At 38.3% G+C, this 225,395-nt stretch overlaps 3 protein-coding genes across 3 annotated transcripts; all 3 read right to left on the bottom strand.

Annotated features, from left to right (window-relative positions):
• Window positions 1-8,567: 8,567 nt before the first annotated feature.
• chrnb1l (cholinergic receptor, nicotinic, beta 1 (muscle) like) lies at window positions 8,568-20,664 on the bottom strand. Its single transcript, XM_028474069.1, has 10 exons — window positions 19,520-20,664; window positions 14,832-14,965; window positions 14,661-14,705; window positions 14,316-14,425; window positions 12,609-12,717; window positions 12,347-12,467; window positions 9,967-10,152; window positions 9,412-9,635; window positions 8,771-8,949; window positions 8,568-8,679 (listed from the first exon to the last, which is right to left on the bottom strand). The coding sequence occupies exons 1-10, from the start codon at window positions 19,608-19,610 to the stop codon at window positions 8,568-8,570; spliced, it is 1,311 nt and encodes a 436-aa protein (XP_028329870.1). The 5' UTR covers window positions 19,611-20,664.
• A 2,057-nt stretch (window positions 20,665-22,721) lies between these two features.
• LOC114480091 (acetylcholine receptor subunit beta-like) lies at window positions 22,722-49,981 on the bottom strand. The gene is made up of 11 exons (XM_028473916.1): window positions 47,155-49,981; window positions 45,764-45,897; window positions 42,243-42,287; window positions 41,910-42,019; window positions 40,501-40,609; window positions 40,259-40,403; window positions 39,517-39,702; window positions 38,160-38,383; window positions 29,291-29,466; window positions 23,680-23,827; window positions 22,722-23,598 (listed from the first exon to the last, which is right to left on the bottom strand). Exons 1-11 carry the CDS (start codon window positions 47,204-47,206, stop codon window positions 23,452-23,454), a joined length of 1,476 nt encoding a protein of 491 aa, XP_028329717.1. The 5' UTR covers window positions 47,207-49,981; the 3' UTR covers window positions 22,722-23,451.
• A 527-nt stretch (window positions 49,982-50,508) lies between these two features.
• On the bottom strand, window positions 50,509-181,831 carry fgf11a (fibroblast growth factor 11a). The gene is made up of 6 exons (XM_028473917.1): window positions 181,715-181,831; window positions 180,644-181,603; window positions 113,658-113,768; window positions 93,011-93,114; window positions 59,727-59,925; window positions 50,509-58,743 (listed from the first exon to the last, which is right to left on the bottom strand). Exons 2-6 carry the CDS (start codon window positions 180,834-180,836, stop codon window positions 58,601-58,603), a joined length of 750 nt encoding a protein of 249 aa, XP_028329718.1. The 5' UTR covers window positions 180,837-181,603; window positions 181,715-181,831; the 3' UTR covers window positions 50,509-58,600.
• Between the last annotated feature and the right edge of the window lie 43,564 nt (window positions 181,832-225,395).

Genomic DNA, 225,395 nt, shown 5'->3' with positions numbered 1-225,395 from the left:
AAGGCCAACACTGACACTAAGGCAACATTTACGTTGTGCTGCGACCTTTGACCTCCTCCATTCCTGCTCACGCACCACAGCTGTTCCATCAAGCCAAACATACACAAGGGACCACGCCGAGTTTCAAACACAAAGTATCACCTTCACAGAACAATAAAAGCCACCTTAAAGACATGGATGCTCGTTTTATTGTCCTTTTAAAGATCAGCGTTAACACATTTGTAAATGAAGGTGTTTATGTTAAGTTTTAAAACATGACCCTATTGACCCTTTTACCTCCACGCCCCTTTAAAAATGTTTTTCCATTCACAGAAATATTGAAAATGTGATGTTAAACCTTTTAACCTCTAATTATACCATCCGTTTTAATATAAATTCTCAGGACAAAGAGAAACATGTTAGTGGCTGTAGCCTTTCCATCAACTGAAGTGTACCCCCTTATTAGAACTTAGTACCCTTTCATATTTGCTGTATGCAGTTATAAGTCTATGTTAGCTAATCCCAACTCTGTCCAGTGTCAAGAGGGGACACAATTTTAGTCCAATAGGGCTGAATATGTCTGTGGAGTTTCTCAGTCTCCAGATTCTACCAACATCGTTGAGACAACTGGACTTTGCATTTTGCTTTAAGACTTCATGTCCAGTTGCCTCAGTTAAGGTACTAGAATACAGCCAAATGTATTCCCCAAAGGGCCAAATCAGAAAAAAAATCTACGTTATTAGATTAAAGTACTGTATCAAAGTAATATAATTTCCATTAAAAAGCCATATTTCCAACCAACTAAGATGCAAATAATTTAGTATGAATGGAGCAAAACTGATTGGCTGTCTGTCGACTGATAGGGTATGAGACGGATCTATGGCTTCTCCTGAATTTTGGATAATTCATTTTTCTACACTGAATCTCAATGCCCAATTATAAATAAAACAATTCATTCATGAATATTTAGATTGAAAAATCACAGTGTAACAAATTCATTTCCATACGTATTTAATCATAGCCAGAGAAAGGTACGGCATGTAGTACGTTGGCTGTCACTAAGAGTGCTTTCACACCAGTGTAGTCCCGGCCTCAGTCTGAATGGGCGGAGGAGGACAGGTGATCATTTTATAACCTTGGTTTTGCTCAGTTTGCGTTCAGAACGCAACCCTGTAAAATCCTCGTTAACGGAATCGGACGAATAATGTGACATTATTAATAAATGTCATTGTTTTTTGTTCATCGAAAATATTTTTTGATATAAGTAAATAGCATTAAAATATACATACAGCTTCAACAAATGTTTACATTTATTTAAACAAAAAACGACATCAGTCCGTGGAACATGTGGTACGGTGCTGCAAAGAAACATTAAGTTTTTAAAGAGCAAAATAGCAAAATTACATTGCAATAGTCAGCGTTCAACCCATAGAGGGCAGTCACTCTGACATTTTACAACTAAAAATGCTAAATGTAAATACTTTGACTAAAATGTAAAGAGTAGGACCCGGATCAATAAACTACATCACTTCATATACTGTACGTATTCGGCAGGAAAAAAATGGATTTAGGGTGTACTTACACTTGTATTAACCCAATGATTATGTAATTAATAATTATGTATTTATGACTTTTATTATATTATTAAATTATCATTATTTTTTTTACATTTGACCAAAAATAATTTCAGGCATGTTGGTAGTAAACAGAGGTGTAAAGAGTATTGATATATCCTGCTCAAGTAAAAGTACTGTTACTTGATTGTAGCTCAATTAAATAGTTCTCAAAGTAAAAGTTACTAGTTACTTACACCCCCCATGTTTATTTTTGGTAATAAATCTTGCCACGATTCCCTTGCATACAGTAAACATCTCATGTGGGTAACAACATAGTAGGTAGAAACTCTTTGTATTATTATACTAAAGGTTTTTACCCTAACTATATCATATATATATATATATATATATATATATATATATATATATATATATATATATATATATATATATATATATATATATATATCATTAGTATTGTGATCAATGTGCCTTATAGTTTCATAAAGAGAAGATGAAACAGAAATAAAATAAATTAATTACAAAAAATAATAATTTAATAATTCACGGTTGGGTTAAAACATACTTAAGTACAAGTAAATGTACCAATAAAAGCAACTCAATTACAGTAACTTTAGTACTTGTATACCATTACTTTCACCTCTGGTAGTCAAATATGAAAATAAATGCTCTGGAACTACACCAAACTTGCCATATTTTAACCTATTATCACTTTTTCTTGCCATATTTTTGTTCCTTTTTTTGCTACATTACTCCCTTCTCTGGCACTTCTCAAGGCCTTTTCTGCACAGTTTTTCTACTTTCAAGACATTTTCAGCACTTATAAACCCTTTCCACCACTTTTCCACCTAATGTAGCATATGCTGACCCATTATTGTCACTTTTAATCTCTTTACACCATATTTCATGCTTGTTTTTGCCAATTTAACTACATTCAGGATTTGTCATGCCCTTTATTTGCCAGTTTAAATTAATTGTGTTGATATATTTTCTTATGAATTAAATGGTATTGTTATCTTTATTGAACAAACAAAACAACAATTTAGTATTCCTAGATGAATTCTTGAACAGAGGTCACTAATCCAAACGAAGGTGGTTGTGGGACAGATTCCCTCCCTTGTCATTGGACGTATATTTTCATAAAGCCCCACTGACATGATCGATAGTACGGAGCTGTGTGAGTTTTTCCATCTCCCATCTTTAGTGCGATGAACCCACACGTGCCGACACGCTGACAGAGTACACCGTGGATTCCAAAGAAAACGCTTCCTAACCTGAGGAACACTCCACAACTCCGGCTCAGATTAATCACCGCTGCAGTGACTCCATATGTGGCCAGCAGAGGCCTCGCGGCTCACCCGCAGGTGTCACAACAGACAGAATGTGTCCTTGTGTGTCCTCCAGCCACTGACAGGCTCCCTGTGGTTTGTCCCAGCGCTGAGTGACAGCAGCACACTCCTGACAAAGGCCAACACTGACACTAAGGCAACATTTACGTTGTGCTGCGACCTTTGACCTCCTCCATTCCTGCTCACGCACACAGCTGTTCCATCAAGCCAAACATACACAAGGGACCACGCCGAGTTCAAACACAAAGTATCACCTTCACAGAACAATAAAAGCCACCTTAAAGACATGGATGCTCGTTTTATTGTCCTTTAAAGATCAGCGTTAACACATTTGTAAATGAAGGTGTTTATGTTAAGTTTAAAACATGACCCTATTGACCTTTTACCTCCACGCCCCTTTAAAAATGTTTTTCATTCACAGAAATATTGAAAATGTGATGTTAAACCTTTTAACCTCTAATTATACCATCCGTTTTAATATAAATTCTCAGGACAAAGAGAAACATGTTAGTGGCTGTAGCCTTTCCATCAACTGAAGTGTACCCCCTTATTAGAACTTAGTACCCTTTCATATTTGCTGTATGCAGTTATAAGTCTATGTTAGCTAATCCCAACTCTGTCCAGTGTCAAGAGGGGACACATTTTAGTCCAATAGGGCTGAATATGTCTGTGGAGTTTCTCAGTCATCCAGATTCTACCAACATCGTTGAGACAACTGGACTTTGCATTTTGCTTTAAGACTTCATGTCCAGTTGCCTCAGTTAAGGTACTAGAATACAGCCAAATGTATTCCCCAAAGGGCCAAATCAGAAAAAAAAATCTACGTTATTAGATTAAAGTACTGTATCAAAGTAATATAATTTCCATTAAAAAGCCATATTTCCAACCAACTAAGATGCAAATAATTTAGTATGAATGGAGCAAAACTGATTGGCTGTCTGTCGACTGATAGGGTATGAGACGGATCTATGGCTTCTCCTGAATTTTGGATAATTCATTTTTCTACACTGAATCTCAATGCCCAATTATAAATAAAACAATTCATTCATGAATATTTAGATTGAAAAATCACAGTGTAACAAATTCATTTCCATACGTATTTAATCATAGCCAGAGAAAGGTACGGCATGTAGTACGTTGGCTGTCACTAAGAGTGCTTTCACACCAGTGTAGTCCCGGCCTCAGTCTGAATGGGCGGAGGAGGACAGGTGATCATTTTATAACCTTGGTTTTGCTCAGTTTGCGTTCAGAACGCAACCCTGTAAAATCCTCGTTAACGGAATCGGACTGAATCACAGAATTGACCAATGAAAACGGAATCCACTGTTGAACGCGGAAATGAACAGAATCGGCATGAAACGTCGTCACCATGAGGAAAAGCAACATTCTTTTTAATGGGGAAATGTTTCCGGGGACTGTTTATTTGGTGCACCGCCCGCTCCCCTCTCATCCTGGCAGCTTCAAACAGCTCCTAAAACACCCAAAACCCTGCGTCTAAACTGCCAAAATACTACGCAAATCATCACTGACTCCTAAATACAGAGCCACCAGTGCCTGCTTAACTTTACTGTGTCTGTGAAGCTCTGCCCGTTTCTCATGCAGCACTGCTCCATGAGAACATGAGCAGTTTCACAACATCTCATCTGTGCTACACAACATCAGTGGATAAAGTTGTTTGTCGCTGTGGATGAGACCATCCATTTGTTGTTGTTTAATTACTACGGTCTGGAATGATGTCATCAAGATCATTTAAATTAGTGAATTTAAATTAAGTTGATCAAAACTTAAAGGTATTGTAGATGATGTTTAGCTTCCGGGTGGATCATCAAGACTATTGGTCCTCCTAGTTGTCAATCATGTTTACGAAAGGCCGTCGTACGAGCTCGTGCTTGTGCCCGGTGCGCACCGGGTCCTTTGAAAAGGGATTTTCACTTACCGGTGGCGAGTCTGACGTAGTGGGAAAAGTGCAAATCTTCTTTTGTAAGGTAAGCTTGTATGACCGATGCCGACTCCAACTTGTAAATTGAGCTGTGCACGAGGAAAACGGGGCTCGTGCACGCTCTCCCGCACACGCGTTTTTTTTCAAAATGTGGAGAGGGCGTTTCTTTTTTAAACATCGTCCACAATACCTTTAATCAATAAACTTGATCAGATTCAGTAAACCATTGATCCTAGAGGGGACTTCGCAATTGTGTGACATTAATGCTGTTCTCATACATCTTTATATGACATATAAATAATTACAAAGAAGCAGTCAGAATAATGTCACTACAACTTATATCTACATCTATTTTTTTATTTATTAGTATTTGTTTTGTTTTCTCACAGGAGTTAAAAACTAATATTTTATTAAAAAAAAAAAGATTATTTCTTAAAAAAAAAAAAAAAAAAAACAGAATTAAAAACAAATTGAATGTGGAAAACAAGGAATTTGGAAAAATTAAATAAAAAAGATTATTTGTATGCAGTCATTTTAAAAAATTTAAAAAAAATGATTTAATACATATTTTATGAGTAATATAGTTGTCTGTCACATTTTATTTGGCTTTCGTTAATAATTATGCACATTTAGAGATATTGTGCATGATATGAGTGATAACACGTGTTATAAAGGTTATTTTGCACATAAGGTGTGCTTTCAGCCAACCACTTGAGGGGTCATTACTGAAGTAGAGAGTTACTGTGTCGAGGCAGAAAAACAGAAACCCAAAGAAGAGGCTCTCAACAATGCATCAAAGCGAGCACTTAAAGGGATCTTTCAATGTTTTTACACTAAAACCTTTAAAATGTTGAAATGACGTCATTGATGACGCAAATCGCCCCTTTTGGTCCATTGAGTTCTATAGGAGTAAAGCTTTCGGGATCATTTGGCAGCTTTTTCAGTCAAAATGACAACTTGTGCTGCTTTGGTCGATGTGAACCTAAAAAATCTGTGACCGCAGGGGGCGACAGTTCCAACTCTGCTGATTCGTAGAATAAGAGGATCAAAAACTCTGGATAATTAAACCATACCTTCATCCATTTCTGACAAGAACGCTGGCTCTTTACAGCAGACAGATTAAACTCAACTTGGTTCGGCATTAATGAGCAGTCGATCCTGGTTGCCTGTATTTACATGCACCCGGAGCGCTTCTTCTCTTCTACAGTACATGCCGTCTACGAAACAGCAGAGTTGGAACTGTCACCCCCTGCGGTCACAGATTTTTACGGGTCACAGATTTTGTTTATCAAATTTCGGTAAACAAAAGAGGTTTACATCGACTTTTTGAAAAATGGTTGTGATTTTTAGAGCAACCCAAAGCAGCACAAGCTGTAATTTTTACTGAAAAAGCTGCTAAATGATCCTGAATGCTTTACACCTATAGAACTCAATAGACTAAAGGGGCTGATTTGCGTCATCAAGTATTTCAACAGAATGGCACACAGGTTCAAAAAAGTTAAATAAGGATATTTCAAAGGTTTTAGGCCACATTTGTAAAAACAGTGTAGGATCCTTTTAAGAGTGCGCCACAACTTCTGCCTTCTCAGTTTGTTTTTTTCACCACATTCAACAATAGAGCAGCAACACGTTGCCCTACTTTTGGTGGTATTAAAGCCTTGTTTTGCACGGTCGCCGGCTCTCCTGACTACTTACAATCCCGTGCGCTCAACATCATCGCCGATACTTCCTGTGTTTGATCCACTCTGAGAACGGTTGTGTTCACGGTGCAACTAATTGCTCCAGGCTTTGATTGGAAACGCTCCAAGACCAACAAAAACAACTGCTCTAGACTTTGTTTGCATGTTCACACCGCCCCAATGAGGCGGACTATCTGAGCAAACGACTCTTAGAGCGTTTTAGTCACTCTAGGATCCGTCGGTGTGAATGCACCCCAAGACGGACTACTTGAACCTGATGAACTTACTGTCAGAATGTTCAAGTTTTATTAAAATCAACCACTGAATGAACTAAAAAGATTGGAAAATGGAGGACAAAATGATAAATTCCCCATTAATAGTCTCCAACGATTCTTTGCACACAGAGCACAACTTCTACTTCTTCATGCAACCATGGTAACAACAGAGTTGTGTAGTTTGATGTAATAAACAAAACAAAACATGTTTTGAGTCTGTTTTTCTGACACCCGTGCTTTTCTGTAGTTTAGAGCATTTTAGCACTCGAGATCGGTTTCTGTCTTGAGACCATATTTTTACGGGCTTGGTTTTGTTTCGGTCTCAGACTAGCCGGACTCGAGATTTTTCATCAAGACCAGTCGAGATCAGCACTGATCTACTTTTCTTCAACTTCAATAATGTGATAAGAAGGAGAAGAACTTGAAACTGTTCCTAATTAATGTTGTGATTAGACTTCAAACATTTAGCGTTAGCTCACCAATTGTTCTGCCTGTATGGAAATCTTTTCCAGTGCCTTGTGTGCCAAGACAAGTCTCAGGCCTGTCTTGGTTTTGACAACAATACGAGTAGTTTATCATTACAAACTGATCAATCCTTCAATGCTGAATTAATATTCGATCTTTTCACTAAACACACTAACAGAGGGGTCACCTACACGGTGCCCGCAGACACCAGGGAGCCCGCATGGACCATGTGAGGGGCCCTCAGGAGCCCTAGTCACAGATGAGCTTTAATTCAAATCTGATTTACTTTCTAGGATCAAACTCACAAAGATAAATACACATGACCGTTAAACAATGCTGATAAAGTTTTAGTATTAAATTAACCATCTTTAAATGTTTATTTTCACTGAAACATTGCGACAACTGTTTTTAAGTGTTGTAGAACTGGTGTGTGGTCAGTGGTATGTTATATATAACATAATGCAGATAAGATATAGTTTTGAAATTCAAGGTGGATTTTCTAAAACATCTTGTGAAAAAGAAATTAAAGTTGTGAAAAAGTTGTATTTAAGAAGTGATTTTCTATCTGGTAGCCCTTCAGACTATACAGTAACTATATGAAGTACCTCACTGTTTCAGAAAGGTTGGTGACCCCTGCACTAATATAACAAATCTGGCAGAAAAGTGAAGTCCTATTTTTGAAATCTACTTTATTTTGTCCTTTCTTCTGATTCGTCTATCAGGCTCATGTGGCGACCAAAAAAAGTTAGTGTTGACGTGTAACTTTGTGTGTTTACAGTGTACAGAAAGTCCGGCACCAGAGAGGGAATGCGTCAGAGAGGAGAGTGTGACAGCAGATGGACATTCTAAATGAACCGGCTCCTGTTGACTGTGTGTGTGTGTGTGTGTGTGTCAGTGAAGAACTATGTGCTTCTCTGCACGCTGCATGCCGTCCACATTCCCCGGCTTGTACTCATTACCACAGATACATGGAGCCATTCTCACTATGAGACACACACACACACACACACACACACACACACACACACACACAATTTGCTCTAAAGTCGTGAGCCTGAATAATAAAAACATTGGTTTATACATTTGGCTAACACATAGAGGACCACAAATACATATACGAGTGTTATCTGGAATAACTGACATCTAGAAAATGTGCTCTTCTCCATTGTAAACACATGGTCTCTCCTCCCTGTTTATTTCTATCTTTCTTCACAGTTGCCTTCTCTTCCACTCATGTGCCCCTCACCCTGCCTTCCACCTACTTTCTATGGGATTACCCTGTGATGCCAAACCTAAACAAAGGCTTAGGGGCTGGCGACTGTGGACAGAGGCGTGCAGCTTAGCCGGGGATGAATCTGATGCCTTTGGAACTGGATGAGAGATGTTGACAGGGGATGGCTGGCACTGATCAGGCCTCTTAGTATATTAGCCAGAGCGAAGTCACTAAATTACATATTTCTGTTTGGTTTTTTTGGATCACACTCCTTGTTCTCAAATGCAGCCTCACCTTCCTCTCCAGGGTAAGACGAGATCAGGATTGATTTTGCGAAAGAAGTATTCCCCTCCAGGCTGCAGCCCGTTGTAACTGCGGAAGGGAGATTCAACCGAGTCTTCCTCCTTTTCCAAAGGTTCCTCCATTTGCGGTCTCGTCATCCCAATATATTTTGGCAGGAAGTGAATAAAGACCTTAAAAAGGGTCAACAATAAAATAAGGTCAGGGAAGGACAAAAAATAGGGTCTTTCTAACCAGTGACACCATTATAGTGCAATATTCCGGTGCATATCAATAATCAATCGTGCTAAAAAAAATTGCGATATATTGCCGTATCGAGATATCGTCACACTCCTAGTCATTAGCATGAATAAGGTGTCATGAAGTTACTAAGTGTCGTTCGTTACCCTAACCCTTCATTACCCTAAACCCTAACCTAACCCTAACCCCACTAGATCCCTCCACCTAACCTAAAAATTGCCAACATTGCTCCAAAAGTGTCATAATTTAGTTAACGACACTTAATGACAACCTTCATGACACCTTATTCATGCTAATGACAGCCTAATGTCAGCTTTATGTATAAAACTTCAAGTGTTACCTAAACGTCCTTAATATACCTGAGTTGGGTTGTATAATGGACTGGTGTCGAGTACCTTTCGGACCCAGTTGGGCATGATGTGTGTGCTGGATGTCCGATGGTGCAGATTGAGGACGACCACGCTCAGGATGACAGAGAAGGTGACCAGTATCATGGTGAACATGACATAGTTGACGATCATTGGGATACCGAGAGAAGTCTCTGGGACTTTGTCCGCCAGCAGCAGCATGAAGACAGTCAGAGCGATGAGGACGGAGATGGAGAGAGTCATCTTCTCTCCTGCACATCCAGAGCAAAGTTTAGAGCATGAAAGCAGACAATTACTTTCTGTGCTTTTATTATGAGCTCCATCACAGAGGATATCTGTATTTTCTTAGCAACGACAGCCAAACATCACTCTACACAAGGCCAAACATGATGAACGCTACCTGCCTGCCGTGTTCACTTGCCTTCACTATTCGGTAAATCAAATAAGTCCAATAAAAATACCCTGACTCAGGAGTACATGACACACAGCTTCTTTCCATTACACAATCCAAGGTTTCACTTCCTATATTTCCTCTGGGCAGTCATGTGTTGTCATAAAGTGAAACATATCAGATTTACTGACCTGCTCCAGGAGGCAGGTAGAAGACAAATATAGCCAACACACTGGTGAGGATACAGGGCACGATGATATTAATAATGTAAAACAGAGGCTTCCTCTCTATGATGAGATAGAAAGTGATGTCTTCATACAGGTCGTCCTTAACGTTCTTTCGTGATGGTTTGTGACAGATGGCCCATTCACCGTTCTCTGTACAGAAGAAAAGGAAAAAAGATAGACTTGAGATAAAGCCATGGCAAAAGATATTCTACTAAGACATTTACAAGTATAATAGTTAGTGACTGGTGGGGATTAAAAACAACAGTTCTTAGATTATTAGTTATTCGTCGTCCCTGAATTAAAGTCTATCTAATGTATTGTTAAAACAGACTTTTGTGTCAGCAATTGCTACAACACCAACTTCCACGTGGTACGGAACATCTGATGCTCTGAGCAACTCTCTGTGGAAAACCACATTGCCACTGCTACCTACAGACATGGAGGAGTATTTCATCCCTCTGCTTACGAATGTTGAAGCCACTTGTTCTATCTACAACAAAATTATTACAGTAATACTGATAATGGCAATTAAAGACTGTTTACAGCACAGCTAGTTGTGTCTGAATGCACAATAGAATGCAATGGTTGAAAATCACTGTAATGAATGTCTGTGTTGTACTGGAAACCGAAGGGGACCCTTCACAATACTATAATATATTTAAGATGATATGTTTGGGTTGGGACAACACACTGAGTTCAAGATACAAAACAATAGACGATAATAGGCTTCTGATAATGATAAAGAGAATTTTGTTAAAGGTGGGGTATTATGTAAAATCGACTTTTTCAAGATTTATATCATGTTACTATGTCATTCCCTCATTAAAAACATACCTGGAGTGTTGCCTTGGCTCATTCATGTATGTTTGAGTAATCTTCAAAAACTCTGACGGCATCCATTTTAGGTGTAAATACGCCTGAGTCCTCCGAGGACCGCCCCCACCTCCCGGAGACGCCTCGGACCTTTTGTCACCACCCACCGCTCCACAGCAGAGCCCCTCCCCCTCCTATGTTGTCTTCCTTAGTTCAGCCCACAGCACCCGCCTCCGCAGATTTAGCTTTTTATTTATTTATTTTGAATACTTTTGTAAGAAAACTATGGCTTATGGAAGAGAGATCTCCATCCATACGTAAGCATTCCACACTTTGATAATTATTCTAATGTATTGTAGCGATGTAAAAATGTAGAAAGTTTCACGATATGTCCCCTTTAAGAAAAAAGAACAATGCTTTTATCTTACCTTTAGAGGTAATACATCTTGTGACATTTTAATATGACGATATATCATCTCAGTTTAAGTAAATGACCATGAGTGTCCTGTTTTCTGAACATAAAGATGTGGTCTCTGTGTAAAGTTATAGATATAAAGGAATGTTGTTGAAAACAGTAGAAGGACAGTCAATCGTTAACTCACTCAGTGACATTGACAAAATAACTCGTCATTTAAAATCCAAACGTTCAGTGCCATTGACGAGATAACTCGTCATTTGCGTTTTTTCACTGGGATTACTAGAAAACACCCTGGCGGAGGTCCCTTATCAATATCTAAGCTGTGGTGTGTTGTAGTGACCAACTGTGCCCTGAAGATGGCAGCTGTGCAACTTTAGATGTGAGATTAACCACTGATGCTACGCAGCAAAGGAGGAAGAAACAGGAACGAGTGAGATTATGGCGCTACAGAGTGATATTGTGACGTATCCAGCAGCTCACAGCACCACATACTAACACAGAGCATGTGTGGGGGGGTGCAGAGTTAAGAAGGAGAGGAGGAAAGGCGTATACGAGACAGAAAATGGCGCTAAGTACGAGAGTTGACGTTCCCAGCAGCGCACAGCAGCGCACACTCGACCAGAGCATGTGTGGAACTCATGGATCGTGTGGCGATGGTGAGATAAAACCATAAAAAAACTGGGAAAAGCCCTGTCTCAGTGTTTTTTTTGTTTTATATAAGGAAACAATGTTCAGATGTTAGAGTTGTCACTAAAGCAAAAAAATAGCTTTAAAGTCACTGACAGGGTTTTTTTTTCGAAAAAGGCTTTTTTCTCAGCTTTTTGCTCTGAAACTGAAAATTTGTGTAAAACTTGCTCTATTCAACGGCTGATTACAAAAGAACGAAACGAGCCAGAAACAAATTATTTCTTTTGATGAAAATAGAGGCTTCAATCTTTCAGATAGTCATGGTAGAAAATATTCTGTGGGTCTTTAAAATCAGTCAAAATGCTCAAAAACAGCTGGCACTGAGGGGGGTAGAAAATTTTAAAAAGGCTGGCACGGAATGAGTTAATGATGTAATAAAAAAGAGAAAAATTACAAATGTGTAGAGAAATCATTATTTGCACTAACCAGTGAAAGCGTTCTCATCTATAACAATCTCGTGGATCTCCTTGCCGTCATCATCGAGAAAATACTGTAAGTCAACTTCAGACGCATCGTAGGTGTAAGAGCGAAAGACCATGCTGCAGTTCTGCCAGTCAAAAGGGAAGTAAGTCACCTATATGTAGTTGGATGACAGTAGAAAGACAATTGCAATGTATTATGAAAATGGAAAACAATAGCTATTTACAGTCGTTCCAAAGTTTCAAACATTGAAGAAGCTATAGGTTACCTCTATAGAGCAGGAGCTGCGGTAAATGGCTGGTGGAAGCCAGTTGACTGTTCCATCACTGGAAACCAAGACGTTGACATAAAGGGCCACATCGAACTGTCCATCATTGCTGCAGACAGAGTGAAGTTATAAACATTACTGTATTATTCGAGAAATTATGACTACATTTCGATTTGTATGTCACACAGAAAACAGATACAGCCAAATATGCAGAGTTAGAACTCAACAGAATGTTTCCAGAGCCGACATTTTCATAGAAGTCATGTTTTTAATGTTTTGTAAAAAAAAAAAAAAAAAAGTTGAATGTAGGCTTGTGGTCACTCACACGATATTCATGAACGATCTTAAGTCGGACTAGCTTTACCTCATGAATCATGTGTTGTAGCAAACCTAATTGTAAGTTTCAAACTTTATACTATTGAATAAAGGTTATTCAGTTTTCTTTCTCCTTTCTAATTCAATCTCTGAAATGCAATACACGAATATGATAAATGCTGTTAGAAGAGCTATCCTTAAGATTCAGGGTTTATCAGAGTTCATACACGGATCAATAATCCTAACCACGCACACAATTACTCCAACAGTCAATTTTGTGGCTCAACTTAATTGTTAATGCAACAGAGGAACTCAAGAACCAAAACACACATGACAAAGATGTAAACCTTCAACTTTTCACTACTGAGACAATACACTGCAGTTAAAGGTCACCAATAAATAAGTCATAATCACGAGAGTTCAGGTACATCATATTTAATACACTTCTGTGGAGTAAAACTGGTTCATTTTGAAACAGTTTTTATTTAGAAGCTAGGGAGCTAATAGTTACATATTAACTAGATAACAAATGTCTTTGGGCCGAATTAGTTTTAACGCTCCCAGATCCAGCAGTAACACATAGTTTAAACTGACATGCCAGGTCCAAAGCTAAATTGATTTTCCAAGTAAAATTAGTCCTTTGTTTTGTTGACTTTCTCCACCTTTAGCCAGAACACAAATTCAATTTGAAACGGGACTGGGCCACCTTGTAGCCATATCAGATGCTGATCCGCAATCCAGATCCATACCATTACTGGGCTGTTCTGGATCCATTTGACGGATCTGTGCCGGACGTCATAGAGGTGCGGACCAGATACGGGCCAGTCTTTCTTTACCATCTCAATATTTGCATTCATATGTCAATACTTGCTAACAATAAAAAATCAAAACCTTTTACCGGTAACTGTCAATCAATATATTTAGGATAAAAGACTTTAGAGAAGATGCTTAGAAGGCTTCAGGAAGTAGCTAATGACCGACTAGCGATTATGCTCACATTTAGCGCTCTTGGTATAGATTGCTTGTTATTTATCATACTTTGATTTTTTTTAATTTAATTTTATTTCCCACAATTATGAGATTAAATGTATTAGCAAAATGTAATTGAACGATTGCATCGCAAACACTTTTGATACATCAAAAATGTCTGTTGATAAGGGAACTAGCTAAATGCTAACTTCAGAGAAAGGCAACCAAAGTAAGTCTCATCTCTGGCATCAACACTACCAGTTCATTTATTAGATTGGAAAAGTGTCATTAGTTGTAACAAACATAGCCTACAGATTCATTATTATTCAGCAGATATAAAAGCTGTAGCTATTTTGGATATACAGACTGGTTTACCCTCCTTTTTATCAGTTATGCAGCTATGGTTGCACCCAGGACACTCACTTGTTTATGAGATAAATGTCGGGACGCCAAACCTTGTTGGGAGGTATTCTTAAAACATTGATGTTGTCGTATTCTGCAGGGTCCCATGACAACCTGTAGTCCGTCCATGCCTGCAAAGGATGGAGGAGTGAATAGAAAAGCACGGAACAAATACAAAGATGTTGCTACAGTGACATTTTTACTTCTGGTTATTTTGATGAGTCTGACTCAGACTTATTCAAAACTGTCCAAAACAGGCGATAAAGATAACCTGGGTTATTATGAATGGTTATGGAAAGTGTGAAGTCCATTCAGTAGAAGAGTGGCAGAGAAAAGTAATAGTTTGCTGTGGTTACAAGCTCATACCAGATTCATATACACATTTGTCGTCATCTCTTCATTCTTCTCATTCTAAAGCAAAACAAGGAAACACAAGGACACGCATTAGTGGTATAGAGACAACAAGCAAAGCGTGACTTCACTTTTATAATTACTCAGCTTTGTAGAGATACAGTATATGCAGCAAATGGTATTTACCAAGCTGACAAGCTGGGAAAGAGTCATTCCCACTCGGACCATTACCCTCTCCTCCCAGTACTGAGCTGGTCTGACTTTCATGTTGTAGTCTTCAAATAACTTCTGATGCAACCTGCGCTCGGTTTCAGAGGCTCCTGGGAGGGACATGACAAACAGGAGGGGGAGCAAAACAGCTGAATGGACTCATCAATTATAACCATACCTAAAAAGACACACAATGTAATCACAAAACATTCATTATCCATCCATCTATCTTTAACACTGACCATGGTTACATGATGATTTTTTAATTCAGATTTAGTTATTCTGAATTAAATCATTCGGAATTAAAAGGGTTCTGCTTCGTGTTTACATGAAATAGTAATTCCCGAACTGAGGTTTACATGAAAAACTGGTTTATTCGGCTTTAGATAATTCTGCTTTAGGTCTGGGGGTTGGGAAGGTCGGGGGGGATCATGCAGTATCACGTAGAAATACACAACAAATCTTTTAATGTCAGACAAGAACTGTTTTCACCTTTATTTTGATTGTAGTTTTGAAGCAGCAGCTCAACACTAACACACGGTTTCAGTTTGGACCGCATAAGGGAGATAGGAACTAATCACTGGTAAATAAAGCCCAGTAAAACTCCAGAAAACAATCACCAGGAAAAAATAGTTGCTCCCTGGTAAATATAGTAGCTCTAACAACTGGTAAAATGATGAACTTGGTGATATTACAGCCTGTGCATGAAGTACGGGGACGCATTTACTCCGCCTCTGGGTCCTAGTGTCAGGCGTCTGGTGAAGCCTGTTCCGTTTACCGAGGCCCGTGTGTGTTTAATACGTCTGCGTGTGTCCGTGTGAAAGTCTGCATGTTTATGCCTCCGTCCATCCACTCTTTTCATTATATCCATGTCTTTTATAAATAGTCTAGGCTGGAGTCCGGGCCGCCGCCATCTTGGATTATGTCGTCACCAGCGCGTCATCGCCGCAAGTCACGCAAGCGCAAAACGATCCGAATAAACTTAAAAGCGACGTTAACCAAGTGTTAACAAGAAAGAGGAATTATCTAATTCGGAATTAAAAACTGAATAAACCTGCCACCTAATTTGGAATCAACTTTAATTCCGAATGAAATTAGCATTAGGAATTATGTGTTTACACGGTCAGGTTAAAGAGGAATTTTATTCCGCTTTAAAGAGGAATTAAAGCTCCCATGTAAACGTGGCCAGTGTCACCACCTGCCTTATATTCTATATGTGCCCTATATAACTGTTGAAAAGCAGCTCTACACTGACCAATTACAAGTGTAGGACCAATGGCGTATATGGACTCTTTAAGGATATGAAACCCAGCATGCCACACGTAGATAGCTTTCTCTTACAAACAGCATTAGCTTCTTTAGCAATATTGTCACCACGAGTGACAAGCATTAGTGATCAGACAGCCTGATGCAAGAACAATAACTTCCTTTCTTGAACACTTTGATAATTATAGATAAAGCCATCACAATGTTAAATATGCCCTAATTAAGAGATACTATAATAAAAGATTATCATTCACTCTGTTGTAGCATTGGTTTTATTTTTGATAAGATTCAAAATATAAAAGGACTTAAAGTGCCAGAAAAATAAACAAACAATATTCAAAGGGACTTAAATGTCCAGGTAGACAGAGAGAGAACCAGTATGATGCAGGACACCAGAAGAAGCCAGAAGAGTGTAGAGCAGGAGATGTAAAACATAGCTTTTAAGGTCTTCAATACTGTAGATGGGGAAGGAGGAAGATGTAGTTTCAAGCCGGTCCAACGCAAAAGTGGATGATTTCAGCCCATTCTTAACACTGCATGAAGTAAGAACCTTATTTTAAAAAGATCCTCTTTATCCAGATGATTCTTAGGACTTATGAGCAGGTTTGTCTTCATATATTTCTGTGTTCTTAGCATCTTAATCGAGAAACTGTAAATGTTGCCTTTAAAATTCAATCTCTGCTCCACTCATTTCACAATATGTCTGTTCTCCATGCTGTCTTTGGTTTGATTGTTCCCGCCTCCAGCGCATAGGTTCTTCTTCTTTTTTAATGGTGGGTGGAAACCTTAGTTAAGGTGCATTATCACCACCTATATGCTGGAGTTGAGCCAGAGCTCCTGGGCTACATACTGTATTTCTAAATTCTGTTATATAACCCAGTTTCTCTTAAAAACTCAAACAAGGCTTTAAATGTATTCCTGTCATTATTAAGAATGTTTTTAAGTGTACATTTCTTGATTCCATGTCTCCAAAGTTCTTTCTTTAACTTTTCTCTACTGGTTTTATACCTTTCACAGTTACAAATTGCATGTACATCTACACTCTCCTCTTCTACCCAACACTCACAAATACCAGTAGCACGTTTTCCAATTAAATGAAACATTTTATTTAATCCTGCATGTCCAATCCTTAATCTAGCCAATCCTTTATCTTTTATTTTCCTCTAATGTAACTGTCGGCCGGTCTGTCCTTCATCCCATAGCTTCTGCCACTCACCAATAATTTTATTTTTGATAATAGCTTTAGCTTCAGATATACTGAAGTCTGCCCAATAACTCTCTGGTTTAGGTAGAGATTTAAGGTGGTCCAGTCTGCTACATCGTCCCTGCCTTCATAAGAAAGTAATTAGAGGAAGTTCAGATTTTCTTCTTCCTTGGATTATCAATCTGAGAAGCCTCAAAAGTCTTCTTCTTCAGATCTTCCTTGCAGAATGTCAAGCATTGTTTTTATTCCTCATATTCCAAATCTTCAGCATTTGGGTAGGCCTTGGGCAAGCATTCATAGTTCTTACATCCTGATATGTATCCAAAATGACTCAGTGGTTCAAAGGTCCAAGTTGTTGAACAACGTAGTGAACTTTGCCTTTGCCTGTGACGCCTACTCTTTGTTTAAGTTTTAAAGGAAATGGTACAGCAGTTTCTGTTGTATCTGTAATTGTCTCAGTTTTGATTTCCTCATGTGTTCAAGGATGTCAGTTTTAGTCATTTCAGTTGATGGATAACATCATAAGCAGGTACATCAGGAGGATCAATCTTCTTCAAATCATTGTCTATTGGGCTACTGAGCTTCTTGCCAATTTGCCGTGCCGTAGTTTCTTGTCCAGCAGAGTTAATAGCAAATCTGAACCCTGGGAGGTATTGATCCCATTTATTATGACTGTCATCCACATAAGAGGCTGTCAGACATGTTAAGGTACGATCAGACAAGATATTATTCAACACACCCCAGTTTGTCAAGTTGTCACAGAACCATAGTCACTCAACAATCCAAGCAATGTATTGCTTAAATTAGTTAACAGGCTGTCTGTACAATGAGAACATTTTGAATCAAATATGCTATATCTCAACATCCAAGGACTTTTTCAAGTTTCTTGAAATCAAACACATAACTATCATTAGTTATCGCTATCAACAATGCAATTCTTAATGGTATTAATATGACAACATAACTGTCTACATGAAAACTACAACGAATGATAACCAAATGCACATACTTCCAATAACTCACAGGATTAGGGCCGCTGACCAGAGCTTGCCTTGTGTGTGTTGATCAATGAGTCAGACCTGCTGCGGATAGTGTTTCAGCTCATGCTGAGATGACCCTGGTTAAAATAATTGACTTTTTGTCCAACCATTATGGGAATGATCCTTATCTGGTGTAAAACATTGTAGAATTTCATCCACACCCTATTAATTCTTCCATAACTGTTATATAGTGCTCGGTAATATGGCAGAGTGTTGCATTATTCAGCATATATTTCCTAAACACAGATGTTTAAACCACTGATTAGTCTTTCACGTCAATGATGGGAGATGAGAGACATATTAAGGAAGCAGCAGGAGGAGCAGGTATTGGTGGCGCTCGATAAGTAGCAAAGGTGACCAAGTTAATGTAATTGATATGGAACAAGAGAATGGGATCAAAAGGATTGTTGGGATGCCAACTTTCTCAAGGACAAAAATAACTTGGACTCCCCAAACAATAATGTGTTAATGTGATTTAATACATAAAGGCAAAGAAGCGAAGGCAGGTATTTTGTTATTTGAGCGTGGTATATCGCATCCTCAAGGAAAGACCTTGTCCAGTATCCTTTCCGGTTATCAAATAATGCCCCATCAATTTAATCTCAAAGTAGCCAATGCTACATTAAACTTAATGTGGAAATACTTTGCTATCTGCACTTACTGCAGGGTCAGAAAGGGATCGTCAGTGACCTTCAGGTGCAGCCTGATAACTGGTAGTCATTGCAAATCGATTTTAATTATGATTTTAACTCTCACACACATCCCCTGCTATAAATAAATAAATAAGCAAAAGGAAATAAAATCAATTCCAATTTACCCAAACTGTCAGGTTGATGTGGGATGCTTGTCTGTTATCTGATCCTGTTAGAGTTGCCAAGCTTTCAAAAAGAAATGCCTTGGTTTCCAGGACTCAAAGTGAAGGTGCGGGAGATTTCAATTTGATTTTATTAACTGACTGCAACACAAATCGCCACCAAGCACAATTCAGTTTCCTGAGCCAAACATGGGGTCAGAGATATCAAATATTTTGGATTTAAATTTTTTGTTCGCTGCACTTTAAAGACAAAAATGCTTCTACTGTTAGTGATTGACAATTTATCACAACTCTTCTGATACAAACTGCACATTTCACACATTGGCCTTTCCAATCTTACCTGTCAAAGTGAAACAGCAGCAGCTTAGGACAAGAAGCGTATTCATCTTCAGGCAAAAGTTCATCTTGATTTGCCCTGCGATGGCAAACATGACATCCTTTTTTCTCCACACTCTGCCAGCATGTAACAAGGTCTCCACTCTTCACCTCACTCGGTCACTTCTAATCCAACACCTTCAGCCAGGACGCCAATTATTCAGAGCCCCCGAGTCCTAGTCGGACACACCCCTCCAGCAGACGCACACCTCCAGTGTGGATGGAAGATACTTGGCAGCTCAGGCAGTACAAACCGTCTGCCCCTGTGTCGCCTTGTGTCCAAAGCTCCATGGGTAAATCCACGGCCTGATTGGGTGCGCGTGCATGGGAGTGACGAGGGCGGAATTTGTTTGTACTGGGAAGCCTGTGGGTCGGACACCTGTTGGCACTTACAAATACGAGGTTAGCACTGTGGGGACAGTGGGTGGGAGGAAGAGGAAATGGAGGGGGTTGGGATAGGGTGATAGGAATGGAAACGGACTGGGGTAATGACAATGGAGATATTTTTGGGGATGAAGAACAAGTGGGCGGAGTTGAGCAGTTGAGTAGTGATTCAGCAACTCATAGCATCTCAAAATACAATTTTTAAGTAATTCCATTCCGTTTGATAACTGTTTTAAATGTGACTTGTGTCTTCAAACAGTAATTTTGAATCTTGCAACAATAAACTCAATTATGTCAAAGTTTCTCATTCGGGAAGTTTAGTTTCAATGATGTCACACTGTTGGACTATTATCTAATAACTTGATATTTTTTTACATAATGCAAGAAACAGGGATAATGTGTATCCAACCACCACAAAAGAAAGAAAAAAATACCATTGTTTGTGGGGTCCACAGGGCTCAGTTCTAGACCAACTTCTGTTCTTTTTTATTTCCACTTTGCTTATTGTCGTGAATAATTGTATAATTTTCTTTTCTATTTACCAGAAATTTGACAGATTTGTTTTTGTGTGGTTGTTTTGATTATTTAGAGGCCCAAACTTCCTGATTTACTTTCCAGCAATGTGTTTGTATATAAAAAAACATTATACATATTTTTATTATTATTACATGCATTCTGTTTTGATAAAAAAAATAACAATAAATAAATAAAGCACATGTTGGAACATGCTTTTTAAGCATTTATTCTTCTTTTCACTAATTTCCGATGGCAAGCTCAGTATGGCAATCTGAGTGACAATCTCAGTCAATAACTTGAGTAAGTAGTAATAGTGTCTCATGCAGCAATCTCAATACGAAAAGGAATAATTTATATTCCAAAAAAAAATAATTATAATATACATTGCAATAAATAACAGTTAACCTAATGTAACTTTATAATAATAAGCTGTTGGAAATCATATAAATCTGATCATGACAATCATATATTTTTTTTAATCATTTTTCATCGATAGTCGACTGATGTGATGTTTAAAGCATTTTTTTTTTAAATCAGTACAATAATCTCAGTGCATGGCTAATACAGCACGGGTACATCTCAGTACGTAGCAGTCACGTACTGAGATTGTAAATATGGAAATAAACAAAATATAGCTACTGTTGGTGCCTTTAATGTCCTCTGTTTGAAGTTATGAACTGAAGAAAAAAGCTTTTTTTTAGGTTTAAACAGTGTTTACATTCTCATGTGACTGTTTTGTGTACATGTTTCCAGCCCCTTGTCTTATCTAGCTCAATCAGCGTAGCACCATTAGCTTCAGCGCTAACTAGCTTTTTAAAGCTCTTGAACAACTGCAACACTTTCATCACAATATTGTGTTAGTTGTCTGTTTTTCATTAGACAAGATTAAGTAATAGAAGGGTTCCAGAAATGATGACAGTGAGTCTGTTAGCGTAGCTTTGACACTACACGGTGGGAAATCCGCAGGCTATTGATGCAGCTGGTGATTGGAGACGGCATCCAGCTCCACACACACTATTATAAAAATAGCCTCCATGGTAACCTACACATTCACCAGCAACCTAGAATAGGATGACTATAGCTGCAGAAATATCCTCAAAGTAAGGTGTCACACTCCAACACATTCTAACAGAGTAAAATGAAAGGCTCATTATGGCATTTGGTTTGTCCCGGTGTTTATGTGTTCGTACGACATATAAATATCTAGTGCTGCATTCACACTTCCTGGTATTTTAATACGCTATAAGAACAAACAAAAAAACAAAAACAAAAAAATATAGCAATGATTTATTTTTAACAGTTTATTCACAAGAAGACTATCGTGACACGTGACTATTTCATGCAGGATTTAATGTATAAAGAGAGAAAATTCTGTTTAATCCAAGTACATAAAATTCTCTCCCATTCCCTCAAAAAGAGGGTATTATACATTTTTGTAAAATAAAATTATGTACAGTGACGTGCCGTCAGGGTAGGCAGTGCCTACCCAAAGGTGAATTGATATTTTGATTATTTGTTTTAATTATAATTATAAAGAATTTATTTTTCCATTTCCAATAGCCTACAGTACCTGTAAGTTTGAAAGTGGAGGCCACGCCCCTCCCAAAAGCTCACGGCTGCTCTGCCTCTGTTCCCATAGTGTGTTTTTATGTGTTTGAGCATGCACAGTCAGTTCCCCAAGATGAAAACCATTTACGTAAAAAGGCAGTTCTCTACGTTGCCTTTGGACGTAACCGTGCTATGCTGAATGCTATACGTAAGTTCACAGTGCATTAGTGAATTGATCCCATGTGACCGCTGCTCTAGCGAGTGGGCGGGATAACACTACAGGCAGGATGACAGCGCTAAAGACGATAGAGAAACTTTTTTTTGAGGAAAAATGACAGCTTTTAAAAGATGGAGACCAACACCTGAGCTACCAGAGCTCAGAAGGTCAGGACATTATTTAGTACTTTTCATGGTGAATGGAACAAAAGGAAGGATTGGCTGTGTGGATGCTCCTCACTGAGGCTGTTCCATGTTGTTGTTGTCATTTTCTCTGTGTTTCCAAACAAACAACAGATTTGCTGTCGTGTCATGAGATATATCTTGTTGGGAGAGTATGGAGGGTATATTAAATATTTGTTTATGTTTCTTTAATGGTGTTTACGATGTTGAATTTGTTAGATGGCTAAATACTTGTTCATGTGGATCTTGTTGGGTTTTTTCTTTCTTATTATGAATTTTATATTTTGATAAGTGCATTGAGATGACTTTGTTGGAAATTGCTTTATACAAATAAAATTGATTTGAATTGAATTAACACTTGACAGCAGAAACATATGAAATTGTCATTGGTGGTCTCGATTTGCAACGTGCCTACCCAGCCCTAGTGGTCACAGCACGTCACTGATTATGTGGTTACTTTATATTACTACATACCTGTGGCCTCACAGAGGTGGGATTGTTAAGAAAAGGGCATAGTTGACACATATCTGAATAGTTTTAGTTTCCCTTCCTCACAGGCTAGTATAATGCATTAATATTTACTTTTCTGACCAAAATGTAACTTAGTTTTAGTCAAATGTTATTCATCAGCACTATTTCAGTTATAGCCTAGTTTTTGTCAACGAAATAACATTAAGATTTTGGTCGACTAAAATACAAAGCATACGAAGTTGTGCATTTCAAAGCTTCAATTTCCACTTATCAACCCGATATGATGGTATTAAGGCTTTTCCTGCAAAAGTAGTTATAATACCTTCAAAAAAAAAAAAAAACTTCAGTTCTGATTGGATTTTGTCCCATGTGAACATTATAAATTTGTTTTTAGTAGTCAATGAAAATTTCAATATAATTTGATAGAATTTTCTTTCACATGTATTAAAAAAAAGTCATAGTTTTGTTATTGTCACTTAAAATAATATAGTTGATGAAAACAATGATGAAATTAACTTTTGTCAACAAAATTAACACTGCTAGTGTGAGGCGGTCTTTCAAACTTAGAAGTTCTGTATTTCAAAGGGGTTTGAAGGGGTCAGTGGGAGTGACGTTGAAGCTGGCATTTATGAAGATAGCTAATGTGCCCACAGTGGTGAAGACGACAAAGATCCAGAGGAACATCCGATCCACCACCATGGCCACAAACTGCCAGTCCTCTCTGAGCTGCAAACAGACACACAAAAGAGAATTACAATTCCAATAAAAAAAATGTTAGGAAAATAGGGAGAAAAGTGCTACACTTACAGCTTCGTAATCCTTTTCAGCTTGTAGAGCCTCAGCGATGTACGTGATAGCGTCTATGGCTGACTTGAGTTCATCAGGTAGAGTTAAATAACTGCTGGGGCCATCGATGAACTTTCTCAGATCTGTGCACATTCCCTCTGACTGGAACCTACAAAACACACACACACACACGCTCTATTGTAGAGTGACAGAAAAGGTTTGTAACCAACATCAATACAAGCCTGAAGGTGTGACTGTGCAGTGCACACAAGAGATTCTGCAGCATCCTGGATGACTTTCTGTGCATCAGAGAGGACTGGAGGGAAGGTTAGGGGAGCATTATGGGCCCCAGTCCCTACACTGCATGTGCTGACTTGGGGGACAGGAAATGGAAAATACTGCATATGTCTGTGTTTTTCTTCATACTTCGAATGTGTATACTAAAAGGGTTATTTTAGTATTTTTTAATGTCTTGAAATGCCTTGACAGCTTTATTTTTGTTTTTTTTTTTACATTTTTTACTTTTATTTTGTGAGAGCATTAAAATACGCATTCAGACAACATACATTGGTGGATCTCTTACCGCTCACAATTAAGATTTTTATGCTACAAAACAAGGAACAAAATACCGAAGATCAAGTGAATTACTTTGGAAAACTCAAGAAACGAGAAATATATATATATATGTGTGTGTGTGTGTGTGTGTGTGTGTGTACACATATACAAAGTACATAAAGAAAGGTCCCCCAGGAAAATTTAAAATACAGTCATAAGTAATACAAACCAATCATTTATCCCCAATAGGACATCCAACAATAAAGTATACACACAGAAGTACAGTTATTCATCCACTTCTTCCGTCTGTAAAGGTTAACATATCTTATCCACTTGGTCCAAAACTTAACAAATGTGTTTTTCTGAAGGCAAAGAGAGAAGGTAATCCTTTCCATAAGATACATGTCATTTACTACATCTATCCACTCATGTATTGTGGGTGGGTCAGGGAGCAAACGACATCTTGAGATTGCCTTTTTACCAGCAGTTATCAAAATACCAAATAAGTATTTATCAGCTCGCCCGAACAATGAGTCTAATTTACCTAAAAAGAGTGTGGGAAACTGCATGGGTAGATTAGTGTCAAATATATTTCCTAACAATTTGTAAAGCTCAGCCCAGAAGGATTTAACCAGTGGACAATGCCTAAAAATATGCCAATGAATGGCAACCTGGTGATAGTCCTTGACACTCTGTTGCTTTGGTTTGAACCCACACACACACAGTGAACTGTTTTCATGACCTCAAAGTCAGCGAGTGAGCTAATCAGAGCTAGGCTTCCCTGTGATATATGACTAAGAAAGACCCATCAGTACCGGCCCATCATGAGTACTGTGAAAGTGGGGGTTTGCTTGCTTTTTTGCTTTTGAAGATACACAGACACGGGAAGAGATGCACACACAGAGAGTAGAGAGACACTGACGTCTTCCTCTGGCCAGAGTTAATCTACTTACCCTTGCTTCTTAATAAACCACATTAAAATAATACTACTCTTGTCATCTGTCCTCAGAGCTGTTCAATTTAAAGATCTGGGAATAAGGTACAGAAATACCTTACAATACTGTTCATATGTTGTCCTTTGTTCAAGCTCTATATACGTGTGCATTTACCGTCATAGTTTCACTTCATTGCTTTTTATTTTCATTTTTGCACTGAAGAAAAGTGTTTCACTCTGGCTGCAACAAGCAGCTTTTGATGTGACCTTGAAGAACAACACTCTTTTTTTTCCCCCCTGCTTTTAAGCTTTGCACATCGTTGTCCTTCAGTAAAATATATGGATTCTTGTTGGCAGCTTCTTGCAGAGACACATTCCCAGAGCTCTAATGCCCTGGGAATCGAAACAGTGATACAGCATGATTCTCTCAGTTGGACCTCTGAACTTAAACGTAATGGCAGAAACGATTAGTTCTTCAGGAATGGAGAAAAGTTTGCTTTGATGGATGGAAAAACGCAACACGACTCAGAAAAAGGAGCAAGACTAGATGGATGGACTGTTGTATTACAGTCCTGTGATAAATTATTAGTTTTCAGAGTGTTCTCAGACACGTTGGTGAGACAACACTGATAAAGCATCTCTGCCCGGCAGATGGCAGTGGGACACTGTTTCCAACTGAAGATACATCAGATGGAGGGTCAAAGCAAACTGCCTTTTTAGTATTCACTGCATGATTTAGGGAGTTTAACAATGCAGAGGTGGCTTCAGTGGTGACCTAAAGGAGGTAAAAGCCCCCGCATACACACAGAGTGGAGTGAGGAAAGAGAGGGAGGTTGTATCTTTTCCTCAGTGAGGAGTAAATGACTATTGAAGAGACTAATTCAACTAAAACTGTCTGTGTCTGCTGCCAAGACATGCACTAAACCCAATTAAGAAGGCGTGAGTGTGTGTGAGCCCAGGGGAGATACTGCTGTCTCATCAAATTCAACCAACACTACCCCAACACCACCTCCCCCCTCCCTCCTCTGCTTCATATCCAGCTTGTTGGACGGAGACATACAGCACCTCTCTCCAATTTGTCCATTTGAAAGCATCATTATTATTTTAACAATTATTCCTCCTCCTGAAGATAATATATTCCAGCTCTCACAGAAGGTTAGAGAGCAGGACGACATCACACAGGGAAGGTTTTTAGGGTTTATTAATAGAGTGGCATGAGAGGCTGGTTAAGCATGTCAAATTGCCAACTGCTAAGAAACATTTCTCCAAACTGACTAACGACCTTAGCAAGGTCACACTTTGACAGTGCACAGAGACAGGAGACCAAGGTATAGGACTGATAGAACAGTTTATCACCAAGAACACTGGCTAACATCCAGCTCCTTATGGGACAGCTTCAGGACAAACACTCATTCTAATCATCAATCTGGGTTTGAACGGATGCAAACTAAATGCTTTTAATAGAAGCCATTGCAGTGAGAGAAAGTACGCTTTGTTTGGCTAATGCTATGCTCGATAATCCTAAATATCAAACCAGTGGTGGTGACGATGATCAAAGAGGTGAACCAACGCTTGAAAAGCAAAGATTTGCATTTCACTCCTTTAACCCATAGGTTGTTACTTGAGGTGGGGTGTGATAATATATTGTGATATTGAGATGTCACAAGATCTATTGTTGAGAGTAAGAAAGCAAATATGTACGAAGCGAGACATAGTCAATGTCCAAACGTCTAAAGCGCTGGCAGAAAATGTAGACATGCTAACATTGTTGAAAATGAAAATGTCCATATCTTAAATCTGGGCTGTATAGAATGTTCTGTTGAAAATCTTGATATAAAGTTCATGCACAGTCGTGTTAGTTTTGTTGACTCAACATTTTCGTCAACTTTAGTTTTTTACAGTGACAATAATGAGACGACGACTGATCAGGAAAATACATGCGGCTGAAAACTGATAATAATATGCGATCAAATCTAATCAGAACAAAGTTTCTTTTGTGGATGTACAGTAGTCCCTCATTTTATCACGGGGGTTACGTTAAAAAAATAACCCGCAATAGGCAAAATCCGCGAAGTAGTCATTTACATTTTTTTACAATTATTATACATGTTTTAAGGCTGTAAAACCCCTCATTTAACACTTTATACACTTTTCTCAGACAGGAAATAACATTTCTCTCTTGTTTAAACATTCTCAAAGTTCAAACATTCTCAAAGTTCAAACCTTCATAGATTTTAAAACATAAACCTGTTTTCAAACATACAGCACTTCAGAGTCACACTGCTAGCGATCAGACATTGATGCCGAACGCAATCAGAGTCTTTGTTGACGATAACGTCAGGCCGTCAACACGGACACCGGTCTGTTCAACCATTAGAAAATATGTGTGACCACCTGGCGCTGTATGACCAGGCCTTTATAACCAGGACCGGACCAGGAAGGATTAGGCGTGGAGGAGAATCAGAGAGGAGGTGGTAGTAGCAGATAAAAGTTATCTCTGTAGCGCTAAGCTAGGATAGCATTACCCGCTAATCACACCGGCTTTTTTCACTGGTGGTTTATGTTAATGAGAGGAGGAAAAGGAGCGCAGCTCCTCGCTTCAGCAGGCAGTGAAACTCACTGAGTTGGACGTGTTGCTGGTGGGTGAACGCAGCATTAGCCAATCAGGACGCAGAACACAATGCTGTAAAAAAAATGCATCCAAAATTGCACTGTAAAAAAAATCTGCGAAACACCGAGGCCGCAAAAGGTGAAACGCGATATAGAGAGGGACTACTGTATATTGATTTGGCTGGAAAGTGACTCAATAGGAAGTATGAGAAAATCACACTCCTTCTTGTGTGACATTGCTCAATTATGAAATATTCAAAGGGTACCTGCATGTAGTAAACTTACAGTGAATTGCAAAAGACATTATCAAAAGACATATGATACTAGAGCAGACATGAGCAAATGGTGGCCCTCAGTCTAATTTTGTGCGACCCCTAAAGTAAATAAAGAAAATTACTAACACCGATATGTCACATGACAACCATGGCTGCTCTACATTAGGTCTGCCTCGGTGGGTAATGTAAGTACTGAAATGGTTCAGGAATGTACTTGAATGTGCATCATGACTGATGTTGTAAATATGACTAGTAAAGATGTCCTTTATTTTCAAACAAACATATTACTTTTTGCACATATCTAAAAATGTGTGCCCCCTAGGACCAGATGTAATACAACAAACTGAACAATTAAGGGAGCGGAACTTTTTCCTAAATTCAAAGTAATGTAATACATTTAAGAGAATAGCTGCTCAGAAGTAATCTCAGAGGCTCCAATGCACCTGCGTAATTTTTTCTTGTGAGAACACGTCTGAGTCAATAATTTACCTGATCATTTTCAGTAAATACAAAAAACCAAAAAAAGAGTTTTGCTTGAAAGGAAGTAATTAATTACTGCCAGCCACTCGGTCTCATCTGAGGAGAAAGATATTTACCCGTTTTTAAACGAAATATGCTTAAAAATGAATGCAGGATATAAGAAAAGAATAAACTGTATGTGGCGTACATACTAGAATACTACATTTGACATTGCATCAAACCTAAATACTCCAACAATACATAAAAGCACAATGTCCGCTGAGAATATGTAAAGAAAACACGTGTAAAAAGATCAAACAATAGAGTCAAAATCTTTTAGTCACCCCCTAGTGGCTTGTTGTAGAGTCGAGGTTTCATAAAAAAATCTATTTACTTTACAAATAAGGTGACACATCATGTTTTTAAGCTTACTCTCTGGGTTTCCTAAAATCTTTACGTTGCTGTTTAATGATATTGTTGCTATGTCAGATTATCAGATTACCTTTAAAGATCTGAACACACACACACACACACACACACACACACACACACACACACACACACACACACACACACACACACACACACACACACACACACACACACACACACACACACACACACACACACACACACACACACACACACACACACACACACACACACACACACACACACACACACACACACACACACACACACACACACACACACACACACACACACACACACACACACACACACACACACACACACCATTGAGAGCTTGATCACCAGTTTGGAGCATGTCTGAACTCACCTATTGGGTTTTGGGAATAGAATGGAAGAGTCCGGTTTGCGGATGAAATATTCATCAGCGACTTTGCTGATGGCTACCATTCTTTTCTCACGGCGAGGTAATAACTCCAGGGACAGAGGGGTCTCCACTTTTGGCCTCTTCATGCAGAGGTAGGGAGGAAGTGTGTGGATGAAAATCTGGAGAGGAAGAGAACGAGAATAACAAATAATCAAACTTTAGATTTTACCATAAAGTTGGTTTGCTTTATGCAGAACGTTTTCTATTTTGCACTGAAACAAAAAAAAAAAAACAATTTTATACCTCCCTTAAAACAGTAATTTTGGCCCATATGGCAGTTGTTCTACAGCTTGAAGTGCAAACTCAGGCTCACACTTAGATAACATAAAAAAGTAACAAAACAAGCAGCTTAACTTAAAAAAAAAAAAAAAAAAAAACATCCTCAGACGAGCTCATACAATTATGTGCATTTGGAATTAAGTGGATTTCCTAATTCCTTTCCTCTTTACATCATAACACAGATGACTGAAGCAGAATTTCCAAGTCAGTGTCAGCTTTCAAATTTTGTGTTTTTTATTCAACTTTTATTGTATATAATTTGATCGGCAAAGACATTTCAATCAGAGAGGCCCACACCTACACTAAGAGCACACAAGTACTGTGTTCATCCACTCACAAATATAATAAGAATGCCATACTTTATGGATCATGGTGAAATTTCATCTATAAACTTTGACGCCTTTTCCCCTGGGCGGAGTTGTGGGCCGCCACAATCCAGCATTGCAACACAGGGCGCATTATTTTTATTTTTCATCACAAGGGTTAAGGGTCTACAGCACGTGGCAAACTCAAGGCCCAGGGGCCAATACTGGTGTCACGGACACACTTTACCTCGTACTGAGATCAATTATGAGCAAATATGCACGTGCTCGCCACCGGAAAATGAATTTTTGCCAAAAGAAATAATAATTCAGTTTTGTATATTTTTGTTATCAAAGTGAACGGACAAGTATTTTATTAGTTTATTGGACTAGGTTAGTTTTTCTAAGTTAGTTGGATTAGGTTATTTTTCTAATATCTTGTTGTTTTTTACTAACGATCCAACAAAATTCATTTTAAATTACAAAAATGACACGAAACGAAGACATTTTGAAGTGGTGACCCTGCATGGACTAATATTTTGGATATTGTTGTCGTCCGAGATACTATATATACGTATACAGGCATACAGGCAAAATTCAGACTGCTCTGTATTTTGCCGCTGGACAAAACTGAGTTTGACACCTCTGAACTACAGTACTACACTAAGTACCACCACTAAAGAGCAGCAAGGCTGAGTTACAGGAGCTCCCAAACATCAAATACGATGAGGTGAGTTGAACGACTAAAGCAAAAAAAATAAGACATAAAAGGCAGCGATCAAAGGGGTCAATACAGAAATAAGCAGAGGAAATGATGTGAGTCGGACAGTGATGACCCAAGGGTCTCTGATTCCTCCTCACGCACTGGTAGAGATATGGACTATTTCACATGATTTCTGAGAGGCATCTGCAGGTGTCTGAACATTATCAACACCAACATCCCGTCCACCAGCACCTTCTCTGCACCCATGAGAGGAGACAATGACCTTACATTATAAACCACGAATGACTCTACTCCACAATGGATGGTTGCCTTCTTATAGGAGATCCGCTCTGTTAAGTACAAGCAATTATAAAGTAGGGGAGGGTCACTGAATTTTGTCCTTTGAAGTTATTTTTATAGTGTCAGATAGATAACACACATATACACATAATCATAAAGTCACATTATCCACCGAGAGACGCTCTGAGATAACAGAGTGTAACAGAAGCCGCCCTAAAGGGTGTACATGGTAATGCTTCAACTCCAAGAGTATAACTTTCACATATCTAATAACTAACTGAAGCCCAAAAACTCTGCCAATGCGATTTCTGATGTCTTCACGAATTGAAAGTTGGGCCAAAACCAAAGAAGAAGTTAATAATGTGGCTTTCACGCAAACCCCCGAACACTGCCGAAATATAACATCTCGCAGAGTGACGTCACACCACCATAAACAATTTACTTACTTAGGCCCGTTGCCCCCTGTGAGGCATAGGCCATCCACGAGTTTCCTAGAACTTATCCGATTCTGTCTGTCCTTCCAAATTCAGACCAGCTCAATCCTAATCCCTGAAGATCGCTTTCTAGGTCCCTTCTCCAACTAGTCTCGGATTACCAATTCTCCTTTTCCCCTGTGGCTTCCAGATGAGAGCCTGCCACATGTTGTTGTTTGCAGGCTTCAGTAGAGTGTGTCCTATCCATCTCCACATCCCCACCACAAACAAACCAGAACAAAAATGGCGGCAAGTGTTTCACTATCTTCCATGTTTAACAAACACACACAAGAAATCATGGTAAGAATGAAGGAAAATATCTCGTTACAGAGGAACTACACAATGAGATTTTGGCTGACGTCTAGACTGGAAATTGAAAGAAAATATTGATTATAGGCAGGGCCCCTGGAATAGTTAAACCACGCCCAGTCACTTTCTAGCAGCAGCCAACTAGCTACTAATAACAAGAGGTTGGGTGTTCGATCCCAGTCTATACCTGTTTATGTGTTGAAGTGCCCTTGGGCAAGACACTGAACCCTAAGTTGAATAGCACCTTGCAAGGCAGCTCTGTCACATCGGTGTGTGAATGTGAATGGGTGAATGAGCTGATATGTAAAGTGCTTTGGGACTACTTCAGTGGAGCGATAAAGCGCTTTATAAATCAAGTCCATGTACTGAATACTCTCTATTTGTCTCTATTTACAATCCTCTCAACCCAATTTACTCTCCACAGATTACAGTGTCCACATGTGCTAGTTTTACTAGGAGGGGCAGGGCCAAGAGTGGATGTTTTTCTACATAAGAAAAGCCACTAAAACGTCACAAACAACCATTATCAGCCAATAGAAAAAATAAATTGTAACAGTCGGGTTTCCACCCATAGAGGGCTGTCACTTTTACATTATAACAACAAAATACACCAAATTGAAATACTGTGACTAAAATGTCAAGAGTTGGACAAGAATCAATCAACAACTCTACTTCATACCCAAATACATTTGTTTTCAGCAGAAAAAGTGGTTTCTGAGTTGAGTTACTCTTTGATGTTTGACTACACATGTATTAAAATGTTACCTTTAAATGAATGTAGGGGTTTGCAGGTTCTCTAAAGGGTTCATGAATAGGTTGCTATTCATAAACAAAATGAAATTGGGTTTATTTTATTTATTTGGGTGGTTTTTGGAGCGCACAGGCTAATAACGGGAAAGTTTAAACTACAGACTTTACATTTGCTACCTTTTCATTTGAAGCGTAGCAACATAAGACAAAAACGAACAAAAACAAGACGAACAAGCAAAAGAAAATGTACATCAATCAAATAGATTTCTGTTTTCCTCATAAATGACCAACACTTTGAATAAATTAGGTACAATATTTTTGCCCCCTCAGTTACAGCGCTAGATCCAACAAGAAAAGACACACCCTGAAGTGGTGACCAGTTCAATACATTCATTAGATCACAATTGAAAGATGACACAGAATAACCAGTAGCACTAAGTGATTATGGCGGCTACATTTAGTCGAACAGATGGCCTAACACTCACCAGAATAAAGGAAGTCATCCTAAAACACCAACTTTTCCTTCTGACCTTTCACAATAAAATCCCTCACCTCAAAAAACAGAAACAGCCTATTTCATCTAATCTTCTTTTTAGAAATGTTTCATCCATCTACAATGCCTGAAGAGTACAGAGAAGCTTGAAAATGTATAGTTAACCAAAATCATCCTCGACTTCAGGAAGCACCACGCAGACCCAGCTCTCCTCTACATCAACGGTGTCTGTGTAGAAAGGGGTTCCAAACCTTCAAGTTCCTGGGCACCCTCATCTCTGCTGACCTCTCCTGGACTCCTAACATCTCAGAGATCACCAAGAAGGCACAACAACACCTGAACAACCTGAATGAGAAGCTGCTGGTGAACTTCTACAGCTCTTCCATAGAGAGCCTGCTGCTGTACTGCATCACAGTGTGGTACACTAGCTGCTAGTGTTGTGTTCAAGACCGCACTATCCGAGACCAAGACTTGCCCGAGACCAGAATGCACCGAGACCAAGACAAGACCAAGACTTTCGGGAGCCGAGACCGAGTCAAGACCAAGACCGAGACAAGCCGAGACCGAGACCAAGACCAAGACCATAAACATTATTTTTTTCAATTTAAAAAAAAATCTATAAATAAATAAAATTATGACAAGGTTCGACAGTTAAAAAACATTCTATCTTTAATTTTAGTTTATTTTAAATACATTTGACAGACAAAAAAGGTGCCTGGAAAAAAATTAACTAAAATATTAAAACTACTACTGCTACTGATAAATTCACAATTATTCTACATATTTGAAAACAAGATTTTTATGTCAGCTGAATGTACAGCAAGTGTTTAAAAGCATTTCTGCCAAGAAATAATGATTCTTGATTCTGATTCTTTCAGTTGTTCAGGTTTAACAGGTCACAGAGTTCACAAGATATTTTTTTAGTTTGAAAAAAGCCTTTACACAGGTTATTTTTAGTAATTCACTTAGTTGATACAGTTTAATTTGGTTGCTGTAATATAACTAGGATATTCAATTAACAAAGGTTTCCAACTGTAACTGTAAAAGTGAAACTTTCTGAAATAAAACTACAAACAAGTTGTCATCAGTCTAAAAAACATAGAGCTACAGATAGATGTGAAACTAAATAAAACAAACTCAAACCCTGGAAAAGTCATGTAACAAATTAATCAATAGTTCTTGTTGAGAATTATTATTATTATTCTGGATACAGTAGAAACAGAAACTATAAATAATAATTATATTGTGAACCTGTTTATATTGTGGGAAACATATTATATACATACATGTAATTGGAGTCTGAAGCCACAAAAAAACACCACTTTAAAAAGATAATAGACTAATATAAAACCTCTTTACAGTTATTCGACTCATTCTATGCTCGTGCAACTCTGCGGCGATGACACGCTGGTGACGACATAATCCAAGATGGCGGCGGCCCGGACTAGAGCCGACATTATGTAATAAAGCCTTAAAAGACATGGATATAATGAAAAGAGTGGATGGACAGAGGCATAAACATGCAGACTTTCACACGGACACACACGGACTTATTAAACACACACAGACCTCAGTACATACGGTAAACGGAACAGGCTTCACCGCTCGGCTGGCACTAGGACCCAGAAGCAGAGTAAGTGCGTCCCCTATCCAGCCTTCACAGGCTGTAATATCATCAATTTATCATTTTACCAGTTGTTAGAGCTACTGTCTTTACCAGGGAGATAATATTTATTACTGGTGATTGTTTTCTGGAGTTTTACTGGGATGTTTACCGGTGATTAGTTCATATCTCCCTTGCGCTCCGCGGTCCAAACTGACACCGTAGCCACACACGTATGAGTGTGTCACACACGTCACATTAAGGAAGGTTGTGGTCATTATACGGGGTGGATTAAATAATGAATAAAGGATTGTTTTATCCCGTTCTTCTCCGTATTATCACATTATAAAAAAGTTTAAAAATAGCAGGAATTAGTGCTGGTCTCGAACGGTATTGACGGAAAATCCCGAGTCCGGGCAGCCCGAGTCCGAGACAAGACCGAGTCAAAATGCTTCAGAGTCCGAGACAAGACCAAGACCTTTAAAATTTGGTCTCGAGACCGGTCTTGAGACCAAGACCGGTCTTGACCACCACAACACTACTAGCTGCACTGAAGTAGACACAGCACAGCTATAGTTTATTTTATACTGTGCAATATTTGTATTTTCATATTTCTGTAATAGTTTACACTTCATACTGTACAAATATTTATTTTATATTTCTGCTATATCTATTCATAATTCACTATACTGCTACCTGTAAATAACTCCTACCATACATAGCCCATCTTACCTTAATTAGAGTTATTTTTTTTACATTCTTCTTCTGTTGTTTTTCTCTTTAGCTGCGTGCACTTTAAGGTGGAGCCAAATAATTTCGTTGTACAATTGTATAATGACAATAAAGGCATTCTGACTCTGATTCAAAGTGTCAAAACATGAAATCACAGTAAAAGGGACCAACACGATCAAATGGAAGATTGTGAAACTGTCACGTTACGTTTCGTGATTGCCAACAAAAATCCTTCATTTATTTTGTGTTGCTTGGAACAAAACTCTTGGATTTAATATGGAAATGATTTCGTGGACCTATGTATTAAGTGGCGGTTTTTGATATGGGCAACATGGTTAGCTGCCCAGGGCGGCAATCTCTCGGGGGCGGCATGAAGACAAAAAAATATAGCGCTGCTACGCTGAGGCTTGGCTGACTGAGCACCCATCTTCATAATGCGTGTGCTAAATTAGATGACAATAGCGGCCTCTGCTGGACAAGAGGTGAAGTGTGACAATAGACAGTAAATAGTGGACAGTGGAATATACCAAGTCAAGGAAAGAGAGGAGCACAAGTTCACCATGACTGGGTGGGTTATACAATCTCAAACTCAAATTGCTTCCAAATGAAGCCAATTCATCAGGTCAAACTATAGATAGAATACATTCATATGTTTTAAACTGAATTTATTTCCAAAAAAACAAAAAACAAATAATGATTATTTGGTTCAGTCGGACTGAACTCCGTGCTCTGTCATACTCTTATGAACAACGTGTTTTTGTCGGGTGCACAATAAAAATGAAAAGGGCAAAACCCTCAGGTGCCCAGTTTAGAAAAAAAGAAGAGAAAACAGGAAAAAACGTGAAAAGGATAAAGGTATGTACTGTATAGTGAGCATTGTCAATCATTATTCCCTTAAAATAACTGTTACCAATCCCCATGCACAAAAAAAATATATGAAGAGTGTAGGCTAATTCATTTGATAGGCCTACAGTTAGCCTATGTTCATTTGTTACATTTAGTTAATTAGTCCAAACTACAAAAGTAGTGCATTTAAGCTAATACAGTGTTATATATTTAACACTTTTTTAACTTTTTAAGTTATTCTTATGTACTACACCGCTGATTAATCCGTAACCTCGACTTTCTTTAAGATAACATCACATGAATACGTGCTGTCATGTAATTAGAGATGCATAACTACAATATTATATTCAATATTACTTTGTGTTGGCTCTTTAGCTTTTAGTCAGATATGGCATCAAACAAACTGCTATTTGATCCCTTCTACTTTGTACTGCTGTACATATATTTGTAAGGGTGTTTTCTATTCTATTCATTTTAAGGAGCACTTATTAAGGTTGTAATGCGTGTCAGAACTGCCACTGTATGTATTTTCACTACATTTGTTAATCTTTAATAACTCAATAGTCATAGAGGGCTGAAGCGACACAGGGAGCGATGACTAAAATCGGTAATAGCATAACTTACGCTGGGTATATATCAGTGACGTGCAGTCAGGGTAGGCAAGGTAGGCAGTGCCTACCCAAGGGTGAATTGATATTTTGATTATTTGTTTTAATTATAATTAAATTACAAATTATTTATTTTTCCATTTCCAATAGCCTATAAGTTTGAAAGTGTCAACATTTTGTTCTTTTGACTAAACATCGTTATTTCCTGGTACGGCAGAGACGCTGCACAGTCTCACTCCGCTGTACGGCAGGAGGAAGCCACACCCCCTCCCAAAAGCACACGGCTGCTCTGCCTCTGTTCTCATAGCATGTTTTTATGTGTTTGCTCTTGCACAGTCAGTTCCCCAAGATGAAAACCATTTACGTAAAAAGGTCTCAGCTCTCTACTCTGCCTTTGGACGTAACCGTGCTATGCTAAATGCTATACGTACGTTCACAGTGCATTAGTGAATTGATAAAGCGTGGCTGCTGCTACGTTCTCGAGCTAGTGGGCGGGATAACACTACAGTGCTACAGATGATAGAGAAACTTTCTTTTGAGGAAAAATGACAGCTTTTAAAATATGGGAGACCAACACCTGAGCTACTAGAGCTTCAGCAATGTTAAGGTCAGAAAATTGTGTGTATTTTCCACAGTGAATGGAACAAAAGGAAGGATTGGCTTTGTGGATGGTCCTCACTGAGGCTGTTCTGAGTTGTTGTTTTTGTCATTTTCTCCGTGTTTCTGTGTTTGAAATTGTCATTGGTGTCGACATTGGTGGTCTCCATTTGCCACGCCCTGCCTACCGAACCTGAGTGCTCACGGCATGTCACTGGTATATATATCTCAGAAGCTAAGCAGGTCTGGGCCTGGTTAGTAGTTGAATGGGAGACCACTGAGAATTCCAGCTGCCACAGTGGGGGGACAGTCACCCAGTGGTATCTGTCATTTTGTCCTTGGACAAGACACTTCACCCACATGGCCAAGAATGAATGTAGTGTGTGAGTGAGTGCTGGTGGTGGTCGGAGGGGCTGATGGCGCACTATGGCAGTCTGCCCCAGGGAAGTTGTGGCTACAATCGTAGCTTACCACCACTAAGTGTGGAGTGAAAGAATAGTGCCTTAATTCTGTAAAGAGCTTTGAGTGTCTATGATAAGGCGCTATATAAAATCCAATGCATTACTATTATTATTAAGTAAAGAATCAACAGAATATAGCACTTTTTTGTTATATTTAATTGGGTACTACTCTAATTTGTCACGTCATGTCATAATTTGATATTTTTTTATTACATATGATTTTGATTTGGTAATTTATACTGGGTAAAAATCACCCAGTGATGCTTCTTCATAATGTTATTTTAACATTAGGAGCTGATGAGTATTTGTTAGTCACACTTGTTTGTGTGATATACTGGAAGTTGTATAACACTGACCCTACGGATCCACATGGGCATCATGTGGGTGTTTGGGGAGCGATGGTGGAGGTTGAGGACCACAACGCTGAGGATGATGGAGCACGTGACCAGCATCATGGTGAACATGATGTAGTTGACGATAACAGGAACACCCAGCGATGTCTCAGGGATCTTGTTCGCGAGCAGCAGCAGGAACACAGTGAGGGTGAGCAGCACGTTGATAGACAGACCCATCTTCTCACCTGGTGGAGTTAGGACAAAAGCTTTTATTTTGAAAAGCATTAACTGCTACTCCTTCTTGCTGTTACGAGCCATTGAGTTTTAGGAGGATATGTTTTGTGTCTGCTACAGCAGACTGTGAGAGCTGCTTTTTGAGCAACATCTGGACTTTGTAGTTCTTCAGTAATGAGTTTAATAGGAAATTTATCTTCTGTTGTAAATGATCGGTCAACAGATATAACACCACCTGTGATCCAGTCAACAGTTTGCAACAAAATGTGTGTGCCTCTGATCAGTCAGAATAGAGGTGTGTTTTTGTGAGAGTTTTGTGTCTTTTTCTGACATTACTGTATGTGTATTATAGTTTTTGTTTTGTGAATTTTTCTCTGATTATTGTGAATTTTACGTCATTTTGTGTGTTGTTGTTGTCGCTTTATGTATTGTTCAGCCATTCTGTGTATTTGTGTTGTTGCTTTAAGTATTATAAGTCTTTTTGTGTATTCATGTTGACCTGTGTATTTGTTGTATTTTTGTGTCTTTTTCTCTCATTAGTGTGTTAGATCAAATGCCGCCAGGCGACAAGTTGCCCATGTCTGCTCTAATATATGCAGAATATTATTTACAATTGTACATTATGTCTTTCCTGTAAAGAAATGATAAAAAAAAAAAAGTGTTCTTAAGGCTTAGGCAGGCAGCAGCACAAGTTCATGCAAGTCACTCTATTGCATGAAAAGTCATAAAAACTAGAAATAAAATGTATGTTATCATTTATTATGACCTGTATATTAATAATAATAATATTAATAATAATAATAAGACCTGTTAGCCTATACATTGTTTATATACAGTAGAACAAACTTAATTGAACTCAGTGTTGCATTGTTGTAATTGTAATTATTGTTTAACATATGTCCATTGTAAACTATTGACTCATAAATCAATATCACTAATCCTCGTGTTTTATGTAATAGAAAAATATTAATCTAACATAAACACAAATAACTGTAAGTGTAGTTGAACTAATGTGTCAGAATTAAAGTGTCCATTTAAAAAATAAAATTACATTTTATTAATCGTCAATTACATATACAAACATAAAATAAAGTGCTCAGAATGACTTTTAGCTCTAGTACAGGGTTGTAATGTGTGTGTTCACCTGCATCAGGAGGCAAATAGAAGTTAAAGATGGCGATGATGGTGATGAGGATGCAAGGGAGGATGATGTTAAGGACGTAGTAGAGAGGCTTTCTTTCAATGATCAGGTAGAAGGTCATGTCCTCGTACAGGTCGTCGTTCATGTTCTTCCTGCTCGGCCTGTGTCGTATCACCCACTCACCGCCCTCTGAGCACACATTCACACCTCTTACAGTATTTATATATATATTTATATTTTTTTCAAATTGCAAAGAGGCGGAACATTTCCTGTGAATTTCCACATGAACTTAAGCTCTGGAATTTCAGGAATATTCAAGAATATGAACATTTAAAAGAAATTATTTATTGGAATCAACTGGAAATTGGGAGTAGTTTTAAACAACTGATGCTGATATTTTATTATGATGCTAAAATATTATTTTCCCAACTATATTTAACATCTGTTTGAAAATGTCCCATTAATTCCAATGGAAAGTTTCTACCTTTGAAAGTTCCTGGCATTTTGCAATTCTAGTGTACATGGTTTTTTTCTTAATTTATTGTTTGGAATAGATGCTAATATTTATGTTTGAATATGAAACAGTTGTAAATATGATTTGCAATGTGCCCAACAGTTTTAGTTTTCATAGAATACATTTTATATAACAAGAAAAACAACAAAAGTACGATTCATGCATCGTAAATCACAGCATGTATAATAATGTTACAATACAGAATACTGTAATAAGTCTTCAGTGACTCACCGCTATAAGACTCATCTAACTGAACCTCCTTGATCTCGTTGCCTTTGGAGTCCAGAGCGTATTGTAATTCAATCTCTGTTGAGTCGTACGTGTAGGAGCGAAACTGCATGGTGCAGTTCTGCCAGTCAAAAGGAAAGTATGTCACCTAGACGACAGAGATAATAGAAAGGAAAGCTAAGCTTTTGGGGAAGATGAATTGAAGACAAAAAAAGAGAGACGTTTGTTGAGCCCTGCTTGTTCACCTTGACTCCACAGGAGCTGCAGTACAGAGCAGGGGGGGTCCAGGTCACCCTGCCATTACTGTAAACCTGAACATGGACCTGCAGGGCCACGTCAAACACCCCATCATTGCTCCATAGGAAGAACAGATCAATGAAAAGTTACTACTTAAATGGTTTGAAATAAACATTCAAATTAGGTCACAAAATATCATATAATATAGTATGGCAGACATGGGGAACTGGCTATCGGGGGCCACATGAACCCCTCAGTTCAATTTTGTGCGGCTCCCAAAGCAAATGCACAAAATTACTCTAAAACAGTCTGGGATTTGGAGGTAAACCAGCTTTCAGTGTGTGTGCCTCAGTAAATCTGCTGCTGTTCAGTTCTCTCAGGGCCAGATTCACAAAGATCTGAAATAAAGCGTGGTAATTCAGTTGCTTCTCTAAATCCCTTAGTGAAGCAGTTTTCTCACCTGCTGCGTTGAATTCACTAAGATTGCAGCAATCATTAGTGCACGGGCATAACTGGTGCAGACCGCCCCTATTTAAATGAGCATTTTGCTGGTTTAATGTGGAGACGTCAGTGCGCACACACTGACATTTGAGGCAGATAAACTCCTCTGTCTGCTGCACAAACATTTATTAATATAGAAAACTAAATAAATAAAAATGTTTTTTTTTTTTTTTTTTTTTTTTTTTTAAACAACTTTAAAACATGATATTTTTTTCCCCCTCATTAAATGTGGGTGCTCCACACCTAGAGCCTTTTTTTCCATCTTCGCTGTGTTTTCTGTCCACATTTACGGCGGCGATTATCTCTGCGCGTGTGTTTGCACCTCCTTTTCAGTCGTGGTATTTTCTGGTACTAAAACTATCACCGCAAACAGATTTCATGAATCGCATTGCATCCCCTGCATTCATTTATTTGCATTTCCTCCTCCCATATTTTTGCTCCCCCCCTGGTAGATCCGCCTACTATGCATATTAATCAGAGGGAAACGCCTTAAATAGAATGAGTGCGCATCTGAAAGCGCAGCGGCGGCGCACACCTGATTCCCTGGCCTTTAAACTCCTTTTTAGCGCGTGGAGTGATGTTTGCGCACGTTTTAATACCCCTAAACTTCATGTGAATCCACCCCTCAGTGTTATTATGTTGCTTATAGCGGTTGTCATAACATAGCTGAGCCTCCTGGCAGACCTTGATGAATGCTATCAGTGTACGATGGTATCTGGCCGGCTTAAGGCAGTCTGACCAGAACTGACCAGGAGAGAGTTCTGTAACTACACAACATTACCATCAGACCCTCATTAGAAACTACACACAAATGCAAAAAAAAAAAAAAAAAAAGCAAAGAAACCAGATGGTTAAATAAATCTGCCTTCAATTCTTTGACTTAGATTAATGATGGTCTATGAGCTGCAGTGCTTACTTATTGATGAGGACAATGTCAGGAAGCCAAACCTTCCCCGAAGCGATGCGCAGCACTTCAATCCCATCATACTCCTTGGGTTTCCATGACAACCGATGATCTGTCCACTCCTGTTTGAACATATGTTTAAAAAAGTTAGTTTGTACTGTAATGTAAAGATGGAAGTGATACACGTAGAGCATATAACACGCACGCACGCACGCACACGCACACACACACACGCACACACACACAATAATAAAATATTGTCATACAATATTATTGGAAAAAATACTCAAGGTGTGTTGGGAAACAATTCAATATAAAACTGTGAGAGGCGACATACACACTTACCAGATTCATCACAACAATTGTGCTCATTTCTTCATTTTTCATATTCTGAAAAAAGAGACATTTTGGAGGTGAGGTAAGAATCTGAAATGTAAACCTTTGTTTGTTCTGCTTTTTATTTAAACCATATGTTTCTCACACTGTGTCATTGCCCAGTGAGGGACAGTTGCAGTTTTTTAACTGGGTTGTTTCGAGCTCAGAGATGGGCAACTTCAATCAGAGCAGGGGCCACAAAAATGTGATTCCTAGATCTGAGTTTTTCAACCTTGGGTTCATGACCCAATGGGGGGACGACTGAAGCGTCTAGTAATTCATTAAAAAAAAACCTAATTAAAAGCAAGTTTTAAAGTTTAGAATTATTATTCTTTTTGAAATTTAAACACACAATCTTTAACAACTGTATTCTGTACTTTCACTTTTTGAAATGTAAATGTAGTTCAAATAAAATGCTGTTTAAAGAAACAAAAGAGGAAAAAGGAAGACAAACAAATACATAAAATGCAGTATGAAAACATCTGAGCTGTCACATCTTGTCACTTTGTGCACTAATCCTTGCTATTCTCTATTTGTTACACATCATAAACACAATACAAAACAAATTCTAGAGGAAAAAAAAAAAAAGTCTTTGGGGTCGCCAGAAATTTGTGATATCAAAATGGGGTCACGGTCACTGATTTAGTATAATGACCAATCTGAGCATTACTACAGGAAAGAACATTGTTGTCTTTTTGTTGTCATTGTGTGGTTCTTGGAGTCCTTTTAGTTGTGGTTTTGTATATTTTTGTGCACATTTGTTGGCGTTTTGCATTTTTGGGTAGTTTTGTGTATTTTGTTTTCCTATTTTCTGTCATTTTGTGTGTTCTTGGAGTTATTTTGCGTGTTTATTCTGGTAATTTGTTTGGTCACTTTCATAATAATAATATTATTATTATGACAACATTTCTCCTGCTTGCTGCCTCCCTCTATTCCAACACCTCTCCTCCCTGACAGATGAATTTATGAATACATGGATGAATCATTTTAAAAGCAGTGTGATAAATTAAAACTCCATTTGCTTGCAGATGATTGTCACTGTGTACACAGTCACATGTTGGTCATTGTAAAAAAGTTGAGTCAGAATTGTGCGATAGTTACCAGTAAGTAGGAAAACTGAGCTTGAATGAGCACAGCTTGCTATTTAAAACACAAGGAGGAATGTTGGTGAGACAGCTGGGACTGCAACAGAGAGTGGCCAGGGTGGGTGTGTGTGTGTGTGTGTGTGGGGGGTGGGGGGGGAGTAAGCTCTAGGGGTGTGAGGACAGCGACTAAAAACCATCTTTCAAATGAACACAAAATACCACCGTACCACTACAGAGTTATTACTCAGCGATGCTTCCTGTTGCTGTTTTTCCAATTCTCTCTAGGAATGTCCCTGGAGGTGAACATTAATAATGACACTGCAGTTGCCCTCCTGAGGGGGTTTTGGAGGGTCCAAGTGGGTCAGCTGACAACATCGTCCCAGTTGAGAACTTAAAGGAGTCTCGTATGACTTTCTGCCTTACTGACCTTGAGCTGAAGTGTGCGCTAAAGCTTGTCTGGACGCAAATACCACAGAAAGGAGAACCAAGGAGAAATTAAAGACTGTGTGTGTGTATGTGTGTGTGCGTGTGTGTGTGAGTGTGATTCTGATAAGCACATGCTGAAATATGATTACCTCGCAGCAGGAATGTGCAGAGATACAGCACTCAGGTTCACCTTTACTTATCTCTGCCATCTGCTTCTAAATCATCAACCAGAAGGCAAAACATTCTCGATTTGTATGAATTTATGCTTATGTGTGTATATTTGGGAGGGGGGGCATCATGGTGCTGGTTTGTGCACACATATCCAGTTTGTGTCCCTGAATTTATGTGTGTTGTTGTGTCGCTGTGCTGTTGTCAAAGAGTTCCGGAAGCCCAATAGTCACTACATCATCTCGCTGAATAAACGTTAACGTAATGAGTGAAGGTCTCATGGGATGGAAAAGGGAAGGCAGTAGATTTCAGAGTCGCAAAGTCCTAGGATCTGAGACATGACTTGTTGTAATGTAGCCAAACCTCATTCTTAAGACTTTGGCCAGCAAGGAATGTATCATTAGCTGGGTTTCCATTACCCTTGGAAATGGGAAAAATCTGAATATCGCAAATAAAAACTGATAACGGAAACACTCGAATGTCTGAAAAATCCCTCAAATATCGCTAAAGAGTTTTTATGCTTCCATGAGGAGACATTTCAGAAATGTCGATATTGAAATGTGTCGCAAAAGCGCTATGGAAACACTTTTTCCGCAATTACCCGTCACAGAAAGTGACGTACCTGGTCACATGACCACTTCTCTCCGAGAAAACATGGAGCAGTATGTGTAAACAGAAGAGGAAACCAAGACATTTCTTAGTATTATACTTAAAAATGATTACTGCCACATTTGACAGCAAACAAAGGAATACAGAGTTTTCTAAGAAGGTTTAGAGCATCCATCTTGTTGTAGCAAAGTCTTGCGGGATGAGATTTCACGAGAGATACGAGACTCCTGCCCAAAACAACCTTCAATGGAAACACATTCAAAGCGCAATTATACTTTGTCAACATTTAGAAATATCGCTTTTATTTTGCCAAAATCTGCAATGAAACACAGCTACAGTCTGTGATTATTAAATTTGAGTAGTAATCCCCAAAATTGAGTTTAAAGCAGCTGGAGAAGTTGTTTTTCTTTCATCTGATAAAGACATACTGTAAGTGCACATTTGCAAAAAAAAAAGATTTCAAAGGCTGAAAATGCTGCTCAGGAGTTTTGAACTCCACTGTAAAATCTAAGTTTACTGACATTGTCGGAAAAGTTTCGTCCAGTAGACGGAAGCATTGAATTGTTTTTACTTCATACTTAACATTATTTTTTTTGTGTCGCCAAAGTAACTCCTCAACATATTGCTTGTGTTTTAAATGACGGATGTTTATTTTTGGGGCCTTCGCGGAAAGATCCGAAACGATGTCCAGCCAATCACTGACCTCCTTGTCTGGCGAATTATCTGTGATTTATTGATCTATGAGGCCTACACTATGGATTTATCTGATACAAATTGTTGTCTGCAGCAGCTTTAACCGTACCCACATTTTCAACCATTTAGCCAAGCCATCAATAAGCAGCAGTAGATCCTAAACCTTGTCATTAGTGTGCAGCACACCCACTGACTGACAAAGTATCACATTACAGCATAATTGCGCTACTTACTGCCCCCTACTGTCATGGAGCGTAATTAATTGCAGATTGCGGTCATGCATATCTAGCAAAAAAATAATTACAGTAGTAAATAATAACATAGGTGTTGATATAACGAACGTCTATACATAATGATATAAAAATTTTAGGTTTTACTTTTTATTGGCCTCAGTGGTTTCTTAGATGAAGCTCATAAATACCAACATGGATAATGAAATGATAAATGGATAAAACCCATGTACAGTATATCAATGGATGCACATGTTGGTGTGTGAGTTTCCTGCCTTACCAGCCCCACAAAGGAGGAGAGAATCATCCCCACCCGCACCACCACCCTCTCCTCGGGGACTTTTGCTGGTCGCACTTTGACATTGTAGTTGGAGAACAGATCTTGGACCAGAGACTGCTCCACATCAGCAGCACCTGGATGGGACAGAGGGAGGACAACGCAAAAACCTCACAAAACCAACATGAAACACTAGGAAGATAAAGCTATTTTAGCTAGTGCCCGACTCATTTAAAATGGAGGTTGCTAAGGGCACAACGCTTCTGCATCTGGATGGATTTCAATTTATATCTCATTCAGTACCAGAACGTATGTGATTTTTTTTTTTTTAAGACAGCCATCTTGGATTTAGCAATAACACTCAAAAAGTGTGACTTAATGTTGTGTGGTGCCAAGAGAAAAAACAAAAAAACACCATCTGCCACTATTAATGTGGACAATTAATTTTTGACTCCCAAATTGTTAGTTTCAAACCTGAAGATGCTTCTTGGGAAGAAATATGAGAAGAACATACTGTAAAAGCCAACATTAAAGTATGGAGGAGGATTCATCATAATTCGAGGCTGCTTTGATGCATTAGGACAAGAACTGGACTTTCCTATTTTATTTAGTGTCTTAGGATGTCATAGAAAACAATGCAACCAAAAATGACAATGAATTCGCTAAATTTAGATCAATATCTTACTAAAAGACTGCCTTTAATGGACAGGTCATAAGCCAAATACAGGTCAAAACATCTCTTTTAAGCAAATTACGTAGTATACGTTTACATTTTAAAGAATAACCAATAGAGGAGACATGTAGAGGCACATAAATCCAGCACATTTTTTGTCCACGCCTTATCATTTTAAAGTGGTTAAATGTGTCCGTACAGACCTGTTAAATTGGGAAAATACTTCACTCGCATGTCATTTTGCGCACACATAACACCTGCTTTGCTTGCACCCATTGGAAGGTTAGAAGCATTTATAATCAGTATCTGGTGACGCAGCATTCATCACGTTTGGCATAGCCACGGCTCCAGCAGGATCTGAGTTGACAGGAATAAATGACGCCGATCACCCAGCAAGGCACCCCCATTAACAATAGGCACAGGGAAGCTATGGCTGCTGCTGGGCCAGGGATGGGAGGGAAGGTGGTTTAAAAAGGCAAGAATTGAGCATTTATCTAACTTGTGCACATGCCTGGGTAAATAGGAGTCTGACAGCAGCTTGAAGGCACGGGGATGGAAGTTATCAAAGAAAACTACAAGAGTTACTAAACAGACTTGAAGTTACAACCACACTTTTAAGAGAAACAATAGGACAGACTTGTGATTTATTATGTTATTAATTATTGTTAATGCATATTAGGGTTTGTTTTGCATGCAGGTGTTGTGTTGGCTTGTGTCTCACCTCCCAGTGTGCTCAGGCTGCACAGCAGCAGGAAAGGACTCAGAACTTTCATGCCCAAACAACGACTTCTTTCCTTCTCAAAAACAGGATCCACGGTGCCTTAATCCAGCTTCTTGAACTTCTTTAGCCTCAATGTCTCCAGTATGATGGGACAAATCAGAGAAGCACTGTTTAGAGTTTTAGTTTGGACACTTTGGACTGTTGTTGTCTGTCAGTCATGCCTGCCAGGCCAACTGGTGTCTGCTCCGATTACATCAAGAGGAGGGGAAGGAAGGTTACACTTGGTCAATGTAAAGCAGGCGAGGCTAGGGAAGCAATTTGGGGTTGTTTACTAAAATTTCCCTCACATAAAAAAGCGAAAAAATGAAATGTGATTATAAAAAACGATAGTCATTGCAGTTTTGTAGAATATAAAGCCCTAATAAGCAAACGCAGGCTCCCGTCTCCCGTCTCCCGTCGCAATGACACATTTAACAATGTTAATAAAAGAAAAAAAACATACATTTCCCCTCTGATTGCTGCCCAAAAAAGTTATCAAACATTGTATTTCTGATAGTGGGAGTTTAAACACTCCAGTCGAGTAGGTGGTGATATGCATCAATTGAAGTTGGTTGCAACATGCCAACTTCAATTGGTAGCTTTGGTCTAAAAGTTCCACTTGGATGAACAATCCAGATAACTTCATTAGGCCTTTTTAAAAGTCCAATTGCTTAAAAATGTCTTTATGCTAGTTAATATGCAAAGAAGTCTATAAAAATACACCATAAACCAAGAAATACTCATGAAAACAATATTATTCATTGGTAAAGTTGGTCCCCCTGGACAAAACCTTTCAGAAACTCTCAACAGTGTTATTTACTTGTCTAATAACCATAATTGTTTTAATGCAGTTTTGCACATGGCATCACTGTACGTAAGTGAATAACATATCAACATGCCATATCCTTAAAACTCTGTAGAACAGAACTGATTAAATAAGGTTTTGTTGGTCAATACATGATACTTGAATTGAAATCTTGATTACATGAAGCCAGATTATATACAACATGCTGTTACTCAAATTGTATGTTAACTAACTCTTCAGATATGAGGCAAAAATCATTGATTGATCGAGACACAAAGTGGCAATGACATCCTCACCAACCTGTAACTCGTGTCTGTTTCATTCTGATGTATGAGTTGGTTTTACAGCATGTAAAAACCCAAATTTATTGATGTCACATGCGGTCAACTAATAGAAGTTATAGAGTAAGAAGCTTCCATTTCTCAGACTGCTGGATTTCCTGAAGGCCACTGCTATAAAACACCCCCCGTCCTCTGCTTCGTATCAGTCTCTTGGTGTCACTCTGCTCTCACACACATCCTCCGTTCATTCACACATTTCTAATTTATGATCCACTGTCGTACCCCATCTGGCCAGCCTCCAATTTAATTAACATAGAAGCTAACTATTAACAGCTAGCAGTCACACATCATAGTGGTCAGGAGGAAGTGTATTAAGCTACTGTTGGCAGTGACTCAAACTCAGGCAGCAAGCAAAGATATCTCTAATTCAGAGCAAAGTACTGTAGTAATCTGAAATGGATTCATTGTGCACCCATGATAACAATATCTTTTTAATACCTAACAAATAATGTCTACATTATGGTAATCACACTATAATAAAGGATAAAGGATGGCGTCACTTCAGAGCAATTAAATTGTTGAAAATATTAACAGATTAGAGAAAAAAAAAGCTAATTGCTAATTCAGAAAATATATAAAACTTTAAGAGAAAACAGCAAAAAAAGAGTATCACATTGGCCAACAGATAGAGGGCATCACCATTTTAAATCAGCAAATGTCTTTACAAGAGATACATTCTCGTTTACTGTTTATTCCATTAGAAACTAGTTTATTAAAAGAGAAAGTATAAAAAAAATGTTTCATTTTAACTTAAAATGTCAATTCATAAAACATAATTAAAAGCATTTTGAACAAAATTGTCCGAGGCTTGTGTGTGTGTGTCAGAATAAAAGAACCACTGGTTTAGTGCTTTATTAATAAATCAATGGACCGAGCAGGTTTGTTGATCACGTATAATTGAGCAATTTATAACAGTAATTAATTATAGCAGCACTATTTCACTTGCTGGAATATAACAAGAGGTGTGAAACATAAGAATTCCAATCTTCAACTACCATTGCAGTGTAACGGGTCACCTGGGCACTAACAAAATGAGTGGGATCACACTAACCCCGTGGCCTGATTGGGTTCTTCTCGGTACACTGGAATCATCGCCCTAATGTAGCAATGAACTTGGTTGCATTGACTTTACATCTGCAATATTATTGCACAACAACAAAGCACCTTTACACTTAGATGAAGAAACAAAATAAAGCTTAGACATGTATAAAAGTGGTGACTTTGACACAACATCAAGAAGGTACTATTGGTAAAGAAAGGCTAGGTCTTTACCCTCAAACAATAAACACACGTGTGTTACGTGAACTGTAATGTGAGAAAACATTGTTTAGATAGTGGTCCAGGTGTTGGATATAAACTCCTCCATCAACTTTTCGTTTCATTTTAAACAAAAAAAGGCACGTAAATGTGTACGTAGGTAAACACACGGTAGGTGTAACCTGAAAACTGATCTGTTATTTGGACCTTTTACCAAAAGAAAGCAGAAATAAAAAACAAGTAATCATTGATAGATAAGCTTGAGTCCGAGCCGTCAGCAAAAAAGTCTGAGCCAAGTCACAAGTCCTACATATCGAGACTTGAGTCAGACTTTAGTATCACAACACGCAACTGCCAGCACTGACCTGCAGAACCTCCAAACATCTTTGTGTTAATTAGTACCTTGTGGGCCTGTTCCTGCCAGTTGTTGTCCAGCGGCAAAGGCCATGGTACAGTCACTCAAGCTCAGTCACCAGGGAAAGAAGCAAGATGCAGAATGAAGAGAACCAAGCATTAGACAAGCCTGAAAAATAAAAAGTTTGCTAGCTCGCATATGTTGGTTAAGACAGATCAAAACTGACTATTTCAAAAGCTGGATTATGTATGTCGATCTACAACGTTGTATATACAGTAATTTCTATAAGTTGTATATAACATCGGCCTAATGAAAAAACTGTTGTTTGGCTCTATGTATTTTGGAAGTGCTAACGAAGACTGCTAGCAGGTAGACGTAGCTTTACCGCTATTTATGGAACTGATAACAGGTCATTGTAAGATTAAAGCTTCAAACTACATGACAGTTGTCAGGATTAGCTCATTGAAAATGCAAATGTATTGTTAAAATGATATAGAATGAAAAAAAAAAAAAAAAAAAAAAAACACCAAGCAGAAAAAAAACTCCAGGGACCAAAGTTACAATCATACAAATATATTAGTTTGTTTTATTCAATAAATCCAATAATGCGTCTTCCTTGACTTTGTGTGAGTTATTATTATAGAAATAAATACAGATCATATTTCAAATGCAGATACAAGGTTTTGGGAGCAGTGTTGAAGAAGAAAGAGGGGAGTTAAAGGTGTCAGAGTAAATATTGGGTAAGAACTGTCTCTTTAAAAAAGTCCAGTAAATGATTGGCGCATGCATGCTTGTGTTCCCGCCCATCTTCAATCCTTGGCCCAATCAGTCCCAGCGCTCTCTGTAGTCCCCCTTTCGCTCCTTCCTTGAAGGTGATCCAATGGGTTTAGGGTGGAATATAATAATCCACCTTTGCAGCAACGGGAAAATCCACTGCACCCTAATCCCTTTTGCATCGATATATTTATATATAGATATATATAGATACCTTTTTTTTTTGCCCTGTTTGAATACAAAAATAGTGTCATTGTGGCTTTAGTTATTGGAAGACCGAAGCACTCTTTTTGCATTTGGAAGACAACAAAGAGCTTACGATATTGGTGGTTTTCCTAAAAATCTTTCTGGAAGACTCACAATAGGTTGGATCGTCCATGCAGGTCAAAGAAAAACCATGTGTATCAGTACCACACACACACCTCTTGTGCAGGAGAGGTGGTGAGTGAGCAGTCCACATGCTGCTAACAGACCTATTAAAGCCCATTTAGACAAGATATGATAGGACAGAGGATAAGTGAATGACATATGCAGTATCAGATCCAAAAGCTCTGAATCCATTCACTTCTTAGTAAAAGTGCATTTTTTCCCCCTCAAAGTCCTACAACATGAGGATAAGAAACAAAAATATGCATTTACACAGAAACCATGTCAAACCGACACACATAATGAGGGTTACTATGGATACCAGGGGCAACATTTACTGCATATTGTTTAAATACACTTCAACCACAGTTGTTTCAAACGTTGTTTCATGGAAAACTCAAGAAAGAAAAGAAAAATAAAGTCAATCCACAAGTATTCTGTACCTGCTTATCCTGATCAGTCACAAGTAACTGGAGAATTACTGTCACTACTAAACGTATTGCCAGTGACAGATTATTGAGAGCAGAGGTTCTCAACTAAGAGTTCAGGACCCGAAGGTGAGTCAGGGACCAGTCAATGGTCGGTCGAGCACTATAGGCAAAAAAAGGACAGGAAAATCTAAAGTTTAATTTGAAGAGAAATTTCCGATATAGTCACTTCCTCTGCGAACAACAAAGAGCAAAATTGTCTTATTCATCAAAACATTTTTCCTGTTATATGACATTTTAATAAGCTCATCCAAAGAAAGAAACCTATTCTTACAAGTAAAGATGGCCGATATTATCGGCCCACCAATATTAGCGGCTGATATTTGCCATAAAATGTAATGATATTGGTTTTTCCATCGATATGTGCTGTTGCTCTGCCTTAAGCTTTGCGTTACTGAATTGATCTTGTTTATGGTGTCGCAGTGATATCTAGTTGTGTTGACGAATATTGTTCGTGTTTCCTGACATGACCTTTAAATAAAGGTCACTTCCTGTAAAAAAACGGAAGTAGCAGAATGTACTCCAGCAACGAGGTCTGCCCTACAAGAAATGGCTTGTTAAGCTCCATTTTGTGTGCTAAAGCAACGTCTGTAAGTGTTTTCAATGGGTAGACAGTGGTTATGATGTGTTGCAGTCATTTTATCCAGTAATAGAGATCTTTTTTCACCTCATGTACCTACAACCTATATAAGATTTGTGATATGTGTAGTTTTTGTTGCACAAAATTGAAAGATTATCTTGTTCTGTATTGTTATAATTTCGGAGTAAACATCGTCAAAGTCTCCTTGTTTGTTGTGAAGTTTTTACTGTCTGGACGGCAACTAGGAACCGTTGTTATACATATTAAAAACCTTTTTTTTTTTAAATAGTAATCTAGTTTTGCACAGATGATCACATTTAATGTAGGCTTAACATGGAGGTATATGATGTGACCTAAAATGATATTGGGGGAGGGGTCTGTGTATACATCAGTATTGGTTATTATCAAAAATCGGGAATTTTGTTGTTGGACAATGTCAAACATCTCTACTTAAAAAGTAATTTTTATTAGATTCAGATAATACAGCTCAAAAATGAAATACTTCCCTCTTTAGCATCACTGTTGTCTGTTAGCTACATCAGACCAAAGATGGTAAAAGTTCCCCGTAGTCAGCATTTCGTCAAGTCGCCAAGTTATTTTTTTCAAAATATTGATTTTTAATGAAAGTCCGAGCTTTAAACTACCTATCTGATGTAAAATCAAACATCACTTTCAGATCATCTTTACCGCGGCTACTGTTTCCACTGTGCTACCATAGCTAGCATGCTAGATATACAGAAATCATCACTTGTAAGGGTTTTAACAACTTTGGTCACATATTAGCAACTAACAAGAGCTTTTAAAAGTCGCCCTTCTGCTTTATTTGGTTGCTATTTTCTTCAAAGCACAATATTTTAACCAATACCTCTGAGAATTTGAACATTTTCCCTTGATTTGGGTCAAGGCTTGTTATTCAGGTGATCGTGGGTCCCATAGCCAGACTTGTTGAGAACCTCTGAGTTCTTAGAAATTCTAATCAGTGGGTTTGTTAGACTGCAGCGTCAAGCTGGAATACACACTGAAGCCTATTATTTATACCCGAGAGGTATTATCGCTACACTTAGTGGTAGACAGTGGTCACAAAGTAAAGGAAACATTCAATCTCAGGTGGGAAATTATCTTAAAAGTGTTAAAGTGATTACCAATTTAGTTACGTTGGCACTGGTTAGGTGCTGCGTTGTGTATTCACAAGAGTGTTTCTACAGGAAATGGTTAGTGAATTCAATCAATTCATGCTTTCATTATGAGTAGCTAAAATGGCAAAGGACGGGACGACCACGCTGGTTTGGCGAGGCACGTGAGCCTCGCTTTTCCTCCTCTTGCATGTGCTTTCTGCTGCATTGCAGATGTGCTGAAGGGACTTCACCTCACACGCACGTACACATTTTAACAGCTAATTGGTGCACGCCAAAAAAACAAAAAGAAGAAAATGAGCAAAGTGTTGAAACGAAACACACATTGTTTCTCCATCAATAATAATGTTTTTTTTTTTTTTCATTTTTCTCTCATGCATTTTCAGATAATATGGCTGCGCCTTTGTTAATGGAGCTTATTGCTATCTGCCCAAGGGCTCGTGAGCATCGATTAGTCCTCTGATTTATACTTGGCTTTTCTCTTTTCCTGGGAACTCACAGATCATCAGTCATGGTTACACAGAGATTACAGACCAGAGCTGATGTGTGAGATGATGTGAATCTTCACACAACTCACCAAACTGCCTCTGAATTGAAGAGAGTTGTGTTTTCTGCCACCAATTAAAGGGAAAAAACTTCAAAAGGAGGCAGGAGGTTTCTACGCCGCCGTACGGGACATACTCTAAGTTTCTCCTTTTCTCACAAAGTCCTTCCTGACCCTCCTCCTCTCTGCTGCTGTAATCCGCTCAGTAAGCAGGGAGGGCCCTGACTCAGAACAAACAACAGGGAAGGGGAGTCCCCCGGGGATGTGTGTGTGTGTGTGTTCACCAAGCTGAATCAGATACACACCGTTTGACTCACTTTTATGTCCGCGTACTAAAGAATTCCTCATGCTCGTTTTATAAAGCGACGGCTGTGATAGACCCTGGGTCAAATAAATGGCTAACTTCATATTCTTTATCTCTGGGTAATGACAGAATGAAAAAGGGTTATGAACACAGTTACACATACAGCTGTGCACACACACACACACGTATCCAATTCAACATTCAGTAATTGTAGTTTTTTTGCCCTTAAGCGACACTGAAAACACTGGGAACACAGTGGGATGCTCATTGTTAGCGCTCTCCTCGAGCAGCTCTTCACATAGTAATATTCAATGTAATTACATTAGTTGAACTATGGAAAATTACAATAACTGTTAGACCTACAGTATGTGATTTAACGTCAACACCAAGGTCAAAGTGTATCTTTAAGCGGAACTGCAAAAAGGCTATTAAGTCTGAAAGCTGGTGAGATGATAGAAGCTACACTGAAGCTGGCTTCCAGGGGGCCATAAAATGCACCAGTTTGCTATTATAGTTTTATCACTGACATTTGCTGAGTCATCTAAATAATTTTGTTTTGCCAATGACCATTTCATTCTAAAGAATGATGAACCAATCCAAACTCAGGTGTAGTATAGAACAAAATGTGATGTCAAACAGGCAAAAGTTAAAGCCAGAGAATTACAATAGAATAAAAAAACAACACAGGCCTTTTCGCTGCCTTTTATCAATTGTTTTCAAGTAGAGACGAATAAAAAACGATTTTTCTTGTTGCGTTAAGACTAAACAAACCTCATTGTAATTTATTGAGTTGACACCTGGTCTTGAAACCATTGCTTCTATTTTCAGAATTAAATCATTCCTGTGAGACCTGCTTTAAAACAAGTAGATGCTGTAGTTCTCTTAAATTCACTCAGTACGACTCAGTGCAGAAGTGATTAGATTAAGCAGTCTAATTTTACTGAAATAAAAAACCCTGATTTTCCCGTAATGGATAATGCTAATGCCAGTAACAATTTATTGCTAATAGTAACAAATAGCGCTGAAAAAGTCTTGCGGTTTCATTTTACTCAACTAAAACTGATGTTTAAAATGCTAACAACTGATGCTAATGTTTATGCTAACAAAAGACTTAGTGAGAACAGTAACAAATTACAATGAAAATGTTATTCATTACGAAAAGGAATTTATTCGCGAATACAAAGTGGCTAAAAATACAAGAAAAGATGCTATATAGCATTAAAGAAAAACAATAGTGCTATATATGCTAATTGTAGCAATTAGCGTTGAAAAAGTCTTACGGTTTAATTTTACTCAACTAAAACTGATGTTTAAAATGTTAGCAACTGTTGCTAATGTTTATGCTAACAAAAGACTTCGTGAGAACAGTAACAAATTATGATGAAAACATTATTTATTATGAAAAGGAATTTAATCGCGAATATAAAGTGGGGCTAAAGAAAAACAATATTTGAAGCTAACGGTATTTAGTTAGCGTTTAGCGCCGCCTATCAGAGCCCCTTATAATCCAAGCTCAAATATTTTTACCAACTCCTTTTTAGAGGCCAGAGCACGTAAATAAAAGTTTTAATCCGTTAGCATGTGTAAGATGCTACGTTTGGATTAGTTTGATTTGTTGTTCATGCTAGCAAAAGCACAGCGCTAAAATTAGCATGTATCTGTGGCGACAGTGATGATGAGATGGATTCTGATCAATCAATATGCTCCCAGAAACAAACTACACTAGATACTGAGTTACATCTATATTTACATTATTTTGTATACATAAACAATTAGCCCTTTACTTGATTTCTTTTTTTTTTTTTTTGTCGCGACAAGCTTTAAAAAGAACACGTCTAGAAAAAGTATTGCAACACAAAGTTTCCCAGCCCTTGAAATAAACAGCAGTTTGATGTCAGTACGATTTAATGCTTACTGAGCTTTTCCTTTTCCTCCTTCTACTTCCTCCCTTTACTTCCATTGTAGCAGACAGGGGGATTTAGTTAATTAAACATCTGTTTAATTACTTTAGAAATAATAGTCAAGCGCCATGTTCTGGATTTAGCGACCCATAAGGAGTGACTGTTCAAACACAATGACCTGGAAGTCTATTTACTGGATTTCATTAGGATATTTAATTAAGGTGAATCTACAGCTTTAACAGCAGTTTGTGTTGAATAAATCAGTTATTCTTACTGAATGCTTTTGTTTTATCAGCATTCCCTTTCTGTAAAAACATTGTTTAACTGTGTATAGCGGATTATCCGCTTCAATCCTCATCGGATTATCAGATGTTATTTACAATTACGCGTTACAAGAAAAAGAGGATTGAGCTCGTAAGGTGAGGTATGTGCAACTTATGACAAAACACCTGTCCTAAGTTCCTTTTCTTTCTGCACATCCTCATAAATTACCAAAGCCCATACTTTTTTTTCCCCTCTTTTCCTTTCACTCTACACTCCTCCGTTGGCCTCTCTCTCTCCACGGCCGCCATCATCAATCTCGCCTTGCTTCCACTTCCCCGTACACAGGGGACTTCCTCGCTTCCTCCAATACATAAACATTAGGGAGAAACAATTACCGTGGCAGGCATATTGTGCCAGGAACGTTTGATGTGAAAAATGATTGCCTTTCGTGTAGAATGAAAACAACAAATGGGGGGGGGGGGGGGGGGACACAAAATGAGCTCTTTTTGGAAAGCCTAAAATTATAACGACAACGCATGTCGTGTATGGTTTATTTTATTTATTTATTTTTTTACACGCTTTACCCGAGCCAGCAAATACCTAAACACTTTTTATATTGACCACAATGTAAGTCATTGCTTATTTATTGTAGAAGAATGAAATACTTTTATTGCAGTTGATACTGTTCATAAAGCTAATTATAACACTTGTTTGCAAAATGTATCAATTTAATACATTTTAATTATAGAACACATTTGAATTTTCATTTTGAAAATAATTCCATTATCATAACACTGATGTTATGTAATTTGATTAATTTAGATTTAATTAACATAACCGACATGAATTGAATTAATTTTATTAAAAGATCTAAAACCAATGTAACTATTATTTAGCATTTTCCGAATTATGTAATTTTACTTAAGCTATTTGCTGTGCCACCTAACAATTTTAGGAGTCAACAAAATGAATAAATTAATGAATGAATTAATGAACCCGTGGCTGTCCATCTATACTTCACTAACAGTTTTGCAATCATCTAACTAAGTAACAGCCAAACTGTATTGTAGGTAATGTAGTTCTTTAGGTTCAGGGTTTGAAGATGCACAGGTTTGATAAGAAATCTGTTCATTCTTTCACTTTTATGTCCTTCCATTTATTCAATTACTCTTATAATTTCTCAATACTTTTGATTTGTTTACATTCAAACAGGCTCTTTGCAAACATTCCCACCGATTCTTCACCCCACTAATAGCGTGTTAGTTCTCAAATTTGCTACGGTTTGACACTACAGAATAAATAAAAAGAAGAGTATTTGGTACTGACTTTGGTCCTCCCCGATAGAAACGTTGAAATTCATTTCAATTGCGGGTTTCAGTCGAGGGTTTGTGCAATGAATGGCTGATCACAGTGTAAAATAAGCTATTGCTGTGCATTCACAAGCTACATATTCAGGCTCCGTCAATACCCAATTTTCACTGATGATACTTGTGCATCACGCTCTCCCATACCGGATACATTCACTCGGCAAATCTGCAGCGTCTGAATGCATGCATGAGAAATAATGCATGCCAACTTGTTCGGTGTGTTGAGGAATGATGTGACGTGCGCGTCTAAATGTGTTTACGTTTCAGGACTCACACGATCGAACAATTCCGATCAGCCTCGGACTCCATTATCAAAGCAGGAAATGGGTGAAAATGGGGTTCTCGTCACAAGGAGGAAAATTGAGTCCATGTACTGTAATAACTAATCAAATCAAGCTGAAGATAAAACAAACAAAAGTTGCACACAAATTCACAAAGAAGTGCAAACCTCTTCCAACAAACACAGGATGTGGGTCTCAGTGGTAGCCTTGAATTTGCATGTTAAGCTAACTTTAGCACAAGTTTAACCCCTACTTATTACCATGAAGTACAGATTTGACCATCACTGTTGTGGTGGTAAAAAACAGGAAGACTTTACTCAGATATTTGGCTGACCTAATGGTCTGATGATAGCTTCAAACAAGCTAGGCGGGACTTCGTTTCAGGCTGCCTCAACATGTTAGACCACGTCGTAATGAAGTTATTGCTTTAAGGGCTCGGTGTGTATGTGAAGGGTTTGTGGAAGTAAAAGAAAAACCTCATTCCTTTTCCACTTTAGCTGGACTGCAGTTCCTCTGTAGTCCAATTTAAGGAAGAGTTAGCGTCACAGGAAGCATGTTGGTTTAGCCCTAACATCCTTATTCAGGTATCCGCTGGTGCACACCGCCCTATGATGTCCAGTCCTCTTTCTCCCCAGTGTCTGCTAGCGCTAGGAGGAGGATGTTTTGGTTTTGGATTGAGGGTCCTTCTTTTTTTTCTCGTGCACAGGAGAGTCACTGGAGGTCTTGGGTGTTTTTCTGGGTGGACTCTGTTCAGCAACGTCATGTAAGGATGGTTCTCTGTACATGGCCACTGGGAAGAGAAGAGTAAAAGATGCAGTGGATGGTCCTTATACCAGGGATGTCCGATACCACTTGTTACGATGCCTTTTTAAAGGCATGTCCATGGTAACAATCATTTACTGCATGCTTAATTATTATTATTATTTCTACTGCGACAGTGTGTGACGTGTCAATTGTTGAATTACTTTAATCACAAAACACAGAATTTGAATCTCTAAACTTTATCAGAATTATCAGGGCTCAGTAGGCGATACCAGCTATGCAACCGTTAGTTGGTTCCCAGTTAAAATAGTTGCCACTTAATCCATAGAATCGTTTTTCAGTGGTGCAATATTTCTTTAGTGAGTAGAGTATGTGTCGATTTTCATGCATCCTTATTTTTCTTTCATTTTCAGCTTTAAATATCTTAGAAACTACAACACATTGGAAACTGCTCCACCCGCTCTCTTAGAATATACAAAAGATCTGCTATACATCATATCTAGGACATGGCAGCCCCTCAAAATTGGAAAAAAGTTTGTCAGGGTTTGGGGCTGGAACATGTTTGGGCCTTCAGTAAATAACTTTGCATATGCCTCAACTCTCTATGTTCATAGCTCAAAAATGATCAAATTATAGACAGTTTAAATCACAAATGATTAGTCACATATGCATTGGTTCTTGGGTGACAAGAATTGAAATCTGATAAAATACTTTTTATACTATTTTCATTGGCCCATGACTGCATGTGGGATTGTAAGCGTATAAAGTATAAAATAGTTTTTCTTTATGCAACTTTAGGTTATTTCATCACTCGCGAATATTGGAACATCCTTTACATGAGGCCATTGTAGCTTGCCCCTGTGTGTTACAATCATTTATAATTTACATTATTCTATTTGTTGAACCTAGAATTCCGTCTGTGGTATTGGGACATCCCTAGCCCTCACACAATCAGGTGAAAAGTTTAGATTCCCAAAAAGTGTGTGCGCACAATGGATCGATCCGAGCTACCTTCGATAAGTTTGGGTAGAAAGTGAGCAGCTCCCTTGGTCTTCTTGACGCGGTTTCCCTTCATGACTTGGCCGTCCCGGTTGATGCCGATGTACCAGGCCCGACCCGACTGGGTCTGCCTGTACAGGATGGATGAGTAGGTGACGTAGTAGTTCTCGAACACACACTCCTTGAACTTACACTCAGGTGTGAAGTGCTCCTAAAAGACACAAACACACACACAAATGGTTCAGAGGAGAAGAATAGCACACTTTATTAATCTGCTCCATTATTTATATATTTACTCTTCCGTTCCTCGGGCTCAGCAGGGAATCGGGGGGGAAATGGGCTCCACATTTCATTGTGACAGGGTTACGGGAGGCAGTACCCACAAATCGCGTGCACACACACACACACACACAGCTAACTCAGTTCTGCTACCACGTGGGATTAAGTGGTTTGTGAACCAGGTTGTCATAACTCAGCGACTTCCTGTTTACCAGTAACAAACAACAATCTACCAAAGCCTTCACCTCCACTCCTCAGTTTATTGACCCCCACTGCTGGCCTTCACCACACACACACAAGCATGCACGCACACACACGAGCTGCGCATTTGACAATACGTCAACAACTGACTCCCCCCTCTCCCCATCTCCCTCTCGTTAAAACTCTCACATATTCGTTCTCCGTCTCATATTCCGCCTCTCCTTCTCCGCTCCATCCCTCTGTCATTTGGTAACCTTGTCGAGGAAGAAACCAATTTGCAGGATTGATTTGGAGCCTTGATGTGACGGTTGAGCACAAAAGGCCTGAATAAGGAGTTTGCTCTCTCTTTCTTTCCATCTCTCCTGTTAGCTGTTGTCTTCTTCGTTTCTGACACCGCTTCGGCCTTAACGCCTCCTAATATTCATTGCCAAGTGCATCAACAAGCTAATTACATTGACGGTATCAAGCGCTTCTTAATTACACATCCATTCACTTAGGTGGCCATTGGTTTCTTCGCCTGCACAATACTTTAGCGCTATTAGTTCTGAGCAAAATCTAAAGGTCTTGGGAAGTGTCATCAAAGTGCCATTATTACCAGGGTTAGATGCATCTTATTAAAATGCCTGTGTGTGTGTGTGTGTGTGTGTGTGTGTGTGTGTGTGTGTGTGTGTGTAGGAATATAGCCTGCTGTGCAGGTCCTTCAGACAGGCGAGCTCAGCTCAATTGGTTAATTATGTTAAGTAAACTGAGTCACGCTGCACGTGTGGTGTATTCAGTGTGTTGTACGTCCCGTGGGAAAAGCTGCTGAGATTTGTGTCGTTTCACAGATATAAATATATATATATTAAAAAGAAAGCAAGGCCTTGCAAGGGAAAAAGGAAATTTAGCTTCAAAGTTGTGCAACTGAACGAGACCCAACAACTGCTGAGGTGCAGAATATGTACGACGTTGGACACACATCCTTAGAGAAGAAGTTGTATTTATTTATTTATAAAAGGGAATATTCATATTTATGATTTTTTTTTTTTTGTTTCAATGTTGGTGCATGTGAAAGTTAAAGACTGGTTGATCATTTTTGTTTCAGTTCAGAAAATCTATATCGTGGCATTTGCGTAAATTCCTCGAAATAATCTCTCTTTTTTTTTTTTTTTAATTAGTATTTTATGTTTTTTGAACAATGGTCAAAAAACAAACATTCCTTTTCAATACAAGCACATTTCTTCCAAACTCAATATCCTTAAAGTGTTCATACTTGCATTAAAAAGAATACTTACCAAAAATAAATAAACTAAAAAAAAAAAAACAGTAAAAAATGTTGTAGCTCAGAAGCGGGGTGTAATAAAGAAAACGTAAGAATGATCTTCCCAGCTTCCGTAGAAAAGAGAACCCTCCTCAAACTTGCATTAAACCGACAAAAATAATTATGAAAAGCGGTCATACATTTCAAAAAGTCCCACACAAAGTCAGATCTATGTTGTCGAACATTTAGTAGTCATCCTTTCCAAATATCGTTACATTTTTCAATGTGACGCAGTCAATTTCTCCATATTATACATGTTTAACATTACATCAAACCATTAATCAACAGTAGGCACCAGATCACAGTGTCATCTTCATATTCATGAAAATGTAAGTAAATATGTGAGATTATAACCTATTGATCATTTTCATTTCTCGTCCCTTAGCAGCTTTATGTAAAACTGTAAGGACAGACAAATATTCCAAATGTTAATTCAGTCATACATGCATGTGAATATTAGAAAATATATCCAATTCTTATTAGTAATTGATATCTTTTGACATTTGGAGGCTTATTAACCCTAGAACACTATCTGCGGGTGATTTTAACCTGTTTACATTATTTTCATGAAGTTGTGTTTAGAAGGTGTGGATGTTCTCCTTCTCAAAAACCCACTTTTTCCTACAGGCACATGTTGGGGTGATTTTCACCCAGTAATAGTGATAGTGACCCATTATAACTAGCCTAGTATGTACTGACTACATCTAAGTAATGAAGTAAGTAAAACTGGTCCTGAAATTTCCACGCCATCTTCAACTACCCCAGAAATGGGTGGACTAATGTCTAAGTTTCCAGCTTTGTTTTTTTCTTTTTCTAAGAAATTTTAGTTCTTACGATCCCAAATTTTCAGTAATTTTGGTTAGTATTTTTCAAGATTTTTAGTTGAAGAGTACAACTCTAACTTGGTAGGTATGATCATATTTTCATATGTTCTTATGATACTGCCTTTTTATTGGGTACATGATAACGGGTAAAAAGTCACTTGGCCTTAGTGATGGTGTTACTAATTTTAGCGATAGTGTTCTGGGGTTAAGCCAATGGTTCACAAATGTGAACACGTCACTGAGGTTTACAGAATAACACTGTGTGCACAAACATTTGGATATTTTATTATCTTTACCTGTACACGTCTAGCTAACTTTCCCCAATCCATCCCTACACTTTAATCACTTCAACAGGAAATGATGAAAACTCCCCATACATTTGGAGGGAAGAAACCACTTCCTGCATAAAACCCACCCATCCATTTTCCAACCAGCTTGATCCTTTCTCAGCGTTGTGGGGTCCGTGTGCCAGTCCTATGCAGGGCAGCATGGTTAAATTATGTTACTCAACAAAAAGAGTTAATAAATTAATTAATTAAAGAAGGCACCTATTCTAATGCTAGATGGAAGCACCTGCGGCCAATCAAACTTGAAGCACTTTTTTTGCACTTACCAAGGGATTTTCCCTCCAGTCTAAATTATTGCTTGAGTTATACTGTAAGTCCGGGGTTCTCAACTGGTCTCACCCTGGGACCCACATTTTGCCACCGTCATCAAATCGGAACCCCTTTTTTTTTTAGAATTCAACCACCCAAATTAATTTTTTTTCAAAGATAGTTGTTGAAAACACGCATATATAAAATATAAATCTATATATTTTCCTGTGCAACATGCATTTCACAGCATGCTTGTCAAAAGAAAAGTTTCTTTCAAAATAAAAGACAAGTCCAACATGACAGACATTAAGTATTTATTTATTTATTTGGCCAGCTTTCCGCGACCCACCCAGTACAGGTCCTTGACCCACTTTTGGGTCCCGACCCACTAGTTGAGAATCCCTGTTATAAGTCACTTTGGACAAAAGCGTCTGATAACCAAACAGTCATGTTTCTGGATCGTGGGAAGAAGCCAGATTAAACCCACGCGAGCACGGGGAGAACATGCAAACTCCACAGAGAAATGACCCAAGTGTCCACAACAGGGCGTTGAACCCATGACCTTTTTGTGAGCCATGCACTCAGAAAACCCTGCAGTTAAAAACATGGAGAACATGCAAAGTCCGCACACAAAAAAGTCTGACAATGTGAAACAAACCCAGGATTATCAGTTGATCTTAAAAAGGTGACTTATTCTTATAATCAATATGCCATGAATAAAATATATTTGAACAGATTGAAATCAATAATTATTCTATGATGAATGTGTTCACCAATGACTTCAACACTTCAGTGTAACTGAGGCACTTCCTGCTTTGCTCACCAGGGGGGGTTCCAAACACATGTGGAGCTCAGCTCTTCACTTCAATATTAAACGATACTGTATCTACTTGCTCGTCCATAACACTTGCTGTCCCCATAGGACCTCTGCAAGCTCAGCAAAAACACCACCACAGTTTGAGAACAGCCACTAATACACACATGGATTCAGTCTGTTCCACTTTTTTTTTTTTTATACCCTGGCTAGAGTTTGGCTCAGACATCTCATCATGAATTATCTGCCTCAAGGACCCTGAAATGAATCAAAATTAAACAGCTTTGTAATGATGCAATATATTATTATTGACTGGGATAATTTCAGGGAGCAGTGGTGAGATTGGAACTATCTGTGGCCTCCACAGTGAGTGAATCTGGCAAAACTTTGGGTTTTAGACAAAGTTTGTTGCAAATTTTCCATTTAGCAATTGTAAAATAAAAAAAAAAAGAAAAGGAAAATAATCACGTCACAGCTACAATATGTATCTTATTCAAAGCTGCTGCCCACAATACCTTCTGATTATAGTGTATGCCACACAGATCAATGAATCAAACATTATTTACTCCAAAAAAAAAGGAAAAAGGTAGAAATTGCTGCCACAGTGTGTTTTAGTCTCTACTGTAAACACTCTTTTATTGACATTTTCTGCGCATTGCATTGTGGGATACGGAGTCCCGTATACGGATGGAAAGACGTGTCTTTTACCTCATTGAGAATTATCCTTGTGATATGATGGTTCATACTGCAAAAATGAAAAAAGTTACCAAAACTCAAAATAGCAAGGCAACTTGCTCCACTATATTTTTAAGTTTTGGGAAAATAGTTTTGAGATTAAATTGTATTTGTTTTGGTCAACTATTTATTATTTGTTCAGGCAATTTATCAATATTTATTGTGACTTTAATATTTGAGTTCTATTAACTAAAAAAATACAGAAAGTCAAAGTTCACCATTTTTGCTTCACAATAATACTTTGTGTATTGTGAATAATGTTTCAGAACTTACGGTTTTGAGTTTCACCAACTAAAAACTCCAAAAAAGAAGAGTCGTGCCAATTTATTACTTACTATTCAGATTATATATATTTCATATCTGAACAAACTATTTTAGTTTTTTTTAAACACATAAACCCAAAATTGTCCCAACTAATGTCCTGTTGTATGCAAGAAAAGACACAACCAAGTTAATCCAACCATGTATTTAAACAGTGTAAATGCTACATCAAAATGTCAAAATATTGAATAACTTCCTAATCATTTATGTAGAAATGCAGCACAATTTCACAGTTTACCCCTCTCATATAAGGCTCTCATGTTGTTGTTTTTTCCATTTCACAGTTGATGATATTTCCCTTTGGGTGAAGTTGAGGGCATAAATCTCACTAAACTGCTCTGTACGTGTCTATGAAGATAAAACAAGGTGAGACATCTGTTTAATCTAAAAAAAGAAAAAGTCAATTTTGATTTTGTATTTTGTCTCTGCACCACACAGAAAGTTACGGAAGCGGATTAGGGCCAATTTTAATAGAGAAAAGAATTTTGGACAAATCAAGAATAGAGTCGAAATGTCGAGATCAAATTTGAAAAGATCAGATTAAAGTCGAAGTTTTGAAAATGAACTCAAAATACAATAATATGATAAAAGTTGAAGGTTTGCTTATGAAATCAAATCTACGGAAGCTGACGAGGGCCAATTCACCATATGACAACAAGCAGTAGATTGTGATCATCTACAAAATAGCGTTTATTGATTAATGCGTTAAACTATACCTCAAAGTTGGGTTTAATAACAAAGAGATTCTTTCTCTTTTATGCAGCGTTCACACCTTCTGCAGCACCGGATGCATCTGCCGCACGAAACGTACCGCAAGACCCGCAGGATCAAAGAATGTCCCCAATTTGCTTCATACGCACGTCTGAAGCAAAGCCCCGCCCACCAGCGACACATCCAACTCGGTGAGTTTCACTGCCTGCTGAAGCGAGGAGACGTGCTCCTTTTTCTCCTCTCATAAACATAAACCACCAGTAAAAAAAGCTTCTGTGATTAGCGGCTAATGCTATCCTAGCTCAGTCCTACAGAGAGAACTTTTACCTGCTACTACCACCTCCTCGCTGATTCTCCTCCACACCAAATCCTTCCTGGTCCGTGTCATAAAGCTCCAGGTGGTCACGCACAGCTTCTACTCCATGGCTGAATGGGTGAACAGACCGGTGTCCGTGTTGACGGCCTGATGTCATCGTCAACAAAGACTGTGATTGGCTTTTGTCATGCGAAACAGTCGCAGGAGTTCAATATTTTCAACTGTTGCAAATGTGCGGATATGCGTAAAATTGGGAGCGCGCTCGCACGTCCAATGCACTTGATGTGCGGATCGGACCACACCGCTGCACAGGAAAGATTTCGCATCTGGGACGCATCTATCCATTGACTTAGTATGTAATCTGGACATACGGACATATCTCTTTAAGGACTTTGAAGATACATTGCCAACAACTCAACCTGTTCAGAAGGAAAAACCAGTTGAGTTTGGAAGAGGTGGAGCATTCAATCAGTCTGTGGCTATTGAGGAGCTACGGAAACAGATAAGGCCAAATTTGATGGAGACTGCTCTCGTATATATGGTGAATTGGCCCTAGTCCACTTCCGCAGATATAAGTTTATAATCGCAAACCTTCGACTTTCAAAGCAAGATTGTATTTTGTGTTTTTTTCTCAAAATTTCAACTTTAATCACAATATTTTGACTTAAATCTTGATTTGCCCAAAATTATTTACTTCACCAAAACTGGCCCTAACCTAAAAGTAGCACATAAGTAGCAAAAATACGTTTCTTTCCATCACACCTACTCGGACTTTGAGATCAGGTGCATGCTGTGAGTTTTAATGCTGCTCAAAGATTACGTCTCCAATTCAGAGGCTGCTCAGTGGACAGTGGATGGAACGCGTGCAAGAGGGCGCCGCCACTCATGCGTGTCTGCTGTTGTGACAGAGAGACATGGCGGATCTCTCTTACATCAGTGGGAGGCCACCGGGTGCCAGATGAGAGAGAGAGACACACACACACACACACACACACACACACACACACACACACACACACACACACACACACACACACACACACACACACACACACACACACACACACACACACACACACACACACACACACACACACACACACACACACACACACACACACACACACACACACAAGTCAAGAGTGATGGATGGAGCAGGTCCCTCCCTCATCACTCACTTATACAGATAAAGAGAAAACAAGCAGCACGGACAGATAAAAGTCTAACAGGTATATAAGAAACAAGCAAACAATTTGTGTGAGAACTTTTGTGTATATACCCCTAATGACATAGACAGCCTCATCTTACTTAAATCTCTCCACACCTACAGACATTTGTCAAAATGAGCCCTCCGTGCACTTAGCTGTGACATTGATTCTATGTAAGATCGCTGCAGAAAAGTCAGTAACGCAGCAGGGCAGAAAGAAGCAGGATCGGGCTTTGATTGGGCACACACTGCAGCGGCTCAACCGAGCACGAACAACTTCAAACATGGAACAAGCCGCAATGAAGGAAGCCCGGGTTAATCTGAGAGCTTTAGGCCTCAAACGCTTATCGACTGCGCCGCAGAGGACAAATGTATTTCACACCGTCGATAGGACACATGCATGAGCAGGCGTGTCAGTACGTGTGTGTGTGTGTGTGTACTACATGCCTGGGGAAGCCCACTGTTGTTGTTTTTTTATGGCCGTAACTAAATGATGTTGGTGGTTTCATGTGTCAGCTACATCCACTGATCAATACTGTAGCGACTGCACTGAGGGAGTCTCATGGGACACTTTGCCTGATACAGTAAAGCCTCGCTCACACTATGGAAAAAAGTAAACGTAGACATAGAAGTGAAACCACATTTTACGCTTCATTATTCCCTTTACATCATCATCCCCCTTTTTCCTTTAGAAATGTGCTGTACATGTGAACAGATGATAATGTCTGAGGTCAAGAAAGGTAAACTAGTCCGTTTAGTCTGTTGTGACCTAGTAAAAGGTTAGAATAGAAAAATATTCTTGTGCAGATATTGAAAGAATGAGAACTTAACGCAACTCAGTTAGCGGTGTGGCTAATTAATAAAAAATATTATTATTTTACTTGTTTTAAAATTGTCATGACAAATTGTGAATGGTAAATTGGCAAAAATAAGCATGAAATATGATAAAAAAAAAGAGGTGAAAAGGGACATACTGTATGTGACAGTAGGTTGAAAAAGTAGTAAAAAAGGTTTATAAATGCAGTCTCTTGAAAGTGGAAAAAAATATGCAGAAAAGGTATTGAAATTTGAGTGGCAGAAATGAGAGTAATGTAGCAAAACTGCAATGAAAGGAGAAAAATATGTCAAGAAAAAGTAATGAAAATAGGTTAAAATATGGTAAGTTTGGTGTAGTTCCAGAAAAAGGGTAAAAATAAGCAAAACTGGGCTTAAAAAAAAAAAATCCTAGTTCCTTGACGGCATCTGGCAAACCTCTCCCAGTATCTCACGACCCCAAGGTTGAGAAGACCTGATTTAGCACTTTTTATGTAATGATTGGTGCCACTTTTAGACTTTTTGCTTAGTTAATATTAACAATATTATGTTACTATTGTTTTCATATCCAATGTAAATGCTGCACATTATTATTGCAGACTGCTACAATAACGTGGTTAGCACATACTGTTGCTATAGCACATTTTGTATATTTTGTTTAGTACAACAATATTGTTAGCGACCAGTTAAAAAAACCACACACAAATATGTTATATTTATGAGCAAAAACATGAATAGAAAGAATTTGTCAACCAGTTCTAGATTTTGTTTTTAAATTAACAGTATTAGAGCTGGGTTATATATATATATATATGAATAAAAAACCAAAACCTATTGTCTTAAAATATGCCATACTTATTGATATTTCTTCTTTATACGGTATTTAAAAAAGGATGATTCAGAGTGAAAATGCCATTCATGCAGGCATAGCCATCTGCACAATATCAACACTTTATGTTACGTTGGGACAGCACGTGTGAGTGAGTTTTGTAGCATGGGTAAGGTTTTTTTTTTCCAGCATTCTCTGCACCTTGAAAAATCTTAAAACACGATATACATACTGTATATAGAATGTGGCTTGGCACATTTTTACTCCTAATTGTCGTCATGTTTTTTAACGACTTTGGAAAATACTTCATCAATTCAGTTTATTAGCTTGTTCATCTCGGGGCAAGTGGTTTGTTTTTAATTGAATCCAAATCATGCTTTAATTGGGTATTTCAAAGTATTAAAGTGCATTAGGGGAAAAGTCAACTTTTGATTCCCAAATTACATCCGTCAACTGCCAAGCTCTAGTTCCAGCCTGGCTTGTACATCTAATCTCTACTTCACAATCCAATAAAAGAGAAAGTGTCATTAAAGTATCCGGTGAGGGGGGTTGGGGGAGGGGCTAGTTTAAAGGGACGCCTTGGTTCTAAAAGTATATTGGGTTGATTGTGGATTGGGAGCTGTTCTTTTTCATCTAAATAGCTTCAGTGGGGTTTTTTCCTTTACTGCTCTATCTGAGGCTCTGGTGCTGTCTGATAAATGACTGCTTAATAAAAATGTGATCGAAGGTTTCATCACAACAAAAAGCCCTGGGACTGTAGGACGAGGCAGAGTGAGAAAAATAAAAGCGTGCCGCTGTTTAGTGAATGATGAGCATTTAAGATAAGAATCAGCAGCAAAAGCACAAGCAAAAGCAACAACGTTAGCCTGACAAGAGCTTGTTGACCAGTAAAGCTGATTATCACGGGCAGAAAAAAAAACAACTTTTAATTGCAGGCAAACAGCTGACGTAGCATAATGAGTCTCTAAAGGTATAGCGTTGTTGGCACGAAAACATGAAGCCGTGATGTAATCTTGTCTATCTCCTAACCTTTGCTGTGGTAGACAAACCGACTTTGCACCAACGGTATACGGGGAAATTGAATTTAACAAGCTTTAAGTGAGAAACAACCTCTGACATTTAAAGCTACTTTGTCAAACCCAATATTTGCTGAGTGTGCTGGGCTGACACATAAAACCATCATCCTTCTGCTTGAATTGGACTTGGAAACGCACGCACGCACACACAAACGTGCACGACTGGTGGATGTTTCACTTGAAAACTATGGGGCACAACCCATACAGCTGAATGGCTAGGATTAAAAATGATCACTAAATAGGTATGTTTTTAAATATTTTAACTCAGGTCTATCTTAAGGTCTCATTTATTCAGACAACTGTTTTTCAGGAAATTTACTTGATCTCCTGACATGTTTCGACTGTCAACTGCCAGTCGCTTTGATGTTCCCTTTACTTCAGCGTAATAATTCCAGCAAGTTCTGTTTGAATAATATGTTATGGTTTCATACAGTCAGAAAACTGTTTTTCAGGAAATTTACTTTGATCTCCTGAAGAAAACAAAATGAACTTCCTGGAGTTATTATGGCTTTTTAGTCAGAAACTGGCGTTTTGTGTGAAACCTACCTTTATTCAACTGCTGATTACGGAAGAAAAAAACAAGCTAGAAACATTTTTTATTTTTTTTTTACTGTTGAAAGTAGAGAGTCTTGTTTCAGAATCTGGTTCCGGGTTTTACATAGTCATAGTACAAAATATTCTTTGGATCAATGTTCTAAAATGGCAGTGAGGGGGGTATCTGTTCTGAAAATGGCTGTCAGCCAATGAGTTAATGTAAACTGAAGTGTTGGTTGGATTTTATCCAAATAAAATGTGAATACATTTGACATTAAATGTTGTTTACTTGCTTGTTTATGTCCATAATGAATTTTTTGACAATTCCCTTACAAGAAACAACAGGAATCTATGAAACCTCACCTGCACTGTCCACTATCCATGTATTTATTTCACTCACACTGCTTGAATTATTATTTTGGCTAAAAATTTACTGAACTGATTTCAAGTCACTGAATCAATTCGGATCGTTCTAAATTAATCAATATCATCCATGAACTGACTTGGCAACAACAAATTGTAATTTGAATCGAACCGTTTGAATGAACAAATTGTTTCACCCCGAGTTTTCAGCCAAACCCCTGTCCCTATTTATGCTTCCAGGGATTTCTCCGGTGGGCCGGGCCATGAGAAAGACAAAAAGAAAGGATATTAAAGATACCTGTCAAGTATCCCATTTTGGCCGGGAAACTCCCGTATTTTACCCCTCTTTTCCGCCATTGCCCCATATTAGTATTTACCCGTAATGATCCCGTATTTTAATGTAATAATAATTAAAAGATAAATAAATGAAAACATTCCACTGCCTCTCCAAACTGAACGCTGTCACTCGCCTCGCGAGAACTGCCACTTGAAATGGCCTGGGTGGCAGTTCCACGAGATCAGTGCCGACAGCGGCAGCAAACCACGAAACAACTCAGAAAAGAGATGTTTGAATGTAAGAAGATGTTCTGGCAAAAAAAGGAAAAAACAAAGAAGTTAATATGTAAATATCTTGGAAAATGTGACAGAGAGTTTACCTTCCTAAACAGCAGTAGAATAGGACACAGTAACACGTTCTGTTAGATTAGTAACTGAGATTTTAGCGTCTACCACAGCGGAAGGAACGTGAAATAAACAGTACATATGCAATGTGTTTATTTAATGTACTTACAATTCATATACAAGTAAACAAATATGCTTCATATACCCATTTATGTTTTAATTTAGGCTGTATTATAATTTAGGAATTAGGGCTGGGCGATATATGGAGATTCAAGATGTATCGAGTTTTATATTTGGGCGATATAGAAAACTACAATATCGCATATATCGATATAAATAGTATTTTGTACAAAAGTACTTGTTTTCGGAGTCGCTGCTTTTACTTCTCAGAACAACATGTAAAGCTCAGTTAGATGAATTAATGAGTGCATTCTAACCCCGACATTCCCCATAACAAGTTACATTACAGATTTTACAGCTATTTTGGATTTCCTGTACACTTGTCTTTAAATACTGGATACTGAAGCTTGGTTGGGGTGGTGGGTCAGCCACATTTTATTGTATCAATTTGCATTAAAATTCACTACATGCTGTAAAATCACTTTATTTAATTATATATTACTGGAGGGTTCAAATTCATGATTGATATATGATTATGGTCCAAAGCAAGATCAAATGCAGTTTTTTTTAAATCCGTGTATCGTTCCTTTATTCGTTTTTCATTATTTAACAAAAAAAAAAAAAAAACGTTAAACGCCTTGTTTTTCAAATTCAAGCTCTTTTGCCTCCGTACAGAAAATGAAAAACAAACACCTTTATCCGTTTTCTCCATTACCGATTGGCCAAAGTACGTGACACGGAAGTGTACGCTCATCCGACGCTAACAGGCTATGCTAATGGCAGTTCGGCATGACAAGATCGCTGCTTCCAACTGTGCATCAGAAACGTGTCCTTTTCACTTTAGCTGGTGTTGGGCACAGAACCTCCTCACAGACATTTCAGAGGATTTAGAGACTCCTAAAAGTTGCAAAGCTAAAGATATCACGGAATGTGTAACGCTTCACTTCCAGGTCACGTACTTTGGCCAAATGGTAATAGAGAAAACGGATACAGGTGTTTGTTTTCCGTTTTTCGTTTTCTGTACCGAAGCAAAAGAGCTTGAATTTGTAAAACAATGCGTTTTCCGTTTTTTCATATCCAATAATGAGTGTTTCTTACATTTTTCATGTTTTTGTTACATAATGAAAAACGAATGAACGAATGACACACGGATTTTTTTTCATCCAGAGACATGAAACTCAGTCTGCCCATTCCACTACATTGAATTCCGAATGAGACACAATAAATAGACTCACGCAATATATGTAGTCGCAGATTCTGCCAAAAAATTCTGAATTTCCATGTTGTTCAGTAGCTGCGAGAAAATGTCCTTCAAGCAGATTCAGATTTAGGACACATTCACTATTGTAGGACATTTGGCCACCCCTAAATTATACTACACATATTTACTAAACCTGACCCTAACCTAATAAATCAGGTTTCAATGTGTACAATATATTGGTGGTAGGAGTGGATTGCCGTCTTTGTTCCTTTAATTAGGACATGTCTAATTAGGATGATTTTAGGTTTTTAACCTTCAAGTCAAACAAAAACCTACTGCAGAGTTGTTTTCGACTTTAAACTTTGTTCTCTATTTCTGGAAGATTTTTTTTTTTTTTTTACCTGTACCTGCTGTGTTCACCCCTCAGAAGTCCCTGCAGGTTTCTGTCCGACAAAGAGGAGAAAGAACTTTTTAGTACTTCAGGCAGAGCAAGAGGGGGTGGGGGGGTTAAGGGTTGGTGTCTTTGCCAACTTACTGACATTTAAAGGGACATCATAAGAAATACTGGAGTTCATCCAAGTCTGACGGTCTCACAGCATCAAGATAAAACACACACACACACACACACACACATGTATACCCGCGGACACAAGATATTCGAGTGCACAAACAGATTAAAAAACAAGATTTCTGTATAAAAGACACACAGTTCCTATTGGATGCACACGAGCAGAGGGCACACTCCGGAACAGCTGGAGAGGGTGAAGCAGAGGGAGGGGGGGTGTCCTCCCTCCTCACCTTGACTGCCAGGTCCTCGCTGTGCATTTGGGGATTTTCCAAAAAGAAACCAGTGATAGCTCGTCTTACCTCTACCTTTTCTTCCTCTCCCTGTATCCATCCTATTCCACCTCTCCTCTTCACTATGACCACGTGACCATCAGCAGAGGAAAAATGTGCTCATGTAGAGATGAAATGATGGGGTCGAGGAGCCAATAAGATGGAGAAAAAAAAGGGGAAAGGATGATGCAGTATGAAAAAAGAAAAATAGTTGCTGAGTGAGAAAGAACTGCACAAGCGTGATTCGATTGGACAGACGGGTGGAGAAGGTCAGAGAAGTGAAGTCAGAGGTGTGTGTGTGTGTGTGTGTGTGGGAGGCGGAGGGGGTCATTCTGTGGGCGTTGAATCACTAAGTTGACTAATTGCCCATTTGCCACCTGTGAGGTGCATCTGTTTGTGTTTTAGTGAATATGCTGCGTGTGCATTCTGCTTTTCTTATTAGTCATAGTTAACAAAAAAGTTCTGAGAAGATAGATTTATAATTGTAAAATAAAGACATGTTTAAGACTATCTAATAGTTTCTCTTAGTTAATCCCATGGAAGGTTCTTTAGTCATTCCCAACGCTGCTGGAGACCAAGACCTTATATCAGATAAATCCATAGTGGAAGCCTTCATTCTTACTGTGATTTGCGTAATTCATCAGCGATGACTTTCAGTCTGTAAAAACACCAAAAATGTTTTGAGAAGTTGACAGTTTTTGAGGCAAACTCAAAAAATCACAGTAAGAATTAAGTTAAAACAGCCGTGGTTCTCAAACTTTTTTTTGGCTCAAGTACCCCCTTTCTCTTATTTCGGAATCCAAGTACCCCCCTTTGTACAACTACAACATTTTGCTTATAATACTGTGAAAAAACAACTATAGAGCATAATCTATGAGTGATAACACACATTTTAAAGATTCTTATTTTGTAAATAAGTGTAATGAAACAGTATTTAATGCTTCCTGAATATATTTATTTCTACAGTTTTTATGATTTCCAGTCATCTCTCTCCTGGTGTGGGACCCAGACTGACCCTTGTATGTTCAGTTCAAGTTCTAATAAATATAATTTCCTTCATCATTATTATGATTATTTTTTTTAATGCTTTCGTTTGTTAATTTTCCCTCTCTCTTTTTTTAAATACCCCCTGTAGTGCTATTGCGTACCCCGAGGGGTGTACGTACCTCCATTTGAGAAGCACGAATAGACAGGACTCCACATCCCACAATGCAATGTGCAAAACTTTTCCGATAACGCCAAAGTGATTACGGTGGAGACTAAAACAAACTTTCGAGCATGTTTCAACTTTCTACATTGGTTTTTTTTTCAGGCAAATGATCTTCGATTGTTTCCTTCTACATTATGGATTTTATCTGATAAAGAATATTTTGACTACAGCAGCTTCAAGGTACATGGCTAACATGGCCAACAATAGACTTGTCTCAAGATAACGAGACTTTAAGTTAATTTAATTTGTTTTCCCAATATAATGGGATAATACATTAAACAATAGTGGAGTATAATAAATCATTGCAGGAAACATCATTCAGTAGGGATGTAACAATTAATCGTAAGGCAGTTAAAAATCGATTCATAGGTATGACGGTTCACATCGATGCTCTGAAAATTGAATTGCAGTACTTTTTTTAAACAGCAGAGGGGGCTATATATCCTTCTCATCTAAAAGTGTAGGCGGTGGGCGGAATCTGCTACTACTTTCTTTCTGGCCACCTTCTACTCTTAAACATGTTCACAAATGATTCCTTACCACTTTAGTACCGAAAGAATATCTGTAACATTACGTGAATATCTGTAAAAGTCACGTTTTTCTATTAGCTCTGTCTGCTAGCATAGATTCTCTTCTTTACTGCAAGGTAATCTGCATGCCAACCGACCACTGGGTTACCAGCGCCCTCTGCTGGTCCAAACAAATATCTGACGTAAATACAATGCAGACTTTTTTTTTTTTTCAAGTCCAATTGTTAAGGCACAAAACTTTTAAAAAGAAAAGGAACCATTATGTAGTTTTGCATTGTTTACTATAGAACCAGAATTTAAATTAAGAGGCTTCTTCTTCATTTGTATTATTCCTTTATTTATTTCATTCAAGATTTATTTTTAGTTAAATTGCATTGTTCTGAATAGTTTATCAAGGGATTCTTTTGACAATTAAATATAAAAGGAAAATAGTACAGTATTTTTTCCCCCCAAAAAATAAAGGAATATTTGTCTACATTCCCATTTTGTGAAATAAATCGTGAGAGAATCAAATCGTGAACCCAGTATCGTGAATCGAATCGCATCGGGAGTTGAGTGAATCATTACATCCCTATCATTCAGTGTAACAATGTCAGAGTAGCAGGAGTATATTTAGATCACCGCATTAGGTATCTTTTCAATCAAGGCCTGACACAGGCTGAAATAGCATTGTGCCTTGCCATTACAGATAATATACACATTAGTGTGCGTACTGTAAAGCTTCAGCTTTACCAGCCGCGCAATTTAAGTGCACCTGACGTTGTCCGTGAAGTTATAAAGACATGGCAGTGGCTATCCGTAAGGTTTCCATATCAATATACCGACATTCTATCCGTACGCAGCGTCCCTTTTTGGCCAATTTAGGTCACGTAACTAAGACTAAACCTTACCCTAAAATCTAACCCTGACTCTAAACCTAACCCTGACTCTAAACCTAACCCTGACTCTAAACCCAACCCTAACACTACGTACGTGTACGTGTTAACCGTATCAATAGCACCGGAGGTTGTCCGTATGGCAACCATACAATTAGACACGTTCTAAAGACATTGGCACATTCGGATTAATCAGTTAAAAAACTCACGATGAAAAAAGTGTTACAAGCACGAACTACACCTCAATCTACTCACTGTAAGACAGAGCATATACTACACAACTGTTTTCTTCAATTTAGCGTCCGTCTGCTGATCTGAAAGACTCAGAGCTGTCAAAGAGCTGCTGATCGAGAGCAGTGCGAGGAAGGACCATCTACAAAGTGCAATGCTGAAAAGCTAATTTAAACAATAAAATGTATTACTTTACAGTCTTGCCCCCCCCATCTGCAAATCGCGTGAAATGTTTAACAAGCCATCCTGATAATACTACAACAGCCATTAATGCAATAACACAAGAAAAAAAATAATTAACGATTTTTCTTTATTTTAACAATAGGTTATTGTATATTATTACCTCCACCAAGAGCGAAGCGCAGAAGCAAAGAGCGGTAAGGTTATGTTTTACCCTCCGTTTATCTGTCAATCTGTCATTCTGTTCGCAAGATAACTTGAAAAGTTATGAACGGATTTGGATGAAATTTTCAGGATAACCCTTTAGGGCTTCCGTAGAAGAGGCATCTGAAAGCAAAGCCAAAATAACTAAATGTGTATATTTATTCGTTTCACCTCTATCATTTTACATAAAAGATATATGAAGGGAAAAAAAACATATTTTTCAAAATAACAAATGTGTTTATGTATTGTGGAAAGGTTTGTCTGCCCTCACAAATCATTCATCCTGTTAAAGGTCGACATTGTTCTTGGCGGTGCTCTCCAAGGCGCTGATACTGATCAGAGAGGAAGCTGGCCACTTTCTGAGGCTGCTGCCAGCTGGAGCCAATTATTACCGTCACTTTTATAGAGCCACAGAGATTTAGAGAAGACAAAAAGGTGTTTTAGGTGAGCATTTAAGCTTTCTCTCTGTGCAGTTGATTGTTATTATAATGTTATTGTTTAAGGTCTTTAATCAGGATTGAAAAACTGAATAAAGTTCTACTTACGAGTCTAATTATGAACTCATGTTGAAGCGTACCGGTAGTGAGTGTGAAAACTCATACTTTAATTTAGAAAATGTACACACAATTTGTTTATTGTTAACATTAAACACAAATCTGTTGTAAATGTCCATTACAGGAACCCTTTATAAGAAGATTGTGCCATCCAAAATACAGATAATGAAACAATGCACTTTGTATCTCTACAGATTCATCATATATATATTTTTTGTTTTGTTTTGTAAAGCAGATTTATTAACGTCATATAGAAGCGTTAGTGAAACAGTAGCAATGTTGCTCAGCTCATTTTTTTTAACGTTTTATCAAAAAAAGGGTGACATCGTAAAAATATATGAGGCTTTATGGACCATGACAGGATAAATGTTAAATGTGTCATTTTCTTTGCTGTGATGCAAAAGCCAGCACACATTTCCACTGACCCAATCATTTTTGCCTAAAATACTGAATTAAAAAAAGTCTCCCAAAACAGATTTTCCCCCAACATTTCACATCAATAAGTCCTGGAATGCTTAAATATTCCACAATACATCCAATTTTTCTCATGTAATACATGTTCAGCTTTATGTCCACAGGAAACGCTCATTTGAAAGCCACAGTAAGTCCTAGAGTTAATAATAATAACAATAATAATATTAAGTCAAGCCCAGCAACCCTGAAAAACAGGAACAATCGGGTCAGAAAATAGGGGACAACAGGTGAAAAATAGCCTCCTTGGCTAATTCTGACCATGTGTTTAATTAATTTGCACTGTCCCCGATTGAAATACACTAAACTGAAACGGATGGATGGATAAGTCAAGCTAAATGAGAGAAGGTGTGGTATAACTATCTGTAATGCAGGATTCTGGAATGCTTGTTGCTTGATGCAAGTATGTTAAGTAACCTGTGTTCATAATTTTCTAACCCGAGATTTCAGATTCTAATGAACGCAGCATTCAATGCGAACCAGATAAAGGCAAAGTTTAACGCAGCACAAACTCGCAACCCTTGAGCATTCAGGAAGAAATTGCTCTAGGCTACTATTGTGTCATTACTCTAATGATTTGGGAACTCTGTCAAATAGAGCTAGTTTTTGAATTAAAATGCTCACAATGTAGCCAAGAGTCCATTCACACACACTGCAGCCTCTTCTTCTGAGTCGGATTCTGCAGAGGAAATAGCTGGATGCTTTTACAGAGCACAGTGGGATGATGGATGTGGACACTCTCTATATCACCAAAGAGCATCCATCCCAGTAAACTGCTTTTGTGAGAGTAGGAAGTAGAATAACACAGCAATAAGCATGCAAGGAAAAGTCCACTCAGAGGGATTCATTTACAGTAAAAAGCTACTGTTCTACCTTATTATGTTTGATGTCACATGAAAAACACAGTGCATGTGTTTGTGTGTTCCTATGTTTGTGCACGTATGTTTTAAGTTGTGGATGAACTTTCTTTCATTCCCAGTAACGTTTGATTTAACCTAACTTCCCAGTACTTTTCCTGGCAGTACGTCCAGTCACTAGTGTTTACAAGTTCTCGTTGATTTAGGTGGAGCATTTTCCAGTGTTTTTTATATAAACTAATTTTGTTTAAACTTCAACCAAATGAGTGGTCGTTCCATAAACTCCTTAAGTTTGCAGACAACATGACCCCCATTGGAACTACAGGTGGGAGATGGGCCATCTGGTGACGCCAGAAGAACCAGGAGCTGCTGATGCACGATATTATCAGCACGTTGTCGGTATTGGCTCATATTGGCTTTAAAAACTAATTATTGGATATCAGCCCGGCAATATAATTCACCAATAAAATAACAGAATTTGCTTCCTTGATTAACTAAGAATCATTCAGAGATATTACCGATCTTGAAACGGTTAGATTCTAGTCATCAAATATAAGAATGCTTGGATCTTATTAACTCATTGAGTGCCAATCACATTTATAGACGTTATTTGCTTTAGTAACGTGGAGTGCCATTCACGTCTAAAGACGTGAATTGTGTTTTTCGGCTGGGGTTGCTAGGAGACAGTGTGATGGAGCTCTCCGGTGAATATCTAACTTGTAAAATGATGTATTGACCAACTGGTGTCATGTAGGTGGCAGCAGCGCACCTTTGGTTGAGAGATCACCCGTGATGAGCAGACCTCAGAGGGAGAGGAAAAGAGTTTACGAAGCAGGAAATGGCGCTACAAGAGTTGATGCTGAAGCTCACAGCAGCTCACACTCGATCAGAGCATGTGTGGAACCTAAGTGGACTATTGAGAGTGTGGTGATGATAAGAAAACGATCAAAAAAACGGGGCAAGCGGTGAGACTCGGCATGTCCGAGAGGAGGAGGAAGTTACGTGTGTGGAGAATGACGGGGGGAGAGACTTGGAGACTTGGTCTCCGTGTTGTTTTTGTAGTTTTACAGAAGGAAACCAATGTTGGTGTCCCTAAAGCAAAAAAAAAAAATGCTTCAAAGTCACTAATAGATTTTTTCAGAAAAAAACGTTTTTCTCAGCTTTTTGTCACAAACTGGCGATTTGTGTGAAACTTGCCTCTATTCAACTACTGATTACGGAAGAACGAAACAAGCTAGAAACAAATAAATTTTTTTCTGATGAAATTAGTGAGTCTAATCTTTCGGAATCTGTTGTACTTCACCTACCCTATTATATTGGGCTGAATCACACACTACCGCTATCAGATCAAGAAGCTCCATGCCTACATGATGAGACAGTTGAGGGCTATAATGAACATATCCTGGAAGGACAAATTTACAAAAGTGTTCCGTCTACCATCTATGGAAGACATCTTTATTGAGAAGGACCTCAAATGGCTAGGCCACGTACACAGAATGGAAAATGAAAGACCTCCAAGACAACTGTTGTATTCTCAGCTCTGTGAAAGTAAACGTGACCAAGGGAGAACCATTCTTAGGTACAAGGATGTGATTAAAAGAAACATGTAATCATGAGGAACAAACTTAAACGGCGATGTATTGGGCAGCATGGAGAAACATCTTTAAACCCAAGCATACATCATAGCACAGTCCTTGTTGTGCTATGCAAGAGAAGGCTGCAAGCATCTTATACTTTTCTTTAAGTAAAATTTGACAATATGATGTTTCACAGAATATAAGTTGATTTATGTTGGTTTGTTTTATTGCACAATGTCAACTGATATATTTTCAGCTTTGTCTCATCTCTACGTTTGCCAGTGGGCCAACACGATGAAGACTATGCAGAAAAATTATTTATGTTAATTCCACTACAGAAAATAGATGATTCTCTGCAATTAGGTGCTGAGGGTTAAATAAAGTGAAGACTATGGAGAGTCCCTCTGCTTCCTAAGCTGTCTTATGTCCCAGGAACTCAAGTGGAAAAAGACCCAGCAAAGGATGCCACAAAAACAGCTTATTTCCCCCTGCAAAGACCCACTGCAACAGGCACAAGACCCCCATAGTCCCACCCTGAACTCACTCCTCCATATCACTAGCTTGGGTTTTTTTTTCCTCCATTTTTTTTTATTTTGGAATACAATGGTACACAAAGATAATACACGTATTGACCAAGGCCCTGAAACGAGGGTCAAACAACAAGAAGAGTAGAACAGTGTCCCTGGCAGTAATAATAAATACCATAAACGATAAATAGTAACAACAGGAAAATACATTAGACTAAATAAACCCAAATTAACTCTCAAGTAAGTGAGTAACTGTGACCTCTAGCACAGTGGGTTACATGAGTGTGGTAAAGGGACAACAGTGGCATTTGGAATGATGACATGAACAAATAATGCTAATAAAACAATAACAATAGAAATAAATGCAATCATAAATGTATTAAATAAAATGTTAATAAATTCAAAATAAGATCAAATAAATAAAAAATACTTAAATACATAATGTTAATTAAAATGAATAAAATCAAGGGGGTGGGGGGTGCGGTGGGTACTGGCAGCATGCAGGGGAGTCAGTCTGGAGCAAGGTTTTCAAAGAGTTAAAATAGTCCATGAACGGTTTCCATTTACATCGCTGGCTTTTCACTGCACATATAAAAATATTTTACTGCCCAATATTTGGATATTTGTTGTCCTTATGGCACCAAAACACCCACACAAATTCCCCGTATATGCAATCATACATGGCAATAAAAACTTTTCCTGATGCTGTGTTACTTCTTAAAAAGCAAGTTTAAAGCCGTTCTTGAGTCGTAAAGTCTGCCCCAGTTATGTTTTCCTGCCTCAGTCCAATAGCTCATACCTGGTCACATTTTCACATTTGTGGGGGAATTTAAGGGAGACTAAATTGCACGAGGTAGTCAAAGCATGCAAGTGTGTAAGTTATTACTTTGCTGCAAACCCTCCACCGTTCAGACCCCCCCTCCACACACACACACACACACACACACAACACATTAGCTGCAACCTCTACCCAGGAGGCTTTCCTGAGTTAATAAAGTGGGCCATGTCTGCAAGTGAGCACTATTTTTATCAAAGAGCAATTTTCAGCAGCTGCCCATAGGTAAGTGAGTCCCAGTCACCTCAGATAAAGGTTCCTTGACAAGGAGATTCCCCATTCCCAACATCATTAACCTCTGCTGAGCCACTCCAACATGCTCTGGTTTCTCCAGCCAACACGTGACAGCTTCCTGAACCCACAGCAGTGATGATACACAAACCAAACCAAACTCTTCTTCTTCTGCTAACTCAAAATTGAACCAGAGGTTTCTGCTTAAGTACTTGATTTCAATAGAAACTGGAAACTTTATTACTTGGGGGCAAAAGACTGATGGTTTGTTTATAATTCGCTCATATCTCATAATTATCAGTAAACTGCCTCTGGTTTAAAGCTACAATCTAAAGATTTTGTCATCATGAAACATGATATAATGGAAATAAACCTACTGCTGATGTAGTTTGCCAGTTTAGACACATACTCTCCAACATGCAGATACCAGTGGCATCGACCTTTCAATTGTAGTCAGTGTTGATCACTCCTCTGTTACCCATTACTTCCCCTAAACAACAACCTTATCCATTTACTGTATGGCTGCGTCCGAATAGTCCCTCCTATCTCCTTTACTATCCACTGTTCCTTAACCCCTGTTTAAGTGGTGGCCATGGTAAAGAATGTTCAAGTTCACTTCAAGCTGAGGAAAGGAGACTCAATTCTTCCTTTATAACCTCCTTAAGCCTAGGAAGCGCTGATGCATCCTTTATCAAAGGAGACGAGATAATGCTGACCCACAATTCCTTGCGGCGACAACATTTAAAGAGACACGTACACCTGAGCGCTTACGGATACTCACGATGACCGACAAGGCACGGAGATCATGTAAGTTACCAATGCAATAACATGCCTTGAACAACTTTGAATAATCTTAAACCCATATCTTATTATATGTAAGACGCATTATCAGATTATAACTGACATAAAAAAGAGCACTCTGTCATTCAAGAAAAAGAGATCAGAGACATTTTTAGCCACATTATGTCTTTTCATAAATAAATAATTCATATTTCTGAGTGGAAGGTGAGTGTGAGAGGTATTCTAAATGTGATGTTCTTTAAGTTTCACTTTTGTTCCTTGTAGTCTGGTAGCGTATTTTCCTTTGATTTACATTCAAACCTTTTGATTTTTGAGATTATATCAGTGGAAAGTGTTATAAATATACTTTAAGTAGTCCATTTTTGGAAATTTGGAGTTTTTTTCACCACGGTAGACGTCACTAACCTTCATTGCGTCACCTCGTGGAACTGCGTCTGATTGTCAAAAAAAAAATGATCGCCTTTTCTTAACTCCTTGCCTAATACCTTTCCTTAACCCTGTGACGTCCAGGGGGCTAAGTAAAAGTAGATAGGAAAGGAGATAAGAGAGACCACTCGGACGCAGCCCATATGTTCAGAACAAATCCTTTGCAGTACCACCGTAGTGGGTGTTGTCGCAAATCCTGTGATCCCATACAATGGTGGCTCCACAAAACCCACTGGAATCACCATGAGGTCAGTCATCTGTGTGTTACAACTTTGACGTGCAACATAATGGTGAGCATGTCTGTCAAAATGGCAGGTTTAATTAACTCCTGGCTGCTCTAAAAAGACTTTAAAAAAATAACTCCAAAAACCCAGTAGTATATGGTCATTGATTGAGTTTGCAATTGATACTCACTATAGATACTCTTTAAATTGGGGCCTGTTACTAATGTTGTAGTACTCAAGACCACATTTTAAAGGTCTTGGTCTCGTCTTGGACTCAAACGCATTCATATTCTGCCTACTCAGTCTGGGTCTTGACTCCCAAAATTCTTGGTCTTGTCGTGGTCTTGGACCATTCTGGTCTCAGGCAAGTCTTGGTCTTAGTTACTGTGGTCTTGAGTACAACACTACCTGTTACATTATTTATCAATGGATTCTGTTGTATTCATAAAGAGGGAGAAACAGTAGGCTAACATGGGAGACAATAAGCTGGATTAAAAGGCATTGGGTGGCACATAAAAACAGGGATATATCCATAAAGATCAGCTTTCCCAGGTGACAAAATGCCCTGGAGGAAGACATAAGCAATGGCTGAGAGAAAGGCAGAAGACAAGCCAACAGACAGCAATAGTTGAGAGGGAGCGAGACAGACTGACAGGCCAGTAAAATCTGTACAAGTGAGATGGGATGAGACGTAGTGTAGGAGAAGAGGGAAGACAGATGAGCATGGCAGTGGTTGTTTCTCTCAGAGGAGATGTAACGTTCAATCCAAGTCTGGGCCCGTCATGCCATCCCTCCTCCTCTCGTCCTACAGCACCCCCTTTCATCTTTCCAGGATCTTACTTCTTTGGACAGCTACAACAATCAGCCTGTTTGTTATTGCCGGTGCTGAGGACTACCTGTCTATACCCATCAAACTGCTCTCATGCTTCCTTTTTACACCACAACTCTCAGGATACTCTGCTTTTGACACGGAATCTCCTCCTTGGGACTTTAATTCACACTTGTATTTTTTTCCCTCCTTTCAAGAATAAAGATATTTTTATTAAAAAGATTAGCATTGGTCACTTTTCTTTCCTCACTTTCTTAATAATGTATTTTCTTTCCTCTTCAGGACAATTCAATTTTACCCTTGGGGTTAATCTGACCAAGGATATTTGCCTCAAGAAAATCATTTTCTGAAAATTGTTGACCAAGTTTTTGTTGAATACATTAATAACCCCTTGATAATGACCTTGACCTGTTCTCTAAAACCACAATCAAGCCAAACTTTAAAATTTGAAATAATTGATCTAAAAAGAATGAACAAATAATCTATTTGAATAGAATCATCCAAATCTTCTGATATTTACTGACAACATTAATGATCACAAGAGTTTGAACCCTATATTTTCTAATTTGTGATGCACATTCATGACTATCACATAATTAACCATATTGATTAATGTTGGTATTAGTTCTTATTGTCATGCATCAACTCAAAAGTATTAACTCTGCACCTGCAGATGTGGGGATGCAAGGTCACACGTGGTTTTACACAGCTAAAACAGCTTGTGGTCAAAATAACCCCAGAGGAACACCAATGCGTGCAATATGTATTCAGAATATTGAAAAAAAAAAAAAAAAACATCATAATGATCATTTTATGCTTAACTCATTGGCTGCCAGCCATTTTCAGAACAGAAACCCCCGCCATTTTGGAGCATTTTGACTGATTTTTAAATTTTGTACTATGACAATCTAAAGATCTGAAAGAATAGACTCTACTTTCATCAGAACAATTGTTTTTGTTTCTAGCTTGTTTCATTCATCCGTAATCAGCAGTTGAATATAGTTAAGTTTAACACGAAATGCCAGTTTCTGACAAAAAGCTGAGAAAATAGACTTTTCCTGAAAAAACCTGTCAGTGACTTTGACACATTTTTTTTTTTCTTTAGGAACACCTCAACATTGGTTTCCTTTTATAAAACAACCAAAACAACACTGAGTCCATGCTTTTGATGGGAAAATTATTATTTTGCTATATAGTTGTAAGGTTGCATTACTGTCTTTTGGCCTTCCTCCAAGTCTCCTCCTCCCCTCAGCTCTCACACACGCAACTTCCGCCTCCTCCCGACATGCTGAGTTGACTGTTTGGCTCGGATTGTTGATAGTTTTCTCTCACGATTGCGACACTAAATAGTCCACTTAGGTCCATACATGCTCTGCTTAAGTGTGCGCTGCTGTGAGCTTCACAATCTTCTCTCGTTGCACCATTTTCTCCCTGATCAACTCTTTTCTTCTTCTTCTAACCTCTGCCCATTACAGCTAATCTCTCATCCAAAGGTGAGCTGCTGCCAACTACATGGTACCAGTTGGTCACTGCATCATAGTACAAGGCTGAAAAACACAACTGCCGTACATATATGTCAATGGCAGTGAACGTTTGGATTTGAAATGACAAATATTTACGTCAATGGCAGTGAGTGAGTTAATCAATTATACCCATCAAATTAGGAAAAGTCATGAAATATGAAGCAACAAAAATAAAGTCAACTCTTATTTTTTTTGAATGATAAACATTGAATGGGGTGAAATTGAACCCAAGGATAATAGGAGGGCTAAACAATGTCCGACACTGGCCCACTGATACTATCAGACCGATAACAGCATAATAATGTAATATCAGTAATACCGATACCGGGTTTTCTAACATTAATGAAAAATTTATATATTAATTAGTTTTGTGTTCATTTTTTTCCCCCTATTGTCAGTATGTGTGTGTTTAGATTCCCTCCACAGGTTGGTCTCATCTGATTGCCTCCCTCGCTAATTAAAGGATTGCTTGAGGAGTGCATATGAATAGTGTTAACTTTTAACATTTAACTTCCTTAAGGACAAAAGTGAATAACTAATTGAATGTACTACACATGTTAACTATGCAACTTTGACTTTGCTTATTGACACCAGCAGTAGATATACAGTATACATCGATGTGCTCAGCGGTTCTATTATTAAATCATCATTAGAGACCCCAGTCTGCAAATTGCATTCCTACAAAAAGAAAATTACGGTGCCTCACTGAACAAGAACTCAAATCTATTACTCTGTCGCTCTCATAACTTATGATCTCATCATGGAGCAGAAGTTGGAGGATATTTCCTCCATGTGCTTCGCTAACATAGACTGAAAATTGCCTTTGGAACTGTGTCATCCTGTAATCCAGAAATGGGCCACATGTGGCTATCAATTTAAATGTGTGTGGCCTCCAAAGAAAATCCACAAAATAAACCTGAAAACATACAAAACAAAGAGAACAAAAATGCACAAAATGACTCCAAAAAGATACAAAACAACAATAAAAACACAAAACGGCAACAAAAACAAAAACTCCAACAACACACGAAAATACACAAAGGTCTCCATGAAACATATATTACAGAAAAATACACAAAACGACAACTTTAAAAAAAAAAACAAAATGTTGGAAAGAATGCACCAAAGTATGACCATAAAGTCATCTTTAAAAAATAAATGAAATGACAATAAACATGCAGTAAATGACTCCACAAAACATATTGCAGAAAAACAAACAGGATGTCAATAAAAACACACAAAACTACAATAAAAACACACAAACCCTTTGTTCTTTGCATAGAATTCTATTCTAAATGTTGACATGAATGTTGATAATGTGACCCACGGAAAACACAATCACATCTTGCACAAATTTAAGTAGAGGTCACAACAAATGTTTAAAGTTTTTAAAGTCATAAATCCATGACAACGGATGATTATGTATAAGTTTGAGCTTCATGATAATAATGAACTGTAGCATCAAAGTTGTTCTAAAAAAAGACGCCAACAAGCCAAACAGATAATACTGGGAAAATGACAATGCGGCTGTTCTTCCAGAAATTCTAATGATGCGACTAATAAATAAAGATAAATGATGAGGCAAAGGATGGCCAGGCTGGAAAACTATTTATCTGCGAGCCATTGCTGCCAAATGCACAGCTGGGAGGAGGCGCTTCATTTCCACATCCTTTTAAATAAGTGCTGTGATTATATACTCTTGTGTGTCTGCATAGGGGAACACACAGCCGGCCACGGAGGCACAAGAAAGATTAATGCTGAGTAGCCACTGGAACCTGCTGCCACCGATGTAAGCATTTGATTTTTGTAAAAACACCACGTTACAGGACTTCTCCCTCCTGCTACTGGGAAACACTCTGATTAAGTGCCAATATAGAGTGGCTAAGTGCATTGTTTGAGATGAAAACCAATCTTGGTTGAAAATAAAGAGGTTGGCACATTCAATACTTGTAATAACAAATAATGTCACTCATTGGAATACTTAACTGGTGAAAGTGGCCATGCAGAGAAACAGTCGTTTATCATCTGGAAACTAATTTTTACTGTTGCCAAAAACTTTCAACGGAATTGCATTCATTAATGTGTTGATTAAAGATGACATCATGCGTGAATTAGCAAATATGGGACATCTCTGTGTTGTTAGGCTAGCTAAACTCTGACATGAATGGCTGCTTAAAATAATTAGTTAATGATAAAGAACATTATCTCTCCTAAAATGTCGTTACATTATGGATGCATGCTCATGAGGATTTGTTGTTTTTTTCTTTAGAATTTTATAGTGCTACGAGATGACTGTTGTTGTAATTTCAGCTATATAAATAAAGATGCATTTAATTGAATTATGGTTGACTGTTACGGCACCCATTTTCAGAAATAAAACCATAGACATGATACTGTTACTTATTATGCAACACTGTGGCTACTAAAAACGTATTACATTAAACCAAGAGTCGGTTACTAAAATCAAGTAAAATAAATAAAGCTGATTAGTTCTCTAATTTACCAGATTTTGTAGAATATAAATACTTACTATTTTCATTTCAAATTGATAAAGCGACTTGTAAACCAGTGCGACCTATATGTAAAAATACAGGTAATGCTACGGTATACAACACTGCAGGATATCTCTTAGGTAGATTTATTATCCAGAAAATACAGCAAATGTTTCAACGTGTAGCAAGCACTAGATTTGTAATATTCTACATTAATTTTGATTTTGATTTGTAGTTTATTTTCTTTACTGCACTATAAAACCTGAATCACGCTGCTGCGTCATGTGATGCAGAGGTCGACCAACAAAAGTTCTGCATCAAGCGTCGCTCTGCAATTTACTGCACTGCCACGAGAGGGTTGTGATTAAGAGTGTGTGTGTGTGTGTGTGTGTGTGTGTGTGTGTGTGTGTGTGTGTGTGTGTGTGTGTGTGTGTGTGTGTGTGTGTGTGTGTCTGGTTGTAGAGGGACTTCAAAAGTCGGTCATTGTTTGCTGTTCACAAATCCCACGTTGTCTGTTTTTAATGAAACACACACACACACACTGCAGGTACAAAGACATGGCAGAGTAGCAGTAATAAAAAACAAAAAACATCTTTTGTCCGTGATAGGACTGTCTGTCACATGTGGTGCCGCCATGAAAGAAAATAATATAATGCTGGCAGACTCAGTTTTCTCTTCTACTTGATTTATTTTAGAAACAACACTCAACGCACCGTAAACAGTGGAAAAAGTGGCTGCGTTGATCGGAAAAAGCAATGACCGGGGATGAGGTTTGGAGCCGACCAATCAAAGCTCTTGCGATCTGCGTTATCGCGACACGTAATCAGGATATTTGGGAGGTGCTTTTTAGGTCACCGTGTCAATGCAGTGGGCTACGCGTGTCTACGCCGTCAACATGATTTAGGCTTAAGGGTAAAGCTTTCTGTAAAAGTAGTCACCACTGCAACAGGACCACTGACTAAGGCAAGGTTTAAAAAAGAATGGACAACAGAGGATTTTCAAAGTCCGCCACAGTGTTAAAGATTGGTCAGGCATCTTTTATGTGTAAGACTTTGTGAAAGGATCCTTATGGAAGTTTTCTCTCAGTCTTCAAATGTGAAGTTTTAAAAAGTTGTTTACTTTGGATAGGCGTGAAAATCGTGCCTCACGCCCATAGTTGGACGCTTGTGCTCATTGAATCAGACGCTGGTCACCAGCGTCGAAGACGCGCGTCCAAACAAGTTGGGAAGAGAGCGTGTTGAGCACATTTTGGGGAGGGGCTTCTCTGTTTCCGGTGGTGTTCATACAATGGATGATATTGTGGCGATCAGTTGTGCTCATAATTCACCCAGTGACTGTGAAGTAATGGGGAACATTATTGTGTTGAGAAGGCGGTGTTTCCGGTCAGATTTATTTTGATGTTATAGGGCTATAGAGAAGTGTGTTTGAATGATACTTGCTAAACACGCCGCCTCCGACTCCAGTTCATCAGCTCTACATTATTGAGAAAGTGGCTTGGCTTCTTTTGCGCCTCAACGCCGTTTCTGGATTCACCAGAGCTGCACTCGAACGAGAGTCGCTTTCAGCGCTACTTCAGTCTCTCCTGGGCCCAGTTTGACGACCTGCTGACCCGCATCGGCGCGCACATCCCCCACCAGGACACCAACTAGAACCTAGAAGCGCATCCACCATATATTGTCTATGTAAACCTGATGCTGTTGACACTTTGAATGTGTTTGGTGTAAACGTGCCATTAGTAGCAGGTGTTGTCAATATTTTCCTTTATATATTGCTTGATATTTTTCTAGAGAGTCAACGAGCAAACAGCCAACAGCTATAATCTCAAACAGTCCCTGCATGAATCTTTAAAGAACACACACATCAGAAGCACAACAGCGGGGCATTCCCTCCTTTCCCCACTGTGCAGTTTCCGCTGCAGACAGTGAAAGGAAATTTGTAACCGTAGTTCAAAAATGACATTTTTATTCCAACATGCTGAAATGAAAGTCTCATACTGAGGTTACTTGTGCCAGCGCTTCCTAAAATCCCCCCTACCCTTCAGGGGAGGACGCAGGGGCCTTGTTCTCAGCACATGCTAACGGTTACATAACAGGATGTCGAGGCTCTGCTCTGACTGTCGTCTTTCCCCAAGGCAGCAAGCACATGGCTTTGTCGTCTTTTTCGTCTTCTGTCTCTCCTCTTTCTCGTTCGGCTGCTCACATTCCCACAGAACAATGGCTGAGCAGGTAGTGTGAGGTGAAAGAAGAGGCTAAAAAAAAAAACCCCTTCTCTTTTGTCCTCTGTCCGTTCTCATTTGAGAGGGATTTTCTCAAACCTCCCCTCTTTTCCCCCTCATTCACTTTTGCTGAGGTTGTTTCTCTTAGTGAAAACGGGTCACCTTCCTTCTGTCAAGAAACTGCCTGGTAAGTGTAAAGTCGGTATCAGTATGTGTGTGTGGGTAGGAGATTTTAACTGTCTTTGGGGGGTTCAGTCCTTGGAAGAGTTATGCAAGGAAAAGAAAGATTTTTAGTTTTTTAAAAAGCATTAGCATGAACTATTACCTAGTATTATTACAGGTTAACTAGCATTTAAGTTTCATTTTAAATGGCTTAGTTTAGACAACAAATTTGGCTTCTTTGCAGATAATGTAAAACATGTTTAAAAATTCATAGATGGCAACGTTTCACAGAAAATCATGAATAATTGATCAGTTTACAATCCATTTCTTTAACCCTCTATGTTAGGGATGCGCAAGAGAACAAAAATTGTGCTAAGCGACTAACTGTCTTGTCTGACTAAGAAACACAAGAAATCACAGTGAGAATGAAGTAAAAACACTTTTTAAAGAAACTTTTCTGCTTTGGTGCTTTCTTTGCATTCTTTGACGGCATTCCAAATCCCACATTGAAATGCGCAAAACTTTTCCGAAGTTCAAGACACTTGAGCAATTGTCAACAAACCCATTGTTTATGGTGGAGTCGATTACAAATGTTTGTGCGGCAATTTTATCCTTTGAGTAAATTATCGTATTCTTCAGAAGAAATATCTTTATTTTATTAAACTATGAGTTTTATCCACTCGTGCTGCTTTTATATAAACTGGTTTTCAAAGGACTTTCATTATGTCCTTATCAACCTACTCACATCTCGCACGGCATATACAATACGATTATTTTTTTTTTTTTTTTAGCTGAGTTTGTGTTGTTTCTAAGGAATAGTTGTCTGAATATATGAAACTTTAACATATTATGAAAAAAGAATCTTGTTGGAATCATTATGCAGGAGTCAAGGAAACATCAAAGTGATCAGCAGATGCCTCTGACAAAGACTGGCAGTTGACAGTCGAAATGTGTCAGGAGATCAAGGTGGATTTCCTCAGGAACAGTTGTCTGAATAAATAAAACCTTGACACATTATTCAAGAAAATCCCTTTCAGAAATGCTTCTTACATTAGCGATCAAGAAAGAAGGAAGTTGGAATAAGTTTAGATAAAAGCAAATCTGTTCACCCCACTAGAGACACACAGCAGAAGTCTTGTACCTTCTCTTCTCTCTCTCTAGTACTGGGAGCCAAGGAAAAGTTAAATGTTCTTTGAAGTAAGCAAACCATGAACTTCAAACAAGATCTCACTCACTTCGTGCCAGGACGGATGACAAAAAGACTGAACAAGGACATTTCTCTGCCACTGCCATTGATCACACTCTGATCATCTGTTCTTATGTCTACCTCCCACATCTGTGGCTCTGTTCGGCTGCAACTCCTTTCCATTCATCGATAAGAAACAACTTCACAGATAACACAAACTGTGACACAAACTATGTCTTTTGTTTGTTTTCTTCAATGGAAATGAAGGATGCATCACTGCAATAACACGCTACTATTCTCCAATTTTCTCCGCTGAGTGGACACTTTAATTTCACACCTTCGCTGAGGAATTACTTTTTGGGGGGTAGGGTGGAAATAAAAGAAATTTCCACCTATCTGGCTTGATGTAAAATAGGTAACTGATGTTCTCTATAATTCACAAGTCAGAAAAAAAAAGAAGAAAACTAAAGGTCAAAGTTACTTTGTAAGTAGATTCAGTTTGCATTGAGTTAGCTTTCTATTTATCTTTTACATTTTTTATACGACACAAACAGCAAAACTTGACATTTACATGAAGTAGCTACAGTCAAACGCAGAGTTTGTGGGGGTGCAGAGGGAGCATTGCCCCCACCCCCTCCCCCTTCCAGTGGTCAAACACTATCTGCTGTGAAACTGTTGAAATTATTTATTTTTTTGATGTATAACATAGTTTTCTGCTGCTTTAATTCCAACATATTACTGTTAGTTTCATGTCATAGAAGTTAGTTCTACCTCAGGTGTGTAGTATAAGTTTTCAGTGAAATGGTCCCAAACTTTTGAGACTTTAGGTTGGTTCTTCTGTTGTGCAATTCTTCCTCAACATGTAAATGGTGATGCGACACTGCACCCAGCAGTTCATGTATGGTACTGCAGCAAAAATTATGCTGAAAGCGGCCACCGGCCTATTTTCATCTTTAATTTACAACATTAAATGACGTATCGATGCAAATTTTTGGGGTCAACATTATCAATTATGCTACTCGTCATTTTTGTATCATTGTATATGTTACACACATTGTGGTTGCCGCGAATCTCGAGAATCTCAAACTGCACCTATGGCGACAGTGCTCAATACTTGGATAATAAACCTCAATCAGAAAGATGATTAATCCATTCTTCTCCCAATTATCAATACTAACCTTAAACAGGGTTGCACAACAATGTGTACACAACAAAAGGTGAAAAATTGCACTTTTTCAACAGTTTCCCATGTTATTATTTGAATTTATAGACTTATTTTCAGCATAAATTAATAATAATAAAAACTAAACCAAAAAACTACCAAACAAGAGTTCAAACTATACCACAAATTAAATAAAAAATATATCTTGGCTCTAGATTAGCAGAATGCTTTTGCAGCCATGACTTTAATCTTAACCACCATAGGAGTAATTCAGCGATGGCGGATGTTGACCGTACCGAAGTGTAGAGGTAGCCCTCGCTGTTCATGGCGACGTAAAGTCCTGTCTTGGTGCTCTGGATGGCCACTATCCTTAAGCCCACAGGAATCAAGTTGAACTGCACTGGAAAGCACACAGACAGAGAGGACACCATTATATGAGAGCTTTATGACAATAAAAAAAAAAACAGCTTCCAAACTCTCTCCTACTTTTATCCTCCCAGTTGTTCAGTTTATCTGTCACAAGTGAAAAGTGTGGTCAAACGAGTGAAGGATTTAGGAAAGGGGATTTAGGAGGAATAAAGTCAGATTGTGGCATCGTAGAGGTCACAGACACCTGAGAATGACAAGCTGTAGAAAATGTGTGGCTGAAGAAAGCGCTGGGAGAAATAAAGTAGAGGGTGACATCTGCATGAAGTAACAAACTAAACAGAAAGGTGAAAATATTTCTTTTTTTATTGTTCTTTATTTATAGTTTGTAATACAGTCTCATTTTCCATTTCTTATAGCAAGCATTTTTAGAAAATATTGGTTTTTAACTTGACAATTTGTTGATTGCACATCAGAAAAAACATCCATGTCAGCTCTAGATTACAACCTCTGTCATTAAGCCAAAATGTAAGGAAAACATGAATAGATTAATTATATTAGTTAATGTGTTTTCTAATGATCAATATGCCTTACCTACTCATTTTATAATTTCTTTTTTTTTCATATAAGGTCCATGTGGGCAACAGATTACTTATAAATACGTCATGAACTACCAAGGGCAAAATGGTCAAACAGAAACACACGTTTCGTGAGAACTGAATGATCAACCATTTTATTCATTGATATATACTGTAGTTCTGTTTTCTAAAGAAAATATTTTCTTGCCACGTGGCAGTAAATTGGATTCACTACATGACGAGTGAACAAAACCGTTTCATCAACCATAGTTTAAAACCTAACAAACGCACAATCCTGTGGCTGAAACGCACCAATCATAGTCGTTCTCTGTCATAACCCAACGAGCATCACTTGAGAAGTAATAGGCCAACAAAAACCAAAAAAAAAGAAGAAAAATACAGTAAGAGAGCGAAACAAGCATGGAAAGCAGAAAGAAGTCAATCGAGTTTTATTTTAAGCGAGAAAAGCACAGTGGAGCAGGTAAGAATATATATTCCTCTTCCTTAGCCTGTATAAAGCTGTGCCTTTGGTTTGATAGCACAATTAGCAGTTAGCTTGCTGACAGTTGAAATTTACTCACAAAAAAAACAGAATAATTCTACTTTATTTTTTTTATTGACACGTACAGAAATGACGCCTCATAACGAGTTTACATTATACGAGAACACACAGCAGAAGAGGAAACATATGCAATACACAAATTACATACTGTATACACACACATACACACATAATATATTATACATACAAACAATAATAAAAAACATACAAAACAAAAAAATTATATAAAAAATCATTAATACCCAAGTTATAATATTTTTATTCCCATTATTTCTGTCATTGCTACTACATATCATTCAAGTTGCATTGCAGTATATTAAAGTAATGTTTTATTTCAAAGTGAAATAATGTAATTTTAGGTTTTGGTTAGGCTGTTTTGGCCCATTTAGATTTATAAATATAATATCTGCCCGACATGATAATATCAACATATATGCTAGTTCAACGATTCTCAACTGGTGGGTCGGGACCCAAAAGTGGGATTTAATGACTATGGCAAAATGTGGGTCTCAGGGTGAGACTAGTTGAGAACCCCTGTTCTAGTTTACTATAGTATAATAAAGTTGTGCCCTTCTTATCTATCCTTATTTTGTCACACTGGAGGTTTTTATTAAATATATTTTCAGCATGAATTAAAAAAAACAAACATTCAAAGAAGAGTTACGGATTCTGGGAACAAGTTACAAAAGGTGCAGATAACCTCGGCCTCAGAGGTGAATCTTTTTACATACAGGTCGGTTGGAGAATAATTATACTTTACCAAAACCGTTTGGTGTATAAAGGTCAAGTTATCCACATATTTTATTTACCCAAATTGTATCATTCATTATTTACCAAATAAAGGTATAGTTATAATTGTGTGAAATCAACTTGTTTAAAGTGGTCTACACCAAGGGTTCTCAACCTTGCGGTTGCGAGACAGTGGTAGGGGGTCGCCAGACGCCAATTTGAGCTAATTTTTGCTTATTTTTACCCTTTTTCTGAAACTACACCAAACTTGCCAAATTTCAAACTATTTTCATCACTTTTTCATGCCATTTTTTGCTCCTTTTAATGCATGTTTGCGACATTACCGCCATCTCTGCCACCTCTCCATCAAATTTCAATGCTTTTTATGCACATTTTCCACTTTCAAGCATTTGCACCATTTATAAACCCTTTCCACCACTTTTTTCACCGACTGTCACATATGTTGACCCATTATTGTCACTTTTAACCTCGTTTCAACATATTTCATGCTTCTTTAGCCAATTCAACCACATTCACCATTTGTCATGCCCATTATTTGCCAGTTTAAACTAATTGTTCCAATACTGACACTTTGAAGCGTTTTATTTTTACCACTTTTTTTGTCTGTTTTTGCCCATTCTAATTTGCAACTTTTAACCAATTTCAGTGGTTTTTGAAATCCCATTTCACCACCTTTTCCACCATTTTTGGTCACTTTTAATCCACATTATTTCTGATTAGGACTTACATCTTTAAGATGATTATATACTACGAGTACAGTGCCCGTCGGAAGTATAAGGAGTATATTTGTGGGTGCAAAATATGGGTGCAATTCTCCTGGTTTAATTCTATGGGACATGTGCATGACTTCATCACTTTTATATTTTTTTTGTATGGTGTATTTTTCTGTAACATGTTTTTTGGAGTCATGTGTATTTGTGTATCTTTCTGTTGTCTTTTTGTGCATAAATGTTTGCTGTTTTTTATTTAAATTTTTTTGTTACGTATGTTTTTTTTGAGTCATGTGTATTTTTGTATAATTATTGCTTTTGTTGCTATTGTAGTGTGATTCAGGAGTATGTTATGGCAAAATTATTAGTTATGCTTAATAATATATTTACTCATATATTTTTGATCCTTAAGCCTTGGGTTGTAACTTTCCATTGTGTTATTCTCATGTCTTCATCTTTGCTTCCAGCACTGGGTCAGGCCACCCTTTCCAAAGCACATGATATCTCCCCAAAACAATAATCACACAAGGACGCGTAGGCACTCTGTGTGCGCACTCACGTCACACATACACACCCCATACACACACAAACACATAAACGCACACACCTCCACTCCCATGACAATCAGCAGATACCAAGAGAACTGGCTGTTTTGAACAAGAAGAAACTGTCTTTTTTCTTCACCCTCTGTCCTCACCTCCTCCCTTTCTCTATCTATCTTTATCTCCTGAGGGGGAGGAGGGAGGGGGGACTGAGGGGGGATATACGTGGGGAGTTAAAACTGTGTTTCACTCTGCCTTCGAACGTCCGGCCGGACGGTCACTAATTTTTGTTCCACTTTGTTCCATCTTTGTACTTTTTTTTACTTAGTTTTATAATAAACCTTTTTTATAAAATCATCAATGCTTCGCCTGGACTCCATCACTCAACCAGAGCAATAAATCATGTCTCCAAATGAGGTCAACCGCAAATTTTGCCGTAACAAGTAATTTTGTGTATTTTTTGTATAAATATTTAGTTTTGTGTATTTTGAGCCATTTTCATATTTTTGTTGTATTTTTCTGTAAATGTATGTTTTTTTGAAGTCGAGTACAGTGCCCGTCGGAAGTATGTACTCATATAATGGGAGCTTAAGAAGAGTTGTCAATTATGGGCATAATAATAACAACATACTCTGTAGCATTATAAAGGGGTATATTTGCATGTGCAAAGTAAAATAGCGTGTGCAATTTCCCTGGTTTAATTCTATGAGACATCCGCACGATAAATGTATTGTTTTTTTTTTGTTTTTTTTAACTAATTTTTATATTTTTTCGTTTGGTGTTTTTTTCTGTAATGTACAGTACCTGTCGGAAGTATGTATTCATGTGGGATTATAAGTATTTAGTTTAGTGTATTTTGAGTCATTTTCATGTTTTTGTTGTCGTTTAGTGTATTTTTCTGTGTTGTCTTTTGTGTAATTTTTGTATAAATATTTAGTTTTGTGTATTTTGAGTCATTTTCATATTTTTTGTTGTCGTTTAGTGTGTGTGTGCCTGCCTAACTTTCACTAAACGTATCTATTTTCAGTAGTTAGATGTAGCGGCAAGGTGTGTCGTGAGTGAAGCTGCAGTAAACATCAGGCGGGCTTCACTATGTAGCACCATTTACTGATCTGACTCAACACTACAGTCACTACCACCCAATGGACGGGTGTGGTGACACAGACTGTAACCCGACTAAATGGTGGTCCGTTACACACGTAGACGGTGATCGATAGTGAAGCGCACTTGATCGGTGTGTGTGTGTGTGTGTGTGTGTGTGTGAGACTCTACCTTGGTACAAATCTCCTCCATTGGTTCTCTCACACACACGCGCGCACTGCTGAGAAATGTGCAGCTTTCAACACAGCAGCCATTGCCGTCAATAACTTCTGGGTGAGGTCTGTCCGGTCTAAATACCGTACGGTCAAACTAACATGAAAATAAACGTTTTGAAATGTCATCACCAAATAAAGAACAGTAAAAAAAGTATTTTTCCTCAAAAGAGAAAAGAGAACTCCACGGGAGCTCATGCACGCACCGGAAGTGAGCTGTGCAGTGAAATAAATATAGATGGTGCTCTAGCGCCCCCTCACACCCTGAGGTCAAAAGCTGAATAGGTTTCATTTCGGGGCCATCCAGAAGTGAAATAAAATTAAAATAAACATTTTTTAAATGACCGAATTACTCCAAAATAACAAATACACACATTTGGGGTATTTGGAACTCGTTGACCGAGTTTCAGGTCGAACTTGCGTCAGGGAGACATTTGCTCCACAGATAAATAAATAAATGTGGTTATCACAGATTCATAGAACAATGGACCATCATTATGGATGGACCCCAAAAAGCTCTGCCCTTTATTCCCCCTTATAGATGGCCATGTCTCTACTTGTCAGTTCTTCAATGCTCATGTCTGTGTTCAACCACCTTCAGCTACAGTGGGGGTCCCCAGTCTCTGGCACCTTAATTTTGGGGGTCGCGGGCTGAAAAGGTTTAGAACCACTTGTCTACACATTAGTAGTTCGAGCCAGATACAGTATGTACAAAGCACAAAACATGTAACATGTTTTCTTTTTGTAGGTTTTACTCAATCATTCGTCATTTACTTAACACTAGAAGTCCCAGGGATTTCTATATCCCCCCAGAAGTCCCAGAGCAGGGTCAAATGAACTCTAGGACCAAACTGACGACTCTGATGGCTACAATTTGCATCTATTCATTTGTAAATGAATCACCTGAGAAATCAGCAGGGGGGAGAGCCTGACTCTAACAATGGAAGTCTGGAATGTTAGGGGGAAGTGCCCTGGAAGCTAAAGTCACAATGCCCCGTTTATTAACTCGTTCTGCTTGATGCTGGGGGAGAACAAACACAGACTACAAACATTGAAAGAAACAGAGTCACCTCTTCCAACACACCTGATTCAAATGATTATCAGGCTTCTGCAGAGCTGGATGATCATTTGAATAAGGTGTGCTGATTAGTGGCCCTCGAGGACCGGAATTGGACACCACTGGAATACCATGTTGTCATGCAGCCTTTTGTGCTGTGGGGAATAAATAGCTGGCTGCTTCCACCTGCTGACACTCCACACTTATTCTACTCAAAATGCAGAGAAGGTTTACCACTCAAGAAGCGTTGGAATTGATCCTGAACAATGCAAACCCTTGTGACTCAGATGGGGAGGACATAAACCTTCAGCCAAATTCGGATTCGGACTCTGAGCTGTCTTCAGGTTAGATTTCCCAAACATCCTATTTTCATTTCCTGACTTTATTTTTATTTAAAACCGAAGAAAAGAATAATTTGAATTTGTTCACATTGCAGATGACGCGACTGCTGCTCATCTGGAAAAGAGAGCTCGGTTGGAGAGTGAGCCCACAGAGACGGCGAAAGAGGGCACAGTGTGGCATGAAGAACATGTGGGTACAATTCTCCGTTTCACTCCAATGGAACCGTACGCTGCAGATGGAGAGCCAACAGCAAAGGCCAGAAGAAGAATCAGGAGTCGCCTTCAGAGCTTCCTCTGTTTCATTACTGTTGGCATGCTCCGTCCCATTCAAGAATGGACTATTCAGCATGCACGGCAAACGGAGCAGACGGACTGGTTCATGATCCTCCATGAACTAATGGCATTTATTTCTGTTATTATTTTGAGGGGGGTGACCAAGGTTCCATCTCTGCGTGACAGCTGGTCAGCATGCCTGGGAAACCCACTTATCACTGGAATTATGTCACGAAACCGTTTCCAAGACATCATGCGTCACCTACGATTTGATGACATGTTTACGCGCAGTGAGCGAGTGCAGACAGATAAGTTTGCTGCAATTTCGGATGTGTGGGGATCGTTTGTTACCAACTGCATCACATGCTACAACCCTGGTCGACACATCACAATTGATGAACAGCTTTTCCCATCGAAGACTCGCTGCTGTTTCCTGCAGTACATTGCAACAAAACCCGACAAATTTGGCATAAAGTTTTGGGTGGCTTGTGATTTGAAAACAAAGTACATCTGCAATGTCCTCCCATATCTTGGAAAGGACCCCAGTCGTCCCAGTGAGGAGAGACTTCTGAGAGTGTGGTGATGAAGCTGATGGAACCATTTATGGACAAAGGCAGGACGGTCACCACGAACAATTTCTTTACATCACTGACACTTGCACGACGACTGCTCAGCCGGAAAACCACCATCCTCGGGACAGTCAACAAGATTCGCCGGGAAATTCCTCAGTCAACTAGAAAGATGGACCGCAAGGAATTCACCACTCAGGTATGTTGTTGGTCTTTTTTATTCCATCAACACCTCTGAGTGTGTCATTGTGTTTAAAACCGCTATAATAACAACAATTTCTTCTTTTTTAGGTGTTTTCCACCACTGGTGCCACGCTGACGGTGTATGCGCCCAAACGAAAAAAGACCGTCTACATTCTCAGCAGCATGCACAGCGTGGTTGAGACTGAGGAAACCATCAAAAGGAAGCCAAACACCATCACCCAATACAACACCACAAAGTGCGGAGTGGATGTGATGGACCAGATGGTGCGGGAGTACAGTGTGCGCACAGGAACACGGCGATGGCCAGTCGCCGTGTTCTACAACATGATCGACATGGCGGCACTCAATGCACATCTGCTTTATCAAGCATGCACCGGGGTGCAGGAGAGACGGGTGGACTTCCTGGTTCAGCTAGCAAGAGAGTTGGCTAACTCTCATGTGAGTGAAAAGAAGGCACTCAAAGAGCAACTGCGCCAACAACAACCGCCTACACCTGGCCCTGGGAAAAGGGCTAAGTGTCAGATCAACCATTGCTGCAAGAGCAATCGCGCAACTGTGCGATGTGTTCATTGCCACAAATACACATGTGGCAAATGTAGGAGAGAGATACCGTGGCAGTGCCAAGTATGTCACGAGTCTCAATAAGAGGATGAAGGAGATTCTTCTAAATAAAAACCATTGAAAACAAATCACAGTTGTTCTTTTGCACATTTCTCACACCACACTGTCATTAAAAATAAATAATTTTTGTGTTCTCTTTGGGTCAAATGACACCTCTCTGGGTTTTATAGGTAAAAAGTTCATTTGACACCTCTGTGGGACTTCTAGTGTTAAAGAAAACCAATGACGCAGCAGACAAAGCCTAAGATTGCACATTTCAAGTGTATAGGCTCTACTTCACAGTGTGGATAGAGATGTGTTTTGTCTTAAAGGCACAAAAGAGAAGTAAAAAAAAAAAAAAAAATTGAAATTAGAAATACACAACGTGCCTCCTCCACCCTCCCTCTCTCTCTCTCTCTCTCTCTCCCCTCAGGGCCTGCTTCCGTTTGCACGATCGATCGCTGCATCTCAAACAGTTTCACAAATGAACAATGTGTCACCAAAGAGTGCAGGTGGGATGACAGAGTACAACACACAAACGCATGCACACACACACCATCTCCCAGATTACCTGTACCACTATTTCCTTTGACTTCTTCACACACACATTAGTAGCCCTGATATGGGCTTAGTGACCTCAGGCAACCTGCTGCACCCACATACCGCAAGAACTACATGCATGGTGTGTTTAATTTCATTTCGTTTAATTCAACCTCACCCTGAGTCTGTCGGTGAGAAAATGATATTCAGCAGCTGTAACGTTCCATCAAATAATTTATTTTATTTAAGACACACCCAGTCTATACTATACAATCTCCAAAGATCTATGCTATGCTAATTAGCTACTCCATAATTACTATACCTCACAATTCTCTTCAATCCCACTCACCACAGATTGCAGAGCCCACAAGTGCTAGTTTTTATAGGATGGGCCAACAGTGGTGGTTAATGATGTAAGAAGCCACCAAAACTTCATCGGCCTCCATCTCAGCCAATAGCAAGATTTGATTGTAAAAACAGGGTTTCAACCCCGAGAGGGCAGTCACTCTAAACGTTTTGGGGTGAAGTTGGTTCGATAATGAAGGAATGGCGTTTACCTGATGACAAATGTATTACTGTTTAATTAGAGTTGGGCGGTGTATCAAGATCCAAGACATAATGCGTTTTCTATTTTGGATATATAAAATTACAATATCACCTACATCAATACATATACTGTATATATGCATTTTACAGCTAATTGTGATCATTTTCAATGACGGCCACTCAAAAACAGTTTTTTTCTGTTACTATCCAACCAAAAGTCACATTAGTAAAATTAAAAACACATTTCTAAGGTTCTGGACCTCAGGGATTCTAAATATGATGCTTATTTGACAGTAACCTTGACATATTGGAAAATCCAATAAGGCCACCTGTGAATATTTAACATTGAACATTTATGACCAAAGATGTCTTTATTTTACAAGATAAAAGCATGACATCCCAGATCAAGGTATCCGTAAATGATCAACCAAATATGTTTGTTAATGTGCCTGTGTGGCATTCTGCATCAGGTAATTTAACCCTGAATTGTCTTTCTGGTTGGACATCATTTGAATTAACAAATAACAAAAAGCTTGAACAGCTTCAACCACTGAGGGATGAGTCAACTACAATGTTATAGTTTATTACAGTGAACCCCAAAACAATAGAGGAAACTGTTCAGCAGCTGAATCCATCAACATGTTGCCTTGACACAATACCCTCAAACTTCTTTAAAACTGTTGTAAAATCAATTGTCACTGATTTGTGTCAGATAATTAACTGCTCATTCCAATCAGGCATCGTACCAAAATCCCTGAAAGTAGCTGCTGTGAAACCTCTGTTAAGAAAGAAGACACTGGATGTCTCTATACTGGCTAACTATAGACCAATCAGCAACCTTCCATTCATGGCCAAGATCATTGAGAAGGTGGTCTTCAACCAACTGAGTCAATTCTTAACATTCAACAAAATATTTGATACATTTCAGTCAGGTTTTTGTTCTCATCACAGCACAAAAACTGCTCTGATCAAAGTGATCAATGACATAAGGTTGAACACTGATTCAGGAAAAGTATCTGTTCTCATTCTGTTGGATCTAAGTGCTGCATTTGACACTGTAGATCATACAATTTTGTTGCACAGATTGCAAACATGGGTTGGACTAAATGGAAAAGTAATGCAATGGTTTAAGTCCTACTTGGAGGAGCGAAGTTATTTTGTAAGCATTGGAAACTTTAAATCTGACAGATTATCAATGTCCTGTGGGGTTCCTCAGGGCTCTGTTCTTGGACCCCTTCTGTTTAACCTTTACATGCTTCCTTTAGGACAAATTTTACAGAACTGTAAGGTTGATTATCAGAGCTTCACAGATGACACACAACTATATCTATCACTGAACCCAGATGACAATGGTCCCATAGAGGTGTTGTGTGACTGCTTAGAAAAAGTAAACTGCTGGATGAGTGAAAACATCCTTCAACTAAATCATGACAAAGATGGAGGTGATTGTCTTTGGTAACAAGGAAAAGAGGACTGCTGTCAGCGAGTATCTTGAGTCTCGATCTTTAAAAGCTAAAGACCAAGTCAAAAACCTTGGTGTTCTGATTGACTCAGATCTTACATTCAGCAGTCAGATCAAATCTATCACAAAAACACCCTTTTACCACCTAAAGAACATCTCCAGAGTGAAAGGTTTAATGACTCAGAAAGATCAGGAGAAACTGGTCCATGCTTTTATCTCCAGCAGACTGGACTATTGTAATGGTCTTCTGACAGGAATCCCCCCAAAAGAGCATCAAACAGCTACAGCTGGTTCAGAACGCTGCAGCTCAGGTCTTAACCAGAACAAAGAGATCAGAACACATTACTCCAGTTTTAAAGTCTTTACACTGGCTCCCAGTCAGCCTCAGAATAGACTTTAAAGTTCTGCTGCTGGTGTATAAATCTGTGAATGTGGTCCAGAATACATCAGTGACATGTTAGTCAGGTATGAACCCAGCAGGTCTCTCAGATCTATGGACACATAGTGGAGCCCAGAGCTCACAGTAAACATGGTGATGCTGCTTTTAGTTGTTATGCTGCAAAGAAGTGGCACAAACTGCCAGCAGAGCTGATGTCAGCATCTAATGTGAACATTTTTAAATCAAAGTTAAAGGCACTTTTTTTCTCTACTGCGTATGATTGAGAGGGAGATTTTTGGTCATGTTGTTGTTGTTGAGATAATGTGTTTTTTGATGATTTTAAATGTTTTCAATGATTATTTTATGATGTTTTTTGCTGCCTATTTTAATGTTCTTATTGATTTTAAGCTGTTGAATGTTTTCTGTTGCACTTTTTGATCATGTAAAGCACACTGAGTTGCCTTGTGTATGAAATGCACTAAACAAATACATTTGCCTTGCCTTAAAATTATCGAGATTTATATCGTATATCGCTATTTTGAGGAAATACATTGAGATATGTTTGTTTATATTGCCCAGCCCTATGTTTAATAATCAATATTATTATTAATTATACGTGGACTGTTTCTCAAGAACTCTATTGAAGATTTGGAAAATGTGGAAATAAATCTCAACAGAAAGATTCAGGCCTGATGACAAATCCTGGTCTGATAAAGGTTGGAATAAGAAACAAGACTAAACTAAAGAAAAGCATAAATCAAGGCTCTTACAAGACTCTTACATTTTTCAATGATTAACACTACTTCAAACTGCAAAAACATTTGTTTCAAAAAAATAATTTTAGGGTTTAGTTACAATTTAAGGAATGTATGAACACTGAGTGAGTGCTGCTGCTACGTACAATGTCTCTGGATCATCATTACCCACATGGTCATGACTGTGAGCTCCGGTTTTCCCAGTCAGTTGGTTAGTTTCTATCCTTGTTTGTTTGCTTATTTATTTATTTATTTATTCAATCATTAACTTATTTATTCATTAATTTACTTATTTGCACAAAAAACTGCTGTCTTTATCTTACTCCAATGAATTATTACCTCACTTCTTTGACAAACCCAAATTGATTGGATTCAAACATTTAACAATAAGAAATAACATTTGTCCCATTTTAGCTTTTTGTCACTGATTTTAAACTGATTTTGCATGTCTGTTTGCATTGATAATGGATAGATCCCATTTCACTTTCACCCTGCATCAACCTGTCTTTGTTTGTCCTCACAGTAGCGCCACACTTTCTTTCCCACATCACAGAGGAGACCGCTAGATTAATCAAGTCTTTGGAGAGAGGGAAACAGGGGAGGAAATGAAAGAAAGGTTGTTGCCAAATCAATCCCACAAGTCAATTTTGAGGCTTGAGATGATCTAGACAATAAATAAACAAGGAAAGAGTGCAGTGGGATGGGGTGGGGGGCTATTAGGACACAGTGTTAAGCTGTGCAGAGGGCACAGCTTTGCAATGCTGCTCTGCAGTGGTAGATTGTGCAGCACAGTTCGTCTCTGCTGGAATGAGAAGAGGATTAGGGTCCTCAGTGGGAAGTCACACAGAGTTCAGACTTCAGGACTGTCACAGGCTCCGTTTCCCCTGGTTGCTGTCTGACTGACTGAAGAGGATTGGATGAGGGAAAAGTGAGTCATTTGAGAGAAGAAAAAAAAGATCATCTTATTTGACATTTCTAATATTTCATGATGTATATGAGGTTCTCAATTATTACATTGAAAACATTCATATATTCATCAAATACATAATGCACATGTTAATTATATTTCTTTCAGAAATTGCACACTAGTTTAGGCAACGTAATTAGTTTATTATACCCACTTTGTCCTATAACAAGGGTAAACATTACTTTGGATTTCTGCAGTTGTTGAAGTAACTCATATTTATGAATGCTATTCTAATTTTGAGTGAATTTGCATTAATTAGGTATCTTGTGATGCTGTCCGTCTAACGTCATGACATCTGAACCTTCTATAGAATTTCTCCAAAAAAAAAATTATCTAGACAAAAATCTGATTTTATGTTTGGTTTTATATTTTCTTTCAACATAAAATTGTAATTTTAGTCACTAAGCAAACTATATTTTCATTACTAAAAAGGTGATTGCTGTGGTGGTTTGGATGAATGAGATGGAGTCAAGCTTTAGGGTTGCTGGTCAGATGTGGACAAAGGGTTTATTTGGTCAAATATTTTGAGGAACAGATCAGTCTGAGATTCGGAGGTAAACAGGCTTTCAGTGCTCAGTGCTGCTGCTGTTCAGTGCTCTCAGTGTTGTGTGTTATGATAGTGGGAGTCATAACATAGCGGAGCCTCCTCAGGCAGAGACCTTGGTGAATGCCATCAGTGTATGATGGGATCTCGCCTGCTTAGGGCAGTCTGACCAGGAGAGAATTATGTAATTACATTAAAGTGATTTTCATTAAACCATAGTATTGGGTTACAAGTCGCTGGTTCAAACCCCAAAATAGGCCATTGCTATGTGCCCTTGAGCAAGGACCTTTTCCCTTAGTGCTGCAGTCTCAAGGGTGCATAATAATAATAATAATAATAATACATTTATTGATAGAGCGCTTTCAATCAAAGTGCTGTACATCAAATAGATCAGCCATTAAACAGATAAAAATAAAATGAAAGACAGGGATTTTAGGACTTATACGTCAGAGTCTGCAAATAGGCTTTTAGCTTTGCCATAAAATTAAGGAAAGGAAAGAAAAATATTTGATCAGGTAAAAAAAAGGATCAGTATTTTACTTTTGGGGTTATTCAAAGTATTGAACTGAAAAAAACAGAAAACCTTAAGTTGACTTGCCTTCATTTTAAGTTGGACTAATGCAAAACATTGAAAACAATTAAATTGTTAAGTCATTTCAAACAATTCAATTCATTTGGTCCAACTATTTTTGTTTTTCAGTATACTAAGAAAAAAAATCCCACACACACAAGCACAGGGACACTGTGGATGAGAAACTCTCCGATTTTGAGCTAAAAGTGCTGCCGTAAAAACTCACACAGTTAGAGGAAAAAAATCCAACAAACAGCCATGTGGCACCTGCTCTGTGATGAAGATGTAGAAAACAAGCGGATTTGCATCAGGAACAAGTGACTCATCTCCTCTCTTTAAAGATATTCTCATTTGTACAACAGCATTGAGCTTTAAGGGCTCAATAGTTCATCAAATGACAGAGCTGAGCATCAAGTGTGATTTCCCTAGTGGTCAATGGCTCTGATGACAAGACAACTACCTTCCCTCTGTTGTTATTTAACATCCATCATGTCCCTCAGGCTTTCCTCTTCGTACCTGATCCATCCTCCCATTTCATCTCCTCTGTTATCTGCTGCTTTCCATTCTTTTGAAGTACCCAAATTAATTTCCCCATTTTCTTTTCCAACTCTCTTCTTTTCCCTCCCGGCCATGCCGTCATTCTCTGCATCGTGTGAAACGCACACTTTACCAGCCTTGCCCATTCATCTTTGTCTTATTTTTTTTTTTTTTTTTTTTTTTTTTACCTTAAAGCCTTTTCTCCTCTTTTTTGCTTCCCTCTACCTCGTTTGTTATTCTTTCAGCTTATCTTCTCTTCCTCTAGAGATCACTCTGCGACCATTTTACTTTCCTCCTCATCTAGACTCATGCGTTCAGTCTTCTGCTTTCTCATCTGCCTTTTCATTGAGTTTCCTTTTATGTCCCATCTCTGACCTGGATGAAGGAGCCTTATCAAGCACTGGGGGAAGTTATACAGAGAAATAGAGCCGACTTGTTCCGGAGATCAGTAGAAGTTTGCTCAAACAGTGAGAAATGGCAATTACAAGGGATAAAAGTCACGGAATCAACCTCCTCTGTATGTCTTTTTGATGTACATGCTGACAGCCAATAGCTTTCATCCCTCAATGTGTAATTTCCTGCTCTTCCTATAGCTTTTGTTTGTCAAACTGTCTGTTTAGAACCATATAGTGGGATTGTATATCTTACCCTTCACCACAGAATGAACACTTTAGCAGATAAACTGCAGTATTTTTTCATCTCCATCCAACTTCCTATGCTGTCCTTTTTATTATCCTTTAGCTCTTCTGGAAGCAGACACTGCTGCACTACTATTCACACTGTTGGAAAATCTTGACCCAAATGATTTTGTGTATTTAATATTCCTTGAAAGAAAATTGGTATCAACAACAATCATAGATAAAAAAAAAAAAAATATTGAATAGCTTTAGTTATCCTTGATTTTTACTGAATCATCTTCAGCAGAGGTTCTCAACGTGTGAGTTGGGACCCAGAAGATGGTGGCAGTCCAATTTATCAGTGTATGTTAGTGTGCTCTTATTTTGAAAGGGATTTATTTATGCATGTAGTGTGACGACTTTGTATAAGTATTATAGGTATCTTTTTTTGCCACAGCACAATACCATTGTACATCATGACTATTATTGATAATCAAAATATAAGTATTATTTCTATACTTCTCTTATCATTAAGATGTTATTTATACACATTGTTATTTGATTTGTGCATTAAACACTATTGTATTTCTAAGATGCAATTTTCAGTTCTTTTTTAACACCATTCATTAAGGTAAAAAACAAACTGGTTTTTAGGTTTACTGTATAATAAGCCTATTTATTTATTTCTTTTTTTTTAATATTACAAGATCATAATTTTATTTAGAAGACGCTTTTATCCAAAGCAACGTACAACACAAGCAGTTAGTTTTGTTATTAAAGTGTCAAAATATCATGTGGTGCAACTGTCCGGCCACGACCATCGTTTCTAAAACAGCTTAAAATCACTCTAAATCTATTCAAATTTATTTTCTGTTTTGTAGTTATGTATACAAGTAAAGGAAAAAGTATTTTTCTTTTCATTTTTATACTAACTAGTACAGTGCCCGTCGGAAGTATGCATTTATGTGGGAGCATAAGGATTATATTTGCGGGTGCAAAATGTGGGTGCAATTTTCCTGGTTTAATTCTATGGGATATGAGCATGATAAGAGTGTTTGTTGTTTTGTTTTTTTTTTACTCACTTTTATATTTTTTTGTTTGGTGTATTTTTCTGCATTGTATGTTTTTTGGAGTCATTATGTGTATTTTTGTATCTTTCTGTTGTGCATTTTTTGTATAATTATTGTTTTTGTTGCCATTGTAGTGATTCTGTTGTCATTTTCTGTACTTTTTGTATAAATATTGTTTAGTTTTTTGTTTTATTTTACTCATTTAGTATATTTTTATTATAAATACTGTGTGTGTGTCTCTCTCTACATCCATCGAGTATAGTGGGAGCATAAGTACAGTTGTCATTTATGGCCAAATGAGAATGTGTTTGAAGGATGGATGTACAAAGAGGTGTACATATTCTGTAGTGTTATAAAGGGGTTTATTTGCAGGTGCAAAGTAAAATAGTGTGTGCAATTTCCCTGTTTTAATTTTATGGGACATGTGCATGACAAATGTGTTTGTTGTTTTTTTATACTCATTTTTATATTTTTTTGTGTTTGATGTATTTTTCTGTAATATATGTTTTTGGAGTCATTGTGTATTTTTGTATCTTTCTGTTTTTCTTTTTGTGCATTTTTTGTATAATTATTGTTTTTTGTTGCCAATGTAGTGGTTCTGGAATCATTTTGTGTGTTTTTGTACCTTTTTTAGTGTAGTTTTGTGCATTTCTATTGTTATTTTGTGTATTTTTGTATAAATATTTAGTTTTGTGTATTATGAGTCATTTTCATATGTTTGTTGTTGTTTGGTGTTTTTTCTGTAATATGTTTTTTTTTTGGTATATTTTTATGCATTTCTGTCATTTTCTGTACTTTTTGTATAAATATTTTTAGTTTTTTAGTTTATGTGTGTTCCCGTGAATGTTTGAGACGCTGATAACAAAACCCCATAAACATTGTTGCGCAAAACAAAACATTAAGCTCCAAACTACATGAGTGAGTAAGTAAATTAAAGTATTATGTACAATTCGGCTTTTTTTAAAAAAAAAAATAATAATAATAATTTATTACCTTTGAACCGAGTGGTCAGAGCTTAGCTTCCATGCAGATTTCCAGATGGAGAATTGAACGGGTTGGGAAACGTGTCTGTAAAAGACTCACCAGTGGCTGATGGTTTCAAACAATCTATTCAGAGCTCCGTGTCTCGGTCTAAACTATCTTCTTCTCTATCGCTCGTGTGTTTACAGCTGCTTGGCTGTGTGCGCAGCGATTGGCTCTGGCCGCACACGTGACTCTAGTAGTGAAATAGATATAGATGGTGCGCTAGCGCCCCCTCACACCCTGAGGTCAAAAGCTGAATAGGTTTCATTTCGGGGCCGTCCAGAAGTGAAATAAAATTAAAATAAAGACTTTGAAATGACCAAATTACTCCAAAATAACAGATACACGCACTCGGGCTATTTTGAACCCGTCGAGCGAGTTTCAGGTCGAACTGGCACCGCGTCCGGGAGATATTTGCTCCACACACACACAGAACACACACATCCACACAACCACACAGACCTCCCTTGAATTATAGTGTAGATAATGCAAATTTTGTCAGATTATTCTAATTTATGAGATATGTGATGAAAATCCTTATATGCCATTGACCCATTTATATTATTGCATATATACGCTCAACTTAGCTTCAGAGAGCCACACAAAGAGCACCTACTGTATGTAAAACAATGGGATGGCAGCACTTTTGACCTCCCACCAGTGGAGGGAGACTGTGTTCCTCCCTCCCTGTTTAATGTGACTATTTTCTTTCCTTTGAGAAAGAAGCCCATGGAAAATGAACTGTAAAAATGAGTCATTAAAGTATTTCAAGCATGGACAAAAGCCACTCCTGTCATCTATGTTGTGTTCTGCTCAGTGTTGTGCCTTTCTGGAAGGTTTCAGTTCAGTGTGTGGTCAAGGGTGACAGTGGAGTTAAAGACAGCTGCTGTGAAGCCAATGATCTCAAGGTGGAAAAGGAACAAAAGGGAGCCAGACCACATGTTAGGTCTTCACTCTTTATACCCAGGTCACTGGTTCAGGGTCAGAGCAGCAGATCTCCAGATGTGCCTGGAATGGTTCCTTCCCATTCAAAATTGATACATCAAATGTGAGCCATTTCAATCAAATATCAAACCCATCCTTTTTTTTCTGTCAATGTAAAATCATGTCTGTAAAATCATTCATCCAAGGTTGTGTGATGCAGGTGCATGATAGTCAAAGAGATTCTACTTTAGATATGATTATAAGTGCAATTTCAGGTCTGAAAGTAAAGCTAGAAGTTAGCGAGGGGCTAATCAGTAAAAAAGACAAATGGTTTTGCATTTTCCATTCAGTTTTAGTCAAAAACCCCAATGGCTAATGTTACATCTGTTCCGGTGACGTGCAGTCAGGGTAGGCAAGGTCGGATGTGCTGCCGTCTATGGAGGATATATTGAATAATTGTTTTTCTTGAATGGTGTTTTACAATGCTGATTTTGTTAGATTAACACTTGCCAGCAAAAAAATATGAAATTGTCATTGATGTTGACATTGGTGGTCTCGATTTGCAATGCCCTGCCTGTCCAACCCTAGTGCTCACGACACGTCACTGATCTGTACATAGGACTTGATCAAAGGTCCAGTATTATGCCATTTTTCACCCATTTCCAATTGTTCTAAGAACTCCAACAACGTAGTATTTGAGGTTTATTTTCCCCAAATCGCCTGTTTTCTGGAGCTTGAGCCCACTGAAAAGTCCCTTTCAGACCGCTTCTAAAAACAAGCTGTTTTGGGGCCTTCATGCAAATGCATGAGTAGGCGTGTCTGTAGACGCTCTTCGAGAGGTCTTGGCTTGCACAAATGTTATACTTCTTCTGTGTTTGTTGTGTGGGATTCCAACAGTTGATTACCATAGCGGTTGTCTTTTGCTATCCACACACTGCACATTACAGTGAAACACATGGCTATTTAGGCGGCTATTGTGATTGTGAGTCCGACAAATGCTACTTCAGGGTGTGTGTGCGGCAGCAGCAGTGGAGTATCTGAGTCAACTGTTTCAAACACTCACCAGATTGTTAAGCTGCTAAGTCACTTTCTTGTCATCCTCACCACTTCTAACCACAGATCATTTGTTTTATCCAAATGCTGCGTCGCATTGGGTCACAGACACATCAGATCATGTCAAACGCGATACAAGGTGGTATAACGGCTGCTAAATATGAAACTGATAGTGAGCGCTCGCGCCGCGCTTCGGATTATCTACATACTGAATAATCTATTAACTGAATGTAAATATATTGACTGTGGATAAAGGGCAGTGGGGCCTCGTGGTTAAGGGAGCGGGCATGTAATCGGAGGGTCACTGGTTTGAATCTCCGAGGGCCATCACTGTGGGATGTTGAACAAGGAGCACACATTGTTATGTAAGGTAGGGGGAGCTCACATTCTTATAGGCTAGGAGGAGCGAGCATTGTCAGGGGAGGAGTTTCTGCACTACGATGTCACAACGCGAGAAAAAACAAACTTACCGGTTTGGAGCTGACTTTTTACAAAATGTGGAATAGCAAGGGAGGGAGGCATAAGAATGTTCTCAACTGGCTAAAAAAAATAATACCACTGTAGCAAAACCATTATAAAGTTTTTTTTTCCATAATACTGCCCCTTTAATATTCAACACAATAAAGCCTCTTTATTTTAGATATTTATCATGTATTTATTCTGCTGGAAGTGGCACTCATAACCAGGACATAGTAGCAACTCTGGAAATCCAATGAAAATCCCAAACCACACGGAAAAGCTCAACCGATTTATCACTAAAGCTGCTATTCAGGTGAAAAATCTGTGTTTGTTGTATGTGACCACATTATAACAAAATACAAAGTTTGGATTGACGATAGTACCAAGGGGAGGATGTGGGCTTTTTTGGAGGCAATGTGAATCCCAAAAAAATACAATTTTTTCCAAGCAGGCCCAAAGCTGAGGTCTTCACTCCTGGTGCTCAGGAGGCACTGCCCTGTTTGTTTGAATAAGTAGCTTATTATAAATTGACTACTCAGAGCTGGATGATCAGGTGCGTTTGTGTATGATGAAGTCTTAAAATTGCAGAACTGAAGCTCTCCCAAAAACAAAAACAAAAATCTATTTCGGAGAAGACAACATAAAAAAAACAGCTTTAAAATGAATGATTTCTACACACATACACGTACACACACACACAGTCAGTAGCCATTTACTGCTCCAGCTAAAGAATTGTACTTTGGCTAGTGACTTGAAAAGTTGTCAGTCACTATGGAAGCCTGAATGTATAAATAATTGGACCAGCATAAAAAGGCCACGCTTTACGTTTTTTTACAAGCCTTACCTGTCAGCCCGATGCCCCAAACACTTGCTGTGCCCTGAATGCAAAATGCCTGACATTGCTTCCAACTGCATTCAGGGTTTGATGGGATTACATTCCTCTAAACTAAACTGTAAGTCAGAGCAGCATGAACACTGAGGGGTGACCTCCTCTCACTGATGTCTAATACCCCGACACACCAGGATCGTTGTTACGCAACAGCAGTCTCCTCCACTTTGGGAAAGGAACCCTGTTCGCCTCCAAACATGTCCCTGTGGTATTACTTAATGAATATTTCAGATCAGACAGGAGAATGTTTAAAGTTCAATGTGGCTATGTTTGCTTGTGCGTGGTTACGAAAGAGGCCTAATCAGTCATTGTGGGTATTTCCTGGAGCTTCTATAAATCAGGAACCACAAGTGTCAAAGTTTAAAACAAGGGTCACCGACATGGCGTCCGTGCCCTCGAAGAATTATACACTGCTGCATTATACAATATTCCTCATTAAATTAACCATCTTTTAAAAAATAAAGGAAAATCAATTAGAAGTGACAAATGTGTTTAAGTGTCACAGATAGGATTTAGTTAAAAATGCTGAAGATTTGGTGTATGGTTTGCTTTTGTTTTTGGTTTTTTAATCAACGGATTTTTGTTAACCTTGCCTGCAAGATGGATTCACAAACACCAGAATCGATTTGGTTTAAATAGTAAAATCAAGTGGTTATGTGGTGGAATCAGGACTTCTATTATTAAACAATACAAGAGAAGAACAATAGTTCCTTCATCAGATCCATCTGAACGGTTAACTTACAAAAGGAGCTGCTTTCGTCCTTTGTGCCTTCCATGGTGCCATCCGGCAGCATCTGGAGGTAGAAACCATGTCTGCAGTAGAGCCGCGTGACGATGCCCTTCAGCTGAGGCTCTGCAGAGCAAACACAGTGTTAAGCACATGTTAGCGCCCAGCAACACACATACACCCTTTAAGGTGGCATATATTAAAGAGTTTGCTTATGTATGAGAGACTACACAGAAGGCAGGTGCTAATATTGACCCTGTCAAATGATCAAACAGCTAAGACTGTTAGCTTGTTCAAGTGTGTGCATTAGATGCCTCGGCTTTGAAGAGGATGGATGGGACCAGAAACATTTATATTCTCCATTCTATAACTGGAACTTTGGTGTACAGGTTTTCTGTGGGAGCATTTATCCCTGAAATATGCTCAAGCTAAAGTAACGGAGTATGCTAGGATGGTACCATTTGAAAGCGTAATAGATAACTGATAAATGAATGGTGCGACTACACTGGTACAGAATGTGCCCTGAATATAGATCTGTTTTCTAGCAAAAACAGAATCACGATAACAGAGATATTGATGCTAGGCTAAGAGCTAACCCCCAACGCAAATGTCTCTTTGCATAGTTTTCTTGGGGTGATTGTTTTAAATGTCAGAATCAGAATCAGCTTTATTTGTCAATGCACACGTTACAGAGCAACAAAATTTCATTTCAGTTTCATCCCGTCCAAGAAAAGCATGAAAAGACAATCACATATATAACACTTAGAACGTGGGGAGACAGGAGCGGGAGAACTGAGGATGGCCACAAGAGTGGCACCCCATATTATGATGAAAAAAGGTGCGACAACAGAAGCCGCTGGTAAAATATTTCCTATAAAACACTTGTGACATGTGAATGAACTCAAATATAACATAAGCAATAAATAAACAGAGACCGTGTCTAATGCTCAAGTCAGTATAAGTTCCTCTACTATGGTGTGATTTTTTTTTTACTTTGAGCAATCTGGTATGCTACCTTTTATCATATGATGCTTACAGTGCTCCCTGGTTAACTTAAGTAGCAATGACAAAGCGGGATGATTGTTGGCAATATTCAACGTGTTTTCGCGCTCAGCGCCTCTCGGCCTCCCCCGTCAACAGACGAGCTCACTGCGGGCTCGCTCACGGGCAATGCACCGCAGGCCGTAGGGCTGAGCAGGCACCGCCTCCAGCCAGGCTGCGGCTCGGTTTGTCGTCTGTCGCTCGGAAACAAAACCCTACTCTGCGGATGGCGGTCTCGCTCTATTCGTCACCCCGTCCGACGCGCCCCCCCGGGTACAGAGCAGAGAGGCAGATTCAATGTCTCTCGAGCGCACGCGTTACCCTCGTATCGAGGACAAAGAAAATACAAATTGGGTGTCGCAAGCTGAAAAGTTTGGGAACCCCTGCTCTATGGTCTCTGAGCGCACAATCAGGCACATGAGAGCGCCACTGCCCCCTACAGTAGTGGATGTGCAATTACAAAAAAAAAGCATGTTCCCCCGGCATCGCACCGCACCCACCCACTATTTCAGAAGGGCTGCATAGCCAAACATGCTTGATGCCCTTTGCCACCATGTACTTGTGTCAAATTGGATTTTTCAGCTTTGAAAAACATGAAAACAAAATACAGAAAAAAATACTTTGTGTGGAGAGCAATTGAAGACTCAGACTCTCTCAAATTCAGCCACACATTGCAGAGTTCTGTGCATTCTCTCAACCTCACCTTTCTCATTAATGTAGTAGTGACTTGTATTTCACAGTTTCAGAGTGATAAATATGTTGTATTACAGCTAGATGACCAATTAACAAATGTTTGGTAGATTTCTTTTTCCAAAATAAAATACATTGTTTCTCACTGAAGATGCCAGTAGGCTAATTATTTAAATGAATCAAGTGATAATACTGGATAAGATGTTTTGTTGTGCTTACGGATTATTATTCTTTTTTTTTATTACATAATATTCCTCAACAGGATAGGTAGAATTCAGATACAAATTTCACTGTAGGGCTACATTGTACATGCCATTACATTATTATGTTTTTTAAGTGTGCAGGAGTAGGGGGGTACATGACTTTAGGTTAAATGTCTGAAGGGGTACGGGACTGTGAGAAGTTTGGGAATCACTGCTATAGATATTGATCTAGTGCAGAATCACTCATTGTTAGCATTGCTAGACTAACTGTTTACCTACCCTTTGTGCAAGTCTGAACCTTTATATAACTTTCAACAGGTGGATTTTGGAGATTCTGTTAGATTTTTCACGAGACTTTATCTGGCAACACTACTCATTGCTACGATGTTGGCATCTGCTGGTCAGTGATGCGTAGATGTTTCTGTGGTGTTCTGATTAATATTCAACAGTTTTGCTAAATTTTTTACAAAGATTGTTCAGTAATATAGTTTCCCACTACACATATCTTGCTTGAAAAAAAATGTCATTCAGGCCCAAATCGTCCAACTTTAGAGAACAATTAAAGAGTCGGTGTTAATGTGTGATCAGTTGGAGATGGGCATTCCCCTGTTTTGTTTTAGTTTTCCTTTCGAGATGAGTTAAGAACGCTAAAACCCTTGCGTGCCAAGAAAACAAGCACAACTTCACTCACTCGCTAAATTTTTCAAAGCACCATCTCCGATTGTCTTTTCCTTCTTATCGCAAGTACTAGTTCACTGTTTTGGAGCATCTGCCGTAATCTTTTCAGAGGCCGTTTGTCTCCATGATCCAGTCAGGCATCTCCATCTGCCACTATTCCACACTTAGGTTGTCATAATCTAACCTTGCGTTGTGTTTCTCTCCTTAAGGCAGCTCACGCATGACTGAGGAGGCTCTTTCCCTCCAAAGTGCTGTGGATGACTAAACAGTGGATCAGGAGGAAAGTCTGAACGCTAAAGTGTTTCCACAATCCACTTTTAATGAGACAATTCAAATATGAATGAGGACAGACGACCGTTGGGGCAGCTGGCAGTTGTCCCATGGTTGACAGCGGGTCTGTGTGCATGTGGGAGAGATTTACAGAAACCATCTAATTGAAAAGGTCCTTAAAGTTCAGAGAAAACAATAAAGTCTTTGTTATTCCTTAAAAAAGGTCATGTCCTTTTTCTTAAATAGTCATTGATTTAGGGACAACGGGTAATACAATGCACGAGTAAACATCTAGGTTTGGACTTTCATTGCAGAAAATGGAGAATATTTCAGTTTTCCAACATATTCCAACAAAGTCAGTGTACTTTTATTGAAAATATAAATTTGCATTCATTCAGGGATTGTTTGTCATTTTACAAACTGTCACAACAAACAGATGATACCGACATTCAGGTGGGAAAGAGAAGAGGTCAAATGTAGAGAAACTGTAGAAAATTTCCGTTTTACCCAGACTTTCCTTCAAGTGTCTCTCGGAAAAACACCAAGTGAGTCTATGATTAGAAAGACGATCTGAGAGGTGACAAAATTACCTTTTCATATACAGTACTTTGAAGCCCTGACTTAATTCTAAAGTGACTGACAATACCACCAGGTATTTGGGCTGTAGAGAGCACAGAGTTTTTAGAGATTTTATTAAGAGTGTATTTCAAACTTTTTCAGACCAATATCCACTCAAACAATGTACACACAAAGACAATCAGACTGATTTTGTCCTGATTTCCATTTTCTCGACCCAGAATGTCAAATGCCGGATAATCTTATGTCTTATAAGATTATCCTGTGCTCTGAGGTGTGTTAAGATTAAGAGTTAATATTTTCTAATAACCGTAATTTAACTCCTCGTGGGGAAAGCAGACATCTCAGGACTCATAATTCATAATTATATAAATAAAATACACTCAAATGACTGTCTTTAAATGCTGTTTGAGTTTAAAAGGTTCCATATTAGTACAAAACAGTGTGATTTGGGGTCTTCCTCACCCCCCAGTCCAAAAGAATCCCAATTTGATGTCGTCGCTGTTTTATTTTCTCCTCCCTTTAGCGCTGGTTTTTCTTTGTTCATGCTGCGTTTTACAACTTTAAGCCAGACTGTACGTAACTCTGAGGCGGTGTCGTAAAGTAACACGATAATGGCCCTCATTGCTGACACAATCTTAAATTTGATAGAATTTTGATTGTTTTGTACTTAATTGTGAACATTTTAAGAAACACTGTTAATTTAGAAATATTACATTAGTTAGAACCCAATAACTGAATGAACTTTGAGGATTGAATCGAGGATCTACTTTAGATAACTGTTCCTAACAGTTATGATGTAACAGCAATATAATGGATGCAGACACTGGAAGCAAGAGGACACGATGTAATAAGTGAATGTAAGCAGAATGTATGACTACTTTAAAGGTTATATTTGTTCTCCTCTAGTTCCTTTGTTTGACTCCGCTCTACAAACAAATGCCTTTGGAATACAGTTGGGGATCAGATTTTAAAATAAAATTTAAAATAGCATCACAATACAACAATACTGTTAAATAAAACTATTTATTGTGATTTAATCTATGGATAATACAGTTTATTGGTCAGTTTTAAAGCCAAACAAGACTTTCAAGTAAAACAAAAAAAAAAAAAATGGAAAAAAAAGAGATTTGTTGGATTTTCCAGGTTTTAAAATTGGTGATAACATTACCAATTTGAAAATGGAGATTTGAAATGTTAAGGCAACTGCGTGGTCTACCAATTGGACTATAGTCTACGAGGACAAAACAAGAGACTATAGAAACAATTGGCAGTATTAATGCTGCATAAGATCAATATTTATCTCAAAATTGTGATATAGTATGTATTAATATCAATTTATTTTCTCAAAGTTTGAGCAGAAAGATGAGTTAGGGTCAAACTAAATGGTGCAAAATGCCACACAAACACTTATTCACAGCCAACTGTACACTTTTGGCTTTTTCTCATAAGGGACAGCATGTGTGAGTGAGTTCTGTAGCATGTATTGTGTATATGAATCATATTGTCTAATTCTAAATCCTGCAAAAAAAATCTTAATGTTTATTGCCCAGCTCTAAGACAAAATGTAAGGAAGTCTCCATATGTAGCTTGATTACTAGTTGCTAAAAAACCAGTGATCAAGCTTGGTTGTCGAAGTTTTAACCTACGTAATTGCTCAACTAAGTCTCTGTTTGTGTCTTTTGTTATTGTATTAATACAGTGTAAATATATTACTTTATTATTTCCAAGAATAAAACATGCATAGCTGACACAAAAAGTGGCACTTTGTCGTGTTTACCTGTAACAACAGACATTATAAAGACTAAATAAAACAAAGGTGTTAAAAAAGATTAGTATTTTCATTATTAAAATATATTATTAATGTAAAAATAAAAAATAGTACAAAAAACAAAGCTTCCATAATCCAAAAAATGGCAAGTTTTAAAGGTATGAATGTAAATAACTGTAATCTTGAACTGGAAGAAATACCATACCTGATACGTACGTAATATCTATATTGTTGTGTCTACAACAAGATAGCCGCTCATCCGCACGTCATCGGCTGACGAGTTCACATAAGGTCAAATGTGGAGTGTCGTAATCTGTAACATCAGGAGCGTTAATCCCAAATCAAGCCTTAGACCACACACCATAACATGTGCTGTTGCTGACAGATGTCACAAAGCAAAGCGACACAAACAGAAGGCTGACAAAGAACTTTCAAGAAAACTCCACCACCACACAGCCACGTTTGGCCATGGTGACGGTGATCCAAAAGCAATGGGAACACTGGAGGATACCGGAAGACTCCTGGTGATTTATAAATGTCCACTGATCTAAAAGCCTAACAAGGAGGGATACAACTTTATATTTTAGAGTTCAAAGGTTACAAAAAGTCATCCTGGAAAACTCTTTATGCTCTTTGGTCCTTAGTCATGTCTGTGAAAAATAGGGCGATGTGTTTTATAAAGAAATCACTTCTTGGTAGAAGACTTGTCAGGTAATTAATGTCAGGAAATCCTTGCTAATACAGATCAAGAAAGGCTTCAGCAGTCTGTGAGTTTACAGTGACAGTGACCTTTTTTAACAAGACCAGCTCCATCTAATGTGTGAAATATGGAGGAAATATCAAAAGGTCTTCAAGAGTAAGACAACCAGAGAAACATTATGATTTGCCTTGATCTGACCATTACACGCTTATTTAACAAACTGTCATAAAAGATCAGTGCTCAAGACTTCTTTGGTTAACCAACAAGACATCATTGATCTGTTTAGACAAGGTTAAGTTATATCTTTTATTTCGGAATGCATTCTTTTATTGTATGTGTGCCTTCCTCTTAGAGCTTTTGGAAGTTTTCAACTTGGCAGTGAGTAAAAGCTTCTTAAATCGTATTAAGGCTGTGAAACTAAATACAATTTAAAGCTTGTGTGTAAAGAAAGATCACACACTCAGATTTGGATGGAAACTGGGAAGATCACAGCTCTTGGACACTAGATACTGGACTCTGAATTATTTTGTGCAACACAAGAGCAACGGCTCATGTGTGTTTGCGTGCACGAGGAGGATTTGTGCTTGAAATCCTGTAGAGATTCAACACCAATTATGGAGTGACCTTAATAAAGAATTGGATAAGTTATACTTATCAAGAATTTTAACCATTGAAGGACAGAACAGCTATTTATGCGAGTCTGTCATCTCTAGTCACACACACCCACACGCACACACACACGCGTGCGCACGCACGCACGCACGCACGCACGCACGCACACACTTTACTTCTCACTCTTGTAGTTTTGGGAGGCAAACACGGAGAAATCACGAAAAGAATGAAGTAAAAGCACTTCTAAGCATTTTTCCACTTTTCCGACAATGTCAATAAACTAATTTTTTACAGCGAAAAACAAAACAAACTTTCGAGCAGCAATTTCAACCCTTTCCATTTTTTTTCAAGCAAATGATCTTCAATTGATTGATCTATGAGGCCCACACTATGACTTTGTTCAAAATGTCACACTAAGGTACTACTCGTACTAAGTCTGACGTTAAAATGAGTATGTATTGCGTTCATATTAGAGAGTATGGAAAGATAAAGTACGCACGACATACCAAGATGCACAGTATACTGTATCGGGTAAGTATGTATGCACGGTGGGCACACTAGTCATACTCAACCTCCCCATGATGCATTGCGAGCAGAATGTAAAATGGTCCTGGGACCATCTTCAAGCTAAAAGTCAAACATCCCCTTTTCAAAACAAAAGCATCTCTTCTTCTCTTCCATTACTTTTTTAACGCTTTTGTAAATAGTAGCTCTTGTTTTGAAGTTACCCGGAAGTTTTGTTTATAGCACAATAGCGGGTCTCCCAAATGTCGGCATGAAATGTGTTTCCGTGAGTTTTATGGATCAAATGAGCACATGTTGGTATCCTACTTGGTCACTTTCTCGCTCAAAATGCTTTCAGAACTTTCAAAGGTGGCGAATCAACAGAGAAATATAGCCTCAGTGCGCTTTAGGTTTTTGTCATCGTAGGTTGAAAATACAGACCCTTTCCAAAAAATTAGAATATCATGGAAAAGTTGTTTTATTTCCATACATTTTTGTGGGTTTTATAAGCTGGAAGACCAAATTATGTAATAATAAGCAAATAAATACTTGAAATTGTTCCAATTGTGGGCCCTGAATCTATAATCTATGAAAGCTCAATTTATTGAATGAAATTATGGAAATTGAACAACTTTTCCATGATATTCTAATTTTTTGGAAAGGGTCTGTACATCTTGGGAAACTTGGAAGTATGCTTCAGTGGGAAGGGTCACCATCCTAATTATACTTGAGTTTGTAGTGTATAGTACGGAGTGTGCCATTTTAACACACAGCCTGTGATCTGATAAATACTTATTGTCTCCAACACTTTTAAAAGGACGCTCCTAACACTTTCTCTGAGTTCTTGAATGAGGGTTTTGCACAATTTGTACAATTTTGTTCACTGTTGCATTACTCTACACATGAGCTCAAATAACCAGAAACTAAATCACTTCACATACAGCAAGTATATTTTCCCGTGTGGGCAATCGTGGTTTGAATCTTTGACAACTTTTTTCCATTATTGTACAGCTTGGTTTCAGTAGATTGTCACTGCTGTTTACTGTAACTTGGGGCAGTGTGCAATGTAGTCCCCTGATGACACATTCAGAATTGTAATCCACCGCTTCGGTCTGGTAGAAATGTGAGCTTCATCGCAATGTAAAAACACAATCCCGCTGGAAGTATGAAATGACTGGGCCTTAAGGCGCTACCACTCATTATACACTTCACGCTACGGTACATCGACTTTCTGTTTCTTTTTGCATCTATTTTACCCTTTTGCATTCCCCTCCCCACAAAAAAAAAGGATGCATACCTAATCTGCACAGAAGTCCTTCGTTTTGATCTTTTTAAATACCAAACGGCTGGCGCATTGGGAAACGCTGAAGTTGGAGCGGCACTGAACGGAAACAGATGACACTGAATGACGGATTGTCACTCAGAGGACGAGAGATGGTAGGAGAGGAAAGCAGACACGGGGAGAGATGAAAAGAGAATGTCTATGATTCCACCAGCGAGCACTTAAATGTGTTTCCACAGGTACTTCATTTCAGCAGCACTGGGACACACTGACGGCTTACTACTGATGTTTTATTTAGCAGACAGCGGTAATTCATTCGATTCAGGCACTAAAGTCTGTCACACCACTTGGTGCTGACGGGCCCAGCGAAGATTTCTGATTATTAAACTTCCATCTGTTTGTCACGACATCTTAAATGCTTTCAGTTCTTTCTGCATCGGCAGCGACGCAGTCAGACTCCTGGGAGCACATATGTGCAACATCACTGAAGAATTATGGACTTTGTAGCTCTCCGACTGTTTCTGGCCTCAGTAAGATTTTTAAAAAGTGATTTAGAAAAAAACGTCTGATCGCTGTCGGAGGACCAAGTGTTTGGAAGTCGAAGGCTTCTTTTTACCCCCAATCGATCAAACACACCATCACATTGTTATACATGAACTGTATCTCTTCTATCGTCTTTTGTTAATGTTTTAAAGCAGGGATGTCAAACTCGTTTCACTTCAGGGGTGAGAAAACTAGCAAATTCAACATGAATATCCCCTAGTTAGCATTTCGACGTATAAATGATATATGTAATGTTGAAATTGGACCTCGCCTACAGTTGATCATTTAAAAACTCTTTTAAAAACCCATTAATATGCTGTGGCTTTTAAACCGGGCTGAGAACTGGCATTTTTGCTTCTGTATTTATTTTGCATTTTATCTCATATTTTTTACTTGTGTAAACTGTATAACCTCTGAACAGCACTTTGGTCAACGTCCGTTGTTTTGAAATGCGCTATATGGATAAAATTGACTTAACTTGACTATGACGTTTGTGAGGCACCGATAACAAGATATCAGATATAAAGCTTAATTTATTTTGTAACCAATTTTTATTCAATGTAGGGAAATGAGAAATAATTTGAGGAAGATGGCAAGATTTAGAAATATATATATATATATATATATATATATATATATATATATATATATATATTTTGTTTTTAACAATTAGAGTTTTAAAATCTCTGTCATCATACAACATAAACATGGAAAAACTGTTGAGATACCTACAACTGAGTTTATTGGTAATTTACACAATAATGTGTGTTATTACTGACATACATTTTGTGTTTTCTCTGTCAATTTTACTTTTACCTGCAGTCCGGATTGGTTGCCTGGCCGTTAGTTTGACATATATGTAAGGTATTCGCACTATGGTCCTTCCTCTATAGAATGATCAATATTACGTACATTTTTCCACGGATAACTGCAAGTTTAATGAGTATTGATGAATTGGTTATTGATTATTCACTGTTATACTGACTCCGAGGCGGTATTGCTGAGGGGAATACCTTTGTGGCATCAAAGGACATTAAAACAAAATTTTATTGTTTGTCTTTGCGTGACAATGTCAGAATACAGCATTCTCACTTGCATTTTCTCTGTAAACGTAGTTTTTGCGATTGTTAATTTCTATTATCCATTCCTTTTTCACATTATCCACGAATCATTAAGTTCAATGTTGTTACTACCTGCACCCACAACCCCTGCACTGCCCCCAAAGTATGTTAACCTAAATAAACTATAGGTGGTATAGGCCCAACACTTCTTGATCATTGGTACAACTTCCCGTGTGATAAATAAATGACTTCCTTTGTTATGTTTCTTTAGGGACCAGACACACAATTAAGTGTTACAGACACACGGCTCCAGATATATCATCATCAAATATAGTCTACGTTTACATCAGAAAACAAACAAACAGGATAAGCTACAATCGATGGAAATGTGTTTATCTGATCCGACCAAATTGAAATCAAACTACGACTGAACTGGAATGAATTTAACGCCTTTGTTTTAAAGCAAGAGGAAAGCATAGGCTGCTGGAGAACCTGCTGACTTCAGAGTTCTGTCATCACAGCTTAAGCCACTTAGACTAAAGTAGAGTCAGTTAGTGATATCATTATTTAACAATAAAAGAAATCTATCACAAGGTCAGGCTGTAGTTGTTTTTTTTCCCACTTTTTTTCCAAGTGCAAAAGTGAGAAACATTGGCAGGTTGAAACACTGTGTGTAGTGCATGTTCTATTACAAACAGAGGAAGAGGACATGGATACACGCTAAAAAAAGGAATGTTTCTATAGCTCAGTGGTTCTCAACCCATGACCCCCAAAATAAAGGTGCCAGAGACTAGGGAGGTGGTTGAACACAGACATGAACAGGGCCATCTATGAAGTCAGCAAAATCAATCTGTGATAACCACATTTATTTATTTATTTATTTACCTGAATAATATCCACTGTTATTTAGGAAGTTTAACATTATTTGTGCCCAAGTATATAGTCATCTTTTAAAGAATTAAATCCTTGTTTTCATCAGAAATAAAATGGGTTGAATGTGACCAAAAATGGTGGAAGGGGTGGTGAAATAGGATTTTAAAAACCACAGAAATTGGTTAAAAGTTGCAAATTAAAGTGACGGACAGGAAAAGAAAAAAAAAGGTTTTAAAGTGTCAATATTAGAACAATTAGTTTAAACTGGCAAATAATGGGCATGACAAATCGTGAATGTGGTTAAATTGGCAAGAATACGCATGAAATACGGTGAAAAGAGGTTAAAAGTAACAATAATGGGTCAACATTTGTGACATTAGGTGGGAAAAGCAGAAATGGGAGGAATGTAGCAAAAATGCATTAAAAAGAGCAAAAATATGACAATAAAAAGTGATAAATATAGGTTAAAATATGGCAAGATTGGTGTAGTTGCAGAAAAAGGGTAAAAAAATGGGCTCAAATTGTCGAGAATATTCTTAGTTTCTTCAAGGAATCTGGTGACCCCCTCTCAGTGTCTCACAACCTCAAATGGGGTCCCGACCGCGAGGTTGAGGACCCCTGCTATAGCTGATATTCTAATACATCTGAATGAAAAGAACAATAAAATAAAATAAATCTTGCTGGAATTGAAGCTTAGCTCATTTGTTGCAGCATGTTTTGCTCAGAATCTATGAATATATTTCTATAACTAAAGCTGATAATGAAGAACTTCAAATGACCCCCACTCTTCATACAATTCACCAAAACAATCAATAGCCTTTTCAGCATGTGCACGTAACTTCTACTGCATCCACTCCCACCTATAATTCGGTGTTTCTTTCGGAGGTGGCTAAAGGTCTTCTTCTTGTCTTTCATCACACACACAAACAGATTCATGGACCCACTTGTGTCTGCACACTGACACCTAACATGCAATGTGTCTGCACACTGGACCCTGAAACACTCCTCAGCTTCCTCTGCAGTTAATAAGCTTGTTACTCCCCACTGACTATAATATTGTCTCTCTCACCACTTGCATGAGAGCCCCAAGCTATTAATATGCGGATATATGGATTTTACAACTGCTTGTATTTCATCTTTTAGCATTTTATTCCAGCCGATTGGTGAAACGTGGGCACGGAAGCAATAACATATCCTCTATTGAAATGAGAACAAGTGGAATATGATGTATAGATTTTTAGTTACATTATAATTAAAAAAACAAAAACAGAAAATCTACATTGAGCCTTTATGCTCGTTGAAAAAGGGCGGCACCAATACTAGCGCGTGTTTTCACATTTAGCGTAGCGCTAAATTGCATGAAATTAGGGGCACACGGCGACAGTGAAAAATGGGAATAATGGCAGGGACTGCCTCTATGGTAATGACCATATTTACAAGGAACATCAATCATCTGTAAACCGCCAGCAGCCTCATCATCCCTCATAGGACGCAGACAGAGAAAGGGGCGGGACACTTGGAAACAAACTGCTGCTTCACTTCTCACTTCAACTCTCTCTAACACACACACACACACGCACACACGCACACACACACAGTTCAGACTAACTCCAGCTTTTAATAAAATCACTGCTGACAAGTGATAAAGAATGAGCTTGCCGAAAGTTTACTGCACTTTACACTTTTGAATGTGTTTTTGGTGGTGATTTTAAGGGAAAAACACGTAGTAACTAGGGATGTAACGACTAATCGTAAGGCAGTTAAAAATTGATTCATAGGTATCACGGTTGATATCAATTTTCTGAACATTGCACCGCAGTACTTTTTTTCTATCCAGAAGTGTAGGCGATAGGCGGAATCTGCAACTACTTTCTTTCTGGCTACCTTCTACTCTTAAACATGTTTATAAATGATTCCTTACCCCTTTAGCACCGAAAGAATATCTGTAATATTACGTGAATATCTGTAATAGTCATGTTTTTCTATTAGCTCTGTCTGCTAGCATAGCATCTCTTCTTCACTGCACAGATTAGCTGCATGCCAACCGACCACTGGGTTACCAGCGCCCTCTGCTGGTCCAAACAAATATCTGACGTAAATACAATGCAGACTGGTTTCTTTTTTAAAGTCCAATTGTTAAGGCACAAAATACATTTTCAGTTGCACTTTTAAAAAGAAAAATAACTATTATGCAGTTTTGCATTGTTTACTATAGAACCAGAATTTAAATTAATTCATTTGTATTATTCCTTTATTTATTTAGATTTAGATTTATTTTTAGTTAAATGGCATTGTTCTGAATAGTTTATCAAGAAATTCTTTTGACAATGAAAAATAAAAGGAAAATAGTACAGTATAAAAAAAATAAAGGAATATTTTTCAATCATTATTTGTCTACAGTCCCATTTTGTAAAATAAATAGTGAGAGAAATGTATCGTGAACCCAGTATCGTGAATTGAATCGTATCGGGAGTTGAGTGAATCGCTACATCCCTAGAAGTAACCAGTAGAGGCATTAAAAAAAAATACATTAAAAAGGAAGCCAAATACAAGTTAGCTTTGCTGGCAGAAGTAGTGCTCTGTAAGGGGACCAGTGTCGGCGTCATGGGGGGTATTCGTGGGCCGTGCCCCCCAAGCTGACCTACTGTGCCCCCCCACCCCTCTCTTCGCACTACAGGGGAAGCTTTTTATTAATCAAAGATATCTGATTGGCTATCACAACTGACTGTGTCCATTCACAGGAGTTTGCTTCATAGACATAACATACTGTGGTGTAATTATTTTACATTTGTGCTATTGAACGTACCCTAGAGCTGCTGTTAGGATCAGCCAAAAGAATGTGTCTATGGCCTGCTCTGTTGATTCACGTGACGTCACTCATATTGCTGCATCGCAACAAAGCAAGAGCAAAAAAATCAGACGGAGGGCAGGAAGTGAAGCTTGAGAATCTGCCATCTGAAATAATCAAAATGCCCATGTTTTGAGTAGCTTACGGCTGCTCCAATCGTTGTAACTGAGAAAAGGAAGAGATTTTATAGAGTACTGAAGATTGTCGCTCACTAAGGTGAGAAATGTAAAAAGCTGACAGAACGCCGCCGTAAAAAGTGGATTTTAAAGCTACGTCTACGGTCGGGAGGAGCAGAGTCTGCTGATGCCCATGTCTGTAGCTACCACTTCGTCAAAAGCATGTTAGCAGGGGTTGCAGAGCGTTTTTGTGCCCCCCCGCAGTTTTCTTAATGCCCCCCCCATTTAATACTGCCTGGCGCTGGGAAGATTCCAACATGCATTTTTAGGTCATTTCTTCACATTCTAGTCTAATGAAGGGATAACTTACAGAGAAGAGTTTTTGTTTGATCAAATATATCATTTGGCATCTCCATTTATCATACACGTGCACCGACTAAAAGATGTTATACCTAGAATTTCAAATGATTTATCTAAGAAGCACCACACTTAAAATGTGCAATTACGCACTAAAATGTATTGACTCAAGCAGATTTCAGCTTTCAAAAACATTTAAACAAGTTGAAATTTGGATGTTCCCAATGTCTCTTGGGTTTGTTGAATTTTTAAGATGACTGACCATGATCATGGGATGGTGACATGTAACAGTTGTGACTGTTTTGATCAAGATCAGATGTACATTCACCAACATAGCTGAATGATCAGCCTGAAATTCCACCCCCGACACCAAAATGGGGCATTTTCTGCTTGAGGTTTCCCTTCAATGTCTTGCGGGGGAAAATCCGGAGCAAACTTACATTTAGTTATAACCTAATGGAATTCCCAGTTAACAAGTGTAAACTGACTGGGATTAATTAGAAAAACAACGGATGAACTTTCTCGATCTGTACTCAAACACTTAATGATTTAAAGCCTAAATTAATAGCCTCGCGATGAAGTCGTAAAAACAGAGAAAGAGTGGGAGGGAGCGGCTGTCTGAGTGAATGAGTGAGGGAGGGAGAAGACACAGAGACCAAGATAAGAAAAAGGGATAAAAGAGAGATGGAAAATGGGATGAGGGAAAGAAAGAAAGCTCAGACAATGGGAATAAATCAAGGAGCATAGAGGAGAGAGGAAGCAGTGGAGCATTTGCATTAGAATAGACAATGATCTGGAGAGCATGAGATAACCAAAATAGAGTTTGGAAATAAATAAAAAAAATAGATTAAGGGTTGGAATCATCACTGCGTGTAGGTAAAATGTAATAAGATGTGTGTGCACAGGCACTCAGTTGATGTAAACTTTCCTTTTCAAATACCAGTATGTCAGAATATAATGAAACATAAAAGTTAAATATATATTATATATGTTCTCTGACTATTAATTCTAAGCCTCAGGTAAGTTGCATTATCATTCACTGGGCCCTGTTAACATGAAAACCAATATTCCCACCAGAGACACTCAATAATAAAGCGTTGCAATGCATTAATAAGCCACAGGTGTTTCTGAGTACTCCTTGGGTCTTTTAGGGGCTCCCATTTTCTGTTTTAAAATTTCCCCAAATTTGTTTTCTCTTTTGCCCCATCCATCTTATTTCAATTCAATTGCGTTTAAGGTTTTAGCCTGAAACACGTCACTTGCTCATCGCTTTGTACTTTTCCGTCTCATCATCTTCCCCTGTTTAAGGTAAGTTCTCTGAATATGAAACTTCCCGAAATCGTTCCAATAATGCTTCAACTGATTTACCAAAACGGGAGGGTTACAGTAAGATTATGCCAAATAATGTTTTAAGAGTTTAACACTTAGTCTCCAGTTTAACAGGTAAATTATCATGGAAATGTATGACATGATACCAAAATAATATTTGTGAAGCCTTTAGTTACCGCCAACCCGTAAATCACCCTCAAGTTTTGCACGAAACCCAGCACAGCCGCGTGATCTGATTCAAGTGTCACCAGGTAAAATGATCACCAGTTCAGCTAATACACCAAAAGTTAAACTTGTCTTTGTACAGAGCCTTTTCCGATTTGAATGCAGTCCAAATACCCTGAACCACTTGTTCATCACAACAGATTAAAAACACATAGCAGGAGATTTTGATATGGTCGGAATTTGACTTATTCATCAGTTTGTCACAGATTCTAGACCTTCAGGCACCAGTTTTCCTTAGAAAAATAGCGTGTAAATGGCCATGTTTACATGAGAGCTTTTATTCCCCTTTAATCCAGAATAAAAATTAAATCTTCTTTAAACTGACCTCGTAAACACCTAATTCCGAATGAAAATGGCCATTTTGAATTAAACTTAAATCCAAATCAAGTGACTGGTTAATTCCGATTGGAATAATTCCTATACGTTTAAAATAGCTTAAAATTAATTCCGCTGTTCTGCGTATGCTCATCTTGTCGCAATGACGCGCAGGTGACGACAATCCAAGATGGCCACCCGGACGGTCTCGAGCAAAGACTATTTATCTAATAAGAGTCTTAGAAGACATGGATATAATGGAAAGTGTCACGCTGGACCAGACAGGAAAGGACTCAAATCAGGAATCAAAAACAGGCAGAGTCAGAATAATACTAGGAAGAACGCGGAATCACTGGTCAGGAATTAACACGGACAATATGGCAAACAGAAACTGAAGGAGCTGAACTAAATAGACTGACTAACAACTGATTAGTGGCAGCTGGTAACTCAGGGGAAACTGATGGGGCAGGCTGAACAGAGGGTGAAGCAGCCTGGAATGACAAAGAAATAAGAAACCAAAATAGGAACTGTCAAAATAAAACAGGAAAACAAACCGTGGGTGTGACAGAAAGAGTGGATGGACGGAAGCATAAACATGCGGATATTCACAATGACTCACTTACAGTATTACACACAGTGCACACGGACATTGGCAAACAAAACAGGCTCCATCGGACACCAGTTCTCCTTTCACTCAAAATCCTGTATAGTGGAGGCAAAGCAGCTGTTGCACTAACCACTAGTTTTGATTGGTCAAAGTATGACTGTCCACCTCCCTTCTGCGCTACTAGGGGAGTGGTGGCCTCGTGGTTAAGGATGCTGGGCTTGTAATCGGAGGGTAGCCCATTCAAGTCTCAACTGGGCCAACACTGTGAGCAAGTCCGCCAAAACCCAACTGCTCCCTAGGGATGGGTCAAATGCAGATAACACATTTTGTATATGTACCTGTATATATATGACAATAAAAGGCTAATTATTATTATTTAATTATCTATAGCCCTTCTCGTCCATGGTACAAAAGTGAAACAGAATGTTATTATCAAGCTGCTACTTCAAAGCTTCCATCAAAACAAAAATGAAAACAGTTATTATATGGTCTTCTATTGTTGTAACCAAAAAGAAAAGGTCTGTTTTTCTCGATAGATGTGATATGTCACATTTGCCTTCTATCTGATCAGAGCTCTTACTGGAATTGAATAAAGCCGAATAAACCTGTTTTCCATGTAAACACAAAGCACAACACTTAAATTTGGAATAATTACTTCTGAATTAAATAACATCATGTAACTGTAGTCAATGCGTGATAATGTTCCAAAACATGCATGTGAGGAATTTCCATATCCTGTTGGGGCCTGATTGTAAACAAAGAGAGAGAGAAAAAGAAGGGGGAAAAACTGTTCAGATTGCTTTTTTCGCTTCAGAACATAAATTCAGTTTTTTTTCATCCATTTTCCACAATCTCTGAAAATTGGTGGCCCTACACTCTGCATAATTAAAAGGGTTTGCAATGCTTACTTTACAAACACAGCATTCCTTCTGAGGAGTTGTCAACCTTGACAAGCAGTTATCGGCAAAGAGACACAGGGTCTACAGAGCCAGTCAAGAAGAGTAGTTATAAAGGCCATTAGTCAATACCTCGGACCACTAAGAAGACAAGCAGATGTAAACACTAAGGTATGGATAACAGCTGAAAAGACGTACAAGAGACTTTAAAACATTCTGAAAGTTGTCGGTCAATCCTAACCATATCGAGCCCAAAAACCAGCAACGACGCACTCAAGTTAGGGGTGAGAAAAGCACAAATTGGACAGACGTGGGTCAATCTTTCGTTGCCCTCCTACACTGCAGCACTGAGGACAGTGTCCCAGGACCCTCAGGTACTGATGTTAGTGAGAATAATAATCAGCTGGGACATTCAGCCCACACAGTGCAGACGCAGGCCAAGGACCTTAAGTTGTCAGAGAAGGATTGAGGAAAGACTCTGAGAGGGAAAGTAAAAAGAACACATGGTGAAAGATAAAGCCAAAGAAAAAGAGGAAAAATGTGTGAAGTAAAAGTTCAAACTTTTGCGAAGGAGGAATGAAGGCTAGCATGAGGACAAAGGATAACGACCATGGAGATAAAAGCGGTAGGAAGCTACTAGAAAACACATTCCATGGCTGGGTACCAAACTTTCCACCTCCACCACTTATTTTTTCTCTCATCTCACACATCTTCTTTTTCTCTCCCCAGAAAACCTTCGCCTCAAATTCCTTTTGTCCTTTGTTTATTGCACCTTCTCTCCTCGATCTCTTAACAACACTTTACGCCCTCCGCCTTTAACAGGGAGCCATATTTCTACTCTTCCTGGTAAGTGCTGACCTATCCTGAGATAAATAGAAATATTCCCTTAGGAGCCATTAGCTGCAAATACAAGCCAATTTTCTGTCTATAGGGATTCTCTAGATGGCACTAAAAGCATATTATGCCATAACTCAGTGTAATACACAACAGGAGGGAAATAAATATGGAACAGCAAGATGTACAAGGGACACCCTGATAAACATTTTTGGAAAAGCTCTTCAATTTCATAACTTGTTCTGCTGAATGTGGAATATGTCAATTGAAAGTCTGCAAAAATAAAGTGATGACATTTTTTGAACAACTCCCGATGTATGCCTATTTCTCACAATAGGGAAGAAAAACTTGACACATCCATCCATCCATATTCCGACCCGCTTCTTCCTTTTATCAGGGTCTTGAGGACAACTTGGGGGGTCCTAGGAGAACCAATAAACACTAGACGCACTTTTAGAAAGGGAAGGAAACCAACTTTCCTGCTACTAAACATCCTAAAATACATGCACCAGAGAAAAAACACGCAAAAAAAACACTTTCTCTTTGGGTTAAGTGGTTTAGTAAATATACAGCACCAGTCATTGAGGTCGATTCAAAGAGAGCTTGTAAATTGCAAGACAAGAGGTTCTTACTCCACTTGTGAGAGTCTCTCAATAGCTTTGTGCATGTCGATGGAATTATACTAACTGGGATTAAGGGGTGCACACGCCCTCTCTCTTTTAGAGAAAACTATAGAAATATTCAGAGGTTTGCTCAAACCTAACAGATAAAATCATGTAGAACAAGAGAACTCGGAGAGCGTAAACCTCCGCCAAAGCACCAAATATCCTCTTTGCCGGGTATTGGTAGTTATCGAGATCAGTGATCCTGATCATAGTACCATGATCATTCACACTTCAAAGGCTTGGAAGGAATGTATATCCCCATTAAAGACCATACAGTAGGTCCAAATGTATGGGCAAAGCCATTTTTTCCAAATACGTAATGAAATGCTCAATCTGGACCGATCTGGATGAAACTTGGTGGAGTAAAGAACAACATAGTAAAAATTTCATAACAATCCATCAATTACAAACTGATACATTTATGTATTTATTAATTTATTATCTTCCTGTTGAAGGGAATAAACTGGTATACCTACAGGCTTAAATTAACTCCTGATGAAACAGTACTTTCATAAATTCTGGTAAAATAAATATGACTTCACTATGGGTAACATTGATGGTACAAAAGACGTTTGCTGCACATGCAGTGTGTTTATTGGGGTAAATGAGGATTGTGATTAAGAAAGGAAAATTAGACTCTACCATTGTTGAAGAATTAGTTACAGTGCTCAAACATTCTCTCCTGGCATGTCTCATCGATGCTCATGTCATTTGTTTTCCAATGTGCTTGAATGTAGGAGATACACATGGCAAAAAAAAGGTAATGACAAATATGCCCTAATTTGTGTGTCGTTACCTTAAGTGGGAACGAAACACATAAGACAGTGGCACCAGATGTTTGTGTTTCTCCAATCATTAGCAATTGAGAGCCTCTTTGACACATGAGCTGTCTAGAAATCCACCTGAGATCGCTGCTGCATATGCTCGAGTGTGTGTCTTTGGCCAGGCCTATGACTAGATAGATGAGGCAAAGTCAATGCTGCAAAGAACTGGTGTGCATTTGTGTCAGTGACCTCTGACCTCTGAGGCTGTTGGGGTGAATACATGCTCCTACTTTGCATAAATTAATGAGCTATTGTCATTTTCCTGGAAAAAAAATTATTAAAAGAATGCACACACTGTGCACACACAAATGCACAGGTGAGTTTGTTATCAAATGGCAACAGTAGAAGCAGATGGGTAATGGGCTGCAGGGAAGGGTGAATTGACAATGACTTGACAAATTTAAACAACCTGAAAGGACTCTTTGCTCAGTTCTTCAGTTGGACTTCATCCAAAGTCGCTAAGAGAAAGAGGACAAATCAATTTGCTTTCCCATTATTATGAGAGGGACCTCGCAGCTGTACGTGGGCTGGTTTTAAACGTGATGGTATCATTAGCAAATTAACTCTGAAGACACAATGTAAGGGTCAGGCTAGTGCAGATTCTCCACTCAACAGAAAATCTCAAGAAAGATACTTTGAGTGGAAAAAGGAAGACATTGATAATCAACAGCAATCAGGCCCTAGAGCTTTACCGTCTCTATTAAAACTCCATCAGAGAACCGTTCTGTTGCTCATTATGATAAAGACTCAATATGTAATCTTGGGGTTGCACGTGGGGGGCGTGTGCATGTCACTCCCGCACAGTAAATACACTCTGCTGCAGCGTTTGCACCCCCTTGTTTCAGCATTGACTCTAATCAAGAGCAGTTAAGTGAAAGGAAGTGACAATTTTTCAAATAAAATGACCAGAACATACATTAAATTTTTTTTTTTGTCAAACTTGATTATCTTTCTTAGTGGTAAATTAGCAAATGGTGCACGAACCAGTATCAGTATATGAAGCAAAAATGAGTTTAAAGTGTAAAGCTGTGACCATTTTAAATGGTGACTGACTCATTGGTACAACGCAATCTGTAACGTTATGGTTGATTGATGAACAACAAAGAACCTTTCGAATTTCACAAGTCTGTTTTTACATCTTGTGGGTATTAGTAAACTACTACTATATATCAAAAACTAACAATAACATAACTTTGAAATCTGTTTTCTTTACAACAAAAAGCCAACTTTGATTAAACTTTTGCCAGTTTTGGTCACATAAACCAAAGCTGATGATAGACACTTCATAAGAATAAACCAACATATAAAAATAAACCAACCCCCCAGTCTTTCTGCGGCCACCAAGGTTAATGCACATGACATGGCAGAAAAATACACACAAAACAGCAAAAGTCTGTAAAGTTCAGCAGGAATACACACAAAATCCAGTAAAAAATATGCAAAATGACTCCAAAAACACACAAAACCGCACAAATACACAAAACCTAGTAAAAATAAACAAAATGACTTCAAAAACACACAAATGTACAAAGTCACAAAAAAATATGCATAAGAAAAATACAAAATTACTTAAAAACACACAAAAACGACTACAAATAAATAATTGAAAAATATACAAAACAACACATTTTACAGATAAAAATATACAGAATGAACAAAAGATATTCAAAATGACAGCAAAATACACAAATGGAGTATAAAAATACATACAAATTGGCTCACGAAACACAAAACCGCAAAAATATAGAGAATGACAGATATACAAAACGACAACAAAAATGCACAAAAGTACTTAAAAAACACACAAAACTACAAATAAATAATTGAAAAAATATCCAAAATGACTAACACAAACAAAACAACAAAAACACACAAAATAACAACAAAAACATACAGAATGACTAAATAGCTTATTTGATTAAAAAAAAAAAAAAAACACTGGATCAGTTTGTAGGAACGTTGCATGCAATGGCATGATTTGTAGAAGTAGCTTACACCAATAAGAATTGGATTTTGAATCTTGTTGAACGACCATCCTTTGCTCACATCTGCAGGACTTATTGCGAAACATTACTAAATTAAAACTACGGAGGATATTGGGGGATGAAAAGCAGAAAAGGACCAAAAACACATTCTCAAAGTTAATTGCTTCTCCTTTTTACTCTTTTTCTTTCTACTCATTCATGTTCAAGCATATGGAACAGACACCTCACCTCTTTTCTTCCTGCCAACTCTTTCTTCTCTCTGTGTTGGCATATCGCTGAGGCAGCACTTGTGCTCTTTCGTCCATCTCACCTCTCTCTCTCTCTCTCTTTGAGCCACAGCAGTGGAACAAGGGGCACAATGCTAATCAGGCTCCTTAACCCTCACACACACACACGAGAAAGAAAGCCACCTCTAATGAGGGACAGCACTCATAAAGAATTATGACTTTCAGTTTAATGGCATTAACGAACAAGAAGGATTATATTTAGGACTTCTACCATGTATACAAACTTATATTTGATATGCAAGCTGTAGGGTAACGGAAGATGCTGGACATTATTTAGAAATAAAATATAATTTTATGAAGATTTTTTTTAAAAGAAGAGTTAATTGGCATTAGGTTTGCAAAGAGGCAGAAGATTTTCTATGGGAATTTAAGCTTAGGAATTTGGTGAATAATCAAAAATATAAACTTTTCATGGGAATTATTCATTGGAATTTACAGGAAATTGGGAGTAACTTTTAAATAACCGATGCTTTAGTTCAGACGTCAAACACCAAGTAGTTCGATCTTAAGTGGGCTGCAAATTTTAAGCAGCAATTTCAACATTAATATCCCCAAGTTTGTACTTTATGTATAATTTATATGCCGTGTAAAGTATTTAAGGCACCAACAATATTCAGGCAATAAGTGACAGTTATCAGTCCCTGCAGGACTTTCTTTTTTATAGGGCCTACAGTATATCATGCAAAATCAATAACAATGTTAATTCCTTATCAAAAACACCCCCCAAAGTATTACTGGCCTTCCTTCCTGTATCTCTGAGCAATCCTCACTAATCCTGCTGCTGCTCTGCCCTCTTCTGAAAAACGAGCGGTGCAGACCCCAGTGACATCACCAAAGTCTGAACCGCCCCCCTCCAGGAAGTGCCTAATGCCGGCCGCGCCTCCACAGTGAACATACACGCCCACTCTCTCGGAGCAAAAGGCATGCGAGCTACATACACGAAATGTGTTCTCTGCATTTAACGCCTCCCTGAGGAGCAGTGGGCAACAACGGTGGAGCACCAAGGGAGCAGTTCCATTTTTAGTATCCGTTATATCGCCTCGTATCGCCTTTGACTTGATCTGACGTGTCTGTGACAATGCGACGCATTGGTTGGACAAAACTAATGATTATCACCTTAAATACACTATTCCTGTAGTTAATAGAGATAAGAGGGATAATGAAATGACTTAGCAGCTTAACACTTCAGTGTTTGCAGCAGCTGATCTCTGCAGCTGCTGCTGCTGCAATAAACACAGCCTGAAGCGCAGAGACGGACTCACAATCACAATAGCCGCTTAAATAGCCGTGTTCTTAATATTCACAAATTTCCCAAGGTTAATTTCCTGTAGAACTTTACTAGAAATATTGTGCCCCTTTGAAATCCTAATGGGAATCAAACCAGATGCTAAGGATGAACACATGAGATCTTATTATATGAATTTTGCATTACCTCGTTCCTCACTTTATACATCTATATCAAAGTGAACATCCATAGTAATGCAAATGCATATGAGTCATATTTTAAAAAGCTGTTACAAACACTGTAGCTGAAACATGATTGACTCATTGATTTGAATATAAACCAGCCATGCAGCAAATGCCTTTTATTCCATGACATTAAAAGAGTCGCCTCAGGTGCTGGAGTAGTGCACATGGGAGTCGGTGCACAAACACACTGGACATGTGTCTGCGTGCATGTCTTCCAGCAGTGATGTTGAGTTTCTACACCAGATTCTGTACGACACTACTAATTAGTCTCTCAATAACAGACAGGCACACGGGGGGGTGGGCTGACTCAGGAGAAACTTTGATGGCAAAACCACAAAACCATGTGAGGATGGGGACTGGTACCATTCGGAATAATGAACAATAGTCGGCGGACGAGGACATTTTTGGTTCTCACCCCAACCCCAAAACTCTCAGAACCAATCACTCCTCGTTTTTAACCCTCTTTTCAGCCCGGTTTTACTTTTCCAATCTGTGTTTCTCTCACTGTGTAATCATATCCTTTACACCATAGGCTCCCAATCTAATCTCATGCATCGGTAATCTTTAATTACACTGATTTGCAGAGACTCTCCTCCAGTTTGTCCTCAATTCATTCATGGCTCCATTTCACAATGTACAAACACACATACAAGAATTCCTCACTCCCTTTTGATTTTTGTTGGCAGAGCCGCAATCAAACGAAATGCCACGAGTTGGCAAAATGTTGTTTCTAATTATTTCCTGATCTCATTTAAGCAACTGTTCTCCATCTTGACCATCACTCTTTGATTGGTGACATAGAACAGTGACAGCTGCAGAAGAATGTCCCCAAATGACAGCTAAACAGAAAGAGGGGGCAACTGTGAATATGAGTGGCCGTTTATTCCTGCAGTTCGTTTGTCAGATGAAACGTAAGCAGCTTGATGGGGTTATCGTCAGAGTCTCATTTGCAGCACAAACAGTCGACTGTTTAGATTTTCCCCCCCATTAGTTGACCTGTTTATACCTTCCTTTTATTCTCTCACCATTACCAGTCTTTGGAGGGATTCAATTTTCCTGCAGCCAGTAAACTGTGCTGTAGTTATACAAGCTGCTTTACTGAACTGGGCAGAGATAATTCCCTTTATGCGTATAAAGACAGGCCCGCACTCTTTAAAAGCCACCTGGGCAACCCCATCAGCACCATTTGGCTCAGTGATCTCTCCCACGTTGGTCCATCTGCTCACCTGTCGCCTCTATTTTCCCAGTCGTCACCTTCAGTGACTCATTTCCTTTCTGCCTTGCCTGCGGTTTAACCAGTCTGGCTCGTGATTCATTCTTTGTCGTCATGTTTCCAGCATAGTGTAGCAGAAATGGAGAAATACCTGGCTGACATAACAATTTTTCTTTTACTATTTTGTATTCTTTGTTGAGAAAAGGTACTTGTATTGAACTTTCATTGCAAGCCCCATAAAAAATTCATGTATATTACTCGAGGTTCAGAGAGATAAAGTTTGTCATTTTTGTTAAGCCACAGGTGCTAAGTAATATACTGTACATTCTTTAACAAGGCACAGTTGCGTTTTTTTCTGATTAAAGGTGCAGTCCATAACTCTTATAAAAGTGACTGTCATATTTGCTGAAGCTGTCACTATGTAAGGCCAGCTTTACATGACACTAGTAGTTTGTGTGAAAAAAAGACCCATTGAGCCAGCCTGTTGCTCCTGCAGCCTTTGGCAGGTTGCCAGAATGCACAGTGACCGAGGAAAAATAACCAATCAGAGCCAGGATTGTGTTTGAAGGGCTGTCTGACAGCTGTTGCTCACAGTCCCCGCCCCATTCCAGGGGCTAGAGCGCCGTCTTTTTTACAGTGTATGGTCTGGAAGAGTAGAAGATGGAATTAGCAACTTCTCTGCTTGAAAGGTAATTACTGCTGCTTGATTTACATTATGTTTGATTTGTAATTGTTACACTAGAACTCTGCGGTGCATGTGTTGTTCATGTGCGCGCAGCAGCCTCCTAGTGGGCTGCTGTAAGTGACACTGTGTTGTTGCTGTTGCTGCTGAGGTGTGTGCACATTGAGAGAGAGCGAAGCACTGCAGATGTTTTTAACAGAACATGTTATATTACCGTCATAATGCTGTTGGACTAACGTTAGCTTGTTAGCTCCTCTGAGGGAGGGACTTTGGGAAGTTTGGAGGCAGGGTAAGAGAGCATCGGGAAGGGAGGGGGAGAGAGGGATCTGAGAGTTGCGGACTGCACCTTTAAGGAGTGACTTAAATCTCGTAGAGGCTCGTAGAACGTAAAATGCTTGTAGTTTCTTCTGCCTCGTCTTTTCAACGTCAGGTCATGTGACTCCTGACACCACCGCCTGCCTAAATGAAAAACATGGATATTTTGTATATCACCTTCTTTCAAGGTAGATTGTGGCTTTAGAATTGTTTTGACAACATTTCTAGTGAGAAATGTACACTGTTCACTTTTTGTTTCATTGCATTTGCTAAAATCAAAAAAGTCAATTTTATTTCTCATTAATATACACTCAGCACCCCATCTTGACAGAAAAAAACCAGAAATGTAGAAAGTTTTGCAAATTTATAAAAAAATTATTCTAAAAAACAAATTTTTTTTAAAACGAAAGTCATGTCGAAATACGTTTTTTAGTTTATTAAAAATGGAAATATTTACTTTTTACTATCATGATTATTTATATTCATTCAAATCTGAATATATTTCCACACTTCGTGGCTGAAGTGTAATTTAAAACAGTTTGAAACCTTGTAATGATTAAATAATGAAAATAAAGTTGTTGTTTTTTTCTTTAAAAAAAACTGTGTTGTGCTTTCACTTAAAATCAATGACTATATTTAGATTTCTAAAATAAGAAAAATAAATAAATAAAGCTTTAAATGTCACTTATTTCTGTTAAAAATTCAAGGAGTTATACATATTTGCCATCATGTGCATGAACACAATCAAATAACATCTCCTTCTTAAAAAATAAATAGAGTAAAGACTAAGCGTATAAATAAAAATAGAAAAACAAAATAAAATAGGAAAACACCATCCATCCATTAATTTATTTTCCGACCCGCTTGGATCTGTTTTCAGGGGGACGGGGGTCTGCTGGTGCCTATCTCCAGCTCTCATTGGGCGTTAAACAGGGGTACACCCTGTACAGGGCACCAGTCTAAAAAAAACACCACTTGTTTAAAAAGAATAAACACAAATATAATAAAAATATACAATAATATACAAAATCTATATAACTCCTGCAGCAGCAGCAGCATTAAATAATTGAAAACAATGTTTAGATTATTTGGACAAGATATTTGTGTTTTCCAAACGCTCAAAAGGCTAAAGAAAATAATTTCAAATAATAAGTAATATTGACCTGTGTGATGATTCCTCACATCAAGTGTCTATTATTGATTTGAGTAACAGTTTTTTTTTTTTTTTTGTGATATTACCTGTGGGACTATTTGTGTCTTTTTCTTTTTTTTTTTTTTTTTTTTTACATGCAATCACAAAAAATGTTTTAGGTTTCATTACAAGATTGGGTTTTGGGTCAGGATTATGTTTGGGGGTTAGTATGAATAAAAATAAAGATTATTTGTTTATCTCAATATTATTTTTGGTATTTTTTTAATCCCTAACTGTATGGATAAAGATAAGAAACTGTTAGCCTTTTACGTTCTACAAGCCTGAAACGTAAAATACTTACGTATGTGGACTCTGCAGACTGTGGCGAGTAGGTCGGATTGCAAGAATTGTGAATAGAGAGGTATAGTGAGTATTAAGATGCTAGTTAGCATAGCATAGATAGTTCGTTGGAGATTTCATAGTCAAGACAGGGCGTGTCTTAAGTTCTTTAGGAGCCTGGCCGATAATAAAGGTATTTTTTTCCATTTTTCATTTCCAGCCTAGATGCAGATCAGCCCAAACCCCAGGGTTTAGGTACTATATTAACAGTATTTGATCTAGAATTTTTCAACAACATTCTGGAGTTTTTTGAGTCTTACTTAAAGATGAAGAACTTAACTGTTTGTCAGGTGCTAGTCCCAAGAGGTACCGACAAATCCTCCCGTCAATGAACTCCATTTCAAGGGATGGTTTGTGGATAACATATCCATGCAGACTTAATGTAGATGTAACGTAGACTTCCAAACAGTTCGCTATGAGTTCATTAATTTACAACAAAAAGACTCAATGTCAGTTCTTACGACAGAGTGCTGCCCACATCGGTACCACGTCATGTAGCTACTGTACTTTGGAGCTGATGTCAAGTACATCTCTGGCAATATTTTCTTCCTGGGAAACACTATAATGTGATGATTCACTGTCCTTACAAGCATTGTCCCTTCTCTGGCTCAAAAAGACACTGTAGCTATTTATACACCTTTCATCACAGTCACTAGCCATTAGCAGTGTGCATTGCCATGTCTGACAATACTATTCACAATTTGCATGTCTACAATATATTTAGATACATCCCGGTGCTAAACAATACAATATATTGTGATATATATATATTTTTAAACTTGCGAGAACATGTAAATGGTAACTAAATCAAAAACAAGTGGTATATTTATTAAACTGTCAAATCACATTTTTCAAAAAAAGTTTAACTTTTGCTTCTACAACAGAATCTGAATATGTGAAGTTGTTAAATTATTATTATTTTTTTGAAAGTAACCACATACATGAATAAGAGTGCCCAGTATGTTGTATGAAAATTAAGTCAATCATCTTTCAAGCTAAAATGCATTGAGGAGTGAGGTAGTTTAACAAGGTCTGATGTGGTTCAGTGACACCTAGTGACCAGACCATTACATGCTATGCATAGTGTTAGCACAATGAAATGTTTTTTTTTTTTTTTTTAAAAAAACACTAAAACATCGATTTGGACATTTTTAGGATCGATGTGATAATCGTGCAGTGAACTATTGTGATATATAGCCGAATTGATTTAGGCTTTTACTAAAGTCCTTTAAAGGTATTTCTTGTACTGAATGATTTTTTTCATTGATAAATCATGAAAATGACTAGTACAGGCACTCTGAGTACACCCCTACTGTATAATCAGGGAGTGGCTTAAAAAAAAACTGATAAATGTCTCATGGATTCATTTGAGAATACACCAATTAATGCTATGATGGCAGAAGTTTAAACACACACAGAGGCCACTTCTTAGACTACTGTCACTCGATCTCTGGAGAACCCTTAAGGAAATCACTTTAAGTAAATCTATGAGATGTAAGCAGCACAGCTTTGCTTCATCCTAAGATCATCTAAGAGCCTTTACTGGACAACTCATTTACTGAGTTAAGGTTGAGGGGGTTTCCTCTCATCAATTCACACCAACAAGCAAAGCCTTATTGATTATTGCCAATGCAATTATTACTTGGACCCAACTGGGAAGAGAAAACCAAAGTAATCACTAGAGTTTTGGTCAAGAGTGATTTGCACAAATGACGCCTTGAGGAGCAGTTCCAGAGAACAGAAGAAAGGACAGAGAGGCAGCTTTTCAATACGGTGATCAGTTTCTAGGTTTTTCTTCACACAAACTCATTTTCTCTCTGTGTTTGGTTTCATTGGAAGACAGGTGTGGCGGTGCAGGAGGCAATCGTCACTCATGTCGGCCATCTAATTGCTATAGGTGTGGGAGTCGACTTTTTGTAATTACATTTAAGTCAAAAGCCCTTCAGGCTGCAGGAGGATTGAGAGCAAAGAAGCTAGAAGATTGGACGGATATGAAATACCTCAGTTTAAAAAGAACAGAGGGCCAAACGCTTGTTGATAAAGTGTAAAATGGCCACCAACTGTGGTCTGTCATTTCAAACACAATATAAACACATATACACACACATGCATAGTTAAGAACCACCTACTGCTTAATTACTGCATTGTTAATTGTGTTTAAACTGGAAACAAGTTATTTGCTCCTACACCAATGACATGAGTAGCTTCTCATTTGTTAAATAACCATATGGAAAGAAAGACGCATGTGGTTGTGATGAAGAAGTTAATCTGTTTAAAAACATCTAAGGAGATGTTGAACTTGCAACAATCCAGTAAAAAACTGTCCAACGTATCATTAATTTGATTTAGATAATAATAATAAGAATATAATAAAGTAATACTGCTTTATTACACATTCTGCAAAGCAAAAATATGGGAATAATACATTTGTACATGGTTGGAGACTGAAAACAACAAGCTTTTTTCTACACACTCAAATTTTTAAAATCATATAGAGGTGAATTTGAAAACAGCTCAAATCTGCAGGAGTACAGGGATATAGAGGAGGTCGGGTTGAATGTAAAACTGATGTTTTTTTGTTGGATGTGTAACAAATATAGTTCAACTTCTAAAGACTTTAGATTATTCCTTAATACACAGCATTACACGCACACACGCACACGCACACAAAAAAGCTTAGTAATACATTTTTTTGCTAGTTTCAGGTGCAGATAAGTCTCGGTATTTTTTTTAACCCAAAAGTGAAATATTTGCAGGAATTTCCAATATTACTCCTCACATAAATGCTATTTTTATTTACTGGGAAGACGATCTGAAGAAGTGGTCAATTGTTCACCTATAAATGTATCTAGTTTATTGATTGCTTGGCAGTGGCTACTAATGGTGTTACCATGTACAATCTGAAAAACTCTGAGTCTATTTGTTTCTTTTAAAGCCATTAGTGCAGTCATTTTACCCAATGGGTTCGTTTAGTCAGTCCATGATAAACTAGTTTAAATTTAGATTAATTACAATTACAATGTTAAATTTTAATAAAAAAAAATATTTATGTATAAAAGTATAAAAGTTGAAATGAAAAATGTTTTGAACTTAGCAAACAATCAGCCCAGGCTTACGTGTGTGTCAGAATATAATATATCTATGTTTTATAGAAATCATATTTAAATTTTTCAATTATAAAGGGTTCAGTGAATGCTTTGATGAAGTTTGCAGAACTAAGAACCACCACTTTTGGTTAATATTGTAAATGTCACAATATTCGAGAGATAGTGAGGAAATATCTTTCAGGAAGGAATGTGGTTGGAAAAATTGTTTTGGCAAGATTCAATTGTAGACAAACTGGACTTTCTCATCCCAGGTGCTATATCAGAATTCATTGGGCTCAATTGGCAAAAGAATGAACATGAGAAATCATTTTCATACATGGTTTAATTTTTTAATCTCTAAAAATTAATACAACTAATGGTCAACTGAAGTAGGAAAGATATTTATCTGATAAATCACATTATGGAACTTAAACAAGTTCTAATCTGTTTGAACAGACCTACAGTGCATTTCAGTTTGTTTCTAAAGCAAATATGGTGCTCATTGAATTCATCACCATCAAATGTTCATTTATCCAACCACGCTGGGCACCAAACGGAAATATTTGAAAGATTTCAGTAATATGATGTAATCTAAAAGGCCAGTGTGAAGGTAATGCGTCTAGTTTTTGAAGTCTGAGCTGCTCAGAGGAAAGACGTTAAACTGATAACCCAGACTAGAGTTAAAACCGACGTGTCTATAAACCACAACCAAATCGACAGAGACAAACTTTCACGTTTCCGGCTTCTTCATTGCACGCAACCCTGGTCCCATTGCTGCACTTACATGACTTCACACAATCAGTACAGACACACACATGCACACTTGCATTTTCTGCGTCACCGCCCACTCTGACATAAGCGCTCCCCTGCTCCTGGACAGACATGAATCTTACATTCATACTTCCGCTGAAAGCACCACATTGCGCAACGCAGACCTCCTCTGGGCCTGGTTAGTAGCTGGATGGGAGACCACTGAGAATTCCAGGTGCCACAGTGGGGTGGCAGTCACCCAGTGGTATCTGTCATTGTACCCTTGGGCAAGGCACTTCACCTACATTGCCTCGTATGAATGTAGTGTGTGAGTGAGTGTTGGTGGTGGTCGGAGGGGCCGATGGCGCACTATGGCAGCCTCGCTTCCGTCAGTCTGCCCCAGGGCAGCTGTGGCTACAATAGTAGTTTACCACCACTAAGTGTGGAGTGAAAGAATAATGCCTTAATTCTGTAAAGCGACTTTGAGTGTCTATGATAAAGCGCTATATAAAAGTGATGCATTATTATTATTATAGGGTAAGGTGGTTAATATTTAGGTTTGAGTGTTCCTTCTACTTTACATGTATGTGGTGGAGGGAATAAGGCTTGTTTGTATTAAATTACACACAGCTTATGCTGTCTGTGTTGCCAGACACAGCTCGTTTATATAACACCAAAGAAAAAGCCCCCAAACAGCTATTCACCAGCTGTGACGACTCTTGCTCATAAAGGAAAATTCAAAGCTGCCCAAAAGGCAGGTAAACTGCCCATCTGTCAATCTTCTTGTTGTTCACACGTTTACTTATCTCCAGGTCCAACAAAGACCGTTTGTGTTCTCTTTTATTAGACTTAAGTCATGCTGATCGATGCACGTCAAAACATCAAAGGGAATAGATAAACTTGTTTAAGAAGTGCCACATCAAGCACAAAACTGTTAGCATTAAAGCAGAAGTATGAATATTTCATATATAACTTTTGCGGTACCAAGTGGTCCATGGGCCGATAATGGTATAGTTTTTTCACACAACTGATTAGGGCTGGGACTTTAACATATTAATTGTGATTAATTAATTCCATGGAAAAATAACGCACTAAAAAAATAATTGCACTACAAACACGTGGAACCTCTCATTTCAAGAGTTCCTGGTAAACCCATAATACGTATGCACAGACTACAATACAAGACGTGACACTGCTGAGCTTTGTTGGCCCTAATTTTGGCTTTTGAAAACACAGAATGGAAAACAGAAACCCAGTACTGTGCAAATTGTACACGAAAAATTTTGCCAATCACCAGAGCTTTGCAGTCTCCGCTACCACCTCAATGCTAAACATGTAGCGGCGAGACACTCGACAGTGCTAGCCATAGACATTATATACGTAGACGCTGCATCGACTGTGGAGGGACACGTCAACAGCACCGCCATCTTGGACCGGTGGTGGTGGAGGCAGAGGACACATATGCATTACGACAGAAAGAGATATTTCTCAATCTCCAAGTAGAATTATTCGTTGAATTTTGAACTGATTTCCAAAAATTTTTCATTTTTTTTTTTTTTAAATGTCACATGTGGCTATGATACAAGGTGCTTGTATATATTTAAAATGCTGGTTTTACTACTCAACACTTAATCTCCACACCTTGAATAATTAATGATGATGATATAATAGTAATAGTAATAATAGTAATGGTTATAATAAAAATAATAATAATAACAATGATGGTAATGGTTATAATAAAAATAATAATAATAATAACTATTATTATGATAACAATAATAATACAATGACAATACTATTAACTATAATATAAAATATTGATAATAAAATAATAATACAATAATATGAGAAGATAATGATATTTATATGAATAACAATAACAATAAAACAGTAGTAGTACAATTATACAATATTTATAATAATTGTCAAATGCAATGTATCGCCTTAAACAATGAGCACATCTGAACGTTTTCAGGGTTTCTTTTGTTGTTTATCTATCTATCTATCTATCTATCTATCTATCTATCTATAGCAGAGATGCTGTGTCAGCGTGGGGGCAAGGGCATCACTAAAAGCCCTTTTCATGCAAATGGTGCGGATATAACAGTGAGGGAGTGTGTGTGTGTGTGTGTGTGTGAGAGAGAGAGAGAGGCAGGACTAACCACAGAATAATTACTTATCTCAGCCAGCAGATACACTTGATACAGAAAATGAGAAATGTGCAGGTTATGTCTCCCTTTATTACATGTTCATCCACCTCTCTCTCTTACATCAAGTACTCATTAACAAATGTATAAATGGCCTCTTGTGCCTGCTTATCATCTCTGAAAACACCAACACTGCCCTGACACTTATCCCAACACACGCGCACGCGCACACACGCACGCACGCACGCACGCACGCACGCACGCACGCACGCACACAAAATAAAATAATTTGTTGTATGAAATGATCTGATCAGGGTCCTCTGAGACAGAGTCGTGTATGGACTTCTGGTTGGTTCTTACTTCAGACTTCCCCTCTTTTTATCTTCATAATGATCTTCTTTATCTTATCACTTTTCCTTCCATTTCTTCTGAATATCTTCTTTCATTATTTTTCTGTCCATCGCCTCTTTCTCTCCCTCCTTCCTTCCTCTGTATCTTCAGCTCCATCTTTCTCCAGACCACTTTTTCAAACACCTTCTCTTCCCTATCCCTCTTTCTCTTTATCGTGCCATCTCTTCCTCACCATTTTAGTGCTTGCTTTCTTTTTCTTATCTACCCATCTCTCTCTGGCTGTCCAAGATATATGAGTGCGCTCACTGCCTTCTTGCCACCTTAGCCTATTCATCTCTTTCGCTCCTATAGAATTGTTGATCCATATTTTAGTCTAAGAGAAGAACTTCTAAGAGTTGTGTATATAGTTTTGCTTTCCATCATATGAAAGCTCATCCTGGTAAGGTCTACGTAGATTCTCTCAGGTGGCCAATTTGTGCAAGTCATTAATAAAATCTTATATGGTAATTAGCTAGTTCTATCTAAAAGTGTACAGGTGCAGTGTAAATACATCTACTGTATAGGAAGTGAACCAGAGTAGGTTAATGAAAACATACCAGACCAGGCCAGACCAAGTCTGCCTCAACGAGTCGGAATTAATAAAACAAAAAGGTTCTTGGAAAAAAGCCAAATACTGTATGTCTCATCTTAAAACATTACATTGGCTCAATAACAGATGGCACATTACATTTTGACAGTCATCACCAGTAAACTCCAACCCACATTTCCACACACCCATGCCTATGGCACTAGTCTACGGTACAGCCTACATCTGTCAACCCCAACCCCTTTTATTCCCCCCCACCAGACACCTTTTAACTTTCACCAGTTTAGCTCAGCTGCAGCAGCAGCAACAGACCAACAGACTTATTCCACCAAAATGAAAGGGAACATAAGCTATTTTTCACCCATCTCTATTTGTTCTAAGAACCCCAACAACATAGTATTTAAGGTTCATTTTCCCAAACACAAAGCCTGTTTTCCAGAGTTTTAGCCCTCTGAAAAGTCACTTTCTGACTAATTCTAAAACCAGACTGTTTTTAGTGGGCGTGTCTATAGACTTCACATGACTCCACACAATAACGCAACTTTCTTTTGCTATTCACACACTGTTCTTGTTGTTTTCAGCCAAAAATCTGCACATTACAGTAAAACACATGCCTATTTAAACAGAGATTGTGATTGTGAGTCATAAAAACACTGTTTGATGGTGTATCCGTCGTGCAGCAACAGCAGCTTAAAAAAAAAAAAAAAATCAAAAGTCAATTTCTCATTTGTTTGCGAGTCAAATATTACGACAGATTATGGTACCAAATCATTGGCACATAATATATAAATGGTGCCCATTACCCCGTACTTGTCATGAGGGCACCAGAGGGACCCCGGGGGGCCCATTTTTCAAATGACTACTACTCCATTAGTTCTTGTTAGATCTGAATGCAGTTTGGTAAGAACACTCTATGAATTAATATGATTAGGTGTTTTTTTTTTTTTTTTTATGTTTTAATGAGGGACCCACCTCCACTTTTTAGGTAATTTCCACTAAAGTAATTTATTTGTGAGTCAAATATTGCGACAGTTGTGGTACCGAATCATTGAGCCTCTTGGAAACCCTTTTCGGGTAATTTCTAAATTTATCGGAACAAAGTCGTGTAATATTACGTTTCAAAGGCAATTCAAAGTAAATTACGGTTTTACGTCACACAATTTTATTTGTTTTACTCGGTGGAAGCGAGTCATTTCACTAAATTCTCGGGAACGTGGTACGTGCTATTCGGCACAAAGACGTTCCGCGGGCTCGATCGAAGATCATCGGAACTTGTTACAACAAAATAAGCTAAAGCTAGAAAGTTGTTAGTAAGTTTGAGGATGCAAAGTTGAACAAAGACCCCATGGGGTATGCGTACTTATTGCACCCCTGGTGACAATTCTGCACCACATTCAGTACATTTCTTTTCTGTGCATAAACACAAGCAGACCCACAATTCCTTAATCTGATTCATCTGGATATTGCATCATTAATACTCTTCTTACTTATACTTGTTGACTTGTGACCTCCCACAAACATCTATCACTTTATCTTAGTCTTCTCCGTTCCTCTGGTTACCTTTGACTGGAGGTCAGACTTCAGTCTGTCCTTGTCTGCTCTAATCACACCATCTTTCAATCACCTTTGAGTCGAGTGATAGCGAGGGGAGTAAAGGCTTCACTTCATTTGCCACGTTCATAAGGAAACACAAAGCTGTGGCTATTTTAGAGAAACCTGAAGAAGGAACAAACACAGGTGAGTTTGTCCCTCACGTGTACGACCCGCCTTCTTCTGAAACTTTTACTTTTGCCAGTGATGTGCAGATGAGTTGACTGAAAGTGTTCTAACCAAATTGAATAAATGGATAAACATAAAAAACCTAAACTTTTGGATAGTAGAACACCTGCTGTGAAATAATTTATTATACGTTAGATAATAAAAATATATGTGGCTATTGCAGGATCTCATTCTGCTTAATGAAAACATAATATTTTACCTTCCTCGTGATGACTGTTGAAATTCAGTCATCAGAGAGAATTCTTTCAATCCATCAATTTAAGTGCCAGATCTTTGTCAAGTCATTGGTTCTCACACTGCGGTGCACGCAATGGGAGGATGGATTAAAAGGGGACATAAAAGTAGATCCTTACGTGATGTGAAATGGCATGAGGAATAAATCCATTAGTGATTAAAGAACTGTGGTATACAATCCACTGGAATGGATAAAATAAAAGATAAAACGAAAGAAAGAACGGGTGGGGGAATGATTCACCTGTTTAACTCATTTATTCAACTGAGGGAAAATAAGACAATGGTGATTTTTACGATAGATTACAGTGAGGTAATTAACTTTGTGAGATAAGATTTATTTTTGTCATTTAAAAAGAGATGAACTTCTTTAGGACTAGTTGTTTTCCTGACTTGTAGCACTTGTGTTTGAGAGTCATCTTTACTATGGTTATTACTTTTCCATCTTTTTAGCAGTGCTGTAGAAGCAAAGGTGGATCGTTTATTGTCAAAGAGAAAACAGTCACGTCATTTACTTCTAGTTGTCCCTTTGATTCTCATGAGAACATTTTAGACAGTATACTTTAATTCCAAATTATTGATTTCCGAATAATTAATTCCGAATTAAAAAACATGAAACAGCAGCCAGTGTGGGATTTGGAGTCCTATAGAAGAATGCGAAGACGGTCTTGTTTTTACTTTATTCTTAAAGTAATTCACTTTGTTTCTTGACGCTTGACGTCATTTTTATTTCCAGGGTTCTTTAATCGTGCTCCCCGTAATTTCCGGGCTATAAAGCGCACTGTTTTATTGGCCGCATTACAATAATTGAGCAATTTTCTAAGAAAAATCCACACAAATGCTGCAGCCTAACATAGGCCGCACTCTATTGGCTGATGAGGGTGCCTTTCAGACAACTCGGCCAATCAGAACGGGCAGGTAGGCGGGCTGCTGTACGGAAATGTCCGTGTTTCAACTGACACGTTTCCTTTACCACATTAAGTCTCCACCTCACTGCCCCACGTCGACATATCAGTGATCAGAAGTAAGAACAATTTAATGTTAACAATTTCATTGTTCCACATGGTCTAATGTGACGGAGCTCAATTTTGTGGCGACATGAAGCTTATAAAACCGGGAAAAATCCACAATTTAGCCGCGTCACTGTTTAAGCCGCAGGGTTCAAAGCATGAGAAAAAAGTAGCGGCTTATAGTCCGGAAATTACGGTATTCAGATTTTTCATGAAGGCATTTACGATAGCACTCGCATCTTACAATATGAAAATACAAACTCCTATGTCACATTCTTTACTTTGGTTCTGCTGTATTCAAATGATACTCTGTGTTTCACAGTAGATTTTTATGATCCTCTGTGATTGGATCAGGTATTGTCGATGCCTCTGTCTCTCCCTCTGGCTGTCGGTGGCGATCTAATATTTATCTCCATATCAGAGTGCTACTGTGGCACTCTGCCACCAAGTCCATGTCCTCTGGAGCGAGAAGCCAAGTCGATGGCTGGAGCCAGTTGGGCTCGACGTGAGAAAGTGCCTCTCATTTTATTGGTAAAGTTTGCACGCATAACTGGAAATTTGTGTGACTTTAATTCGCTGCTTGCAGGAAGGCGAGATGTGACCGGAACATACAAGTGAGTCGTGCTCCTCGCACACCTTTATGAAGCTGTGATGGGCCTGTCAGATGGTGATTCAGCGCTCAGACTCCAGCTTGCTCTCCGTCACATCCAATTTCAGGCACTCAGAGCATCGCTGTCATCTCATTATTACTGCGCTTACATTCCTTCGGCTAATCCTGTCATGCTTCTATATGGGATGATGGTTCTTCTGATTGGGATTCAATCACACAGTCTGCATGTACATTTAAACCCTGATGTGAGCGGTGTCTGAGGTCACAGTTACAGTCAATCTTCTGCGGTAAGACACGCTCAAACGATGAGCGCTGATTTACGCGTGCGTCGTGAATCTGTGATGAAATCCGAGTTGAATAAGTTATACTGTCTGGTTTCATTATACGGATTTAATGCTTCTGCCTTCCATATGAGCGCATTTAGATGGATTACATGAAACCCCGTGAACATGAATACATATGTTAATTTATCCGTTTATGCATGGAGCTCGGATTAAAGGAGAGAGCAATAGATGCACCCGATCACCGCTCTATCCTGTCACTTGGCACTTCAAAATGCCTGGTAGAGCTGAAAGGGTTTAAAAATAATGATGATAACTATCTGTGAATGGCTGTCCTTCATGGCCCAACGGCCTCAAAAGGATTACGTTGCCTCAACTTGCAACGATTACAAACCGTGCTCCCTTCGGTCTCTGTCTCTCCATTGCCCTTTAGCTACCTGGAGCTGATTTGACACAAATCCATTAAGAAACAGAGGGATTCCTAACTTGGGTTCAATGAGAGAGAATTGTTTAAACCAACTCTATTCACTTTGAAAGATTTCTTGATGATAAATGGCCTTTTTTGGATTGCATATACTTTGCCACCATTGTTAGACTTTAATGCTTAAATGCTCTTCTGGCTGCTGCACTGTATCCATCACGGGTTCAAAAAAGGGAAAATACATCTTAGATGTACATTATTCTTCCTCTAAAGCAGTGACGGGCAACTTTTTTCACAGTGAGGGCTACAAAAATTCAGTATTCACTTAGAATAATGAACAATCTAAGCGTCAATACAGGACAAACTAAAGGGTTTCTGCATACTTTTTTGTCATTTGTGCGCTTTTGGTTTTTTTTGTGTGTGTTTCTGGAGTCATTTTGTATGTTTTTGTTTCTAATGTTACATTAATTTAGGTTTTTGTTGTCATTTTGTGTGATTTTGGAGTCATTTTTGTAAATTTGTGTGATTTTGGAGTAATTGAATACATTTTTGTTTTGTGTAATTTTCTATTTAGTAGAATAGAATAGAGTTTATTGCCATATGTACACGTTAAAAAGAACAGGTACAGTGGAATTCTTGTGCATGTCTAAGAGTCAGATTCAAAAAAATTACAAACACCAACAAATCAGCCAAGACAGTATAAGTAAAGGTGCAAAATTGTGTGTCTGGAGTAATTTTGTGTATTTTTTGGAGTTATTTAGTTTGTTTTTGGTCGTTTGCGTGTTTTGTTCTTGAATTTTAATCATATACGTGAATTTTTAGTATAATTTAGTCTATTTTTAATTCATTATTTTGTAGATTAGTAGTCATCTTGTGTGTTTCTGTAATTTTGTATATTTTTGCTGTTTCCCTCATTTTGTGTGGTTTTGGAATCATATTGCGTCTTTACTTCGGGGGCCGCACAAAATTAGTCTGATAATTTGTGGACAGTATTTTCTTCTTGGATGCAAGACGTCAATTGAAGAAGTTTTTCAAACTTTATCTGGGCTCTAATGTGTAAACCATCAACTCACAGGGAACAGTTAATGAGTTGCTGCTCGATGTTGGCGTTTGGTGTCTCAGGGGGTACAAACACTTCTTAACTTTTGCTCTTGTTTGCATCTTTAGTGGTGACAATGAAAAGATACAAGACCTCATTGGAAGGTAAAGTGAGCTGTTCTTTACATAAAGCTTTTATTTTGAAAAATGTCCATTTGATGTGTTTGTCTTTTCCTTTTAAATACTCAACCTTTTCTAGATTCTAATATTAGCCAATGTAAATGTAAAATTATCCTAAGCAATAATCTATTAATTGCAAGTACTACTGATTAATTATCATCAGCTTTTAATTGTTGAATAAGACAACCTTTGTATCTTCCATGTTGGCATGATAATCATGCACTTTGCTGGCATTTGATTGTTTCTGTTACATGTTAGCTAACTGTGGCTAAATACTGATCCATAGAACAAAAACTTGGCTTGGAATCATGAAAGTGTGACTGTTTAAAATGCACTAAACTCAATCGGTATTTACTGTCTACTATGAACTATAAGTATGATTAGAATGACGAGCATTCCCACTGAAGTATACTTCCAAGTTTTCCAAAATGCATTTCGAACAACAAAAACCTGAAGCACACTGAGGCTAAATATCTCTGTTCAATTGCCACCTTTAAAGGTTTTGACCACATGTAGAATATCAACATGTGGTCATTTGATCCATAAAACTTGCAGAGACACATTTCATGGCGACATTTCTGAGACCCGACATTGTGTTACTGACAAAACTTCCACTTAACTTCAAAACCAGAGCCCTATTTACAAAAACCAAAAACTAATGGAAGAGATGGTTTTGTTTTGAAAGGAGGATGTTTCCTTTTTAGCTTGAAGCAGGTGTCACATACTGAGTTTACCTCCATACTGAGATTATAACCCTAACCCAATCCAATAAACAAAACACGTGTCCGTTTACTTTGAAAACAAAAATAAACAAAAATTATTTTATTAGCACAAATTCATTTTCAGAGTGCGCAAGTTTATCATTGTACTGGTTGTTAGAGCTACTATCTTTACCATGGAGTAAAAAATGTATTCCTGGTCATTGTTTTCCAGAGTTTTACTGGGCTTTATTTACTTGTGACTAGGTCTTGCTTCAAAACTACAATCAAAATAAAGGTGATAACAGTTTTCATGTGTGGTCTTCTGTGTTACAACCAACAATAAAAGGTTTGTTGTGTGCTTTTCCTGATGGACGTGATACATCACGTTCACCCCCTGTCCAATCAGAGCTTTCCCAACCCCCAGACCTAAAGCAGAATTGAATAAACCGAATAAACCCGTTTTCCATGTAAACCTCAATTCTGGAATTACGGTTTCCATGTAAACACAAAGCAGAACACTATAATTCCAAAATTTAAAACATCATGTATTCGTGGCCATTGATTTAAAACCAGGGCAGTTTAATAGTCAATGATCTGCCTAATATATATTTGTCTTGAACTAAACTAAAATTAAACTTCATCCTAATCTTCATGTGACCAACTACGCTACAGAACAGCTTGACCAGAACTTTAAAACGTACAGCTTTTTTAAGATTGTAACTGTGGAGACTTAATGAATGTCTGAGAGCTCTATCTATCTATCGCTGTCTATCTCTATCTCTGTCTCAGACCAACTCTGCAGAAACAGAATCTAATTGCATGATGGATAATTTAATGGCAGAGGGAAAGCCCTGGTTTTAGAGGAAAGTCTCCTCACACACACACACACACACAAAAAAAAAAAAGTGTGCGCGTTAGCTCGACTGATGACACCTAAAAGGACGTGTCACGCACTGCACTTGTGCACAGGAAGAACACAAAGGTAGACAGGGCTCTACAAGGTGTTGCACGGAATGCACGCACACATGCACACATTTGGGAATTCACTGCGAAAACCAACATCTGTACATTTTTCTAACAAAGCACGTTTCCTCAGAGGTTACATGGATGTGGTAGAGTTCCCCATCCCGGCTCTGTTGTCATTCCTGTATGCATGTGTGTGTAGTCGGGGTGAAAAAGTGCAAATACACATGACTTTCCTTACAGAACAAAACAGCAGTGTTAGACTTTGTACCATGTTAGCCTGTCCATTACATTACTGTAAATTCTTAAAATATTGCACAATGACGTCTATACATGGGAAACGCACGCCTCCACTGTCTGTTTATAGAAGCACGCAAGTTACATTATTCAGTGTTACTCATGCGCTGACTCAGTAACGACACTTCCAGTACAGTAAATGCAGTATGCATGTTTAAGTTATCTACTTGTATGTAAGAGGAAGAGGAGGAGGGCAAGCGTTAAATACAGACAAGATGAAGGAAATATGCACAACACACAGGCAAGAAACTACTTTAAGTGAGGAAGGCTGATAGAAGCACAAAGCTACGCTATAGATATCGCAGGATAGAGTTTATTTATGATGCTGAGGTTTGGATCTTTGTGTTCATGTGAAGGGAAATTAAAGGCCAGTTTCATTAAGACAAATAAGGACAAAAATGTAAAATGGTTGTATATGAAATCTTCAAAAGTTAACATTGGTCATTATGAAAAGGAACCAGCATTACAACACTAGCTATTTCAATAGCAATTAAATTAGTATGCATAATTATTGCATTTGAAATTAATATATTTTCATAATTTCCTTCACATTTACACGCTGACTCTCTCTACTAGGGCTGTGCATTGCCATGAATCTGACTGTACGATACAATACGATTCACGATTTGCACGTCACAATTAGATATATCCCGATACTAAATAAATATATTGCGATATCGGTAATTACAAATTTCACCTTTACAGTTAAGTACAAAATGGTACGAAATACAATTTATTTCTTTTTTTTCCATCTTGTGAAAACAAGTAAATGTTAACTGTAATTCAAGTACTAATATTAAAAACAAGTGGTATGTTTATCAAACAGTCACATACAATTTTTCTAAAAAGTTTAACTCTTGTTTCTACAACAGATTCTGATTCTGTTAAGTTCTTCAATTCTTTATAAAAAATTTTTTAACAAGGTCTGATGTGGTTCACTGACACCTAGTAACCGGGCGTTTGTGTGCTATGCATATGTTTTTATTAAAAAACATGATTGAAAAATCGCTTTTGAATTTTACTTTAGATCAATACGATAATCGCGCAGTGAAATATCACAATATCTCACAGAATCTATTTTTTTTTTTTTTAAATCAAATATATATATATATATTTGATTTTTTTTTAATATATAATGATTAAAGTATAAATAAAATGCTAAATGAAAAAATAAAGAGCATCCTTTTTTGAAAAAATGAATGATCTTGTGAACCAAATATAATATACTGGTATACGCATATGAATACCAGCTGCAGTGTTGCCATGAAATGTCACTATAGTTTGTCAAGGAAGTCGCTATAGATAATGCAGTGTTTCTGTTTGGACAAACAAGGGGTGCAGATGGGGGGAGGGGGGGGGGAGGGCAACAAGTGGCGTCTGAAAAAGGCATTAAGTTGGCAACACTGAGGCTGTCCGTCATTCACTCAAGTGAGGAGGATTATGTTGGCACCATTAGCCATGCATCATGGCATTTAAGGCGACAACTTTATAGCAGAATAAAGGGCAATTTTGCTTAAGAAAACATTCACAGGAATTAAGTAAGATAAAACTTGGAAGGATAAGGAGTCATGAAGGCAATAATAGTAAGCTAGCGTCTTTTGTCATGTTGGCTCGCTCAGCTCACCTTGTGCAATGTTGGAGAAGGTTAGCAGGTTTCTCCATCAGCGTTTGACAGAATAGGGAAGTAAAAATAGCATCACGTGCTAAGTGAGACTTGAGACAAATGTTAATGCAATTAGACCCCAGTGGTATAATCAGAGTCATGTCATTAGCCAAAACAATCTTAATTTAATACCTCTCATTTTCAGAAGGATGTGATTTAACCCTTGGGGCACCTTTAAAAAAATCTTTGAGCTTATGTACCAAAATGGTACCCTTTTCACCCGTTTTTTCAGACCTAACCATAGACATCTGCATCTATATTTCTGTATTTTTTTTTTTTTTTTTTAATATTGTGTGCCCTTTCTGTCATAAAACCACACATTTTTTCAATAAGAAAAACACAAAATATGAAGATATGAAGTTATTAAAGCCTTGAGTATGTCAACATTGATTCTGAGGCATTATTACTTTTAGAGCTATGACCATTTATTGAAAAAAAACTACACTCTGCGTTTAGGTACCAAAACGGTACCCTTCATAAAAGTGTCTTCAAATTGTCATAAAAATATTTCTCCCCACTGTTTTCAAATCAGATCTTTTCAACAAACTATTTTTGTTTAATGGCAAAAACATAAAGTATGCTTTCTTTTACCAAAAAATAAGGAATATTTTGAAGGCAGAGGCTTAGATTTATTAGGTATTTATGGGAAAACCACTGTTATATGTCAGGATAACAGTATATCCAAAACATGTGGTTATAATGCGAGTCAATGGGACCAAATCGGTCCTGAACTCAAAGAGCGTAGCGTTCTATACATCTTGCAATAAAACTGATCGTGGAGTTATGAACAATAATAAAAAAAAAAAACTTCTGGCCAAGGTTCATACAATTAGTCTTCAAACTGAATGAGATATTAAGCTGCATAGGCAAAGGTGCACCGAGGGTTAAACAAGTTTGGCACTCATCTGGTTTAGACCTGCTAAAGATATATTCACTCAAAATACTGAAAGTTATGAATTTGCATGCCAGCAGAGGCTTGACATTTTATCTCGCCAGTTCCACAAACGTCTTTTCTCCTTTACTTAACACAGAGTCATGGGTTCGTACTTTGTGCTGATGCGCTGTGGTCCAATGCACCTGTCAGTAAATACTAGATGATCACCCTTGGGTGCCACAGGGTCTGTGATCAAAGTAAATTCGCATGAAATCAGATACAGAAGCTAAAACACTGCCCGCATAGCTATCCACTATTGAGAGGCGGTTGGAAGTTGGAAGCTAGCAGATATAAGTGGCATGAGATATATTTTAGACAGTGGCACTTTGGTCAGAGACACTGAGCTTTAAATGAGAGAGATATCAAACTATTGATGCATGCCTATGGTGTGTGTATATAGGTATACTGTAGGTGTGTGTGTGTGTGTGTGTGTGTGTGAGCTTAATGGCATGATTCCTCGACAGCATGTGTGTGTGCCTGTTTTCTGCATCCCTTGACTGTCATCATCATCATCGTCATCATCATCATGGGACACACGTCGCGCTCGGCTCTGCACGCAATCCATGCGGCAAATTGATTGTATATATAAAATGCAAATTTCCCCTATACTGTCAGCGGCATGTTAATGCAGAGATTTGCACTACAGCCATTGATTATTGTGGCGGTTAATTTTGTGATTCTGAGGAAGGAAAAGATTCGGCTTTGCTTGTGTCATGATGGTGGGACATGTAAGATGCTGACTCAGCGCTTGCTGGTCACTTGCTCCTCTGGCTCTCGAGACAGAGAAGATCAGTGGTGTGGAAAGGACTAAGATGCAGAATAAGATGTTAGGCGTCGTGGTGATTTTGCATGCCTTCATGCACGCACACTTCACTGCAGATGTGGACTGTAGGTGCTTCGATTTTAGCTGGAGGTCATTTGAAGAACAAACCCTTGAGATGTTAAACCTGTTTGGCCTTTGTGCCTTGCTCCAAATACACTTTGGTGTATGCCGTGGCAAGAATGTGTCACGCTGAGACCAAGCAGCTCACCTCATTCTTGCGAGGGCACTGCAGCGTCCATAAACCAAACATTTCCTCATTAACACCCACCAACCGCTCACACGGGGGTGATACAAAAAACACATCCCCAGAACCATTTAGTTTTGGCTAATAATAAAGATTGATGTACTTCCAAAAAAACAAAGCACTGCAACTAAACAAATGGTGGCAGGCTCCATTAAGGAGTCAGTTGGGAGGGGCGGAGCATAAACCCCACATTGATCAACGCACAGGCCAAATGTTAGCATCTCTGAATCCTTTAGTTTAGGCATCATTTCTGCTGCGCTAAGGCTCAACCAGTTACAAATGGATACAATGCTATCCACCACTGAATTGTTAAAATGATACATAAGGGAAACTTTATACAATAAAAACAACTTCCCAGACTACACCAGACAGAGTTACTATTCTACATTAATAGAAATGGCAAAGATTGCAAGCTTCTGCTGAGTTTCCCATACATGGACTTTGAAAACAAATAAGTTGCACAGGACGTCCAGTAGATGCAAAAATCCTAAAAGACACAGTTTACATTTGTGGCAAAGTTTTAATATGATATTTCAAATGATAAAGACATAGTTTAGGCCTCGTTGTAATAATAATTTACTTATAAACTAAATGTAGAATGCTGATATTACTGCTTGAAAGTCTGTTTAGACCTAGAATGTAGGCACCGTCTTATTGACATTGTCGGAAAAGTTTCAAGGTATTGAATTGTGGGATGGGGAAATCATGGCTCAGGTGGTGAAGGGGTCATCTCCTGATCTCCTGGGGGTTCGAGCTCAGTGGTATACCTGTATATGTGTCCAAGTGTCCTTTGGCAAGACACTGAACCCTAAGGTGCTCCCAATAGATGATTAGCACCTTGCATGGCAGCTCAGTCCCATTGGCGTGTGAATGTTAGTGTGAATGGTTGAATGGGCTGAAATTGTAAAGCGCGTTGGTGGTTATGAAGCGCTTATGAAGTCCATTCACCATGTGAAGTCCCAAAAACGAATGTAAAGAAGTATGTGGTTCTTCACCAGACCAGAAGGACAGTGATTGGCTTGACACCATTTTTGTTTTAGGTAAAACACATTCAGTTTTGCCCAGATTCTGATGTTTCCGTGTAAGCCCCAAAATAAACATCACCAATTTTATTGCTGTTGTAACGCCCTAGTGGGGTAATTACAGGGTAATATCATCTAATAGTGTATCACACAAGAATGGACCAGAAGAATTTGGTAAGGTACGACTGCTGGAGAAATTCACAGCTTAACACTACAGAAATGTAAGTAAAAGACCACAGACCAGAGGATAAGTTTAAATAGCCGGCTTGTATTAGAAAAACAAAATAAGAATAAGGACATACAACATTGACAACATAAAACATAAAATATACAATAGAAAAATCACAACTTTGTGTGAATCCCTTTTTGTTAAACCCTTTTTGTGTTTAATTCAGTTTCAGATCTATTTTTAGTTTTACTGGTTGCAACCTTTTAATTAATTTTATATTCAAGTTACTTTTATTCAAGTGGTTCAAAGTATCATAAGCTAACTAATTAGTTTGAATCACATTTAGGTACCTTTTAAGTTGGACAGTTTGTTTACAACAAACACCATTGTAAAATACCCTCTTACAATCATTAGAAAATAAAAATACAAAAAATAGAAATAAAAAGAATTCAGCAAAAGGCTGAATCAAATCTGTATTTCACAGAAAAAAGTCCTTTTCTCCCTTCACTCTGACTTAGCAGTTCAGTCTTTATCCTCTGCAGTGTTGCAGAAGTATGGGTGAATCCTACCAGTTCAGATGAAAACCATGCACCTATCAGCAGAGGGCGTAGCACTCGAGGCAGATGCACAGCTCAGAAGGTCCACGTGGTTCGAAGGCTGGTTCAAGAGCGGCTCGCCATCTTGTTTCAAGCACGTCTTCTTCAAAGTTCACTTTAGCTGGATATTTTTCAACCCACACTAAATGGCCTATCATACACAACATAAAATGGGTATGAATACATGAAATAAAAACACTGGGTAGCTCTAAAACAACGATAATGTGCATTTCTGTCCATAAATGTTGCTTTTTGAAGCAGCACCGCCATCACGTAATGGCGGACACGAGCAGAAAGACGGAACAGCGAACAGAGTTTGTGCCTTCATTTAGCTTTTAAATGCACTTTACACCTTCACATTTTACCAAAAACAACATAAATACGCTACCATAGCTTTACATTTACATGAAATAATAAAAAAATAAATACATTCCTCTCACTCACCAAGTCCCGTTTATCACAGTATTAATCTCTGCACTGGAACAGGTTGGAAAGCAAAAATACTTATCCAACAACTTTTAGACTTGTTTTCTGCTCTCCTTTCTTCCTTTCCCGCAGCAGCACCGCCTGTATGCGTTCTCACTGCTCTCTATTCTGCAGAAGCTCCGTGTATGTTTCTGCCTGTTCTCCTTTTCTCTTTTTTATGCAGCAGCAGCAGCTCCGTGCATGTCTCCCTCGCCTAGCAGGTACATTTCCGGGAAACAATCCGGTTGGCTGATGCTAGTCACATGGGTCACGCAGCTGCGTGCTTAATAAGAAAATACACTTTTTTTTTAAATTATTATTATTATTAAAGTAGATTGAACAAATAACCCACGAATTAACAGTTTTAAACTTTTAACAAATTCTTATAAATAAATAAAATATGAAAAACGTTTTAAAACATTTTATCATATTTACCTATTTAATAATTCTTTTTTCAAATTTATTTATTTCTTTTTTATTACTATTTATAACATACTTTCACTTTGATAAACACTTAACCTGGGTTACACCCTCCCCTCTTAACTCTATGCAAGTCCCTTTGCATAATGCATAGTTCAGACTACTTTCACTTCATGCAGTTCAATAGAATCTGTGACAGCTTCACTCAGGCTTTGAAAAAGAGACTGAATTATAGTAACAAGAGGATTACCCAACTGTGGGTAGGTTAACTGTTTGGGAGTCTTTCTTTCTCTCAGAGATCTTCTGACATTTTGCTCTGTGTCAGGATCATTTGCATCATTTCTATAGTCAATATTTATGATTACTTCATCTTTTGTTGTTTCCTTTGGATTTACTCCTTTCATTTCAGGTTCAGGCAAGTTTTCTATTTCACTTTCAGTTTTGTCTCCATAATCTGTTAAGTTTCCACTATCGGTGTTTTTGTCATTTTCAGGTGTTTTGTCATTTTCAGGTGTTTTGTCATAATCAGGTAGGTTGTCATGTTCAGGTTCATTCACATCCTCTGGAGCATTTTCAGGAATTTCCTCAATATTTGGAACTGAGTTATCAGATGCGTTTTGCTCAACAGTAGGACTTTGGCCATATTTGGGAGGATGGACTACTATGTATTCCTCAACTGTCCTTGAGATTTCCTCGAGAGGACTTGGGGGGAAATACAGTGGGTAGCTATCACTTTCCTCGGAGTCGTATTCAAACTCATGTTCAGAATCATGTGCAGGATGTTGGCGTGTGCTAGGCCTGCGGGGTTTTTCTTTTACTACAGGTGAAGGCTCAGGCAAAGTTGGCAAGAAACCACAGGGCAACAAGAGGTCTCTATGAAGAGTACGAGTGGGACCAATTTTTTGTTCAGGCTTAACTGTATACACAGGTAAGTTGTCCTTTTGACTTATGACAACATGAACAGTGGACTCCCACTTGTCAGCCAATTTGTTTTTACCTCTGAGTCTGACATTTTTCACAAGCACACGATCGCCAACATCGAGCGCAGATTCAGTAACATGTTTGTCATACCTCACTTTGTTTCTTTCAGCAGCTTTTGCAGCACTTTTGGTAGCCAACTGATAACTTTCTTGGAGGTGAATTTTCAGTGCTTTAACATACTGCGAGTGGGATTGTTGCTCACGCTGGTTTAAAGGGACATTGAAAGCAAGGTCAATGGGTAGTCTAGGCTGCCTACCAAACATTAACTCGTACGGCGTATACCCTGTGCTATCATGTTTGGTACAGTTATACGCGTGTACAAGCGGTTTGACGTAGTCGCGCCAATGCGTCTTATCCTCATCCCTAAGAGTACCAAGCATGTTTAAAAGTGTCCTATTAAATCTTTCAACAGGGTTTCCCCTGGGATGATAAGGGGACGTTCGGACCTTCTGAATCCCTGCAAGGTCGCAAAGCTCTTTTATAGTTTTTGATTCAAAGTCTGCGCCTTGATCACTATGAATCTTTTCAGGAAATCCGTAGTGAATAATGAAGTTTTCCCACAAAGCTTTTGCTACCGTTTTAGCCTTTTGGTTTGGAGTGGGAGTGGCAATTGCATACTTCGTAAAGAAGTCTGTCATTACCAAGACATCTTTAGTATTGCTACGGTCAGGTTCAATGCTCAGAAAGTCAATGCATAGCAATTCTAGGGGTCTGGTGACTTGAATGTTTACAAGGGGCGCTGCCTTCTCTGGCAGTGTTTTTCTGCAAACACACCTTTGACAGGTCTTGATTTTCTGTTCGATATCAAATGCCATTTTTGGCCAGAAAAACCTGGTTCTTGCAAGGTCGAGAGTCCGTTCTGTTCCGAGATGACCCATGTCATCGTGAAGCGTTTTTAACACCATTTCTCTGAGACTTTCAGGAAGAACGAGTTGCCATTGAGTGTTTTCACCAACTTTTCTTTTTCTATAAAGAATCCCATTCTGAAACTCAAGTTTGTTTAGTTCACGCAGAAGGATGGACAGTTCTGGAATTTCTTTGCGGACTGTAGGAGGAGAAGTTTCACCTGTTTCAAGTTGGTGTATGATTACATTTATGGCTGGGTCATTTCTTTGACTTTGTTTGAGTTCTTCCTCAGAAATACTTTGGATGACTGGGAAACCATAACAATGATCAAAACTGTCTGGAACAGCTTGGGCAGACATCGAACAGGATGTTATGAGAGGACAAGGAAGAGCACGGTTATCAGAGTCAAAAGGATGGAGTATTAGGTGTCTCTCACAGATTGCATTGACAGTATCTGAAGTGACCTGAATGAACGGATTGGTGCCAGGTAAGTGATGGTTGACAAACTGACTGATTCTTTCCTGTTCTTTCAGAGAGACTAAGTCATTTACTGGTTCTGGATGGGGACGACGAGACAAGCCGTCTGCGTCTACGTTTTGTTTGCCTGCCCTATACTGAAGTTGGAACTCGAAGGAGGACAGGGCGGACAACCAGCGATAACTTGTCGCGTCTAACTTAGCTGTTGTTAAAATGTAAGTTAGAGGATTACTGTCAGTTAGGACTGTAAAAGGACTGCCATAAAGATAGTCACAAAACTTTTCCGTTACGGCCCATTTAAGGGCTAAAAACTCAAGTTTGTGAGCGGGGTATTGCGTTTCGCTTCTCGACAGACCTCTGCTAGCGTACGCTATTACGCGCATCTCCCCCTCCTGATCTTGATACAGGGCTGCCCCTAGTCCTGTTGTACTTGCGTCTGTGTGTAATACGTAAGGGAGTTTAGGATTAGCAAAACCTAACACCGGAGCTGTGGTAAGTTTCGCTATTACAGTCTCAAACGCATTCTGGCAGCTTCCAGACCACCTATCACCAAAAGGGGCTTTTGGTTCAAAGTAGGGGGCAGTGTCGGTCTTAGGACAGTGGCTCTTTCTCAAAGGCGGGTACCCCGCGGTAAGGCTTGTTAGGGGTTTCACTATTTTAGAGAAATCTTTGACAAACCGCCTATAATACCCTGCGAAACCTAAAAACTGACGTAACTCTTTTAGATTTCTGGGACTTGGCCATGTTTTGAGCGCAGATACTTTTTCGGGGTCTGTTTTGACTCCGTCCTGTGAGACTATATGCCCCAAGTACCTAACTGACGTCTGAAAGAAGCGACATTTTTCGACCGATAACTTCAGACCATACTCGCGGAGGCGACCAAGCACATGGAGAAGGCGCGTCTCATGTTGTTCAAGAGTTTCGGAAAACACTATAAGGTCGTCTAAAAAGACCAAGACTTCCTTAAGATTGATGTCCCCCATACACTTCTCCATCAGCCTTTGAAACGTGCTGGGAGCGTTTGTTATACCCTGGGGCATTCTATTGAATTCCCAGAAACCCATGGGACATACAAAGGCGGTTTTGTGCTTGTCTTCCTTGTCAACCTCAATCTGATAGTAGCCACTCTTAAGGTCAAGGACCGAGAACCACTTCGATCCAGTGAGGGCAGAGAATGCCTCCTCTAAGTTAGGGAGAGCGTAGGCATCTTTGATCGTGTTGAGGTTGAGTTTGCGAAAATCTACGCAGAGTCTTACATCGCCGTTTTTCTTTCTCACTACTACTATAGGTGACGAAAAGGGGCTTTCTGACTCGCGGATTATTCCTGCTTCACTCAGTTCCTTCAAGTGCCTCCTAACTGCGTCGAGATCTTGTGGTCTGATTGGGCGTGGTCTATGTTTAAAGGGTGTCTCATCGCTCAACTTTATTTGGTGCTTTACTTTACTTGTGCAACCAAAGTCTGTGTCATGTAGTGCAAAAACTTCAGGCATTGCACTGAGCTTTTGTGTGATTCGGTCTTTCCATTCGTTTGGGACAGGAGAGTCTCCAAAGTTTAAGTTTACTTGGGCAGATTCACCTGATTTCTGTGACGTTTGGATCTGATTGGCTGACACAACTTCCTGGATTGCGTGAATTTCAGCAATGACACTCCTTGGAGGAATGACTATGTCATGTTGACTTTCATTACGCAGCACAACTGGAAACTTTTGTGAACATTTGTCTGGAAGGTTAAGTAAACAGTGTGTGACTAGGACACCACCTGGTAGAGAAGATGTGGAGGGTGACTCAACTACAACCCACTTGTCTGATGTTTTGATGTTTACATGGAGTAACCCTTCTAAGACTTTACTCTGACCTGCTGGTAGGATTTCTGGCTCTTTCCCAAACAACCTGACTAGACCAAGACTACTGTTTTCTTTCTGTTTTTGTCTCTGCTGTAATACACTAAGTACTACTCTGTAACCATAAGGTAGAGCTTGGAGATCAGCATTTGTCTGGGCGAAACTCTCATAAAGGATGTCTAGAGTGTTGGTACCGATTAATAACGATGACTGAATGTTGGAGCGTGTGTCTGGAACAACTAAGGCAGATGTGGACACACTAATCTCAGAGCCAAAACAGTCTTTTGGAAAGGTAATATCAACACTAATATAACCCGAATAAGGAACAGATTGACCGTTTGCCGCTTCTATCTCAAGTAACTCATTTATCGGGTGGATCTCAAGGTTTGAGAGATTGTTTTCATAGAAGGATTGAGACACCGTGGTCACTTGAGACCCAGTATCAAGGAGACAGCTGCAATTTTGACCATTTATTTGTACTTGAGCAGTGTACTTTGCTCCAACTAAACCTTTTGGTAGTTTTGCAGTGGCTGATTTGTTGTGCAAGAAGCGCTTTTTAGATCTGTTAGAGTTTTGGTTGGGACTCGATTCATTGGAAGCACTCATTTGTCCCGTAATGAGAGCTGGTTTCAGTTTAAAGGCTGGTTTCGGTTTTGTTTATCCCACAGTGACTGTTTTTCCTTTAATTGCTTTCTCTTTTCAGCAACTAAAGCTGGGTTGGGATCGTCGGAGCAGGCGGAGACAATATGTCCGTCCTCGCCGCACTGGAAACAGTACCATGGCTTGGGTCTGTTTTTAGTAACTGGGGGTGTCGATTGGTTTGGTTTGGGATTTGTCTTGTTGGCTTGTGTGTCAGTTTTCTTTTTATTTACACTTGGGGGGTTTAGTCTTGCAAGATGGCTCTGGAGTTCAGCGATTTGGGCTTTTAACTCTTTGACAAGCTTGTTTTGGGAAGTGACTGGTGGTTCTGTTTTTTGAGTTTTCATTTTTGTGAACTGATCCTTAAGCTCAGTCATTTGCGCACGCATTGTAGTTAGATCCATTTGCATTGAAGAGTCCAGATCAGTGTTTGCAGCTAGGGCATGTGAAGCAACTTTGGGTTTGGTAGCAGCAAAGTGCTTTTTCATTCTGCTTTCTTTGGCTATGTGTTTGTCTTCTTCTACTCTTAACTGCAGAAGAAGATCTGCAAATGGGGGTGGGGAATCTTTCTTTCGTTCTAACTGAAGGTTTGCTAAAAGGGAATTATCCCAACACCCACGACAGAACTGACGCAATAAGTGTCGGTCTGTTTCACTGGCTGAAACGCCACCTCTTTTCTGGGCTTTAATGAGATTTGTTTGCAATCTGTGAAGATAATGGGTTGGCTTTTCACCCACATCTTGGAGCGTGTTTAGAAATTTGGCAAAAAGCTCATCACCATCCTCTACTGTGCCAAAAGCTGAATTAAGCAGCTCAATGTAAGCGGAAGGCAGCGCTTTGGGGCCTAAAGGTTTGACTACATTCGCTGCAGGTGGCACAAGACTGTCCAAAATCTTTCTAGAGCGCTTTAAATCTGACAATTCTGGATCTTGGAGGACAAGCTCAACACTATTGCGCCATGTGTCAAAGTCTACCTCATGACTGGGGCAAGGAATTTTACCAGAGAATGGCCTCAAGCGGAAAGAGTATGACTCTTTGGACAGATGGGCTTCACTTCTGACTATGTGCTCAACAACTACTTTTTGCACTTCTGGGGGAGTTAAGAAACTCTGAGAAAAGTTTGTCGATTGAGCAAGTGGTGTTGGCTTGGCTGGTTCAGTTGGATTAGCATTCAAGTTGAGTGGACTCGTTTGTTCAGTTTCACTTTGGGTTCCCTTTGTGACAAGTGGAACATTGATGTTTGGTGTCTCAGCTGGTTCGGTTTCAGTTTCATTTGTTATTGACTGACTGCATTTTGCAATGTGCTCATTTAAAACTGCTTCAAATGACTGTCCTGTCAGTCTGGCTATTTCTTGCAGTTTGTTGAAGAAACTGTTGGTGGCGCTACTAGTGACCGTTTCCATGTACTCAGAGGACAGGGCTCTGATCTGGCATGTTTCAGTTTGACTTCGAAGCGTATGAGGAAGCAAAGGCTCAAGTGCTTCCAGGGCAGCTCCACTCTCGTACTCCACAATAGCATGTTTGTGGTATGGAGACTGCAGATTATCAATTTTTAAGGTTCTCAGTATACGCCCGTACTTTGTCAAAAAGTCAGTTAACTCAGCATCAAGAGCATCATCAGTAAACTCACTAATGATGACTGAGTTTGGGATTTTTATGTTCTCAGTGTTGACTATGTCCATGTTTTTTGCCGGTTTTTTTTCTATTTTGGGGTCTGGGTCAAAAAAGTCGTTTTCAGTTGCAACTTACAACACGTGAAAAGCCATAGAATAACTCCTGGCTGGCTCGCCAATTCTGTAACGCCCTAGTGGGGTAATTACAGGGTAATATCATCTAATAGTGTATCACACAAGAATGGACCAGAAGAATTTGGTAAGGTACGACTGCTGGAGAAATTCACAGCTTAACACTACAGAAATGTAAGTAAAAGACCACAGACCAGAGGATAAGTTTAAATAGCCGGCTTGTATTAGAAAAACAAAATAAGAATAAGGACATACAACATTGACAACATAAAACATAAAATATACAATAGAAAAATCACAACTTTGTGTGAATCCCTTTTTGTTAAACCCTTTTTGTGTTTAATTCAGTTTCAGATCTATTTTTAGTTTTACTGGTTGCAACCTTTTAATTAATTTTATATTCAAGTTACTTTTATTCAAGTGGTTCACGTAATGGCGGTGCTGCTTCAAAAAGCAACATTTATGGACAGAAATGCACATTATCGTTGTTTTAGAGCTACCCAGTGTTTTTATTTCATGTATTCATACCCATTTTATGTTGTGTATGATAGGCCATTTAGTGTGGGTTGAAAAATATCCAGCTAAAGTGAACTTTGAAGAAGACGTGTTTGAAACAAGATGGCGAGCCGCTCTCGAACCAGCCTTCGAACCACGTGGACCTTCTGAACTGTGCATCTGCTCGAGTGCTACGCCCTCTGCTGATTGGTGCATGGTTTTCATCTGAACTGGTAGGATTTACCCATACTTCTGCAACACTGCAGAGGATAAAGACTGAACTGAACTGCTAAGTCAGAGTGAAGGGAGAAAAGGACTTTTATCTGTGAAATACAGATTTGATTCAGCCTTTTGCTGAATTCTTTTTATTTCTATTTTTTGTATTTTTATTTTCTAATGATTGTAAAAGGGTATTTTACAATGGTGTTTGTTGTAAACAAACTGTCCAACTTAAAAGGTACCTAAATGTGATTCAAACTAATTAGTTAGCTTATGATACTTTGAACCACTTGAATAAAAATAACTTGAATAGAAAATTAATTAAAAGGTTGCAACCAGTAAAACTAAAAATAGATCTGAAACTGAATTAAACACAAAAAGGGTTTAACAAAAAGGTATTCACACAAAGTTGTGATTTTTCTATTGTATATTTTATGTTTTATGTTGTCATTGTTGTATGTCCTTATTCTTATTTTGTTTTTCTAATACAAGCCGGCTATTTAAACTTATCCTCTGGTCTGTGGTCTTTTACTTACATTTCTGTAGTGTTAAGCTGTGAATTTCTCCAGCAGTCGTACCTTACCAAATTCTTCTGGTCCATTCTTGTGTGATACACTATTAGATGATATTACCCTGTAATTACCCCACTAGGGCGTTACACTGTGACTTTTCATTCCATGAAAATATCAGAAATGTGTTGGGAAGTCACTTTGGCAGCGTTTTTTTTTGGGGGGAGAACCCAAGAAATGACAATAAGATTGTAGTAATAACACTTCTACGCGTCCGTCTACAGGACTCCACATCCCAAAATGCAATGCGCAAAACCTTTCCAACAATTTTAATACGTTATCCAAACAGACTTTAGGGCACCAATTTCAACCTCTTCATACATCCATTCTCTCTTATAGGCAATTTGATCAACCCCAGTTAACTTAACATAAGCTTTTTGATTGTGGGGCAGGAACGTCGGAGTACAAGACTGAACCCATGCAAGCACGGGAGAACATGCAAACTGCACACAGACGGGATGAACCCAGGCATTTTTGCCTTGAGGTCGAAATGCGATCCAATAAATAAGTAAATAAATAAACAATGGTGACCTCCTTGTTTAAGTGTACTGCATAATCGGGTCACTGAATTCACTTTTTAGAAGCAAAATGTTCCACAATTTATTTTATTTTTTTCAAAGAAACCTAACCAACACTGGTACCTCATATGCATTTTTATGTGAAATACAAAATGAAAAAAAGCCAATTAATGGCTCATGACCACTCCAAGTACCTGAGTGCAGATGGAGTTATTTTCAAGCCATAAAAGCTGCTGGACCTCAACAAAAACACTTTGCTTTACGTCTTGATCATTATCCTCCTCGATACCTAAAAGGAATCATTTAAAACTCACATGCTTGTTGTATGTTTTTGTTTCCTCTTTACTTCACACATTTCCTCCGTGCCCTTTCAAGAAGAGAAGCATCTTTATAACCCTCTGAACTTTTAGCAGTTTTTCTTTGATTTCCTCTCTTGGTTTTATCTGCACTGCCCGGCACTGGCAAAGGGCAGCCACTGCAAAAGCAATCAAGTTGATAATAAAGGGCGTAAACCTTTTGTGCTGCAGGGCTAACAAACAAGATAAGGAAGAAAGGAAGCTGTTTTTAGTGCAACTTTTTTTTTTTACACAGCCTGTAAAACGCTGCCCATGGTGTGCTTGGAAATATATTCTTTGTGTGCTATATAATTGTTTAACACATTATTTACCATTTTAGGGTAAGTGGCACCCTTAAAAAATTAGGTAAAGACTGCAGTCCCCTTGATTAAACTAGTGGTGATACTTGCTGTTTTTCCATTACTCTTTTTTTTTGCAAAATAAAAGCAAAATTTCTAAATGTCAACAAAGTATAATAGCGCTTTGAACGGGTTTCCACTGAAAGTGGTTTTTGAGCAGGAGCCTCGTAACTCCTGTGAAATCTCATCCCACGAGACTTTGCTGCAAGAAGATGGACGCTCAAAACGTCCTTATAACACTCTGTATTCCTTTGTTGTTGCACGTCTCATGTGGCAGTAATAATTTCTAAGTACAATGCTAAGAAATGTCTCTTCTGTCCACACATATCACTCCATGATTTCTTGGAGAGTGGTAGTCATGTGACCGCAGTGTCGGCGTCATGGGGGGGCATTCGTGGGCCGTGCCCCCCCCCGCTGACCTACTGTGCCTCCCCCACCCCACTCTTCCAATGCTACAGGGGGAGCTTTTTATTACTCAAAGTCAAGAGATCTGATTGGCTATCGCAACCGACTACATACACTGACAGCGCTGTTGATTCAAGTGACGTCACTCACATTGTTGCTTTGCGAGAGCCAGAGCCGTATACAAAAATATAGATATAGCGCGTGAGGTTGTGAACCCACCCGTGCACAAAAAGGTTATATGCCTCCATATTTTATAGGCTTTCATCAGCTGTTTGGTGTAGTAGGATCGTGTTTAAATGTTGAATGGTGTTTGATGTTTATTTTAAATGTTGGTGCGCGTATGTGGGGATAGATATGTGTGTACCTGGAAGGGGCGGGGTCGGGGGGGCGGGTGTGCTAGTAAGGCGAAGCGTTCTTGTGCCCCACTCAGTTTTCTAAATGCCCCCCCATTTAATATTGTGACCGTGCGTCTCGTCCAGTGACGTGTACGATAATTGCGGAAAACGTATTTCCATTGCACTACTTCAATACATTTCAATATCGAAATGTCTAAAATGCCCCTTCATGGAAGCGTAAAAACCTTTTAGCAATATTTTAGTGTGTTTCTGAAATTCATGCATTTCCATTACCAGTTTTTATGGCGCCATTTCGATTTTGCACATTAGCAAGGGTAATGGAAATGTAGCTACTGTCTTTTGTATTGCTGGGTGTCAGACTATGTTCCTTATGTGATCATAAAAAGCCTAAGAAGGCCTTGCTAAAATGTTTTTTTTTTTTTTTTCAGAACAGAACGGTCTGTGCCAACTAGTTCACTTTCACTATTTAGTGATATGCCCTCATTATGACGTAAGCGTGGAAGGTCATTACATAATGTCCAAATTCAAACTGCTGCTGTAAATGGGTTTGTTATTGAGGCTGTTATGAGCCAATGGAATTGGCAAAAGATGAGCATCAAACTAGTGCCTGATCCATGCACAATAGTGGTCGGGTTACATAACACACACACACACGCACAGACCCCAAAAAAACATGATGATTAGACACGATGGGGAAGGGGAAAAGATAGACATGAGGACTCTGGGAAAGACAAAGGGAGACAGGTTTGAGAAAGCCTAATGTCCTTGACAAAATACGTGTGTGTGTGTGTGTGTGTGTGTGTGTGTGTGTGTGTGTGTGTGTGTGTGTGTGTGTGTGTGTGTGTGTGTGTGTGTGTGCGTGTGTGTAGAGCAGAATGGAGGGCAGTGTGATCAAGACTGTGGGGGACAGGAGAGAGCTGATAAAGAGAGAGCGGAAGAGAAATGCAGTCCTTCCTGATGTGGTGCGTCCAGCGTGTCCGCTCTATGAGGCAGTAAATCGTCCCAGTTCAATGTGTGCTCTCCAAACGCCGCTGCACATTATTGATAAATCAGTGTGTGTTAATGAGTGGTGCTGATGTGGGCTGATGAATCATGACACTACAATGAGCCTCACACACACAAGCCTCTCTGTACATACACACACACGTTGTCATTGGTCTCTGGCCGCTCTCCCCGCATGCACGACCCAATTTGCCGTAGCGGGATGAACGTTTGGCCCTTGTGGTACGCCAACATCTCTGTTATTCCATCTGGTTACAGAACAGAAGAGGACAACACAGACTATTATGGCTTCACTACCAATGGGAAGCTTCACATCCTCATTAGATTTTATCAGAGCTGTTTGCAGAGGTGAAAGGAACAGATTACAAGTACGCATGTTACAGTAATTGAGTTGCTTTTACCAGTACTTGTACTTTTTTGAGTGCATTTCTAAATCAGTAATTTAACTCATAATCCATTAGACCCCAACATTACTGAGTAAATGATTATTTTTTGTGATTATTTTTTATTTCTGTTTCATGGCACATTAAACACAATCCAATGTTCTTAGTAGTGCCATTTCTGATCAACGCCCAGCCACTTTCTTGGGTTCAGGTTGGAGTTTCTACCCATTATGTTGTTACCCACATGACACTGTTTTAGAGTTAATAAATTTAGCTAAACAGAGCATGATAATCTTTTTTTTTTTATTTTTTATTTTGAACTGAATTCATTGGCGTCAAGTTCCAATTGTGCAAGACAAGAAATTACTTTTACTTTTTTGAGTACTATTTAATTGAACTACAGTACTTTTTACTTGTACTTGAGTATTTTATGTATGACTTACTTGTACAAAATCAATCAAGTAACAGTACTTTTACTTGAGTAGGATATATCAGTACTCTTTACACCTTTGCACACACAATTAGCTAGCACTCAAAGTAAAAGTTAATAGTTACTTTCACCCCCCATGTTTATTTTTGGTAATAAATCTTGCCACGGTTCCCTTGCATTTAGTAAACATCTCATGTATAAACTTAAAAAGGGAGAGAGTAAATCTTGCACACAATCTTTATTTTTCTCAAAGGCATCAGTATAAAATAAAAGGTTTGTCAAAATGTACAGTTCTTCTTTAAACTAAAATAAAACCAATTAATTCAAATCAAAATAATAACTTCTCAGACTGAAACAACCTCCATTCAATGCTGTTTTGGCGCGGTGCGTTACGTTAAATCTGATTGGTCGGCTACGATGTGATGCATTTGATTGATCTCTGGTCATTTCATTTTTTGTAGTTTCACAATGTCTGTAAATCCTTTTAAAACAAAAAAATATGCTTTATTCAGTAACGGTTGGGTGTAGAGATGTAATTAATTATTTTATTTCTTTTAAAACATATTTAAGTACATATAAAATTACTGATTTAGTACAAGTACAAGTTCCCATAAAAGCAACTCAATTACAGTAACGTGAGTATTTGTAATCTGTTAGTTTCACCTTTGCCTGTTTGCATGTGTGGGTTATAAGCCTATACAGTATGTCTCAAATGGATTGGATTGTATATGAAAATTATTTTGGTGGGTTGTGTTTTGAATCTGATGAGCTTTATTCAAAATGGATGTTTGCAGTAGTGAGTATTCTTAATAAGGCTGTCTTTGCTGTATGTGTGCGTTTTGACAAGTGCATGTGAGTTAGGGCAGTGCAAAATGACCTTGTTATAAGCTGAGTGGGCTGTAGTGCATGAGCATCATTAGTATGAGTTAGGTGCAGGTTACGGTGTGTGTGTGTGTGTGTGCGCGCGCGTGCGTGAGAAAGAGAAGGGGTGACACAGTGAGAAAGGATAGGGGATGATGATGTAAGTCGGGGTATGTGGGTCAGGACACACACACACACACACCTTCAGTCATTCGTCACTTTGAGGCAGGTACAAACTGAAATTTTGGGGACACGCACACTTTTTTTTAGCAACTCTTACCATCCCACTCCTCCTCCAACAGCCTCAAAAGGCTTTTTAAGCAGCACACTGGGAACATGAGCCAGTGAGGCCAGTGTTTCAGGGGTTATTTTTCAGTGGAAGTGTGTTACAGTGGTCAAGACGTGAAGTATTGTCCTCCGTTTTAAATATTCAGGCTGACCAAAGTAACTTTAGAAAAGCTGTTCCACTTGACACTGCATTGGTGACATTGGATAACAGCGCTGTGTTCATGGTTCTGCCTCTTTATCTGTGCTTAAGATGCAGGTTCGACAAACATACACTTTGAAATGTTAAGTTTTCCTTGTAAGAACCCAAAACACACATGTTGGGATAATTAACTGGCATTTTTAAGTTAACAAATGTTTAAAAATGTCGGTATGACAACAGAAGTGCAGCATGTTAATGGTTCACGAGAGTAAATATATGGTGAGAACCAGAGGTGAAACTAATGGATTACAAGTACTCACGTTACTCACGCTACTTGTACGGGTACTTGTACTTTTTTTTAGTATAATCATAAATCACTCTTTTTACTTGTACTCAAGTATGTTTTAAAAGAAGTAAAATCATTTTTTACATTTCTACACCCCACCATTGCTGAGTAAATTATTATTTTTTGTTTTAAAATGATCAACGGACATTCAATTCAACTTTATTTATATAGCGCAAAATACAATTGTGAAACTACAAAAATGAAATGACCAGACAACAATCGAATGCATCACATCATAGCCGAGCAATCAGATTAAACGTAAAGCACCGCGCCAAAATAGTTCATTGGTGTTATTTCATTCTTTTCAAATTGTACATTTTGACAGACATTGTATTTTATACAGATGGCTTTGTGGAAAATAAAAAAGTTACAATAAATATCTCATAACTTTTTAAGTTATGAGATATTTATTGTATGCGAGGGAACTGTGGCAAGATTTATTACCAAAAATAAACTCGGGGTGAAAGTAACTAGTAACTTTTACTTTATGTACTACTTAATTGAGCTGATTTTTATTTGTACTTGAGTATAATCCAGTAACAGTACTTCTACTTGAGTAGGATATATCAGTACTCTAAAAAACCTGTGCGAGTAGGTTACCAGCAAATCCTACTAGTCTCATTTTTTATTCAACAGTCAGGCAAATAACATTTTAACCGAAACTTTATCACTTCTATAAGCTCACAAATGTTGCGTATTATGAAGCTCAAACCCGTTTAAAATTAAGAATGTAATTATCAAAACCATAACACATTACCTTCTTTTTTTCATGGCTCTCCATGTTGCATAATTCCCGCAATTCCCGCCTGCAGCTGGAAGATCATCCAGCTTTAAATATGCATGGCTAGCTTGGGAGGCCAATTGAATGTGGATTATGAGTTCAGTATGCTACTCTGCCATATGGATTGCATACAGTCACATTTGTCAAAAAGGCTCGCTATTTATCCATTTTTACCTTACACAACAGAAACAACAAACTCAAGTTTAAAACGCATCCAGTGTAGAGTTGCAAAGGCGTGGAAAATTTGACATTTCCACTGAAATTTTGGGAATATTCAAAAATATAAACATTTCCTTGTAATTATTTTTCAGAACTGCCTAGAAATTGGGAGTCTTTAAAAAGTACAATTAAAAAACAGAACATTTCAACTAGGGTTGCAAAATTTCAGGTATTTTCAAAATCAAAGGTTGGCCCATGACAACCATGTTAAATATTGTTGGAAAAACATTATAGACTTTTCTAAAAATATCATTAGTTATTTAAAAGGAATCCAAATTTCCGGTCAATTCCAATAAACATTTCCCAACTTTAAGTTGCTGTGGAAATTTATCATTATAACTGGTAATGGAAACACATAAAAAAAAAACATCTCTAAAATATTTAAACGCTTTCATGGAGGTTTTTCAGATATTGCAATGTTTAAATGTATCGCAAAAGCACAATGAAAACACTTTTTACGCAATTACATGTCACATGACCACTTCTCTCTGAGAAAACATGGTGTCATACATGTGGACAAACATTCCTCAGCATTATACTTAAAACATTCTTAGAACCATTTGGGTTTTGCTACATTTCAGGTCATTGTTACTATCCAACAGACCCGCGATAATACATATGTAAGGTATTCATCTTGTTTTGTGAAATGGTGTTCTCAGTGTGCCTCGAAATTTATACAGATTTTGGATTTATGAGCGTTAAGGATGTCAGCTTTTACGTATGAAGAAAAAAAGTGTAAGAAGTGACCAAAATATCAATTCGGCAAGCTACTGCATGCACAATCAGCCAACACAATCCGGAAAATAGCAGTGACAGCAATGGTAGGCATGCAGCTGGAAGCAAAGACGAGACTCTGAAGTCCTGCCAGGAGGAAAAAAAGAGAGAAAAAAAGCTTCCGAATATTCTTATTGTTTATTTTCTGGTTAAGGAGTCAAATGTTGCCTCAGGTTAGAGGAAGGCACCAAAACATGATGAAGAGTCACAATCTACACTCAAGGCCACGGGTCATATGTGTCCTCTAAAGGTTTGATACACACATGTGCGACTCCTTTATGGGAATGATGAAGACGCCTGCCGTCACACACGGTGCTTAACACAGACCCCGGTAAATCACAGGCTGGAATGGGGGGGTGCAGGTAATGGGTCTCAAACCACAGCCTTAATACTTCCCAGCTACGATTAACATAATAAATCCATAAGAATGTGAAAAGCAGCGAAGCTGTTAGAATGAAAATGGCTTCAAAACATTGGCTGTAGCTCACATGTGGCCTTTCCCAAGGAGCCGGGGCTCGACGCGACCCGTCCGACATATTTTACAACCGCAATTACAACAGAGAGAACAGCCGCTGCGCTAGAGGTTCCCCACGCAATTATCGTGATGAACTTTGCACACAGACATAATAAATATCACACATAATCACACTTCTCAGACACACACACAGGCTGGATGTTGCGGTATATTTCAACAGTCCATTTCTACCAATAATATGTTATGGTTTTATTATTTCATCATTCATGAAAACTTAACATTATTCAAAAATAATCTTGCTGGAATTACTATGCAGAAGTCAAGGAAACTTCAAAGAAACAAACGCGATTAGCAGACGCCTCTGACAAAGACTGGCAGTTGTCAGTCGAAAGATGTCAAGAGATCAAAGTAAATTTCCTAAGGAACAGTTGTCTGAATAAATAAAACCTTAACATATCATTCAAAAAGACAAAAAGAATCTTGCTAGAATTACTACGCGGAAGTCAAGGGAACTTCAATAGAAACATCAAAGCGATTAGCAGACACCCCCGTAGTTATCAGTCGCAACATGTCAGGTGATCAAAGTGGATTTCCTAAGGAACAGTTGTCTGAATAAATGAAAACTTAACATATTCAAAAAGACAAAAAGAAACTTGCTGGCATTTCTACCAATGATAAAAGTGCTTTTAAGTTGTGTAAATGATGAAAAAAAAAATCCTATTTGCTTGAAGTCTGGTTCTATATTCTCACTTCTTTCACACCGACTATAATGCATTTAACCTCACATTCAATTGAGGGCTTAAATTTTATAATTCCCTGTGTGACAGTAAGGCTACTTTTGTGAATCTATTTGAATTAAAGACAGAAGTTGGAACATTCACTACCCCATAGATCTAATAATCTCATTCAATAGCAGAGCTCAAGCCTTTTTTCTGAAGACATGGGACAATTGAAGTTGTAATAAAGTTTTAGAGGACCTAGCTCATATTCAAATTCCTGCAGCGTATGACATTTAAACTTTTTTTTTTTATTAAAAGCGTTATAAGCCAAAGTTAATAAAGGGTACTTTTGCAATTTACCGGGTTTGTTAATTGTGTTCTGGACATTTATTAAATCCATGTTGTTTCTTGAATGTTATGTCTTGTTTTTCTCGTCCACCACAGTGCATCTCTTATACTGTTATTTTGTGATCAACCTATGGGTTTCTTTATCCATTCAAACAATCCGTCTTCTGCACCAGTTTATGCCTGTCCCATCTGACTCAAGTAAAGTAAATGTAGGCAAAAAATAATAAAGGATCATACATTCACTTCTGGGTTTTATTTAGAAACCGCTCACAAATGTGTTGAAGGTCAAATGTGTTAATGGTCCATTCCTGCTGTATTCTTTCAAATCAATACTAAAAACCCACCTGTTCCAAGCTCTCTGTAAATTTCACTCTTTTCATTTTGTGCTTTTGTTTCTTGATTTTACTTACTTTATTGCATCATTTCATCAATACGTTTCATACTTACTCTAGCTTTCTATTACTCTTTTCGAGTCTTTGATTTTAAGTGTCATTATTTCCCGAATTCCATATGAGCCTTTACCCATTTTCTTTTAATTTCCGTTTCATCGACTTTCCCAGATCAGAGACGTCAATACTGCTCTTTAAACTCTCCGAAATCATGCAAAAAATGTCAGTTAATCAAGTTAACCATTGTTATCAATTTCATGTTTCTCCATTTCTTTCTCAATCTTTCTGAATTTCTACGTTTGCGCTGAACGCACGCACTGAAATCACTCTGGATTTTGGTGTAAGTCCATTAAGTTGCAATAGAAAATTGTGTGTGAACGTGTGACATTGTCCAAAAAATGTCAGTAAAGAATTCCATTTCCATTTCAGAAGGTAAACCTTGTAATATCGCGTGATGTCATATTTTGTGGGAGAATTGACATTTTCGTCATTTTTCCCCCCTTGGTTATGATTTTTTTTATAAGTGAATTGGTGATATTGTCTCATGCATGTCAGGGTACATTCACTGTCATATTGTAATTGATTTTGTTTAAAACTAAAATATAATTTAAAAAATAACAATATCGCCATTTCCTTTTTAGGAAGTTAATTCTGTTTTTTCTGTCCGTTTTCCCCTTCTCTATATTATCATAGTATAATAGTCCAGTATCAACACCTTTCATTTAAAAGTTCACATTGTACCTGTAGCACTGTTGCCCCTTTCTTTTTTGTTGTCTGATGTGCATAAAATAAAGTCAACTCTATTGCAAATCAATCCATCAACTCAGGTTACCTTGACCCTTGTGTTGTGTGGTTTCCCAGACAAAGTTGCTACATACAATTGATGGTTTTCCAGCCCAAAACTACTTAAAAACCAACAGCCCCACATTCACAAAAAAGAGCCTTGTCAAAAAATGAGATATTAACTTTTTTTTAAAACACTATAATACCTATTGTTCACTGGAGTTCATATATTAGTTAATAAAGATTGACTTGTTTAGTCGACCACAGGATTAAAATAACTTTTTTCTTGTGCCCAGACAAGGTTTGATTCAATTAGTGAAAACTGTGAACATTTGTTGTCCACATTATGATTAAAAACTCTTGGCTATACAATTCTTTGCAGCAAGTGGAAATTAGGCTTCTTGTGTTTGTATGTGTTTTTGTGAATTGAACAAAAACCTGTAAAATAAATAAAGATGAATGCTTTAAAGGGATACTTTACATAAGATAATAACAGCAAACCAACAAAGTCCTTGGGATAGAAAGTGTACAGTCGGTCACCCAATACACACTCATCAGACCAATTAAATGTCATTGTTTCATTGGTGTACAATCAATAATTTTTAAAGCATGTTTAATATGCAAACACTCAAGACCAATTAGACCACACTGTGTTCCACTTAGACGTCAGGAAAGCGTGGGAAGAGTAACGGCCTTCATAATGAAATGGAATGAAATGAGGCGTCTCTCGACAGTTTCACATCATGGTAAATCAATGTGTGTATGGGCTAAAATCAGGGATAAAAGACTACCAGCTTTCATTCGGTTGTGTTGACATGCTCGTCAACAGAGTCATCAGTACCATGATAAATCCCAGCGAGGCAATACCTGCTCTCTCAGTCATCAGTATGAACCCAGCATTGACTCTGTCCCCTGCCTTTGAAAGCTTGGCTGCTATAAATAAAGACATGCTTTGTATTGCTGTACTGCTACCAGAGAGAGGGACTGGGATGCTTCCAAGATTCAGATTAAGTCCTGAACTCTGAAATTACAGGCTGCAGATGTTCTCTATTGAGGCTTTACAGTTGAGGATTAATCTGTAGTCTGGCAAGTCAACCATCAAAATCCAGATATCCAGAACGAGCAGAAGACAGAGTAAAGAGGACAAGATGGACAAGGTTCATGAAGAAAAAGGCACTTCTTGAAAAGGAAATTAAAAAAAAATCTCACCTGGTCTTTTTTCCATTTTTCTCCCTCGACTGCCACATAGTCGTACCTTTGATATCAAAATGAGAATTTGCTTCTGGCACAGCGACTTGTTGCTTTTTGGACAGGGCTTGCGCTTGCTGGCAATCTGCCGGTTTGCCTGGGGGTCCTTGACCTCCCTGCGCTGGCGGATGAGGGAGCTGGCAAGAGCGGCCATTTTCCCAGCGCTGACCCTGCCACCGCCTCACCAGCCTCCTGTGGCTCGGTGACGTCCAGGTGTCGGGGGGTACCGTAGGCCACCCCCCTGCCTGCTCACCCAGGACGACGGAGCCCTACTGAGGGGGTGGGGAGCAGATTGGGCAAGGGTGGATCTGGGACCAAAGCAGTGATGGCGATAAAGGCAGGCGAACGAACAGTAAAGGGTGAAAAATCTGAAGATCTTTCTGGTTTAGCAATCTCTACCAAACCTTTTGGGAATGATGATAGTTTCCTTTGTGACAATCCTTTTTTTCGTCTGAATTGATGTTGTGAGGTCTTGATACGCCACTGCCCCTCTATCAAACCAGGTCATGTCAATGTGCACACAATCCAAAGCTCTTTATGTTGCCAGTGTTTTGTGTCCAAATGTTCTTCAGGAGAAGTTTCACTCAAAAATGTCCATAAGAGAAGAGAAACGTCCACCACATTTAAAAAAAAAAGTCCAGCTGTCCCAGCTCTAACTCTGTCTGTATACCAACTCTTAAAAAAATGTCAAGACTGGCACACTTGGGACACTTCTTAATGTCCCTCCTCAATGGGATCACGCCATTGGAAACCTTTTTCAATTTAGAGACAGGGATATATATAAAAAAAGTCCAAACTATCCGACCTGAGGTTTCAGCTCTGCAAGAAGATGAAGGAATGCGGACACTGCTGGACAGAGTGCAGCTCTCATTCTCACTCTGTGTCAGCCTCTCCTGGCATCACCCTGGTGTTCCTCGTGCCCTGAGAGAAGAAGGGAAGAGAGAGACAGGCTTGAGAAATTCCACATTTCCCAGAGACAAAGGTGACATTCAGAAACACAAGAACCCGGGACAGAGACGGACAGCCACGCACACAAGGAAACAAGAGAGAGGGAGAGCAGTGAGTCTATCTGTCCTCCCTGTCGGAGCAGGCTCTCCAACTCTGGCAGCGGTGCGCTACACCACAGCAGAGCGCAGCGCTGTGTCCTTCAGCCACACATGCCACCTCGCAGTGGGGAGAGCAAGGAATGAATGAATGGAGAGAGACAGAAGCAGGCAGGGAGGGAGGGAGGGAGTAAGAGGAGATGGGGTGAAGAAGAGGAGGAAGAGGAAAGGGGAGTGGAGCAGTGCACATGCAAGTGTGTCTCTACTGGTGGGTGACAACAATCAGGGCTGAATCTGTGTAGTCTAGCTGCAGCGTGTGTGTGGACGTGACCGTGAAGGAGCAACACAGTGTGAAGGTCTTTGGGTGTGAAAGTGACGTGTGTGCACTACTGGCTTGTCCCTGTAAAGTGCTGGCAGCATGCTTCACACACTTTATTCCCATCTTACACCTCCCCTTATTTGCTCTTCTTTCCTGTTCTCCTCCCCTCCAGTTTCTCACATCCCTCTGCCCATGTAACCACACCTTTACACAGTTTGTGTACCAAGTCTAGGCTAAGTTGGGTTCTACTTCCACCACCCCTAAAGTAAAGTTAGTTAATATAAACAAACTGAAAGAGGGTGTCACTGATGTGTAATCAATCCAGACAAGGACATATGCATTCCATAATTTAGCTCGAGTCAGGGCGCTTTACATACACACATGGGCTGGGCATCGTTTGAATTTCAACAATTCCGGTTCCAATTCCTCGTTTCGATTCCTATTTTTTTTTAAGAGGCATGGTCAAAAAAGTTTACAAGTTTTAAATGAGCTAGCTAACCAGAGGTCTCTCTGGATGAAATTGTCTGAACTGATTCCGGGAGAATGGGAGAGTAAGTCCCAGGAACAATCAATGCCCAACCCTAGATGTAACCATGCATCCAACAACGGAACAACAAAAAGATCAAGACAAAAGCAGATATCTTCCTCACATGAACCTAATCTAATGTCGTTGGACTGGAGGAAGCTAAAGTTTTTACAGACTGTATACACAATGGGAAAACATGCAAACTCCATTACCAGGAGTCAATATGTTCATTGGACAACCGTGGTGAAGTGGGTCGTCCAATAACCAAAGGGTTGGAAGTTCGGATCGCGCTCTATCCGAGTCATTGTCGTTGGGCAAGGCACTTTACCCACATTGCCACGAATGAATGGGTATGAATTGTGCATGAATGTTGGTGGTAGTCAGAGGGGCCATAGGTGTGAAATGGCAGCCATGCTTCTGTCAGTATGTCCCAAGGAGGCTGTGGCTACTTTGTAGCTTACTACCACCAGTGAGACTGATGTGAGTGACTGGTGTCAAAAAAGCGCTATATAAATCCAAGCCATTATTATTATTCTGGGTAAACACTATCAGTTTAAATAGACATTCTGCATTTTATTTAGGCTTTGTGTTCAAAATCAAACAGTATTGTGTATTTTAGGCACCACAATATACACAAAGGTGTAATACAAAGTATTATGTTAATAACCTTCTAAGTAAAAAAAAATACAATGAGTCTTAAACAATATTAGATAAAATTAACAAAAGTAATGTAAATAATGAACAAACATGATATATCTATACTGTCACATATATATCAAAAATATACACAGTATGTCATTGGATAATCTTTCACTCGCATAAATTTTCAAACTTTTCATTACATATCCAGAATAGCTTAGCAAAAGGCTTAGCTTAAAGCTAAGCTTAATCTTTGCACCAGATATAATCAATTATTGGTGTCCGTCGTTGCAGTGCCTTTATAATAGATATTTTGTGGGAACAGCCTTACAATTTCAGGGCCTCCCATTTTCCGTGGTCGTGAAAAATAATCGAATAATGTTTTTTATTATTAATTATGAAATATGACAGAATATACACTCACGTGCATGTATTTGGACAATATGATGCAGATTTACACACAATTTTTGTTGTGCAAAATTTGGCGTAATATGATGTAACTTCTTAAAGCTCATTTATAAGCATTTTCCTACTAACAGTGATGAGAGGAGCACATTAACTGGTGTTGGTCCGTAAGATAGACAAATAGCTAATTAGCAGCTCAGGTGAAGCACATTACACAGCATGTAAACCTACCTGGAGATGTCACTTGGGGCTTTTTAGACACTGCTTCCCCTTCAACAGCTCTACTCACACACACTCACCGGCTACTTTAAAGTACTGGGAAGCTTTTGTTTATTACTTATCAGCGCTTCCAGCTGGAGCTCAGCCAAAGAGCTGCTGTCAATTAATCTCAGACACGCCCAACCAGAGGAGAAAGAGCATCTGAGGTAACGGGCCTGTCAATCTCAGTCCAATCACCTGTGTTTTCCAGTCAAAGCATTTACTGTATTTGCAAAAACACTGAATACATGCATCACAGAGCATTAATCATAGTTGTATTTATTTTTTAATAATATATGATACATTTTAGCTTTTTGCTGATCACATGTTATATACATCTCCATGGAAATAACAGGTTAAGCTTACTTTTAATGCCATTCCCCACTGGATGTATGCCGCAAATAAACATTTGAGCAAAATAAGAGAACTAATTCAAAATTAGTAATAGAAAAGGTCCTATATTTGTTTTGTTTTTTACGTGTCTCAATCAACAAAATTGGATTTTGAATTTCTATACCATAAATTGGCCGATAATATTGGCCATTTGAAAACTTTTAAACATACACTTTACTTTAATCTGATATCCGGAGTTTCTCAGAACTCCATGTTTATGTGTCATTCTTTTGAAATGCGAAAAAATACATAACTAGTCTTTTACTATGGTCTACTGCCGGTGGTCATTCATATACATTAATGTATGAATGTAATTAACCTATAGACCCCTATACAAATGGAAACGATTACTGAGTGCGCCCAGCCAATAGGCTTCGATTTCCTGTTTTTGAGACTGTCAATCAAAGTGAATGCGGAACTGTGCACGGAAACAAGGCTGCGCGTCACAACAGCAAACAGGTAAATAAACCTATATCAATGTGACCCGATGCAACCTTGTTATGTTCCGCGATGCGTGTGCAGAAAAATAGAGGCGTGGCTTCTTTTTTTTTTTTTTTTTTAACCTTGTCTGCACATGCTGTCGAAGGTTAACACTACAAGAAGTGCAATCTTTTAACAGCAATGCATATTTTATTATTGCAATTAAATACATTTATTTATTTCATTGCATAATTGTGACCGTCACCAGCCCTCCCTAGGGAAGGGTAAGAAATACTTTATTAAAGGGAGGATGTAAAAGAGAGAGGGCAGTGTTACACCAAGGTGAAGGGTTGGAGGGGGGTGGGGAAGTTAACAGGGAAGAGGGATACAAGATAGGATATAGAATGGGTGGGGAATAGTTGTTAGGTTTTAAGTGATGCGATGTGAAATTGTGGTTGTGTATATTGTGCTTATTGTTGTGTTGTCAAGCCAGTTTGGTGACCAGTGTGCGGTTTAGGAATAATGGTGGTGGCTGTGAACAGAGGAAGAGGTGAGTGGAAATTCCATAAAACAGGTATTTGGGAACAACGTGTCTAAGGTTGAGCCCAGTATGAGTGTTATCCCACAGCCCAAGGCCAGTGCATCCATGACAAATGTATTTCCAAGAACCGCCACTGCAAAACCCAAGAGCCGCCCCCGGGCCCGAAGAAGCAGTCAGGCCAGCAGAGGCGTGGCTTCTGGTGGATTGGGAGAAGCAGTGTGAGGAAGTGAGGCTGTTTAGGGCGGGACATCGAGATGTTTCTCAGAAACTCCGGATAGCAGCTTTAAGAAAGTAAAATTATTTTTAACAGAACATTTTATTAGGATTGAACTAGATGAAATAATATGTACTGATTAAATTAATGCTTTTGGTAATTACCTTGATAAACAATATTTGGATTTTAGATTGAAAGTTTCAGGTTTAAAAAACTTAATGTTTAGATCTTAAGGCATCTGTTTGTCTTACATGTATGAGTGATACATGTTAACCATATTTCGAAAGTCACAGTTGAGTTTCGGCCTCTTTCAGACTAATTTCCACTTTAAGGGAGCTTGCCAAATACCATAAAAATCTGGTTAAAACACAGGAAACCATGCTGGTACAATAAGAACAAATAAATAGTCAAACAATGTCAAAGGCAACGACATGAGGTAACAACAGCATCAGATTTAGCTGGCAATTTAATCTTCCCAAAGTGCTGGAATTGTCTCTGACTTCAGTTGACATTACCAAACTTTTGTTGGCCTCAGTTCAATTTCTGATCAGGGAGCATAAATTTATTATTGTATATCGCGAACAGGCTGGCAGAACTGCAATATTTAGTAGCCAAAGAGTGTCTATCACTTCACTTACAAATCCAAAACTCCAATTCATTTCATCCAATATAGATCACAGGTCTTTGCATTCAACTCTATCTCCAAAAATACTACTTTGGATGGACTTAATGTATGATCTATGGATAGAAGATGACTACAGAAATGGTCAAGTTTCCTACAACACATTTGATAAGCAGCATAGACACTTAAAACTGTTTTATAATGCTTTTTAATGGCAATATTATAGGTATGGAATGAAAGAAGCTTGGCACTTACAAGACATCTCAAGGAAAAAGGACAGTGTGGTGTTTTACTAGCATAAATGAAAGACATTATTTGAGTGAACTGGAACTTGTTGATTGAGACTAGAATGGAGCCATGGGGAACCTCGCATGTCAGCCAAAAGAACAATATTTTTTTGGAGGTCAAGATGTTCTGTTCTTCAACACAAGGAGATGCATGGCCCACTGGACTGGATCGATTTGTAAAATGACGAGAAGAAGAAGAAGAATAATGCGGTAACCAAATACTAGTACTACTTCCCAATACTGTTCACCAACATACCAGGGACCCTGATTAGGTCATGGTTTTGTCAAACTACCAAATACAATTCCACTTGCATTACAATACAAGGGGCTCCAAATGTCCATGATCAAAGAAACAGGAAAAACTTCCTAAGATGGCCAAATTTGTTAACATTATTATTTACATTTCCATATTTTAAACAAAAGCAAACAGAAATTGCAATACAATGGGGAATACTGTACCTTCACATGCATGTTTTGGAACAATATATCACCCATTTACGAGCAATTTATTTACTGTAAGGGCATGAATGTAATTCTCGCACAAAACATGACATTATGACACGTTATGGTGAGTTAACCTTCTAAAATGGAAATAGTTGGATGACAGAACGAAATGCTCACTGACATATTTTGGGGTAAATAAATATAACGCATTTACACACAATTTTCAACCATAAAATGAGTGGCATAATGTGTTGCAAATTTTGCCAATGTACAGATATCACATCTCGCGCAAAATCTCAAATGATTTCCGCAAATGTGCAAATACAGTGCAGAAATATGAAGTTATTAATAGTTAACTCAATTGACTACTGAATACACATGATTTTGGAAGTTTTGAAAGCTAGTAATCACATCTGATCAGGGAAAGACAACATGGAAAAACCGACGCATTAATGAGTAAACTCTGGAACGGAATTGTTGAAATTTCCAAACAGAAGGTTGAAACCTCTGTAATACATACTGGTACTGTAACGCCTTACTAAGCTGTACCTGGTATACCCCCAAAGAAAGGTTGATGTGTTGCAGTAGCAGCTTGAACTCTCAGATAATTGCAACTACTATCTTTAGTTTTACCACTCAAAGCTCATAAAATCCATTAAAAAGGCAACAAAACTAGTCTTTTATGGGGATTTTCAATTTAATGGCTTCATTCAGTTAAGTTATATTGTTTTTGACTGAAAATAAAAACAACAAAAGTACCAGTGAGTCCATTCGACAAAGCAAAAAAAAAAAAAAATCAGTGCTGAAGAAGGTGACGGATAAGAAAAATGGCAAAACAACATTTGCAATAGATACAGTCTTTTTTCAAGAACAATAAAACTCCACAGGACAAGTTTAACTACTTCTAGCTATTGCTGCTGATTCAGTGTTTACTGAAGCCAACATCAGGGAGGACAGAGCGTTACTGCTGATACAAGCTAATAAAAACAGTCCAGAGATAACAACTTCAGCCGGAGTAATAAACAGTGAACAGTGATTCATTTAAAATATTTGAAGTCAATTTAGAACCAACAGAGTGCCAATAGAAATTAGATATCACAAAGCATACAAGAAGGAAATAGAAGAATTGGTCTCTAATTTCAGGTTTTGGTCTCATTTTTGGACACTGAAAAAAATAAGACGCTACATCCCAAGAGGCTATTCCTGAAATAAATACTGAAATAGTCATTTGAAATGCAAAGCTTTGACTAAACTGATGGTACGAAGCTGGAATGTCTTTGCTCCTTCTGCCTCAGGCTTCTGTGATCTCCCTTTTTTTCCTTTTTTGCTTGCCTGTTAGGGAGCAGGGAGAGAAACCCCTGCAGGATTCCCCCCCCTGCACGTGCGCACACACACGCACGCACGCACGCATGCACGCAGTTCCCTCTGCTGTTAAATAATTATCTCTGCCTTTCTCCCCATGTCCTCTGCTCTTACTGTGCGGTGTTTGTCTTTCCAAACCCTGCTTCCCAAGCCAGCCGTCCACTGCGCCAATAACACATTCATCTCCTCTATTCATCACAACCTTTTTCTGTTTTTACTCACTTATACAAACACATTTGTCAATCTAGAGCTGCTTTTAAAAGAGATTCAATTGACCTCTAAAAACAAACAAAAACAAGTATGCTGTTTGCTTTAAATATATATAAATACAGTATATATAAAATATATATTTTTATTTTTTTTTTTTTTTTAAAATCACACTTCAGTGTCACTGTCTTTAAACTGATTTTTTTTTTAATGAAATAAGCTGATGATTCCATCAGTTTTCAGCAAGACTTCCTCAAAGTCAACAGAGAAATCACAGAAACCTTCTGAAATAGAGATTATCTTTAACACTAGATCAGAAGAGCTGTTAGCTGGAAACTAAGGAGTATGGAAACAGACTTGTGTTAAAGTGCACTTCACAGAATGTAAAGTGAATAGAAAACCAGTCGTCTACATACTGTTAAAGTGATGTTTTGTAAAACCCCGCCCACAAACAGTCATTGTCCAACCTTACATACACAACTGGAGCAATGTCTACAATGAACTCTATAAAACTATAAAAAACGTCTCAGGGATGTGTGCGTCAGTATGCGTGTATGTGTAGTATGGAGATGTGTATGTTTTTAACGTTATCTCATCTGCACTAATGTGTATGTTCAGCAAAACTACAACAAAGCTCAATTTGATTTGACTTTGATTAAATAAGGTCACATAACTATACATTAACGTACTTGATGGGGGGGCACGATGACGACTGGGGTATACAGTTATTAGTAACTATCATATTACTACTACTTCAGTCGACATCCACCTGAAGCATATAAATCTCCCAATCTACAGTATATTAACAGGCTTTGTTAGCACTCAGCAGCGTTAGGGATGTAACGATTCACTCAACTCCCGATACGATTCGATTCACGATACTGGGTTCACGATACGATTCTCTCACGATTTATTTTACAAAATGGGAATGTAGACAATTTTTTGGGGGGGAAAAAACTACAAAATACTGTACTATTTTCCTTTTATATTTCATTTCATTTCAAGAATCCCTTGATAAACTATTCAAAACAATGCAATTTAACTAAAAATAAATCTTGAATGAAATAAATAAAGGAATAACAGAAATGAAAATGAAGCCTATTAATTTAAATTCTGGTTCTATAATAAACAATGCAAAACTGCATAATAGTTCTTTTTATTTTTAAAAGTGCAACTGAAAATGTATTTTGTGCCTTAACAATTGGACTTTAAAAAAAAAAAAAAACGTGATTACACTGATTTACGTCATATTTGTTTGGACCGGCAGAGGGCGCTGGTAACACAGTGGTCGGTTGGCATGCAGAAATTCTTGCAATGAAGAAGAGATGCTATGCTAGCAGACATTGCTAATAGCAATGTCATTGCCCCTTTAGCGGTGCTAAAGGGGCAATGAATCATTTATTAACATATTTAAGAGTAGAAGGCAGCCAGAAAAAAAGTATTAGCAGACTCCGCCCGCCGCCTACACTTGTACACTTGCCCTCTGCTGGTTAAAAAAAGTACTGCGATTCAATTTTCAGAAAATCGATATAACCGTGATACCTATGAATCAATTTTTAACTGCCTTACGATTAATCGTTACATCCCTAAGCAGCGTTAATAGCGGCTATCTTATTAACCTTGGGTCACCTGTAGGTTCAGCTAGCTAGCTAATGTACGGTAACAGTTTGTTTTATTAAGATCCCCATTAGTTGTGGTAACGCTGTTATAACATAAGGAGGATACAAACAATATAATATAAGAAAATGTACCCAGCAGTGTAGGAGCATGACTGATTTGGTATGTTTTCACTTCAATAGTTGTAATGTCCCCTTCGTTGTTTATTTTAATATGTTGAATGTATCCCTCCACAGCATATTGTAACCCCAAAAGTAAATAAGGAGGGTGGGGCTTTTGCGAAAGGTCAATTGGAGTAGGTAACATTTGTGTAGAATATTCAAATATTAATAGTTCTTACTTCTGGGTATCTGGTCACGAAAAAAAGCACCAAGTAATGTCTGACTGTGAATAACGTGCTAATCATGCAACTAGGCTTCCAAGAAGATAAGCATTCGTGCTAAATGGCTAATCAGACAGGTCGAACCACCAAAAGTGTCCAAACAAAACCATGTTCCGGTCGTGAAAGGCATTTAAGTTTTGACAGGGTTTATAAAAAAAGTGAATTAGCTTTTAGCTAACTATTGCCATCATTAGTTAAAGGACTAGGGGTAACAGGGCGGTTCACATTGCACCACAGCTGCTGTAAAAGGGTTCCCTTTGTTAAAACTGACAAACATGAAATAATTAGACTAAAGTTTTCACAGCATGTGTTTGTTAAGATATATATGTATATGCCAAAAATAAAGGTAGGAAGATATATCGTGCGACAAGATATTGCAATATTGAAACATCACAAAACGTATCATCAAGGGCATGAATGGTCTTGGGTGCATGGGGAAAATTAAATCAATTTCCAACTGTAATATTCTCATATTTTCCAAAAATATTGTTTTGTTATCATGATCCCATTATTGTATTGCAAACTCAGTGTATCTTCCAACCCCATGGGCATTTGCACCACTATTCGAGAACCAGTTAAGCACTACTCCACCATATAGCCAAGGCTTTAAATTAACACCCGCCAACCCGCCAAATGTGGGTAAAAATTAACTTTGGTGGGTAACATTGTAGCGTTACTAGCCATTTTGGCTGGTGAAGAACGGAACAAAAACAAATGCGTCTGTTTGAATCGGCAAACTGAAGAAACAATGTTGCAACATTGTTGCCAAATTGGGATGTTTTCCGCCAAGAAATTTGAGGGTTTTTGTGTGTCTTTAGACTTTAAAACGTAATGTGTATCTAGCAACACTGCTGGTTGTACTAATCCTACATTTCCCATGAACACTATGTCGTGACGTGTCATACAACAATTGGCTATGTGCTTACATTAGCGTGACTGTTTTGGTTCGTTATCGGAGGAGTCAGACGGAATGAAGATGTAAAATTAGTTAGGAAAAAACAAACGTGGATATATTTATCGGGTGTTTAAAAATCTAAACTGCTAAAAAGGAAGGCTGAAAGGAAGTTTTTTTATTAAGTTATGATAATATACTTTATAAAAGGTTTTCTCCGACACACCCAAAGTTCCATACTGTATCTTTTAGGCATTGTTACAACACTGTTGTTAAATTAAATGAATATATTTTTAGTAAAAATATGTAATACGTATTGCTGCAATTCTTTTAGTTAAAATTAGGGTTTATGATTACATTTTATAATAAATCTTGATGAAATGAGTGATCTAACTTTATAAAAAGAAAGCTGATGCTTCGGAAACCCCTCAAGCCTAATCAAGCAGGTGGATGCAATGCCTACAGAGAGAGGGTTTGGCATTGGTAGCTATGATGATGCAGATGTTTGTAAAAAAAAAAAAAAAAAAAAAAAAAATCATTTCACAGAGACAAAGCCTGGGGCTAAAACACCAGATCGGCCGAACGGCCAAGAAAACAACGACAAACACTGGCCAAGACAGAATGAAGCTACCAAGACGTAGTGAAAGAAAGCAGGAAAGAATGGGCAAAAACAACATTCTGTGCACACAAACCTACATGTGATTTTCCATGTGTGAGTGTGTTTAAGTGTGTGCGCGCACTGCGTACACGTCCGTCAATAGGCTAAAGCTATTCATGGATGGCCCAACATAAATCTGTTTCTTATAGAAGTCAGTTTCCATTATTAGGTTCCTCAGGGAGTGTCACCCTGGTCTAGTCGGAACAATCAATGACTTGACCTCTCAATTACTCAAATAATCTGCACTTTAATTAGAGCTATAGTAATTACACTAAAATGACAATAAGGTTGTAAAAGTAAATGCAACAACTTGCATTATTGATTAGGGCTAAAACTATTGTCCTACTTAAAATCCAATATTGGTGGGATTATATTGTATTACTGTGAAAAGGTAACCCTCCCTTTCTAATTTGTTAATAATCTTAAAAAAAAGAAATTATATTTTTGGTCAAATACTCTTCTCATCAGTTTAAAAAGTATTAGATCAGTAGCTAGCAGCTAACAAGGGATGTAGTATACAACCAGGCTAGATTAGTCATTCCAACATATATAACAACTGCTGCTGTGTTTTTGTTTTTTCCCCCAAATAAATCTTGCTGTGTAATAACCTAGCATCCCATTAAACATCCAGATCACGTTCATAACGCGTTGGTCGGTCTGGACCACATTCTGCACGTCTATATGACGACCAAAATGGGTCGGCATCTGAACGTCATGACCACGACTTCATTTGGACCTTGATATGACGCAATTTCACATATGAAATTTAAACAGCTTTGCAATTCCACACTCAGTCACAGACACATGCGTGTCGATGTGATCTCTTTATTAAAAATAATTCAGTATTATCCACAGTCACTAAGTATATATCCAAGTGTACTTCATCAACATTTATGCTCTGCAATCTTTTTAAGAAATAATTAATGTCGAGCTCCCATTGAGCAAGTCAACCTCGAAACAATGTTGAGAAGACGTCTTTTTTCGGACGTCGTCGGGTCAACGAACGAACACACAACAAGAATGTCAAAATTGCATATAAACATTACAATAAGCCTAAAATGAATGCTATTGTATGCTCTTACAGTGCAAAACAGTTAATAAAATGTATTTCAATGCTGTATTTTGTCTATAGTGTTTCAGACAATTAATTTGGTAAACATTTGAAATAACTGACAATGACTGAATAGGTAAGGAAGAGTGCTTGAAAGCATAAGGTCTAGCTATCAAACCCACCATGGGCCACCTGTCTTTTTGGGATGTCTAGAATACATTTGGCACCCGCCAAAGACGTCTTCAACTTCAGGCCATCACGTCATTTCAAAGTTTTTTCATCATCGGTCTGCTCAGTGGGAAGTTGTGTTAAAACTTGAGTGGAAGTTAGTTTAAAGCTACTAAACACTGGTTGGCACATCATTGTTAAGCAAGTATATCGCCTGTGTGTCTGTGTGCGGTGGACGGGGTTTGTACGGGGTGTATGTTTTATTTATTTTGATTTTTAACTTTGTAAAAGCACTGTGAGCTGTTTTTTTTTTGTATGAAAAGCACTTTTTATAAATGAAGATTGATTTGATTTGATCAATGATGGCTTCAAAACTTGTAGTCATTACAAGCTAGTCGCTAACAAAGGCTGAATTTACGCATTTAAAAAGTGCAGTTATATATTCTGCTTATTGTTTGTAAAAATATAGCTTTCTAGGTTTAAACCTAGCATGACTACTTGAAAATGATTTGTGTGGAAGTTAGTTTAAAGCTACCTATGGGCTTAGTATCCTACACGTTAGCTTGTATGGATCACGGTTGAGCTAGTTTATCTATAGCCTGTAGGTGATTACATGTATAGTAACATAATTAAGTACAGAAAACAGTTTAATTGTCAAGAAAAAAACTTTATAGCTGCAGCAATACCCAGTACCACTTTTGTATTCAGTTTATCTCCATGGACATTTCCTGCTATTAAAATTCCAAAGAGCACATCAACATTCAACTTTAGTTTAATAAATTAGAACAGCTGCAATATCGGGTTGTTTTTAAACTTAGTCGCGTTGAAATGATCATCGTCAGCATTATATTTCTATGGATTATGATCAGACGACTCATAATCAGTCAAAAAAATGCTGCAGTTTGTCATTTCTTTTTCAGATAATGTTTGACTTTACTATCATGATTGATCACTATTCACACTGAGTGGAAGTTATCCAGCAATAATAGCTTTTTTGTTTTGTTTTGGCTGACACAGATGGAAAGCCCCTTTGTTCAACTATGTTTGCATGACTCCTCATTTCTCAGTATTTAAAACTTTTTTTTAATTAAGATAAATGAATAGCATTGATGGGATGGCATTTACTACAGCAGGGTGCAACAACACTAGTTTGCCGATGTCAGTGGCAAGAACATTTCCTAAAGGGAGTAGGCTCCACATGTTTTTTTTCCTCCAAAAAAAAAAAAAAGGCTTGATATCTTACAATTTAAAAGTTCTGGTCTGATTTTACACTTGTTATAAGGATTAGGGCGGAAAAAAAATAAAATCGTACAACTGAAAGGTTTACACGCCAACTCAAAAATAAAGATTTATTGGTATACAAAAGCCAAGAAAGCTCATACAGCATAGTGTTTACTCTATGTCAGCTTCAAATCAATGTATACCAATAGATACATCTCTCCTGCAGGTGCGTAGTTGAAGGCTCTCTTTAATTTTGATATTCTACAAGTGGGTGCAATCTACACTCTACAGTCTAGATTGCACCCGCTTGTAGAATGTAAAAAAAAACACCAAGTAGTAAAATGGTTCCTCTTATAGTAAGAGGAACCATTTTACTACTTGGTGTTTTTCTGTAATTGCATCACACAAGTATACAAAAAAGTATATGCTCGCTGATCTTTTTACTGTTGTCATACCTTTGGCCATTAAAAACTATTATTGACAGGTACACTTAAAAAAATTGCTGTTTTATTTGCAGAACTTCAGTTTTTTTTATTCTGAATTGGAATGGACGAATACCTAACCTGGACATGGCCTTCTGAATTTCATTGTGAAATTTTGCATCTTGTTCAGTCAGAGTTATGGTAATTTTGCACAAATGTGCAACCTTCTTGTCCGGTGGTAAACCTGCGTATTTACATTAATTTAAGAAACAAACTGATGGTTTGGAAAGGGCATTAAAAGGAATAAGATGGATATGCGGTGATCAATAAAGCAACCTTGTTTTTTTTTTTACTTAAAGGAGTTAACTGCCTAAAGTTATGCGGCAAGCGTGGGTGGTAAAACCTGAGTTGGCACTTTCTACGCAGATAAGCAAAGCTCTTCCCACAATCAACTGAAAGACTTGTCGTTTTCTGCTCATTTGCAGGATTTGACGAATCTGAAGCCCTACTAAAATTCTCCTTTCCCACTTCTTTGAAGGCAGCATTTTAGCTTACACAAATTTGTTGCACTCCATAAATTATCATGTAGAAACAATATAAATGATGTGTAGTAACTGTTGTGAACTCAGGAATCCTTTTCGCCAGGCTATGAATTTTTAAACATCAAAACAGTTAAAATGGGACATTTCTCTTAAAGAATAAAATGAATCATTGACGTTAAGTACAGGAGATCTAAACAGTTTACTTGTTCTTCTTCGTTCATGGTTCCTTTATCCGGTGAGACATTAGATTAGGGAATGTGTGGAAAGAATAATCATCCCTCATCTGTTTAAAAAAAAAAAGGACCAAAATTGAAAGTTGCAAATGCAGAATGTATGCCTGATGCCATTTTAAAAAGACGGATGTTGGTGGAGGAAGCTAAGAAATGTGCAATGTAAAATAAGTGCATCACAGTGAGGGAGTCTTTATCACATCCAAGCATCTCGGCTCTACAGACGAAGCTGCACAACACATAGCTCAGGATTTGTCATCTCGACATCAGCAATTGGATGGAGGGAGCTGAGGGCACTAATGCATTATGACTTCATATTTCAACCTGTGGAGTGCCAAGACTTTGGTGTCACAGATAAATATACCCAATAAAGATAGAGAACACACACAGCGTAGCTATAAAACCACAAATGGAGCCGTGTCAATGCTGATACCTGGGGTTGGAAAGTTTGTGTTTTTCATTTGGATGTTGTAAACTGAGTTTGGGTCTGTTGGTGAGTGTACCGGTATGTGTGGGTAATAGGTTTTTTTGGGGAGGAGGTGGGGTTGAATCTTTGAATACAGCTATGGATTTGATGGAGGTAAATTATCCTTTAGCAGCACTGCACTGTCAAACCTCAATCTGTGTCAATAATTGCTAACTGCCATGCAGCACAGGCCTAATATAATATGGTCCCAAACTGGGCATGATATAATGCCTGGGAGACGTTAATAAACATGTATTACAGCCTCTACTTTTGAGGGTGTGCTAATACAACTGTTTTAACCAAAAAATGGGACTAGAACAGGATGCTAACTGAGGGTTAGCACTTTTTAGACTTTCATTACTATATAATAATAATAATAATAATAAGTGAAGCTTTTTTTAGAGCTCCCCCTGCTGACTGGCTGCAGTATAGGTCATAAACCCCGCCTCCTCAATGATAACAGATAGGATGTTGGTCTGTTGGACTGTAAAGTTAAAATACTAGTCAGGAAACGCCCATACGGTGCCCATGAAAGGTCAGGTGAACGCCCTTAATGAATATTCACGAATACAAATTTCACTCACTGTGAGGTGGAGGTATTAACTGTTGAGGTGGACACACAGGACAGCATAATTTGGTGACACAGTGAACATTAGGAATGATAGAAAGACAGATCGCGTTGCCTCAGAGCACCAGAATGTGACTGAGGTGAAAAAGAAATGGTCAGACATAAAAGCGGAGTGAATGCGTTCCTTTTTATAACAGCTACAGGTGTTGCAGCCAATTGATCAACAGTTTGGAGCAATGATCATTTGATTTTAACGACAATTATTACTACTAATATAAAACTGTATTTGTCGGCGCGCGCAAGTCACTCACTCCCTGGAGGCGTCAGTATCATTTTTATTTCCTTCGTTTTTGCAAATACAGCATATCCTTCATATATGATTATGTATTGTGAAATGTGCAATGTTCAATTATTCCACATAAATGCATCAATTTCACAAAGCTGTCTTTAATTTCATTCTTTTCCTGTTGGGGGCGGAGTTTCCCGTTTCTCAAGATTTTCTGCGTATGGCAGGGTCAGAGCTGCCGTTGAGGTGCGCACATTATCTCGCCAGGTTTCCCAAACATTGCTTATATGTGGCGTACGCTTTCTTTTGTACGTATGCAGCGTTTATAAATGAGGCCTCTGATTATCTGAACAAGACGGAAGAATTTCCAGTGAGAAAGATACTTAAAGCTGGGGTACTCGATTTATTTTCTTTAATTAAAAAAAAAATCTTATTAGCGTCATATAGTATATCTTAAAAGTAATCATGCCTTATATTTAAGTATTTTAGTTCATAAAACCCCAGAAGACAAAATCTTGGCTCTCACCCCCTCCAGCTCCAATCACAGGATTTAGAGAAAGGAGGGGTGAGCAGAGCCCACGAGGGAGCCTCCTCATTGGCTGCTGCAATATATAGTGACGTGTGTGTCGAAGCAGTCTAACTTGTTTTCAGTTTTGGACTAACTTTGGATGCGCAAGTGGCTGTTTTCCTTCTAGACAGGTAATCTTATGTTCCATTTTCCTATATTTTGTGTGTGCATCCTTTTGCATGGCAACGTTTTTTACCGGTAGTGCACGTTCAGCTGTCATGCGCGATTTTGTGCACTGGGAGGGATTATCAAAGTGGGAGGCGGGATTTATGGTTCAAATTCAGCCATGCCCCTCTGTCATAGTTCAAAAATCAGATAGTGCAGCTTTAAGTTCTTGACGTAGCTGGGCAGCGTAACTCATCAGGGCCGTATGTTAAACGGGCGGGGCGTGTTACCAGGGCTCCTACCACCAGACTCTGGCTCCAAATAACGTAAAATTTGCAAGATGGCGGCACCCCTGAGTGTTTGGCTTCAAGAACGTTGAGTGGGAACAGCTACAGCGCACGCCCACTGAGACAAAAGAGCCTGTCCTGATGTGTTTTTTGGGAAACACAAAGAGGGTCATTAGTTTGGAGGTTTAAGAGAATTGGTCTTCCTTTTTCACTTCTCAAATATTTGACCACAATATGTCATCATTTATCTTACAAACTGTGATCTCTGTGACACTTCTGTGTAAATACTGAAAGATGAATGAGTAACACCACGTGGTCAAGGTTATTGTTCCTGTCTGTGAATTTAGTTACACAACAACCCAATAAGGATTGTTGATGACTTGATGTGTGAAGATTTAGGAGTATTTTTTCTCTCTCCACGCACTATGTTGACTTTCAATGTTTACCAATGTGATAATGTCTATCAGCACAGCAGACATAATTGAAAAGTAGAGGGCAGAGAGGACGTGGAAAAACTGGATGACATTTACTGATACAGGACATTCCTTTTAAAAAGACAAGACACTTTATGAAAACAGGACATACATATGTTGGCTATTCAATATGACAAAAATATTCCCTTATTGGAATTGTCCATAAGATCAAGTACATTTAGAATTTAACCCATTTATGGCGCAGTTGCTTATTTAGGCATACGGACTGTAACTCTAAATTTGATTAAAATAATCAGCATGTCATGTTGTAACATGCATGAGCAAACTATCCTATGAGGCACATGTGTCAAACTCACAGCCCGGGGGCCAAATCCGCCTCTTTAGAGCCTCCAACGTAGCCCTCAGGAAAAAGTACAAATGACAGAGAAAACATGAATCATTGTGTAGATTACACTAATTCAGTTGTAGACATCTCAGCACGTACAAATACACAAATTCAATGAAACTCCACAAATATCTCAGGGCCTCACAGCTTTCTTGTGTCTGTATCATCTGCAATTTTCTCTCAAACATTCTCACAAAATTCCTCTAAATTACACAAAGATTGGTGACAAAATCAAGTAATTTAAAATCAAAGATCATACAGGGATCTGTAACATATTGCTAGGATTTGTCCATGGCTTACATAGTGTATGTATCATTTTAACGTGGAAATGCAACTTTAATGCACAATAATGTTGAAAATCGCTAATTTTCCAGCCTAAAATCTATCGTCCACTTGAGATCAAACTACTCTGTACCTGGCCTCTGAATGAAAACTAACTTGCCACCCTTGCTATAGGGCTAGCCAGGTAATGGAAAAATGCTTACGACTTCAGCTAAATGTCACTGGAAAGAAACAACTCCAGACACTTTTCATCTTGTTTGTAGTTCTCAGTAATTATATGTGGAAAAATCATCTTCTACACCTTATAGGGGATAGTATTTCAACACCACTGCCTTCAGCTTTCCATGAAAGGTCAGAAGATCTGAAGAAGAAGCCAATAATAAAACATCACATGCTTCCCAAGTCGACTATACTGACTCTTGAGACTGGGAATGATTCTTGCAACCGAAGCACGCGCCATTGGCCTAGAAAACAGTACTTACAGTATATCTGGCCCCTACATTGGAACTCATCTCTGATGTATTCCTGGAACTGCTTTCAATACCTACCAGAAGCAGCATCTCTGTCTTCATTTGATATTTTCCCCATATTTAAAGTAACGTACATCATTTCTTTCCCATTCCTTTTAGCCAAGTTTTCCAGGCTTTCTCGACTGAAAGATGGTGAAGAAATCTTCATGATCCCGTTCAAGACAAATTATTATTATAATTACAGAATGAAGTAAATGTATAATTAATTGATTAAATATCCATTGCCGAAATTAACACTAAACTCAAACTACAAGATTGTCACGTCAATAAAATTGAGAGAGTTAGCCCTTACGCAAAGGTTTTACTTTTTGGGTAGTAAATTCAATTTTGAGTGTTTACTAAATGTATTAAAACTGGGTTGGAGAAGAGAAATTAGTAGAACACATTAACAGAATAAATGTATTGCCTCCCACTTTGCATAAATCCATGCATACTTTGATAGCCTTTGTGATTTTTTTTCCAGTATGCTGTATAGAAATACTCTACTAACAGCACTTTGAGTCTCAGAGGACGTGCACAAACTCTCACTTATGACCAAAGAGCAAGAGATCTATTAAATACAAGCCAATTAGAGTGGGATGGCAGCAGCTGCTTACAACGCACGCTGGTCTTTTTACAGCTAAAATGAAAGCGATTCAGTTCAGAGGGCTTTCTGGCATTTCCTGGAACAATACACGGATCAAGGAACAGGCCTCTGGTTTCATCCACTGACTGTGTGTGTGTGTGTGTACGTTTCCATCAGTACAACCCTCAAACTGACACACTGAGTTTGTGTCTAATACACTCAATGAATACTCAAACGTCCACAATCTGATCACCAGGTGGTTCTGAAACTAGACGGTTGATTGGACCCTCAGTGGAGTGACAGGATGTGACAGAATACAACATCACCATGCAACGCGGAGTTGAAACAAATGAGAGAAAAGCAGCAAAGAGACAGGAGGAGATGCTGACATTATGTCCAGAGACAGAATTATGCTGATGAGGGGACGAAGACATGAGTGGACATGAAAGGCAGGCTAGAGAATACAGAAAGTTGAGCTGACAAGGGGCAGAGACTTAGAGCTACTCTCAACAACAGCAGGGAGAGGAGGAGAGGCCCAGCAGCTCTAAATACTTAAAGAGCCACGGAGGGATGAGAAAAACCGAGTCAAACTGACCCATTGTTAAGTTCACCCAGCTGAGACACGTGGATTCAGCTCCCAGGCCTCTCGACACTATTCTGTTCATTACAAAGTTTATTTTAGATATCTCGAAGGGCTTTGGAGAAAGATGAATGTAAAGTTGGCATTTGTTTTTTATGATTCGGAGCTTTTCTCTTTGGGTTTAATGAATGCTTTGAGTGGCTTTTTCCTTGGACATACGAATGAGGTTTCTATCAGTATACCAAGATTTTTAGCTTTTACAAAGATTTTATCTGCTAAGGAAAGTCAGTCAATTGTGCATGAAAAGACTCTCGGCCTCCCTCCTGTCTCCACTCAGGTGTGCTCATTTTCCTGATTGCCTTTGCTCACTTTTTAAAGCTGTTACCCTCAATATATCTTAGTGTATGCTTCATTGATCAATGAATCGAATTAATTCCAATTAATAATTCATAGTTAATAATTGATTCCAAAAAAAAAGGAAAAAGATTAGAATTGCCACTTGTTTTTATCTCCACCGTAAACACTGTGTTTAAATTTCATGCATTGCATTATGGGATGTCACAAAGACGAGTGCATAAAATTGTTTTTACTTCATTGTGATTTCATGGGGAATTAAAACTAGAACAAGAACGTAAATCCCTGTCCTCCTTGTCTGGTGAAAAAAGCAAGAAATCACATTAAGACTGAAGTAAAAACGCTGCGATGCATCCGTTTACAGGACTCCACATCCCATAATGCAATGCGTGAAAATGTTTAGTGTGGAGAACATAAAAAAAATTAAGCATCAATTACGACCTGTTTCTTGGACAATGGTTGGCTTTTGGATCAGTATCTTGTAATTTGTTGATTTTTTTTTTGCTTTTTTTGTAAATTAACTTTAGTTTGACACGTCACATGCATCCTTCTTGTTAAAGTTCTGCTGCTGGTGTATAAATCTATGAATGGGTTTGGTCCAGAATACATCAGTGAGATGTTCGTCAGGTATGAACCCAGCAGGTCTCTCAGACACAGGACAGATAGTGGAGCCCAGAGTTCACAGCAAACATGATGATGCTGCTTTTAGTTGTTATGCTGCAAAGAAGTGGAACAATTTGCCAGCTGAAGTCAGCATCACATGGGAACATTTTTAAATCCAAGTTTTTCTCTACTTCGTATGATTGAGAAGGAGATTTTTAATCATGTTATTGTTTATTTTATGTTTTTACTGCTGGTTTTAAAAGTTTTTACTGCTGATTTTAATGTTTTCACTGCTGACTTTTGCTGTTGAATGTTTTCTGTTGCACTTTTTGATCATGTAAAGCACATGGAATTGCCTTGTGTATGAAATGTGCTTCTGCTCTTGAATTCTCCAAATCCCCCAACATCCCCTTCAACACCTCACCCCCAACATTCGAACCCTAAACTTCTTTACCACATTGTATATTTTCTCCTGATCAGTCAACATGAAACATGACGGTATTGCATTTTAAATTAAATGAAGCTTCACTCAGGGAAACACACACCACCTGCACCTCTTGCCATGATACTTCTGCTTCAAAAGATCAATACTGTTTCGATCCGCCTGCTTCGAGAGCAACAACCCTGATAATAGTCGTCTCCATTGTAAGGTAATAACTTACATGGTAAAAGAACTTGATTTATGTAGTGCTTTTTTTTTACGACTGAAGTGGTCCCAAAGTGCTTTACAATATCAGACTCAATTACTCAAATGAAGATCTTTAATAAAATATTATCAAGAAATGATGGATTAATATTTAGGGCTTTTGCCTAAAGAGCCACTGTCCTGCTTGTTTTGAAGGTCCCCCTGTTCCAACACACTTGGTTCTCTATTAAAGGTAACGAACCCTCATAATAACCAGTTCTAATTTCACTGTGCATTAGGTTTTATGGTATCAACCACTTTCTTTTTTCTTGTTTTAGATGTATAATCTATGCATTCATGATGTGATAACAGGTCACATGAGCTGGGATTAGAGCATTTTAAGACGTGTTAGTTTTACACCACTGACGATGGATGTGTTTTTGAAATATCGTATCCGGATCAGAATTCTAAATTTAATAAAGCATCGATTTTTGTTGTTTTATAGGCCATTGGATTCTTATTTTCTATAAATGATTTAACATGATTTAAATGTTTCTTTTAAAAGTATTGAAGCCGCCATTTAATTGAACATTCTCACAGTAATGATGCCATCTAGTTGTAATTGACATTGACGTGTAATTAACAGTCCTAAAGTCATAAAACGGTCCAATAAAAACGAAGGAAAATTAAGTCGCGGCACACCAGGGAAATTGAACAGAGCTACAGTTACAGACTGTGCTTTCACTTCCAGTAATGGACAGCTTAAACAGAGAACACACACTAAGATCTAATTAAGGCAATTGTTCACAGAGGAGCTCTCCTTAAGACCTGGTTCGGTGGTAATTTATTAACTGTAACCTCTACGACTGTTGGAAAATTTTCAGACGAAAGCAACTTTAAGTGCAACTCATCCAATCAAATCATTTCTGACTCTTTAATTAAACACTGTATTGCGGTCACCTGTTTGAATCCAAGAAATTGCCTCATTTGGCTGATTAATCTCAAGGTTATGAAAAAAATTAGAGCTTGACCTGCGAGACAGATTTGAAAGGTGACACAATGAAGACGTGGATTGTTGGAAAATAAAGGAGATAGGCCGTGTACCACAAGCTAACTCTCCAGCTGTTGTATTAGCGTAGCAGTGTTTGGATACAGTTAATGGGGACAACCTCAATAAAAGACTGAGCCTGCCAACGGCAGAGTCTGAGAGACGCTGCCCGGCTTGGCTATCCAGTGAGCCCCAACAACAGGCTGGCAACTGGAGCCGCCACAAAACGAGCAGTTCTGTGATATCACAGTGAAACAGATTGAGATTAACCGGCCATGATCCACACAGGAGAAAAGAGGAACGGAGGAGGGAAAGGCGCAATAAAGCTGTCGCCGCTTTATATCTCATGAGGGGCAGAAGATCTTTGTTATTGCATCCAGTTCTTGCAGTCGTACTTTGGTAACAACCCAATTTTGCTAATAGAAGACCGATTGAATGACACTCGTTGCACTGTCGCAACACACACACACACAAAATAATCTGACTGGGTTTGAATTGTTTAAAAAAGGAAATATAATTTCACCCTTTTGGTGACAGGCCAAAACACTCAACCATCCAAACATCTAGGCCAGGGTCTGCAACCTAGAGCCTCATGAGGCTCCCTATAGCTTTAGAAAATATTGAAATACATAATTGTCATTTTCTTACAGAGGGTATTAATGATTAATAACATTAACACCAAATAAAATAATGATATAACAATTTGTCAACCTAAAAATAAATGACATTGTGCAATAACTACCATCTCCCTTCTTCACCTACTGCAACCTCTACAGACCATTAACTTTCCTTCCACCTGTAGCTAACCTTAAGTTTGAAATCCCTGGTGAGACAACCAAATCAACTAAAAGACTATTCTGGAAAAAAACAGATTTGAATTGTGCGGGGACAGATTCATTTAACTGCCAATGTTGCGGCTAAATGTGCATGTTTGATACAAGGCAAGAAATGAGTAATTAGCATGTGTTGACCGACATGATCATGTGTTTATTTTGGCTCTGGAAGAACTTTATTCCAGGAGAGATGAGGCAAAATGGCTCCTTAAAACGCTGATCGAGGCAAACCCGTTGACAGACTGTTGACAGACTTTCTCAACACATGGGTCAAGACCCAAAAGTGGGTCCCGGACCTATTTTCAGTGGGTCACAACTATTGTGTGCTCTTATTATAAAATGTTTCATTTTTGTTAGGGTGAGGCGCCTTCGGGTGGTTTCAGGGGCAGGCGTGGACAGGGTGGTATGAGTTTACAACAGTGGCGTCAAACTAATTTTAGATCAGGGGCCAAATAAAAAGTTGTTTGTTGATCTTGAGTGGGCCACAGAATTTTAGGCATGAAAAATAGTAATTTCAACAACAATGTCCCCAAGTTTGCACTTCACATGACATTGAAATGATACATAAATGCTGTAAGGCCCGGACAATTTCCAGGATTTTCTCTTTTGCATGACTGATTTTCATTTAATTTAGGGAAATTGGGTGAAATAATTTTAGGAAAATTGAGTTCCTTGAACAATTTGCGGTTTAAAATGACTGTAGTCAAGTGATAAAAGCATGGTAAAAAAAAAAAAAAATTTGCAATACTGGAAGGGCTGCAATATCTACACATGAATTATTTGGTCATTCAGAAATAATTTGTGTTTTTCTGAGTTTTTAACTTTCTCCTGAGGGACGGACTGGATGGTCTAAAGGGCCAGATTTGTACCCCGGGCTTTGAGTTTGACATGTGGTTTACAAGATATGTATTCATAGGCAGGATTTTGGGTGGGTGGGTGTCCGTTGTAAAATACATATTAATGGTTTTAACATGATGATTTGATACATTTTAATGCGTAAACCTCTGTCACAGTTTTATCTGAATGAAAAGTGGTTTATAGAAAAGGTTTGACTTGATTGAATGTATCAGCTTGCTAATATTAGACAAAAGACCGAGGCAACCTACTTACCATCAACACTATATATTACAACTATTTAATTATTATAACAAAACTTCATTTTCTATTAGGGCTGGGTGATATATCGAGTTTTCCATTTTGGCGATATGGAAAATTACAATATCCCTTCAATCGATATATATACAATCTTTTATAGCTTATTTTGTATCAAAAATACTTGTTTTAGGAGCTCACTGCTTTCATTACTTCTAAGAACAGCATGAAAAGCACACTTAGATGGATTGCTGAGTGCGTCCTAACACAGACCTTCCCCTAAACTAGCCACACTACAGAACTCACTCACACATGCTGTCCCTTATCGGAGGAAAAGCCGAAAGTGGCACATATTATGCAGCTGTTTGTTACTAAATATGCCTGTGTGGCATTTTGCATCTACAAATTCATCCCTGAATTATCTGTCTGGTCAGACTTCATTTGATTTAAAATTATCGAGATTTATATCATCGTATATCGCCATTTTGGGACAAAATATCGAGATATGAGGTTTGGGCCATATCGCCCCGTCCTATTTTCTGTACTTCTTTCTTTTGAATAACTTCTTTAAAATTCAATATCTATTCATTTCTGGATGAATGATTCCGACTATGATGAGTTACCAAGATACATCCATCCATCCATCCATTTTCTTACCCGCTTATTTCCCGTTTAACAGGGTCGCGGGGGTCTGCCGGTGCCAATCTCCGGCTCTCATAGGGCGCTTGGCGGGGGTACACCCTGGACAGGGCGCCAGTCCCTACCAAGATACAGTTGAAGCAAATGAATGAAACTACTGAATGAGAAATCGTCCTTTTTTTTTTTTTTTTTTTTTTTTTTTTTTTTTTTTTTTTTTTTTTGCTTTTACCAAGATACAGTTGAAGCAAAAAAAAGGACGATTTCTCATTCAGTATCATCATTATCAGCTGACATTTTATAAAATGTTGCCTACAGTGATATTCTTCAAATATCTCAACTGCTTAAAAAATTCAATTGAAATTTCAGATTTTGGTTATTTTTCTTAGTTTCAGTCGCAGCTTGTTATTAAGGAAAGTTTTGGGGTCCTGAAGCTTTCCCAGGAAAGAACCAGTATTAAAAGGGGTCTTGGGCGTCGTCGTCCTTGCCTAGCAAATAGAGACACTTGAAGTAGTGTTTGATGGTATTAACTGAACATCACAACCGCGTGACATCCTATGTGTAGCTATTCTATAAATATGTTGTGCAATATGTTGTGGTTTTGACGGCAGGGATTTGTTAAATTGGATAAGCCATTACCGCCCAGGATTACAGATCTGATGGCAGCAGCCAGGGGACAAGCTGCTATATTGTGGTGATTGACAGCTCATCATCTTAGTCTCAATGCCCACGCATTGCATGGGCGGAGCCCTCGGGCAAGAGGCAATGTGGGAAAGCTTTAGCTTTGGCTAATCAGCTACAGCGGAAGTTCTTAAACAGTTGGGCGTGCTTTCAGCTAGTGTAGCAAATATTAGTGATGGCTAAACGGAATGTTTTGGAGGCCAAATCCCTTGGAACTAATGACTGACTAACTATTGACATAAACTGTATATGTAGACATCAGTAAGTATTTTAAAGATGTTAGATACAGCATGAACCTTTTCCTTTTTTCTCCGGCTGACGCTCAATGTAACCACTTTTTGGATGCTTTCTATACCTTTCTATATCAAGATGATTCAAATCCAATCCACCCGCAGCACCACGGGTGGGCTAGGCCCACCCATTTTAATCAAGGTCCACCCAAGTGCTGTTCATCCAATAACAAACCCAAGGAAAGCTTTGAGTGGAAGGCTTTCAGCAAATCAGCAGCTTGCATCCCACATGGACCCTTAAGCCCGCCTACAGGCTGCATCGTCACCAGGAAGTCACTGTTCTCATACTGCGTTCAATGACACTCAGAACTCTGGGTTTATCTCCCGCGGGTTGCTACCTGGAATAAAAGCTCCTACACAGTAAAGTCAAAACTTCCTCTAAAAATAAATTGATTGATGTTTACTATGTTCACAAATTACTTACCGCTGCTGTGGAACACAGTAATGCAGGCTTTTTTAATGATTTTAAAATGCATTCAAAACGATTGTACTTTATTTTTTTTTACTTGTTTTACATGAATCACTTTGAATGTCTTATTGCTAAAATATGCTTCATAATGTGGCCTTCCTTTGTTGAGTCAATATAAAAATGCTATTCAAAATAATCATAGCTTTAATCCCACAAACATTATTGCCTTTATTGTAATTTCTCTGAATGTTCAAACGAGAAAGGCAGAGTTCAGAGTGGCCTTGAATACAGAGTCAGTGTCGCAGAAAAGCGTTGAAACAGAGATGAAGAGAAACATGTTGTTTTTGTGTGTGTGGGGCCGATAGTCATCCAATCCAATCATGATCAATACAAAATATCAAAACTAATCAGGTGAGCAAAAAAAAAAAAAATGCAGTTTAGGAGCAACGACTGAAGTCAAAAGTACCGGTAAGTGAAAAGATATGTTGTTTTGATGGAATTGAGTCTGTTAAATGACGACAGATTACATTACTTAAAATAACCTAAGGTGTCCCTCAAGGCTCTGTGTTAGGTGTTTTCATTCTTTCTTTCATCAAATCAAAATGTGTCGAACTGCATCATTTAAGCACTTCTAAAAGACAAAATTCACCTCACCCACCGTCTTCTGTTACTGACAGCTGGTGATGCTGTACTCAACACTGGTTTTGGTCTCGAGACCACATTTTGAAGGTCGGTCCAGACCAGCACTGATATAATATTCTATGAACTTGATGAATGTGATATTGAGGATAAGCACTTTAAAATGTTTCTGATTAACAAATCTTGTCATTTGACTTCAAACATTTAGCATTAGCTTACCGATTGTTCTGCCTCCTTGGAAATCTTTTCCAGTGCCTTATGCCTCAACTAAATCTTGGACATCAGTCCATCTTATTTCTTATCAGAAATACCTCTGAACACTTACTTTAGGCCTCATTCACCTGACAAATAATCATCTTTTCAGAGACTCAAAATAATTTTGGACTTATCAATGGCTTTTAAATACAAACAAGAATTCATTAAGAAATTTTATATCATAATTTAGTTAAACAAAATTGTCAAGATTTGAGACTTTTGCATGCTATGCTTGGAAAGAGTGGCAGACACCCTGTTTTTTGTCCATTAAATGTATTTACAGGAAATTGGAAAATGAAAATTAAAGAAAGAATGCTCGTTAACTGTCCAACCTTGTCAGGGTTTTAAAAATGACTTTTTCTGGTCTTGGTTTGTCTTTTCTTGGTCTCGTCTTGGTGCATTCCAGTCTTGGGCAAGTCTTGGGTAAAGTCTTGAGTACAACACTACTGACAGCCTCATGGTAATTTGAATGCGAGGACAGTATAAACAGAATTAAAAAAAAATTAAAAGAAGCAAGAAAATTATTAATATCAACTTTGTGTTTTTCTTTTGTTAAATTTTACTTCTATATCTTATAAGGTATACTTTTACAGGCTGACGATACAGGAGCCAATCCTACTATCATTTAGGACTAAGAAAGATTATGAATGTTATTGTAGTCGAGTCACCATAGCTTCAGTCCGAGTCGAGTCTCGACTCCCCAGTGTTTGAGTCGAGTCAGAGTCACCAAAGAAAAAAAATCCAGTCCAGTCATCTTCACCTTAGTAGAGTCCAGTCAAGTAAAATAATATATTATACTACAGCAAAGATTGAGTTCAGGATGAGGACTGCTCCTGTTTGACTCCCAATGTTTAGCTGTGTAAACCCTGATTGACTGTGTTGGACAATTTTCATGTGTAGAAAACATAATTGCATTGACTAAGTAAAAAGCATTCAATAGATGCTTAGCTACATCACACGTCATCCAACTCGGGATAATATCCTTTACATGGAGAACAGACCTGCAGACATCATGGAACCATTGTTTGAGTAACTTTAGAGGCGACCGTTAAGGTGCATATGCACGCAGGTAAATACACGTGCCAGCTGTAACCTGAAAACTGATCTGTTATTAGTCCAAGCTCACCAACGAACAATTCCGAGTGGAGTCACAAGTCCTACATGTCAGGACTCAAGTACTACAACACTAGTTATGAAAGACATGAAAGAAGATGAATTGGAAGACGGTTAACTCCCACATACAGCTTTAAGATTCAAATTTAAAGAGATATATACATTATCAAACATGTGCACCTGCTCAAAACTGCTTGCAACTAGGCAACGAAAGCCCAGTGTATATCTGCAAGGACACACCTGATGTCTACGATGCAAATGTCCTCCAGCTCAAAGGTAGACCCATTAGAAGTTAAAGATTACATAACATCTAGTGTGTCACAGTGTGTTGGGACTGTTTAGGATGCAGTAGGATTTATTGGAGGAGATTGGACCTATTTGGCCTTTTGAGGGTAATTTAGCACTGGCGGAGCTGGTGACTCTCTGTCAATCTGCTCCTTGTTAGAGACAAATGATTGCTCGGTCGGGTCACGCTGTCAACCTTTGTTGACTCCAGTGAACTCTGGTTATTTACGCGGGGTGTGTGAGTGTGTGTGTGTGTGTGTAGCTATTATGTAATAGACTGAAGCTCTGTATATCATTTGTGTCGTAACCGTACTCGAGAGGAAGGAAAATGTCTTAAATTATACAGCTGTCACGTCTCATGGCATGTACATGGTCTGTGTGTGTTTGTTTGGGGGAGGAGCTTATGGAGGCGGAGGCACTGAATTATCCCCTCTGACTCCAAGGATAAACGACACTAAAGTAGCTCCCCCATGCATGTCACCATCAATTGCAGGCTCAGAGCTTTCACTATGCAGTCCATAGAACTGTCGACACTATCAGAATTGAATAGTGAAAAAAAGGATGAGTCATTGTCATGCATCATGCTCATTAAAGTGTGTTAAAAGCCACTGAATGAATATTTACACAGAACTCCACTGGAATACTTGGAACAGATGCTCAGAAAGGTCAGAGCCTAGTCTTCTCTCATAAAGGCGGCCATCATCGCAGAGCTTTACCAGACCTATGCATCTGTTTTAGCTTTTCAAATTAACTGTCTGGTAATTCAAGCTGATAAAATAGAGAAAACAACTCTACCTCATCTGCTTTTGAAGCTGCAAGGGTTTTGGTCGAGTGCACACTGATACAGTTTTTGAGTACAAAGCATGAAATGTAAGCCAGGAGCTGTGTGGACATGACGTTTCCACAGTCAGAACTGTGACAACAGGCATGGTGCATTATGGAAACTGGTGCTGAAGTGGCTTTAGAGCCCGACCGATTAATCAGGCCAATTTTAGCTATCACAAATTAATCAACATTGGTCAACAGCCCAGCCTATCAATATCTTTGCTCGGATCATCAGTAATGATTACAGAATTACAACACTGGGAGAAGTGCACTAGTCCACTGTTTAGTTATATTTTTGCATTTATTTGAACAACTTTTTGAAAATTGCTTTTAAATAATTTCTTGGGAATCATTTTTTATTCTGGAATTACATTTTGCAAAAGTTTACCGTTTCAAATTTATCAGTGGCTTTACAGTCCTTATGTTGACAGTGTTACTAATTAGTATTCATTATTTATATTTACTAGTGTAGTGCTTCTTTGTCTTCAATCATATTTTGGGTATGTCAAATATTTGTGTTCATTTACAGCACGTGTCAAACTCAAGGCCCGGGAGCCAAATTCAGCCCTTTAGAGCAGTGTTTCTCAAATGGGGTACATGATGGCACTACAGGGGGTACTTGAGAGAGATAAATTAACAACCAAAAAAACCGTAAAAAATATGAGGTTTTGTAAAGTTTATTTTTACATAAAAGTACTTGGATTCAGAAATAAGAGAAAGGGGGTAATTGAGCCAAAAACGTTTGAGCGTTTGAGAACCACTGCTTTAGAGGTTCCCATTCGGCCCCTAGAGACTGTAAAAATGACAGATATAACATGAAATATTGTGTAAATTACCAAATAATCCAGTTGTAGATATCTAAAATTCACCAATTTAATGATATTCTGCCATATTTTTAGGGGCTTGCAGTTGCAACTTGTGGAAAGAACAGCAATTTTTCAACAAATCTTGCAGTTTCTTACAAACAATTCCACAAAATTACACAAAAATTGGTTAAAGAAAAAAAGTGAAGATCCAGCAGAGACTGATACAGAACACTAGGGCACAATGATGAATGAAATTGTTCTTTTTCACACCAGAATTCTGTGGCCCACTTGAGATCAAACTGGTTCTTTACTGGTCCCCGAACTAAAACAAGTTTGACATCCCTGATTTACAGTATACTGTATATCCTGTGTATATCAAAGTTCTAATTTCATTTATCGGCTCTTGACTCGTATTAGTTATTGGCAGATACTTTGGATAATGGCTTTTTAAAAACTCAAATATTGGTATTGGTCCTCAAAATCCCATATCGCTCTACTTTCCACAGCAAATATCAGAAGCAAAAGGCAAGGTCTTTGGGACCCAACACAGAATCAGTATTCTCCATCTTCCGCAACAAGATAAATCACATCAGCATGATCAGCTTTAACAGATTTATTAAATGCCATTTGCTACATAAAACACTATCCACTTTCATCAATCAGGCATATTCGTTGACCCAAACCAAACCATACTTTATACCTTCAAATCCAACATTAATTCATTTCCAAAGGTTGTTTAGGGAAAGTAAGAAAAGTGTCATGGGGTTTTAGCTCCTTTAAAGTAGTGACAGCAGTTTTTCATCATGTATTTCATAGTACGCTACACAAGAAGAAGAAACAATGGCAGAGTTTCATTGTAAATCGCACATGCTCTATCGCTCACAGAAACCAGCTGTTCATCCACCCTGCTCGCTGACATACAGTATAATGTATGTTTGATGAACACGCAAATCCAACTGTGATTATGCACACAATTCAAAAAAATATGTTGGAAAATATGCAGAAGCACAACCACACAGCTAAATAAGCAAGCTGTATAGGCAGATGCCCCTTGGTGAAGAAGCGGCATTATAAATATTCATATGTTACCATGATTGCAGAAATGTAAATAAGCCAACAGTGGTGAAAATGCCAGAATATGGTCACTCTGGAGGGAGATGATGTAGGGAATCAGGGAAACGGGTTATTGGAAAGCGCAGAAAGTGGTTGTGGTTACATGGGGGGAGGAAAAGGGCTAGAGATGAGAAGGGAAACAGAAAGCTGGAGGGTGGGGAGTCAAAACACCTAGATTATTTTCCACTTTTAGCGTAATGAGCCTTGCTTGGATTCATGAGCAATTATTTAATGATAAATATGCTAGAAAGCCAATTGGTTTTCAACTCTTTGGATGGTAGGCAGCAGCTGTGGCAAAGGAAACAGGAGCATCTGTTTCACAGGAGGACGTTCTAGTGCCTCTTTGGGTGTTACAAAGCAATCTATAGCTATCTGGTTCAATTTACTTACACCATTGACCTCATCATATTTTTCTTCCTGCTGGTAGTATAAACTAACTTCTCTTTTGATATTAGCCGTTAGCATGCTAACAGCCACAGTTCTTTAGAAAAAAAGAGTCGGCAACAACAGAATTAATCATGTTTGATACAACTGTGCCTTACAATGTCTTAAAAAGAAAATTGTGAAGGTTAGTGCACTGACTGCGCCGCTACATTTAGCTAATGTTTAACAATGTAGCCGATAGGGACGGGCGATATTGACAAAAAAAAAAAAAAAATGTATCCCAATAATTTCTAGTATTTATCACAAAATTGATAAAAATCACGATAAATAAAAAATATAAATAAAAAAAAATCACAATTTAGTGTAAACAGGTTCCTTACAAACACAAATAAATAAAAGGCTACAATAACTGCTGACTCAAACAGCTCATGAGCTGATATTTTATGAAATATATTTGTGCATGTGGATTACTATTTGTGTTATTGTATGGAATTCATTTATTTCCTCACTTAAAATAAAATTATTAAAAAAAATAAATAAAAAAAGCACATTATAAACACAAATAACTTCAATAGTGTTTTTACTGCTGATGAAATATAATTAAAAAATATTGCGTTTCACAAATTGGGATGAACGAATAGTGAGTTATTATGCTAATATTCATTTCAAACAACGTGTGACATGTTTAGCTTTTATCCTTCCATACAAGTGTTAAACCTGACCATAAACAAATTGGTGGCTCTCTGTGGCTTTATGACAGTAAGACTTGTTCTTTTTACTTGGTCTATTATTCCTTATATGGAGTGGTTAGCGTTAGCACTTAGCTCAGTGTGTGTGTCGGTGTGTTAGCTTAGCATAGTTAGCTTTAGTTGAGTTTCCAGTTCATAATCGTTGCTGCGGGTTCATCTCTGTCCCCGTGTTTGTGGAACTTTGGGTGGATCTGACAGAGGAACTTGGATTGGTTCACTTTGTTGGATGGTTGTCTGGTTTTAACCAAGTAGTGGTCCATGATGTATCGCAGCATAGTAGCTTCTGGGAGCTGTGACAAACACACACAGATGGCGGTGTTTTCGCGGTGCACACCGTGCAGAGCTTCCGAAAACAACGTTCCGCTCCAGAGAATAATAAGTTGTTGACAACAAACGGGGCAGTTTTGGCCCGTGGAACGCAGTTTTTTTGGGGGCGTTCTTGGCTAAATTGAGGGACAAATGGCCCGTGGCCCCTCGCTAAATTCTGACATGGGAATTTATCGCTTATATCGAGGGATGACAAATTCTTACCGCTGAGAAAGTTTTTGATGATAAATTAAATAAACGATAAGATATCGCACATTCCTAGTAGCCTAGCCTAGCATTCATTCAGAGGAATCCAGAGACTAAGGTCGTGTTTTAAATGGCATACTACCGTACTGCTCATTCTGAGTTGGACGTAAAAATGAGTATGTCGTGCGTGCACATTAGATAGTATGAAAAGATATGTATGCGAGAAATATGTGAGAAGTATAGTATACCCAGTGGGCACACTAGTCATACTCAAACTCTTAATGCAGCATTGCGAGCAGAACATAAAATCATCCTGGTACCGGCTTCAAGCTAAAAATCAAACTCTCAATTTTCAAAAAGAAAGCATCTCTTCTTGTTTTCCATTAGCTTTTTTATAAACGCTTTTGTAAATGGGGCTCTTGTTTTGATAACCAGAAGTTTAGTCAGTAGCAAAATGGCGGGTCTCCGCAAATCTGGGAAATGTCGGAATGAAACGTGAGTTTTATGGATCAAATGACCACATTTGATATTATGCTTGGTAACTTTCAAAGGTGGCATATCAACAGATATTTAGCCTCAGTGTGCTAAAGGTTTTCGTCGTAGGTTCGAAATGGGGTACTTGGGATACTTGGAAGTATACTTCAATGGGAACGGTCATCCTAATCATACTTATATGTTAAGTACTGTATGTACTCATTGAGCTTGTAGTGTATAGTACGTTAGTGTGCCATTTCCAACACAACCTAACTGATGAAAATCCACCCAAGCACAAGTGATGGCATCACTAAATCTATCTTTTTTTTTTTTTTTAATATAACACTAGGACTAGGGTTAATTTAACACCAAAAAAAAAAAAGGACATCCTCGGGACTTTTACAAAACCAGGATGAATACGACAAAAAGTAGTCATTTATTTCTATAATTATCAGATGGACTAGGTTAACTGCAGGCAATAGTTAGTTCCTAGTAGGGATGTAACGATTCACTCAACTCCCGATACGATTCGATTCACGATACTGGGTTCACGATACGATTCTCTCACGATTTATTTTACAAAATGGGACTGTAGACAAAAATTTTTTTGGGAAAAAACTAGAAAATACTATACTATTTTCCTTTTATTTTTCATTGTCAAAAGAATTCCTTGATAAACAGTTCAAAACAATGCAATTTAACTAAAAATAAATCTTGAATGAAATAAATAAAGGAATAATAAAAATGAAAATGAAGCCTATTAATTTAAATTCTGGTTCTATAATAAACAATGTAAAACTGCATAATAGTTCTTTTTCTTTTAAAAGTGCAACTGAAAATGTATTTTGTGCCTTAACAATTGGACTTTAAAAAAAAAAAAAAAAAAAACCTGATTACAGTGATTTACGTCATATTTGTTTGGACCAGCAGAGGACGCTGGTAACCCAGTGGTCGGTTGGCATGCAGATATCTTGCAGTGAAGAAGAGAAGCTACGCTAGCAGACAGAGCTAATAGAAAAACGTGACTTTTACAGATAATCAAGTAATATTACAGATATTCTTTCGGTGCTTAAGGGGTAATGAATCATTTATTAACATATTTAAGAGTAGAAGGCGGCCAGAAAGAAAGTATTAGCAAGACTCCGCCCGCCGCCTACACTTGTGGATACCTATGAATCGATTTTTAACTGCCTTACGATTAATCGTTACATCCCTAGTTCCTAGGCCTTTCTTTGAGTTTGACAGCTTTTAATATATACAGATATTGGTTAACTAACTTGTGGCAGAAGCTTTCATAACCAGATAATCCTGAAATAAAATATAGATTTCTAATCAGTTGAAAAATAATAACCCCTTTTACACTTTGCATTGGATTTTTTTTAAGCTGACTGCACAGGACGGTACACACATAAATCTCATATTTTCCTACTTTGAATACATTTCAGCTTTGTATTTTAGCTAGCTAAACAATTTTCTCTGTTTGTGTGTGTAAGCGTGGAAGTGCTCACACGCAGAGAAGGCTGAATATTATAGGACAAGAAATTAAAATATAAATTACTGTTTGAGTATTTGCTGTTATCTGGAGAAGATGGGCTTTTTGCTTGTGCTAAGCTGAGCCAAACTCATCTGTGCAGCTCTGCCCAGGCTATGCATGCATAAGTAAATGTAGAGCTGATACTGTGCAGGAATGCAGGAGAGAAACGCTGCAATCCAGGCCACGAGGCTTATCGGCAGTGTTTACTTTGCACTCCAGGTTACAGTGAGAACCTTTAAAAACCTCGTGCAGCTCAAAGCCTGAAACAAAGTTTAAATGCTGCGGCACTTTATGGAGCTTGTCTTATTTTATTCAAAGTTGGTTTCCATAGATTTGAAACATTGACACGAACTGGCATTTCTAAATTGGCTGTTGATTGGTGAAATGTTTGAGGGCCGAAGGTCAGACATGATGAACTACGACCACTTTCCATCGTAACGCAATAACACAACCCTGAAAAAAATATTACCTTGTCGATACAAAACTGGCAGCAGGGTTGGGGTCAATTCCATTTTTCAGTTACAATGACGTTTTCAATTATGATTACAGTGACTAGCATCTTTCCCAATTACAATTATTTTTCATAATAATATCTAATACATAAGTTTTATATAGCGCTTTTCAAGAAACGCTAAGATGCTTTACAAATTGAAACACACAAAAAATACTTATCTGTAACATCAAAACAGTATAATATGAAAAAGAAAAAAACATTTCAAGAAAAAAGGTTTTCATGTAATAAATGCTTAACTGGAACATCTCAACAACAGGGTCATTTGGTGAAAAAAAATATGGAACTAACTTTTCAAAAACAAAATTATTTACCGGCGACCGTGGCTCAGGTGGTAGTGGGTCGTCTTCTGATCGAGAGGTTGGAGGTTTGATCCCAGTACCTGACTATGTGTTGAAGTGTCCTTGGGCAAGACACTGAACCCTAAGTTGCTCCCAGTGGTCGACTAGCGCCTTGCATGGCAGTCCTGTCCCACTGGTGTGTGAATGTGAGAGTGATTGGGTGAATGAGCTGATATGTAAAGCGCTTTGAGACTGCTTCAGTGTGGGGATAAAGCGCTTTATAAAATCAAGTCCATTTACCATTTACTCGAGAATATATATATATATATATATATATATATATACATACATATGTCCATTTTTTTAACCAAATCATGTGCAAATTGCAATATGACAGGCAATATAACCTCACATGCACGTTTACAGTGAAAAATTACATATGAATGCATGATATTATCCTAAACGGGTCAGAAAAGAGACAAAAATGTCAACTAGGAATGTGCGATATTTTATAGTTTATGATTTATTGTCAAAAACATTCTCACTGGTAAGAATTTTTCATCCCACAATATAAAGGATAAATTCCCATGTCGGAAATTAGTGAGGCTCACGGGCCATTTGTTCCTCAATTTAGCCAAGAATGCCCCAAAAAAAACGTGTTCCACGGGCCAAAACTGCCCCCGTCAACTTATTCTCTGGAGCGGAACGTTGTTTACGGAAGCTCTGACGTGCACCGCCACCGCCCCCCGCACACGCCGCCGTCTGTGTGTCAGGGGCTCGTCTCAGCTACCTGAAGCTGCCGTGCTGTGACACATCACGAACCGCTACTTGGTTAAATTCAGACAACCATCCAACAAAGTGAACAGATTTAAGTTCCTCCATCAGATCCACCCAAAGTTCCACAAACACGGGGACAGGGATGAACCTGCAGCAACGATTATGAACTGGAAACTCAACTAAAGCTAACTATGCTAAGCTAACACACTGACACACAGACTGGGCTAAGAGCTAACGCTAACTACAAATAAGGAGTAGACCAAGTAAAACACAACACATCTTACTGTCATAAAGCCACAGAGAGCCACCAACTTGTTTATGGTCAGATTTAACACTTGTATGGAAGGATAAAAATTAAACATGTCACACAATGTGTGAAATAAATGTCAGCATAAATAATGTCAATATTCATTCGTCCCAATTTGTGAAACGCAATATTTTTTAATTATATTTTACGTGTTCACAGACAAAGCTGGTCCCATTTGACTAATATAACTATTGAGATTATTACACCTAAATATATTGAATGATTAAATCATCAGCTTGATCTGGTTTAATTATAGGAAATCAGAGAAATATTTAGCAATCATAACTTTATGTAACTCATTATCAGATAAATGAAACAAGATTTAGCAGCAGTAAAAACACTAATAGAGTTATTTTTGTGGGGTTTTTTTAGAAAATAATTTTATTTCAAATTACATTCTATCACACTAATAGAGTGACCCACATGCACAGACATATTCCATAAATTTGTGTTCACATTTATTTGTGTTTGTAAAAAACCTGTTTACACTAATTTGTGAATTTATTTATTATTATTTTTTATTTATAGTTTTTATCGTGATTTTTATCGTTATCGTGATAAATACCAGAAATTATTGGGATAATTTTTTTTATCAATATCGCCCATCCCTAATGTCAGCTCTTACGTAATAAAGATACTTGAAATGGAAATTGCTATATAACACCCTCACGACATATTTTGGGACAATATTACACATTTATACAGAATTTTTGAACCAGGTGGTTGAAAATGAGAAACAACAGTTAACTGAGTCAACTGTGTTATGTTTCAAATGATTTTGGGAAGTTTAAAAGCCAGTAATGACATTTGATTAGGGAATGAAACAGAAACAAAAATAAAAAGGATAAATTGGCGCAAATATGGGTATTGGAAAGAGGAAGTCTGATTTCTGAGATATATGAGCTTTTTCCAGCAAATTAACACTTTTAGTTGTAGCACAATAATTGTCAGCAAGGTTTAATTCTTCTGGATTTATAACTATAAACGTGACCGTATTGACCTATTCCAATTTAGTCAAAGATCATGAACTTGGGTTAAGTTCTTTGAGTAATGGACATTAGCACCTTAGCTTCTCCTGCAACGCATTTGTCTGAACCGGCATCCCAATAACTGCTGCTGCTTGCACTAAATTTCTACTATTCTCAAGATCCTTCATCAGCTTTGTTCATTTCTGCAAATTAAAGCTGCAGTATGTAGTATCGTAAGACTTGTACAGAAACGACCACACTCCCCTGCTCACAGGTGATTATGGATTTTTGACCAAATGAAGCCAAAAAAAATTAAACACTGCAGCTTTAAATAGACACGTAACTGGAAAATGGAGGCAGGTGACAACATGGGGTTGTTTGTAACAAACACTGGCATGAAGGGCTTTTTACAAAACTTTAGACAGCATGCCTGTATGTGGGAGGTAAATCACAGTTATGCTAATATTTTACCTAATATTACGACTTTGGACGCTTCCAATAACCTGAGATATCTCTACTTCTCCAATAGAAATATTAAGTATTAAAGTGATAATTTTAGAAATGCTTAAAGTTAGTCATACAACGTGAAAATAACCAAAGAGAAACCCTTCCATTATTGAGATGCTGCAGCTCTCTTTATGCTGCACCTTATAGTACTATAATGTTCAAACAGAGGGGTGTGTTCACGTGTCCAAGGTCTGTAGTGATTGATGTTCCCTCATAGGCCTCGGGGCTTTGGGGACTGCATCAATGACCTCTGTAGAGGTGAGCAGATCAGCAGCTCAGCTGTGACTGACTACTTAGCTGCAAGAATGCTCTCAAGATGCCTTCACTGACCTTCACCTGCATAAAAAAACACATGGGACACTTTGCTGGAGGTGAACGTGGCATGTAAGTGCACACACACACATCTCGAGCAGTCACACACCGACGCACTAACACACGCACTTTCCTAAAACATGCCGAGTGTAATCACAATCTGTGGCCCTCATCTGAATGAGAACAAGGGTCCAATTCCCTGATGTTGTCATTCTAATGCAATCATGTTACATTAAACTACACACACACATACAGTAACTGTCAACATACAGCAGAATAAAGCAAAGACAGGCCGTCACTAATTTAAACTGTCTCCTATGTGTGTATGCAAGGTTCCTCACATGTACCAACATCCCTCAAGGTCACTCCACGCGTGTGTATGTGTGTGTGTGTGTGTGTGTGTGTGTGTGTGTGTGAGTGTGTGTGTGTGTGGGGCTTGGATAAGTTCATACATTGCGTGAGTGTGACATCTGCTTTTCCCTCTGCGAGCATCCATTACACTGGTAGAGCAGACAGAACAAGACAGACAGTAAAGTGAGAGAAAAACACACACACACACACACACACACACACACACACGGCTGAAGGTCCTAAATCTTCATCAGCAGTGCCAGCTCGCCTCAGGATCAGCGCTAAGAAAACTCACAGATGAACAGCCCCATATTAGGGTGTGTGTGTGTGTGTGTACGTGTGTGTGTGTGACGACGTTCCTGTGGGGATTAGTTTCAAGGCAATCAGGACAGCTCTCTGTGATTAACCCCAATGTTATTTAACAACCAGGAACATGTACATCCACATACAAAACATCATCCACTAAGGACACACACAACTTAATAGCAGATCACAACTCCATAAATCCATATTACTTAAATGGGAGGCCTTCAATATGTCTAAGGTTGGATTAAAGCTGCTAGATTGGTGACAATTATTTTTCTCAGATAAGTACATTGTTCCTCATTTATCAACCGTTCGTACGTTCAGATCTGAGTGTACGACGTACGTTCGACCATATTTACCCAAGCTTCGGTATTTATCAATTCTGAAGTGAGCATATACGCTACGATCAAATGTCACGTCAGGTCTGAGCTCGTGTCGCAAATCTGAGTGTGTGGATTTGTGGTGCAGCGATGGAAAAATCTGACAGACACTGAAAATAAAGTCTTAAACAAAACTAAGCTCAAGTATAAGCAGACACACATTCAGAACAGATCCAAACGGATTATTAAAACAAATTAAACCAATTTTGATTAATTTAAAAAAAGCCTACGTTATTACTGATACCACTTTTTTGATTTTCCTTCCACGGAATACCGCATAACCCCCTAATAAACTCTGCTACTGAGCAAGAACTCATAGGTTCACCCACTGAAATTGGCAGAAGGCATAATAAACACAAACAAGGGTCATTTAGTCATTTTTAAGGCTTTTTTTTTTTTTTTAAGAGTTTTGATCGTAATTTCTTTTAAAGTGATATTTATTGTCTAATGCGTGTTGACTGAGGTCGATATAAACGTAATATCCGTGTATGTCTCCAAGATCTCTGTAGTGAAGTTGTTCGCAGTGCACACAGGGGGGCAGACGTCAACTGCTCAGTAGCTGATCCTCTTCGACAGAACGGTTAAATACGCTTCTTTAATTCCAGTTTAAACGCTGTCAAAAAGCACATCTTTGTTTGACTCCACATCAGATGTGAGGATGGCAGTTTTCATCTTGGAAAAGCTCCTTTTTTTTGTTTCACCTCAGTGGGCGGGGCCTTCAAAACAGGAGGGCATAAAAAGTTAATGAAGATCGAATTCAGCCGCCGTATTTATTAACACCCCATCATTCGTACGCTGGGATTGGTCAGATATGAATTGCCGCTCAAAAGTCTGTTTAGATCTCCACTGTAAGCACTCGTATTTACATTGTCGGAAAAGTTTTGTGCACTGCATTGTTGGATGTGAAGTCCCATAAATGGAAGCAAAGAAGTGTTTTTCCTTCATTCTTAGCGTGATTTCTAAAGTTTTCACCTGAAATAGGATCTTTCCATGTATGCCCCAAAATAAATATCCTCCACTATTTTGCCACAATTTTCAGTCAATGAAAACACCAGAAAAAATGCTTTGGCAGAGTTTTTGATGTCAAACAAGAATTCACAATAAGAAAAAAGCAAAAACACTTCTACACATCAGGCTACGGGACTCCACGTGCCACAATCCCAAAACGACGCTCCAAAATGTTGTATTCTCCTGCAGCTTTAAAGGAGCATAGAGTATAGAACATTCAAATCAAAATACCTAAAGTTATCTCCCCTCAAGCAACGTGACTTGCGTGATTTCAGCGACTAGTCAAGTGAGACCGAGTCTCTCAAAGTTGAAAAATTTGAACTTTTTAAGCGACTTCAAGCGACAACTCCCCCGACAGTGAGACGGCTGCAGCGGAGGTCTGCAATCAGGACCTCTTGGATTTATCAGGGCAAAATTGAAGCGGTTAACTTCTTGAATAAGCCTACATTTTGCGTGAACTCATCCTTTAGTAACCCCGTAAGATGATCATTTATACTGTAAAAGCGGCGCTGTCTGTGATACGGCCGGAGAAGAAGTGTTCAACCCACTTTCTCCCCTATCAGCGGCAGACGCAGAAACACAGCTCACTGGTCATCATGTCATTGGTTCGATGAAGTGAGGGAGTGACCAAAAAGCGCCACTATGTTCAAGCGACTCATCACAGGTGATTGAAGTGACTGCAGTCGCTACAGTCGTGTTCGGTGTGAATGCACCTTTAGAAATATTTATGTGTCTCGTGTGCTACGGTTACAGCCATTTATTGAAGCTTGCCATTGTAAACAGAGCTGTGCATGAGGAAAACTGTGCTTGTGTACGCTCTCTCGCACTCGTTGAATAGGCGTTCCCTCTTGGGAGCAGGTAGAGTGTTGCGCATGTGCATTTTTTAGTAGAAAGGGCGTTTCTTTTCTAAACTTCGGGAAAATCCTCCCCTATACCTTTAAGAAATGGTGGATTACAACTGACTTTCTGCATTATTTCCTTAAATCAAACAGAATTCAAAATAAATTAAGAAAAAATTATCTGGATCTCGACTGTTTCACGGTGAAACCAAACATCTTTGATTAAACTATACACAATGATAAGATTAAACGAGGGGCTTTTTGTGAAGTCAAGCCTAAAGCAATCCTGCATTGTATCGTCTTTCTTATCATTGTGTGAACCATAAGTCTTTTAAAATGTTCCTTTTATATTTGTTGTCTTTCCATCAAACATTTAATCTGCCCCATCCCCACCCTGCACACTCTGTGACTGCCTCTCCTCCCATCTTCATTGACAAAATGTGAGTGTGTTTTGTGCCCGTGTGTGTAGACTCTCTGCAGGTGTCCCTCCCTACTCTGTTTCATTCACAGCACACACATAGGGGCTGTGTGGGTCAGATGACTCATCCTACAGTGTGAACGAGGTGGACTGCACCGGGTGTTGGTCCTAGCTCCTGGCTTGCTCCGTCATCGTCCTTGGCTTCCTCGCTCCTCCTCATCCTTCCCTCTCCCTTCATCTCTCCGTCTATGCGATGCACCCATCCGTGGCTCGGCTCCACTACGCGCAGATGCGGACGGACAGAGCGAGAAAACAGCTGCAACAAAGGAGCACGTGTGTGATATATGAAGGTGGAGCTATTTGACTGTCACCTCGTGTCACCTCCAAGCATCAGAACACATCAGTCAATGCCTCAGCAGCACAGATTGGACATCAGAGTGCTGCCTCAGATGGAGGATGAAAGGTTTTACAACTGCCAACAACTTCCTAAAGGGCTGCAGTCCCGCATGTATGGGAGTCTTTGTCATTGTGTAGTTCTTTTAAAAGCCTGAGATGGAGCTGTTGATTACAAACATGCTGGAGCAGCGCAACACCATGACTGTATTTGAAATCGCACACCACACACTCAATGAGTACATACTGTCTACTATATACTTTGATTAGGATGATCGTTCCCACTGAAGTATACTTCCAAGTTTCCCAAGATGCATTTTAAACTTACGACAAAAACCAGATGCATACTGAGGCTAAATAAAACACATTTCATGCCAACATTTCGGAGATTTTCAGACACCTGCCATTGTGCTAATGAAAGACAAGAAGAGATGCTTTTGTTTTGAAAAGGGGATGTTTGACTTTTAGCTTGAAGCTAGTCCCAGGACGATTTTACATTCTGCTTGCAATGCATCATGGGGCGGTTGAGTATGAGAAGTGTGCCCACCAGACATACTTCACAAATGTCCCGATTTATTTATTTTTATATATATATATATATATATATATATAATTTTTTTTTTTTTTTTTAAGTGTATATATATATATATATATATATAGTATACATCTGGGTATTTCTCACGTACTCAATCGTTCCATACTATCTAATTGGAATGCACGACAATCTTATTTTGACATCAGACTTAGTTTGAGTGGTATGTTAGTATGCCAGTTCGAACACAGCCATAAAGCATCTACCACTTTATTAGCTTAGCATCTATAGCATGCATCACTAGCGGAACAATTCAGAGGGGGCGCAGCAAATGACTTGGTCCTTTAAAGCCAAAAAATAAAGCTCATGATAAGATAATTTTACAACTTACACACTCACAACAGCGGGGCTTACAAGCTTCGGCACCACGGAGAGCGACTATGTCATTTTGAAGTCCATCAAACGGACATGAAATATAACAAAACAAGAGAACAACAACACTCGGCTACATGGTCACTAATAATAAAACACAAATTCAAAGCAGTTCAGCACCGCGGATAGCGACTGCATCATTTTGACAGCCACTTTAACCATTTCAACTCAGAGCCTTTATCAGCAGCTACTGTATAAAGTTTAGTAAAACAGGCACAGCGGCCCACATGTTCACAAACACTATTTCAATATGAAGTACTGTGGTTAGAAATAAATCAAAACAAAGCTTTACTATTACAGTGGTTCTCATTTTTAGAACACTGCTGCAGGGCACGACCCCTGGTGCCTTTGTTGGTGGAGTTTGCATGTTCTCGCTGCATATACTGTCCTGGATAAAGTGGATACTGACGCCTTTTTACATTTAAAAAACAACAAACTTCAATACACAATCATTATGAAGTAGCAAACGGTTTAGGTAACATGGAAAAACTATCACTCTTATTGAGAAAGATGTAGGAAAAACATCGAATAGACATCTCTGCTGTGGGGAAATTAAATTAAAATGTATATTTTTAGAAAAGGACAGAAATATTATCAACGTCTTTGTTATTACAATAATGGTATTAATAATATAACTGATGCAGGCGTGGCTTTCCAGCGCTCTGCCAAATGTTCCCTTTACATGCGAGCACAGAACATCTGGAGCGTTCAGAGTCTGTGGGTGTAAACATCATTCTGCACTTCTGCATCCATTGGGAAAATGTGTGTCTGATCTTTGTGTGTGTTGTTGTGTTTCTCTTCAGGTTTGTGTTGTGTAAACACTTCATATTGCACGCTCCGCAACCCCTACAATGATAAATCACACACACATTCCTTCCTTTTTTCAGACGTGTTTTTTTTTTGCTCCCCCCACAGTGCAAGCTTACGTACATTCATGCTCATACATAGAAAGGTTTTATGAGGATTCATGCCTTTATTTTTAATCCCGTTTCTGCCCCTTTCATTCGTTTTCATTACGTCCACATTCTCCTCCTGCATGCAAAAATGAATCACCTGTCTCTTTAGATCGCTTTAAAATCACTCAACGATGAGCCGAGAAGCTCCTGCTTTACATGCCTGCACATTAATATCTGTAGATTTAACACACAGTTACACACAGTGTGTATTTGATTTCAGGATGTAGCACTTTAGTGAGATCACACACACACACC

This window comes from Gouania willdenowi, chromosome 18 (assembly GCF_900634775.1).
Source record: "Gouania willdenowi chromosome 18, fGouWil2.1, whole genome shotgun sequence".
NCBI classification, from domain to species: Eukaryota; Metazoa; Chordata; class Actinopteri; order Blenniiformes; family Gobiesocidae; genus Gouania; species Gouania willdenowi.
Note: the sequence above shows the minus strand (reverse complement) of the source record. Positions and strands in the feature narration are given on the sequence as shown.

Excerpts from the sequence above, each read along its gene's own strand:
- chrnb1l (XM_028474069.1), bottom strand. The coding sequence starts at position 19,610 with ATGTTTGCCATCGCAGGGCAAATCAAGATGAACTTTTGCCTGAAGATG. Across the intron at positions 12,468-12,608 it reads GCAGCTCCTGCTCTATAGAG|AACTGCAGCATGGTCTTTCG; the intron begins GTAACCTATAGC and ends TTTGACTGGCAG. Across the intron at positions 9,636-9,966 it reads CTACCTGCCTCCTGGAGCAG|GAGAGAAGATGACTCTCTCC; the intron begins GTCAGTAAATCT and ends CTGGATGTGCAG.
- LOC114480091 (XM_028473916.1), bottom strand. The coding sequence starts at position 47,206 with ATGAAAGTTCTGAGTCCTTTCCTGCTGCTGTGCAGCCTGAGCACACTG. Across the intron at positions 42,020-42,242 it reads CAATTGTTGTGATGAATCTG|GAGTGGACAGATCATCGGTT; the intron begins GTAAGTGTGTAT and ends ATGTTCAAACAG. Across the intron at positions 39,703-40,258 it reads GTTAGATGAGTCTTATAGCG|AGGGCGGTGAGTGGGTGATA; the intron begins GTGAGTCACTGA and ends ATGTGTGCTCAG.
- fgf11a (XM_028473917.1), bottom strand. The coding sequence starts at position 180,836 with ATGGCCGCTCTTGCCAGCTCCCTCATCCGCCAGCGCAGGGAGGTCAAG. Across the intron at positions 113,769-180,643 it reads AAAAATGGAAAAAAGACCAG|AGCCTCAGCTGAAGGGCATC; the intron begins GTGAGATTTTTT and ends TTTGCTCTGCAG. Across the intron at positions 93,115-113,657 it reads GGACGAAAGCAGCTCCTTTT|TGCAGTTCAACTTGATTCCT; the intron begins GTAAGTTAACCG and ends TGTGCTTTCCAG.